Source organism: Ambystoma mexicanum, chromosome 3p, assembly GCF_040938575.1.
Source record: "Ambystoma mexicanum isolate Mex_15411 chromosome 3p, UKY_AmexF1_1, whole genome shotgun sequence".
Taxonomy (NCBI): domain Eukaryota; kingdom Metazoa; phylum Chordata; class Amphibia; order Caudata; family Ambystomatidae; genus Ambystoma; species Ambystoma mexicanum.
The window spans coordinates 797,050,099-797,338,456 of record NC_090925.1 but is presented as its reverse complement, the minus strand read 5'-3'; the positions used below and the strand labels follow the sequence as shown (position 1 = coordinate 797,338,456).

The 288,358-nt window shown below is 44.9% G+C and overlaps 1 protein-coding gene across 2 annotated transcripts; it reads left to right on the top strand.

Moving 5' to 3' along the window:
* The first annotated feature begins 53,383 nt into the window (after positions 1–53,383).
* LOC138580897 (gastrula zinc finger protein XlCGF57.1-like) lies at positions 53,384–187,815 on the top strand. 2 transcript variants are annotated; one of them, XM_069651805.1, is made up of 2 exons: positions 53,384–53,478; positions 184,790–187,815. In XM_069651805.1, exon 2 carries the CDS (start codon positions 184,814–184,816, stop codon positions 186,266–186,268), a length of 1,455 nt encoding a protein of 484 aa, XP_069507906.1. In that variant the 5' UTR covers positions 53,384–53,478; positions 184,790–184,813; the 3' UTR covers positions 186,269–187,815. The 2 variants fall into 2 exon arrangements, with proteins under 2 accessions (XP_069507906.1, XP_069507905.1); XM_069651804.1 differs by lacking the exon at positions 53,384–53,478 and adding an exon at positions 81,712–81,866.
* The last annotated feature ends 100,543 nt before the right edge of the window (positions 187,816–288,358 follow it).

Here is a 288,358-nt window from a genome sequence, read left to right as displayed (position 1 = left end):
TTTAGTCCCCCGCTACCAATGTCCTGGAAGCAGGGGACACCCCCGCAACCCATAATACCGGACGGGAGCAGAGGTCAACCCCACAAACCCTGCTCCTCATGTTCGGTATAATGGGTTTCGATTTTTTTTTTTTTGTAGTGGCCGAAGTTGGCACAATAGTCCATACAGACAATTTCTTTCACTCAACTTGGGTGTTTCCACTGGAACTCCCTTGCGTCTACGTTAAAGAGCAGAAGAATCACACAATGCCTTCAGGAAAGCCCTAAAAACCCGGCTCTTGTTTAAATCTCTGCCCTTCCTGAGCACCCTCTACTGTGGCGCTCGCTTTGACTATTGATATACAACGGTTACTATGCTCTGTTCCTGGAAGCTGACATAAAATGTAATTAGTTCGCAACAGCGCCTTGATGCCCCTGGGCTTAGGTGCTTTACAAATGTAAGACTAAATAAATAAATGACAGTCCTGCTGGTTAAGTAACGAGCAGGACTGTCAGATGGTTTCATTTCTCACATCGCCCGGTGGGTCATTCACCCCCAATTCATCACCGATGGAGAGCAGCTCCGAGTTCAGGTACTCTTGTACCATATCCCCTTGCAGGTTCTTTCCAGCCGTTATCACACTGTGCATCAGGTGTTGAATCACAGGTAGTAGTACATCACGGGTCAACTTGATGAGGATGCCAATTACATGGATCTTGCTGACTTGGGCGTCGCTTTTAGAGCGCTCTCATGGGCGTAATTTTTGGGTGGGACAGGGGTGTTTGTCCACCCAACGTTCATGGCACACCATTTTGTCCCCATTCATTTGGCTGTAGCAACTTTACTCCACTGAGCACTCTGCCCCATATGTAAGCCTTGTGGCCTCCTCCAGACGATCTATAAGACTGTCTAAATGTGTCAATTTACAGATCCCTGTGCAGCAAGAGCAGAATTCGTCCCATTCCATATCTTATTTACTACTTCCCTTTTTTGTCTTCCTCCAAACAGCTCCTCATTCTGTTGCTGAAATAGAACACTAGCTCCCCAAGAATAATTCCGGAAGTGGGCTGTGACGTGAAAGGCAGACAATGGGACAGTAAACCTAACAGTGGCTAGAATTGCATTCAAGACAAGATCACGATATCCTGATTTATACAATTTTGATACTGTATCAAATAATGTCTGGCTCAGTGTCTGAGTATATTTTGCAACCTCCCACATTTTGGAGATGTAAGGTGTTATTCATAGTACCGGTCCTATTATCTATCTAGGTCCTTAGAGAACTGACGGTAAGCATTAGTGTTAGAACAGACCTTTTTCATCTTAGTATCATTTCTGGAGTCTAGAATAGTCCTCATATCATTCCAGGTGAACTAGACAACCTCTGCTTTTTCTGAACTTCTCAGCAAAGTCAACACTCTCACAAGACCCAGGTACCACACTCGGTGCTTAGTTAAAGGCAAATTTACTGTGTCTGATGTTATGCTAGCATGACCACCAACTTGACGCCTTGCTGTCACTACTGTAGTACCAGTGTGAATCCTCCAGAGTCATCACTGCTTCCCCGGTGGTGGTCTCTTCCCCCATGACCAGGGAAAGGCAGCCGCTTCCTGACCCTGAGGGTGATGTCAGGCAGGAAGTTTATGGGGGAAGAGATGCACACAGGGAGGAAGTGGTGACTCTGACTGGAGGGACACATTATTCGTTGTCCTTTTTGTGAGTAGGAAACCCTAATTTCCCAAGCCTTTGATAGCATATTGTTATGTAACACCTGATGTTTATGGTGATTTTGGCCTGCATAAAACTGTTAAACAATGTAACTTGAAATCCTATAGAACTTCCCTGGACTCCAATTCCCAGAAATCCTAAAGTACTGAGACGAGGAAGATGAGCAAGGAGTCAATGTAGAGGGAATATGACATTGAGTATAATGTGCAGTCTAGTTGTCCGGTTCCAAGTCAGCTGCACGGGACATTTAAACCCGAATATCAGCTACAGATGGAAAATCAGGGAAGGAGAGAGAAGGAAGGGTGCAGAGTAACCGGAGTGGAAAGCAAGACCGGTTGCAGAGGCAATCCCTAGGAGAATGGGAAACGTCAGCCTGAAGCAGACTGGCAGTGTTCGGGACCGGAGAAGAGGAACACCGGTCGAGGTGAGGTGAATTGTGCGCAGCAGGGCCAAGGGATACTCGGTCCTGCAAAGCTGCGCAGGTTCTGGTGGCAAAGGGTTCAGAAGCCGATGCAGAACAAAAAGGATCCTCTGCCAAGACGAGAAAGCTGTCCGCGCAAAAGCCTCTTGCAGCAGCCGCACAGTGAACCGGTGAGTCAGCCTAGACGAGTATGGTCCCCCAGGACGTGCAAACCTGTTTATTTGGGAAGCAATTTTTAATACCGACCAAATAAAAGTGAACAAAAAAGGCAAATATGGTACAATTCTACTGACATGAGATGTCAGTTGGGAGAAACCTGCAACAAGCATTGCCAAGAGATTGAAAGAAAGGTTGTCAGTAAGCCCGCGGGGAAAGGGCGCGGAGTGTTGGCGGCCCGCTGCCGCATTGGATTTTCCCTGGAGGGACGCCTTACTCTTGGCCATGCCCCCCCTGCCTCTATCAGCTGCAGTCCCCAGCCCGTACGGGTGAAGCCCGCGGGCAAAGGGCGCGGGGTGTTGGCGGCCCACTGCCGCATTAGATTGTCCCTGGAGGGACGCCGTACTCTTGGCCACGCCCCCCCTGCCTCTATCAGCTGCAGGCCCCAGCCCGTGCGTGTGAAGCCCGCGGGGAAAGGGCGCGGGGTGTTGGCGGCCCGCTGCCGCATTGGATTGTCCCTGGAGGGACGCCGTACTCTTGGCCACGCCCCCCCCTGCCTCTATCAGCTGCAGTCCCCAGCCCATACGGGTGAAGCCCGCGGGGAAAGGGCGCGGGGTGTTGGCGGCCCGCTGGGGGTGTTAGCGGGTCCGTGGGGGACCTGACCTACTGGCTTGGCATGGGCTGGACTGGACATGATTCCGTGGTGAGTCTGCTGTCGGGGTGAGTCTTGGGGTGAGCCTCAGTGTTGGGGATGCTGCACCACATCGAAACAATCTTTGAGAGCCCCAGAACTCTTGGAACCTTTTTTGTTCTTTCTGTTATTTGTAGAGCGGTCACGTAGGGCTTTCCACAACCATTCTACAATCGTTCAATCCCTTCAAGCACATCAACTCCCCATGATGGTTGGCCCTCCTAGGGACCCCGCACTGGGAGCTTCGGACGGAGGAGAAATTTCTTCCCCTTTCTCCCCCCATCACCTGCTGCAATCCACCCTCCTCTCGAAACTTCAAGGAACCCCGGTCCCTCAGGCTGATCGCAAACCTATTGTGGGAAGAAGAAAGAAAAAGGGCTTGTTGCGCACGGCTCAGGGGGCTGCGCAGGGACATGGAGCGTGTAACGGGAGCCTCTGTGGGAGTGGAGTACCTTTGGCCACTGCTGGTGAGACAGATAGTGTCGTAGGAGGAGCCTCTGGGGAGCCTATACCATTACATGTCCCTATATATAGCCTGTTGGCATGCCCTTTAACTCGGCCCCCCGGGATTTGCGGCACTATGCTGCCCCCTCCCTCACCCATCAGCTCGGCATGCCCCGCCCGGGAGGAATTTGCTCTTTCCATAAACCTACTTACTCCCGGTGGGGGCTTTGACTGCGTGGCTTCTGCTGATCTTCTGAATAACCTGGCTAATGGCTGCGAGAGAATCTCAAAGGGCATATTGAAGCTGACCAGTGGTCCTGCTGGTGGTCCTGCCCCTGCGTTGCTGAACTTGTTGGTTCCACCCTTGGCCCCATGCAGCACTTCCATTTCGGTACTGGCCCCCCCTCATTTAACTTTTGGCCCAGGTGCTGATACTCAAGTTCTGCAGCCGTCACTGGCTTTTCCCGAAGCATACTCATGTCTGCCTCCCCAGCCCATCACACTGGATGTCGGAGGTGTGGGTGTTGATGGTTTGGGGCCGGGCGTGGAGGAGAAGTCCAGCTCTCCATCCAGCCTTGGGAGCCAGCATATGCTCAGGGCTAGCTCTCTGCCCTGTCCTAGCCCTCTTCGGCCTTCCAAACTCCCCAATAAAGGAGAACATGCCCCTTCAGTCCCACCTTCTTTTGTCTCCACCAAGCCGTTAAGTTGTCCATGTCACCTCCTGCTCCCTGGGTTGGCTGAGGTCAAAAACCTTCTTCTTGTCCTGATTAATGGGTTGTTGGTGGACTTGGGGGGGGGGGGGTGAACGAGGTGTGGGAAGCAAAAGTATGGGTTCTTCTGGGGTCGGCCCAGGGCGATCAACTCTTGGCTCTGTAAAAGGAACACACTCCTCGTACCCTGGACTGCCCCATGCATGTGTGTCTAGTCCTCCCCCTTCTTTGAGGAGTCGTCCAGAGGCGGCCCTCCCCTCAGCATCCCCAGAAGGAAGGGAGACCAGCGAGTGTTCTGGATGTACAGGCTTGGGGTCCGTGCCTTCACCATTGCGGAAACCCGTTAGGAGAGTCCAGGGCCCTTCACGCCCAGTGGGGAGGGAGGCTGGTGCCCCAATCCCTGGCCTGATTAAGCCTCTGTCTGGGCACCATTTACGTAAAGGCTGTAGTAGTTATAGGGTGTTCCTGCATGGTGTTCCAAAACTATCCAGCGATACAAGAGAACCAAGGGATGCCCTTTTGAACAAATGTCTTCATTGGCTGCGGACAGTGGGGGAATGTGGGTTTGTGTCCGGGGGCTCTTTGTTGGAGTGTATCAGATTGCCTAACTCTTCAGGAAAGTTGAATACTGTTAAATTAATCTTTGGGGACATCCAAATGGCAAGGGCTGTCTTGGAAAAGTGTAATGGCCATGGGCAGTAATGGAAAAGTGGTACCACAGCCGGTTCATCTCCCATTCACGCCGTTGGGTGGCACACCGTGGGCACCCCTGGCAACAAGCCCCTCTCCGGGGCAAACCTGACCATCTTAGGTCCGAGGCGGTCTGGGAACTACCAGGGGTTAGGGGCGGGCGGGTCCTGACCACTGGTTTACTAATATGTTTGGGGGACATTATTAGGGGGGCGGTCTTTTTCAATGGTCAGTTGTCCCTTCTTTGCTGTGTTTCTGTTATTATGTATTAGTGTCTATTTTTAGTTTAGAACTGTATTTGTAGGTTGTACTTTGATGGCCTTTTTTTGGCCGAATAAAGTTGTTTGACTGACTGACTGACTAACTGACAGTATTGTGATGTCAGTATTATGGAAATTGGTACAAGTAATAACTGAAGTCAACAAAGTTGTGCTGTTGAAGTACAGTTGTGTGATACCTCAAGAGAATGTTGCAGAGAAACCTGATGAGTGCATCAGCTAGTGAAACCTTTGGAAAGATACCTGTCAGGAGAGTACGCCAGGGGGTCTGCACGAGCCAAAAGGGAGATATTCCTGGCAGGAGAGTAAACTAGGATATCTAGAGTTTCTGTTGAGAGGTTTCCTTGTGTACTGGGAAAAACCACTTGGAATTGGTGTGTTAAAGTGAAATGTTGTCATAGAAAGTCATTGTTTCAATTGAACAGTTTGTTCAACCCGAGTGTTTCAAAAAACTTGCCTTTTGTCGTACTTTCATTATTATTTGAGAAAAGACATTTGTTTAACCATCCTGAAAAATAGGGAAGACTTTCCTTTATCATATTCCAACCAGTATTGTGGAAAAGACATTTAGGTTTGCCATCCTGAAAGACTAGTAGAGACTTCCTCTTTGCTATATTTCAACCATGGTTGTGTAGGAGACATTTATTTCACCACCCAGTAAAGGATATTTGTATTGCCTTTGAGTGACTGGTCTTGAAGCAGAACATTTCAAACAATTTTCCTAAAATAATCTAGGGGAAGGGAACCAACCCCTGGACACAGGGATTGTTAAATGTTTAAGTTCTTGCACATTTCTGTTGAGTTGAAATGTGAAACATTTACCTTGCATCTTTTGATTGTGTATGTTAGTGTGAGGGCCAGATTGAGTTTGCACACAAGGTCAGCTTACTTTAGTTTTAATTTCATAGAAAGGGACATTCACGTTGGGAGAGGGAAAGTTAGGTCTTTATCCAAACCCCTTTCGTTTAACAAAATGACTAATGTTGAGAATATTACCTCTTTGTGTCCGCATCTCATTTCTGACGCCTCACATGTTATGTTAAAAGTGAGATCAGACTCAGTTGATACAAACTGGGGGAATCCTTACATTTGAAAAACCTAGTAAGATAGCATCCAATCCTACCATTGCTACTGAACATTCTATAGGATTTGGCTTGTGTAGTAGTGGAAAATGAATTCAACCTGGGGACCGAACTTCCGATACCTAATGATTTGGTCCTTCTTCCCCCTGCTGGAACTTATATTAGACTGACCTCTAAGTTGGGTTTGGCCTGGCGCTATGGGTTAGACATATTGGCTGGTATCATAGACCCTCATTATAGAGGAAATGTAAAGTTGATGATAGAAAATAATGGACAAAATCTGTACCAAATCAAAGCTGGGATGAGAATAGCCCAATGGATATTAGAGAAGGCTCCATTTCCTAAAACCCAAGAAATCCATGGTTGTGATGAGAGGGACAAAAGGATTTAGAGAGGCAGATTTAGAGCTTTCCCCAGAACCAACTGTAAATGTTATCCCTGTGGCAGATGAAGAACCTGAGGTTATTCACGAGTTGGCTTTTGCCCAAAGAAATGATCCCTTGTCCCTTGTTGGTAGAACCCTTTCTTCACTTGTTACCTGAAGAGAAAAGGGTGAAACTTTTTTTTCTTATAAAGACTAGATTGTTATATGGCGGAGACGTTCCTAGGTCACAAATAGTGCTACCCAAAAGTCATAAAACAATTGTTTTAGAAATTGCTCATTCTCATCTGACACGTGGACATTTAGGAACAGCTGAGACCCAAACACAAATTGTAAATTGATTCTGTTGGCCAGTAATATATGCTGACATACATCATTTTGTCAGTACTTATGCCCTTTGTCAGAAAACCAGTACCCAGATGACCCCTCCAGTGACTTGGAACCCTAGAACCATCAAAGTTGGGAAATTGAAACATATTAGTGATAGTTGTGAGGGGTCAGTAATGTGAGGCAGACAACTTTAGGAAGGTTTCTCAAAAGATGCCACTTTATTAACTCAAAAGGTTGAATAGACGCCTCACTATCCCTACCCTGACGAGGATTTCCTTGCCTGAAATAAACAAAAAGAAACACTCTAACAAAAGGTTTCTGTCCCTCACACTTGTACATACACCATCTCAACAATTCAAATGCAACATATATAACAGTTGCATTCACATCATAATTGTCTCTCCTTAAAATCTGGGTGAAGTTAGACACTTGATCCATATCTGAGTATGCTTTATTGATCATTATTGTGTCTTGTTATATTGTTAAATAAACCAATAAAGATAATTAAAAAAAAATGTCATAATATACTTCTATTTTATTCGATACAAAAAAAAGATTGATTTTAGAAAGACCGATTAAAATCGATAATTCAGTCTTTCTAAATCTATCCTTTAACCTCTTAACTGCCAAGTCGTCGCCCCTCTCCCCCTCTCCCTCCAGTGCCAAGGCCTTTTTTGGTGATTTTCTGTATGTCGCCATTCAATCCGCTGTAACTTTTTTGTTACATGAGCTATCTCGGCCATATTTGGCCCCTTTTCTTCTCACATGTAGGCGGTCATAACACCACCAAGGACCCCTAGTTTGCCGTATTGGGTAAGAGACAATAACCAAAAAGGGAGAACATTTTTCAGAAAATGGCAATAACATGATGTACAAAGAAGCCTGTGGGGTTTTCCTTGTGAGATCTAGGAACAAATGGTTTGCTATGCTGAATTTGCCATTTTTCAGGCTTTCAAGAACGGGTTGAGTGGAAACCAATGAAATAGTTTGATATGGTAACCAGCCGTTTTGTGAGAGGTGGGCGATTTTGGCCTTTAGTAAGGGGCGATTTGTGCAGGTCAGGCAACAACTATGTAGGGATGTGGTGGACATGGTTGGCCCGGTACAGCAATGGCTTCTGTGAATTTTGAGGAGAAAAGCAATGCTCCGCTACATTCCCCTGACTCTTCCAGTTAGGAAATCACAAATGTTTCGTAATGTTTCACAAAACAAGCATTACCACAAGCCAAAAACAGCCATGGTACACAGGATTTTTATGCTTACAGCCTAAACAGACCTACTTGGCATGTGTAAATAAGGAAAACAAGTGTGGTGAGGAATGGCAAGCATACATTTTCTAAACGAGCGCAGACAGACCTTTTGAAGGGTAGGTGACTTGTGCAGGCTACAAAACCATATAGTGCCTAAAGCAGCGACTAAATGTTGGTCACATTTGGGAAATGAAAGGATTCCGTGGAGCAGCAAATGTATGAAAGCATTATGAAAACCAAGCGAAGACAACAAATGGACTTCCTTCCCGCGTTCCCACAGGTGTCCCGAAGAAAACTGTACCTTACATGTGTGGCTGCACCTACCTTGGCTCAAAGGGAAAAGCCTTGTTAGGAAACGCACCACCAGGGGTCTGCGTAATGTTAATAATCCTGCATTCCGATCTTCCATATCTGTTACCAGGAGGGCTGTACTACGCAATACTGCAGCACTATTTCTTCAACGATGGTGGTTGCCATGGCAGCGAGCAAAGCCCGTCCGCGCTGTCTGTCATGGATGCCAGACACGTATGCCGAGTCATGTGACCTTACAGTGTTTGATGACGAGCCCAGCAGGAAGTAAAACCCGCTCGCACAAATGGGCAGCGCTTCTGATAGTCTTCTAAATGACTTGTTTCGTATGATTTCCTGATTCTTGGTATTGACCCGGCTTGTCTTTGGATTGCTTTCTGCCTCATCCTCTTGGTTTACCTACTGCCCATATGCTACGAACCTGGTTTGTTTCTCGGACTTTGTGCGCTTCGTTTTGGTCTTACTTGTCTTCCTGTTGCCAATTCGGACCGCCTACGACCTTCCTTGCCGCACTTCTGGACTTTGGACCTTGCCCGCTGGTTGCTGAATTTCCCTTTGCCTTCGGACTGCTTCTTGTCTTGCTTCCTTGGATACTCACCGGCCTCACGCATTAACATCATCTCCTCGGAACTTGGGACTATTTGTGTGCATGCAGCTTCTGAACTAGAGACGCTCGCCTGCTTGCTGCTAATCCTCAGGTGGACCTTAACCCTTAGGCGTCCTCGTGCTGGCGGGATAAGTGGGCCCTTGGATATTCCTTCAACCTTTGCTTGTCTGGAACTTTTCTGGAGTTACTTTGCAACCTCTATTTTCATTCAATCTTGGAACTTCCTTTTCCAGCTGCCCTTTGGATATTCCTGGTAAGGTTCACACTGGGTTCTGGGAATATTTGTTTATGGTAAAGTTCTATTCCTCTAACAAGTATTGGGGCTATCTCATTTTGCTGTAGGTATCTTTGGGGTGTTCAGGACACTGCCTCGACCTCATCCTACCAATTTCCAAGCTTACAACTACTACTGAAAGGAGGGGCTATTCACACCTACAGGTGGGCTTAATTCTGGTGCTTGCCTGGAATCACTAAAGTTACAATCTGATTATTAATCCTGCTCCTCTCTTCCTACAGCTGGCGAGTTGTGGGGGAGTGTCCTGTCTTCCAACTACTGGACCCCTCTGCTTGTCTGATTGCACAGCAGAGGGTTACAGTTGTAGGAAGAACTCGTCGTCAACTGGTTTCCAGAGCCATAGCTGTCTGAGTAAGCTACAGGGTGTTGGTTTGGTCTCATGACAAGGCTAAACCACTGGTAACCCCAAGTCTTTTGGCAGAGCAGATTCTGTGGGAGTTTGCTCTTGTGGACAACCTACAGATTTGGGCCTAGGGTGTCGAAGCCACCAAGAAAAACGTGGAACCCGATGCATTTTTCCGAAAAGAGACCCGTGGGAATCCAGATGTATGACTTGCGCAAATCACCCCAGAATGTATTACCCACAATCCCTGCGAAGTCCGGAATTTGGCGGAAGAAACACAATTTTCAGACATTTCACCATGCCAACCCACCGAAACAAGCAGCCAACAGCACCTGTCCTACCTTCTTGCGTTCCCACAGGTATCCCAATGAAAATGGTACCTCACATGTGTGGGTGCACCTACCTGGGCGCAACAGGAAAAGGCTAAACCACCAAGTCTTTAGGCAGAGCACATTTTGCTCTTGTGGGCAACCTACAGATTTGGGCCCAGGGTGTTGAAGCCACCAAGGAAAACACGGAACCCCATGCATTTACGAAAAAAAGACATCTGTGGGAGTCCACATAGGTCTGTCTGACTTGCGCGTATCGCCCCAGAATGTGTTAATCACAATCCCTGCAAAGTCCAAAATTTGGTGGGAAAAAACACAATTTTCAGACATTTTCCCCTGCTAACCCACCGAAACACGCCGCCAACAACACATGTCCTACCTTCACACAGGTGTCCGGATGAAAACAGTACCTCACATGTGTGGGTGCATATACCTGGGTGGACAGTCAACACTTTCTTTTCCACCCAAGTCCAACAGCAGTCCCAGAGAGCCCTTGGCAGGATCCCTGTCTGTTACCCGAGGGTCATTCTGTAATGCTGCCCAGCTAAAGCTCCAGGCTAGTCGAGGGTGATGTCCCTGGCCTTGGGTGGCTGTGCCTCATGTGGGTTGACTGCGCACAAATCCAGCGGCGGTTTCAGGGAGTCTCGGCAGGATCCCCATGCTTTCCCAGAGGGAGACGGTGTAACCCCAGAGCTAAAATGCTTTCTAGATGGCATGGACCTTATAAAATTATAGAACTAACAGGACCCTATAATTGAGTAAACATATATATCATGTAAATCTTCTTAAGGAATAGAGAGAAAACCCTATTGAGGATATTTAACTAGTCTGCTATCTGATGAAAATGATAGTAACACCTTAATTTCTTCAAATTTAGCTAAAAAACAAGAAGCCCTAGGTATCGCTTAGAACAGTTCTTTGATGTTTATAGAGAAGAACCTGGATGAGTAAAAGGGGAATACCATTATATTCGTACTCTTCCCGTGAAGGTTATTCATTTAAAACCTTACCGAATACCTGATTTAAAAAGAATATCATTCAACAGGAGTAGTAAATCATGTTAAAGGCTGACATAGAACCCTCACAAAGCCACTGGTCTTCCCTTATTGTGTTAGTTTCTAAAGCAGACCAATCATGAAGGTTCTACATTGACTTTCGAAAAGTCAATGAGGTATCCCAATTTGATAGTTATCCCATGCCCAGAATTGAAGATCTTATTGATAGGTTGGGAGATGCTGTATACCTCTCCACAATTTATTTGACAAAAGGATATTGGCAGGTCCCCGTCAATCCCCCAAGACAAACCAAACACTGCTTTTCCTACCCCCTACGTCTTACCTTTTGGTTTGCACAGAGCTCCAGCCACCTTTCAAAGGTTAATGGACAAAGTTCTCTGACCCTATGCTTCCTTCTGTGGGGCTAAATATTGATGATGTATTATATAAAGTAAAACATGGAGAGAACATATGTACCATCTTTATTTAGTCACTAGAGCCTTAAGGAAAGCTGGACAACCAATCCAAAGAAACGTCCCCTGGTGCGATCAGCAATCACATTTCTGGATTTTTTGTAGATAATGGGTTGGTGCAACCTCAAACTGAAAAAGTTAAGGCAGTCCAGGAAACCCCAAGACAAAGAAAGATCTAAGAGCCTTTCTGGGTTTAGCAGGATAGTCTAACTTTTTATCCATAATTTCTCATCTATTACATCTTGTCTTAATGATAAACTCAAAAATGCTGAACCACAGAAAATAAAATGGCAAGATCATCAATGGTGCTTTCATAAGCTTAAGCATGTTCTATGCATTGATCATGTTTTGAAGGTAGCAGATTTCAATGAGAAATGTATTCTGATGCCTTGCATACTCTTTTAGGTGCAGTTCTTTCACAAAGTCATGATGGTATATTTATTTATTTATTTATTTATTTATTCGCATTTGTTTAGCGCACAGGCAGCCCAATGGGCATCGTGGCGCTTGTTACAGAAATGAAAATGACTTGTTTTACATACATTGAAGTCATTACTTAGTTGCAAGAGAAGAAAACAGAAGATATGCAGATGACTAGTTGTACATACATTAAAATAGTTTCTTAGTTGCAAGAGAAGAGAAGTAGCTACAGGAGAGGAAGAGGAGAGAGGAGGAGGAGGAGAGAGTAAACAACATGAGGAGAGGGAATTAGTTAAACAAGGTGGTTTTCAGCTTTTTTCGGAATGCAGAGAGAGAGGTTTCTGCTCTAAGTGTGCTAGGTAGTGCGTTCCATAGCTTAGGGGCAATGTAGAGGAAACTTATTCCACCTGCTCTAGCTCGATTGATGCGTGGGACCTTAAGTTGGTTGGAGTGGCATTGCCTAGTTGGTCTGGTGGAGAGAGACTTGGTTAGCGTATCAGACAGGTATGATGGTGCGGACAGGTTAATACATTTGTGTGCGGTGGTAAGTATTTTGAATGTAATGCGCTCTTTGACAGGAAGCCAGTGTGCTGCCTTTCTGGCTTGCGCGATGTGGTCCCTTTTAGGTATATTGAGGGCTGCTCTTAGAGCATTATTCTGTGTGGTTTGGAGTTTATTGAGATTGGAGTTGGGGGTGCCAGCCAATAGCGCATTACAATAATCTAGTTTGGCTCCAATGGTGGCTCTGGCAATAGAATCTTTGGTTAGGAAAGGTTTGATGGCATTAATGAGCTTGGTGCTCAAGGCGGAGGCTGAAACAATGGAGTTGACTTGTTTGTCCATAGAAAGAAAGGCGTCGATGTGGACTCCTAGTGTTTTTACAGAAGGTAGAACTGGGATGACACAATTGTCTATGCAGAAATTGGTGTAAAGTGGGTCGAGGTTAGTGAGAGTGGATTTTTGCCCCAGGATGAGAATTTCAGTCTTGTCTCCGTTGAGACATAGGCCGTTAGTGGCCATCCATGCTTGGATGGTGGCGTATATGTTCTGGAGGGTGGCTACGTCCTGATGGTATAGTCCTGTGAGCGGGAGGAGCACTTGGGTATCGTCCGCGTAGTTGGTGTATGCGATCCCAAGTGCGTCCAGTTTGTCAAAGAGTGGCTTGGTAAACAGATTATAAAGGGTAAGAGCCGTACATGAGCCCTGAGGGACTCCATACCTGATGGTGGTAGGCTCTGCATTAGCTATATTAGAGAACACTTTCATTACTCTTCCTTCGAGGTAGGAGGTGATCCAGTTTGTGGCTTGTTTGGAGAAATGTGCGGCCTGAGTGAGATGGTTCGTAAGGATGGCATGATCGACTGAATCAAATGCCGCTGAGAGGTCTAGAAGGAGCAGAAGGGCCGGCTTGCCTTTGTCTAGAATTAGGGTAATTTGGTTCTTCAGATCTAGTAGAGCGGTTTCAGTGCCATGACCTTTGCGGAATCCAGACTGCCTTTTACCTAGGATAGAGTTGTTTTCCAGGTAGGACTGTATCTGCATGTGTGCTGCTTTATCTAGGATTTTCAAAAGAAATGGGACCGTAGTAATGGGCCGGTAGTTGTTAGGTTGGGTAGGATCCAGGGTTGGTTTCTTAAGAGCGGACGCACCCATGCCTCTTTAAGGCTGTCAGGGACTAAACCCGTCTTGAATGAGGCGTTAATGAATGCTGTGATAATCGGTGTGAGGGGTGCCGCACACTCTTTAATGATGTTGGGGGGCATATATCGCCTTTGCATTGAGATGGTTTGAGCTGTTTGAGGATGTGGAGAGCATCTGCTTCGGTGATTGGAGAAAAAATGGAATTGGGGGGTGTTCTTGCCTTTAGGGGTATTGGCGGAGTGGGTCTGTTGGGGATGCAGAGCCTTAAAGTGTTCTGCTATTTTGTTTTGAAGAAGGTCTATTTTATTTAACATCGCTGTTTGGATGCTATTACACCAGGCTTCGTCCTTAACAATCTCATCTGTACGGATTGGGGGGACGGTGAGCTCTTTAAAGATGGTGAAAAGCTCTTTTCAGTGGGAGTTAGCTTCCAGGATACGTTTATTGTAGGTTTCTGACTTGGCCTTAAATATGGCACTTTTGTATTTTTTAGAAATGCAAAGAAAGTCTACTTTGGTGGCATCACAGGGGTTGGCCTGCCATGTTTTGAGGGCTTGGCACTTACATTGGCGTAGATTTAATAGGTCCTCCGTGAACCATGAGTTGGAATGAAACGATTTTTTTTCTTTTTTGTTTTCAAGAGGAGCTGCGGAGTTGATGGCATGGGTGAGAGTGTCTTTAAAGATATCTGCTAGAATGTTGGGGTCAGAGGAGAAAGGAGGTGCTAGGCATGGGTTGTTGAGAAAGGGACGTATATTGTCTGCTGTAAGTTTTTTGGCACTTCTGGCTAACCTGGCTGGTGCGGATATAAGTGGTTTGGAGTATACGGATATGGGAATGCAGAATTGAAGGCAGTTGTGATCAGACCATGGGAGGGATGTGTTGGAGTTGAGGGTGGATCCACAGTTGTGATCTGCCACCCAATCTAAGATACAGCCTTTATTATGGGTCGGGGCAGTAACTATCTGTGTGAATCCTAGATCTGTGAGGTTTCTGGCGAGAGTGGTAGCTGCTTTGTCAAGTGTATCATTGTATCCAAGGTTTAGGTCTCCTAGAAGCAGAGTTCTGGAAGTTTGTTTGATGTTTTTACCAAGGAGATGGTTGACTATGCCTGTGAAGTTATTGACAGGGCCTGGGGGTCTATATATGACATGAATGTTAACTGTATCTTTAGGGGAGAGGGTGAGTTTGGCTGAGAGGATGTCAGTAGTGTCTTCCCCGGTAGTGGGAGTCTGTCTTAGTGCTAGGGAGTCTTTGAAAATTAGTGCGACCCCACCTCCCGTTTTAGCTATTCTGTCCTGTCTTAAGATAGAGTAACCTGGCGGTACAGCTAGGCTGATAGTAGGGCCAGAAGCGGAATGCAACCAAGTATAGGACATCCTATTCTCTATATAAGCCGGGAGTTGATTTCCAGAGAGAAGAATTATACCACTCTTAAGCTTGAAGCCTTGGCCATCAACTTGGCAGTGACTCACCTTAAATATGAACTGGTAGGAAATTTCGACTTGTTACGGATCATGCCCCTTTAAAATGGTTACGTCTTTGCAAAGCAATTCAAGAGTTATGTGCCGGTTTCTTGTTTTTACAGCTCTGTTGTTTTATAGTGGAACATTGGAAAGGAAAAGAGCAGCTGGAATGTAGATTTCCTTTCCAGGTTTCCAATAGATGCAGTAAAAAACAGCATCATTAGGTTAAGGAAATGAATCCTGCAGAGTCATCACTGATTCACCGATGGTGGCCTCTTTCCCCATGGCCAGTGAAAGGCAGCTGCTACCTGCTCCTGTTCCTGGGGGTGCTGTCAGGAGGGAAGAAGATGGGGGAGGAGATTGTCACAATATGATGAAGTTCCTTCCCCCTGAGACTCCTCACCTGGGTCTTCAGTGGGGTTCGATGGCCTCGGTCTCCTTCTTCTTTCCGTCTGGGGACTCTCTCTTTCGTCACTTGACTTGATAGTCCTTCTTCCCTTCTTGCGTTCAAAGAGATAGGGACGTTCTCCCCCCGAGGCCACCTTGCCCGCCCATGGATCTGGCAGTCAGGTGAACCCAGGGGAGTCCGTTCCTCAAACAGGGAAAAAGCCTGATGGCAGAATAAAACCCTGTGTGTTAGTCGATGGGATTGGTCGATCCGATGGGAAGACTGGAGAGGCTGGTGTAGTCCCGTATCAGGTGAAACAGCAAGTTAAACGAAGGCCTGATCTTCCTGGATAAGGGTTCGCTCCAAGCGATGCTCTGTGAGAGAATGGGGTTCGGCAGCTCGCTGGAAGCAAGGAACTATTCCAAACAGGAGGCAAATGGAAAAGGATACCGGAGGCTAAAGAGGTAAGGATAGCCACAACAGGAATCTGGAGAAAACAAGAAGAGATGAAGATAACAAGCAGGTGAGAGTACCCGAGAAATCCAGGGAGAAAGAGAGCGAGAGAAAGAGCGAGCGAGAGAGAGAGATAGCGAGAGAGAATAGAAGGTGGGTGAAACACCGAAAAGAATGTGACTGACCCGAGAAACACAGCGGATGGTAAACAGAGCCCACTAGACCCCGAGGTAGAAATTAAGGGAACAGAAAATCGGAAGGCGCACTCGAAAAGTGAGCCTAAGTCGGGAAACAAACAGCCGCGGAAAGGCAGACCGAAGGTAAGAGAAACTCGTGAAAGAGGCTGGACAGGAGAAAAAGGGGTCTGAACGAGAGGGGATAACCAGGGAAGGCACAGGCAAAATTCAAGGGAAAAACTCGTAAGTGAGGCACTGCAGCAAAGCGAAAGTCAATAGACCGACGAATGCGAGTTGCAACGCGAGTTGCAGGGGGCGTGGTCTCCTCTTATACCTGCCGGTCCAAGACGACTAGAGCGTCAAACGGACCGGTAAAGAGGCTCAATATCGCCTCCATCTTGCCCAGAGTTTCCACGGCCGCGGTGTGACAGAGATGGAACACCAGGAGAAAATGGTGACTCTGACTGGAGGGACGCAATATTCTTTCCCTTTTTGTGAGGGGGAATCCCTAATTCCAAAGTCTTTGATGCCATATTTGTTATGTAACACCTAATGTGTATGCTTATAGTTGCCTGCATAAAACTGTTCAACAATGTCATTTGAAATCATATAGAATTTCCTTGGACTCAAAAGTCCCAAAAATCCTCATTTCTGAGATGAGGAAGATGAGCAAGTAGTCAATGTGGAGGGAATGTGACATTAAGTATAATGTGCAGTCTAGTTGTTAGGCTCAAAGTCAGCTGCGCGGGGCATTTAAACCCAAAGATCAGCTGCAGCTAGAAGATCGAGGAAGGAGAGAGAAAGAAGGCTGCAGAGTATGCAGAACGGGAAGCGAGACCGGTGGCAGAGGCAATCCCACAGAGAAGAGTCATAGGTAGAACGGGAAATGTCCTGAAGCAGATTGGTAGTGTTCGAGACCGGAGAAGAGGAACTTTGGTAGAGTTGGGGTGAATGATGCAAAGGGAGACGCGGTCCTTAAAAGCTGTGTGCGTTTTGGCGGCAAAGTATTTGGAAGCCGATGCAGAACCCAAAAAGTCTCTGCCAAGACGGGAAAACTGGCCTTGCTAAAGCCTCTTGCAGTACACGCACAGTGAGCTGGTGAGTCAGCCTAGATGAATAGGGGGCCCAGGGACGTGTGATTCTGTTAAAGACTGTTTGGGAAGCAATTTTGAATATTTGCCAAATAGAAATGAAAGGAAAAGGCAAATCTGGTACAGTTCTCCTGACATGAGATGTCAGTTGGGGAAAACCTGGAACATGCATTGCCAAGAGAGATTGAAAGAAAGGTTGATAGACAAAGCTTGAACAAACCCTCATATATGGGACGTCGGTATGGGGAAAATTGAAGTCAACAAAGTTGTGCTGTTGAATAAGTACAATTGAATGCTGCAAAGAGACCTGATGAGAGCATCTGGTAGTGAAACTTTTTGGAAAGGGATACCTGGCAGGAGAGTACACCAGGGATCAACATGAGCCAAAAGGTAGATATTCCTAGCAGGATATCTCTGTTGAGAGGTTTCCTGGCAGGAGAGTTTACCGGGAAACACACTTTGAATTGGTGTGTTAAAGAGGAACTTTGTCATATTAAGTTGTTGTTTCAATTGAACAGTTTGTCAACCTGCCATACTTTAATCATTATTGGAGAAAAGACATTTGTTTAACCATCCTTTAAAGAATTCCAACCACTATTGTGGAAGAGACATTCAGTTTTGCCATCCTGAAAGACTAGGAGAGACTTCATCTGCTATATTACAAGCATGGTAGCGGAAGAGAAATTTGTTTTTAACATCCATAAGAAAGTATTAGATACAAGAGACATTGATATTGCCTTTGAGAGACTGGTCTTGAAACAGAACATTTTGAACAATTAACCAAAAATAATCCAGGAGACGGGAACCAACCCCTGGACACAAGGATTGTTTTGTTGAAGTTAAATGTTTCTTGCACATTTCATTTGAGTTGAAATTTAAAACATTTACCTTGCATCTTTTGATTGTGTATGTTAGTGTGAGGGCCATATTGAGTTTGGGCACAAGGTCAGTTTACTTTAGTTTTAGTTATATAAGGGACATTCATGTTAGGATACGGAAAGTTGGGCCTTTAACAAAACCCCTTTATGTTAATAAAATGACTAATGTTGAGAATATGACCTCTTTGTGTCTGCCCCTCTTTTCTGACCCCTCATACCTGAGAGTACCAGTAAATCAACCTGAAAACCATTCTGTCTGTTCTCCTACAAAACGGGGCAGAATAGTAATAATGAGTCAAGTCAGATAAATGGGATGGCTCTGGCTATTGCACAACAGTATTTGGGGTGGGAATATGTCTAACCAGTAATGGTTCATTTCTATTTCTAGTTCTAGGTAGTGGTGTTATTGATTCAGATTCAGAATTAAGAGTTTAGAGTTGGGTCCTAATCACTCATGCAGTTTGGAAGAGCTTCACATGGATAAGGTAGTACTCCAAAGGGACATTCGGCTGATTGTAGCATACATTCTACCCATAGATCCACCCCCACATTCCCATGGTCCACCTAAATCACAGGTTCCCCCTTACCAATGTACAATTAGCCCTTTCTTGTACCATGCCCAGCCATGTATGTCTTGTAAGTTATATAGTTTTGCAGGCTAAAAAGCAGAGATGTTGGGCTTAGCCAAAGTGAGAGTGCATTAGGCATGGGCAAATGAACAGGAACCACCGGGTACTTAATTCTGCAAGGTCTACCCCTCTCCTGCAGTTGGTAACATAACCCCACTCCTGGTTGCCCTGAATCTTCATGGCTAAATTGCATGTGCAAAGTATGAAAAGTGTCCCCTTCCGCCTGGGGCCAAGGGGATTTTCCTCTGCTGTTCCCTTATGAGAATGCTGTTTCCAGTTTGTAATGAGTTACCAGGAGCAGATGTTTCTCAGGACAGAGCAGCCTTGACCTGGTCATGGGCAAGACTGACGGAAGAGATTACATTTTTCACATACTCTTAACAGATGATCATCTGAGAAATGCAAGTAGCTGGGCAAAGCTTTCACTGTAGGGGATACGGGCAGTCGCATTGGGTATCCATAGGGACTGACCCCAGTCTTTCCGTATGGGGTGCTTCACATGCTAAACAACAACAATGATAGGGGCTCAGGCCCCTTTAACCCTGTTTCCAGGCACAACTTTACAAACTTATTTTTCAGCACTCTGTCCCTGCTTTCTACTTCTCCTGCTGTCTGAGGGTGGCGAGGACAATGGAAGTTGTGTTGCACTTTCAAATTGGATAAAAGTGACTTTGCAGTGACGGAATCCGTGCCTGGGTCACTATTGATGCTTATAGGAACCCCAACCCTTGGGATGAAGTCTTGTAGCAAAATGTTTACAACTGATACCACATCTGCTTTCCTGTATGGGTAGGCCTCAACCCACCCAGAAAACACCTCTACAATGAGGAGCAGGTACTGCCAGTTCTTGCACAATTGCAATTGCAGAACATCTATTTGAAGGCCTAAAAATAGGCCATACTCGGGAGGATGTGTTCCCTGTCTGCAAGTAAGTTTTCCCCACTTTGTTCTGTAGATAAATCCGACACCTCTGGCTGTAGTCCTGGTCAATCGCAGGGGAAATCTGGGCCAAACCAGAATCGATCTACTAACATTACCATTCCGTACCTCCCCAAATGTGCCTGCCCATGGCACAGTCTGACAAGGTGAGAGACTGACATCTTAGGTGCCACTAACCGGCCCTGGTGATCTCTCCACTGCGAGTCTTCATGCAATTGGCACCCTTTTATTCTCCAACTATCCTTTTCACTTGATGGGGCATTTTCTTGCATCATAGCCAATTCTTCCAGGGTTTGGTATGGGGAAGAGTCAAGATCTACTTTGACCGGTAAGACCTGCACGTCTTCCATGTCCAGTGTGACAGCCAACTTGACTGTCGGATCTGCAAAATCATTTCCACAACTGATGGGATCATCTAATGACTAATAGGCTGAACACTTGATTATGGTGATCCTGTCAGGTAACATGATGGCATCTGTAAGGAAGGCATGGTATCAATAGTAAGACAGACATAAGTGACCACAGTTCAATGGTATTTATTGAACTTCAACAAGGGTATGATATGATATGATAGGTTATTTATAACACGCTTAATACTCAGAGGTTTGATAACCGCCTATCTAATACTAAATCTACAGATGGGAGCAAGCTACAACCATCCAATAATAATCCAGTCCTAGTGGAGTCTCGTCAAAATAAAAGGGCCTATACTAAAGAAATACTATTGCCAATCCTTACCTCTAAATACAAATAGTGTGGTGTAGTGTTCATGAAAAAGAAAGAAGTGTTCACTAAAATTATATGTCAGGATGTTCAGGCCATTGGCCTCCTTTTCCCACATTTTCAGCACAGGAAAAGGCGGTTCACTCGAGCATCGCACACTCTTTGGTTCGTGGGCACGAGGATACAGTTGCATTACCAGCATCAGGGCCTTCTGTGCCCAAGTCTCTTAACTTATCAAAGTCTCCTGATTCAGAGGACCTGATGTATCAAAAATAAAGCACAAAGTTATTTTCCTCTTATAAGTACTCAGTTCAGGTGGTTGACTCTGGATCCCCCTCAGCCGGGCTCAGATCCCTTTTTATACCACAATCGTTAATTTAAATGCCCCTCTTCAGGGTTCATATCCCCCTCTTCTGGGCTCAGATCCCTATCTCCAGTGTTCAGAGATTATTCTTTCTCAGGTGATTCACGGTTCACCCGGATCCCCCTCAGTCGGGCTCAGATCCTTCCTCTTACACAATTAGGCTCCCTCAGCTGGACTCGGACCAATTGCAGTTTGTATTAGCTATTGAAGACTTTTGAATGTGCATAGGGTTTCGTTTGACCCGCTGCAGGACCACTTTGGTTTCACAGTTTACATTTGCAACCTATCAGTTGGATACCTAAGAGACCTTTGAATGAGCACGCCCTTGGTGCCGGACCACTCTGTATATGGAATTTATCTCGGCTTCAAAAGTTCAGTTACTTCTTTGATGTTCAATTATATTTGTGTCGCTCATCGCATACTCTTCACACACTGTTCTCTTCAGATTTCTACATACAGTGTTTCCACTTGCAACCTTGGTTCTAACACAAACCAATCTCCTATCAGTTTCCCAGACTCACCGGCTGTGCTGACTTTACTTGCGCTGCTTTGTTGTAGGAGCCAAGGACAGTACCACAGCAGCTAATGCTCCTCCCCACCTTGGTTATCGACGGGGGAGAGCCCCGGGTACATCTGACATAAAATGCACGTTTCTTCAGCTTTAATTCCAAGTCTTATGTTTCTTATTCTCGTAGGCTCGTGAAAGTAGTGTTTCTTCTCCGAAAAGGTCAAGGGCACTTCCCTCCTTGCAACCTTCATTGGCCTTGCCATCTTTTCCCTCGTATTAAACTGGCATCTTGGAACTGCTGCTTCCTCGTGTGTTTTGCCTTGCTCAGAGTGTGCTGTCATGCTCCGCCTCTTATCGGTGTGGGGATGTGTGTTGAAAGTCAGGTGTATGTAATTATCAGTAATTGTCTGACCATTGTGTTGGGACATGTCAGGTATACGGCTCAGGTGTTAGTCCGTTTTCTCTCGGTGAGCTGTCCGGGAGAAAGCGTTTGTTTCGGGATAGGGGTGTGGGGGTTGAGTTCCTAAGTATCCTACCTGGTAGAATGGGGAAAAGGTGTTACAGGGCAGGGGCTACCTCATCTCACCCTCCGGTGCCTCACTCCCTGAAGACCTTCCCCCAATTCAGGTGATCCTACTGCACTGGTTTACCCCCAGGAAGTGGATCCAAAAGCTATGGCCGTGTCTTGACCACCTGGATGACAGATCCCCGGGGACTACTGGGTGAGACACCGTCTGGTTTCTCACACATTAAATAGGGCCTTCACAGAATTTTAATGGTTGTTCCGGTTGACATCAGGAAGCCTGTTTCCTGAGCTAACCAAAGTTCTAGGCCACACCAAAAGCGCAGCACAAATCGATATATATGTATACTGATTGTTGCACTGTGACCCGACAGGCTAGTGTAAGTGCTACTAATTCACCTAACTGGGCTGAGGTTCCTTGTGGTAATTTCCCACACACTACACCTCTGCCGGAGCACAGAAACCACCTTCCCATTCTGGTCCCAATAACAAGAACCATCCATGTAGTACTCTAGGTCTGGGTCGGATGGAGGTGTCAGGGAGGTCAGTTTGTGACATCAAAAAGCAGTCAGTAAGGGATACACAATCATGGAGTGTACTGTCATGAGGCTCTACCTCCGCAAGGATAGGGAGTAGGGAAGCCAGATTTAATACCACATTAGGTCAGAGTATTATTTGATGGGTTTGGGAGGAGTATATCGTACTTGCTGGCCCTGGAAACAGACCTGTTTGGTTTTCATCTTTAAAACTAAGGAAACAACTGCATGGGGCACAGCTACTTCTAACGGAGACCCAAGTGCAATATTTTCCCTCCGTTGCACTGTTAAGGTGGTTGCTGCCACTGATCTCATACATGGAGGCAGTAGCTATTGGGCCGAGCTGTATACTGAAATAAGCAAACCCACCTGAAATGAATTCCATGTTTCTTGCTAAGGACAGCTAATGCAAATCGTTCCTCTCACAGCAGTACAAAATAAATCCTTTTTTATAATATAATTTGGCAACCCCAGAGCAGGTGCTTCAGTTAGATGTTTTTATTCTTACTAAAGTCTCCTCTACTATGGGTGTCAATTCTCCTCTACTTTGGCTGTCCATTGCAAGGGCCTTGCTGTGTTCGATCGAGTGTACATTTGGAGGGGTTTCACTATTTTGGAACACCTCTGGTTTCATTGGCGGCAATCACTGACATCCCCCAAAATGTTCTCATCTGGTTTATTGTCTAACTTTGGGATTTTGTAAACTGCCTCTTTTTCTAGACTGGGATATATCGGGCAATAGCATTTGGGTGTCTTGTTTATAGACCCCATACGAGGGCATGAGCAGGGATTGTTCTGGCAATTATATATCTTCTAGGTCACATTCTAATTGTTAGAAGTAGGTGGGGAACTCTGTATACCCCTGGGGTAGTCTTCTCCTGGTGTACTGGACTCCTTTATGTTAAAATGCAAATTAAATACTAGGTATCTTTGTGTATGGGGACAGAGGAGAAAGCTGAACACAAGTCTACCATGGTAAAGTGTGTAGCCTCCGGTGAAATGCAGGAGAGTATGATGGCAGGGTTTGGCATGAGTGGTAAGGCTGGTATTACCATAGCATTAATGGCTCTCAAGTCCTGACAAAACGATAAGTAGACTTCCACGGCTTCTTCACTGTCAAAATCGGTGTATTACATGGACCAATATTGGAGACGATAAATCCCTAATCTAATAGTTCCTCAATGACTGGATGTTAAGACTTGATGGTCGTGTAGATGATGAAACCTCTGTCCTCAAGTACCACACGGGCAAGTATAGAATATAACTGCCCGTGCAATCTTTGGGGCCACAGGTGTGGAGTACCGTCAGCCTGGAACCAGGAATGCCGGAAGTGAACCCCCTGACCACTATAAGGCAAGCAACGAGGTTAGGGAAATCAAGGCAAGACAGTGAATGGGTTACAAGGACAAGTCACACTCTTTCTTACCCCAATGCCAGTGGTCAGATACCCTGGGTGAAGTACTGGGCAGGATTCTATTGTGGTTGACGGCGGCAGGCAGCAGATGGTAATGTGGCACTCTTGATGGAAAGAAACACCTGATATTGCCAAGAAACCTGAGCAAAGTACTGTGATGGGAAGTCCGTAATCAGTCCAAGATGAAGTCCGTGGTCAGAAACCGGCCGGTCACGACAATAACAATGGAAGATCCAAAAGCAAGTCCGAGGGAAAAGCCAAGTTCGTATTTTGATCTGGGAAAGATCGCCAAAGCAAAGGTACCGAGGAGAAGCAGAGCGGGTCCGTGAAGGCAGTCCGTGATCAAGGATTCCAAGGAACAGAAGCAGGGAAATCGCTCTACAAAACTTGCCGTAAGCAGCTGTGAAGCGACGTGTGAGCGTTCGCTCGAATCTTTTGAAAGGCAAAAAGGTCATGTGAGTGCGTCACGTGTTACTCTCCTTGTCACGTGAGCGCGTCAAGCGTTGCTTGAAGGCAGATGCTTCAGATGCTTCCTTCCTGATCACATGATGCATGCTCCTCATCTCACATAACCAAATCGAGCCTGTCACTTCCTGATCACGTGTCGCTTAACGTGACAGGGCCCAAAACCAATCCGAAGACCATGAAGTGGCATGGACAGTCTCCATGGTAACCGCCACTGGAGGTAGGGGCTCGTGTCGGAAAGGAGTTTCTCTTGAGTCGTTTGCTATGCCACCATGAGCTGTAGTCCAACCGCCGTCGGGAATTACATGGGGACATGGTGGTAGTGCGGTGTGTGACCGGGGACGTGACACCAGAGGGATGCAAGCCCCTGCCTCAGATTATAAAGGGTACTGAGCAATACATGGAAGTTTCTTTAAGGGGTCTATGTTCATCTGTACGAGCTTACCCGTGTGAATGTACCCTACTTAATTATCATGCATTGACGATAAGGAATCTGATATAGATTTCATCAGTTGTGAATGCATCATGAAGCAAGACACAGACAATAGATTCTAAGTTCAAACAGAATTGTTTTATTAACTTAAATGTCAGTATGGTTGAAGGCCTAACTTGTCCTATGCTAAGGTGGGGTTTCCCTACCTAAAGAAACTAAGGAAAGTCTGAGTCAGAAAGTTCAAGTTAAGTCTGTTTTCAAAAGCAATAACGGCCCTCACAACTAAAGCTAAACAACGTGTAGGGTTGTCAGCAATAAAATAAATAGTGTTCCAAATAAAGTTCTGAGCTTCTTCCAGCTCCTAGCTTACTTTTCAGGACCCCTCCCCCAAGTTCAAGACAGTTCCACAAAATCTCGGGGTTCCTTCTCCCAAGTTGATTACAGTTCCACAAAACCTTTGTATTCCCAGTTACTAGTCTTTCCATCGAAGCATTTGCATCAATGGTTCGTTCCATCAAATCTTTTTCATTGAAAGATGTTTCACCGAATTGCCGTACATAAAGTGCAAAGTTTTTCTGCTTCGAATTGGGTTTTGTTATATAAACATTGCTTTTTTTTTCTTCTTTATCTATTTATTTTTTGTTATATAAACACTTTAAATTTTTTGCATGGACATTCGATGAAACATGCATAATGTTATGTTACAGGGAGCTGTCCAGTGCTGGAATCTATTCAATACAGTTGCAATGTATTTCAGCACTGGATAGCTCTCTTTAACTTGTGTAGTGTGCACTTTTATTTTATTGTTTAATGCCCCCCCAACCACCCAATACCACAACCTCCCAATAAAAGTTATCCAGTCCTAGAAAATAAAATGAAAGTGCACACTACACAAGTCAGAGGGAGCTCTCCAGTGCTGAAATCTATGATGTATTTCAGCACTGGACAGCTCCCTCTAACCTGTGGTGTTTATTGGGGGGGCCACCCCAACACCTTTCTCAACCCCCATGGACCCCCCCAGCCCCAAACCCCATTTTCAAAATGTAGCCCTTGTCCAGTGCTGAAATCTATAATGTATTTGAGCACTGGACAGCTCCCTCTACCTTGTGGTGTATATTGTTTAAAATGTAACCCTTTCCTCAACCCATTGAAATTTCCAACCCAAACATCCATACATATATGTTAAATGTATGTTTGAGTTGGAAATTCAATGAAAAAGCATTTCAATTAATGAATTTCGGTGGATAATGATTCGATGGAAATTATTTCGATGGAAAGACGGCATACCAGGATTCCCTTTCCCAAGTAAAGGATAGTGCCACAGTCTTGGCGTTCCCTTTCCCATATCAAAGAATGTTTTCGGAATGCCCGTGATGAAGAGTAGCAGACTCAGGCATAAGGAGTAAACCAAACACAAAAGGGGTAGTACTGCTACTAATTGGCTCAACTCAAGAGCTTCCTCTAAGGGAGCAAGCCATTTTGGTTATATTGGGGAACCTTCCTTCTTTAACTCAAGGAGTATATCCCAAGGTTAGTTGCCCATTAAATTGTCAAGGAAGAAAAACCACACATACATAGAGGGGGCTGTTTCGTAAAATAAGCTTAATTGTATTTAGGACAAAAAATGAAATTTCCTTAAAAACCACCTGCATGTGAAAAACATTGCTGGACTGCAAAGGAAAACATAGATTGGTGTCTTGAACAGAGGAACAGCATCAATCATATTCTAGTCTGAGGACTAGTGTGGTTAAAGAAGAAAGACACATTTGCAACATAAACTGAAAGAAAAGCATATATAATGAATACACCTCTTAGTTTTGCACCTAGAAATATTAAATTGTGTATCCAGATTCCAAGTATCTGGTGAGTTAATTTATAGTGAAGTTACATAGTACATCATGAATTATTCAAGTGCCAAGAAAGTTCTAATGTTCATACATCTAACCAATCCATTTTACAGAAAGAAATGTGCATGAAATAATTCTGATAATCATATGCCAACGTCGTCTGGGTTTCCTTTCCCATATTCAGAACCATTCCACAAAGTCTTGGTTTTCCCTTCTCCAAGTTCATGATAGTCAACTTGTACTTCTCAATATTTCAATGTTCACAAACAGCTCCAAACAAACTTTACACTCCCTCTGGTCTCCTAACAGTTCAATCGGATTGCTTTCTTGTGTTTCACTTCAGCAACCTCTTTGGCTTACACAACTGGAGTTCCCCCGGTCTAGGCGCAGTTTTCAGACTCCACGGTCCACCCATTACAGGTCGTGCAACTAGGAACCCGAGGCTCTCCAGACCACACAGGTTCTTCTGTATCTGTGCCTGTGTGATGGTTCACCCTCACTTGGCTTCTCCTTGTCTGCCTCTTGGCTTTGCCACAATGTGTTTCTTCCTTTGCCAGGCTTTGGCCTTGCCACAATGTATTTTCACATAGTTCACTTTGTGGTGGTTTTGTTCCTTCACTACTTTGCTTTCATGCTCTCTTGCAATCTTCCATACTTGCTTCCTTCTGTGTTTCATACGACTTGTGCGTACTTTTCAAATAGGCAGTATATGAATTTCACACACACTTCTCATCGGGTCCTAGTTTGCCAAAAGCTTTCATTCAGTCCGTTATTCAATATCTGTGATCTGTTAATCTGTCACTTGCACATTGTATTGTCCTTCTTTGTCCACCAATAAATTGCTTTGGGTTTATTTCAGCTTGCGCATGCTTTTTCATTCATTCAGCAGTTAATTTCGATTTCCCACAGCCCCCAGGAGCGCCCCGGTTTGGGTGATATTCCCTCCTCACTCACCGGTCCCTGGCGTCTCCTTCGGGCAGCTGTGCTTTCAGTTTCGGCTCAGTTGACACGTGTTCCTTCGACCGCGAGCCCCGCTCGCACTTCAGTCGCTCTCCATCTGCCACCGACAGCTCTGCTTTCTCTCCGTGGACGCTGTCGGTCACTTTGCTTTGTTCTTCTGCATTTGCAGCTCTTGTTGCGGAACTCTGACCGCGCTGCCTGCCTGGCCCTTCACTCCACAGCTTCCTGGGATCGCCCACTTTGGATTCCTCCTAGCATAACGGATTTTCTGCTGGTCTTGTTGCTGCTGGTCTTCTCCCTTTTTATACACCTGCAACCAATTGAAAGGTTGCAGGTGTGAGTCCCACATTGTAATTGCCTGGCCGCAATTAGTGGAACACTTGAGACATGCCTGACTTTTACAACACTCTGCAGTCCTCTTCCTTGTCTCAGTTGTAGGTAGTAGAGTGGTGAATTGATTTACTAGTGTTCACTACTCCTAGTTGCCTCTTCCTCGTCCCAGTACGATAGTGGGATGAACGCGTGGAAATAAGGGAATGTTTTGCAATAGCCCATAAAGGCCGGGACAGGGTGCAGTTGGTTCTCAATGGGGAAAGGAGGGAGACCATGCCTCTCCTGTGGCTAATGCATTTGAAATTCCCACAGCTTCAACAGTGTCTGCAGGGACAGGGACATGTAGGAGTGCATCCATCCGCAGTGCGATCTATTAGCTTCAGAATCCATCAGACGGGCAACCGCCTTCCCCCTGATGGGAGTCAGAAGGACACAGACTCTCGCAGGACATGATATACTCTTGTTTATTAAAATAATATAGAAGGCCTAACTTTAAATAGAAGGCGTAACTTTCCCTATGTCTATGGGTGGTCCCTGCCCATTTTAACAACTAAGGTCTGTCAGTCTTGATTGTCCAAAAGACACAAGTTGTTAGGGCTGACCTCGGATCTCTGCACTCAAAAACAGCCCACCTTTTAAGAAGTGGATGCACATTGTCATTAAACCAAGTTTATTTCATAAATGTCGTTGGGAGAGAGTGTCAGATGTGTGCTCACCCTCCCAATTCTCCTCACCTGATTCTTCGGAGGATGTTTCCGTGGGGACCTTGACAGGGATCTTGCAACTCAACCTTTTCTCCACAGTCAGCTTATCCTTGGGCTTGCGGTCCTTCCGGTCGTGTAGATAGGGTCTGGCTCCCCCGCTGCCACCTTGACAGAGATGGAACCCTACCCTCAGGGGACGCCGGGGAGCCAGCCCCAAGATCAGGGAAAAAACCAAAAGGCAGAAAAAACCCTGATGTAACAACGGTGCAGTTGGAGATTCTGTAGTCCAAATGGGGATAGACTGGAAGAATGATCTGTAGCGAGGCTCAGCCAAAAGAAGACTCTCTTCTGAATCCCACGTCCAGTGGCTATAGATCCGCAGACAGGAAATGATGGTAAGAATACCGAAGTAAGGAGAAGGTAAGGATACGCTGTTCTCACAGTACAAAGTGAATAGACTCGGATAGAATTTAAAGAGGGACAGCAAAGAGATTACTTAGAGCGGAGCAGAGAGGGCAAATGATAGACTAGGTCAGAAATGGAAAACCGCCACGGTAAAGAATAACAGGCGCGCGAGAGGGGACGTATTTAGGAGTCCAGTATGGACGTAGAAAGGGAAGAAAGAAAGGAAAGGCGAGAGACGCCTGAGAGGTAACAGTGACTCGGGAAAAGTCACTAAAAGTCCCCAATGGAAAGATAAGAATGGTAGCAGTAATTGGCTATAGACAGCCGAAGGTAGGAAGGAAGGTGCGGAGAGTCGCGGAAGGATGAGCGACTCTCTGCTCAAGCCGCGATCGACGGCGGAAAGACACCGGAAGAAACCGAAAGTAACAAGGGTAGTGCGGGAGACACATAAGAAGTTAGAAAGTAATAAAGGCTGTTGGAACACCAGAAATGTAAAGTACGAAGAGTAGCAAAGAACAGAAGCGGGACTGTAAACGGGAATTCAAGGAGGGCTGAAACGGGAAAACAAGAGTATAAACACAGAGTAGCAAACGGAGCATCGTACAAAAGGGAAGAAACTGTCAAGCCGCGCGCGCGTGTGCCACTTACCTGTTCTGGAGGCCCGAATCCTCGGCCGCGGCGGTCTCCTTCTTGGAGACTCTATCCACGTTGGCGTCTTTCCTTGCGACGCCCCGCGGTCCAGGTCGGCTCCATGGGCGCAACCATCTTGCATGTTCTGCGGATGCGCGGATCGTCAGCATCCGACGTTTCGCGCATGCGCAGTAACAGGGACATGCATCCCAGGCCTCGCTTTGGTCCCGGGCTATAAAAAAGCCCTGCATACACGGAAACAACGCGTCTCAACGGGGTTGTTCCGTGTATGCGCTGCTGGAGTCCTGCTTGCCTGTGCCTCCAGTCCTGCCTGTTACTCTGCCTTGCTTTGCCTCAACTACTCCTTACCTGCCCTCGGTGGTTCCTGTCTCTGGTCCCCTGTCCTGCCTTGTCTTTGCCTACCTCCTGGTTCTGGGTGCAGGGGGGGTTCAGCCTGGGTTCCCTGCCTAGCTTCTTTTCCTGTTGGGATTGTAGTCCTGGGAGGGGTTCCCCTGTCTGTCCTTCCCTTTTTGTAGACCTGCCTTTCCCACCTTTTACCAGTCTTGTGCCCTGCCGGTACCTATGCCTTTTCTGCCATCCTGGAAGTTCTGAAGAACAGCCCATCGAACTACTGGTGTTGCAGAGGACTTCACTTAGCCTTCTCTGTCAGTGGAAACACTGTCCCGACGTCACGTTAATACAGAGAAGTGCCACCCGTGGCGTTGGGAGTTGGTTCAGTGCCATCCTGTCGTTCACTGTCAGGAGGGTGTTGGGTCGATTCCTCGCGTTACTATTTCATCGGCATTGATAATTCGACAGACTGGCAACCTCAACTCCAGGATCTCCGGGAAGAAAAAGTAACCAGCGATCTTGTGACGCTTCGTATAACAGAAACACAGATGCAACGCACTGAGCAATGGGCGGGGTCTGAATTTATACGTGAATCCGCCATACTGAATTAGGACTAGAGCGGGGAAAGAGGTGCAAGTCTAAAGCCTCCATCGATTCTGCAGCCTCCAACCGCACTTCCTGACAGTATACCCCCTTCTTCTCGGAAACCCCCCCGGCTTTCCGGGCTGTAATTGATGAAATCTTCTTAACAATCTGGGGGTGTGAATATGGCTTTCTGGTTCCCAGGATCTTTCTTCAATGGGGTAACCCTTCCAGTGGACCAGATATTATATCCTGCCCTTGCGATACCTGGAATCCACCAATTAGGCAACCTCATATTCGTCCGACTCTTGGGTCACAGGAGTCTGCACCCCACGGAAACTTCGCTGAAAAGGGTCTTCTCTGTACTTCTTTAGGAGCGAGAGGAGCGAGGTATGGAAGACCGGGTGTACCCTCCGGAGATAGTCGGGTAGTTTAAGCTTGTAAGCTACTGGATTGACTTGAGACAAAATGGGAAAAGGACCCAGGAAACGTGGGGAGAATTTCCCTGTGTGTACCCATTTAGGCAAAAATTTGGTAGACAACCAAACTAATTGACCTGTCTTCCAGTCTGAGTTGGAACTTCTGCTTCTGTCTGCCCATCTCTTCTGTGACTGTTGACTGAGTTCATGTGCCTTTCGTGCCAAGGCATGTATTTCATGAAGGTCCTTTAGAACACTGTCAAGTGCTGGAACACTGGTGGTCTGAACGCTCAACCTTGGTAGGTGCTGAGGATGATAGCCATATGTACAATAAAAAAGACTCATCTGAATGGAGGTATGTATCGAATTATTATATGCAAATTCAGCCTGCGGAAGGAACCGAAACCATTCACCCTGTTGAGGGCTACAAAAGCATCTCAAGTATTGTTCTAGAGCGGCGTTAAGTATTTCCATCTGGCCATTACTTTGGGGATGATATCCTGAAGAAAGTGCTCTGTGGATTCCCAACAATTGACAAAGAACAGACCAGAACCTGGAAGTGAAGTGAGGGCCTCTGTCCGAAACAATGGTCTTGGGCAAGCCATGGAGACGAACTATATCCCTGAGAAAGGAGGCTGCAGTCTCTGGTGCTGAAGGTACATGTGAGAAAGCCGAAAAGTGGGCTAATTTGCTGTAGGAATCCACGGTAACCATGATAGCTGTCATGCCATAAGATTTGGGGAGGTCTACTATGAAGCCCTTGGATATGTGTTCCCACGGACCTCCCGGCAATTGTGGCTGCTGTAATAAACCAATTGGTCTGCCAGTTTGGTATTTGTTGGAAGCACAAATGGGGCAAGAAGATACATAATTGTATACGTCCTTCCGGAGAGTGGGCCACCAGAACCCTCTGCTGAGTAATTTGTATGTCTTCCGAATTCCCGGATGTCCAGATAAGGTAGTGTCGTGACACCAGGAAAGAACCTGTTCTTGTGACTTGTTGGAGGGAATGTAGAGTGCAGAGCCATGATAATAGAGTCCATCCTCTCCTTGTATAACTGTAGTGGGAAACTCTGCTTGTTCCTGATACTGTGGAATGAGATCTTGAAGAAATGGGGAAGCCGTGGCTATGATCTTGAGTCTTGAGTTTCGGGAAGACCAGTTCATGACCCTGGTATAAACCAGAGTCCTCTCCTTGGCTGCGGGACAAGGCACCAGCCTTCTTATTTTCAGAACCTGGTTTAAAGGTGATGATGAAATCAAACTGTAAAAAAAAATAGGCCCATCTTGCATGACGTTCATTAGTACATTCCATCTGCTGAAGTACTTGAAGGTTGTGATGGTCTGTGTGGATACTGAATCTATGGAGAGCACCTTGCAGAAGGTGTCGCCATTCTTGGCAGGCTAACTTGATGGCTAATAATTCTCTCTCAAGAACAGAATAGTTGTGTTCGCTGTTTCTTAATGTCTTGGAATAGAATGTAACCGGGTGTTCAATGCCATCAGCAGATACCTGTAGGAGAATGGCTCCTACTGCTCCAATAGATGCGTCTGTCTCCAATATAAAAGGTTTAGTCTGATCAGGCTGTACCAGAATCGGGGCGGATGTGAACAAACTCTTGAGATGTTGAAAGGCTTCTCTGGGTTCTTTGTCAAAGACGAATCTGACTCCCTTCTTAAGTAGAGCGCTGATAGGCAATACCACCTTGGAGAAATTCGGGATGAATTGCCTGGAAAAATTAGCTAAACCTAGAAACCTCTGTATCTCCTTGATGTTGGTAGGTTCCTTCCATTCTAATACTGACTTGCTGTATAACTGTGACTATTGTGGAATGAAATGAAATGTTTTAACAAAGATGAATTTTTAAATTTTGTAATATTGTAAAGGTTCCTAATGAATCAAACACAATAAAATAAAAAAAAAATATTGACTTGATCTTATTTGGGTCCATCTCGATACCGTCCTTTGAGAGGATAAATCCTAAATAGTAAATATAAGTTGTCACAAATTGGCATTTTTCTAGTTTAACCAGCAATCAGTGAGTCTGAAGATGCTGTAACACCTTCTTTACCTGCAGGCGGTGATCCTGTAATGTTTGGGTGAATATCAAAATGTCATCCAGATAGATTACAACAGAAAGGAATAGCATGTCTGAGAAAATCTTGTCCATGAACAACTGGAAAATGGCAGGCGTATTGACCAGGCCGAGGGCATCACCTTATATTTGAACAGACCCAAAGGAGTCCGAAAGGCCGTCTTCCACTCATCCCCCGTCTGTATCCTAAGCAGATGATAGGCCCCTCGAAGATCCAGCTTTGTGAAATAAACTGCTCCTTGGACTGCCTCAAGTATGTCCCGTATCAGGGGCATGGGGTATCGATCTCGGATAGTGATGGAGTTGAGACCCCTATAGTCAATACATGGCCGTAATTCGGAGGAGTCTTTCTTCGGTATGAAGAACAAGGAGGCGCCGCCTGATGATTTAGACTCCTGGATAAGGCCGTGTTGCAGATTGGCGTCTAAATACTCCCTTAAAGCACGTCTTTCAGGTAATGATAGTGGATACATGTGTCCAAATGGTACAACAGAATCTGGTACCGGGTCCATGGCGCAGTCTTCCTTTCTGTGAGGGGGTAGTAGTTTTGGTAAGGTATCCTGGAACACTTCAGAGAATTCCTGATACTGAACCGGGACTGAAGCTACTAGTCTCCTTCTTTTCTGACCTCTGGACCAGCGGGTTGATACAATTGGTTCCACAATACTGTGAGTTAAAACACACCTTGTTGGCAGTCCAGTCGATGAGAAGATTGTTTCCTCAACCATGGAATGCCAATGACTAAACGGAAGTGTGCAGCTCTGATGAGATTGAAGGTCAGATATTATATTCTTAATGTTCTCCTGACCTCATCCTCAGGGGTAGCGTTTCACTTGTTATAGGACCGGACGACAATGGTGTTCCATCTCCTCCTTCCACCGGTAAGAGTCTTGGCTTAGGCCTCGAAGATACAAGTTTCTCTCAGGCCCAATTTAAGTCAATGTGTAACAATTAGGTACTCACGAATGTCCGGAAACAGCAGAGGTGTAGAATTGGCTCTGAAGTAAATTGGGGGAATTACCTAAGTGTTCAGAGGCCAGAAAACTGGACTGAGTGCACCTCGGGGGCAGCACCCTTGGGAAACCCTCTTGGGGAAGAAAACCCAATTCTGTCTCCTAGATGATGGTGTCTCCAAAGTAGTTGTGGAAGAATGGTAAGTGCTGCAGGCTGAGGAAGGAACGGTTCCAGGAATCCGCTCGGTGAGAAGGAGTCGAGCAGCGACGTGGGTGGAAGCCCGAGTACAGCAGGCTGCGGAAGGAACGGTTCAGGAATCCGCTCGGAGAGGAGGAGTCGAGCAGCTACGAGGAAGGAAGCCCGGTCGTGCTCAATGATGTAGATTAAGAGTAAGGGAAACGGAAAGAAACGAGGAAAGAAGTAGCATAGAAAAGAAACTGCACACGAGTGCACGGGGCAGGAAAGCAAGAAGAGTAAAAGGGAAAAAAAAGGAAGGTAAGGAAAAGGTACAATAAGTCGAGGCGGAACTCAGGTAGAGTGCGCAGGGCGCAGATTTGAGGAGAAGAGGCTTAGAGAGGTCTCAACGGTTGTACATCAGAATGCTAGAAAAGGCACCAGCGCAAACAGCGAGGTGAAGCGAACAGAAGCGACGCGTCTTGCCCAACCATAGAGAGGAAGATATAGAATGGGCAGACGCGGTCGCCATGTTGGAAAAAACTAGAACGGTAATCGTCTTGTGGCAATAGTGCTGATAAGCCGCCATCTTGAGTTCCATTGCTGGTATCTGGAATGACTCATTCTCCATTTCCGCCAAGCGCGTCAAGCTGAATTCCTGACAGTATGCCCTCCCCGTGGGGTGATTGGTCCAGGTTTCCAGGGGTGAGAGCGATGGAATTTGTTTACCAGTCTTGAGGCATGAACTGATGAAGCGTTTTCCCAAGTCCTGTCTGATGGATTGTAGCTTTTCCAATCGATTAGGTATTGCAATTTACCGTGATAGTATCTGGAGTCGCATATTGCTGCTACTTCGTACTCAGGACCCTCTTGAGTATCCACTGGAGGGGGAGTATGATTGAAGCCCCTATTGAACCTATCCGGTATCTGTGTCTTGAGTTGAGAGACATGAAAAACATTATGTCACCGGTGCCAGGATGAAGGGAGACGGATTTTATATGCTACCTTCCCGATGGCCTCAATAATGGGAAAGGGTCCAAAATACTTGGGGGATAGTTTCGATGGTACCAAATGTTGGGGAAGGTATTTAGAGGAGAGCCATACTAAATCCTTAGTTTTGTAGGTTGGTTCCTGTGAGCGTTTCTTGTCAGCTTGTTGTTTTACCCGTTCTCTGGTTTCAGAAAGGGTAGCAAGGGCTGTAGCATGTCCTTTTTGGATGTCTGAGACTAATTCATCTACCGCTGGGATTTTGGTGGATCGAGGAGTTACGGTAGGGAAACTGGATGGATGGAATCCATATGTGCATAAAAAAGGTGTCATTTTGATGGCTGTGTGAAAGGAATTATTATATGCGAATTCAGCATATGGTAGAAGAAGGCACCAGTTGTCTTGAGCAGCTGACACAAAACAACGCAGATACTGTTCTAAGGATTGATTTAATCTCTCCATTTGCCCATTGGATTGTGGGTGATACCCAGAGGTGAGGTTTCTTTGTATACCTAAGGTTTTGCATAGTATTTTCCAGAAGGAGGAAACATATTGTGAACCTCTGTCAGATATGATGTATTTTGGAAGTCCATGGAGACCGAAGATAGTTTGTAAAAAAACAGGATGCCATCTGAGCTGCAGAAGGTAATCGGCTCATGGGAATGAAATGTGCTAGTTTGGTCAAAGTATCTATAGTCACCATGATGGTTGTATTGTTTGAAGAAGGTGGTAAATCTACAATAAAATCTGTAGATATGCACTCCCATGGTTGAGTGGGAAGCTTAGGTTGTACCAACCGCCCTGTAGGCAGATGTCTAGGAACCTTAGATTGTTGGCAGATGGAGCAAGAGGAAACATAATCCTTGACGTCTTGTGTTACTCCAGGCCACCAAAAGTGTCTGTTGATGAGTTCCAGGGTGGTTTTGATTCCTCTATGTCCTGCGACTTTATGGTCATGACACATATGTAATACTCTCTTTCTTGGTATGCCTTCAGGTATGTATAGTTGGTTAGCTCGAAAGTAAAGTCCATCTTCCATTCTCAGTTCATGATCACTGATTTCTTTCTGATTCAGCTCTTGGCATTGTTTTCGTATAGTTTGAAGATAAGAGGATACATAGTATAGAAAAGTGGCGTGTGACCACATCTTTTCCGGGAGGAATGATAAAGCATTGTGTCAACTTCTGGAAAGAGCATCAGCGATTTCATTATTGGTTCCCGGTATGTAAATAAGGACGAAGTAATAGGATGAAAAGAAATATGCCCACCGAGCTTGTCGACTATTTTGGCACTCCATGTTTTGTAACACTCTCAGGTTTCTGTGATCTGTACGAATTTGAACAGGATGTTGAGCCCCTAAAAGGAGGTGTCTCCATTCTTGGCAACTCCTTTTTATAGCTAAGAGTTCTTTTTCAAGTACGGTATAATTGCGTTCTGATTCTGTCAGGGATTTTGACATGTAGGCAATCGGATGTTCGATCCCTTCTTTCGAAACTTGCTTGAGTACTCCTCCTATGGCTGAATCCGAAGCATCGGTTTCCAATATAAAGGGTTTTGTCTGATCTGGTAACCGTAGAATCGGTGCTGTAGAGAAGGCTATTTTGAGACCTTCAAAGGCTTTCTGAGCGGTTGAATTCCACTCAAAAGATTTTCCTTTTTGAAGAAGAAGAGTGAAGGGTTTGATGATTCTAGAAAATTTTGGAATAAACTTTCGGTAGAAGTTAGTGAATCCTAAGAACCGCTGTACCTCCTTTACGTTCTGAGGAGGTTTCCATTTGTAGACAGCTTCTACCTTCCTTGGATCCATGGCAGCTCCTTCTGCAGATAAAATGAAACCCAAATAGGGGATACTCGGTAGATGGAATGAACATTTTTCAATTTTGGCAAACAATCGATTTTGACGAAGCCGTTCTAGAACTTCAGAGACATGGATGATATGTTCTTGTAGATTGTTAGAAAAAATGAAGATGTCATTCAAGTATACGATTAGGGCATGAAGGAGTAAGTCTGCAAATATGTGATCTACAAAACGTTGAAAGACTGAAGGGGCATTTGCTAGCCCAAAAGGCATCACCCGATACTCGTAATGTCCGAAAGGCGTGCGGAAAGCTGTTTTCCATTCATCTCCTCTTTTAATTCTGATCAGATGATATGCCCCTCTAAGGTCGAGTTTTGTAAAGATAGTTGCGCGTCGGACAGCTTCCAGAATATCCTGGATAAGGGGCAGTGGGTATCGATCTTTGTATGTAACTTTGTTTAGGCCTCTATAATCGATGCAAGGACGGAGCTCTTTACAATCTTTTTTGAGGATAAAGAAAAGTGAAGCACCTGCAGAACTTTTAGACTCTGTGATGAGACCATGACGCAAGTTGGTTTGTAGGTATTCCTTTAAGGCAACCTTCTTGGGAATAGAAAGAGTGTACATGCGACCAAAGGGTACTTGCGCATCTGGTAGTAATTCAATAGAACAATCGTCCTTTCTATGGGGTGGTAATTCCTTGTATTCATTATTTGAGAAAACAGAGCTGTACTTGTGGTAACATTCCGGCAGTAGATTCAGGTTGGATATGGTAGACAATACCGGGTTTTTGTCCGGGGATGTAGTTGTAGTATACAAGCCCACCACTCCTTTGGGTAGGCAAGAATGCAAGCAGTGTTAGGAACCCAAAAACAATGTTCCTGCAGTCCAATTGATGAATGGGTTATGTTTAACAAGCCATGGGAGACCTAGTATAAGTGGATAACGGGCGGCCTTTATCAAATCGAATGATAACTCTTCTTCATGTGTAGAAATCTTCATGGTGAGAAGAGTTGTGTTTTCTTTAATGGGTCCTGACGATAAAGGGTTTCCATCTACTCCTTCCACTGGCAGACTCAGGATTTTAGCCATTCGGGGTATGTTGTTTCTAAATGCCCATTCGGAATCCATAAACAATCTCGCTGCACCACAATCTACTAAGGCGGGTATTTGTTGGATGTGCTTGTCTAGGAATTGTAGAGACACATTGATTACCATCATCTTATGGTGAGTTGAGGTTGTTTCCTGGGAACTTTGTACCAAAGACCCACTCATGGTTCCCTTCATGCATCGTTTCCCTGACGTCTAGGAGTAGTCAGGTGGCAGTCTTTTAGAACATGTTTATCGGAACCACAATACATGCATAATCCTAATGTTCTTCTTCTTTGTCTTTCTTCCGGTGTTAACGGTCCACGAGCTATACCCATTGCATAGGTTCCCCGGATTCTTGATTCTTACTGGTCCTAGGAATATCCGACTTGTAAGGTACTAGCGGTGGACATGATTACCCCTTCTTTCTTTCTAGATTTCTTTCTTGTATGCGGTAATCCAACTAGAGTACTAATGTAACAATTTCCGCAGAATTATGAGGTCTAGGAACTCTAGAGACTTCATCTTTAAGTTCTACACATAGATTTTGGCGGAATATGGTCAGGCGGGCATCATCAGCCCATGCCGTCTCATTGGCTAATTATTTAAACTGTGTGATGAAAGTTAGGATATCAGTGTTTCCTTGCTTCAGATCCAATAGATTTTCTTATGCTGACACCACTAATTTCTTTTCTCCCAAACATGGCTTGCAGACTGTTGGTAAATCCTGCGTAGGAATCCATTAGCTGATTGTTGGTGGTGACTAGTGGTGTAGCCCAGGCCAGGGCGCTGCCGGCGAGATTAGATATAAAAAAACTTACTTTAGCTCTATCGTTTGGAAAAAACGAGGCTTTCAAAGGGATTTGCACCAAACAAGAATCCAAGAATTCCTTTAGTTTTTTAAGGTTGCCATTGTATTTTCCCATGGGTAATGATCCTGGGGGGATCTCTGACCTGTTTGCAACCATTTGTCTCAACGTAGCATTTTCGTTATCTATACTTCAGTATTGAGACTCTGCATGGCTGCCATTACTTGTTGCATCTGCTGTTCCATCTTTTGTTTTGGGGGTCTCTTTCTGTAACAATTAGGTACTCACGAATGTCCGGAAACAGCAGAGGTGTAGAATTGGCTCTGAAGTAAATAGGTAATTCCCCCAAAGTGTTCAGAGGCCAGAAAACTGGACTCAGTGCACCTCGGGGGCAGCACCCTTGGGAAACCCTCTTGGGGAAGAAAACCCAATTCTGTCTCGTAGATGATGGTGTCTCCAAAGTAGTTGTGGAAGAATGGTAAGTACTGCAGGCTGAGGAAGGAACGGTTCCAGGAATCCGCTCGGTGAGAAGGAGTCGAGCAGCGACGTGGGTGGAAGCCCGAGTACAGCAGGCTGCGGAAGGAACGGTTCAGGAATCCGCTCGGAGAGGAGTCGTCGAGCAGCTACGAGGAAGGAAGCCCGGTCGTGCTCAATGATGTAGATTAAGAGAAAGGGTAAGGAAAGAAACGAGGAAAGAAGTAGCGTAGAAAAGAAACTGCACACGAGAGCACGGGGCAGGAAGGCATGAAGAGTAAAAGGAAAAAAAAAGGAAGGTAAGGAAAAGGTAGAATAAGTTGAGGCGGAACTCAGGTAGAGTGCGCAGGGTGCAGATTTGAGGAGAAGAGGCTTAGAGAGGTCTCAACGGTTGTACAGCAGAATGCTAGAAAAGGCACCAGCGCAAACAGCGAGGTGAAGCGAACAGAAGCGACGCGTCTTGCCCAACCATAGAGAGGAAGATATAGAATGGGCATACGCGGTCGCCATGTTGGAAAAAACTAGAACGGTAATCGTCTTGTGGCAATAGCGCTGATAAGCCGCCATCTTGAGTTCCATTGCTGGTATCTGGAATGACTCATTCTCCATTTCCGCCAAGCGTGTCGAGCTGAATTCCTGACACAATGAAATTGCCTGCTGCACCAAAGTCCAGCATCGCCAGTACCTCTGTAGGTTCTGAATCGGTCAGCCAAAGTAGTACACGAAATACCATCAACTGGCAGTCTTTGGTATCTTCTATTGGTCGGGAGTAGTGGCAAGGGTGGCAGGTACTTCCCCCGATACTTCCCTTGCATACATTTGGGGGCTGGAGTTTTCCTTTCTCCTGGGTGGAACTTCTGGACAGTTCCTGAAAAGATGTTTGGATGAACCACAATACATGCACAATCCGGCATCTCGGTGTCGCTTTCGCTCCTCCTGAGTTAAAGGACCCCGTGCGGTTCCAATCTGCATGGGTTCTTCGATATTATGAGTAGTCCTTGTAGATGGAGATTGGGAAGGTGAGCTGGTGACTAGAGGGGCGCTGCAACCTCTCCTTCTTTCTTGTCGGCGTTCCTGCATGCGGAACTCGATCTGCAGGGACAGAGTCATCAATTTTTGGGAGGAAGCCGGTCTTGCCACTCGCTCTAACTCATCCTTAATTTCATCGTGAAGACCACGTCGAAAGATTGTCTGTTTTGCAAAGTCTGGCCAATCCGACTCAGCTGCCAGTCTCAAAAAACGAGAAGTATAGGTCTATACGTCCGTGGTTCCCTGACGCACACCTAGTATTGCTTCTAATGATGTGTACAAGACTTCCGGTCAGTCGAACTGTTCCTTTAAAGCACCCACAAAGCGATTGTAATCGTTTAAAGACGGGTCATTAGCAGTTACCAAAGGAGTGGCCCATGATAAAGCATTGCCAGTAAGGTTTGCAATAATAAATCTGACCCTGGATCGGGCCGTCTCGTAAGCATGAGGTCTGAAAGTGAAGTAAACCATGCAAGCGTCAAGATAGTCCTTAAGTCCTCCTGGATGTCCATCATACTTGCCAAAGGATAACGCCATGGGTGGCAAGTCACCATGGTCATCTCGATGTAATACAACCTGTTGTCGTAGGGCAACATTCTCTGTCCGTAACGCTTGTACTTCTACTGTAAGGTTCTGCATGGCTGCCACCAACTCCTGATACTGCTCCAAGGATGCCATCGGAACAATTTGGCGTTTTATGCTGTCAGATGTGGGCTTACCCTCCCAATTCTCCTCACTTGATTCTTCGAAGGATGTTTCCGTGGGGACCTTGATAGGGGTCTTGCTACTCAAACTTTTCTCCACAGTCAGCTTATCCTTGGGCTTGAGGTCCTTCCGGTCGTGTAAATAGGGTCTGGCTCCCCCGGAGGCCACCTTGACAGAGATGGAACCCTGCCCTCGTGGGACCCTGGGGAGCCAGCCCAAAGATCAGGGAAAAAGCCGAAAGGCAGAAAAAACCCTGATGTAACAACGGTGCAGATGGAGATTCTGTAGTCCAGATGGGGGTAGACTGGAAGAATGATCTGTAGCGAGGCTCAGCCAAAAGAAGACTCTCTTCTGAGTCCCACGTCCAGTGGCTATGGATCCCCAGACAGGAAATGAAGGTAAGTATACCGAAGTAAGGAGAAGGTAAGGATACGCTGTTCTCACAGTACAAAGTGAATAGACTTGGATAGAATTTAAAGAGGGACAGCAAAAAAGAGATTACTTAGAGCGGAGCAGAGAGGGCAAATGATAGACTAGGTCAGAAATGGAAAACTGCCACGTTAAAGAATAACAGGTGCGCGAGAGGGGAAGTATTTAGGAGTCCAGTATGGATGTAGAAAGGGAAGTAAGAAAGGAAAGGCGAGAGACGCCTGAGAGGTAACGGTGACTCGGGAAAAGTCACTAAAAGTACCCTGATGGAAAGATAAGAAAGGTAGCAGTAATTGGCTATAGACAGACGAAGGTAGGAAGGAAGGTGCGGAGAGTCGCGGAAGGATGAGCGACTCTCCGCTTAAGCCGCGATCGACAGCGGAAAGATGCCGGAAGAAATCGAAAGTAAGAAAGGTAGTGCGGGAGTCGCGTAAGAAGATAGAAAGTAATAAAGGCTGTTGGAACACCAGAAATGTAAAGTACAAAGAGTAGCAAAGAACAGAAGCGGGACTCTATACGGGAATTCAAGGAGGGCTGAAACGGGAAAGCAAGAGTAGCAAACGGAGCGTCGTACAAAAGGAAAGAAACAAAGATACAACGCACTGAGCAATGGGCGGAGTCTGAATTTATACGTGACTCCGCCATACTGAATGAGGACTAGAGCGGGGAAAGAGGTGCAAGTCTAAAGCCTCCATCGATTCCACAGCGTCCAACCGCACTTCCTGACAAAGAGGCTAGACAACTCCTTGGAGATTGAACTAACCTGAGTCTGTCCGTTAACCACCATCTCCGGTCGGCAGCCTTTCGGTGGCTGACTTACAGGGAGCCTTGGTGAAGGTTAGCTGGTGCACGATGTTCCCTTCCCCCGCCAGCCAGTTTTCCCAAACAAGAATGTGCGCATGTTTATTTTTATGTACGTGTGTTCAAAACTAAAACATATGTGCTTTTAAATCTCATGATAAGTTGCACAATGTGCTCCCATATTATGTTATGTTGATTTATACGGCACATCGCTACCACCCAAAGGCAGTCTCCAGGCGCTCACGTGGTCTGCAAGAGAAGAGGGCCGGGTGTGTTAATGGGGATAGGATGATGGGATAGGTTCAGAACCAGGAGGAACTGGCATCTGTGAGCGTTGTCTTGCAACTGGGAGTTGGTTCCGGAGGCCCCTTGTGTTGTAACCATATGAGTAGGACTGTGTGCATAGAATGTGTGCTAGTGTTTGTGTTTGGTGGGTGTGTCATGTGATGTTAGGGTGGGGTTTGTGGTTGTGTGCACTGGTTAGTTGTGTCCATAAGGGTTCAGAGTCGCTGATGGCTGTTAGGTGTTTGAATATATAATGTCAGTGTGCATCTGTTTAGAGTCAATGTATTTATGCACTATGTGCAGGGGTGTTCCCTTTCGTGTTGCTTCCAGGGTCTCAGAGTTATGTTAGGGTGTGGGCATTAGATTAATTCTCAGTGTGTTTGTGTACTGTGGCTAGCCCCTAGTCATGTCTGGTTGTGTTGGTTATGTTGGAGAAGCAGGATGGAGCAGGGTGAAAAACCAGTGGGTGTTTCACAACCTAGTCCCCGGGGGAATCCAGTACTCGGGTGGCCAGGGAAAGGCCATCGCTTTTGGATCCCGACCCTGGGGGTGGACAAGCGAAGGAGGATCACCTGGGTAGGAGTTCCTGGGAGAGTGTGGGAGAAACAACTGATGGGGAGACATGGTATGCCCCCTATTTCCACAACCCATCTAACCTCTATCCCTGCTTATTTTATGGGAACCTACAGCTCCCATAATTCCTCCCCACGTTCACATTGGCAACAATACTGAACCGAGGAAGATGAGGAATTGGGTCAGGCAGATTACCTCCACTGACTTGCACTGGCTCTGTCCCTGTAATGAGGCCAGGCAGAGTCAGGCACGCAATCTTAACTATATACACCTGCATCTTGATAACACTCCTGTTCAGACGAATAAAAGGTGGCATGCACAGGCACACTGTGAGCGGGGCTGGGTACAAGAAGGAACAGCTATTTCGGGGCTAATGCGAACAAGGCGATAGAAGTCGAAAGGCCAGGGGCTAATCTGCAGATACGAAGATAGAGTGAGAACCAGGTGAGAATCCACCACTTTTGGGAAGCTGTAAGCATTCAAAGACTGAAACCAAGTGAGCAGAAGAAAGAAACCTTCAAGGTCCTGGAAAGCAGCCTGCGACCCTCCCGGCTTAACGACAGTTGGGGAGGAGCAGAGGAGGCGTTGGAAACGGCTTTGACTGCTATACGAAGAGCGTTGATAAAAGAAGGTTAAGTAACACAACTGGTGAGTTATCAAAGGCAACAAAAGTCTGGTTTGTGTTAAAAGCAAAAGTAACTGTAACTCAGAAGTTGAAGGTTGTGGATATGCCGATGAAACGCGTAATGGAAAGGACGATTGCTGAATTGTAAAACAAATGGCTACAAAGAGTGGTCCTGCGAGGCAAAATCGCACATTCAAAAGTCTCTCTGAAATGTTGAATCAAAGGCAAGAAAGCAATTGTGATCCCGAAAGAAAGTTAAATGAATGAAAAGCAAAGTATGTGAACTCTGAATATGCCAAGAGGGCAAAATATATGAACTATGAAAGAGGCCAAGAAGGCAAACCAAAGAGAATAAGACACTACAAGTACCAAGAGGCATTGTTGGTGTTACAGGAGAAAGATTGTGGACTGTAGCATCATTGAGAGAGGTTGAAGTGGTCAGGCAGAGCTCTATGTAAAATCCTTGCAGTTTCGAAAGTCTTTGACAGTGGAAAAGACACTGCAGACACAACGTGGGGCAGGGAACTCCCACGAAGTGATAGACGGAGGGACGCCTGTACAGGAAAGGTCAAAAGTGGGGAAGGGAGTTGTTATTTAAAAGCGATTCTGACATTTCTTTTGAGACACTATATTTTCCTTTTGTATTCCCTTCTCACGTTTGTCATTTTGGGAAGGAGGGCAAGATTAGGTTTTCTTAGTATACGCCTTTTTATTTTGACTAAGACTGACTTGGACTGTTATTTATTTAATGGACGATATTACTCCCATTCTATAGTTAGGACCAGTTAGGAATACTACCAAACCAACCAAATTATTAAATAAAGGTTTTCAAAACTTGTATGCCTTGTGTCTGTCTACTATTGATACCATGCCTTCCTCACATATGCTGTCAGGGGTGGGATGCAACTCAATTGAAACAAATTGGGGAACCCTAAAATTTAAAAACCTAAGTGGTCAAGCCTCAAACCCTACTCTACAAAAGGTTCTATAGGATTCAACATCTGCAGTAGTAGGGAAGCATCCATCCCTCCAGGGAAAAAGAGTATGATTCCCACTGACTTGGTTCTAAAAGCGTCCCCTGGATGCTACATCGGACTAGTCACCAAATTTGGTTTAGTTTGGAAGTTCGGAATAGATGTACTCGCAGGAGTTATTGGCCCGGATTTCAGGGGAGATGTGAAAGTACTTTTACACAATCATGGGGAGACATCATTTGACATGCATCCTGGGGATAAAATAGCACAAGAGATTCTTGAAAGGGCTTTACTTCCCCAGTTAAAAAGAAGAGGCAGAACAGGAGGTGACAGAGAGAGGAGATCTATGGTTTGGATAGGCTGATGAGACCCACCCTCAATACTAGCCATGATGACAACGCAACTGTCCTTCCAGATTTGGCTTTTGCTCAGAGAAACAATCCATTATTAGCACAGGCTTTCTTACAAGTAATCCTGAAGTCTGAAGGCAATGATAAAGGAGGTCCCTACTTCTTTTTCAAAAAGGGACTATTATATCGAAAGGAATCCTCAGGGGAAGGAAAATGTAAAACCCAGTTGGTAATGCCCAAAACCCATCGGAAAATAGTTCTGCAGATTACCCACACACAATTAACAGGGGGACATCTGGGACAAGGTAAAACCTAAGTGGAAGGTTTTATTGGCCAGGAATATATGCTGACATTAAAACCTTTGTGCAGACGTGTGAGATGTCAAAAGACCAGCATAAATATTCCTCCACCTGCCCCATTAAATCCACTAACTATAATAGAGGTCCCTTTCTCTCGAGTTGGGATGGACATTATTGGGCCCTTCGAAACCTCTAAACTGGGCAATACTCATTATGCTACTAGGTATCCTGAGGCCTTCTCCATGAGAAATAGTACGACCCAGCAAATATTAAAACATTTGCTGCCATTCTTTCTAACCAATCAAGGAACACATTTTATGAATAAGCTCATGGCAGAAGTTCATATACCTATGTTAAGAACCTCAGTTTATATTCCTCAAACAGACAGATTGGTAGAACAATTTAATAAGACCCTGAAAATCATTCTAAGAAAACTAGTTGATGAAGGCGGGAAAGATTGGGATCGCATGATTCCATGGGCCTTATTTGCTGTGAGAAAAACCTCTCCAGCATCTACTAGATTGTCACCCTTTGAGCTATTGTATGGCAGAAAGCCAAGGGATGTCTTGGACATGCTCAGGGAAACCTGGGAAAAGAGAGAGGAGGCCCCAATACCCCTGTCTCAAGCCGAAAACTTGTTACGATGACACATGAACCTAGTCCGGTCTTTAGTCCATACCCACATGGAGAAAGCTCTGTCATGATCCCAGTCAGTGAGCACTGTTCCCATTCAGGCATACAGGAGAGGCAAGGGACAACACACCAGTCAGCAGATCAAAAGTGGGCGCAAGCCTGGCAAACATGGCATTTGCATCATTCATAGCATATGCTCCCATAGTCTCTCATAGTGCTTGCAGTGGTCTCATACACTAAACATGGCCGCCGCAAGATCCATTTGTAACCTGCAGTACGCTCTATACATATTGCAGAGGAGGGAGCTACTTAAGTCCCGCCTACGCTGGAGCGCTTGCTTTGCGACTGCTCCGCTGACAGCGGGTAACGCTACTGGCGTCTCTCCTCACAGAACCTGTCAAGAGATAAAATAGAGACATTAGTTTTCTCAGAAAAAAATAACAGAATTCCATAGTTATAGAAAAGACTTACCGAACCGAAGATATTCAAGGAGCGGTTCTTCTGTCAGCAGCATTTGTTCGTAGCCGCAGCATCTTCTGTCAGAAGTTCTGTTCGTAGGCGCAGCATCTTCTGTCAGAAGTTCTCTCACCGTTGCAGCGTCTTCAAGCAGCAGTCTTGCTCGCAGTCGCAGAATCTTCAGTCAGATGTTTCTTCCGCAGCCTCTGCATCTTCCGAAGATATTCTCCTCAGCTTTCCGAAAACCTGCAGACAAACAAGGTTTTTTTATTAACAAATGAACTTAACAGAATAAAGCCGTAGAAGTTTAAATAAGTTTATGTACCTGAAGCTTCTTCAAGTTTTCACTGCACAGTTGTTACCACGGTCTTCACTGAAGGCTTCAGTTACTCAGTATAGACGTACCTACGTTTCTTAAACGTTTCTTCATTCTGAGTTCTATTGTTGTTGTTATTATTTACACAGAAAAGGAATCCAAAAAGTGCCCAGGTAGCAGGTCCACAGGCAGAGAAGGCATAATGCTCCCGAGGAGTCTGGGTAAGCGTTACAAGCTCAATACTAACAGAAGCTTTTATATGATAAAAAAACGTAAATTTAAGAACTTTTTCAGTGGGTCAAAAAGTTCTGTTTCTCTTGCCAACTTCAGAGAATAAATTGATCTCGGAGTGGTACAGGCCTTATGAGGTATTGGAACAGGTGGGAACATGCAACTACACAGTAGCCCAACCAAACAGATGCTAAAACTCAGATCTACCTTTGCGCCTCAAGACACTTGTGTACAGGTGCGTTATAAATGACATATATCATATCATACCACGTCAACCTTCTAAAGGAGTGGAAAGACAAATCCAGGGTCCTCCCACACACCTATCTTTTCTTTTTTGGCACCCCAAGAAATTGAGAACATAGAATTAATACCCCAAGGACTCCCCAATGGAAAGAAAGTCTGAACAATCTTGTTTCCGCTTTTCCTGATGTTTTTTGTGAGACAAAAGGGAGGCTACACAGAACTTTCCACTATATATGAACACCACCGGGGAAAGTAGTTAATTTAAAATGTTAGACTCCCAGAGGCAAGGAAAAAGATCATTATTGAAGAAGTGGAGAGTATGCTCAGGGGTAACGTTATCGAGCCTTCTTCAAGTCCTTGGTCATCTCCCATTGTACTGGTAACTAAACCAGACTTAGAGATTTTGTACAGACTTTAGGCAAGTTAACGCTATCTCAGCCTTTGATGCATATCCCAAGGCTTGTATAGATGACTTCATAGACAAATTTGGGAATTCCGTTTTCTCAATATTGGATTGGATGCTGGTAGGTTCCCTTACATGACCCAGACAAAGAAAAAATGACCTTTTCAACACTGATAGGACTTTTCCAATTCATGGTCCTGCCCTTTGGCTTACAGTGTGCACCAGCGACTTTCCAAAGACTAATGGATAGGATTTTACAGCCCTATTCTGATCTTTGCAGGTGTATATTGATGATCTTATTACTGATAGCCAAACATGGGAAGACCATGTTTATCATCTCTACACCATTATGAGAGCTCTACAAAAAGTTGGGCTGACAGCTAACACCAGAAAATGTAAGCAGGCTCGGTCGGGAGGAAAATATCTAGGCTTTTTTTGTAGGAAATGGTAGTATGCAGCCTCAGCAATAGAACGTAGAAGCAGTTCTTAATGCCCCAACTCCCAAGACCAAGCGAGCATTTTTGGATCTAATTGGATACTATCGCAGTTTTGGCCCTAATTTCTCAGAAAAAACATCCTGATTGACCAGCTAAAAAACGCTGAACCTCAAAAGATTTGGTGGACTGATTAGGATGAAGTCTGTTATTATAGTTTGAAACAAACTTTGTCAAAATCCCATTTTGAAAGCGGCCGACTTCTTAAGATTTTATAACGCCTCTCTGACTGGACTGGGGGCTGTATTGTCCCAAATACACTACGGCTTAGAACACCCTATATTATTTGCCAGTTGCAAGTTATTTCCCAGAGAGAACTATTCATGTTAGAGCTAGAAGCATTACCCATCAAATAGGCCATGCTTTACCTCAAATATTACCGCTTCGGATGAAAATTTATTCTAGTTACTGACCATCTCCCCTTGACTGGATAAGTCAGCAAAAAGAATCTAACACACGTGTTATGCGATGGTTCCTAGACCTGGAACCCTACTGTTTCACGGTAAAACATCGGAAAGGTAAAGACCAGGGGAATGTCGATTTCCTTTCCCCGTTTCCCTGTGAAACAGATGCAGCTGCATTGCATAGGGAAAGGGCATGTGTAAAACCAGAAGGTGTCTCAGCTGCTAGTCCCCAGGTATCTGTCATCCAGGTGGCCAATACACGGCCATTGCTTTTGGATTCAGTTCCTGGGTATTGGACCAGTGAGGGAGGATCACCTGGGTCCGGGGTCTTCGGGGAGTGTGAGTGGGACACCGGATGGTGAGATGCGGTATCACCTTCCCTGTAACACCTTTACCCCATCTTACCAGGTAGGATACTTAGGAACTCAACCCCCCTGCCACCTTTCACAACACAAACCCATTCTCACAGACAGCCCGTTATGAGAGAAAACAGACTAACACCCGAGCCGTATATGTTAAGTGTCCCAATACAATGGTCAGGCAGGGTCAGACAATTACTGACCATCACCCACACCTGATTTCCATTACACTTTCACACACGGATAAAAGGCGAGCACGAGAGCACACTCTGAACGAAGCCAAGCACACGAGGAAACAGCAGTTCCAAGAAGGCAGTTTAACTGGAGGGTGAAGACAGAGAAACCGAAGGGGGATCACAAGGAGAGAAGTTCCCTTGACCTTTTTAACAAGGAACCGTTAGTTTCATGAAACCTCAAGAATAGAAAGTGTAGGACCAGGAAACCAGACTGAGGAATCCTGCATTGTGTTGGAGGTACCCGGCGCCCTCCCACGTCGATAATCAAGGCGGGGAGAAACACTATCTGCAGTGGTACTGTCCTTGGCTCCAACAAGAAATCAGCATCAGTGAAATCAACAAAGCCAGTGAGTTGGGGAGACGGATACAAGACTGATCTTTGTTGAAGCCAAGGTTGCAAGCGGCAACATTGTATGGCATGCACTGGATCTGAGAATCTTGAGTGAAACGCATGTGATAACCAACGTGAGTAAAGTTGAAATGCAGATGAGTGATGGAACTTTCAAGGGAAAATATGATACCTTTGACAGAGTGGTCCGGCACCGCGTGCATGCTCAATCGAAAGTCTTTGTAAGGTGTCCAGCTGAGATTTGACAAAAGTGAAAGAGTGGCAAAGGTTTGTGAAGTGACGTGGTCGTGCAACGGGTCAAGCAAAATCCTGTGCATAATCGAAGGTCTTCGATAGTGATACAGTAAAGAATGTTGATGGCAAAGTAGATAAAGTTGGTCAGAGCCCGGCAGAGGGACACTGGTTGAAGATTTTGTGTTAGAACGGATCTGAGCCTGGCAGAGGGGGATCCGGGATGAACCGTGAGTCACTCAAGAAATTGGATACATGGAAATCCTAAGAAAATTGTGTATATGTGAAAAATGAACTTTGTGTTAAAGTGGGTCTGAGCCCAGCGGAGGTGGATCCAAGGTGAACAATAAATCAAAAGAAAAGCACGCGTAGGAGAATCCTGAAAGTAAAGGAACTTTATTTGTTTGTTGCATCAGGCCCTCTCAAAAAAGAGACTTTTGAATGGCAAAGAGACCTTGGCACAAAAGGCTGTAATTTTGGAGTTTTGAACTGCACCCTTGTGAGAAGCCGGAGACTGTGCTAAGCTAGAGTGTGTCGCCTTATCCTGTGCTGAAAAAGTCAGGAAGGGAAACCAACGACTTGAATATCCTGGCATATGATTTCTTGAACACTTTTCTGTTGCATAACATTGTTTCCCACACTATGTGTATTTTCTTTTTTTAATTAGCTTTTCTTAGTTTACATTTTTAAACTTTTCATGCTACATTTAGTCACTATAAAAATTATTTTACATATTAATTATTCATTAAGTGTATTTAGAGGGAAGGATTGGCAATAGGTTTATTATTGTAGGCCCTTTCATTTTGACAAGACACCACTACAACTGCGTTATTGATTGATGGATCGCAAATTTAGATTTAGGATTAAATGGGTGTTTTTCAAACCCAATTACGGTTCAATAAACACCCTTGAACTGTGGTCACTTGTGTCTGTCTTACTGTTGATACCATCCCTTCCTTACAGCCCCAACACCAGGAACAAGCAGTGGGGACCCCAGTCCTTCCATTCAGCACCTGCCGGGGCTCCGCCTGCATCAGTTGATCACAGGACTGCCTCCCAGTTGAGCCAGATAAACGCATCACCGCGGCCGTTGGATGTTTCAGCAATGCTATGCCGCCATTTTGAGGATCGCAGGCCAAGAATGTTCGGCAGTCGGTTCTTGCCGCTCCGCCAGCCAAACTGCAACAAATTTTCAGCGGTTCCCTGCCACATACTCCCACACCTCTCCCCAAATTCTCAACTGAGGTCTGCATTTTTGGGGGGATTAGGGCTTGCGGAACAGGCTCGGATACAGGAGCTCACCGGAGAGGCATCCGGCAGCTTGCACGGCTAGCCACGCTTCACCCTGATGACATTTCTACAGGAAACACTTTAGCAGAGAAGGCTGCTAATTGGCAGCTGTTTCGTGCTCTCAGGCTGAGTTTGTATTCAGACTGACCAGTCCGGCACAGACTGTGTTGTTGTCTGGACTACCTGTCAGAAACAGGTGGGGGGAAGACTGGAACACCTTACCAGTCAGATTGAAAAGGGTACAAAAGGTTTTTCCCCCCAAAGTAGTGCGATTGTTGTCCTGTTATATCTTGACAAATAATTGTACCTTGAATTGTAATTTCCTTTTGCTCGTTTTAATTTGTATTATGCTTGGAATATTACATCATACCCCAAGGAAACAGACATTGAACTTTGTGACTTCTGTGACATTCTATATGTGTTACATGCATTTGGTGTGCATAGCCAACAATCACCTTTGGCGCACGTGCATTGATGTTTTGCCAATTAATTGTCTTTGTCAAGGCTAGAATTACAGGCTAATGATCTTTACAACACTGTATTTTTACAATATTGCTGTCTTTGACCCAGTGGGTCTGCTACTTTCTGTTTGCACCCAATCTAGCTAAGTACAATTTTATGCATACTATTCATTTAGCACATTCATAGTGTGTCAGGGATTGTAGCATACCATTTATGGTAATTCCATCTGCTGTTGAGCGTTCTGGTGACTGGCCAGTGTTGGGGCAAGTCAGTAGCACCCCTCTCGCCTTCCTTTAATGTCTTTTTCGTTCCGATTGTGTTCTTCTTTGGATGAATTCGTCCTAGCGTACAGTTACTTCCTTGTTAATCGAGTGAGCCTCTGGTGGCTGCAACTATTGGTTGATCTGGTGTGCTGTAAAGCCCACTGGGGGTTCCTCTGGGCTAGCCAGTGGATCCTTGTTTCAAGCTGGTTCTTGTTGTATGGTGCTTCAGGGTGTTCTGCAGTACTTTTTGTACCCTTCCCCATATAGAAGCTAGCGATTTATACAAGATGCTACCCCTGAATCAGAAAAAGGATCCTGGTGTATAATGGGATTCGCCAACGCTCTGACAATCTTTCACAAGATAAACATTGCTTCCTAGTCGCACCAAAGGTACTGTTTTCCTATTTGGCTCGCATTTATCACAGGCTTGCTAGTGTTTTGGGGGGGGGGGGTATGATTGCCACCCTCAAGATTGGTACGCAACAGACTTTTCTGCAATAGCATGAGTGCACATGAAATCGGTGTTTCATCTTCCAACAGAATACTATAGGCGAGGCTATAGTATTATAGGGGAGGGGCAGGAGGGCTTGGTGGTGTGGTTCAGATTTGATATGGGGCTATGGGGCTTTATTCAGTCTTCAGCAAAGTTTAAATAGGAACCGGTTATCCTGGCTATACCCTCCCAAACTGGATTTCAGAGACACATTATGCAAAAGAGGTAGCAGCTAATGGAACATGCTGTCCCACAAGTTAATCCAAATGTCCCCATTTCCACTGAAATGACTACTACTGTACTTAATTCAAATTGCCAAAACCATCACATATGACAGAATTTCTTTTTCTTTGTTTTTTTTTTTTACACAGAATGAACATTTTATGACTGACCCAGGGTGGTATGCGAACGTGATCATTCAGGTAATAGTAATGGAAAAGACTCATGAGGGTATACTAGGTACCGGGTCATCTTCCCAGAAGCATTGAACTTGGTGACATTCTGGTTATTACAGAAAGAATGAGACCAATGATCAGCAGATTGCTCCTCTTCCCCCACAAGCAGAGAAAGACCAGCAGAGAGGAGTGCAGCAACACCTACCACTGTCAGGAATCAACACGCCCGCGGCCCTTGAGGCGCACATGAGCGGTCTCCACGTTCACCTCTTTTGTTAACTTCATGGAAGAATAAGAGAAAACTGATGCCATTCTGGTAAACGCACCAGGCACCGTTTCACTCCTGTTGGCAGTTACCATGGAGACGGTGGAAGCCCGGCCTCACACGCTTCAGCGTAGGAAGGAGGCGTTGCAAAGTTCCACGTGACGTGTATCCCGGGAAACATTACATGTAAAAGAACGCTTCATTCCTGTTAAGTTACCATGCTCACGCTTCTTGGTCCAGTGTTTTGTATCCTTGTAACTCAACCGTCTTTCTCTTGCTTTCTTCCATGTGTTAATGCCTCTTGACCCGGATTGTGTATATGGACTGCTTTGGAACTTGTCTACTTCTGAATTGCCTGCATCCTGAACGACCCGGTCTGTCTAGCGCTTGTACCTGGGGTTCACCTGCGCTCTCAAGTACTTTGTCCACAAGTGTGTTGCTGCTCACGCCTACCAACAGCTCCCACCTGTTTCTTACCAATGTCCCACCCACAGAGTGTCCTTTTGTCTACACCAGCGTTAGGATCAACATCATCTTCAAGCGAAGTACTACGTCCCTTAAACAAACACTGCCTTCTGGACTAGACTTGGAACCGCATCTGATTAGGCGTCCTTGTGCTGTCGGGATAGACCTTGTGGTACTCTGGAAGACACTGTTAGGCGTCCTCATGCCATCGGGACAGTGCTCCTGCATTGGACTACCCTCTTGCACTATGAGACTCATTCAACCAGCTGGTAAGCCCATCTGTTGTTTTTTATTGCTCAAGTATAGGGGTTGCCTTCCTTGTAGTCATTACCTTCCCTATCTTCATATTGCAGTTACAGATTGTTAGTGAGTTCTCAGGAACATGATTGTCATCTTCTCCCCGCACTGTACTTTCTGGCTCTTCTTCCAGCTACTGCGAGTTGGTTTAGGTTGCCTTTTCTGCAGATGGCATGATATACAGCTGTTCTTTGTAGTAAGTGTTTCTTTTTCCTTGCAGCCACAGTGTCGGGGGTTCCTGTGTTCCAACTTTCCACTAATAGATCTTTCTGCTTGTGTATTCATACCAAGTAGAAGGGTACATTTGTAGGAAGAATTTGTCACTAGTACCAGACGGATTCATCTTCCATGCTTTCAGGCATCGCCCTGAGGAAGCCTAACAAAATTAGAAGCCTATACCTGTGTTAAGATGTACACAGTGTCATGATCCGCTTCCTTCGCTCCCGTTCCCACCACTTGGGGGCATGATCTGGGGTTTATTCCCTACTGGACTTTCCTTCCGAACCTTATGTTACAGTGCTGTGATGAATTGGGAGCGCTAAATCCTTATTTGCCAAACTACTTCCCTTCCGATCCATTCCAGGTTTTTGCCAGCCAGTATGCTGCTTTAATCAAATGACTATGCTTCCCAGAATGCCTGGCCCACTGCTTCATCTCCACCCTTGCAGGACAAGGCTGGGTGGAGGATAGGCAACACCTGTGGCTGCAGGTGCAGCAAGCAGCACACCTGCGGCGTGTGCTCGTTAAGCAGGTTTAAAAGCCTCAGTTTGCTTCAGTCCAGCGCTGGTCATTGTTGCAGTGTTCCTGTTGTGACTGGCCCCTTGTTCCTGGTTCTTAGCCTTGTGCCTAGTTCCAAATTTCCATTGCTTGTTCCTTATCCTTGGATTTCGAATTTATCTGCTTAATTGATTTCTGCTTCCCAGATTTCCCTTCTGTCTTCCCCTGTTTGCAGGCAGCATTTCTCTGTGCTTCCCTTTTGGTGCAGCCCAGTTTGCCTGTGTTCTATATTTCTCTGACTTGTCCTTTGCTGCTGTATACCTTGATGCCTTAGTCTTTCCTCCTTTTTAGATTAGCTTTCTGCCTTTTTTCCTTGGATGGGTGGGGAAAGTTTGCCCTTGTAATATCGTTTTCCCTGTTCCTGTTCCTTTACTTTTCTTGGAATCCATTCCATGTTTTCCCTTGCACCTCTGCATTTACTTTCCATTGATCATTAGGTGTGGTGTGCGGTTGTAGCTAGCTCCTGTGTGAATGCCTGTTTTCCTCACTATTCTGTAATCGCTATTCCTACTTGCCCCTTGTCTTGAGTCTTATGTATTTAGTTATCCTCCCATTGCTGTTACAGCCTTTCAGGGTCCCTGTTTGATCAACAGGGTTTGTGGGCTCGCTGACATTCAAGTGGTATTTCTCGTCCTTGTGAGTACTGTTTTTAAGTTTCCTTATTTAATACCATCAAGAGTGTTGGATCACAGATCCTGTCGTTGCTTGCCCTCTACGTGGGCTTAGCGCTGTCAGTACCTGTAATAGCAATTGTGGGTAGAAGCTTGCCGACTTTCCTTACAGTCATAAGGAGTATCTAAGTGCTTACCCCACATCCCTTTTCATATATGTGTATTGTTGCCACACTTTGTTTGCACTCCTGGGTTTTAGTATACCTGAGTCTTGGTTCCTGTATGTATGTTGTTTGACTCAAACCATTCACTGTGTGATAGTGTGCACATTTCCCTTGCCATATTCACTGCCTTTGTCCTTACTTGACAGATTCCTGACACACAGCTGACGCTCTAGATACACTGGTTTGGTTGGTCTCCGAACTTCGTGCTGACATGTCAGCTGCTAATGAGGCAACACATTGTTGTATCGATGCGTTACATGTTTCCTCATCAACTGATGGGGCAGGTGCCTCTGCCTCGCCTTCGGGGGCTTCTGGCCCGGCTTTTCTGACACCGAAGCCGGACCCGGTACCAGTGACCATGTCAACCAAGTTTCCTCTGGCACCGCCAGAACGGTTTAATGGTGACCCAAAACAATACTGCACATTTATCAACCAATGCAGACTCCATTTCTCATGTCGCCCGGCCGCGTTGCCTACTTCTACCACCAAAGCAGCCTTTATACTATCGTATCTGGGTTGAACCGCCGTGGCTTGTGCTAATCCACTACTCGAAGAGAACAGTTATATGCTATATGACTGTGACGCCCTTATCAATGCCGTGGGACGGGTCTTTGATACCCATTATAAAACACAGGGCCACGGACCTTGAACTCCTGGGTCTACAACAAGGGGACTCTTCCCTGCTTTCCTATTTGGCAAGATTCAATCAGCTGGTAGCTGAGACAGGATGGCCTGAAGAGAAAAAGTCAGCCATTTCCTATAGGGGGCCTATCCGATTCATTGAAAGATATCTTGGCCACCGTTCCAGTGGTTCCAACGGTGCTGTCAGACCTCCTAGACTTGGTGTTGCAAATAAGGGCTGTACAAGGTCTGGTGGCGCCGCTGAAAGGGAAAACAGACGGAAGAACAATTTATGTTATTACTGTGGCTCTCCTGAGCATTACCTCTGATCATGCCCAAAGAAACTGATTAAAAAGGCGGGAAATGCCAAGGCTCGGCAATAGACGGAGTTCGTTTGTCGAGTACTCCATTACAGGAACCCGTTGTTTCTCGTGATTATTCACTATTCATGTTCCCAGTGACTTTGTCCTCTTCGGAACAGTCCTGGGCGGTTTTGGCTATCATTGATTCAGGGGCTACGGGCAACTATATAGACATTCAGTATGCCTGCGAAACGGAGATATCCATCATCCCTAAAACAAGACCAGAGGTCATCAATGCAGTGGACGGTAGCACTTTAATATCAGGGTTGGTAACCGAAAACACCATAGATCTCATTATGACCACAGAAACCGGACACACAGAGACCATTTTGTTTGACTTGATCGCAGCTCCCCAGTTCCGGCTGATACTTGGTCTTCCATGGGTCTCTCTGCATAATCCCGATATCGATTTGAGAAAGCACAGAATCCACTTTAACTCAGAACACTGTGAATCCTGTTGTTGGAAGGAAATCATGCCTTCCACAGTCAATCCTTGTCGGTTCCTTCTTGACAGCGCCTCAGTGGTTTGTTCAGTCACGACTACAGTCATTCCTGATGAATACGCCGCTTACATGGACGTCTTTGATAAGGGCAGTGCAGAAAAACTGCCATCTCACAGACCATACGACTGTATGATGGACCTAATACCTGGAACCCGCCTTCCCAGCGGAAGGGTCTATTCTCTCACGTAGAAGCAAAACATCGTCCTAAAGGACTACATTGAGAAAGCCCTTCATACAGGATTCATACGGCCATCCCGGTACCCTGCTGCCTCCCCCCTATTCTTCGTACTGAAAAAAAGGAGACCTAAGACCATGCATAGAATAGGGAGCTGAATGCTGCAAAGGTCAGGAATCAATATCCCTTACTGTTGTTCTCTGTATTACTGGATCAGTTGGGTTCTTGGGTTCTGTTTACCAAATTAGATCTGAGGGGGGCATACAACTTAGTGCGAATCCGCAAAGGCGACGAATGGAAAATGGCCTTTAAGACACAATACAGTTTATTTGAATACAGTGTCATGCCATTTGGCCTTTGCAACGCCCCGGCTACATTCCAGAACTTTATGAATGATGTTTTTCATGACATGCTGGATAGATACGTGGTGGTGTATCTTGATGATAACCTGATTTATTCCTCCTCATATACACAACACGTACAACATGTGACATCGGTGCTCCAACGCCTGTGGGAAAATCATCTCTATGCCAAGGGGGAAAAGTGCATTTTTCATGCCAGAGAGGTGGAATTCCTTGGTTATGACCTTACTAACACAGGGGTCAAGATGACTCAAGCCAAGGTTAGAGCCGTGTTAGACTGCCCGACTCCTACTGCATTGGAAGCCCTGGAATTATTTTTTTTTCGGATTTGCAAACTTTTACCTGCGCTTTGTACAATCCTTTTCGGAGGTGGTAGCACCACTGACTGCTTTGACTAGTAACAAACGCCTGTTTGTATGGTCCTCTACAGCACAGGAGGCTGTTGACAATCTAAAAAGAGCCTTCACTAGCGCACCTGTGTTACAGCAGCCTAATCCTGCACTGCCGTTTTTGTAGAGGCAGACGCCTCGGGTATAGCCATTGGGGTGCATTTGTCACAACAATGTATCGACACAGAAGACCTCCTTCCGGTGGCGTTCTTTTCACGCAAACTCTCGTCCTATGAGTGTAACTATACCATCACCGAAAGAGAGTTACTGGCAGTACGGGACGCCTTTAAAGAATGGATGCACCATTTATTGGGTGCAGCACACCCATTACAGGTCTATACTGATCACCGGAATCTCCTCGCCATGAAATAAGTTAGATGCACCACTACGAGGCATGTTCACTGGCACACATTTTTCAATGTTCGATTTCAACATCACAGTTAGACCAGGACGCCTGCATTCCAAAGCCGACTGGTTTTGCGCGTGCATGGTTCTTTCACAGACACCAGACAAGAGAGTACCCTCCTCTTGCCATACTAGGTAGTTTGTGGTTGTACCCCACATTAGTCACTTCGTCAGTCATTTCAGGAATGGGTCTCAACCCATGATGACGAGATCTCAGCTCTCAATGTGGATGTTGTAAATTCCCTACCTTAAATTAATAGTTGCATCTACATGCCTGACGCAAAGACTCAGCGCATCGCTATGTTATAGTGTCATGACTCCATGTTCTCGGCACATCCCGGTAGAAAGAAAATCTAGACCTGTGAAGCCGGTGGTGTTGGTTGCCTACCATGCCAAAGGATTTTGCTGAATATATTGATTCATGTGCCATCTGTGCCCAGTGCAAAACTACCCCTACCAAACCCATGGGTCTGTTGCAACCCTTGCCTGTCCCATGTTGTCCATGGACTTCGTTGTCGAATTACCAGTCGTACACGGCTTTAATACCATCTGGGTAGTGGTAGATTATTTTACCAAAATGGCACTGTTTATTCCATTTTGGGGCCTCCGCGCAGCCCCTGGCCTCGCTGACTTGTTCATGAAAAAGGTTTTTCGCTTATTTGGTCTCCCTACGATCATCATAATGGATAGGGGCACACAATTCACATCGCATTTTTGGAAAGCACTAACAGCCTCGTTTGGTATAGACAAGTATTCCAGCGCATACCACCTGCAAACGGATGGCCAAACCGAACGGCTCAATGCCACCCTTGAGCAATATCTCTGCTGCCTTATCTTACATTGGGAGATGTGGTTGTCTGTGTTAGTGGCATCCGAATTCGCCTACAACAATTCGGTTCACACATCCACGGGCTCCTCACCGTTTTACGCGCTTTATGGCCAACACCCATGATCATTGCCTCTGGATCCGTCCTTGCCCCAGGATAATCCAGCAGCTCTCAATTGTCAGGGAGCTGACTACTGTACATCAGAACGTGGAGAGCGACTTACAGGAGGCACAGGCAAGTGCTAAGGCTTTTGCGGATGTCCATCGTTCCCCAGCTCCAGACTAACGAGTAGGGCTGAACGTGTGGCTGTCCACCCAAAATTTACACCTGCCTGGTCGTCGTACTCTATGGCCTTGCTTTGTGGGCCCTTATACCATAACTGAGCTCATTGGTCCCCTAGCTGTGAAGCTGGAGCTAGCCGCTACCTGGCATATCCACCCGGTTTTTCACGTGTCCTTGGTTAAGCCCTGTCATCCTGACACGCGATTTCCTGTCCGACCGCTGTGCATTACCATCTTGGGCTCGGAGGAATACGAGGTCAGCACCATCCTAGACACTAAGATCAAGAAAAGGGTCCGGTTATAATTGATCAACTGGAAAGGCTATAGCTCGGAGGACAGGACCTGAGAACATGCTGAAAACGTCCATGCCCCATGTCTGCTTTCTTGTTTTCCTGCTGCTGGGGGGGTGACTCCCGTTAGGGGCGTATGCTGTCAGGAATCAACACGCCCGCGGGCCTCAAGGCGCACATGAGAGGTCTCCACGTTCACCTCTTTTGTTAACTTCATGGAAGAATAAGAGAAAACTGATGCCTTTCCGGCGAACACACCAGGCCCCATTTCACTCCTGTTGGCAGTTACCATGGAGACGGTGGAAGCCCGGCCTCACGCTGCAGCGTAGGAAGGAGGCGTTGCAAAGTTCCACGTGACGTATATCCCGGGAAACATTACACATAAAAGAACGCTCCATTCCTGTTTCAATGCTTCTAATTGAAGTTAGCATGCTCACGCTTTTTGGTCCAGTGTTTTGTATCATTGTTACTGGACCGTCTTGCTCTTGCTTTCTTCCATGTGTTCATGCTTCTTGACCCGGATTGTGTACATGGACTGCTTTGGAACTCGTCTACTCTTGAATTTCCTGCACCATGAACGACCCGGTCTACCCAACTGACTGCTTCCTCTACGTGAGTCTGTCCCTGCTACCGCCCGCACCCTGAACAACTTCTGCCCAACGGTCTGCCTGCGCTAGCGCTTGTTCCTGGGGTTCACCTGCGCTGTCAAGTACTTTGTCCATGAGTGTGTTGCGGCGCACACCTGCCCGCAGCTCCCACCCGTTTCTTACCAGCGTCCCATCCACTGAGTGTCTTTTTGTCTACACCAACGTTCGAATCAACATCATCTTCAAGCGAAGTGCTACGTCCCTTCAACGAACACTGCCTTCTGGACTAGAGACCTGGAACCTCACCTGATTAGGCGTCCTTGTGCCGCTGGGACAGTGCTCCTGCATTGGACTAACCTCTTGCACTACAAGACTCATTCAACCAGCTGGTAAGCCCATCTCTGTTATGTTCTTTATTGCTCAATTATAGGGGTTGCCTTCCTTGTATTCATTACCTTCCCTATCTTCATATTGCAGTTACAGATTGTTACTGAGTCCTCCAGAACACGATTGTCATCTTCTCCCCGCACTGTACTTTCTGGCTCAGCTACTGGAGATTGGTTTAGGTTGCCTTTTCTGCAGATGGTATGATATACAGTTGTTCTTTGTACTAAGTGTTTCTTTTTCCTTGCAGCCACTGTGTTGGGGATTCCTGTGTTCCATATTTCTACTAATAGATATTTCTGCTTGTGTATTTGTACCAAGTAGAAGGGTACATTTGTAGGAAGAATTCATCAGTGACTATTTCCAGACGGATTCATCTTCCGTGCTTTCAGGCATCGTCCTGAGGAAGCCCAACACCCTCATGCAGTGGACAGAGAAGCTGCGCAATGCTGTTGTGCAAAAGCAGCAAGCACTCACAGATACCACAGAGTACCCTAGACTTAATCAAGGGACCTATACTCTTTCAACCATGACTTACCTTGGGTGCACCAGGAACAATGCCCCTTAACACGGATGAGGACATTCAACTCCCTTGGCCACCATTACTCTTCCACGGTGGGCCTGCGAGGGGCAGGCTTAGCCTTTTACTTGTAATGTTTGCTTCCTTCGATATGTCCTGGGTGAGGAAGACGGGCCAGAGAATCCAGAGAGGGGGGGGGATACAAGGAGACCACCAGAAACAGAAACTGTGTGTTACTCCGAGGTTGGCGGAGGAGGAAGAGGTGAAAGACTACGAACAGGAGGGAGGAAGGGAGGAAGGAAGGAGTAGTGGAGAGTGGAGGTGATTTCTGTAAAATGTAAGGTATTGGCTAATTAGTGAAAGTTGTACGGCATTGAGTGTGCCTAAAAGTGTGCAAAGTGTGGTTAGGAGAAGGAAAATAGGGGGTGAATGTGAAGTCTGCATTATAGGCGCATGGAGTGGTGGTCGTGGTAGTAGTGGAGGAGGGCGTAGTAGAGTGGAAGGAGAAACAGTAGTAAATAGGAGGGTGTAGTAGCCTGTAGAAGAAGGAACAAGTAACATCAATGGGGGAAGCAAGATTTAGAAGGTGCAAGAGAGATGGAGGAGGAATAGAGTAGAGATGTATGTGCTGGGCAAAGTGTAGAAGAGAGCTGAGGAGAAAATGAACTTGCACGGAAAAGCCTGAATCAAGCACGGTGTCTGCAAGCCACAATCCCCTTATCCCCTAAACACTAACAATTTAGGAAAGGTAAGATGTGCCTGGGGGAGTTTTAGTGAGATAATGCCACAGGCCCTTAGGGTGCCATTGTAGTTCATTTAGACGATTAGTGTACTGAGGGTGTAACAATCGCAATCTACTAACCAGAATTTAGAATTTTTGAATTTTGAATCATTTGTATCGCTCACCGAACTAACTGAATTGTATTTAGGCGCAGTTGGAAACTATGAATTTTGGAATGTCTTTCTCCAGTATATTAGGTAAATTGCCCCTGTCACTATAATCCCTTAGGAAGTCTCAGCAAAACAAATGAGTTTTTAGGGCCTTCTGGGACTAATGGTGCCTGGGTAAGTGTGGGAGGTGGCATCAAACAAGGGAGGTGGGCGGCCACAGTGCTCTTTGGGAGTTCCAGTGCTTTGTGCTTTGGGACATTTCTTGACCCTTCTGTGACAGCCCAATACCCAAATTGATCTAGTGGTGCACCCATACATCTGGCATGGCAGACAGCTCTATTGACCAGGAGAAGTGCAACACTAAGGATTGGGTATAAAGTGGGGCAAATTCTGCACTTGCAGCTTGGAGTGTGTACAAGGGCCAACCATTTGATGACCTTTTGGGTCGATGAGAGAAGGAGGCGAGCCTTCTAACTGGGGTTACAAATGTCAAACATTGATGCTAGTGTTTGAGGGGCAGGGAGGGCAAAGTATTGTCCCTGCTCTGAGCACGGTCACCAAGGAACTTTTGACAAGTCTGATTTGGAACTTGGCAATAGCTGGAAAAGCAATGGAATAGGACGTTGTCTCTGTGGAAGTACAAGCCTTTCTGAGCAAGCAGCTACTAATAAAATAATCCTTGAAGACTAGCAACACCAAGTCTGGCCCAGGTAATTGAAGACTGGGATTCCCAATGAAGCTGTCAAAGATTGCAATGCTCCTTTCAGGCTTATGGGCCTGTTGAAGAAACATGGGTCCCTACCAGTCACCTACTGCGCGCTACATTGACAGAATGCATTTGAGACTGAATTGTACACCTCGATGTATGTCAGATCAAAACAGCCAGACAGCCCATCAGATTCGTGGTCCATGCCCCAGAGATGACTCCTGACATCTGGATTGGTTTTAGAATAGATCTGCAGTTGTGGCCACTTCAATGTCCCCAGTTGCAACGCATCTGAAAATTGAGCCATGGCTAGATAGTAATGGTAGGAAGTAGAATATACTTGAAGGGATTGAGTCAGGGGCACTCACTAGAGGGAAAGTTATGATGCCCTTCAATGGCACCTTGATGCACTGAGGAAAATAAAAAGTCTCTGTATGAAGGGATGTATAAAGGATGGTCAGCAGTGGCCCGGCTCTCATGAAAAACGTATTTCTTGTAACAGGGCTTAAATGTGATTTCTTATGTTAATGAAGTGTGTTGTTGTGCATAGAGCACAAAGGGGTGAATTCTGAAAACGTAATTCCATTCTACTAGTTTTTTTTGTTCTTTTTTTCAGATTTAGATATCCCAATGATTGATTTACTTTTATTCTGTTGTTAATGTTTATAACTCTTCTGTGTCTGAATGGATATTTTACATACAAATGCATGTTAGGAAAGATTTCCATTCCATGTGTAATTTTCCATCCAGTGGTGTACCCCCCGACTTTTTGCTGATGTTAAACACCATAGTCTGACTTTTGCCTTCTGCTGCGCTCCCCTGGGCTTTTCGCTCACTTTATTATGGGGAAACGGACATGCACTTAAAGACAGTCAGTACTGGGAGACTTTGTTTCCCTTAGTCCTTGTCCATGTTGCAACCTTTCTGCAACATGTTGCAAGTGCACAATGTACCTTATTGTAGAGTGCACTTGGGTCTTCCTGCCATTTCTAAAGGCCCCAGATACTCTCGAAGGATTTTTTTAGGAGAAGTGCAGATGTGCCTTGGACAGAGCTGGTGGCAGCTTATCTTTTCATGTATTTTTAACACTTTCCTGCCAGGTAAACCGCATGTACCACGTTTGGCATGAATAGGTGACCTGGCTCCAAAATGGTCATGCTTCGAGGTTCTTTGTCCTGTCCTTTGGCCATCTTGCCCCTTCACCGACCTGGGTCAGTCCTTATTTGGGCATGCATTCTCCTGCGAAACGCCAAGCTTTTCTGGGTTTCTGCATGCCTTGTGTGTGTGCTTCCAGGATGTGGGCTGGACTGTCTGGTTCCAGTACACGTCCTTGGTGCCAGAGAGTCTGGTGTGCTGTGAATGCCTGGAACCACCGGGGTCCATCATTGGTCCATGTATGGTATGCCTGTATGTGAGCTGATCTCCCATTGGGTCCTCTTCGTTTTGGCGCGAAGGAGATTTTGGATAAGAGAAGGCTCCAAACACCAATACCATGTCGATCTCTGGAGTTCTCACTGAACGAAGGATAGGATCCAAGTATCCTGAAACTAAGAAGCAAAGTCAAGGAACCGCTGGAGACCCGCTGGAAGGTTTGGCACCCTGAGGCCGCTGTCATCCCGCTGGACCCCTCTGCATCGGGTCGTCCTAGAAGGTCTGCAAAGATGCTTCGACCCATTGGAAAAGTGGGACCAACTATTCTCGACACCTTCATCAAACCCTGCAAGTAAGCCTTCTCGGAAGTGTCCCTGGGCCAACCTGTGGGCTGACCAGCTTACGCAGGACCTTTGCTCTGAAACCGCCGCTGTTTCAAGGAGGCCCTTGAAACTTGGTTCATTGCAAGCTCTGTGTTCACGGCACTCACACCGAATTTTGTACACTTTGTGTTCCCTGGTCTGGAGTAAAGCGATAGTGCCCGAACCAGAGTATACGCGGTTACCGTGTCGCCCAGCCGTGGTGACGAACTTTGCAAGTGCATTGCGGCTGTGCTCCTCTGTGCCCTGAAGCCTGCTACAGCGGAACTGACCTGATCCATCCACCAGGAGCGGAGAAATCGCCACTGTCCCATTTGGGAATCAACGCTGTAACTTTGTCGCTGAAACCTGTAAGGATATTTGGCATGTTACAGCACAGAGTACAGCACTACTGCACAAGTAGCATTACAGCACTACTGCACAAGTAGCATTACAGCACTACTGCACAAGTAGCATTTTTTTTTTGCAGCACCACCACAAGGGTGCGGTGCATTGCTATATGGGTTAGCAGATTAACAAGGAAAGACAGGCTATTCAGTCAAAAAACGATTTTAACATATAAGATGCAAAGCTATTTTTACAGTTAAAAGCACACGTGTTCATTTAAAAATGCACACTATTTTTCACCTGAAATGCCTATATTGCTAGAGACACATTTGAAAATTAACAGCTAACATATTAACCATTAACCTGACTAATAAAACCTTATTTTAATATAAATCACTAATAAAATGTGTTCTCTACTGCAGAATTAGGCATACTTTGAAAACCAGTTAAATGAGTGTGCAGATTTTTTTTCCTCTCTTCTCTGCCTGATTATCCGTGTTGTTGTGCACAGTAACTGCAGGAGGAAGGAAGTCAGATTTGCAACAATTGCAAATGTATAAGCGAAGCTATTGTTAAAGAGTAGGAGGATGAGAGATGATGGATTTCATTGGGACACGTCATAAAGAGGGCTGAGAGGAAAGTTTTAGTGGGCAGTAGCAGGGAAAAAGACAGGCAGACATCTTTCTGCACTACTGGGGAGAAGACCTGGCTGTGGGGGTGTCCTGCTGCAGTCGAGACTGGGGAAAGCTGAAAGAATTACCTTTCCACTGGCAGAGGCAGTCCTATCTGAAAAAGCTGAGAATTCCAGGCAATGACCCCGGCTTGAGAAGGCAAGCGTTCCTTTTTGTTGGAGTTAAGCCAAGAGAGCCACATTCACAGAGAGAAGACTCTGAACAGATAAGGTAATTACCTAACTGGGGGAGCTGTGTGTGTGCACGAAAGTATGCAGTCAGTGTAGAAAAATGAAAGTCCCGTGCGTGTCTTAATCAAGTGCTAATGTTGCAATTTAAGTTCTGTTCTCCGCCACTATAATTGCAGTGTGTCATTGAAAATGCTTTGATTGTTCCCTTTTATTGCTGTAAAGAATGAGATCATGTCTAAATGCAAATTTTATAATACAGAAAATATTTGAAAACAGACGGGTGGTTTATTTTCTATTTACCATTACAATGCCAATGATGTGGGGAGATTTTTAAACAGTGCAATGGTCATTTTAAGACAGATGTGTGTATGTCAGAATCAGTATGAATAATTGTGAGTGACTGTAGTATAACTTGTTGGAGGTACATGAGCCAACGGGAAGAGAGACTCTCTGAACATAGCTCCCTATCGTATATAAGGTAGTGGAAATTACCACAAGACTACCACATATAGCTCTCTGTCGTAAATAAGTCAGTGAGTTTGCCCATGGTGGCGCACCAACACTATCACTGGAAATTGTGGTTTCCCTAGAATGCAGGTCTGAGGTCTCTCTAGTGATCACACGAAAAATCTAAGCGAAGATAAGGGATTCTGGACATTGGGGCCACAAATAAAATAAGGGAATTATGCTCACCAAAATACCACCAACCACGTATACCAAATATGCAGGTCTGGGTGCTGAAATAATGCATGTCCATTGTATTATTGTTGCACATGGCCAAATCTGAATACAAAGAGTGATTATTGCTAAGTTATTTCTCGGCGGTAATAAAATACCGTCAGGCCCCAAATCTCCACAAAATACCCTACATATTTATGGTGCGTTGCAGGCCGGGAAAGTGATCATAGAGTACCTACTGGGCGTGGCAAGTGTGTCTCACACTGCCATTTGCACATTAAAGGGAACCCATTTTATAATAGCAGTGTGCCACTAAAAACGAATTTCAGAATGTCACAAAGGGAAACCACATTCTCAGATCTAGTGCAATATTTAGAGGCAAAGTTATTTGCACATGGGAATTGGTCTTCGAACAGTACCTTAGAATGGAGTAACCGCATTCAGGGTGAGGTGCAGAAAGAAAAACTAGACAATATTTTTGCAGAAGGCAGCATAATTCAGGTCTGCCTTACAAGATTATTGAATGCAGCCGATAAAAGTGCAGAGAAAGACTGTTTAATACGGCTATGCGGCAAAATATGGTTTATTTTAAACAAGTCACTGCGAATGCAAGAGAATGATACTCAGCTAATTAACAGGTTAAAGACTGAATTAGACGGGGCAAGTAAAAATCAGGAAATGTTGAGAGCAGAATTGGATGTATGCCAAAAAGACATGCAATTAAAATGCAGAGACTTTGATACTCAGTTATCCAAAAGCAAGAAACAATTTGAAGATAGTGAGCAAGAATTGACACACTTAAAAGCCTTAGTGGATCACATTAGGCAGGATAAAGATGAGGTTGTTTCAGAAATGCAGATTTTACAAAAAGAACATTGCGAAAAAGAAGGTGATCTCCAGAGTGCAGAACAAGAAATGATTAAAATGATCCAAGAAAGAGACAAAAGAAATAAAGAGTTCAATGAATGCCAAATGCAAATGTGCGATATGCAGGAGGCAATTAATAAAATGAGTGATGAAAATAATTATTTGCATGATGAAGCCAACAGACTCCTTAAAAAGTGTAAGGACTTAGAACAGCAAATGTGCATTCCCAGGTCCCAGGAGAGGCGGCAGGGTACCACATTCAATGGAGTGGAGGTGAATTCTAGCTCTGCCCAAAGAGCTAGTGCCCCAGTGACAGGACCGGTGACTGAACTTGGTTGCAGCGCCCTTGGGGGATTTGATACTCCCATTGGGGGCAGCCACCAATCTCATACACCTGAAAACAGGATTGAATCACAAAATAGTGCAATTCCATGCATTGCAACAAGTAGCCCCATAAAAATAATGAAATCCATTAAAGCCCTGATCAAACCATTTAAAAAGGGAGGTGAATGCTGCATTGAGGATCACTTAGAAGCGGTGCATGACATTTTTAAAGCGCTCCAGATACCTAAGGAACAGTACAGACAATATTTTCATTTAACTTTAGATGCCCCGACGGCCAGCATCATAAGGGGATTAAATGAACAGCAGAATATGACATGGCTGGAGTTTGAAAAAGAAATTAGGCGTCATTTTTCTCCTTTTCAGTCATTGCAGGAGGCAAAGAAAGTTGCGTACACTATTACTGCTGGACCTAATACATCACCTCGCCAATTTTTACAAGACTTAAAAAGAGCATTCTCTCGCTTTGATGTATCTTTTGACTCAAATTCCAATGAGTTTAAAACCGCATACTTCTATGGGCTACAGAAAGACATCATATCCCAATTGGTCCGTGAATTTGACCGTGACAAGTCCCTTGAATGGATTGTACATCAAAGCACCAAGCTATATGAGGTACTCTATTGTCAGGGTAGAGAAAGTGATAAAATGAAAGATACTAGGCCTAAATCTAAAGAACCCTCAGCCACAGTAATGGAAATCAGGTCAGCCAAAATGTCCCTTGAGTCTGCTCAAAGCCAAGGTAAAAATAATGTGACACCTGAACAAAGGGGTAATCAACAAAGATCGCCATTTACTGTACCAATGTTCCAATCACATGATCCTAGTAATAGAGAGAGCTACATCAGCCCTAGATATTTAGGAGATAGACCCCGGGTAAGATACCGGTCTGATATGGCAGGTATGAACAATAACCAGAGACAAAATCAAGATCAAAGAAATGATGGTCCCTACCAGTCATTGGGGACACAGAGCAGATTTGATCCCAGCACCATGATATATGGTAATCAGGATAGGCCCCGATATGTGGATCGATTTACTGATAATGGAAATCAATATAGGGGCCAGTACCCACAATCTGAGAGACAGGACATGAAGCAAAACGTGAACTACAGTCCACGCCAGTACAATGATTCCCCACCAGGGGACTATAATCAAAGGATGGGTGCAACCCGCTCCCCTCCACAAATGAATCAAGAGTTCAGAAACCATCCCAACCGGTATCAATCACCTGAGAGGTATCAGAATAGATCCAATCAGGGGGAAAACAACCAATATCGACCTAGGCCACAGAAAGAGGATCCTAGAGAGGTGGAAAGGTTCCAATGCCTTGAGGCCCAAGTGAAAATGTTAGCTGAGCAAATAGGAAAGCTCTATACAGCGCAAAAACAACCTTCCAAAGAGGGGGCTGATGGCCATAGCAATGACCGGGGGGCTTCCGAAAAGTGACTAAGTACTCATGATAACTGCAGTGCCAAAATGACAGATTGCTCTGATATAATTTTGCATAACGACTCTGAGATGTCTAATGGATTAAAAATGAAAGTACCAGTAAATGAAATTGTGATGGAAAGTGTAAATACTTCTAGAAAAGAGGTACGGTTTAACTTAAAGCTAAATAAAACAGTAAAGATTTGCACAAATGAAAAAGAAACATTAGGAATTCCAAAAGAACAAAGGGACAGATTTAAGAAAAATGACTCATGCATGGGGAATACCAGTGAACAGGGAGTAAGTGGGGATGCCATAGCTCCTTCCCTGGGCAAGCAAAACAATGACCAAACACAGACAGAAAAAGGAAATACTCACAAGGAGGGTACAAGTCAATCACCTGAAAAATTCTTTGAGCCACATATTTTTGAAGAGGCTGAAAGGGCTGGTATTACACTAAATGATCACAAATGCACAGAATTAAAAAATGACAAATTGCTGAATGATGTTGTGACACATGTTCAGTTGGAAGGTTGTAATGTGGTCTCTGATGTTACCCAGATGGATGGGCGAACGGTGGCCACACTCCAAAAAACCTCTGAACATGGAGAAATGAATAAAATATCTCGCACAGAAATGGGTAAAAAGGAGGGAAAAATGTCTTTTCATTTACCAATGTGCTTAGCCAAAAGTGAAAAAGGCCTGAGAAAGGTGAGCCCTGAAATCAGTAAGAATTCACATTTCTTATGTGTATTAGAGGAAGTTGAGGACAGATATTATGCACCCATCACTGTAGAAGAAAAATGCCACACCTTTGCTATGATTGACACTGGCGCACAGGCCACAATTATGTCCAAGGAGCTGGTAAAGAGTATCAATGAAGGGAGGCCTCCACAGAGTCAGATCACAGTGAAGGCAAATCAAGGCCCAGTGCATAACTTTAATGGGGAGGAGGTGCCCATCATAGGTGTAACTGAGGTTGACATAAAAATAGGAAAGCACAGAATGAAACAAGAGGTATTGATCACATCTATTTGTGAAATTCCATTTCTGATGGGGACAGATTGCCTGAAAAGATTGTCTCCTCTCATAGATGGGGTGAATGGAGTGCTGTGGTCCTTAACCAAAAAACCATTGAGGCCTAAGAAACTAAAATCACAAAACAGCAATATAAAAGAATGTCACACCGTTGCCAAAACAAATGATGCTGTGGAGGTATATCTCCAGAATAGCTGCATACCTAGTGTCACTGTTATATTAAGGTGTCAAGACAAAGATCAGAGCGACAATGAAAAACTACCTGTACAAATATACTTGGACCCAAGGAAAGATTGGCAGACTGCCATAGACGAACACACATTACGTTTCTATTTAAAAGAGAATACATGCAAACAGAATATTGTTCCTAAAACAGATTCAGAAAAACACATTACCACTCTGGCAGAGATACACATGGAAGATGAGCAACCATGGGTTCACGCTGGTATAAATGATTATCTTAAAACAATAAAAGCCACTTTAGCGCTTGAACATGAAAGGAGTTTCATTAATGAGAAATTGTTGCAAAAAATTATGGAGAGGGAAGAAATCCCGAAATTTAGGATTAAAAACCAATATGTTTCTGGGTTGGACAGTCCAGACTTTGAAAACCGAATTACAGGCAGATGCATGCTTAAAATTAGCATTGGGCAGAAAGCAATTTACCATAATGTATGGATAGTGAGTGGAGCACAAAATGAATTTTACATGGGCAATGACATCATGCACAGAATGTGTATGGTGTTAGATTTCCTTAATCAAAAAATATGGTCACGCCTAGGTGGGCCGGCGCCTGAATTTGAAGACAAAAGAAGGGCTTATCATTGTGCACAACTAGTTCCTTATGCAGTCGAATTACAGATGAGGAAAAATACTATTGTTCCTGCATTTACAAAACAGTTTGCAATAACACTGAAATGCAAAAATGGACAGCAGATGAAAGGCTCTGATGCATTTGTATGCCTGAATGAATCCATAAAACAGCAAGGCCTGGATTATGAATACATTCCATTGGTAGACATTGGTGAGGGATCTGTAAAAATCATGGTGAATAATAAAGGTTGTCAGGATATTCATTTAGAGGAAAACTCCCCATTAGGAATGGCCATACAAAAATCACATTATACGGCAGATTTAAATAACATGGTGATTGGGAATATTCCTGAAAAATATGTAGATGCCAAGGGCGAGTTGCCAGAACACCTGGACTCTCAGCCCAAAGGAATATTTAAAATTCATTCTGTGTATCCTTATGATTCAAATGAGACAGTGTGCTGCCATCAAGAGGATTGCATAATATTTAATTTAAATGAAAATGAAACAGGAAATCAGCCCATTGAAGTGGAAGCTGATATGCCAAAATATTTGAAAGTGGCAGCTCTACAAAAAGACACAGCCACACAGTTAGAGGAAAGCGCTGAGATTCCTTTACCAGAAGAGTTTCCAGAATTTTCCAGAATGGTAGAAGAGCAGATCTCCTTAGCGGATGCATGTAACAGCGATGAGGATCGACGCAATCTGAGGGAAATATTTATGGAGTTTAAGGATGTATTTGCAAAAGATGCTTATGATTGTGGTTTAACTGATTTACATGTGGCCACACTACCAGAAGGTTGTAGCAGAAATCCAGTGTTTGTACGCCAGTATAGACTACCGCTGGCATGTTTAGAATCATTGGCAGAGATTATTAAAAATTTGGAATCACGGGGAATAATTAGGCCCATTCATAGCACATCCAATACGCCTATTTTAGGTGTGTTAAAGCCAAATGGTCAATGGCGGCTGTGTGCAGACTTAAGAGAGTTAAATAAAAGAGTACCAGTATCTAGATGGCCACTACCATTCATTGATCAGGGCCTAGCTCAGATACATGGTTCAAATGTATTTACCACGTTAGATCTCACATCTGGATATTGGTGTGTGCCATTGGCAGAGGAGATACAACACCTATTTTCCTTTACATTTGACAGGACTCAATATGCCTGGCTTAGAGCTCCGTTCGGGTACATCAATAGTGGGAGTGAATTTGGCATATTTTTGAGAAAGGCCATGCCGGATGCAGCGGAAAGAGGGACAATAGTTTATGTGGATGATGTCTTGATAAAAAATGAAAACCTTAAAAGCCATTTTGATGAAATAAGACATGTGCTTGGCCAATTGCAGAAAGCAGGCGCCAAAGTATCTTTGCAAAAAGCACAATGGTGCAAGAAAAAAGTGAACTTTCTAGGGCATGAAGTGACTGAACATGGGCTAAATCCACAAAGGAAGAAAATAGAGGCCATACAAAGATTAAAAGATCCTAAAAATGTGAAAGGAGTAAAAAGTTTATTAGGGATGACAGGCTATAACAGAAAGTTCATTGAGAATTATGCAGAAATCACTCAACCATTGACTAAACTGCTTAAACTAAATACTCCCTGGAAATGGGAAAGAGAGCAGTCTGATGCAGTGGCTAGATTGAAGGAATGTCTTGTAAAGGCACCATGTTTAGCATACCCCATAAAGGACAGGGATTTCTTTATAGAAATAGGCTTTTCTGAACATTGTATGTCAGCAGTGTTATCACAAAAACACGATTTGAATCACAAAACCATTGCATATGCAAGTAAGGCATTTTCCCAAGTTGAAATGAAATTTAATGAATGCGAAAAGGCCCTATTAACCACTGTGTGGGCGCTACAACATTTCCGCCCCATTATTCAGGGAGAAAAGGTGATTATTGAAACAAATCATCAACCTTTGCAATTTTTAGAGAGTAAAAGAATTAGATCAGGCAATCTAGCGCAATCCAGAATCACTTCATGGACACTGGCATTACAAGGTTTTCCCGTAGAAGTAAGATATGGACAAAATAAAAAGAGCCCAATTGCTCAAGGGTTAGCTGACTTACATGACTGTGCAGCTGAACAAATAACAAATGAAATGGATGTGGAAGCTAGTTTACAGGAATTTGAACAATCACCACACAAAGCTTTTGATGAAAAAACATGCAAGGATTTGCCAACTGTATATGTGGATGGTTGTGCTTTTCACATTGAAAATGACAGTAATAAACAATTAGTGGCAGGAATAGGAAATGTCTGGTTGAAATGTGAAGGCGTTCCTAGTATAGGGATGAGGATTGGAGATAGGAGCAGTCAGGTGGCGGAATTGGCAGCTATCTATAAAGCAATTGCTACTGCAGTTGATAAAAAGTTCAGTGAAATTGTCCTGGTGACTGATTCTGACTATGCACGGAATAGCTTTGTGGAGTATTTGCCTGGTTGGAAAGCAAGAGGCATGGTTACATACAACAAAAAGCCACTTAAACATGGAAAAATGATACAAGCCATAGACAAATTGGTGTCAGAAAATAATTTAACAATATACTGGAGAAAAATTCGTGGGCATTTAAAAACACCAGGAGAGGATAAGGAGGGAAATGATAAGGCAGACCATCTGGCTAAGATTGGGGCTGTGATGGGAGAATTGCTACCTATTGATTATTTAATGGGTGAAATACAAATTGATGCAGTCACACGTTCTAAAGCACCAAAGGAAGTAGATCAACCGGTGGTGCAGTGGAGTCATGACACGCCAGACCAAGATTTGATTGAGGCACAAAAGAATGATCAAATTTTAGGAATCTATTATAATCATTTGATAGATCCTGAACAAAATCCTTTAACAGAAAATGATTGTATGGGAAAAGAAGAGTTGAGGGTGTTATTAAAGAACAAAACACGAATTAGATTACAGGATGGACTCATGATTAGAGAGTCCATAACAGGGCAAATACAGTGGGTAGTACCCCTTTCATTCAGAGGACTAATGCTACACCATGCACACGATGCCATAACTGCAGGCCATAGAGGTTCACAAAAGACATTAGAAATACTAAAAGATTATGCTTACTGGCCACATATGTCCCAAGATGTGGAATTATATACTAGAGGATGTCTAGTATGCGCCCAATTTAAACCTGCTTCACCAATGCATAGAGCACCATTGATGAAAAGAGGCCTAACTCTCCCATGGTCAGATTTGCAAATAGACTATGTAGGTCCTTTAAAAAGGTCGAGCAGGGGACACCGCTATATTTTGAGTGTGGTATGTTTGATGTCAAAATGGATTGAGTGCATTCCCGCACCAGATTGTAGTGCGCAAACAGCAGCCACATTGCTGGTGAACCATGTGTTCTCAAGGTTTGGGTTGCCACAAAGAATTGAGTCAGACAGAGGAAGTCATTTCACAAGTACTCTAATGAGTAAGGTATGGCAAATACTAGGTGTGAAAAGGAAACTACATATCGCATATCGGGCGGCGTCTTCAGGTACAGTTGAAAGAAGCAATAGGTCTGTTGTGGACATTTTAAAGAAATTTGTGGCAGAAGCAGGTTCCAGCTGGGATTTGCGTTTACCATTGGTTTTGATGGCAATCAGGTCGACTCCTGCCAAAGCATCAGGTGTTAGCCCCCATGAGGTCTTAACAGGTAGGAAAATGGTGTTACCACAACACCTACTATACAGAACACATGAGCAAACTCTAGTGAGTGCATCCACAATTCATGAATATGTTGATGAACTGAGGAGGCATTTGCAACATGCATTTGCTTTTGTGCAGAGAAATCTGGAAAGAGCTGCTGACAGTGCTAAGTCATATTATGACAAAAAGACATCAGTAAAGGAATACAATGTAGGGGATCAGGTGTACAAGTTTCATTTTGGAAAAAGTAAACAGAAAAATTCTAAATTTCTGGCAGCCTGGCAGGGGCCATTCCGAATTATAGATAAAGTCTCTCCTGTAGTGTATAAAATTTTGAAAAATGAAGGTGAAACAGCAATAGAGCAGTTTGTCCATGTAAATCAAATCAAACCATGCCATCCCAGACATGAGATCAGGCAGCTTGAGCATGTGGAAACGGATAGAGTCCCTTGAGAAAATAAATGGGTGTGATCAGGAGGCAGTGACAAAGAAGTTAAAAAAAAAAAAAAGTTGATTGTTATGATGGCACATAAACACTGTAATATATGTGAAAATATATAATATAAATAAATAAATAAATAAATGCACATATAACGGAAGCTCGTGGTTGGTGTGCAGAGAGAAAGTGTATTAAATATTGAATGCTGTTTTATATGTGTTTGTTTTCTTTTAACTTGTGTTTAATTTCAGAAAAAAAAAAAAAAAAAAACGAAGTATTTTTACCAAGCATGTTTTATTTTTGGCAAAAGGATGAAGTTAGTATTGTGCTATGTACTTAATCTGTTTATTTTCTATTTTGATTTAGACGATTAACATTATTTGATCGGAGGTTCCGGGATCAGAGGCCACGGGAGACGATGGAGTCCTGGAGTCCCCTGGATGAAGACCAAAAGATGCCTGCCTCCAGGTGGAGGTGAAGACAAAATAACCGGAATGCCAAAAGAGATGACTACTGTGGATTCAAGATTGCCAAGATGAAAGAGTACTCGAATGAACCGAATAACATCGCTGGCCGGGACATACCAAAAGAGACAAAGCAAAAGTTCCGGCATATGAAGTTCCACGTATTTATTATTTTAATTATTTATTTTAACTTGTTATATTACTTATTTGTTTTAGTTAGTTGTTTTATTTCATTGTTTTTAATTGACTTGGAAAATTTAAACTTAAAGTAATGCCACTTCCACTGAGAAGGCAAATGTGGAACATTTTATGAACTGATGGACTCAGATGAAATGTTAATTGCAAATTTTCATTGATGCACATGAATATTCATTTTGTTGGATTGCTATATTGTAAAAAAAAATAGAACAAGTTGTTTTTAGGAATTGGCTTGGATTATAGCCAAGTTCTAAAAACAAAAGGAGGGTATATGTAAGGATATTTGGCATGTTACAGCACAGAGTACAGCACTACTGCACAAGTAGCATTACAGCACTACTGCACAAGTAGCATTACAGCACTACTGCACAAGTAGCATTTTTTTTTTGCAGCACCACCACAAGGGTGCGGTGCATTGCTATATGGGTTAGCAGATTAACAAGGAAAGACAGGCTATTCAGTCAAAAAACGATTTTAACATATAAGATGCAAAGCTATTTTTACAGTTAAAAGCACACGTGTTCATTTAAAAATGCACACTATTTTTCACCTGAAATGCCTATATTGCTAGAGACACATTTGAAAATTAACAGCTAACATATTAACCATTAACCTGACTAATAAAACCTTATTTTAATATAAATCACTAATAAAATGTGTTCTCTACTGCAGAATTAGGCATACTTTGAAAACCAGTTAAATGAGTGTGCAGATTTTTTTTCCTCTCTTCTCTGCCTGATTATCCGTGTTGTTGTGCACAGTAACTGCAGGAGGAAGGAAGTCAGATTTGCAACAATTGCAAATGTATAAGCGAAGCTATTGTTAAAGAGTAGGAGGATGAGAGATGATGGATTTCATTGGGACACGTCATAAAGAGGGCTGAGAGGAAAGTTTTAGTGGGCAGTAGCAGGGAAAAAGACAGGCAGACATCTTTCTGCACTACTGGGGAGAAGACCTGGCTGTGGGGGTGTCCTGCTGCAGTCGAGACTGGGGAAAGCTGAAAGAATTACCTTTCCACTGGCAGAGGCAGTCCTATCTGAAAAAGCTGAGAATTCCAGGCAATGACCCCGGCTTGAGAAGGCAAGCGTTCCTTTTTGTTGGAGTTAAGCCAAGAGAGCCACATTCACAGAGAGAAGACTCTGAACAGATAAGGTAATTACCTAACTGGGGGAGCTGTGTGTGTGCACGAAAGTATGCAGTCAGTGTAGAAAAATGAAAGTCCCGTGCGTGTCTTAATCAAGTGCTAATGTTGCAATTTAAGTTCTGTTCTCCGCCACTATAATTGCAGTGTGTCATTGAAAATGCTTTGATTGTTCCCTTTTATTGCTGTAAAGAATGAGATCATGTCTAAATGCAAATTTTATAATACAGAAAATATTTGAAAACAGACGGGTGGTTTATTTTCTATTTACCATTACAATGCCAATGATGTGGGGAGATTTTTAAACAGTGCAATGGTCATTTTAAGACAGATGTGTGTATGTCAGAATCAGTATGAATAATTGTGAGTGACTGTAGTATAACTTGTTGGAGGTACATGAGCCAACGGGAAGAGAGACTCTCTGAACATAGCTCCCTATCGTATATAAGGTAGTGGAAATTACCACAAGACTACCACATATAGCTCTCTGTCGTAAATAAGTCAGTGAGTTTGCCCATGGTGGCGCACCAACACTATCACTGGAAATTGTGGTTTCCCTAGAATGCAGGTCTGAGGTCTCTCTAGTGATCACACGAAAAATCTAAGCGAAGATAAGGGATTCTGGACATTGGGGCCACAAATAAAATAAGGGAATTATGCTCACCAAAATACCACCAACCACGTATACCAAATATGCAGGTCTGGGTGCTGAAATAATGCATGTCCATTGTATTATTGTTGCACATGGCCAAATCTGAATACAAAGAGTGATTATTGCTAAGTTATTTCTCGGCGGTAATAAAATACCGTCAGGCCCCAAATCTCCACAAAATACCCTACAAACCACAGAACCGCAAGATTGCCGTATTCGAACCTGCAACCGAAGTTGACTCGACTGTCGAAGTTTGGTCTGGAGTGCACCGGGGGTCGGTGAGTAATTGCAACCCAAACCGGTGGCCCCTAGCTCATACATCCATTTTTACGCACAAGTGGCCCATCAAGGCCCCCCTCCTTTCCACTGCTAGTGTGAACTATTCCCAACTCTGGGAACCTGGTCTGCCCTATTTGGGAGACCCTCCACGGATAGTGTGAACTTATTGTGCATCACTTCACCTGCCTTCCTGAGCTGCTAAAGACCCTACAAAAGACCCTGTTTCGCCCATCTGCGCTACCACATGCGCCAGCACTGCAAGTACATTTGAGCAATAAGCTCCTCAAATTAGGGGACTGGACTGCCTTTGAGTTAGGCTTGTGATTACTGCAGAACTACCTGCTTCCTTCCCTTTTCTAGGTTGTGGATCCATTTTTGTGCATTAACCCTTTAGGCCCCCCTTGGTCTTGTATATATGTATTTTAGTAGGATTGTGTTGTTTTAAAGGTGTTACTGTTAATAACGATTGTGTTGAAACTCAAAGGCCTTGAAATAAATGTATTTGTATTTTTAATATATCTACACCTGACTGGGAGTGGTTTGTAAGTGTCCTTTGCTCCGGGTGCTCATTGAGGTCTTTCAGTCACCCTCACCCCTCCTTAGACCTAGTCTTGACCTCCGCCAATGGTACCTTGATTGTTCTGGCTTGTTCAGAAGGTTACTCTGTTCCAAGAAACTAGGCTGGCCTTCTGAACCTCTGCCCAACAGGTCAGATTTTAGAAATCCGTCTTAACAATGCATTGTCACTAAAAAAACAGGATGAGACCACAGCCATTCGGACTGACGGTATGGTAGTCTTAGGCCCAAGTGGCAGGCTGTTGGCATGATTAATTGCTGACTCTGCAGTAGGGTGCTGGAAAGCAATGCGGAACACGGATGCAAACAAGAAGGGATTGTATGCAGCAGGTGGAATAGTTTTAATCTATTGACTGCTGGGGATGGTGGGTGGGAGGGGAAGAGGTGGAGGTAGACCCGAGGATACCACTGACACCAAGGGTTCTTATCACATGATTAGGTACAGCAGCAGCATCTGAATGTGATGATGGGCCTTATGGAGAAATGGAAGAAATATTTAGCTGGATACGCTCCTGAAGCCGCAAACGACACCTTTGCAGGATCGTCCAAGGCCATATGCATTCATTGTAAAATATTGAATGCTTTACCTTCTTTCTGTAAAAAACAATGTGATACCCCGGTGTTGTGTCCTGGACCCAGGGCACCGGGTTCAGGCACACCTTTTGCTTGGGGTCACCCAGCTGACACACGTAGATGCAGGGATCACCCTGCGGGACCATGAGCACACGGTCAGATCATGGCCTGGGGGCACTCAGGCTGTCATGATATACAGTGCCGGAGTTGCCCAGCAGGGCCACCAGCAGAAAAGTGCAGAGTTGCCCGGCAGGGGCTCGGCTGACATGGGGGCCTCAGGGACAACATTGCCCAGCAGTGGCACGGTCCTGCTGAAAGGGCCCAACAGGGCAGGCCTCTGTGTCAGGATCGGCGGGTGGAGGCTTTGGGACTACTGGAGGCATTAACCTGTTCAGAGTCATGCTCTAGTCCTCATTCAGCATGGCGGTTTGCCCTATAACTTCCGGCTCCGCCCCCTCCTCCAGTGCGTTGTATCTGTGTACCCTCCCGTTACTTCGCTCGTACTCTTGTGACTTTGCTAGTAATCTTTCTTGTGCTTTTTCCTTTTTCTTTTTCCCCGTGCCTGTGCATTTTCAGTCCTACGTTATCCTTGTGTTGCTAATCGTCCCTTTCACACGGCGTTTTGCCGTGTTTCCTTACTACCGTTTTTTTTTTTTCTTGCCTTCACTTTTGTATTTACTTTCACGGCGCTCGTCGTTTTTTCCCTTCTGTAGCTTCCTTCTTCCTCTGCGTTGCAGCTCTTGCTTCCTTTCTTATCACTATACTTTCACGGCGCTAGCCGTCTCCCTTCTACTGCCTTTATTTTCTGTCCACTTAAGTATTTGTTTCTTAGGTTTATCCACCCTTTCTGCCATTCCCGGATGGCAAATTATCAGCCTTCTCACTAATTGGACTGTTACACTCGCTGGACTATTGGTCTTTGGAACTACCATCCATCCATCCGAATATTACCTTATCCAGGGTTTTTTCTGCCTTTCGGCTTTTTCCCTGGGGCGAGGCTGGCCCCCTGAGGGGCCCCCGGGGGCAGGTTCTCAACTCTGTCACGGTGGCCTCTGGAGGGGCCAGACCTTACTTACACGACAGAAGAGGTGGGAAGTTTAAGGAAGACAATTCCACGAAGAAGAACCCAAAGAAGTCTGAAGCTACACTTAAGGAGAGCTCTTCGGAAGACTCAGGTGAGGAAAAGGGGGAGTTTGAACCAGAGCCTGACACTCTGCCTGCTACGCAGAGCCAGCATTGCGCTGCAGGAAGAACGATACAGCAGGCAGGAGTCAGTTGGTATCGATTGATGAGCCGGAAACGACCCGTCCCTTTTTATTGCGTGAGTCACATGGTCACAGCATTTGACATTAGCACGAGCCCTAGGAGGGACTCATTATCCTAAAAGGGGTGGCACACCACACCCGGGTCTGGGCGTTACATAAATAGAATAAATAAAATAAAAATATTAAGTAACCCTGTTCTATAAAGTTTCCTTTTCATCCGCATGAATTGTGCTATAAAGAGTTAGGTTTTAAAGGTTAGGTTTTTGCAGGTAGTTTAGAAATTGAAGAACATGCTGCTGTCTTTTTTTTTTTGTATTGCATTGCAATATAATAATATAGGTTTCTTGCTGCTCTTCGAAATTCCATTGTTTGGGCTTAGTTTCTTCCATAAAAGAAAATTCAGAGCTCTCAACTCGCACGCTTTTGTCTGATGCCACACCCTTGCAATCAACTGACAACCCCCTTATACGCCCATACATTTCGATGGTTCTCACCCGCCAAAACCAAACGAATCTGTTCTCCCCCCAGCTTGAAACCTATGAAAATGAAGTCGATAGAATGTAAATACTCTGTAGTGCGCATATTCATATACAACTTCTTTCTTTTTCTTCTCTAATTTCCTCCTCTGTCATTAGTTACTACTGATACTTAATAAGAGTGTAATTTTCTACTTCTTCACTTGGAATAAGATCATAATATTGAGGCCTTTTTTGGATTTTAACATGTCATAGAAGGGGTTTGATTTGGGACTGCAAGAGAGATGTATTTTTTGGAATTATTGTATTATCTTATGGTATTGATTTGAGGATTACAAAAAGGATTTGTTTTTTGGGATTATTATATGGATATTGAAAGGGTGTTTTAAAGGATGCTAAAAGAACCTTTTTTTCTTCTTCTTTCTCTCTTTTCTCTTTGCCTATTTCCCCTTCTTTTTTACTCTTTCTTTCTTCATATTTTAGAGTGTTTTCAATTGTTATGTAGTATTTTTGATAAATTGAGGGTGAGGCATGGGGTGGGTATGGAGATATTGGGTTTTGTTTATGTGTAGTGAAATGATTGTTATGAACATTGTTTTGGTTGTATTGTATTATGGTTTGAGAAAATAATACATTTGTTCAAAATCCCCAAAAAATAATGATAAAAAATATATATATATTGAGACTGTTTTCAATGTTTTCAGTCTTTTCTATCGTAATTCATGTTGTTTGAAAGATAAAACAAATAGAACTTTGAATCTGGGTAGGCCTTCTACAATTTGGCCGACGAAAATGACAGCTTTAGAGACATTTTTGGATTATTTCTTGAGACATACAGTTAGTGCACAAATGTTATTAATGAGACACACTTTCTTCCTCTCCTCTTTCTCTTCTCTTCTTTTTCTTCTTCCTTTGCTTTATTGTTAAGTACATTTTAGCAAGTCATATTTAATTATCAAGTTTGTTCATCTGTAATTCTGCTTCGATTGTTCGAATCTACTCGTATCATGTATCATGTGTTGTTTGATATATAACATAAAAAAAAGTTGAATTGCAAAAATGAAGTCTTTCAAGAGGAAAACATGGCCGGCTTCTTCGTTCAAAACTGCAGTTTAAATGCAAACAAAACCTAAATCCTAAAAACCTACTTTCACTTGGAAAACATGAGCAGTTTCTTTAAATGCTTCGGAAACTGCAGATTTGTGGGGATGAAGGGGGCACGGACTTTCAAATAAATAAACATGTCTTGACTAATGAAGGTTTCATGAATCAAACACGAACAGCTTCTCCTCGCTCACCAGTGCTAAACGAAGCCACTGATGCCACTGCCCAAAAGTAGACGCAGGCGTGCCTTTCTACTCTTTGACAGGTTTAAGCTTGCCGCCTGTCATGCCCTCAGTTCGGCTGTTTTACACCCGCCCTTAGTGGGTTCGTCACTTCCCCCGCCAGCTCCTTGAGGAAGAACCAATGGGGAGGCTCGCTCGCTCGCTCGTCCAATGGGTAGGCCGATTCCAGACTGGAGGAAGGAAGAAAGCATCTTTTTCGTATTGTCAGATTTGGGAGTTTAAGCTGCTTTTTCCTCCCACGGGCCAAGCTTCGTGTAAAGCTTTGGTCGAAAGCAGGTTGGTTTATTTATTAAATTGTACTGTAGTGCAAAGTATCTGTAGCTTTTGTGAAACTTGTCCAAACTCGATCGCAAGGCCGAGGGTGGGCGTGTTTATAAATAGGGCTGATCACAACAAACCTAGACGTCCAGGCCTGGAGACTTTGTAAAACCCAAATAAAGGCGAGAACCTTCCAGGAGGAGAGGTTATTCGATGTGTTTTATTTGTCCACCTCTCCTCAACCATATCAGCTTCCCAACCCTTTTAGCTCTTGCTACCGATGTGCCCCACCATGGGGTACCCCTAACTTATACCAACGCCTGGTCGCTCCTTTGTCCAAAAACTCTGCCGAGATATTTCAAAAAATCACGTAGGACGTGTTCACGAGAACGCCCGGTTGTAGCGGGCTTCCCGGCGTTCCAGACAGTCTTGGGGGGAAGGGGGGGCAGGGGTACGAGTACTGTACGCTTAATTCCATCACTGCTGGTGGATTCGTTTCTGGGTGCTTTGGAGTCCATAGCCGGCCCACGGAGCTTCATAAGCTGCATCCTCGTGCATCTTTTTAGCGATGCATCCCGTTTGTGTCACGGAGCCTACAGTCGGGTCTCAGAAATCTCTAACAATGTAGCCTTGCCTAACGATCTTAACCTGCTGCATTGTTCTTGCAGCTTCCCAGCCAGGCTCACAGTTTCCGTGATGCGGCTTGCTGACAGATAGTAGGGTTACTTACTGCTGGTGGACGTGGAGAGAAGGAACCAGTGGTACTCTGGCTGCTGCATCCAAACAGGAGGGGAGTGTGGGGGTGGTGAGATGGGCAGAACGGTGCTTGACTTTTGGTTTGTAATCTTCGTGGCTCTTGTTGCTAGTCTAGATGTTGGCTGGAATACTTTTAAAACAAATGATACTAGATTCGTCCTTGATAGAAAGAACAAATGAATATATTAATAAAAGGTTACACACCACAACTGCTCACTCGCCACCCGGTTATCTCGCCGATACCCTGGTCTGACCACCACTGAATCACCTTCAACATTATCACCTCCAAGGACCCTCAACCACCCTCCACCCCCCTCCCAGCGGCACTCTCACGCAGTCTGAAACTCCTGACCCACAACAACCTAGCTCAACATCTCAAGGTACCAGCCCTTCTCTAACAACCCTGAAGTACTTGCCGACGACCTCAAAAAGACTGTATCCCAGGCCGTCGACTTGGTACCACCTCTCTCCCTCAAAAAAGAAAAAAAAAACGAGCACTGTAACGCGTGTTTTACCCAAGACCTCTTGCAGATGCGTGCTCAAAAAAGAACTGCCCTCACCACTTGGGTCAAGAACCCGACTGAAGTCACCAAAACCACCTTCAAAACAATTTCTAAGCTCTACAAAACCGCCAAAACCACATCTTATAATACCAGGATTACCAATGCTAAATCTGAAAGCCGAAAAATCTTTGCCATATTAAGAGAACTAGAGACCCCTTCTGTCCCACCTTCATCAATTGTGAAGGATGAATCCTGGTGCAATTCCATTCAATCTGCCATGCTAAAAAAAACTAGAGTCCCTACAGGCCCATCAAAAGGCGATCACCAAAATGATCACCAGTTCTGAAAGCTCCCATGCCCGCACCACCCATTCCAATTCCTCCCCTCCATTCAGCTTCAAAGACATGACCGAATCAGAGGTCTTCTCACTCCTCCAAACCATCAAACCCTCCAACTGCAAAGGTGATGTCTGTCCAGCACAAGTCATCAAGGACTGTGCACCATCCCTAGCCCCGATCATCACGGCATTCATTAATGCCTCTTTTCGCACCGGCTCTGTCCCACTGGGACTAAAGGAAGCGTGGGTGTATCTGCTTCTCAAGAAACCCTTCAGTGGACCCTGCCTGCCCAGGCAACTACAGGCCCATTACTACTGTACCATTTCTACTGAAAATACTGGATAAAGCAGCCTACCTGCAAATTCAGAAATTCCTAGAGGACAACCACATCCTTGGACTCAGACAATCAGGGAGGCGTCATGGGACCAAAACGGCTCTCCTTGACCTAAAAAACCAAATCGATGACCGCAGCCGCCTTTGACTTGGTCGATCACAAAACCCTATGCCAACACCTACCCTCTGTGGCCAACTTCTCTGACAAGGCCTGCAAATGGATAGACTAATTTCTAAAAGACAGAGTTATGAAATTCTTCTGACGCCTCCTGTGCTGACCCGAGTACTATCAAATGCGGAGTTCCGCAAGGCTCATGCACGGCCCCTACCCTCTACAACCTCTTCACGAGGCCCCTGTTTCAAATCCTGGACTGTTTGGGCATCTCATACAGGAACTATGCAGATGACACCCAGGTACTGATCCCCCTATCGGGAGACTACCTTGCCGACCAGAGTACCCTGGACTCCGTTTACTCAACAATCTAATACTGGATGGCAGAAAACTGGCTTTGCCTCAACAGTAAGAAGACCGAGCTTCTGCTTGTGGGTTCACCTTCCACCCTGAGTAAACTAGGCACTCAATACTCCTCCTTCACCATTGACAACATTCCTATCTCCATCTCACCTTCCATCAAAACCCTGGGTGTCTTCTTAGAACCTGATGTGACCATGAACAGGCACGTTAATGCCATAGCCTCCACGTCAGCCTACCACTCCAAGCTCATCAATGCGGTCAGACCTTTCCTATCGCAACAAAATTGGCTAACCATGGCCATGGCCATCATTGGATCAAGGCCCGACTACTGCAATGCCCTATTCATAGGCACTTCTGCCAAGATTGTGGGCAAGCTCCAAATTGTTCAAAACAACGCGCTCAGAGCCGCCACAGGTCTCTCACGTAAAGAACACATCTCAGAACTCAGGAGACAGGCCCACTGGCTTCCGGTTAAGCAAAGGATCATCTTCAAAGCCCTAGCTCTGACTCTCAGGTGTCTCCATAACATTGTTCCTCCATATCTAGCACAGAGAATTATCAAACCCTCTACCTCCAAACCATCTAGATCTCAATACACTAACCTGATATCCGTCCCTAGAACTTGCAAAGCCCGTGCAGGTGGCTCCAGCTTCCCTTCAGTCGCACCCACTCTGTGGAATGCCCTCCCGCCACACCTCAGGCTCATTGACTCTCAGCGTTTCGCAAAGCAGTCAAAACAAACCTCTTTGTCTGATGTATCTTGTGTTGTAATCCTGTACGCTCATAAAACATGCAACCTTGTATTATGAACAAGTTCTCTCATGTGCGGCTTAAGTGTAACCCTTAAGTAAGCCTGCTTTAGCTCTGATAAAGCGCCTCGCTGCCTGCGGGCTGCTAGTGCGCTCTACAAATATAAATAAATAAATAAAAGGAACTATTTGATTCATCTGTGCATGCAAATTAAACTAGACACTATTTGACACATCTCTTTAGAACATGTTTGTAATTGTGTTTTACTGTAAATAATGACTCGTTTAACGCTAATAATCCTAGGTTAACAATATGGCGATTGGCATTACATTAGAACCTCATAGGGCTCTAAACTGTTGGTAGGTAAACATTTAATTTTCCTACATGTGTAATGCAGCTATGACGGGTGCCCCTTTAAAGTTCATTTTATGTTCGTACTGTAGCCTTTTCGCTTAATCAATTATTGTATTTATACATTACAATAATTGAGCACCACGTCTGTGGACACAGGCTGCAAGCATTGCCACCCATCCATGCACTATCGAATGCAGCTATGGTTATGCAAATTCGGTCTAGCAGCTCGCATAGCTGTCCACACTGAAAACCATGAAGTGCCTCAACACCTCTGCCACTAGTATACAGAGGCAACCTACGGAAAAAATGTCAGTCTAGCAGGGCACACATCGAGTTTCCGGCACTAGCGTTCTATCCTAATCCATCAATCAGTGCTTCAGATAAGATTTTGAGGTGGGAGTATTTTACGCATAATTTTTTAAATTAGAACGTAAATGCAATTTCAAGAGAGTAAAAATAAGTTTTCTCCTCTACAAGAGAGTAAAGCACCCTTATCCTACACTGGGCACCCAGCACTACATCATCTGAATACAAATAGCTCAAGTACTATTTACAAAATCACCTTCAGAGAGCCTGGGTACTTTGCCCACATGGCATTACAGCACACTCTATTGCATTTTCCCTGTCACTACTCACCAAACCAAACTAATTTCTTAGGAATCCTGGTTGCCCATGCATGCGGTGGCATGGCCTGGGGGCCCCATTTCAGAGGCTGGCCGCAGTGGCTAGAAGGCACAGCTAGGTGTCCTACCGTCAAGTCACAGGCTGCTCTCACAAGTGTGTAGCTGTGGGTATACAGCAAGTGAAAACAGGACTGTACCCACTACTCACCTGTGACACGGGTTAACATGAGGTCTACACACCTGCACAGGATTGCACCAGCATGCCCCCAAGAAAAAAACATACAGTGTAGCACCAACACCCTGCCCCACAATCAGCCCTTCCTACAACATGCAAGAGTCCCTGCACACTTCCAAACTAAAAGAAAGCAGCCAGTCCATTTCTCAAAACAGTTGTTAGATGGCTATTCCCCACTCTTCAGGCAACCTCACTTCCAATGCTGGATGGAGCGATCTCAGCGAGCAAAGATCTGGGGGATAAAAGGCCGGAGCTGAATACACATGACTGACTCATAGCCAGTCGGCCCCCATAAAGGAATACACAGGTGTCAAGTGGCCATCCTGGCATTTAAGACAACACCACTTTCCATTCGTAGCCCATTGGGTACATACTCTGAAGGGCATACAAAACCTGCCCGCGAATGCACAGTGCTGTGTGTTAAAATGTCAAAGCTCTGGACACAATCACCTGTAAATAGCCACACAACGGTAGCATCTTCACCAGCCTCGTGTTTTTGCAACACACTGTGACACAGCCACACATGACAAATACTGTTTGTAATACGTGCAACTCAAGTGTACGTTTGCAGATCAGAAGAGTGGGAACCCCACTCTCTCGTGACCCTGTGCAGGGCAGAGCTCTCTGGCCAAAGAAAGGGCCCTGGCGCAGCCGCCTGCTAGCAGGAACTCCACTATGGACCAGGGCTGGCAGGTGTACTGGCAGGGCTTCACTCAAGGTGCCACTGGCAGCTGCTGGGCAGGAGGCAGGGATTCCCTGCAGCGGGCACTAGCAGCCCTCAGGCAGGCTCTCTGCTGTGGCCCCGTCCAAGCTCCTGCTCATTTGTTTAGTATTACTATGGGAGATGAGAGTCCCCGGTGGACGAGTTAGACTCTGGGCAGGCACATCCTGGTGTGCCTCAGCTATTCTTAGACCTCTGTGCTCTCCAAACTGGAAGCTACACATATAACATGCTTTCTTTTATCCCGACAGGTTCTTAGGCCACACCCACGCGGAAAGGGCACAAGTAAGGAGATGCATTCCTTCCAAGACTAGGACACCTACTCAATGGCAGTCACGCAGAAACATTGCTCGTGGCCGGTGCTTTCATTGGCAAGTAATATTTCCTGACATGTTTCGCTAGCAGCCAGCACTTCTAATCACTGTTCATACAGGACACAACAAGAAATCATTCGGAACCGCAGCTTACTTGAGTTTGGGAAATCTTTTAGGTGTTGAGGCAGGGTTAAATGTTTCATACAGTGTTAATAAGGCATCAAGTGGCCTGGGGAGCCAAAAGTAGCTCCTGGTAGATATTACTTTCAATCTAACTAGGAGCTAAATATCTCTCCTCCTCAATTTCGAACCCTGGTTTTTGTTACACCAGTAGCTCATTTACATCTGCAGTTGAGTCATTAGGTCTTGGAAGACCGCTACAAAAACAATAGCAGGCCAAAGTTTGACATTGCTGTTCGATAGAGCCAGCTCAGAGATCCAAGCAGATTGTGATGGGCAAGGAGGGGCAGGTAGCTGATGGGGAATTAACATGGCCATGGGTGGGTATCTAACCAAACTACACCCCCAAGCTTTTTCTCTCTTCTCACATGTCCATCTCACTTTCTTTTTTGTCCCCCCCTCTAACTTTCTCTGAGCTGTACTCCAGTGCAATAGGTTTGGCTTATAGGTGGTGTTTATTTGCCACCTAATAGCAAAACTAAACATGGACCACGGTAAAGGTACGGTAAAAGCAAAGCTCTAACTATTTGCTCCTCTGGTCCATGGCTGACGAGTCCCCCGCCTCTGGTGTTTGGCTCAATTGAAAGTTGCTCATCTGGGTCATCGCTTCTCTGGCCCTTGGCTCCCTGGCATGTCACCAGTAAAAACAAACTGCAGCAAAACAATGGCTTTTTTGGAGTGCTGTTGCTGCCTAAAGTGCACTTTTAAAACACCACGCTTGTATGGGATGTTCATGCAATCAAATACAGCACTGATTGGAGAAAGATATGATAACCATAACCACTTCAAAATCATTCCACCTCACTCCCTAACTGACAGTAATGCACGACACACACAACCCATCCACCGAAACACTGGTTTCACAATGGAATGTGTACACCATCTGAATGTTTGCACTAAAAAACGTTTTGGAGCAGATGCAACAGAGAGTAGTTTCCTCTGTATGGCACTCTGTCAGCGCGCCTTCACCTGTGATGGTTGGAACATCCGCAGCAAAGTTACCCTGCAGCAATTCTGAGGATGGAGCACTTCACCTGAGGTTCACACCACCTCATTGCCAGTTGGGTGCATGTGGAGGGTCAGGGTCCCAATGGCAGCCAGAGGAGACAGGTCCAGGTGAGGCACCGATCAGTAGCCACTGTAACTGATTGCTTCAAGAGCACACCAACTCCCAAAGATAGTTAAAAGGTTTTTTATTTTATTTCTAGTCAAGGGGCTTTCTATTGGTCGTAACCCAGGGATGTGCAGGCCTAACCCATGTGTTCTTTAATCATCGGCTTGTCACTAGGTCACCTTATATCTCGATCTCCCTCTGGGAACAATCTAGGTGGTATCGCACCTAAATTCCCCACCAAACGTCTTTAGTGATGGGTGCCTTTCAGACACAAAGGTCCCAATTGGTCTCTTAATTCCACGCCATCCTATACCTCTCCCTATGTCTTTGTCCCTCTCCCTGCTCTCCTCCTTCCTCCTAACCCGCCCATCATCTCTCCTTTCTGTTTCACTTCCCACTCTCTTCCTCATATTTTACTCTTCTTTTCTCACTACTGTCTACCTCTGACCTCCGATCTTACTCTCTCCTACTGCTCTTTGCCCTGCTCACTCGCATTACTACTACTAATCCCCTGGTTCCACTCTTCTGCCCCCTCTACTAACCGTCCATGCACTCTACTACTACTCACACGCCTTATTCCACAGTCGTCCTCCTTTCGGCCTTCCACTCACATTACCATGCACTTCCTACGTGCACTCCCAACCAAGTATCATTTTCTCTCACTAACCATTACCTTACCTTGTACAATCCTTCAGCAATTCTCCTCCATGCCCTTCTCCACCGTACTTCCTCTGCCTGGTCTATTGAGCTTCCTCCTTCTCCTTCCTCAATCTCACGTAAATGATCCAGAGTGTGCCCCTTCCATCCAGTGCTGTTTATGCCACTACAAAGTATGTTTTCCTGAATTTCAAGCAAATATCATCTCGTCAGCATTCCGGAGTTTAAAAAAGAGGTTTACTTCATGATTTTAGTTTCTAATGTATTGTGTCCTCCCACAGATTCCTCATCTTTGATATACCGATATCTGCTTGTAGTCTTCGGAAAAGTTTTTGACAGTAAATGGCAGTGTGCGGTGTTGATGTCCTTCAGCGGCTTCCATTCACGCTCTCTGGCGTGGCTTCGACAATGGTATAAATGGCACGCACTGCTGTCGAAAAAGTTTCCGAATACTGCAAGCAGGATATCGGTATATCGAAGATGAGGCATCCGTGGGAAGAACATCATGTTAATGTTAAAGGACATTTGTACCGCGCACTATCACCACCGAAGTGGTCCCCTGGCGCTCTGGCGGCTCTGAAAAAGGGGAGGAGAGGTGGTGGGTTAGTGGGAATAAGCTGGAAAAGTGCAAGAGAGCAGTGATGTGCTGTTGGCAGCCTCAGCCCGGTGGGTCCGTTGGCTGGGTTTGGGGTGTTTTATGGTCCGTAGTCATCGTGTGCTGTTGTGCAAGTCTGTGTGGTTTGTTTTGTTGTTGCATTGTTGTGAAGTTTGTGCGGATTGCTACGTTTTAGGCTCGTGGTTGTGTTTGGTTATAGTGTGAGAGGTGTATGCCGAGGGATGGAATTGTTAGTTGGTTGGTTAGTTGGCATTGCTGTCCTTGCAATTGTGGGATTCCATCTAGGTGTGGTACATGCTAAGAATCACATTTCTATCTAGATGCGACGCCAGCTAACGTTCAGAATTCCGTACTAATGTGGCACATGCTAACAGTCACATTTCTATCTAGATGCGATGCAAGCTAGGTTCAGAATTCTAAGTGTGGTGCATGCTAAGAATCACATTTCTATCTAAACGCGACGCAATCTAAAGTTCCGATTTCCATACTAGTGTGGCACATGCTAACAGTCACATTTCTATCTAGATGCGATGCAAGCTAGGTTCAGAATTCTAAGTGTGGTGCATGCTAAGAATCACATATGCTAACAATCACATTTCTGATATTTCTATCTAGATGCAGCCGGGCTAAGCTTGAGAATTCCATCTAAGTCTGGCATATGCTAACAGTCACATTTCTGTCTAGATTTGGCACAGACTAAACTTTGTGGTTCTCTCTGGGTATGGTACTAGTTAAAACTATACTGCAGGCAGTGTTTGCTGTCCAGCCATGAATAGGTTTAGGCTGGTGGTCACATATCTCTCTAATAATGCATGGTGTAGGTCTGTAGCAGTCTAGGCCACTGAAAGGTAAGTTAGAGTGGCAGGAGCTTTCTGGAGTAGAGTAATTGCTCTACCCCCCACCCATGCCAGCACTTAGTTTTGTCGGTGTCTGGTGGCTTCATTTGCTTCCCCTGCTGACAACTGCAGACACATCTTGGAACCACCAATGTGGGAGCCACCCTTGTCCTTGGGCCCTTAGCTGCAGGGGCTGCTGGTCAGTGGGCTGCCCAGGGGAGAACAGGTAAGGCCAGGGAGGCAACCAATCACAGGAGGGGGAGGGCTGGGAGGCGGGTTTAAACCGTTTAACGCTAATAATCCTAGGTTAACAATATGGCGATTGGCATTACATTAGAACCTCATAGGGCTCTAAACTGTTGGTAGGTAAACATTTAATTTTCCTACATGTGTAATGCAGCTATGACGGGTGCCCCTTTAAAGTTCATTTTATGTTCGTACTGTAGCCTTTTCGCTTAATCAATTATTGTATTTATACATTACAATAATTGAGCACCACGTCTGTGGACACAGGCTGCAAGCATAGCCACCCATCCATGCACTATCGAATGCAGCTATGGTTATGCAAATTCTGTCTAGCAGCTCGCATAGCTGTCCACACTGAAAACCCTGAAAGGCCGGGGAGGAACGACAGGGAGAGCCAGGGCTGCAAGGCAGCACGCGGGGCCTGGGGGCAGCAAAAGGCAAGGCCCAAGATTTTGGAGGGCCAGGTGTAGCAGAGCACGGGCTCAGGGGGTCACCCACTCACCTGCACGGCCCGGATGGAAGTGGCGTGCAGGTCGAGGTGGGGTAAACACACAGGGATCTCTGCAGCCTATCAGGGCCAGTGGGAGGGCGGGCACAAGGGGAAACTGGAGGGGACGCAACCTGCGCTGGGGAGCGGGCGGGGGCTTGGGCGCTACAGGGGCACGAGGTCAAGGTCTGGAGGGGCTCAGGGGGTCACCCACTCACCTGCACGGCCCAGATGGAAGTGGCGTGCAGGTCAAGGTGGGGTAAACACACGGGGATCTCTGCAGCCTATCGGGGCCAGTGGGAGGAACGGAGGTGGGCACAAGGGGAAGCTGGAGGGGACGCAGCCTGCACTGGGGAGCGGGCGGGGGCTTAGGCGCTACAGGGGCACGAGGTCAAGGCCTGGAGGGGCTCAGGGGGTCACCCACTCACCTGCACGGCCCAGATGGAAGTGGCGTGCAGGTCGAGGTGGGGTAAACGCACGGGGATCTCTGCAGCCTATCAGGGCCAGTGGGAGGTAGCGGAGGCGGGCACAAGGGGAAGCTGGAGGGGACGTGGCCTGCGCTGGGGAGCGGGCGGGGGCTTGGGCGCTACAGGGGCACGAGGTCAAGGCCTGGAGGGGCTCGGGGTCACCCACTCACCTGCACGGCCCGGATGGAAGTGGCGTGCAGGTCGAGGTGGGGTAAGCACACGGGGATCTCTGCAGCCTATCAGGGCAAGTGGGAGGGAGCGGAGGCGGGCACAAGGGGAAGCTGGAGTGGACGTGGCCTGCGCTGGGGAGCGGGCGGGGGCTTGGGCGCTACAGGGGCACGAGGTCAAGTCCTGGAGGGGCTCAGAGGGTCACCCACTCACCTGCACTGCCTGGATGGAAGAGTACCAACAGCAACCCTGTACACGTGTTTCAGCCTCGTTGGGCATCATCAGTGAGGTTAAATGTTAAAGGTATTTGTACCGTGCACCGTCACCAACGGAGTTGGTCCCCAGGCGCTCCGGCGGATCTGTAAATGAGAAGGTGGGATGGGTTAGTAGGTGAAGCGGGAGTAGAATAGTGAGAGGAGTGGTGTTCTGTTGGCAGCTTCAAATCGGTATACACCGGGTGCTGAGCTTTGGTGCGAGTATTGGGTCGATGCCAGTCCTCGTGTGCTGTTGGTGTTGCTTATTTGTTGTTGCGGTGTTGTGAAGTGTGTGCAGGTTGTTGTGCGAGAGATGCTTGTGTGAGATATGTTTGCAGAAATGCTGTGTTATTTTGTTAGAGGTGGAGCTGTGCCTCTCTAAGAACAGTGAGCAAGGGGTCCCCGTCTGGATTCCCCTGGTAAATTTCGGTGAAACCCAAAGTTACTTAATATGCGAAACAAGGGGGGGTTCTGGGAATCCCTCTCCCAGCACGAACACAACCCATTGACCTGTTCTTGGGTGGATGGCCCCTGGTAGAGACTCTACCAAGTCTTTAGCTCACTGTCCCTTTCACAGAGGAGGAATTTCCCTGCATATCAGTCTTTGTCCTGCCCAGGGGCAGTCCAGCACCGAAATGCTAGGCCATTTTCATCTGAACAAGAGTACCAACAGCAACCCCATACACATGTTTCAGCCTTGTTGTGCATCATCAGTGAGGTGGAGCTGTGCCCCTCTAAGAACTATGAGCAAGGGGTCCACCTCTGGATTCCCCTGGTAACTTAGGGTGAGACCCAAAGTTACTTACTATGCAAAACAAGGGGGGTTCTGGGAACCCCTCTCCCAGCACGAACACAGCCCATTGACCTGTTCTTAGGTGGATGGCCCCTGAGAGAGACTCTACCAAGTCTTTAGTTCACTGTTCCTTTCACAGAGGAGAAATGTCCCTGCATATCAGTCTTTGTCCTGCCCAGGGGCAGTCCAGCACTGAAATGCTAGGCAATTCTCCTCAGAACAACAGTCCCAACAGCAACCCCATACATGTGTTTCAGCCTTGTTGGGCATCATCAGTGAGGTGGAGCTGTGCCCCTCTAAGAACAGTGAGCAAGGGGTCCACATCCGGATTCCCCTGGTAGATTAGGGTGAGACCCAAAGTTATAAAGAACAATACTAGGGGTAAGTAATTTGTTCTTAGCAGGAAGTGGATTGAAAGCCCAATGAAATCTTTGAAATGCATGTGTTTCAATGGGACTGATTGTTGCCGATCTTGAAGGAGCATTGAAACTGCAACAGGTGATAGATTAGGGCCATTCCCACAATTCACTTAACACCATGGTATCTGCTGCAGCTCCATGTTTAAAAAGCAGTGTGTGAAAAACATACTCCTTATTCTTAGCAGGAGGTGTGACGAATGCTGCTGAGCAAACCTGGGTCCTCTGGGTGCTCAGCCGGGGACATACTAGTTAACCTTGTTTTAATTTGATTGGCATTCAATGGAAACATGACGTGCATCTGTAGGAGGAAGCGCAAAGCAAAGTGCTGTTCTGAAACAATGGTTCAGCAAGTTGAAACCTATATCCTGGGAACTATCCACTCACAGGGGTCCAGGCTTCAACTTTTCACTGCGCGTGGTGCATTTTGTCATACAGCTTCGAATTTGTTTTGCCATCATTCAGGCTCTGGGCAATTGCCCATGTTTTGGGCAGGCACTGTGTTGACTTTTGGAATCGAGCTGGAGCTTGTTGCGGGGCCTCTTGTGCCTCACCCAGCTCTACTCTTGCACAGGCGTTCTTTTCCATGACGTGGTCATTATCTTTGTTTAATCATGCTTGCGCTGGGTGTGTGTTTGCTAGCAACCGTGTTGCAGCTGCTCACTGGCACAGAGGCTTCCATTACTTATCCCCCTTTCTCAAAATCTCACTATGATCTTTCCCCTCTTCTATTTACCTCTTCTTTCTCACTTCCTCCCCGTTACCAATTTCCCCCACTCATCTTTCACTCACATTGTCTTTCATCTTCCTTTCTTTTTTCTATCCCTCTAACTTTCTCTCCCCGTATGTATTCTGTGCCATATGACCTTTGTCATGTGGCTTTTCTCTTGGATACTAGTTTCCTAAACCCTCGCACTTCTTTAGCCCCTTCTTTTATCATTAATGAATGATATGGAAGTCCATCAGGTAGTTCTACAGTTGAACCCAATCTTAGAAGAAGTTTGGGTTGAACACTTTCAGGCTTCAATGGGGAGAAAGGGGATCTAATGAAGAATCTTTTGATTGGGGACCATTTAGCCTGGAAGCTTGAGTTCACTGTGGAGGATATTGAAAGACACGTCAGGTGGGCTAGTGGATCCAGAGCGGCTCCCCCGAATAATTTGTCAAATAAAATATTTAAGGAAGCACCTGAAATGTGATCTAAAATCTTATTTGTCTTATTTTCAAATGTACTTATGGGTAAACAGGCACCTTCAAGTTGGATGAATGCTTTTGTTATTCCAATGTATAAAAAGGGTAAGGGAGCGCAGTCAGTGAATTATCATCCAATAACCCTATTGGACCCTGACCAAGCTATTTGCAGCTCTCATTTTGGAGAACTGGTTTAATCAGCATAGCATTTTACATAGATGTCATACCGGGTTTAGAAGGCATAAGGGGCTGGACTGGAATGTGTTTCTATGACATTGCATCCAGAAACAGGCCTTGGATAAGGAGAAGTTACCAACATACGTTGCTTCTCTACGCTTGACTACAGCTTTCGACTTGGTCGATGGAAACCGGCTCTGGGCTAAACTAGGTAAGGAAGGCTAGCACCATGGGTAGCTCAGTATACTGACCTACCTACATAATGGCACAGCAATGAATAATGAGGGACTGATGTATAGGGGAATAGATACGTATTCATGCGTATTGACACCTTGCCTTTTTAATATATATGTGGCAGATATTGGTGAGGCCCTTGAAGAGGCTGCCTTTGTTACCCCACGGTTAGGAGCATTGAGGGTAGCTTGGCTTGCTTATATGGATGAATTTATCCTCTTTGATTAAAAACCCCATTTTCCTGCAGCATTTATTATGTGCTTTTGAGCAATAAATGTGTTTTAACAGATTGAGGATCAATCCTATAAATACTAATGTGCTCAAAATATGCCAGGAAAACAAGAGATGTAAATGTGCATGGTTTATAAATGGTGTTCGTATTGAAATAACCGATAACATTATATATTTGGGTAGTCTTATTACTGCCTAATGTGAGGGGTCAGAAATGTGAGGTGAACAACTTTGAGAAGGTTTTTCAAAAGATGCCATTTTATTAACTCAAAGGGTTGGTTACACGTCCCACTATCCCTACCCTGACAAGGTTTCCCTGCCTAAAACAAACAAAGTAAAAACTTTAACAAGGTTTCTGCCCCTCACATTTATATGTACAACAACTCAACAAGTTAATATGTGGCAGTTCAAAAGCAACACATATAACCGTTAAATTCACAGTATGGTCACTGTCTCTCTTTTTCATCTGGGTGAATTCCCCTTCCCCAGATTTAAGTAGGATTTTGTTCAACGGTTCCAAAAGAATAAGGAAATCCTGTCTTGTAACAAAGTTCCAACACAGCTATTTTTGATTCCATCTTGGCAACAAAAGTTATAGTGCTTCAGAATTGCTCAACAAGGTTTCTTCCTCTTCCACTTATGATATTTAGAACACAAACAACCTTCTTTGCATCAACCAAGAATACTTCAAATGTTCAAAAGATAATCCAGAACAGAACTGCGAGACTTGTCCTTGGCCTCAAGCCCTGGGATTGTATCTCTCCAGCTCTGAAATCCCTTCATTGGCTCCCAGCGGATGCAAGGATTCCATTTAAAACCCTCTGCATTGTCCACAAGGCTTTCTGGAGCCTGGGTCCAAAATACCTCCAACTTTCCCTCCGTAAGTACCTCCCCTCTCAAGCCCTTCGCTCCCCTACTTCTAACTCCCTCAGGGTCAGTCGTTTTTCAAAGAAACAAGCTGGGGATAGATCTCTGTCTTCGGCTGGGTCCTCCCTTTGGAACAGCCTCCCTGCCAACTTGAAACTTGAGGAGAACCGTCTCTGGTTCCAGAAGCACCTCAAGACCTTCCTCTTCGCCTCTGCCTTTGCCCCTCTTCCCTCCTGCTGATCTGTTTTTCTCTGTTGGCATTATGCACCTGGCTACCCTCTGTCCTTTGGGCCCAGGTACCTGCACACCCTGCCACCCTCCTGCACTGCCTCCGGGCCACACCTTGCACTGGGTTCTGTATCTGTACCCATACTGTCCCCACCCACTTCTCGTCCGCACTTATCAGATATACATTATCTGCTTAACTAGCACTTGCCACTTGCTGGCTGCACTACCACCATTGTTTATCTATTTTACTTATTTATTCTGTTCTCTCCTTTGTTCCGCGCTTTCCACCTCTCCCCCCTCCCTTCCGTGCACTTGCGCGTTCTCAATGTCACTGGGCCTAGTAAGATCATTGTTTTCGTTCTCCCCTGTTCTACTCCCTTTGCCTGGTCGCGCTCTGAAACACTTGTGTATGAGCGCGATATAAATAAAATATCATTTAATTTCCTTAGTTAATCAGGATTAACAAATTTTCTTTGTCATGATTATTCTGCAACAATGTATTTGGTTTGAACATATTAAACACTTCTGCAGCAGTTTTATCAATGAAAGTTTGTCAGGATGTTTCTGTAATATTTCACCAAAACATAGCAGTGGTTCTACCACTTTTTCTTTACAACTTGTCAACACCACTTCTCTGTTCTGTTGTACTGCCAGGCCAGAATAAACTGCAAACTACAAGCACTCCTGTGGTAAAGATCAACTTAAAAAAACTTAGCAATATATCTTGCTTCACAAACCACTTTTAAGAATTTCTTCAGGGGAAAACAAGATTTGCATTCGTGCTATTTATTATTCAATTGTGATTTCCACACACTTTGCAAGTTATGCTCCACTCCTGAATAGCCTTCACTAGAAGAGCAGCCTTCTTGCCACACTTATTTCCCCACTTCTTCATTAACCAAGTACTGACAATAATTTTGTCTCACCCTGACTGTTCTTTGGCTTTGGAAATGTGGGTTTAAACCAGTTACTTTTATGCGCTTCTTCAAATATGTGTAATATGTTTTACAAACATTTGGATTCTCATTTGCCCCCTCTTGACTTTGGCAATGATTGTTATTTTTAGTTTGTCTTGTTATAAGTCTTTTGGCTTTGGCAATGGTAGTTTGTATTGGGTTCTTGAACCTTTGCCCCATGTGGTCGCTGGCTTTCAAATGTCCCTACATGCATATAATCACACCTCTTTTGTCTGATAATGAAGCTGTTATTGCTCCACTTGTTCCTTTCAAAGTCAGTTTGGTTTACAAAATACTGCTTTATCTGCTTTCTGTCCGTTCAGTATTCAAAATTACTTTTCTTCTTGCATTTCCCTCTATGCATGTTTTCTGTATTAGTACCCGGTGCATAAACAAAGAAAAGGAATTACCTGTGATTGGCTAAATTTCGAGCCTTACCACATAGTAATCCCAAGCACGCAGTGGTGTGCAGCTCGCTCTGGTCCGATAGCATTTTCATTCCGGAATTGCCACCATGGAAAGGGAGAAGGAACTATGCGTAGTCCCTTCTTCCCTTCCATGGTGGCCATATTCTTCGTTTACTATGGCCGCCACAGAAAGAAAACGGATTACGTTTCTGTCCGTGGCAGCCATTTTTTGTACTTTATTATTATTTTTTTTCAACATTAGTTCCCCCAGTTTAATGGGCCGGGATACTAATGGCAATATGCCCCTCAACTGTGGGCCATTACGCATAAGGTAATGCCCCTATGGCCTTTGTTAAGGCCCTACATTGGGCCTCAGGGGCATTACCTTTATAATGGAACGCAGTCTTGGGGCATATTGCCTAATTAAAGTACCTGCTCTGAGCAAGCGGGTGGTTACGGAGCGCTCCAGTGACGCAATATCTTAGTGAACTCACTGGGTCTGGCATGCCCGTCTGTTCACCTTGCTTTTTCCCGGTCCTCTGCCTCAGCTGCTTCTCACCATCCAGAAACCGGCTGCCTTCAGTCTTCTGCAGCCCGCGCCATCGCACACTGAGCTTTCTCTGGTCTAAAGGCTCTCCGGTGCTCACCTGCCAATGGAGACTGCATTCCTGTGGGTAAAGCTTTCCACACTTTTGCTACCCGCTGCTCAGCCTCTGCAATTCAGGTCTCCAAGGGGAAAGCTTCCATCTCCAACGCTACTCGTTGCATGACCTCTGCAATTAAGGCTTCTGGACGTAAAGACCCTCTCAAGACTGGCAATTGTACGCCACTCGACAGTGGTCCAAGCATCTTCTTCCTCTCCAGATTCTGCTTCTGCTGCAACATGGAGAAGAGTTTACAACTCCTCCACCTACGAACACTGCTCTGCTCCTCCTCCTTCTTTCTAATGGCCTGCACCTGAGGGGGCCTTTTAAGCTTCCCTTAAAAAGCTGCACTTTGCAATTTTGTTCCTCTTCAGCCCTCTTCTTCATCTCAGTACTTTGGGGATTATGGGACTTGGGGTCCATCATTTAGGAATTGGCCTTCCTCATGGGAATTTTAGTCTCATGCTCATTTCTTCCCTAAATTGTATTCCCTACAGGAATATCGTAAGGATTAATTTAAAGATGTGGCTTTACAGAGAGAAAAAAAGATCTTCAGGGATGACATTGGTATTATTATTTCCAGACTTATCTTTACTATTTCTTTGGGAGTTATAGAGGCTTCCAGCTCTATGAATCTCCATAAATGGGTTTCATTTCTCCCAATGTTTAAAAGGTTATCAATGTGTTTACCCACATTAAGATGTTCAACTTGGAAAGTTGAATGTTCTTTCTGTCAGCAAGCCATTGCATATTTTGGCATTGCTGATATTTCTTCCCTAGAGGAAGACAAATACTGCGTCTCACCCAATGGAGTCCTCCCGCTCCCCTGGGGCTCTTCTCCTCCAGGTGATCTTCCCGGGTAATACCACCCCCAGGGTCAAGATCAGGAAGCGTCTGCCTTTCCCTGGCCAGCTGTGAGAAGACTTTGTGTAGGGCCTTTGTGTGGACTTGGCAGGATTCCTCACACTATCCAAATAAAGCACTCTTTAGGGATAGTCTAAAGACGAAAACCCTCTCCTTAGCAATTCAGATGAAAAGAATCGATGTAACATTTCCTTCGCCCCAGTTTAGAAATTTTATACTGGCAAAGTAGTTCCAAAATTGTTAGTTGGGTTGGAAGTTCTCCCTATCTGGCTATTGATGGAAATAGCGATCTATGACTTGGAGGAAATTCCTGTTTGGCTCCCAAATAGTCATCCGTGAGTTGGGCCTACAATCTGTACAGAGTAGTGTGTTGTGGAAGCAATTGGCGTTCTTTAGGTAATTGTTGTGCTCGCCCACCCACTCTGTTTGCCAACATTGGTCAGAAAATGACATCATTTTCTGAGTCTTACGCTGCAGAGTTTGCGGCATACTGTCTGGAACAACTAAATGCTATGGACTTGTCGAAGGAAACTTTGACAGAGAACCCGGACAAAGTCAAATTGGCTGTGAATCGCTGAGATTAGATAGCAACTGTAGAAGCTCTAGAAAGATATTCCTTGTATAGACACCTTGGTTTAAGTCCGAAAAGAGTGGGGATGTCGGTTTGGTATTTCTTAAAATTTCCATGCAGGGCCGAACGATTTTGAGGTTTTGTTTTAACGTTTTATTAACAAATGAAATAATCAGCATTCTAGCGGGCTGCCCTATTGAACTTGCATTTTGTAGATTCTGTAAAAATATTGAAGTAAAGGAAAACCTGCAACATCTTGTGTTTTGTCCTGGCCTCCTATCACAGAGAATAGAGATATTTGGGAAATGTGTACACATATTTGACTGGATTGACGCAGATAATCAGTGGCTCAACATGCTGGGGTAGGGATCGGGGGGATCAATTGCGCTTAATGTTGCTGTTAACAGATTTTTAAAGAACTGTGGGTTGTGAAGTGTATGGGGTTTTGGCCTTTTTATGTCATATTTATAATGTTTTATTTAGAGTACATTAGCTATTTAGCATGATGAAGGGCAAATATTTTAAGAACATGGGAAAACTAGGATGAATTGTGTTGAATTACGGACATTCTATTATAACACTGTGTCTTGATTGATATTGGATGATGTTTTTGTTAGTATATTGACAATGGATAGATTATATCCCCTTCTTTTTATAGTCATTTATTCTAGCGCTCCCTCAGAATCTCAACCCTGCTTTCCCTCTCTTACCCTTCTTCAGACTCTAAGCCCCTTCTCTGTGCTGTTTTGCTCTCTAGCCTTTTTGTCAACCACATTTCTCTAGCTTTTTTTCCTCTGCCTCCTCCCGAATCTTTGCCGGTCTTCCCATTACATCGCAAGCAGTCAGGACAGATTGTAATGTAACCACTTCAACAGAAGTGCAAAGGGAGTCCGGTGACATGGTTCTCAGTGATCTTCCTTTCGCAGTCCTAACAGACACTCAGTCCCTCCTATGGCAGGGCGCTAATGGTGAGATGGGGTCTGCTGAGCTCCCTACCCCCACCCCCATCTCGTGTCCTTTGATTAATTATTTTATTACAGCTAATACTAAGGTCACCTTGACGCCCCTTGATGGGATTAACTGTGCTAATTTAAACTTGCCCTACTGAACATGCAGTGGCTGATTGATATATTTTCCCTTACTGAAACATGGTTATCTGATACCACTAACCATGATGCAGCGTTGTTGGCCACTCCTATTGGCTATAAAAACATCAGAGCAGATCGTGCTGATGCTCAAAGTGGTGGTGTTACACTCATTCTAAGGGATTCCCTTAATGCACATGTACTTAATTCCCGCAAATTAGATAACTGTGAGCATTCTCTTATAAGCTAAGTATTGATCACGACACCACTATTTGTCTTCTGGTCCTATATCGAACCCTGCAAGCACACCCTCCTTTGATGAACAATTCTTGAATTTGATGGGTATTTTTCTGCTGATTTCAATCCCTGGGCGCACTATGACACTGGCAAAGCTGCTAGGTCATTTCTTTCTTCATTCCAGGCAATGGGGTGCACTCAGCTTGTTTATTGCCCCACCCATAGGTAGGGCAATGTCCTTGACTGGGTCCTTACCCATAATCTTACTACCACTCCTCTTGCTATCATTCCTGGTCTGTGGACTGATCACTTCTTAATCTCTTTCACTCTCCTACCAGCTATGTGTGTCAGGGTTAATACATATCAGGCCTCGCAAATTGTTAAAAATCCCACTAGATCTGTAGGGCGAGTTCCTTAGTTTACATACCCGACCCAAGAGAAAAGCACTAGCCGCAAGGGGACTGGTAAGAAAATATTTACCAGTGCTTTTTGTAAAATGGCAAGACGCACACTTCATATTCGGTGCAATGCTTCCAAGCATGCACAGTGAAACTTGCATTTGTTATTTACTGCGAAGTGTGTTTGGAAAATACGTTTCTAATATTCTCATACTCCTGCTCACCAGGAAGGTCGAGTATTAGGAAAATGGTTCTAGTCCTTGATGAAAACTACTTGCCAATGCTAGTGGGCTAGAAGATTCTGTGAGCCCTACCTATCCTAGACTGGAATCGATGGTAAGAAACCTCAGAAAAGATTCTCCCTAGGCCTTTGCTGACCTTGCTTGGCCTTTGCTCTCAAACATGGTCCCATCCAAAGACACAATTGTCATAGTCAAGCAATTTCCTGATTTTACCTCATCCATTATTAATATCTTTGCTCCCCTTTGTTTCAAGACTATTACGAGTGAAACTCTCTGTAAGACATGATTTTCTCCTGATGTTTTCAAGCACAGGAAAATAAGGTTATGTGAAAGACTTTGGAGGAAAGGCCCGTGGTCAGGAAACCTTGTCCACATATCCGATTGCTGCTGCTAGCTATAGAAACACCATTCTCTCTGCTAAACGGTGTAACTACAATAGAAGGATAGTGGGCGCTAAATCTAACCAGCAAGAACTGTTCGCTATCCTCGAGGAACTCGAGGGTAGAACATGCACAAGCACCAACGGGCATAGGACTGACTGGCTCTTGGTGTTTAGACATCCAGAATGAATTCTCTAAGAAAATCAAGCTACATCAGGCTGCTATTCAAACCCATCAAAGGGGCTTATTTGACCTTTTAAGTCCTTCCTTGCACAATGATTGCGTTCCATCCGTACCTTCCGGTGCACCATCTGAATCCCACTTGACCCAAGTTATGGAAGACAAGGTTATTAGCATTGTACAGGGACTGAAACCCTCTGCTTGTGCTGGCGACACTTGCCTCGCTAGTATTATCAAGGGCTCAATAGGTTGTCTAGCGCTGCTTATCACGGGCATTGTTAATACCTCATTCAACTCTTCAGTGGTTCCATCCTGCCTGAAGAATGTATGGATAAATCCTATACTTAAGGGGACTCTTGACCTGAAGGTGGCAGGTAATTTTCCTTTTTCTTTTAAGAATTCTTGACAGGATTGCAAGCTTGCTATTCCAGGAACACATCGATAACCACTGTTTGCTTGACGCTCATCAATCAGGGTTTCGTGCGCGGCACAGAAACTGCCTTGTTGGTCCCAAGGGCTAACCTGGTTGAGATAGTTGACGCTGGCCGGCTTGCCTTGCTCATGCTCCTTGACCTCTCCGCAGCGTACAACCTTGTTGATATTCGTTCCTGCTCGAGAGGGTAAAGGAAATTATGAACTGTTCGGAGTCCTGTTTCCTTTGATGGCCTATTTACTTGGAACTCAATCTGCAAGGATAGCTATTGGTGGTTCCAAGGCACCACCTGAGCTATTGACCTGGTGCCTGTCTTTCTCCCACCCTTTAACATACAACCGTCCCCTCTTTAATCTCCTGAATGGTGTTTGAGTTAAATCTACTATTTACGCTGACTATACCTAGCTGTTCTTTGAGCTGACGAGAAATACCGATTTGAACTTCACGAAAATCAATCACAGATCTGATACGATCCAAGACTGGATGTCCACCAAGTCTTTGGCATTTAATAATAATACATAATTGATGAATGGGCTTGCCTCAACATTTGAAACAACTGGACTCCAACTACTGCCAGTTTAAAATCTCTGTCTCTGTCATTCAAGTCACCCTGTTTGTGAAAACCCTAGGAGTCTACCTTGCATCAAGTCTCACAATGAAAAAACATGGCACACAAGTCGAAGCTTCTTGCGCCTACACCACCAAACTGCTTGCACAAATTAAGCCATATTTGTCGAGCGCTAATGTGTTGCCTGTGCCCTGGTGAATTCTAGAATTGATTGCTGTAACCGCTTACTTGTGGGGAACTCCAAAGCTAATCTGAAAGCCCTGCAGGTGGCCCAAAATGGAGCTGTGAGAGCTGTATGGGGGTTTGGCAGACTCAACCATGTCACTGAGGCAAGAAGAACTCTTCACTGGCTGTCGGCCCACCATCGGATTTCGTATGAAATTCAGTAACTCTCGTATCTTGCTGGTAACGAGCAGGCTATCAATCTAAATGACTGCACAAGACCCCGGCCACGTGCACTCTTCGCTCCAATGGCACCAACAAGGTTTTCTCTCTGCTGTACAAATTGAACATTTTTGGCAGTACCAGCTTTGATTCTTGCACACCAGGCCTATGGATTGAACTTCATGTTGGCACATCCATCCAGTTTCCCTTCTGGGCCAGTCTCCAAGAGGGAGCATGGATGGATGGGTGTGAGGACACACTAGAATACATAGGTGAGAGCTATGTTTTACTAGTAAAATGGATTTTAGGTGTGGGGGAATTTGGAAATTGGAACACTTCCCAACAGATGGGCTGCCTCTACTAGGTCAGTAGGGCTGGGGGCAACTCATTACATATCGGGCATTGCAATATGTGACCAACATTTCCCAAATGACATTAGCCTCTCGAGTGAACTTGCTTACTGGGAATTTGGCGTTCCTGAAGCCTCACACTTTGAGCATAACCGATTTTGCATATGAAACATCCATCCATAAATGTGATCCAGGTTTTGGTAATTTGCTCGTTTCGGGCTGGTACGCTTTAAATCAGAATGAGATCTTGATTAAAATGAAGAGAAATAAGTTAAACCTGGGAATACGGCTAAAATAGTCATTTTATGTTGGTTTTACAGTGAGTTGTCTAAGTTTGGAACATTATGTATAAAATGACTGTCAGCTTCATATTTGGCTTTGGTCAAATAATTCACAAACTATTGTGTATTCGTACGAATACCAAATGCTATTCGGTACACCCCTACTACCCATCACTCTTATCTCCATTTATCTTTCCTTCCCACTGTTTCCTTTTCAAAATGTACCTTTTTTTCAAATGTTTTTTCTGTTTGTGTTTATTTGGTGAACATGGGTGTCAATTTCAATCAGAAATGACTTCTAATAAAACATTTCCAAATGGTGGAGGTATTCTCCAGATGAGGGATGGGGGGTCAGAGGTTTTGCGAGTTCCAGGAGATTTTAAAGAACTGACGTTCCAGGTAGGAGGCAATCCAGGCAAGAGCATATTTGCAAAACCCAAAATACTGGAAAGGGAGGAGGAGAAGTAAAGAGTGGTTGCCGGTGTTGAAAGCCTTCCAAAGGGAGGATTATGGTAGACATTTAGCATCAGGGAGAAAGTTGGAGACATGCATATGTGCAGTCTCAGTGTAGTGTTCACTATGGTTACTGGAGCCTAGCCAGCCCACCTAATTCCTAATCTTGCCCAAATACACACACGCACTGTAAGCCTTCCTGAGAATTTTCCCATACCTGGACTTCGGTCCCTGAGGGCGTTCCTACCACAAAGTGTGTTGAGACCATACAAATGCATACAAGGCGCTATATAAATGAGAAATACAATATTATACAATGAAAGCCAGATTGAAGTGGTTCTCCACAGTCGTGATCCTTAAGGTATTTGGTGATTCAGTTGACGACCACGCACTCAAGGGTATTTTAAATAATGGGGAAGGTGGGAAATTGGGTGATAGTTCACAGGACTTTAAGTCAGCAGAGGGTTTCTTCAAAAGGGGTAGAAATTGCAGTTTTGAAGGAGGCAGAAAAGAGTCCAGTAGAGAGAGACAGGTAAAAGAGCTCAGAGATAAGAACAGTTAAGTGGTCTTATATAGCGCACTTGCTAGGAATGTTAGCCTAGCTGCAGGACAGATGATTGACTTTGACCAGTTTGAGGAGCTAACTGATTGACGGGAGTGCAAAATGGGTTGGTGCTGTGAAAGATGGGTTCTAATTTGGCGGATCTAAGGTCAGAATTATTACAAATTGACTTCATACACTTGATATTTCTACTTGCCTCATCCCTCCATGTTATAATCTTTAGGCCTTTAAATATGTCTTATCTTGTAATAAGAAGACAATCCTAGGTGCTGAATGGCCTTATTTGACATTCTATATTTGGCCCATTGTTTATCTGGGGACATGCAGCCAGGAAAATACTCTTCCTGAAAAAGCGTCACCCTTCTCTCTTTTACTTGGAGGTGGAGAAGGTACATATAACTTGAACTAACCGTTGTTGGCAATTTATCACTATTTTTCTTTTTCCTTCATTTGGTTTTGCTCTATCCACGTGCGGAGACATCTGAACCATGTATTCTTCTTTCCTGGTTTTAGTGTACCCTCCATCTTGTTTCCTTTAAGTTTTGGCTTACTGACCAGGTACCTGAACCTTAAGCAGTTTTCTTAATTTGGCATCACGGTTTTGCCCTCTTCCTGAAAGAGCTTATCGTTAGGTGCTTCGTCTAGCTATTCATTTCATTGGTCATTTACTACCCTCACAATTTTGCAGGGCACACATTTCCCACTGTTCCTAATATTTTCCATTGAAGGCGGAATTATCTGATATGGCTAATGATTATACTTTTTCACATGGCAGAGGGAACACAACTGCTGACAACAGAATATGCCTAAATGGTTTTTATAAACAAAAGTAAAACATAAGACTATTGCATGGGAATTGGTTCAGGATGGCTGTAACGTAAAGATTCTCTGGACATTCACTCGTTGAACCCGGTATTCTAAATGAAGGAGCGAAAACAAAAGATTATTCAGAAAGTTCCAGAAAGGAAGGTCTTCTTTGTCACTCTAGCATCCAGATTTTATCACTTCTTTATCTTTATCACAATGCCTCTCCGTCTCTCTCTGGAGTTAGGGCTTCTTGGATTTGCTAAGTGTCGCAAAAGTCTTCCCTTTCACTCAGGGTCTCCTTCTCTGTTACTTATGTCTTTCTTCTGGGGTGAAAAGGCTCCTCCCTCCCCCGTTCACCCTCACACCCATCCCTGTTAAACCCAGGGATGTGGTGCCCTGCTCTCCCAAGGACATAGTGTAACGCTCACCTGGTATCCACGGGGACGTCACTCAGCCTGTTCTGACCTCCTACGACCTCAAACCCTTCCCTGGAGTCTACTCGACCAGAGACTGGGCCTGAAACACAGGATTGGTAGGGTTTAACTCTCTATTGTATCTGCGTGCTCGAACACCTTCTTTCCCGGGTTCCAACCCTTACCCTTGGTCCACACCTCACCTTGTTTTCTTGTGTAGTGTGCTCTCCGTCCTGCTTTCAGCGCAGGGGTGCGTTGATTGATGCAGGCTCGTTGCTGCCTAGTTACTTCACTGGCGAGAGTCCGACGGGTAAGTATAAAGAGTCTCTATGAACAGTTCTCTAACTCTCGTTCCTTTCCTTCCTTAGATGATGGCCGGCGTCCGGGGATGACGGCGTGCTGCTTGAGGTGAGTAACACTGAAGGTGAGTGAGAGCGCGATGCAACCTCTTCGTACTTGTATTGAACAGAGTTCGTTTTTCTGTGTCTTTTAGGTGCCGCAATGTTTTCAGCATGGATGCCAGTTAAGAAGAAACGCGGTGAGTAAGCGCGATGTGTGGCTCTAACCTGGTGTATCTTTTCCCACTTGCAGATGGATGAGAAGCTCCAGAGATGAAGTTCCCCCAGAGCGGCTTGGATTCAGGTTAGCGTTTGAATCTAGTACAGTCTTTAAAGTAAGCGAAGATTTGCAGAATGCTTACTAATGTCTTCTTTTGCTTTTTTCCCTTTTTTCTTAGGAAGCGGCATGCCGAGAAGAAAATGACACCGCCAAAGGTGCCCCCAGAACTGAAGGAGCGATGGATGATAGGCGGATGCTCCGCAAGGTAAGGCTATTCCTAATGGTGTTCTTGTTCTTGCAGGTGCTGAGCGCAGATGAAAGGTGCAGGGCTTCTGGAGACCGATCCGAACACTGTGAGTGTCACGCTGTAGGTGCAGAGAAACGCGTGTTTCTCGGCCTGGGCGTGGCTTAAATAGTCTCTGGGTATCCCAGGTGTCTCTGGGCTGAACCACACCCAAAAGGCTAAACTGAATATGCAGTTCTAGGAACCGGAATATGTGGGGGCATCCATCTTGTCCCACCTATGCACTACAAGTCCAATGCTCACTGCTATCCTATGGGAGTGTGTGAGTCTGGTGCCAAAGGCGCCAAGTCTGACTCCAAGTGGGTCTTTGGAGGGATGGAGAGGCCCTTAAGGGCCATGTAGATGATTGTGGTCTGGTTCCAGCCTGACATTTTGGAGGGCTGGGGACATGAGGGGCTGGAATCATGACACACAGTTCTCTCTGTCTCATCTTTGCTCTTTATCCCCATCTTTTCTGTCTTCTCTCTTTCTCCCCTTCTCTCTCTTTCTCGCTCCTCTCTCTCTCTTCTATACCAACCACTGTACCACACTCCTTTTTGGTTTCCAGGCAATCTTTCTTTTGGTCTCAATGGACTCTTCACTCCCCCACAGGTCTTCACTCCCCCACAGGAGCGCACCCCTCTTCTTGGATCCCAGGGACTTGCCTCTACTTTGGTGCTCACCCACCTACTTGCTCAGCAAACTTTTCTCCTCAGCTCCCATCCCAATAGGGATGGTCTCTGTTTCTAAGCCTCTTTTTTTAAACCCATTATACTGTTCTTCCATTGGTGGAGGCAAATCTCTGAATTGATTAGTTAATTGGCTTCCTATTGCAAGCCAGGTGAAGGAAGTAAAAGTCTTGCTGCCATCTTGGATTTCTTTCAGTTAGTTTCCAAGTGCAGGAGCTGATGTCGGGCTGCTCCTCTGCTCCTGTTGTCCCTATGCTCAGAAGGGATTTGCATGGGTTTCTGGGGGTTAAAAAGACACCCCAACGTACAGAAAAACATCGAGTAAGTTCCCTTCTATGCAAAATAGTGTTCCCTCTGGGAAAGGGGAAGAAAGTATTTCTCTTTAAGTACTGCAACTGCAGGGGAGGGAGAAAACGGTTTCCCTTCACCTGTGCTGCTGCTGCAGGGGTAGGGTTAGGCATTTTTCCCTTTGAGCATCCTCACCTGTTGACTAAGGGGTCTCTGGATGGGTTAGTGTTTTGCCCCGTAACACGTTTCCCTGAGTCCCCGAAAGACACTCTGGAATGTGCTGTGGGTCTTAGATCTCTACATGTGATGCTTATTCGAGATGCAGTCCTGAATACCCTGTTTCTTTGGGACTCGATAGTTTCAAACTAGTTCCTCATGCAATTTGGGAATTGTTCAGAGGTCGCCCAGTCAGTCCTACTCGGGTGGACCAGGGACTGGATGCAGTGTTGGCACTGTGACTGTCACAAATAGCAATGTTGCTTTATTCAGCATTTCTCAACCCCGCCCCGTTTCACTTGCCTCTTTATCCTTTGCCTTTACCTTTGAGTGACCTAATTAGAACATCTAAATAATGTGGGCACTGGGCTTGGTGGTGCTTCATAGAGAACAGGTGTCCCCTGCATACAAAACCTTTGTGTAACCCCTTTGCTGATCCTCTATGAGCAAGTTGTGTGTGGTTTCTCAAATACAGCTATTTTTCCTTATGAAGCTCCCTCTGATTAAAGCTTTCTCTTGTGTTCACCTAGTGTCATATTCTTCTTTTTCACCTCATAATGCAGTGTGGGTTGCTTCTATCCTTCCGTTTTCCCTTAACTATTTTGAACGACCCACCTTTCTTTCCGTGGGCAAAATACAAAATATATCCTGTATCTGTAGAGGAATTTAGTAAACATCCAAGTGGTCAACCAGGAATGCTTTGAATAAACCTAGAAATAAAAATCACAATGCAGTGCAAAACCAAATAATAAATACTTCATTCTAAAAATGACTTGCCGCACCTCTACTTGAATAGTGCTATCCTCACTGCAGACTTCATAATTTGCAGTTGCCATTGGCGAATCGGTCACGCTTGACAATTAAGAAATGGTGTGGTATGTGCATGTGGGCCAGCTGGGCAGTAGCTTGACATTTGTCACCCTGCCTCCGTTCCCAGGAGTTAACAGGGGCCCCTCACGATACTGAGGTTACTACTGTCTGCAGGATTGAATCTGGAAACTGTCTTCTGCTTGTTTTGGTTGCGAGTTAGCTCGTGCTCTGTGATTGTCTTTTTATATTTTGCGTCTTGGTCTAGACCCAAGCCTTCACTCAGTTATTCATCTCGAGTTTGCAGCTTGCATTTTGCACTCTTAATCGAACTGATGGCTTCTGCATGTTTTGTTAATGCTGCACACACCTCCCATTCACAGCATAACCGCGTATTTCACACGGCCCTATTATCTAGTCAGGACTATAACAGTTTATTCAATCTGGGTGTGCAAACAATCCAAAATGCGATAGATAGTGTGATTTCTTGCCTTCAGTCCTTGCAATTGATATAATATGGCATTTGTAACGCGCCTATACATAAGTGTTTCAAGGCGCGACGAGGCAAGGGAGGGGAAAGACAGACAACGATCCTACTATGCCAGGTGTCATTCAGATGCGCAAGTGCATGGGAAGGGGAAGGAGGAGAACTGTGGGTGGAAGGGGAAGAGGACAGTGCAGTACATGGGATAAGAAAATAAATGGCAATCAATAAAAGAACGGCCAGCAGGTGGCAAGTGCAAAGGTAAGTGCGGACAATCAGGATACCAGGATGTTTCTCAGCTTGAATGGTCCGCATTATTTGCTTCAGCGGTGAACATTATTGCAAATACTATATTCAGGCCTTGCCATTTAGTTTGCCTCTTGGGTACGTTTTTATTTCCGGTACACTTTGATAAAATGTTCATGCAGTAGATAGTATAGACAAATTGGCCTTAAGGCTCACTTAATAGAGAGCCAGCAGATGTCTATAGCCTTACTACCCAACACTGCCCTACCACTGTACTGTGTTTCCCCCGCTTGATGCCTCCATAAAACTTTAAATCTGTGAATGTCCTAACTGGAACACTGTCTGTTACTTGCCTGCCCATGAATAACTTTCTTAAAACATAGCTGTCTTTATTTGAACAGCATTTACTAACTTTACTCAAACTTACTTTTAAATTCTGATAATTACCAGCTATAGCTGGGGTCTCAGCGAGCTGCAGTCCTACTCCTTGTTACTGAACTTTTAATGACTGCTTCCTGTAATTGAACTTACCCGGCGTTTTTCAGAGGCTTGTGCCAATATTCGCCTTCCAGTGAACCTCCTGATCCTAACACCTCAACTGGATTGATATTTGTTCTTCATTGTACTGCTGTACAAGTCAGCAGCAGCGGAATCAGTTCCTGCAGTTCTGTGCATCCTGCGTGATAGAACGTGTCAGCCATGCTGATTGGATTCGAGGCAGCTGACAGGTGGTCACCCAAACCTCTGGGGCTTCTCTGATTTGGCTTCATTTTAACTGCTGCAGGTGGCTTGAGTCTTTGTTGTGATCCCTTCCTTCTTGTTTGCATGAGTGTTATGAGAGGCATTGGACATTTTGATATTGCAGAAGGCGGCGCTGTCGTCTAATTTAAAGCCAGCTAAGTGCATTTTAACTGCGTTTTAAGTTGCTTTTAAGGATGTCAAAATAGAAGGGCAGAATCGCACCCTCACCAACACATGCCATCATAAAATGCTCAGTGATAGTGGAGGTCCATTCCCTTATCTGCGAGATTGAAAGCCTCCTCAATCACCTAGGTGGAGCCAATGATAAACCAGATAGTTCTCTGAAGGTTGCTTATAGGTCGAAGGAAATTGGAAATCCTGCCAACATTCAGTCTGTAAATGGGAAGAAAATTGTATAAACTAGTTTTTAGTTTCCCAATGCGACCCATATTGCATCTGTTGACATTAGGACAATTATCTGCTACTGTGAGGGGCCAAGTTATGGAACCGAATCACCCTGTAATGAACTCTAAAATAGCCATAGATGGTTTATTACTTTTATGCAAGATACCAAGAGCTAGTTATCAGGTAGGGGGGTGCAATGTTTTTATTCCAGTAGGGATCCATAAGGCTTAATTTGCTACCATAAGCCCTAACGCAAACTCACCAAAAGGAGCATGTTCTCCTAGTTGCTTAGATTTGATTGCAGATGCCATTACCTTGACTAATGGACTCCGCATTGGCGGATTTGGACCCAGCTATGATGTTGGGACACAAGGGCTTTACTGGTAGTAGCACATCTTTTTGGGAACAGTGCAGATGATAATCAAGTCAAGTTCTTGACATCCGTAGCTGATGGAGTAGCACCTCCGAGCATTAACTAGGAATCGGAACTAAATGGCAACATCAGGGCCATCTGCCTGTACGACACAACCTCACATAGACCATGTCAGTGTGTGCTGTGTATCAAACTACACTGCGAAATTCCATGATTAAAAATCGCGCTTGTACTAATGAAAGAGATTTATTATTTTAAAAGCTAAAACGGTTCAAAGAAAAGTTCAGAGAGCTGGTCAAGTGGAAATATTCAGGGTTCTCAACCCTCTTTTTAAATTCCATTTGATCAGTCACTGAGGGAAGAGATGGGAACCCCCAGAATGGCAGCCAACTAAAGTGGCTTGTTGTTGGAGGTTGTAAAGCTTCCAATGGCTCTAATAAATATCACAATTGATGAGGGTGCTCGAGAGCCCGAGCAAGATGGCTGCAGGGTGATGGAGCTCTGCAATAGGCGAGCACAGGCGCCTCATTTCATCCCGTTCTAAATGGAATCAGCTCTGTGGCAGTGATACGGACAGGTGGACCTTGGAATGCCCTGTGAGCAGCGATCAACGTTGTGTGACCTTGTGGCCTGCGCCCTCGCGCCCACTGCTGTGCTTGCTTGTATGTTGCCAGGTAATGCGTGGTGAGGGGGTGCAGAGCCACTGCGGGCTGTGTTGCCGGGACCGAAGAACTGCCTGATACCAGCCGGATGGCCCCAAGACTGGTGGAGGAGTGTGTGGCTTGGTACTACTGAAGCACACACAGTGCCGCTGTTGGGGACACTGACTACCCCGGACCAGAGTTGGGTGCCTGCTGCTGGCTGCAGAGCAGGTGGCGGCGGGGGGCACAGTGTCATTCCTCACTGATTAAGCTGCAACACTTTGGACCTGCCGGTGTTGCAATGCCAAAACCAAAATGCAGCGTGGCTCTCCTGGGTGCTGTGTGCGGGAGGCAAGCCGACAACTGTTCACTGAAGGCTAATTAGTGAGCCGGATGCTCGCACTGCTGCTGGTGTGCACCCCGCTGGCAGATGCCGGTGGGGTGCCTCTCTGCCCTGCGATCATACTCATCAGAGGCAATGCTGTGGCTGGCGGGGGGCGCTTGACGGTGGAGGAGCGGACTGCTGAAGATTGAGCAGTGAGCAGTTTGGAGCCATACTGCGGTGGCACAGGTCTGGTGAGGAGTGTGGCCGCGCCTTACCCCGCCGCCTGAAGATGTGCATCCCAGCCAGAGGAAGGCCACTCATTCCATGCCCTGAAGCAATGAGCGCTGTGGCAAGTAGAAGGCACTGTGACACCTACAGAGGGCCAGGAACTGGCATCGCTTTCTGCCGAGGTATAGAATTATACACTAATCTTATGTCACATCTTCAAACCAATTGTGACAATATTGCTCTTTTAGAAAGTGTACAAACTTTGAAGAAAAATAATCGGTGGTATAGTGAAAAATTCGAAAATCTTAAAGGTTATGAGAAAAAATAAAAAATATGGCTTTAAGACTAGGATATAGCAGACCGCCACAAGGCCAAATTATCCTTGGAAGAGTATAACAAAGAAATCCTACTTACAAAATCTTATTTCTTACAAAAACAAATTAATGTTGCCAATAACGGACCCAAGGATCTTTTTACGGCTATTATAAATTTCACCAATCCTGTGTGTAGCAAGGTTAGTCTGCCAGCCTTGCATCAAACGGCAAATGAGTTTAACACTTTCATATGGACAAAATTAAAACAATCGGAGACTGTATCGGTACCCAACTTTATTGTCCGCGATTTTAGTCCAGGTAGTAGAGATATATTAATCCTGGGACGAAAACAAATTCTCTCAAATGTATGTCCTCATAGGCAAGCATTGAGGGCATTGCCAATGGTATGCAGTGATATCATAGAATTATCTAACAAAGAATGAATTTTGAACGAACCCAAAACATCTATTAAAAAAAAAAAAAACACATTTTTTTAAATGTATATGTGGTCTGGAACGGGAATAGTAGTTTTTGGGGTGGTGGAAAAGTATTAAAAATAGAAAAAAACAGGGGCTTATGGGGGTGGAACATAGAGAAAAAAATGTGTTCTCTTTTTTATTTTTTAGATGTTTTGGGTTCGTTCAAAATTCATTCTATATTTCATAATTTAATAAAATCACATGCAACCATTGCCAATTTGTTGGGCAAACTCAAGCCTACCAACTTTTGCTATGAGCCTATCTGGTCAGGCAGCATGCATATGGACTTACAGAGGCTGTTCAAACCCTGGTCAATGCTTCAGGGTTGTGTTCCACCAGACATAAAAAAAATCCTACCTTACACCCCTGCTAAAAAAGTCAACATTGAACCACAAAATCTTGTCTAATTTTTGTCCAATTGCTGGATTTTTATGGCCCGCTAAAATCTTGGGGAAAAAACTGTAACCACTCAGTTGCAGAGTTTTCTGGAGGAACACAATCTTCTAGACTCTCATCAGTAAGGATCTAGACCAGACCATAGCACTGAGACGGCCCTTCTGGCAGTCTGGGATGATTGTTGGGGGCTGCCGACGAAGGTGAGATGAGCATGCTTGTCTCCTCTCTGGCCAACATACTCAGCAGGTCAAAGTTGGCCTATATCTTTCAGACTCTGTCTGTTGACTATGGGGTGCCCCAGGGATCTTCTCTGTTTCTCTTGCTGTTCAATGTTTATATTCGCCCATTGTTTAACATTTTTTTCTGAGTTTGTCCTGTGTTGTCACTCATATGCTGATGACACCCACATTTATGTACGGCTCAAGCAACAAATGGAGGCAATGGATCGAGTTTTATCCTGCACAAATATAATAAGAACTTGGATGCTGGAAAACAGGCTCCAACAAAACGCATCAGAAACGGAGCAAAAAAAGGTAGCAAATGCCTTGCAATCTACTTCTTGTCCAACATTGTTTGGGGCTCCCACAAAATGTACAGATACCTTGGCTGTATTTGACAATCCAGTATGGACTGCAACCCACATGTCAATCAGACGGTTAAATCTGTGTACTATAAACTCAAACTAATTAAGCCCGTACTGCCTTTTATTGCACAAAAGGACCGTTCAACAGTGGTTGGCATACTTACAAACTCAAAATTGAACTATTGTAACGCCCTTCATATGGGTGTCCAAAGATTTCAAAGATTTCAAATACACAGATTGCAGGTTGCGCAGACCTCTGCAGTTAGGCTGATCTTTGCACTGCACAGGAATTGAACAGTTTCACAGTATTGAAAAAATCTTCATTGGCTTCCAGTGCTGCAGAGAATCACATTTAAGGTTCTGTGCCTGGCCTTTAAATGTATCCGTGACCTAGCTCTGGCATATTTGATTTTAAAAATCCAAATTCATTGCCCAAATCAATCACTTCAATCTATGGGACAGGGCCTTTTGGTGGTCCCTTTTGTCAAAACTACATCCTTAGACCACAGGGGTAAGGAGACCATGACCGAAGGGCAGCACACTCTATATACCAGGCAGTGAGTGGAGAGAAGACTGGGACGCCCAGTGGGGGGACCCAGAAGCAGACCCACATCAAGAGCCCATAGCCCAAGACAGTAGTACACCTCCTACCTATTGTGAACAATGTGAATTGAGAGGGGATGGCGGGTGTGCTTTCCCCCCCCCCTCCGTTGCATCTTGCTTCCAACCACCACCTACACAGAAATCCATTATAGCATAGACGGTGCAGTGTTACATACTGACTGCTAGGGGTGCCGCCCTTGGCTTCTGCAGACTTTAAGCAGACTTGGGGCCGTGCCGGTGCTGACGGCTTTGGCTCTCTACATTGTCGCCTTTGCCGCCGAGTGCCCGCCTTCTTTTCTGCTTCTGCTGGGCATGCTACAGGCTTCTGGAGAACCCACTTCTGACAGCATCGAGGACACCATTGGCGGCCCAGTGCGCCACCCATCTGGTAGGCGTCACAAGATGTACATCCAGACCCAGTGCACACAAGACTGAATGTGCAGGCGGAACAAACAACCACGAGCAGTGCATCAGCTCGCTAGACGATATTTATGAAATGGCAGCCACGAATCTGGATGGCTTGATCAAAGAGGTGCAGCGCATGGGGGCCAAGATTGGAGGACCAGGAAACCTTCGCGTAGTGTCTCCCGGAGCAAACTGAAGGTAGTGATCTGAAATCGTACCTCTACGGCTTCCTGCAGGACCAACTCCACATGGACAATCCAAGCCTAGAACTGCTTGCTTCATAAACATTCCACCCAGTAATATTCTAGACTACATGCATAGGGATTGCACGCATCGCATTGCTCGCCACTCTGGGCTCATCTGAACCTCCCTGGTTCTATAGTACCTGAACAATGCACTGGTTTGGGAAGACTACCAGTGCTCCCTTGACCGGGGCACTGGTATGCGTGGGTCAGGGAGACGATCCTTTAATCCATCCCACCTGACCCCAGGCATGGGCTACTCTAGCTCTGTAGTTGGCCAATTCCAAAGCAGTGGTGGGGGTGTTATGGTTGGGTTCACAGTACGTATTCACGGCATAAATTTGTTTAAAAAAAATTGATTAGCAGTTTGCTAATTAAAATGTTGTTGATTAGCAAACATGCTCATTTGATTAGCAATGCTGTACTAATAAGATTAATGTCACCAGCAGTTCATTGTAACCAAGACCTAAAAGGAGCAAAAATACAGCATGTTTGTGTACAACTGAAGTAAGAAATTCCACTAGACCTGCAGTTCAGGTAACTTAGTTTACCTATTCGACCTAAGAGAAATGCATTTGACCCATGGCAATGGTTGACAAAAAATTGAAATGTGCTTTCAGTAAAATGGTGCATGTTTTTACAAAGCCGCTTTGTTTGGCACACTGCTACCGCACAGAGGTTAGCCATGCAGAGTGGAACTTTAGACATTTACTGCAAACAAAGTAAATGTTAACAAAGTGTCAAACATTCCCTGCAAATGATACTCGACTATGCGAGTGGGCGAGTAGACTTTGCATTCCCTGAATGAGTATGTAAAAGATTAGCTGCATGAATGGACACAAATAAATAGATTTAAAAAAAAGAATCAGTGTGGGAGAGCTAAACAGTTTGTTTAGCTCTCCCACAGATGCTAATATTTAATGCAATCCTAATCATAGAGCAAAGCGAGCTCTGGAGGCTAACAGTATACGTTATTGAAGTAGATCTGTAGATGTACAGACTGGATCGAACTATTGATCACTACTTTGCAGAAACATCTAGCTAGCTTTGTGTATTCATTATGTAAGGTTATGGAAAGTAAAAGACTAAGCAGAGTTAATAGCGTAGCAGGAAGAAAACAGGCCAAACTAGGTGGAACAATTTAGTTTGCAGCCATCTCGCTTTCAGGGTAGCTGGTGATAATATAGAATGTCAAGGAGTTTGGGGATCAGCTCATGGGTGGAGAATTAGTTTCACAGATGTATGCAAACGGAAGACACAGAACTAAGTTTGCCATCAAAGGCATTTGGCCATATGATCATGTACATTTCTTAAAGTATTCATGTGTCAATATGATGCATCTTCCCCCAAAAAAATTAAATATAGTTGGCCCTATGAGATTTAGATACACTAACCTTTACTATAAAGCATGGAGGCAATGCAGTGTTTTAAAGTAGCAATACTGTAATTCTGCAACAACTTACATTTTTAGGAATGGAATTGCATAACTGTCTTTCAAAAAAAGTTATCACGCACTGGTCTTTGTCAGACAAGATATAGTTAGCTTAATACTGTATTATCCCGATTACTTCTGATTTGCAATTTATTTGAAAAGAACAAAAGCTTGCCTAGCACTCCCACACAGGCCTTTGGTACTTAAGCCTGGAGCAGATGAGTACTGCTGTACTCTGTCCATTAACCCCTTTGAACATGCAGTGAACAGAGGAAAGAAGGTGGAGAGAGCCTCTATGGCAAGAGGAATTCAGGGTGAGCTATATTTTCATTGATCAGGGAAACTTAAATAGCTAGCTTTGCTACGCAAGTGTCAATTTAATTGGCAAACCTACAGAATTGCATAGTAAATTGCTATGCAACACTGCTTATTTTGTGCCTTGCTATTTGTCTCTGCTATTCATAGTGTTTTCAGTGGGGTAACAGCGACTAGAGCCCCAGCTCATAGGGTTCAGGCCCTTAGGTTGAGATGACCACACTCGCATTTGTAACACTTAATATACAAGGACTGGGCCATCCCATCAAAAGAAGGCGGATGCTTAACTTCATGCGGGATGTCCAGGGTGACATAATATTCCTACAAGAGACGAGTCTGCAAGATTGTGCTGCGGCTGGGTGGGGGTAGCGCATCACTCCGCCCTGCCAGGGGAAATTAGGGGGGTCTCCATACTGATCAATGGGCATATACCCTTTCAGGTCCTCCGTGCGCAGTTGGATGAAGGACGCTATGCCCTGATCCAAGGCCACATCCAGCAACAGCCCATTACATTGCTTAACATATATGTGCCTACGGCAGACAGGTCGGCCTTTTACACACGCAGACGCACACCTTGAGTGAATGTACACACTACATGGGGACCATGATAGTGTTGGCGGGGGGAGAGACTTAAATGTCGTTTTGGCCTCGCTATTGGACCGCCAGAACATACACGATGCCCGCAGCCGTGTGCCCCTTAAAAGGGCCACCATTGGCTCCCTTATGGACGACCTTGGGCTCGAGGATGCGTGGCAGCTGTTGCATGGGGTGGAGAGCATACATCATCTACTCAGCGACAATAGCTACTCTAGAATAGACTTCTGGTTGGTCCCTTCCAACACCACGTGCCTGATCCAAAAATGCAATATTCTGGCCACAACCTTGTCGGACCATGCACTGGTAATACTGCACATGGCGCTACCTGATATCCCATGCAGAACTGGCTGAACTTGCGATCCCTGGGGTACCCAGACTTTCTCGAGTGCTTAGAGGGGGATGTAAACCTCTTCTGGCAGACCAATTTAACCCCACACTACACTGCATATGCCTGTTGGGATATGATATGATATGGCATTTGTAACGCGCCTATACACAATTGTTTCAAGGCGCGACAAGGCTAGGTAGGGTGAACCGAGGGAAGACAAACAATGATCCTACTAGGCCAGGTGGCAGTCAGATCACGCAAGTGCATGAGAAGGGGAAAGAGAAAAGTGCAGGGGGGGAACAAGAGAGGACAGTGCAGTACATGGGATAATAAAATAAATAACAAAAGTAAAAGTACAGCCAGTAGGTGGCAAGTGCAAAGGTAAGTGCAGACATCAGGTGTGAAGTGCTGGTAGTGGGATTGTAGGGATGGAGAAAAACAGTCCCGAAGTGCGGGGGTTGCCAGGAAGGCAGTGCAGGAGTGCGACTGGCGGGGGAGAGGACCTGGGCCCCAGATCAGAGGGTGGCCAGGTAACCAGTGCAGTTTCAGTATCAGCCAGGAAGTCAGCAGTGGAGAGGAGGAGAAAAAGCAGAAGCAAAGAGAAAGGTTTTGAGGTGCTTCCGGAACCAGAGATGATTCTCCTCAAGTTTCAGGGAGGCTGTTTCAGAGGGAGGCCCCAGCCGAAGAAAGAAATCTACCACCAACTCATTGCTTGGAGAAGCGACTGTCCCTGAGGGACTTGGAGGCGGATGAGCGAAGAGCTTGAGAAGGAAGATATGTAGGAAGAGAGAGTTGAAGGTATTGAGGCCCCAGGCCCCAGAAGGCCTTATACAGAGGGTGTTGAACTTAATCCTCGCAGCCACTGGGAGCCATTGCAGAGATGTCAGTCCTGGAGAGATACGATCCATGGGCTTGAGGCCAAGGACAAGTCTCGCAGTCCTGTTCTGGATGAGTTGCAGAGGACGAGAGTAGAAGCAGGCAGATTTAGAAAGAGGCTGTTGCAGTAGTCCAGCCTAGAGAGAACCAGAGCTCTAGAGACTGCGCTTCTGGGGAAGGAGGGGAAAGGAAGAATACCTCTGAGGAGGTGCAGCTCAAGGCCTCTATGTGCAGGCAGTGTATCTCTCGATGGTCACACAAACTGATGGCTTGGAGGGAGAAGGAGGTGCAGTTAAGGGATGACATCTTAGAAGCGGCACAAGTGCAAGCAGGAACCCCAGACCTATGCACACCTACTCAAATTCCAGGCAGAACTTAAACCGATATCCTATGCCCGTGCTAAAAAATAATGTACAGGTTGGTCACAGACATTCTTCCAGGACGGCTATAGACCTTTGCACCTTATGGCGCTTGCACAGTGTACCAGGCAAATGGCACAAGTTATAAACATAATCGTGGAGGGGGTGCAGGGGACACCTCTCACAGGGGTGAAAATATTAACGCTCGGTTTGTAGAATACTACGGTGCGCTTTATGCTAACCATAAACATTATGAAGAGTAGGGCATCACCGAATTCCTTAGAGCTGTCACACTCCCCAAGATTAGTACACACTTGATAGATTATCGCGAGGCTCCAACCTTGGCAGCAGAGATTATCCGGGCTATCAAATCTCACTGCGGGCAAGGCATCTGGCCCGGATAGGATGCCCATTGACTTATACAAAGCGCTGGCGGGCAGACTAGCTCCAGACCTAGAATCTGTGTTTGCTACGACAAGTGACTGTGGCGACTCCTGCACACGATGCTAGTCGCGACCATTGTGGTCTTCCATTAAAAGGGTTGAGACCCAGAGGTGTGTGGGTCTTACCTGCCTATCTCGTTGATTAACGCTGATGCCAAGATTGTGTCTTGTGCAATGAATAGAGGGGATTCATCCGCCTCTGATATACAGGGACCAAACAGGCTATATTCACCATGGACACTCTGCCGGCAATGTGTGGTATCTGTTACATATCATTGCTGCAGGGTTGGATCCAGGAGACTCAGTCCTAACTCTGGACGCCGAAAAGGCATTCAATAAAGTACATTGGGACTTTGTTTCGTGTGCTACATAAGTATAGTTTCCCAATGGCATTTACAAGTCTGGTCAGGCTACTGCACACCAACCCGGTGGCCTCTGTGGTCACGAATGGTGTTACCTCTTCCCCCCCACCCGCTCACACATGCAAGTACCAGGGTTGACCCCTGTCCCCTCTTCTGTATGCCCTCGCCATAGAACCTCTAGGAACAAGCTTTGCATTGACCCGGAATGGTCGGGCCTGTAGAAAGGGTCCGAGGACCACGGAGTGTCCCTATATACAGATGATCTACTAATATATGTCAGCAACTGTGCAGTCTTGTTGCCACGTCTGCAGCGCCTGCTTAAAAAATGTGGCCCTATGGCAGTCTACAAAATTAGCTGGGATAAATTGGAGATCCTCCTGCTGCGATTGGAAGTCCCTAGGGGCCCATGAGGGGTTTGGTTGCTACCTTTAGGCTCCAAATCCGCAGCATTATGTTTCTAATGGTAAATATAAGCGCCAACATTAGCAAGCTGTTGGAGCGGAACTATCCTCCGATTCTTAATAAAATTAAGCAGAACCTGGCCAGGTGGGACTTCCTAACCCTGTCCTTTACCAGCAGGATTAACGCCTTCACAATGAACTCCCTACCAAAGCTGGTATATCGGGCATCATGCTGCCGATGACTCCCACACGCCAATGTTCTGAGAGTTGGATACGCGCATCTTTAAATGTATGGCGGGTAAGGTAGTACTGCACCGGCTGGGGGTATTGCATGCAGGCCTCCAAAGCAGATGGAGGGTGGGGTGGGTGGCTCTTCCATCATGGAAGGTCTACCATCCGGCTACTCAAGTTTGCTGGGCCAAGCATTGGCTTAATTCAGAGGATGTGACCAGCTAGAAAGTAATGGAGTTCACTCTGTTGCCTCCGTACTCCCTGGTGGAGATCTTAGCTATTTCACCTACCAAATTGCCCGGCCAGATTAGGGCTTATCGGACCGATGCTCAGTCAGTGGCACAAGATGAAGTCAGCATTGGGCACACCCTTCATATCGCACCGGCCTGGATCAGCATTAACACACTCCTGTCATTTGGCCTTGATCAGAAATTGCACCCTAAGCAGGATACGGTTTGGCCGCACATCAGGGTAATGGACCTGTATGAGGGGGGGTTCCCCGGTTTCCTTTCTTGAGTTTAAGTGGATCCTGTAGATGGGGGGGTGGGGAGTCCGATTGGCTTAGATACAGGACCTTGTTGTCAGTGCTCAGCACATAGACCACCGAGCAATCCTATCAGCTGGCACGAATTTGGGCGAATTGGAAATGGGGCAGGAGGAAATTGCCCCACGCACATTCTACGCTATTTGTACTCCTAATAATGTGGGCAGAATTCACACCTTGGCAAACAAGCTAATGCACACACTAACATGGTGGCAGTGTTGTGGGGGCCTGGGTTCTATGGGCCACATTCTTTGGTCATGCCTGTCGGTAGAGACATACTGAAGCATGGTTCATTGGAAGGTATCATGCATTGCTGGAGTGGGAATCGAGCATGCCCCGGGCCCTATGCTATTTGGAGGTCAGAGGTATTGGTAGCATGAGGACCCTCTGATATGCAAGCTAATGCATGTGATGCTTTTCACAACCCGGAAACTGTTGATTATTCATTGGAAATCTGAAACTCCACCCTCTGAGGCCACCTGGAGAGCCCTACTTGCTAAATTATATTTATTGGAACGTAGTACATGTAAGCGCGTCTCTGGTACTCAACAGGCAGACCGCTTCTGGGAGATTGTAAGCCCCATGTCTAATTGTCTTGCCCTGACGTGTCTTGGGGGTACATCTGTGCTCCTACGGTGTGTATATAGTCTCTGAACATACTGTGTACGCACCTGAAGGCGCCCCAGTCAGGACATAGCCACGGCTGATACACCGTGTAGAACTTGGAACTGTTGCATCCTTCTCTGTGTGAGACTTACCACCGAGGTGGGCCTGACCACCAAAAGACTGTAGTCCCTACCACATCGTAACTATTGCAGAGAGTACCTACGAGGCGGGGTTGGGAGGGGGTTGGGTTTGAGGGAAGGGATTGGGAAGTTGTCCTTTTTTTTCTTTTCTTTTGGTTTGTACGAGAAGCAGGCAACGCTTGGTATTCGTTGTAAGGTTGGACACAACACAACTGCATGATCACTGATCTAATTTGAAAGACTAAGTTGTGTCAACACTGATGATTGGCTTACACATTTTGTTTTTGGTTTGAACATAAAAGATTACATTTTTTTTTTAAAAGCACAATTAATGAACACACTATCACTTTGCAGCTAATAGCAGAGCAAATACTGATAATTAAAAACAGGGTTACATACTGATCATTAAAAACAGGGTTACAAGGACAAGCCATGGTTTATCAGCTCCTATATTCTATTCCCTCATTTAGTGATACCCCCAGCAAATCCGTGAAAGTGTTTCAAAAGTCTAACCCAAAGGTAATTATTTAGGAGAGGTCTGTTTCAAATGGTGCACTTGAAAAATTCCAGAATCTCTGATTACCAAAGTTACATATTGGATTTGTCATATGAAAGGGCTGCTGGATGGTTGACATCAACTTTGTAATTTTCATGATCACCTAATGCCTTTTGGCACTTTTATTTTTTTGCAGCTGAAAGGTTCACCGCTCCTGCTGCAATCCGCACCATTATCAGTGACCCTGCCGAATACAAGTTTTGAGCTGCAACTGGAATCATTTATTGCCCTCCTACTTTGCATGTCCCTCTAGAAAATTACCTTCTAATTCTAAAATGATGCCGTGGTGCCCCCTTATCCGATCATCCGCTTCATATTGACTCATATGAATCTTTCATCAAAGCGAGTGTTCCATTTCCCAGTCATTTTGCTCCAACAAACTTGGCTTTTGGAACCATTATACTACATATTATGTACTGACACCTTCCTCAATCAGAAGGGGCATATGGGAGTGTTGATTTCATATGTGAAGACCTCCTGTGGATGTAGATGTAAAGCAAATTGATCAATCAATAGAAAATATTCAGATGCTTTTTATGACTTCCGTCTCGGGATAAAGGTCTTACTTTTAACTTTTATAACAAAACGACTGATAGACAGGGATGTGCATTGATTGCTTAAACAAATTATTTGCCATTAATCATTCATGATCAATCCGACTTAAATTGGGATCCCGTTGTTATTGTGGGGATATTTAAGCACGCATTGGGAATCTAACCTTGTTTCCCGACTTGAAAACCTTGTCCGGGGTATTTGTCATTTCTGTTATTTTCTTCCCCTTTAGTAATGTAAAGGGAGGGAAACTCATTCAGTTCATGCATAATGGTATTTGTGTTTTAAATGGTCGCTTTAAGATGATTGCCCAGCAAAAGGTAAATGTTTGAGAACTCCTCTAGCCCTGATTTGATTACATCATATGCAGAAGTGAATAGTGGCATAAGATATGTTTTTTTTCAAGGTAATAAGACAAGAAAGTGATAGTTTTCCTTTACATGTAATGCCGACCTTGCCCTTCTTTTTGTAGGAAACTAAAATAGAGTGAGGGACATAAAATAAAGCTAATTAAAGAGGTCATTTCATCAGGAAGGGTGAAAATGTATTTTCTTTCCTGAGACCTTTGTTCAGATTTGATTGTCAGTGTTAAGGTGTGAGACACGAGAATGTTGCGTACCTGTATGCTTGGTTGATCTCGACGGGGCAGCCAGACTGACAAGAAGAATTGGTGACACGAGAAACCAGCCTCTCCTCCACCCAGAATGGGTACTGGGTAAAAGATGGACCGATTCCCAACGTCACAAGCAGCTCTCTCCTGATTACCGTGACGTCGGGACTGTGCAAGCACAGGCAGGAGAGGTTGAAGGAACAAGTTCTTGAGATGATGGAGCTCCAAGGTCCAGGAAGGACCGAGACGTGTGGAGGTGCTCAAGAGTCCACGGATGGCTGAGGTGAACACCAGGAGAAGGCACTGGATGCAGTGGTGCTCAAAAGTCCAAGAAATGGCCGGGTGTAGACCAGGGGGTGATGGACGCAGAGGAGCTCAAGAGTCCAAGGATGGCTGAGGTAAACACCAGGAGAAGGCACTGGATGGAAGACCACAGAGCACAGGCTGGCACGAAGCAGGAGAAAAGGGAAAATCAAGGCAGGGCTGCCTAGCCAGGCAAAAGGAGGGAAAACCCGGGAAGGAAGGAAAGCTGACGTGGGCTAGGCAAGGAGAGGAGTCCAGGAAGGCAGAGAACCCCAGCAGACCAAAAGGGAACAAAAAGGGAAATCCAGGGAGACCCAAGGAAAAACGGGGAGCTGGCAAGAAGAGGTCCAAGGAGAACAGGAGAGGAGAACCACAGGAAGGCTGAGCAGAACAAAGCTGGACGCAAGAACAAAAGGTGAGCATGTAACACGATCAGGAACAGAACGCGTAGAGACGCGATCCGTTCCCGATCCGCACTCTCCCTTTATGGGCCGCCGGCGCCCGGGAGGCCTGGAACGCAAGCTGATCGTCGCCGGGTGCCGGCGGACCCAGAGCGAGGCTTGGGCAGAAAGCCCCTCCAATCACGGGTGCCCAATCCACGGCGCATGCGCGGAACCGTGATCGCGGTCTCCTACGCTTGCGCCGAGGAGCTGCAGCTTTGGTCCCCGAAGCTCTCCCTCCGGCGCCTCCCCAAGCGCGGAAGCGCGAATAGAGGCGCCAGGAAGGGAAAGCGCGTGCGACGAACCCCGGTCTCCCTGTAAGCGTGACACTATGCCCCCTCCCAGGAAGGCCCGGAGCCCCAGGTTTCCAAGGAAACCGACGATAGAACTCACGCACAAGACGCGGGGCGTGCACATGCCGGTAAGGTTCCCAAGTGCGATCACAGGCTGGGTACCCCTTCCAATCCGCCAAAAAATGGAGCACCCCCCTGCGATAGCGAGCATCGCATATCTCCTGAACCTCAAATTCGGGGACCCCCTGCACTAGAACAGGAGCCAGGCGAGGACTGGCACGACCATAGGGGTCAACAACATAGGGCTTCAAAAGGGAGACATGAAAAACAGGATGAACATGCCAGGAACGGGGCAGCTGAAGACGAAAAGCCACAGAGGACAGACGCTTGGTGATCCTAAATGGGCCAAAATACCGGGGAGCCAATTTAACTGGTAAGTTGTGAAGTGGCAGATTTTTAGAGGATAACCAAACCCTATCCCCAACCCAGAAATCAGGTTCCACTCTCCTCCTCCGGTCAGCCTGAGACTTCATATGGTCTTGAGCAGCCTCCAATGACTTGCGTGCCAACTCGTGTTGCTGTTGGATAGTCGAAATAAGAGCATCAGCGGAAGGAACCGTACTGGTTGGCACAGGATGGAAAGGCATCAATTTCGGATGCTGACCCGTCGAACAATAGAAAGGACTGGTTCCGATGGAAGAATGGGTGGAATTGTTGTAGGACACCTCGGCAAGGTCCAAACATGCCATCCCGTTGGACTGGGTGGCATTTGCAAAACAACAGAGGTATGCTTCCAGCGTCTGATTCGTTCTCTCGGTGAGACCATTGGACTGTGGATGATAACCAGAGCTCTGCGGATACCAAGATGGCCACACACCTTGCTCCAGAAAGAAGAGAGGAATTGAGCACCACGATCCGAAATGATCTTTTCGGGAAGGCCATGCAGCCGATAAACTTCATGCAAAAAGGCCGTAGCCATCTGGGTAGCAGTAGGTATCTTCTTGAAAGGAATGAAATGGGCGTACTTAGTAAAACTGTCCACAACAACCATTATACAGGTGTACCCATCCGAAGGAGGCAGATCAACAAAGTCAGTGGCGATGGTGTGCCAAGGATATGGTGCCATCTCCGTAGGTAAAAGTAATCCCAAAGGCCGTCGTCTGGGAACCTTGGATTGAGCACAAACGGGACAGGTTTCCACATACTTTTGGACCTCACCAGCCCAGCCAGGCCACCAAAATTGTCGAGACAGCAGTTCTTGTGTTGCTCTAATTCCTCGGTGACCCCCAATGGGGGAATCATGGAAGCTGTGCAATATGCCTTCTCGAATCTCCCCCTCGGGAATGTACAGTCTTCTCCGGAAAAACAGAAGGCCATTATGTTCGGATATTGAAGGCTGTTGAAGTAGAGTTGACCTCCTAGGATCTATCCGGGTGGCATCTGATATTGACTGCAAGAGTGGTGACAAAGTCAATAAAAAATGATGAGGAGAGATCAGTGGTTGAGCCAGACTAGAGTGTCCCTCTTCCTTCTCTATCTCCAGGGACCGAGACAAGGCATCAGCCCTTAGGTTCGAAGATCCGGGAATGTAAGTGACATGAAACACAAATGGAGAAAAGAAGGCCCACCGGGCCTGTCGTGGTGTTCGACATTGCAGGGAGCGCAAATACTGCAAATTGCGGTGATCAGTACGGACCTCTACGGAAAAGCGAGCTCCCAGAAGGTGATGTCTCCACTCCTCAAATGCGGTCTTAATAGCCAATAGTTCCTTCTCAATGACAGCATAGTTCTTCTCACTGGGGCTCAGTTTACGCGAGGAGTAAGCCACTGGATGTTCAACCGAAGTAGCGGGATCCTTCTGCAAAAGAACAGCCCCTACGGCAAAATATGAAGCGTCCGCCTCAACAATGAATGGTAGTTCGTCCTGAGGATGACGTAGAATCGGAGCGGCCATAAAGGCTGACTTCAAGGTGTCAAATGCTTGCGTGGCATGAGAGTCCCACAAGTAAGCAATCTTACTGCTAGTCCGTCTAGTGAGAGGTGCTGTGATTTGAGAGAAATGAGGAATAAATTGCCTGTAAAAGTTGGCGAACCCCAAAAAGCGTTGTAAGGACCTTACATCATGAGGCTGTTTCCACTCTTGAATAGCCTGGACCTTCTTGGGATCCATCTCAATGCCGGCCTGACTGATCACAAATCCCAGGAACTCTATTCTCGATTGATGAAAGGAACACTTCTCTGCCTTGGCGAACAGATGATTGAGAGATAAACGATGGAGGACCTCTCGTACATGGCATATGTGTTCCTCCCTAGATCTGGAAAAGACCAGTATATCGTCCAAATAGATCCAAACCGAAATTCCAATCAGGTCTCCGAAGATGTGATCCATGAGCCGTTGTAAAACCACAGGGGCATTGCACAGACCAAAAGGCATCACCCTGTATTCAAAGTGCCTAAAAGGTGTCTTGAATGCAGTCTTCCATTCATCTCCACTCTTGATGCGAACCAGATGATAGGCCCCTCGTAAGTCGAGCTTGGTAAAGATCCGGGCCCAGTGCAGGGTTTCTAGAATACTACGAATCAAGGGTAGTGGGTACCGGTCCTTAGTAGTGATATCGTTCAATAGCCGGTAATCAACACAAGGTCTCAAAGTGCCTTCCTTCTTCTTTACAAAGAATAAGGGGAATCCTGCGGGTGATTTGGGTGGTGTGATGTATCCTTTACTTAAACAGTCCGACAAGTAATCCTGTAGCACTCGTTTCTCGTCCTGAGTTAAAGCATACAGTCTACCATGGGGAATCTCAACACCAGGCAACAATTCTATGGCACAATCGAATGAACGATGAGGTGGCAGGGGTATGTTTCCTGGTTCAGCAAAGACCTGTTCAAAACCGGCATATTCTGGAGGAATCTGGAAAGTAGAACAAAGACTGACCCCCTTGCCACGAAATTCCAAGGCCGTCGAAGAAACCGGAGTCTGGACTGGCAGGATGCATTTCTGGGTGCAAGAGGTGGAAGTAAAGGCTAAGGTATGAGTCCTCCAATTGATGACTGGATTGTGATGCTGGAGCCAGGGTAACCCTAAGACCAACTTGTAGGTGGGAAACTTGATAACATCTAGAGCAAGCTCTTCCAAATGGTCGGCAATCCGAAGAGTTAACCCTACAGTGTGCAGACGAACCGGTCCCGAAGATAAAGGAGTACCATCGATAACTACCACGGGTAGGGCAGTGTGTCTGGATAGAAGGGGAATCTTATTGATGTTTGCGAATGTTTCATCGATGTAATTGCCAGACGCCCCACTATCCAACAGCCCAAAAACCTCTAGAGTCCGACCAGGCAATTGGATATGGACCTTCAGGGTTAGTAAGACAGCTGGTTGCATAGGATGAAGAATTGAACAAGAAGTGGAAAGGTCTGAGAAGGGGGTGAGACCTGTCGTTGCCTCTCCTCTACACGACAGGTCCTCTAGTTTTCCATCTTCTTCTTCTGAGGTCGTAAAGGACACGTTCCCAGGTAGTGCCCAGCAGCGCCGCAGTAGAGACATAGGCGTAATGTTCTTCGTCTCCTTTCTTCCTCAGATAAAGGACCCGTCACAGCTCCCAACTGCATAGGTTCGGGTCCAGATTCTGCCGAACCAAATGCTGCGGCGGGAGAACTGGCCGTTCTAGAACTGACTCTCTCAAACCGACGTCTCTCAGCCTTTCGTTCAGCTAATCTCTGATCAATTCGGAGCACCTGATTAAGAGTTGGGGGGTCTCAGGTTCGGGGATGTGGAGCAACTCATCCTTGTATTCTTCCCTCAACCCCCGGCGGAACAGGGTCTTCTGCGTGATTTCTGGCCATTGAGAGTCAGTAGCCAGTAGGCGGAAGCGACTGATATGTTATTATGTCGGCACTTCCCTGCTTTATGTCCATCAACTGATTCTGTGCAACTGCGGCCAGATTGGGCGTCTGAAAAACCTCCAGAAATGTCTTCTCAAAGGCAGCGAAGTCATTCAATATGGGACTGTTAGTAGCCACAAAAGGTGTTGCCCAGGCAAGAGCGTGCCCGGTTAAATTTCCCAAAATGTATCCGATCTTGGCCTTATCGTTATTGAAATGAGTCGACCTGAAGAGAAAATGAATTCGACAGTGATTACAAAATTCCGCTACTCGACGTGGGTCTCCATCAAACTTGATTGGGATAGTATGAGCCAAAGAACTCTCAGCCTGTGAGGCACTCCCTGCCCCTTGAGTTACCATTTGACGTAAGACTTGGTTTTCCTGGTGTAAGGCAGTCATCTCTGCTCTGAGGGCTTGTAACTCATTCCGCAGGTCCTGTGTGTCTTCCATCTCTAAATCGGAAGGTAGGCGTCTCAATCTGTTAAGGTGTGAGTCACGAGAATGTTGCGTACCTGTATGCTTGGTTGATCTCGACGGGGCAGCCAGACTGACAAGAAGAATTGGTGACACGAGAAACCAGCCTCTCCTCCACCCAGAATGGGTACTGGGTAATAGATGGACCGATTCCCAACATCACGAGCAGCTCTCTCCTGATTACCGTGACGTTGGGACTGTGCAAGCACAGGCAGGAGAGGCTGAAGGAACAAGTTCTTGAGATGATGGAGCTCCAAGGTCCAGGAAGGACCGAGATGTGTGGAGGTGCTCAAGAGTCCAAGGATGGCTGAGGCGAACACCAGGAGAAGGCACTGGATGCAGTGGTGCTCAAGAGTCCAAGGATGACGAAGGCGTGCACCAGGAGAAGACACTGGATGCTGTGGTGCTCAAAAGTCCAAGAAATGGCCGGGTGTACACCAGGGAGGTGATGGACGCAGAGGAGCTCAAGAGTCCAAGGATGGCTGAGGCAAACACCAGGAGAAGGCACTGGATGGAAGACCACAGAGCACAGGCTGGCACGAAGCAGGAGAAAAGGGAAAATCAAGGCAGGGCTGCCTAGCCAGGCAAAAGGAGGGAAAACCCGGGAAGGAAGGAAAGCTGACGTGGGCCAGGCAAGGAGAGGAGTCCAGGAAGACAGAGAACCCCAGCAGACCAAAAGGAAACAAAAGGGGAAATCCAGGGAGACCCGGGGACAAACAGGGAGCTGGCAAGGAGAGGTCCAAGGAGAACAGGAGAGGAGAACCCCAGGAAGGCTGAGCAGAACAAAGCTGGATGCAAGAACAAAAGGTGAGCGTGTAAAACGATCAGGAACAGAACGTGTTGAGATGCGATCCGTTTCCGATCCTCACTCTCCCTTTATGGGCTGCCGGCGCCCGCGAGGCCTGGAACGCAAGCTGATCGTCGCCGGGCGCCGGCGGACCCAGAGCGAGGCTTGGGCAGCAAGCCCCTCCAATCACGGGTGCCCAATCCACGGCGCATGCGCGGAACCGTGATCGCGGTCTCCTGCGCATGCGCCGAGGAGCTGCAGCTTTGGTCCCCGAAGCTCTCCCTCCGGCGCCTCTCCAAGCGCGGAAGCACGAATAGAGGCGCCAGGAAGGGAAAGCGCGTGCGACGAACCCCGGTCTCCCGGTAAGCGTGACAGTCAGTTCATTTAAAACACTAAATGAGGCAATTGAAAATGTAAGGACTTCCCGATGAAACCAGTATGAGTACTGAAAGGCTTTAATACTTGGCGATGATACGGATTGTAAAATTACTAAACTTGAAATTGACTTGCCTAAAGGGTGGGACTTCAGCAAGAGTAACACATTGCTATTAATGGGGCCAAATATGTCAGAGTTGTCTAGAGGAAAAAATGAGACTGTGAATGAATCTTGGGTGCAATTATAGTCCAGTAATAGTGCCAAAGATTTTAAAACATTTTGGCAACTAGACACTTCAGGAATGTCATCAAACAATGCTGGTACCTCATTGTATCGGTTGTCAGCATGAAGTGTTGGCAGACGCCAGGAGTTTACATACACGCTGTGTGTATATATATATATAGATATATACATAGAAAGACTACTGGGTAAAATGGGGATATGAACGTTGTCTCTCTCTCTGAGACTTCCAACTGACTCGCTCGCTCTCCTTTCTCCATTCCATTCTGGGATCCCTTCCAGCGTTCTCACTTCTCCATGATACTACACATCCCCTTTCCTTCACCCAACATCTCCTCGAGGTTCCTCTTGATTCCGGTTTCTTACGACTTCAGTGACACATCTGTATTTTCTGGAAAATATACTCCCAAGGGAAGGAGTACCGCATCTACCTCCTCTTTCTTAGTTTTTCCACCATTCCACCCCCTGCTTTCATCCACATCCTTAGTCCGTATCATCACTCTTTCTTTGTTCCACACTCTACCATACTTTGTTCTCACAGCATGTTTGAACACCTCCACAACCTCAATGGGTTTTTTAAAAAATTGACATCCATCTTCCCTCAACACAACCGGTAACTTAATCCTGACCCAACACACAGCACTTTCGCTGTCTTGAAATGCCTGTTGTCTTGCTGTAATTTGTTAGTTAATTGTCGCTCCCTGATGTTGTCCTTCACATCATCCAACTTCACCTCCATACCTGCCATATCACCCATCCAACCTGGAAACAATTTGTTGTTGGCTCTCCTTCCCCTGCTTAGTTCGAAAGAAGAAACACCCGTTGTGCTATGTGGCGTGAACCCATGGGCGACCAGTGTCCTTCTCACAACCTCCTTCCAATCTCTCCCATTTGACTATGCCCACCTAATGGCTTCCTTAATCACTCTATTGTACTTCTCTACAATGCCATTCGTCTGGGTGTGATATATGGCACTAGTTTTGTAGAGGTAAGGTAATTTTCCATTTCTCTAGACTTGAACTGTGAACCATTATCAGTCAATACCTCTTCTGGGTACTCCTCACACACTCTTCTAAAGAATCAATCACCCTTTTAGTCGTCACATGCGGGGCCATTGTCTGCTCTGCCCATCTGGTCAACACCTCAATAACCACAATGCAATATGTCTGACATCCCCCACTCCATACAGGCCCTAATACATCAATGGCTATCTTTTTCCATGGTCTCTCCGGTATATATGTAAGAGCCATCAGACACTTTTCACCCATACACCCTTTATCACAGTGTATACAAAGGATACCATTTCTGACTCTCCTTTCAATCTGCGTGTCACAGGCTGGCCACCGATAATGATAATGATGTGTTATTTATATAGCGCCTTAATCCAAAGCGCTTTACAGAGCACATATTTACATACAATATCACCCAATCGAAATTGGTACTCATTTATCGACCTCGGAAGGATGAAAGGCTGAGTTGGCCTTGCTGGGATTCGAACCTGCGACCTGCAGATCACGCTCAGATCGCAGCAGCGAGCCCTCAACCCGCTGAGCTATCTTGTACTCCTTATTTTGCGTTTGGTCTTTACAATTCCTTGGTGACCTTCATGGTCATGTATCGCATTCTCCCTGATTCCTTCAGGTGGCACCAACTTATCTCCTCTCATAAGCCAGCCATCTTGAACACATAGTTCATTCTTTACATTCCAGAAGCCTTCCACTGACTGTTGCATCCTCTCCTTGTTAAATCCTCCTTCTTCCAGACTCTAGGTCATGAACATCATCTCGTCACACCACTCTTGTATCGATATTGCTAAATCATATATTTCACAACTCATTTCCTGCTTATCATCATCTTCAGTGTCCACATTGTTTGCCATTCTTGATGAACAATCTGCTGCATAGTTTCTTACACCCGGGATGCATGTCGGAGAAATATCAAATTCTTGTAGTCTGGATACCCATCTCCTTATCCTGCCTGATACTTTGTCTAGACCCTTTGTTGAAAAAACTTCCAGCGGTTTGTGATCCGTATGCAGCTCAAATTTAACTCCCCCATACAAAGCCTCTGAATTTGTCTGCAGCCCATCTGGTGGCCAGTGGTTTCTTTATCAATAGTTGCATAAGCTTTTTCTGCTCCTTTAAGCAACCGACATGCAAACGCTATAATATACTCCTTTCTTGGATCTGTGTCAAAATCGCTCCTAGTCCCATATTACTGGCATCTGTAGTGATCACTGTGGGTCTCTCACTCTCATAATTCTGTAAAGCTGGTGCCATAGCCAAATCTTCCTTTATGTATTGAAATTCATCCTCACATTCTTCATCCCATATAAACTTCTTGTTTATCTTCATCATATTCTTAGAGCCACAGTTTAATTGGCAAATCCTCAAACTTAGAGTAATATTCAGCCATACCTTAAAAAAAAGAAAAAAAAAAAAAAAAAAGTTCTGAGTTGCTCCTTGCAGTTTGACTTGACCATGATGAATGCTGTCAACTGCCTCGACTCTTTGTGTAACGTTACTTGATGATAAGCAGCTGTAAGATCAAGTATAGAGAATACTTTTGCCGACCCCATTGTCGAAATCAACTGTTGTATATTTGGTAGCGGATGTCTTTCAGGAATTATGCACTTATTTAGTTCTCTTAAATCAATGTACACTCTGACCTTCCCTGAACTCTTTCTTACCACAACCAGGGAGGAAACACACTCGGATGCATCAATGCTTTCAATAATCCCTTGTTCTTCCCACTTCTTAAGATCCATTTTTACTTCATCTCTCATTGCTAATGGGACATTACGCAGTTTCTGTGCCACTGGTTTGGCACCTTGTTTAAGTAATATGCAATGCGTGAATCCTTTCACACAGCCGATGTCATCCTTGAATATTTCAGTTTGTATTTTCTCTTTGTTCATCTAAAGGCCGTCTATTAAAAAAAAACAGCTTCTGCTGCTTTGGGATCCAGTCAGACCTTTAACAATCTTAGTGTCCAACTGAGAGGTGGAGATGCCCCTCTCTTTGAGACATAAATGCGTCCTTCGGCCTGTCTATCCTTGAAAGCCAGAGTTGATGTGAACCATCCATCGGTTCAATTTTCACACCGCCATAATCTTTCGGTTTAATATTAACTTAATGTGAATATTTTGGCCCATATTTCTTCCATATTACCTCAGGAATGAGTGTGTAGTTGGCTCCCGAATCTATCGGGTTACCATTGACCATGATAGTGGTTTTCAGACTATCCAGATCTTCATCTTCTCCCACTACTGCTGACACAAACTCTTCGACTTCGTCACTGTCTTTGTTTCCAATCCATTTCATGGCAGCACTCCTACTCCTGCACCATCTAGCCAGGTGTAAATGATCCTTAAAGCAGGGCAATTCGGACTGTTAGCCCAATGGGATGGGCTATCACACCTGTAGCACGTTTCCGATGTGGTCCATCCTCTTCCTCGTTGTCCACCTCGACCACAGGGTTGATATTCAGTGTTGAGTCTTCTGTCCTTGTTCATCACTTCTCACTGTTAAACCTGCTTTCATTATTGAACCTGTAATTTCTATAATCGCTGCTTCTTCTCCTTCTGTTTTGATTACTTGCACTTGCAATCACTTCTTCACTGGCTTGCTGCACTGTATTCGCCGCCATTGCCCTGACTGCAATTTCCTTCACTCTACTTTCCAATGTTTTCACACACTTCTCCATGTGTTCAACCTCCTTGGACATCTTGAGTACAGTATCTATGGGTGGATCATCTTATGTCCACAGTTTCTCTTGTATTTTGCTGCTGGTACATTCTAACATAAAGTGATCAATCATTCTTCTAGTTGTTGGTTAAATTTGCACATTCTGGACAATTTCCTAAGAGCTGTGATTCTTGCTGTTTATATTGTTCTAAAATCGTACTTATTTTCTTCTTGTAATGTTTATTCAGTTTCTGTATGGAATTCTCATATTCCTCCATATCCCCACACTCATCAGCAACCAATTCAGGAAGATCTTCAAATTTCTCTTGGCCAGCCGGGCCGAATCAATGTAAAATAAATACTTTTTTTTTCTCTCCATGCTGTAATTTGTGCCACATACTACGTTGGCATAGTGTTCAAATGTCTTAAGCCATCTTTTCCATGGCAGTGTAGGCTCCCCAACCGTGGGCAAAAACATTGCAGGTGCATGAACATTGTGTATTGACATGTCTCCTGCACCCTTAAGGGTAGCTGTTCTGATGTGTTTACTGGCGTGGTGGTACACTTGAAGTGTTCCAATTTAATGTAGTCTCCCTTACTTGGGTAGTTTATACTTGGATATTATGTGTTGAATATTGTGTTGCCAAATTTCCAGAATGTTAAACTTACATAACGTTTACTGCACTTGTTAATGGTTTTTTTATTTTTTTTATTTGGTGCAAATGTTTGATTATTTTGGCTTTCTCTCTCAAAAAATGAAGAAGAAAAAAAATGAAGCAAAACCAATACTGGGACGAGGAAGAGGCTTTGTTGGAGCCTGTACTGTTGCTTGACTCTTTAAAATGGCTGCACGCAATGTGAGATGACTCGTGCCGTAGGGTCAATTTTTCTACCGTCCAACTTGATGTAGCCGTGGCCTCTGGATGACTTTTTATACAAAATATACACACGCGGCGTGTACCTCAGCTGCTTTCTTTGGCTTTGTTGTGTTACTGTCCCTCACTGGTACATTCTAACATAAAGTGATCAATCATTCTTCTAGTTGTTGGTTAAATTTGCACGTTCTGGACAATTTCCTAAGAGCTGTGATTCTTGCTGTTTTCGTTTCTCAAAGATATATTCTAAAATCGTAATTATTTTCTTCTTGTAATGTTCAGTTTCTGTATGGAATTCTCATATTCCTCCATATCCCCACACTCATCAGCAACCAATTCAGGAAGTTGCGCTCTTGCCTTGTAAACCCACTGCAGCCTGCGCACTTCTGCTGGTCGCACTGCAGGGTGAGTACATCGTCGCCACTTGAAGTGTAGGCGGATGCCAGAAGGAGTTTACATATATGCTTTATTATATATATCTATATGGGTAAAATGAGGATCTCCCTTTCCCTCTCCATCTCCCTCTCCCTCTGCCCCCAGACCCCCCAATCAGACTTGCCTGCTCTCCTCTCTCCATTCCATTCTGGAATCCCTTCAAGCGTTCTCAATTCTCAATGATACTACACAGCAGCAGTCTGGGTTTTGCATTTTTCAAAGCTCTATAGTGTCCAATAGTAAACCTTCATCCAGCAAGTTGGCATTACAAAACACTTAATATGGCCTTCCCTACTGTGCAATATGTATTGCGCAGTGGTGACTACAAGAGTAATCCCTTCTTTATGGAAAACTTCCTCAACTGGGAAAAGCCCAAATCCAACATGTTTTAGACCCGTTTAACCAATATTTCGCGCAGGTTATTGGGGATGTTTTGTTCTAAGAAAGCTTTGAAATGTGGATAGAGAAAAATAGTTCACTGTCAGCGCCAAAACCGGATCTAACATCTTGTGACCTTGATCGTGGTCAAGTACTATGAATTCAGGGGAGATATGTAAGATGTTGGTGAATAATGGTTTTGATGAATAGATTGTAATTGTATTGATTCAGCATTGTACCGGAACTGATGCCTTTTTTTACATTTGGGAAGAAAAGTTAACTAATACAAGGTGTCTACCTGGGTTGTGTGGTTCCTTCTCTCATTTTTGAATATGTATTTAAATAATTTTGGAGCAAGTACTTCTAACAACAACTCTTGATGTACCCAAAACAACTGGGTGATCCATGCCTGGCTTATGCCGAGAATATGTCCGTCGTGTGTACCCCATATGCCTTACAAGCCCTTGTTAGGAGCTGCAAAAAAAAATTGACAAACTCTCGTAAAATGTTTGCCAGTATCTCTAAATCAAAAGTAATGGTATATCACCATGGAAATGTTAACATTACTATGTTTAATATATCTAATCATCTCCATGAAAGAGTTTATAACTTTTGACTAGCTGTCATAAACTGCGCAGGGCACCCGGGTAGGTTTTTGGTGGCTGTGCTGTTGTAAATGGGCAGGTAAGCACACAGAGCAGGAAGCTAAACAAGAATGAAGAATAGGCAAGGTAATTCAGAACGACAGACCAGGAAGAAAGGAAGGATCTCAATGGTGAACAAAAAGGGATGGGACCCATGCAATGGACAAACAATGAGGAATCCCACTAGCGGTGTATACACAGGTTGGACTAAAGACTGCCCACAGATGTTACGGGAGCTCAATGCCCCTGTGTAAGTTACTTTTACGGGCACCACTCCTTGCAAGCCCATGGAAAGGGGAAGCAGGAGTGGCTTCGGTCTCTGGACCTTTGGGCACAAATAAGGAGTGTACTTACACGAGACAAGCCGGTATGCCCTCTGAGAGAACCGAACGCAACACACTGAAACAAGACCAGGGAAGGGGCAGAGATTCCCTGCTGTGAAACCCAGCAGGCAAACTCTGAACAAAGGAATAACAGAAGCACAAGTGAGGACAAGAACAGTAACATAAATAACTAGGGAGAACTAGGCAGTCAAGTAAGCAAGGTTGAGAAGGGTAAAAGCAAGTAGAAAATAGTCTATTTGCAATAATATAGGAGACTGGAATTGCAGACCAGTAATCGGGAACTGTAAATCTGGACTGGAATAACCAGGGCAGGACTGAAGACCGATAACAGGGAAACTGTAGCTCTGAAGTGGGGAAAACAAGGGTACAATAGAAGACAGAACAAGGAATCTGTAGCTCTGTAGTGGGATAACCAGGGCAGGACAGAAGATGGATACAAGGAAACCCGGGACTGGAACTTGGAAGCTAAAGCCAGGAAACAGACTGAAGGAAGAAGGAACAGCCGGCACAGAAACAGATAATTGGAGGTAGAGAGCAAGGGGCTGCAGACAGGGAACAATGACTGCAACAGAGGAGCAGGGCTGCAATGGAGAAAGCTCAGAGGAGCAGGGCAGAAGGCAGAGGAGAGTAGCAGGCTGCAAGGCAGGGGTCACCAGGCACTAGAACCGGAGCAGGATCTGACAGCAACAGGACAGCAGAAAATTGTGGCTCAAGGCAAAAAGGGCTGGGAGCAAACTCAATGCAAGAGACATGTGCTCCTGCAGGTAGCTGCTTAACTATTGCCCTGCCCTGTGCTGAAGCAGGCTAATTAGCAGCACACCTTGAAGGTAATCTGCCTCCTCCCTCGCTGGTCCTGGGAAGGTGAAAGTAGCACTGATTTCTAGGGCTTCTGGGCATTGTGGTTCCAACGCTGATGCATAGGAATAACCAGGAAAGGAGAACTGCTGCACAGTGCATTATGGGAATTGAAGTCCATGCTTTCGGAAATACAGATTTCGGAAACAAAATGTCAAATAATGATTTAGGGGCTTCTCTGAAGATGGTAGAAAACAACCCCACAGGTCTGAAGACTGCGCCACCCACAGGCAGAGATGCAGAAGCATGACACTAGCTAGGAGTAAATTCTCGCATAGATTTAAATGGACTTATCATGTAAGGAACACAGGAACTTGTATGAAACAAGCCAGTAATTCAATTTTACACTTCACACAAACATGGTGTGGGTCTGTTCTGCCAGCCATAAATACCTGTGAAGCTAAATGCTGTGTCTCAGTATTTTAGGCTAGTGGGGTATAACCCCTTAACTCAGCCCCACCACTTTATCTGGGTGCCATTTTATTAGATACTTATTAGGGGTCAGACACCAGCTAAAGAACTTTTATATTTAGAAACTCGGATTATCCAAATGCCCCAGACGTTTTGTTGTACCTCGGCCCTCTTGTGGCTATCTAAAAAGGTCAAATGAGAAGGCCACTAGAAAAAAATGCCGTCTTTGCATTAAATGGAAGGCTGTACGTGTGTGTATTTGTCTTTTAAATGTATTTAGATTGGTGGAAAGAGTTGTTGCTGTATTGCTGCTGCAGACAAGTATATGTGTATGAATTTGATAAGATTGTTGCTGCTCTCTCTTTCTCTCTATCTCTCTCTCGCTCTATATATATATATATATATATATATATGTATATGTGTGTGTACAATGTGTATTCTTAATTAAATTAATTTGTTTTAATATTTTAATATTATGATGTTGGTAATGCCCAACAAGTATTTGTGGTATGCTTTGGGATCCTCAGCATAATCATAATACTCATTTCCTTTTGCCATATTAGCATGGGGATACATACTGCATTTCATCTACTTGACGTATGGTAATGTGCTGGCTGTTCACTTTTTATGTGCATTGGGTGTAAGTTGTGTGATGATTCTAAGAATGAAGTCGCTGCTCCCCAGGGGGGAACCCTACCCTGTCAGACCAGGGCAGTGCAACTGCTTCTCAATATTCCCCTGGATGGGTGGGTTTGTGCCATGGAGGAGGATTTGACGGGGGAGGATTCCCCTCATAGGTTAGGGGCACTCATTCTACACAATCGCACCCTTTTGCCATTACACACAACCCTTCCCACCTTACATAACACCTCCCCGACTTCACCTCGGTTGTGTTGTCCCAACTACTGAGACAAGTGAGTTCCAAGGAGTGAAGAGGCTTACGTCTGTAAAAACAACAAGAGACTCTGGGCCTTGTTTTCATCCAGTAGGCCCTTTGAGAACTGAAAACAGACCAACATGGCCATCACACTGACCCAGCCAGAACCAGACGGACGACCCAGCAGGGAGCCGTCAGCAGTTGCCTCCAGGAGGCCAAACTGAGAAGAGGGCAGAGGACCCCCACGCTGTGGAGAGAATGTTCCTGGGCAGTCCTGCGCTGCCAGGACAAAGTTGGAGAGCACTTGGCGAGGCAGTGGCACGACCTCCATGGGGAGGTGCACTGTTCGGTCCAACAGCTGTGCAGCTACTGCAAGTAGCCATTTCCAATCTTGGGCAAGCCAGTGGTGTGACCTCCAGGGGGAGCTAGACCGTGCGATCCAACAACATTGCTGATACTGCAGGCAGCCTTGAACCACAGGGCTGCTGTGAAACCAGTGGAGCGAAGGAGGCTGAAGGATGCTGGGAAGAGACTCCCACTAAGGCCAGGAAGGTCACACAATGTACACGGAGGTACCCAAAGGTAACGCAGAGTACACCCGGTCCATCCAGGGGGGCATGAGAGACTTGTCTCTACTTCAGGCGTGGTCAAGCAACCATAGAAACCAAGTGAACTGTAATTAGAAGTACAGAGTGTCGAGAGGGAGAACCCCTTTTATGTAGCGGCAAACATAAGTCCAATGAACTGTTGAAGGGAGAAATAAGTCACTACAACCAGCAAGTAACCTATGAAACTACAGAATACCCTTGCAGAAAACTACATAGGAACTGAGTCAACTGATTGAGAACGAACTGGGGGAAAGGAGACATTCTCCCGGTTTAGCAAACGTCTCAGTACTGAAAGAAGTAAAAGAGAGTAACGAAAGTCTCGGTGCAAGAAGAGAAGGGAGACAAGGTCCACAGCTATTGAGAAGTAAGAATTTATTGAACTGTAAAATCTTGGTCATTTTAGCGAGGAGGAGGGAGTTCTCCTCCTGGATGAACTTGTACGGACCTTCTTCTTTGGTGATCACAATTATGTGGTGCTGGACTGGGTATTTGTACATTAAAAAACTGGAAATCTTGACCACGGGTGGCAAATATAAAACAAACGGCTTACCAACTTAAATCTCCACGAGGTAGACCGACCGCCAATCGTAATCTCTGACGGCCGGTAAATGGGGAATAAGTTACCTCAGTAAAACTGAAGAGCAGCCATGGCATGCTGAGTGCTGAAGACACGTTTGCTCTCTTTCCCAGACCCTATACACCAGAAGGGAGGAGGGTCTCCTTTAGAAAAAGAAGGACCCAGCCATGCCCCAGCAAACCCCCACCAGGAGGAAAACTGAAATTGGAAAGGGCTTCAAGAACTTTCCAGAAGACCTAATAAAAGCTTGTACTGGTCCTAACCATTAGTTTTCGTTGGAACTCGCTCGGGGGAGGGAGTCTTCCTGCTAGCAGAGGTTTACTCTTTGTTTTGGTTTAAGTGTTACACAGAGTGCTAGGGATAGAATAGGAGTATCTGGATAGAGGTCTTGAACATTTATTTTGATATTCTGATGACATGCACCTGAGCTTTCTTTTCTCTTTTAGGGACAACCGCTTTAGAAATAGGGATAGATAGGCATTTTATTTTTATTAATAAAATACTGTTGAACTCAAATCTCTGTCTTTTTATAGGAAAGATCTAAATTTGTTGGTTTAAGAGGAGTAGAAGCTGTTCCTTGCTCCTAGACACCGTGCCAGATGTCGGAGGAATAAAAATATTTTCAAAATAAAGAACTGGAGTGCATTTGTTAATTTGCTAATATTAATAACATGCAAAAACAAATCTGATGGTTAGATGATTTTTATTTTCATTGTTTAGTGCTCATTTTATGTACAGTATGTAATAAACTTGCGTAGATACAAAGATAAATAACATATCAAATAAAGTTACAAATATTGTGATAATGAATCCGATATTAGTTGTCTTGTTAATTATGACATAATTTGAAGGGGCTTGTTAGCCACCTAATTCAAATAGAATCAAAGGTGAAATCTCCTTAGTTATGCAAGTACTCTCCCGCCGAGATTATGCCAATAAGTTTTTCGACCAGGAGTCTTTATCAACTCAAAGGATTTATACTTGGTTTGGTCATTGTATTGTAGTTTCGGTAAACAATTGATATGCTATTTCAATTGTTCAGCCATAATTAAATCTCTTTTGTAGCATTACTACATTAGAAAGAAAAGTAGACTGAGAACCCGATTATAGTCTATCATGAAAAGAGTCTGATATATTATACTAGGGTTAATATGTACCACTATAATCGTAGTATTCTTACCGTACTGCACTCATAAGTAATATATGTTGCAGGTATCCATACCTTGTATTTCCCAAGATCGATGTATCAAGATCTTTAAGAACATTGAATATTATGCTCTCTATTATATACTGCTGATTTGATGTGCCTTAATATCACATGATTAGTTTATTAAAATAATGTTTTAAGAAGCAAATTAGAGCAATGCAAAGGCTTGCCACCAGTAGGTGATTGTCAAGGTTTTCTTCTCTTCGTTATATATCTTGGATCCTGGTTGGTCCAGTCCTCTTCTTCCTTTTTGCTCTGTATTCCTGACCTCTTTCCTCTTGTGTTTACCAATTCCCTGTTCCTCTTGTGTGTGGTGGGTCACCTTCTCTTTTTGTCCCCTTCTTCGCTCCTCTCTCTAGTTTGTCTGTGGTTCGTTGTTGTGATTGGGTTTGCGGCCTGGGGGGTAGCGTTATATGATGCCTAGTAATTTCATCCTTCTTTGGCAGATGGGGAGCAGGTGAAAGTGGATCTAGGTCACCTGGCCTAAGCACCACCCACCTTCTTAGCCCTGCCTCTTCCTTCCTGCTCTTAGCTCTAGGGCCTCTCTCGCCCGGGAGTCCGAAGCAAAGGGCAGACCAAGAAAAGGGCAATTCCTGTTTGGACCTGGTCAGACAAGGAAGACCCAGGGCTCGAACACCTGCTCAGACAGGTAATCATGCACCAACATGTTTACTTCCTCTGTCCCCACAGGCCATCCCCACCCCCTCTGGCCCCCCAGTGATGCTCTGTGTGCCCCCCCTTCATGCACACAGGTGTTGCCTTTTTTGCTTGATTTTTCTACCCTGCTCCCCCGAGCCCCACTCACCCCCTTTAGCCTACTTCTGCTGGGATCTGTCCTGATGCCTTCTGGTTTCACTATAACCGTCTTGTAGCCGATGCTGGATTTTACTTTTATGGACTTTGATTCATGGTGCGTCACCCTTTCTCAACTCTCATGCTGGACTTCCTTAGCATCTTTTACTCATGGTGGCCCTGAATCATGCTGTTCCCATCTTCATCTTGTATCCTGGCTTGCAACATTGTGTTACTACTGACTTCTGCAATTGTATTCGCTCTCCCCTCTTGCTTCTCCACTCTTTTTGACTGCTTATCTCTGTTCTTTCCTCCTCTCCCTCTCCCTTTCTCTATCTCCTCCCCTCCTTGCTTTCTTCTATGCACTTACTCTATAAGAATTGTCCCTGGACCTAGTATGATAGCAGCCTCACCTGTCTCCCCCCCCTCGCCTTAATTGTCCCCCCTAGTCCTCCTCCAGCACTATCTGAAATGTCGTCAAGCCTAGTATGATAGTCGCTTGTTTTGTTCCTCCCCTCCCTTTCTGCACCCCTCTCCCTCACCTTTTGTTTTTCTCCGGCAATACCAGAAATGTTGTCAGGCCTAGTATGGTAGTCGCCTGTCTGTTTCCATTTCCTTCCCACTCTCCCCCTCCCTTCTTTATCTGTCTTAGCTCTTACACTATCTGAAATGTCGTCAGGCCAAGTACGATAGTTAATTTCACATCCTTACTGTTCATGGCCTGTAAGAATGTAATTATATTTTCCCTTGTTCCCTCCCTTGTCTTCAAGCGCTTTGAAACATCGCATCATAGTCCTTGCCATTCGTATCAGCCATATAGTATGTTCTTTTATCTGTTTTGACTGTGTCAATAATTTTCTGGGGCTTCTTGTTCACCACCCTCTGATGTTCTGCCCCGGCTGAGGGTGTACCATGATCACTTATCGTTGGAATGAATCTCACAATGTTCCATTATCAATTATAAATGATGTGTACCAGCCTTCCCTGGCACTCATTTATATTATCTTCCCAACATCCTTGTCTTTGCTATTGCCGGTACTGAAAGGTTCCAGTGAGATCATAGGTCTGTGTTCGCCTGCATCTGGAATCCCATTTGTGCAACGGATTCCGAGTAATAGGAGATGGTCTGAGCAATAATAGGTGATACAAAAGTTAGAATTGCCCAATTAGAGCTACTTCCCATTCTTGGTAGTTCCACTTTTTTGATGCCACTCAAAGTGATTATTCTCCAATGAAGTTACAATGAGAATTATCTTTGTCTTATTGACGTTAAGACAGAGATCGTTGGCAGCACATCATGCCTGAATAGCAGTTCGACAATAGGAATGAGAGAGGAAGGAGAGGAGGCAGGGGAGGTAAGCTTAATGGAGAGCAGAGTGTCATCTGCATAACACGAAGCGGGAAGAGAAGGTGGAAATATGGTGGGCAAGGTAAATGTTAAAAAGCCCCAGCGAGAGGATAGAGCTCTGAGGGACGCCGCAAGCAGAGAGTGAGGTAGAGGAGAGAAAAGGACCACTTTGAACCTGGGAGGGCCGATTCGAAAGGAGAGGTCAGCCAAACTAGTACCCAGTCCTTGATGCCCAGAGTATGTCGATTTAAGAGGGTGGCATGGTTGACAGTGTTGAAGGCAGAGAACAGATCAAGGAGGACAAGAACAGAAGGAGTACACAAGTGTTTCAGAACTCGACAAGGCAAGGGAAGGGGAACAGGGGAGTACAAAAACAACGATCTTACTAGGCCCAGTGACATTGAGAACGCGTAAGTGCATGGTAGAGGGGGAAGGGGGAGAAGTGCATGGAAGGGGGAACTAAAGGAGAGTTCAGTCGAAAAGGAAAAAACAAAAATAATAATAAAATATTAAATAAAAAGGCAACAAACAATGGGAGTGCGGCCAGCAAGTGGCAAGCACTGGGTTTATGGCAGCAGGCTAGGTAGGTCTGAAAGTGCAGGAAGAAAAGGGGAGGGCTGTATGGGTACAAATACAGACCCCAGTGCAAGGGGTGGCCCGGAAGCAGTGCATGAGGGTGGCAAGATGAACAGGTACCTGGGCCCGGAGGACAGAGGGTGGCCAGGTGGATGGTGCCGAGGGAGAGTAGAATGAACAGGGGAGAGGAGAGGAGAAGGCAGAAGCAAAGAGGAAAGTTTGAGTTGAGGTTAGAAAGCAAGTAATCACAGGTGCTCAGGAGAGCAGTTTCCGTGCCTCTGGCAGCGCTGAAGCCATTTGTTAAAAGGTGCAAATTGGAGTAAGGCTGTGAACCCCTCAAGAGCTTTTCCCCCCTGGAATATAAACCAAGAATGAGACACCTTCACAGAATAACAGTCACATTGATACATTTATTAGCATCAAACAAAGCACTAGAGCGGAGAGAGGCGACAACATATGTTTCGCTAGTGCTCTCTGACTTACTCACAATCATCCATTCTTTAAATACAGTTTTTTTCAGCTACGTTAGCATGACACATAAATAACACTGGGTCCTTGGAGATAGATCACTGGTAGGGTGAACAGAAAGTTCAGTGAGTAATTGTAATGAAGAACAAATAAAGATATGCATGGGGCGTCAATATGTGTTCCTTCCTATCCTTAGCCTGAGCGGTGGGGTGGGGGGTAGCTACCATCTGGTATTTATGCTATTTGACCACAAGCTATTTCCTAGCTGCCAGCCTGAGAGCAGTGCCTGCAACTTAACACACAAAGGTTGTTTTGGATTTCGCTGTTCGTGGACCACGGGCAAAACGGTTGTGACATTCTTACAGAGAAAGAGAACTGGTGTTGATTTAATGTATTTTTTCACAAACTCCATATGCGGGACACTTTTTCTGCATGTATTGGACTACTTTCCATCAAACACGCTGTGTCCTCCTTCTCTTTGGCTTTAGGCAATGTTGAATCCAGCATGCCATTTGAAGTAAAAGGGAATACCCCTTTAAGAAGAAACTCTTATGAAAGTGGGACGCATAGACCAGAAGGAAGGAGAGGGAATGGTGCGCAGGGGAAACTTTGATGTCATAACGCCATGGAGAGGTGCAGCAGAGTTGAACCGTGGAACTGCGTGAACGCCAAGTGCAGTCACCAGAGCTGTTATAAGGGCGGAGTCCGAGGTACCGTCTGACATGGTGACGTGACCATGGAAGGACTGTGGTGGACTAAGCGCCCATCTAGCAATGCTGAAACCCGGAAGACCAGGAGCGTTGACAGTTCCCATCCACCATTGTTCGCTAAACACAGCCGGCTGCAGAGACGCCGATACCGGTACATGTGCGAATCCAGAAAGGAAGAAGCAAGAAAGCAAACCAACGTACCTGAGCAAACTCGGTGGCCTGCAAGGTCAGACACGTCAAACGAAGATACAGTGGCGAACGGCATAAGCAAGAGGCCGACATGGCAAGACATAGTAAAGAGATGTGACTATGATTCTGATAAGGGCAATAATGGAACATTGAATCAGTATAATTTGATATCTGAGAAACTATTGAAACCTGAATTATAAAAATGATTGTGAATCACTTAGTGGAAACAAATATCCTGGGAAAGAAAGCCACAAGAGAGAATGCCATGACAGATAATTAATGAAGTGGGGAGATCACTTAATGAGAAACTGTCAATTGTTATGAGCTGAAAACACAGCATGAACCAACCTAAGAGAGAGTGGATTTAAAAGACACCAAGAGTGGGGAACTCTCAACTCTAACAAAGCAACGACATCTAAAAAAAGGTGTCTAAGAGACTATCTAAACAGAACAATTATAAAAGTCATATTGTGAAGAAGACAAGATCTTTGAACAATTGGGAGGAGCTACACAAGCTTGTAAATAAAACCTGAGAAATGTATCAGATGAAATGATCCTAAGGAGCGGATTTTCTGAAAGGGAGAAATGTACATATTGAAGATTTTCTGTAGAACAAGAAAACTTTGAGAGAAAGCCTTCAGGCAAATGGCCAAGGGGAGACCACCGGAAGAGAAACCTTCTTTTAGCCACTTTTAGTTGTTGCGGTTAGTGGTAGGGTCAGGTAGATTTAGGTTTGGACTGAGGACATGTTGAGTTCAAACTGCATGACGACAGACAAGCACCTTTTCGTTTGGTAAGGCTGCCCCCTATAGCGATAGGGCGAGAGAGGCCTTTTTCCTTATAATTTAAATAAAAGAATATCAGAACATCCACTGTGTGTCTGACTCCTTCTTCTGACCCACCACACTCCGTATGTATGTATTTGATCACTGCTTGATGAAAGACATCTGTGACATTTTCATTTGAGAAAATAGGGGTGAACTTGGATTTTCTCTTTTAGTTAAGGTATTTTCAGATTATCGGCTTCAATATCCATATCCTGAGGTTTTTGTTGATCCAAGATGTCAGTTAATTAAAATTAGTAGTTGAAAATTATAGAAATCTTTTATAGTCAAGTCACTAATATTAACTAGAGTTCTACTGGCACTTAAATGTGTCACTTCAATCAGAATATTAATCTAGTTGCTCCTAGTGACTGGGGCAAAGGACAGGATTATGAAGTACATCTACTTATGGTTGCGTCCGTCTTCGGTCTGGCAGGTTCCAAGTTTAATTCCAGCCTCCTGTGTTATTTCCTCATGACTGATTGTGTCCTGATTCTGGGTGTCTCTTCTATTATTTCTGTGTCTGTTTACTCCTCCTCTCTTTCCCCTTCCTATCTAGCATTGTTTGTGGTTTTGTTTTTTGTATTGACTTCAAATCTGTTTTATGACAGATCTTTTGTTTCCTCTCTTGTATCTTTACCCTTACTCCTTGTAGGCTGTGTCTGTTACTGATCCTACAGATGGTTCGGGGCTACTGGTTGTGGGTGATCTGGCTTCTTGGTCACTATAACATCCAAACTAGCTGGTGATGATACAGGAGTGTTATCTTTAGAGCCAGAGCCTCTAATATTGCCATTCTGTGGCTGAAATGTATAGACTGTGAGAAACCTGAAGGTGTCACCCGCTAGTCCCCGGAGATCTGTCATCCAGGTGACCAGAACTTGGCCAACGCTTTTGGATCCAGTTCCTGAGAGTGGACCAGTTTCTCAGGATAACCTGGATCAGGGATCTTCAGGGGAATGGAAGTGGGACACCGGACGGCAAGTCACAGTATCCCCTTCCCTGTAACACCTTTACCCCATCCTACCAGGTAGGATACGTAGGGACTCGAACCCTCTTCCCCCATCCCCTTCCAACACTAACCCTTACTCACAGAGAACTCACTATGAGGGAAAACGGACTAACACCCAAGCCCTATACCTGACACGTTCCACTACTATGGTCAGGCAATTACTGATTATTAAACACACCTGACTTCCATCACACTTCCCCACACGGATAAAAGGTGGAGCACGAAAGCGCACTCTGAGCAGGTCAAAGCACATGAGGAAGCACCAGTTTTAAAATGGCAGTTTAATACAAGGTGTAAGATGGCAAGACAGAAGAGGATTACAAGGATGGAAGTACCCTTGACCTTTGAAATGTAAAACCTGGACTTAAAGCTAAATAATCCTGCATTGTGTGTTGGAGGTAACCAGGGCTCTCCCGCGTCGATAGTCAAGGTGGGGAGAGGCGTTTGGTGCTGTGTTACTGTCCTTTGCTCCTACAACAAAGCAGCGCCAGTGAAGTCAGCACAGCCGGTGAGTTGGGAAGACTGATACCAGACCGGTCTGTGTGGAAATCAAGGTTGCACGCAGCAACATTGAATAAAGAAGATTATTAAGACAGCAGATGAGTGAATTAACTTTGAAGCTAAGAACCGATACCGTAGACTGAGTGGTCCAGCATCACGTGGGTGCTCATTCGAAAGTCTGTTAGGTATCCAACCGAAAAGGTGCAAAGGTTAAATGAAAGAATTGTTAAATGGAAGTGGTCCTGCAACGGGTCAAGCCAAACCCTGTGCACAGTCTAAAGTCTTCGATACTTGATGTAAAATTGACATTGGCCCGAGCCCGGCTGAGGGAGACTAATTTGTTTAAGGGATCTGAGCCCGGCAGGGGGGGTTCTGGGGTGAACCGTGAGTCACCCAAAAAAGAAGAACCCACTAACATTGTGCGATAAAGTGAAAGGTGAAAGACAGACTCTAGCCCGGCAGAGGGCTGTGCAGAACTTTATACTAAAAGGATCTGAGCCCGGCTGAGGGGGATCCGGGGCGGATAGTGAATCCCCCGATGTGAATACTTGTTCAAATCTAGAGGGGAAAAGAAAGTGTTTGGTTGCATCAGGCCCTCTGAGTTTAGAGACTTTGAGAAGCAAGGAGACTTAGGTTCCGAAGGCCCTGATGCTGATGAATGAACTATAACCTTGTGCTAAAGAAGCCAAAGACTGTGCTATGCTCGAGTGTACCGCCTTATCCTGTGCTGAAAATGTGGGTAAACCTGACCTCATTTTGAACACTTCTTTCTTTTTCATAACATTATTCCCCACACTATTTGTATTTAGAGCTAAGGATTGGCAATAAGTGTTTTAGTATGGGCCCTTTTATCTTGACAAGACACCACTAGGACTGCGTTATTATTATTTGATGATCGTAGCTTGCTCCCATCTCTAGATTTAGGTTTAGATAGGAGTTTATCATTCCCTTTTTGAAGGTCAATAAACACCCTTCAACTGTGGTCACGTGTCTGTTTTACTGTTGATGCCATGCCTTCCTTACAAGAGCCAGTTGTCTCGATAGTCTGACCCCTCTGAAAATTGTTTTTGATTTCCAAAGCTTAACCTCATTTTGGTGTTTTTCTTTTTTAGGATTTCCTCCATTGCCCCATAATTCTTTTTCTTACCATCTTCGCATGCGTTCATCTGTGCTATTTCTGTCTTAATTTTCTCTTTCTGTAACTCAAATCTGTGATGTTCTCGTTCTGCATAGCCTATGAGTAGTTCATTCATAACTTTAGAACATCCATTAAGATTGTGTTTCCATTTGTCCGCAATATCGCTATCGTCTCTATTGGTGAAGTCGGGCATAATTAGTATTTTAAGCCCTCTTGGTATTTCATTTTGTTCCAAGTAGTTTTTCATTGTGCCTGTTGCACAATATCCATTTCTTTTTTAGATAGACTCTTTAACCGAAGAAAATGTTGTCTTTGTGATTCAGTATTTGTTATATTCTTTCTAAATGCATTGTCAGTGCTCCCCCTTTGGGCAAATAGTGCCCTGAGCTCTTCATCCCATTGTCTTTGTATGAAGCCATTAGTTCTATGATGGCTTCAGGTCAAGGTTAAATACATTTCTTGATTAAATACATGTCTTTTGTTTAAGTTGGCAGAACCTAAAATGACATGCGCCAAGAACTGTTATTTTGTAGGAAAGATCTAAATCAGTTGTTAGAAGAAATATAAGCTGTTCCTTGCTACTAGACACCCTGCCAGATGTCAGAGAAATTAAAATATTTTCAAAATAAAGAACTGGAGTGCTAGGTCCTTCAGAACATTGTTAATTTGCAAATATTGTCATTCAAACACACATCTGTTATACACGTTTTAGTTTTATTAGATTATTGCTCAATTTATGTACAGTATGCAATAAACTTGCATAGATCCAACAGACTGGAGAGGCACCTGACAGATGCTGACACTGTGGAGGACACCGAAGGTGAACAAACTGCAAAGTGTAGCGCAGAGGCTAACGGGCACGATGTGCAGAGGAGCAGGGTTGGGAGAAGTTTACTGCTTTTCTGTTTCGTGCAGCCGAAGTTGCCAAACACTGAAGAAGGCAAAGCGGGAAGCGAACGCACAATGTGCACTGCCAGTCAAGGGAGCGCAGAAGCTGGTGAAACACGAATGCTTACGCCTCACACAGCCCCTAAGCCCAGGAAGAGTGAGTGGGTTGCTGAAGGGATTCTGGGCAAATGCAGTGCACCGTGTACTATGCGAGAGAGCCCAAGTAAAGACTGTGAAATAATTACTGATACAAATACTATTGAGAGAAAGGGCCGAAGTAAAGGCAGTGCAATTGTTATTGGTACAAAAGTTGTTGAAAGAAAGAGGCCAAGTAAAGGCAGTGCAATTCTTACCAATACGAACATTGAAAGAAAGAGCCTAAGTCAAGACAGCACAATTATTACTTATACGGACATTGCTGAAATAAAAAGCCTAAATAAAGACAGTGCCATTATTGCAAACATTACTGGGAGAAACAGCCTAAGTAAAGGCAGTGCAAGTATTACTGATAAGAACATTGCTGAGGAAAAAAGCATAACTAAAGGTTGTGCACCCACTGCACGTGCGAACATGTTGAGAGAAAGAGCCTAAGCAAAAGCAGTGGAACTATTGCAGACATGAACAATACCTTGAATAAAGGCAGTGGAGTTAATGCAAGAGGTTCGCAGACCCAGTATTCAAAATGTATTGTGAGCTGGATAAAAGAGAAATGGAACATAGAGCGGCGAAGTCCTGGCAGGTTAGTGAACTACGCAAACGGTGAGTCTGGGACTTGCACCCAAACAAGAAAGTGACGATACGCTGGCAGGCGAGTAAACCAGGGGTAAGAAGATAAAGGATAAAAAGAGATGGTTCATGCCCCTTTTTCAGGAACAATACCCTGGCAGGAGAGTATACCAGAGAAAGGAAGGAGGATTGAGAAAACTCTAGGGTCAAAGCCCCTATATATGCCCCGCTGCATCTGTGCTTTAAACTTGGCCATTCATAGTTTTAATTTTGTCCCGTAGCATCCCGTGCCACCCACTCTCCCTCTGCATTCACATCCTCATTGCTGAACTCTCCCACCTGGCCTCCCACCGCACTTGATTGGCCCTTGAGGCCAGGAAACCAACAGATGAGTGTCTAGCAGGCCCACAGCCGCCACAAGCACACTTTAACTTGTGGCTCTGTGGTAAGTACCAAAAAGAGCTGCTGCATTCTCCGCTGCATTTGTGCTTTGAACTTTGCCATTCATAGTTTTAATTTAGGCCTCCCCTCACCCTCCTTCGGCATCCACATTTCTGCCTCTCCCGCCCGTCTCCCACTGCCCCTGATTGGCCCTTGAGTCTCTTTAAAACAGCTTTCCTGGGCAGCCTCTGCCAGGGGGGGCCCTGTTGGCTAAGGGCCCCAAGACAAAGGGCATCTCTTAAAGAAGCATCTCCAGTCCGTGTTCGTCTGTGAAGCTAGCTGTCAACCAGCAGTGACTGATAAGGTAAGTGTGGTCTGGGTGGTGAATACAGCAATTGCAGTATTCCAATAAAGCCCTACCGCTCTTAGTACCTTACATAGCACAGCACACCACACCCATGCTAGCCGGCTAGCAAGTCGTTTTTAATCACTGCAGTGTGTCAATTTTAGGTGGTTCTCCGTTTACTGCTGTTGCTCAAATTTAGGCGTATGTGATTTATTGCCGTGTCCCAAATATATTTGTTTGCTATTTATTTCGGTTTCTCAAATGTAGGCGTTGGCTATGGCTGTGTCTTAAATTTAGGCGTTTGCTATTTATTGCTGTCTCAAATTTAGGCGTTTTTGATGTATTGCTGTCTCAAATGTAGGCATCTTCTATTTATTGATGTCTCAAATTCAGTCATTTTTCACCCACTGCTAAGGTATCTCAAACTTGGGTGTTTCTCTATTGGTGTAGCCCCCCCGTATTAGTGAACCATATCATTCACTTAGCCCATCTGTGTTAGGGAACCATATCTCGCATTTAGCCTAGCTGTCTTAGTGAGCCAACATTTCACTTAGCTTATCTATGTTAGGGAGCAATATCTCACACGAACGGATCGTTGGGCAAAGGAAACACATCACCCCTGTAGAAAATTGTGGGGGTGGTAACTGCTGCACACCAGAATGTACAACAGGGGAAGGAATATGTTAGTCAGACCAGCAAGGGTAGGAAAAGGTACTGCTAATAACCAACCCTAATAATAAAAAGTCACCCTTCTGCATACACCTCTCAAGCTCTGAACTAAAAATAACCATACCTCTGCAGCACTACAAACTGCACACACTTCACTGCACCACAACAACGAAACAAACCACACATAGCCTCACCCAATAGCACATAGTGACTACCAACCGAAAAATACACCTACGCTCAGTGAATGGTGTCAACTGAACTGAAGCTGCCAACAGCACATCACAGCTCTATTGCTCTTCTCTCCCGCTCAGTCCTACTAACTTACCCCTCTGCCCCTTGCTTTACACATCTGCCTGAGCACCAAGAAACCACGTAGGGGGCAACAGTCGCAGGTGGCAACAGTGCACAGTATAAGAACCTTTAACATAACCGAACATAATATGAAAGTGTGTAGTAGAAAAGGGAAGACCTCTATAAGAATTCAAGAGAACTATGTTATGATTTCAAGAGAACTGTGTTTTGATTCAGGAGAATTTTATACTTTGAGGAGGCTCAAGGGAAGAGCTTTAACACTTGAACAACTTGGAACTGTGATCAAATATTATCAAAATCAATGGACTAAATATAAGAGAAGGAAAGCCACCCTTTCCTAGTGTACCTTTATTTCTTTCTTTTTCTGCACCTTCGAACCTTGAAACTTGGAGACCGATAGCTCTGAGAAAACCCCATTTTCACTTTGTATTTAGTTTAGAGTGTAAGGGCTAGTTTAGGACTTTGAACACAGGACTGAACAAACTTTGTTTAACATCCTGACAGACGTTCCTTGGTTTTGTTGAGGCAGGGAAACCCCTCCTAGAGTTGGGGTTATATGGGATTTCCCCACCCCCTCTTATTATTTTGACAGTTAAAGTTTATAACCAAAATGTAACATGCCACTGTGTCAGCCTTACTCGTGACCCCTTACACAAGGCAAAGGATTTATACATGTTTTGGTTGTTATATTGTAGTTTCTATAAGCGATTGAAATCCTATTTCAATTGTTTAGTATTTTATGTAGCATTACTACATTTGTAAGTATCAAAAAATCAGGATGAGAAATCCTATAAACAGCTGCGTGGTTCTGAACATATACATTTATTTAAAAAACCAACGTTTTTTTTTTAAGATTAATTTCTCAATTTTACGAAACTTTCAATAAGCATGAAAGTGACAACGGACAGGTGTAATTTTATATACAGTGGAAATACAGGCAAGTATCAACCTCTAACATTTTGAGGAAAAAACTCCACAAAAGGGCACAGTCACACATGACTGTAGGGTAAACCTACAGTTGGACAAAGTGCACCCAGGACGGAAAATGGTCCAGGGCGTGGTTAACACAACGGTGTACACAACATTATCTACAGAACATACACAAGAAGGGGTTTATACAGTTGTGTCATGGGGGATCGACACAGGAGTGTTTCAGCCATGGAGGGTTGGATTGGAGCCTGTCTTGGTGTTGGCCTTCATCAGGATGGACGCAGGATGTGGTACTGTCCGTGATATCTGTGGGTGAGATAAAGGCTGTGAGGATCTCGGGGTGTTTGTTCAGTAATTTAGGGATTAATAAATAATGGCTCAGTAGTGCCATGATGATACATCACAAAGTAGACTAGTCTCAGGATCCAGAGGGCTCGAAGAGGGCCTAAACAGGTCCCGAATCTAAGAATACCGAGCACAGGAGCACAATCAACAGCAACCACTGACATCAGGGTAAGGAGAGACCACATAGCATGGTATCTCATTACCCGTGATGTTGCCACCACGTCTGGACACCACACCCTCGAGGCACCAGACCAAAACGAGCATTTACCACCAATGCTCCAAACCTAAACTAGCACTTAACACCGAGTCAACTTGTCCAATGGGCAATACTATTCCGCATGGTTCCCCCCATTCGGCAACTGAGACCCACCTAGGTCACCGGAATTCTCACTAATGTTGTCATTAACGTGTTGGGCCACATTGACACCCTGTGGTCCATACTTTTTCTTAGATTTGGGACCTGTTTAGGCCCTCTTCGAGCCCTCTGGATCCTGAGACTATTCTTGCCATCAGGAACCCATGGCTAACCCAGAGTGCATGTCGCACCCACAATCCCGCAACTAATCAAGGATTGTCTACACACAGCACCACCACTGCTATTACAGCAGAAGGCAAGCTGTATACTGATACACGTTGTGATGTATCATCATGGCACTACTGAGCCATTATTGATTAATCCCTAAATTACTGAACAAACACCCCGAGATCCTCACAGCCTTCATCTCACCCACAGATATCACGGACAGTACCACATCCTGCGTCCATCCTGATGAAGGCCAACACTAAGACAGGCTCCAATCCAGCCCTCCATGGCCGAAACACTCCTGTGTCGATCCCCCGTGACAGAACTGTATAAGCCCCTTCTTGTGTATGTTCTGTAGATAATGTTGTGTACACTCTTGTGTTAACCACGCCCTGGACCATTTTCCGTCCTGGGTGCACTTTGTCCAACTGTAGGTCTACCCTACTGTCATGTGTGACAGTGCCCTTTTGTTGAATTTTTTCCTCAACATGTTAGAGGTTGATACTTACCTGTATTTCCACTGTATATAAATCGCAACTGTCCGTTGTCACTTTCGTGCTTATCGAAAGTTTTGTAAAATAATTGAGAAATTCATCTTCAAAAAAACCTTTTGTTTTTAAATAAATGTGTATGTTCAGAACCACGCAGCTGTTTATAGGATCTCTCATCCTGATTTTTTGATACTTGCACGTGTACACACCTGGGTATATCAGGACCCCGCCAGGCGCCCTAATATTAACTTGCATTACTACATTAGAAAGAAAAGTTAAACGATAACCCGATTTTAGAATCTATCAGGAAAAGAGTCTGATATACTAGTCTAGAGTTAACAGGGATCGAGCTTAAGATCGAATGAGCAGGTGCTAAAATTAGGTACTGCGTATCCAGCAGATTGTGAAGCTCTCCTTTATTTCCCGAAGCTAGGCTCATGCTCAATAAATGCCCTAAATAATAACCTGTGACCAGGAGCTACCACTGGCGGACGAGAAGCTAGTACATATCGATCTGCAAATGTAACTTCCAAATTGGATGCAAAATTATCATTTGGTCTATTATTTATGAACTTTTAGGCTTTAAATGTTTAGCTCTGTCCTAATTTGTATTGATCGTTTGTTCCAAATGCACAGAGTTAAATTCACATATGAATGCTTGTTTGCCATCATTTGGCCTAGATAATCAAAAACTGTTGGTATCAAGCTAACCAGGCTCTTCTTGGCTATAATAACCCTGGTTAATATGTACCACTATAATTAAGCACTCTTACCATACTGCAGTCATAAGTAATCTATGTTCCAGGTATCAATGCCTCCTATTCCTCGAAAGATTTCCCAATATACATGTATCAAGACCTATAAGACAATTTAATATTATGCTCTCTATTATATACTTATGATTTGATGTGCTTTAATATCACATTATTAGTTTATTAAAAAAGTTTTAAGAAAGAAATGATTGCAAATGATAGCAATGCAAAAGACTTACCTTTTGGTTTAGAAACATGTTTTGCCAAATATAAGATAGGGAGCTAAAATGCTACCCAAAGGAAGAGTATGTAGTGCGGCTTTTAATTCGACATAGTGTCGATACCTACCAATAAGTCTGTGGGTAAGAACTCTGCAGGTCGATTTATAGAACAATTGTGTTCGCACCAATTGGCAAGGGGTTGGGAGAGGTGAACTGCAATGTTAATTGGTGTTTAGGAAAATAACAAAATAAAGTTTAAAAAAAGAAACTTGCCAATACGTAGGGATGACATGAATACACGCTTATTTGAGCTAAACAATTGGCAAACCCTGTTTCTACACCCAATATCTTACAGGACCTACAATTCTAGTGGTACATATTATTAACCATAGTATAATCTTTCTTACTCTCTTTTTCTGACGGGTTCTAATCGGCTTCTTGTTCTACTTTTCTTTCTAATGTAGAAACGCTACAGAAGAGAATGAATCATGGCTGAACAGTTGAACAATTGAAATAGGATATGAATTGCATACAGAAACTACAGTATTCGACCAAAACAAGTATAAATCCTTTTCCTTGATAAAAACCCCTGGTTAAAAACATGTGTTGGCATAATTTCTGCGGGAGAATACTTAACTAAGGAGATTTCACGGTTTTGTTTCTGTTTGGATTAGGTGGCTCAGAAGTGTGGCGAAGGAGACAGACTAGTTTTTGTCATATTCAACAAGCGATTTATTGAAATAAGAAAGTGACCTATCTAGCCCTATTCTATGGGTTTCCCTACTGTGAGGATCAAGAGTAAGACTCGGACACAGTGGCATTTTATGTGTTTATCAAAGACTTTTATGATTATAAAAAGAGTGGTTGGGGAAATCTTACCTATCCCTGACTCTTAAGAGGCATTTCCCTGCCTCATCAAGACTAAGACGTTGTGTCAGGATGTCTAAAGCAAAGAGTTCCCTGTCCTGGGTCCAACATCCTATCCTGACCCTCGCACACTAAACTCAATATTACGTCAAATAGGGAATGTCTTGGCGGAGCGAGAAGTGGCAGAAGTGGTCTACTGTGGTTTGCGTGAGAGTCTGGCTTCTGTTTCCACTGTTTTGGAGGAGGAGCTACTGAGGAGGAAACTCTGCTTCATGGTAGGCTGGTGAATCAGGAATTATCACACTCCTCATGCAATGGAATTGCAGGTGGAAATACAGAGCCGAGAGGAAAGATTACTGGTTTTTTTCAGACGAACGTGACTGGAAATGTGCCAGAGTACTAAACGGGCATGTGTGCCAGCGACTGTGGTAGACCTGAGTCTTCTTCTGGAAAACAACAATTGTTCTTTTGCTGGCATAGATAATGACTCACTTTTGGACCTTTGTTATTCGTTGCAAAATTGCATGAATGCTCCCCCTGCGAACTGTGTTATAAACGAAAATCCTGCTCGCCCACCATCACTATTCAAATCCATGCATTTGGAAATGACACAAGCAAAGGATGTTGGCTACACCTGTCCTATATCCTGCTTCAGAAGATAAACATGGTGCTTGAATCCTAGTATGGGGGTGTTACAATGTGTAGTAAAAATACTGCTCAAACTCTGTGGGTAATTACATCAAGAACTGAAAGCACACAGTGAAACTGCAGCAAATTTAGTGAAACTGGCAGAGCAAGGAATTCATGCTGATTGTGATACAGCACATTCCGGCGTCAACGATACTACTCCCGAGTTGGTTCCAGACGGAGCCCACCCTGGAAATTACTGAGGGACACACAAAGAAGCTGAACGGAACTCGACAACCTTGGTTATTTTTCAAACGCGTAAACAGTGACGCTTGTTCAAATGCCAACCTCGTACCAAAAAAGCATAACGAGAGGTGCAATTACTTGTAAAGGAGCCGTTAAATTCCATCATCATTTCCTCGGCCAGCTCAACCTAAACTGCAGGAATAAAGAACTAAGACGTAAGAAAAAAGGCTACTAAAACATATGGGAACTTTAACCAGCTGGTTTATAAACGACAAAATAGAAGTCGTAAGTAAGCCTGGGTGTACAAGGCATAAATGAGATTAAGGCCTCTCGGCAGATGATAAAAACACAGGAAGAGATGCGAAGGTTTGGGGAAACTAACGTACCAGGTTTGACTTCGAATCAAGAGAAAAATGTTAACTGATCAGCATCTCCAATCCTACACCCGAAGTTTTTCCAAATCGGAACAAATATGGATTGTTTTAGGGGTTGAATCAACTGTTCTGACCTATTGTCCTTATTACACAGCATACCTAGATTAAGAGTGCGGAACTCCAGTGACTTTGACTTTGTGAAGCCACTGGATAATGAGAGAGAGGGGGGGTTAGCTTTTGCGTATTCATTGCCTCACCTATGATACAGCGACACTAATTCGTTATCAAACAGCATGCGCAAAATTAGTCTATGGTTTGGATACAAAACCTAACACTATTGTTGTCCCAGGGCTTTCTGAAAAATGCTCTTGTGCACTGAAGGGCTACCTTGTTTTAATGGGAAGAAAATCACTACAGTTGGCCCAGTTAAAACTGATAATGCGCACGTATGGGAATGGCTGCTTGCTTATTTACCTCTGCAGCCTCTCTATCGCCAATGATTGTGTAAAATCGAATACTGGAACACCCGTGGTTATTCTGATTTTATTGGGGGAAGAGGTTTCCTTAGATGCATTATTGAGTCACAACATATTTCTGCTCCAGGAGACGTGGCTAACGACTGCCATACACATTGACAGATACCATTTATATCAAACCTTTGCAAACGAGGGACCTAGAGGTCGCCCTTATGGTGGCCTCCTAATTGGTGTCAGAAATGAATTAAAGAGCACAGATATCCATTTAAAAGATGCTAAGGGCAATGTGATGCCAGTTGAAGTCACGTTATACCAGGGAAATATAACAATGTGTACTATTATTAAATGTTTATGACCACTGGGTGCTGCACAGTCCAAAGTGATGTTTGAATACATCAATATATTATTAGCAGAATGGAGTAAACCTCTCGCACAGATTGTTTTGGGAGCGGACCTAGATGCTCGTTAAGGACAGTGACCCATGTGCCATCTATGATAATATCAGAGAAAAAGTGTTTCACAAAAGGTAGCAGGCGCTCCTCTCCAGAGAGAACATGGCATGATAACCTGTTCTGAGGTGAGAGTTTGCAGCACATGCCTTTTGCTCACCGTACCTTTCACAGATGGGAAATATCTATTTGCATATCAGTCTTTGTCCCGCCCACATGGGCAGTCCAGCACCAAAATGCTATGGCAATTCCTCTCTGAACAAGAGTACCGACAGCAACCCCATACACGTGTTTCAGCCTTGTTGGGCCTCATCAGTGAGGTGAAGCTGTTCCTCTCTGAGTACAGTGAGCAGGGAGACCACGTCTGGTTGCCCCCAGGTAACTTAGGGTGACCAACCCCAAGTTCCTTACACATATTTCAGAACAGAGAAAACGTGTTCTGACACAGAAAATCTCCAATTGTTGCTACTAAATGGATGAACTAATGGTGATTGTCCCGGGAAGGGCACATGGAGGAATGGGTTGCGACAGGCAACACTGGACTACTTCGGTAGCAATGCCGTATTAGAACATGTTGAATTGAATGACTATTCAGTTCCAACTTAATGCTGGGGATGGATGACGTTGGAGAAGTGATTAATGGATATGAAGCTGTGAAATCAAACCCTGCCAGCAACTGCCTTAAATAAACGATTAGGAACATGAAGATGGCGTCCGACATTGTATATCATGCTGGGCAGTATAATCTACACTTGTTAAAATAATTTACTGCAAATGAACTGGTGGACTGGCTTGGAACAACTGTATCTAGTGTGGGTATTTAGTAAAGGTTATCCATTAGCCATTACCAATAAAAAGAATGAAAAGAACTTTGACAAAGAAATTGGAGACACTAAGCGGATAGTGCGAAAGGAAGTTAGTCAATCAAAAATTCGTCTCACTCATTGTCCAACATGATTCTAGTATCAAGAAAGCCAAGAATAAATAAATATAATTGGCAAGGTCGTTGTAAGTCCCAAGCCCAAAACGCTCAATGGCAGTGAATGAAAGCTGTTCTAAAAATGTAGAATATTCCATCCATTTGGCACATGCCGACAGCGTCTAAGGGCTCCAAAACCAGTCCTACTCAATGCTGTTCATGAAGACGCTTGGATAAACCACATAATTAAGGACATGTATGTAGCCGAACCTATAAACTCGCTTAATCAATAGTCTACTGTGTGTTGGCCATGGTTGTGTCTCAAGCATGTATTCAGGATGCCCTCATGAAACTAAAAATCTCCAGAGCTCCGTGCCTCAATGGCCTGGCTAACATTGTACTTGAGGAAAATCCTGAGGGTAGTCCAAGTTTTTAAAACTCCTCTACGATAAGGTGTGTTCTGAACGTACGATACCTAATTCATGGCAGCAGTTTATTCAAGTACCAGTATATAAAAAGGGTGTCCGAACACCTCCAGCTACTGCTGTCCATGTTAGATGTAACTGGCAAGTAATTTACCTCCTGTGTTCTGAAGGCTTTTCGTAGGTAGGCTGACGACAATCATGTCTTGGTCCACTTTCAGACCGGGTTCCGATTGGGCGCTTCCACAGTAGACAATATCAGGCTACTTGATAGGCTAATAAATGAGGCTGGATGCACGGAGCGTGCCTGTTCTGTATGTAACGTGTATATAGATTTCCGGGCAGCTTTTGACTGAGTGAGCCGCACCTTATTATGGGGAAAACTGACATCTTGGCTGCACCACGAGTCGGTTGCAAATTCTGAAATGGATCACAAGCTTATTCTTTGCTGATGATCTTGTCCTCTTCGACCACATATGTTGGGATGGAAGCGGATGTTGAGTGAAGTATGGTCACACGCTACCGAAAATGATTTGTCAGTAAACACTGATAAAACAAAGGCAAAGCTGTTTGTGAGCAAGAAGATAAATGGGCTTAAAATGACTATTGCAACACAGAATGTCAAGTATGTTAACAGCTGTTTATATTTAGGCCTTGAGAAGAGCGTGAGAGCAGATTACCTATGGATAATAGATGCAAAAAGCAGCAAGGAGTGCCAGCTCACATTCTTGTTTAAAAAGTTTGCAACACAGACTGTTGGCTGTACTATAGAGGGTATTCTGACCATCTATAAGCAGTGTTTTTACCCAGGGGTACTACACGGCTTTGAGGCGTTTACCATGAGAGATAGCTCATGGTTGAATAGATTGGAGGGACAGTTTTGGCGTAGTATCCTAAATCTGCCAACTTCCACACTGATGGAATATTTAATGTTAGAGTTGGGCTTGATCTCCCTCTGTAAACAAGCCCTGAAAAGGCGAGGTGCACTCTATCTGAAATCGCGTCTATCGCCCACATGCCCGCTCTTGGAGCAAATTATTATTCTGACAATTCCCATAGAAATAGCCACTTCGAAGCATTGAATATCAACCTTTTTAGGAAAATAGCCTGGGAGCCTCACTATGATAGTAATAAACTATTATTTAGTAAAGAAGTATTTTTTTTACAAAGAATTGGAGTACTGGGATTGAAATAACAACTATTTACACCTGGCTATGTTGGTTCATATTGATAGTTTCGACAGTAAAACATTAGACATACAAAAGTTCTGACACAAAAGCATCTAAATGCTTTTTTTTTTCTTTTTTTAAAGGGGGGGATCCCCCCGACCCCCTGTTTTCTTTTAAAAAAAAACCTTTTTTTACACCAATAAAATGAAAAAAAATGCATTCTAAACTTTTTTTTCTCAACGCTTTGTAGTCTGAACTTTTGCATGTCGAAAGTATTCTTTCAAAGTATGACTGGACACAGCTATGTTAGAAGGATACATGCACATTTCTACTATTATCCATAAATATAAGAGGCCGCAGAATTACCTAATCCAATGCCCAATGTTGCAGTACACAGGCTAAGGAAGATTGCCCAGTCTTACAGCGCATTGGTAATCTTGATTCTATTAAAGACACAGAGTCGAGCATTATGCTTTCTTTCTTTATTGCTGCCATCTCAGCACGTAAAAACAATAAACATTTAAACTGGGTATTTTCCTGGTGGTCCCTGGTAGTCCTGAGGCTCCTCCCCTCCACCTATCAGGTGCCTGCCTAGGGTATAAGAGCCTCATGCCCTAGGTTCTTTCCTCTTTCTTTGGCAAAAACACTTCCCCAATGAACGTCCAACTTGCTCCAAATGAATTAGTCCAACACTAGGAACTCTCAACAGGTCCCTCGACACTTCAGCTTCACTGGTCCAACGGGACAACGTGCCTTTGTTGTGATCCAAGGAATCGGTCCCTCTGCTTTTCTCAAGCCGCTTTCTGCTAGTCTCGTACGAGGAATGGAAAAGAAACCGTGAGGGTGGGAATGCGCCAAAGCTCTTGTACAGTACACTCTTACATTATAGACTTGCATCAAGACTTCTGCCATTCTGGGTGGGATATAATGCTTGCCTCTGTGTCTTTAATAGAATCAAGACTACCCTGTGCTGTAAGCCTGGGCAATCTTCATTCTATGTCGAGACGGGAGGCGAGCATTATGCTTGTTCAACACTTGTTGCCACCCTATTAGTTATTTCTGATACAGGCTTGAAATAAAATGTCTTAAAAGTTGGCTCGGAAGTCCAATCTGCTGATTTCAGTATGTCTTGTAATGAAACACCTGCTGTGAAAGCTCTAGACTCCATCGCTCCCCTAGTTGAATGCCCGCTGAACAAAGACAAGTCTATACCAGCCCATTGCATCACCTCCCTAACCCATCTAGCAATAGTCGCTGTGGCTACGGCGTGATGGTGCTTTCTACGCGCTATAAGCAGTTGTGTTACACGCTGTGGTCTAAGATGCGCTGTCGCCTTCTCATAATCCTTTATGCATTGTGCCACGCATATCTTCTTATTCCCAATACGAAATAAGGGTAGGAAATGATTCTTGAATCACTCTTCGTTCTCTTCGCTATGCTAAAAGCTACCCCTTCAGCATAAAATATCTTCCTGTCTATCTCCTTGCCTTGACATCTGACACTCTCTAACATAGCAGCATCGCCAGCTTCCCTGTAAGCTGTCAGCGAGACGGGCTATCATTCTCTGGCCACCTGAGAAAGAGGCGGAATATGTCTCTAACGTCCCATAAAACCGCATATTTAGGTTCTGGCGGTATCTTCAGCTTCATCCCTTTGAAAAGTCACACGACCGCGGGGTGTTTCCCCCTACCCCCCGGTTCTCCTTCTACTCTGTCGTGTCCTGCTGACCTGTATGTAGACCCCTAGTATTCTATAAACGCAACCATCTTGAAACCTATTCGCTAGATAGTTGAGAATGTGGACTACAGGGGCCGAAACGGGATCCAGACCATGTTCCGTGCACCATTGGGCCCAACGGTCCCAAGCAGCGCCATAGCTCCGAATAGTGGAAGGCGCCCAGGAGTCTCTGATACACTCTGCAGCAAGTTACGAAATGCCTCGCAACTCTAATCTCTTCCTGAAACCCTGCGGGCAATGAAGTGCAGCAAGCCCGCTTCTATCAACGGGTGAGGTAGGTCGGTCGGGCCGAGAAGAAGGTCCTGCCGATGAGGAACTATCCTCGGAAAATCCAAAGAAAGTTCCATCGCTACTGGAAACCAGGCCTGGGACTTCCAAAACGGTAGTCTCATAACCAGCTCCGCTTTTTCTCGGTGGGCTTTAGCAAGGGCTCTCATTAGCATCATAAATGGCGGGAAGGCATTGTGCACCGCTCCATGTATGCAAAAAGGCATCTGTCTGTGCTGCTCCCGGGTCTATCCTCCAACTGAAGTACTTGTGCATCTGCTTGTTCAGTCTGGATACAAATAGATCGGTGTCTAGGTGTCATGGGTATCAGGCAGGTAGTTGGGGCAAGCTGGGTGGAGGCTTGGCAGGCCTGGCATAGGCACACAAAGAACCCATAACAAATCCCTCCTTTCATTCCTTCCTAGTGTTTGTAGTAAGTTCCTGGTTACCACTTCCTGTTGCCAAACAGGAAGTGCATGATAACTCATGAGCTCTCTAGTGTTTGGGTGTGGCTGGCTATATAAACCACACCCAAGATTCTTCCAGTGCTTCGTGTTGCTTACTGTGAGCTGTATCAGCAACACACTTGCCGTGCTCTGGATCAGCCAGCATCTGCTTACCTGCTCCGGATCATCCTGTTTCTGCTTACCTGCTCTGGATCATCCTGCTTCTGCTTACCTGCTCTGGATCATTCTGCTTCTGCTTACTTGCTCCGGATCATCCTGTTTCTGTTTACTTTCTCCGGATCATCCTGCTTCTGCTTACCTGCTCCGGATCATCCTACTTCTGCTTACCCGCTCTGGATCATTCAGCTTCAGCTTACCTGGTTCTTACTCTATGCCGCAGCTATCTCCAGTCAAGAGGGGACTTCTACACCGGCACCTGTAGAAGAACAGCGTTAACACGCGTACATCAGTAACGCTGTGCATACTCACTGAATCTTCCTGCGACGCTGGAATCCAGGTTAGTTGCACGAGCACACAAACCCCTGTAAGAAAGAAGAGACATTATTCATTGCGCTCGCTCCAATAACACAGACACTTATTTCACTGCGCTCTCTCTCTCTCTGCACGGTGCATACTTACCAAAAGCCTCTGTGCAAACGTACCTAACCACGAGGTCTCCAGTAGCGCTGAACCCGGACTCGAGGCGCTAATACCACATAATTTCTCCTGCAAGGGAAAGGGAGAGACATTACCAGGCGCGCTTGAATTGAAGGCGCTGAAGCAAACCTACCAGCAGCTAGCTTCTGCACGCAGCACTACTCGCCCACAAAAATACCAGCAAACAAAGACAATGTGGACAATTTAGGACACTCAACATTGTCTCCACAACGTTCACTTGTGGGAAGGACTTTCTAGCCAGTGAAGAGACTGGCGCCTTGAACTCTCGGCCTCGCTGTGAAGGCATAAAACAGTGTTTGGCATCTGAACTCGGCCTACAAAACATTGGCACCAATCACATGAGTGAATCGCGCTCCTGCAAATGCATGATGGAGTGCACACCCTACTAAAGATCAAGGTAAGCCCATAGGGGGACATCACAGCACACAGTAAAGAGAAGGGAAGGGCCCAGGGGAATCGGGTGAATTCAGGTCTGAGTGTACACCTTGTATTTGACAGGTATTCCTCCAGGTGAAACAGGGGAAGTGAAGACTCGGGGTCAAGGGAGGCTCGTATAGAGACACAGGTGAGTGTGACACTAGGGGACCCCAAATTTCCTGCAACTGTCTGAATATTTGCGGATGTATATTTCAATGGTTGGAGTCTATAAGATATTGTGGATTCCAGTCTGCTGCCCTGTTCTCTGTCCCTGGCAGGTACTCTGCTGCTACGGCAATCTGGTGTTGAAGGCAATGGTGCCAGACATTTTTCGCTAGCTCCACTAACATCCTGGAGCTGGTACCTCCTAGCTTGTTTATGTAGCGTGCGGCTGAAATGTTGTCCATCTTGAGCAAGACACAACATCTGACCCGGTCCTTGGTGAAGGCTCGTACTGCGAACGAACCCGCTAGGAGTTCGAGACAGTTTATACGTAACTTCAATTCCTCTTCCAACCATTTCCCTCCTGTCTCTGCTTGGTCGCATCTGGCTCCCCAGCCTGATCTGCTTGCGTCGGACTCTATCACTAAGTTTGGAACGTTGCCGAAAATCACCCGGCCATTCCAGGCTTCCATGTTCTGAAGCACCAATGCAGTTCGGTAAGCGCCTCCTACTCCACCTTGAAGATGTCTGATCTTGAACCTTTGAAGAGCTTGTAATGGAGAGGCCTGGGAAATATTGCCTGAATCGAGGCTGTGAGCAGTCACACTATCCTGGCTAGACTTCGTAGCGAAATAACCTTCTTCGCTATGTCTGCTCTGAGCTCTTTCTTGATCGCTCTCACTTTGTGCCCCGGAAGTTCGAGAACTGCTATCAAGGTATCTATCGTGAACCCCAGAAACTCTATCCTTTGCACCGGTTGAATCTGCAACGTGTCTAGGTTTACTACAAAGCCCAGTGAGGATAATAGATTGAATATGCAACGAACATTCTTGGTGAGCGTTACTTTGTCTGGCCCGAACACTAGAATGTCATCTAAATAAATGATTTGTATTCCTCTCTCTCTTAAGTCTGCATCTACGGGCCTCATTAGTTTGGTAAATGCCCAAGGAGCGGATGCTAGGCCAAAGGGGAGACGCATGAAGCGCCATATCTCTCTGTTCCATCGGGAGCAAAGAAATCTCTGATGCGCTGTCACTATCGGCACAGCGAGGTATGCGTCTTTGAGATTTAGCCGCGCTAGCCAATCTCCTGTAGGGAGAAGGTCTCGGAGCAGGTGAATACCCTCCATCTTGAATTTATTGTATGCGAGCCAAATGTATCACTGGTCTTATTTTCTCCCCCCTGTGAACCAGGAACATATTACTGAGGAATCCCACTCCCCCTTGTGTGTCACGCTCTATCGCATTCTTGTCTACTAGCTTTAGCAGTTCGCTTTGCAATAGTACCGCTTCTTCTTGAGTCATGTGTATTGGTTGAGGCTCTATCCTGTGTATGGGGTTGCCCACAAATTCTAACTGTAGACCTGCTACTGCTTGGAGCACCTATGCATCACTCGATAAAGCTCACCATTCGCTCAAAAAGCACAGGGTTCTCCCCCACCCCACTTGCTCGCATGTTGTACTCACCGGCAGCAGCAATCGGCTGTCTGTAGGAACCTCTTCTTCTACGACCTCTGGGAAATCTTGACCTTGCCGGGAAGAAGGTGTCTTGCTGTCTTCCCTCCCAATATTGGGCACACAGCCCTTGGGGTCTGCGTTGGAAGTTGTAGCAACTGGGCGACCGACCCTGGTGGCGTCCGGTCCTGGCAAAAACTCACCCTGGAAATATCATCAACGATCGTGCTCTTATGGTATCGCATACTTCTTCAGGACAAAACAACCAATTTTCTTGCATACATATCAGGTTGAGCCAGACCATCTATAATAGTAAAAAACATAAACTGTGTCAGTGTTTTGTACTCCTGTCATTCTCATTTTTATTAACTTTATCCATATTAATATGATACACTGAGCTAACCCGTAGGTGGTGCTCCATCTGACTGATTCAACTGGAGGTGAGTCAGATGGAGCACCACGACTGTTGATGCTCGACCATAGCAACTGAAACACGTGTTGACATATAAATCTGTGGGAACAACAACATACAGATGTTTGTCACCTTGAACTAACGAAGGGACTTTTATTAATCTTTAATGATTAGAAAAGTAACAGATTTATTACTGTTACTCTGTTTAAACCAATTTTTTGACTGTGTTAAAGAAAATATGAGTGTGAATGAGAGAAAGAGAATGAGCTACGTTATATTATGATCTTGTTTAATAATGTTTTTAAAAGATTTTTTTAAATAAAATTAAAAACTTGGAAATATAAACCAAGTTAAAAACACTTGTGTGTTCTGTCATCCTCCATCCACTAGTCCAAACCCTACATTTGTTCTGATACCATTAATAAGTCTACAGCCTTTTGGACATACGGCATTAACAGGGAGTTCAAGTCCCTACATGTAGCTCTATATATCGATTTTTGGTTTCACATTAGTAAGATGCTGAAATAAATGTCAAGATTCTTGATATTTGATCATGTGATTATATTTAATGTATTGATATAAATTGTGTTAAAAGTTCATATGAACTCCACACAATAACTAAATAAACAGAATGTCTCTTGGCTGAACACCTGCAGCTTCCTTCCAAAGTTCCAAATATAAAGTCTCTAAGGTGTAGAAAAGAAAAATGAATAAAGTTCCACTAGAGAAGGGCCTTCCCTTCCCCTAGAGTTTTTCTGGTTATTCAAAGTGTCACTTCTCATATATTCCACAATCCCAAAGGGGATTTCTCCTCCCTTGAGTTTTCTCTGTTTACACAGCACTTTACAGTTATTTCTTTGGACCCCTGTTGACTTTTGCAGAAAGGGGTATGGTTCTTCCCTTTTGGTCCACAATTGAGTGTGAGGGCTCTTCCCCTGTTTTCTCAGCACTTTCTCTGGGTCTCTGCCCCGTTTCTCCAATGCCTGGTTTACTCTCCTGCCAGGGTCTTATTTTGCTACTTGGGTGCAGGTCCCAGACTCACTGTATACCTGGTTTACTCTCCTGCCAGGACTTTTTGAGTCCTCTCAATATTCGAGTGCAAAGCCCAGGTTCACACTCTGGATTAGCATTCACTTGCTTTTGTATACAGGTAAATATATCTTTCATGTGTCGGGCCGCCAACCCTTCTCCAACTGTGTTAAATGTCCCAGCTCCCCTGTGTGGGTTTTTGCTATTTACTAACGGCACACAGCTTCCACGCTGAAGTGCCCCAGTATCCCAATCTCCTTCTCTGGCTTAGTGGTCTTCTATGGCAGCTTTGGCATTCCCCTACGTCTCACTGTTTCCTCTGCTGTCCGCCTGCTTCCTGGGAGCGCGTCTCGCCGGCTTCTCGGTTCCCGCCTCGCATTCTCCTTCACTCGGCAGATCCTGCTGCTCGGGATGGCAGCGCGACAAACAATCTTACACCCGGCTTCCTCAGACATCGTCCTCGGCAGCTTCTTCGCTCCGGTCTGTAGCTCGCTTTCCTCCCTTGTCCCAACCAGCAGCTGGACAGCTGATTCTCTTGTCTTGTTCAGGTGTTCCATATTTGAATGTCACAGCACCTGTTAACATCTCCAGTGACAAGAACGCAGCATTGGTTTGCCGCTCCCAATGATCTTCATCACTCTTCTCTCTTCCTAATCTCAGTGTTATAAACGTGGAGGAATGTGCAGAAGTCTCAGTACTTGTTTCAGTGTTATTAAAGGGGGAGGGATGTACATAAGGTCAGTGTTCAGTAAACGGTGGAGATTCTTTATCCACACCACAATATGCCATAGATGAATGTGGAAAAAGTCAATGTGTGTTACCAAGGAGTGCAGGTAAAGACCTGTTCTGACCCAGTAGGCTCACATCAACTACCCAACGGTTGTCCTCCTACATGTGGTTCTCCCACAGATAGCCACCCCTAGGGTGATAGTCGGGTAGCTTCTGCCTTTCTCTGGCCACACGAGGGGAGCTTTCCCCTGAGGAAGTAGTGACAAGCTTGCTAGATTCATCACACTACCTAAAAAAAAACGAATGTGCTTGTCGGTAGTGAAATCCAAAAAGTAACCAGTCTGTCCTCTGTCTCAAAACAAATCTATTCTGGTCCTACCACTAAATAAAGAAATAACAAAAGTCCAGGAGAATGACTCCCTTCTCCTGGATAGGCTGTTCAGCCCTAACAGATTTTCGAATAGCTCTTGGCTATCTTTTGGATTCATTCCTTTAGTTCTTCTCAGGAACTCTTCCATCCTCCTGGCGTCCCCTTTTCTTTTACAGATGATCCTGTTCTCCTTGCAATATTTGCTTGTTCATGCCTTTGGGCTATGTCCTCTTGAAGTGTCTCTCGGTTTCCCTTTCCCCAACACTTTAAAGGAACCCAAATGTCCCTTCTCTTGATCTTGACTTTCTGTATTCCTTTGCTTCCTTATTTCCCCCAAAACAACGTAAACAACATCCTTTACACAAATCTTCTCTTGGTCTTTAGAAATGCTTGCTGAGTCACTGGGACGGGTAGGCTGAGTCCTGTAGTTATTCTTGTACTCCTAAACACTTCTTTTGTTATGGGGACGGGCATGCTGAGTGTGTTCCTGCTCCCTTTCTCTCTCTCCGGGTCTCCCGCCTTGCCCATTACCTTTTTGCTCATGGGCTAGCATCACTGGCTCTCTCTTCAGGGTTGGAACAACTGTGTCAGAATGAGCTCTGAGGTCACGCCAGCTCTTCTTGGTTCTTTGGTGTGGCTCTGCGTAGCCATGGATGCAGCGGTCTCAGTGCTGTTTCTGGACTGAAGAGTCAACCTTTCCCAGGTCACGCCACTGCTCACTTGGTCCTCCTTTGCTCTGGGTTCTCTTCCCATGTACAACACAGATCTCTGGTTTCCCCATGCCTCGCCGGTATGTCCACAACCAGGGCTCTCCCGGTCCTCAGGAGCTCCCAGTTCTTCCCAGGTTCGAACTTCCCAGGCCTCACTCTCCATCTTCAATCCTTCTATTTTTATATCTAAGCGCTGGGTCCTCCCCAGCGTAACATCAAAGTCTTTTCTCACTCTTTGATGAGTAATCTCTCTTTTAAGGCTGGGCTCCTTCGTCACAGTTGGATTACTCACTTCTCTTATTTGTCTCAGTAATTTTATCAGACATTTTTCAAAATGAATGTTAGGACTAACATTACAATAACAAACATTGGCACCCTGGAATCCACGTCCCACCAATCAGGTCAGTGGAACTGCGGGCTGGAATGGTCAATCACAGCTTGCGTTCCATTTGACCTACAACCTTTCTACAGGATTCCATCTCACACCATAACTCGACCGGATCTTTGTCGCAGTTACATTTTCTTTGGAATCTGCATCCTCAGCTCTTTGCTTCATCAATAATGTGGCGCCTTGCTCTCTCTTCTCCCGACATATCCGCACCATGTTCAGGCCCGGCATGGTCTTCCTCTGATGTCGCATCCTTGACTTCTGTGTAGAACGTTTCTTCTACGGATGTTTCCATTCACACGTCAGATGGTGTGCCACGTCAGGTTTCATTTAACATTTAGGCGCTGCTTTTCTCTTTCATCTTTGTTGTCTTCTGTTTGGCCACCAGGTGGCCTACCACCAGCAACATGCCACTGTTCCCTCAATGAAGATGCTTTGAATGAAATAGCAGAAGAAAAAGATTGTGAATCCACCAGAAAAGCCACAAAATGGGCTCTGGAGGTCTTTTGGAATTGGCTGCAAGAAAAGCATATTCCACTTGCTTCTGAATCTCTTGCAACTTGTGCTCCCTCCTTCGCCACTGTTACGCTGAAGTTCGCACATGTAATAGGAAACATTACATCCTCAGACTCTGGTTTCTATCAGAGCCCTCCTCAACCCCATTCTTTCAGCACCACCCTTCAATGAGCGCGATACACCTTCCCGCACTCAATTTTTCCACCCTTCAATGCACCTTTCAATCTTCTGTGCAGTGAGGAATTTCGTCCAGCCAATGCCATTTTTTTGCTCCATTATCAAGCGATTTCTCCGTACTGGTCTGGATAATATAGCTCACACACACACCACATCACGTCTGGTGATCTATAGGTCCTACCCTCTTCTCCAGTCTTTGATTGGACTGATCCAGTTACTCTCCAATGTAAAGTCTGGTTTGGCATTTAGTTGCACTTTTCAAGGCGTGGCCGTGAAGGACTTCGCCTTCTTCCTCGCAACGCCTTCACCATCTCCTTTGAAGAACATGGCAAAAAGTTTGAATCCTTGTCCTTTAATGAACCCACTAAGAACCATGCATGCCTTGCTGAACGCATCCGCACTCTTTTCCGGGGGCAATGTATACCTGTCCCAATTCTTCTTTCTGTCCTGTCTCTTCGCTTCATTTTTATCTCTCCAAATTACCACCCACTGCCCCTTGATTTTTTGTCTATCCTCTCTAAACTTAACCCTCCGATCTTTCCACATCTACTGTATGGTATTCTAACAAGCCTCTTGGCAAAAATGTTCTTGGGACCCTAATGAAGACTATCTCTGTGCACACTAATTTGTCTACCATCTACACAAATCACTGTGTCCGTGCAACAGCTATTCAAATGCTAGCTAATGCTGGACTTGAAACACACCAAATCATGTCTATATGTGGGCACCGATCTGAATCTTCCATTCAAAATTATTGGCGTCCTTTACCTGCGCAACGTAATGAGTGGTCTTCACTTTTATCTAACTCTGGTTCTTCTCCAACCACTCACTTCCTACCCCTATCTCTTCCTCTCCCTCTATCCCGTCTTTCCCCCTGCACCCCGCCCCCCCCTATGACTTCCTCTTCATCAACCTCTATTCACCCCCTTTCCTATTTCCACAATTGTTCTAGATCTTTCTTTGGTAATGTTCAATTTAATTCCTCATAACAGTCTGTCTCACCTCTTTCCTTCTTACATCCTTCCCCTTTAATAGTTTGCACTGTTGTTCCCTCTTCCCACTGTTCTCACATTTCTGTTTTGTGAATAACTTTCTCCATTCTTGAACACTGCTCTTTTGCTTTACTGTTTTTTGTTTGCAAGCCTATGCCAGTTTATTCCCTCCATTGTTTTTTCTTTGCTTGTCTCTTTTGCAATGTTGCATTTGTAGTTTTATTCTAAACTGTTTTCAGGTTCCTATGTACTACTTATTTAACTTGATGCACTATTTGAGATTTACTCGTATTTTTTCACTGTTCTTGTGTAAGCATTACATTTCCTTGGTCAACTTTTTTTGTGTGTGTGTGTGTGTGTTCTTTGTAGTGGAAGGATGCCTGCTTGTTACACCTGTTGGCATTGATCTTTAACATTTGAAGTGTAACATACCTTTGGTTTGAAATAACTGTGCCCTTTGAAACATAATTCCTTGTTCTATAAGCGCCTTATAAATGCACATTACATAAATAAAAATATAAATATTCATTATTCCATTTTAGCTGCACTTGCAGTTGTGCCTAAATAATTACTTTTTCCTTGAATTTTTCAAGGTGCGTCATGTTACCTGGTGTTACTGTGATTATCCTATTGCTGCAAATACCGAGTGGAGATGGCTTGGGCACCTTATGATTCATAGCAGGTCAGCTGTCACTGGTGGCCTGGAAACTGGAGCTTTCAACACTTGTTCACTAATTTTTCATAATTTGCACCGGAAAAACAAACTTGCTAGATGTGTTTAATGTGTTTATCTACACAAAAGTCCTCTTGTGGCCTATATGTCTTTCTTTGGATGATTTGCTACTCTTTTCCAGGGACCCTGTAAAGCCGCATTATTGTTAGACAGTGTTTCCTTAACATTTAAAAGAACTTGTTAAGCATTATGGACTTTCCATCTGCTTTTTATTGAAAAGCGTTCTGTTACTAGATGGCGACTCATGCTTTAAACAAATGGCTCATATTCCACTGCAGCCCATCGCAAGCACTGAAGGAGCACTGAATGCCACTTCCCCTTGCCCAGTTTCCATGAGCATTCCAGTGCTCATTCATTGATTGTAATGCATTGCTCTCCCCGGCTGAATGATGGTCTTTGCGCCTAGCAGTAAGTGTGTTCTTTCTTTTTTTTAAACTTTTTTCAATAATTTCCTGTCTTGTGAATGGGTGATAATGGCCTTATATACTTGTTCAAAGGGCATCACCAGGGGATAACGGTCCCCAAGTGATGCCCTTCGAACGGGTACATAACGCCACAGTAGTTTGTTCTGATGGACTTTTCTGAAGCATGGATGTTACCAGACCTCCAGATAAGGTGCATACTAGGTCTTTTTACGCATGAAAATCGTGTGAATAAGACCGCTTTATTATTTTCTGGTGTATATTTACACACAAGTTTAGAGCGAAGGGCAGTGCAAAGGTCAGGTTACTTGACTGAAACCAGAAGGCTTCTTTTGATTTTCATCTACACGGGTGTAATTGCAAGGCATGGATAAAAGCCTCTGAAACAATGTACTTCTCTGAAGTTGTTAAAAAAAAAAAAAGAAACAGCACACTGTGATAAAAGGAATGTTTTCTTTCCATTCAGCTTCTGCTGTGTTGTGTGTAGATGCTCATGGAGCAAACGAAAGCACTGTGCATATTTATTTTCCTAGCATTTTAGTATTGTAAAATTAATAAGATGGAAAACTAAATTACAATTAAGAATTAATATTTAAGAAAAGTATGCTTTTTTTCCAGAGATCCTGTGCTGCATGCATAATCATGCTAAGGCGGATCATTTTTACACTTATAATTTAATTTACACTCTAATTATAAAAACGGTGTGTAAAATTATTAATATGCACAATCTAATTTACATCCATTCAACCTTGCAGTCAATGGGGTACATTACTATAAATAGTCAGTGGCAGCAGAGCCTTTGCTCAAGGGTGAGTTTACACCAATCACAGGTGTTCTAGCCTCTCAAATCTTCAAGACTACAATTAAAACATCCAAAACCTGACTCCAGGAAGTGCAAGCGCTCTTCAAAAACAAACAAATGAAAGTTACATTTGTAATTGAAATAGTAACTCAGAAAAATCTGTCCCTGGGATAATCCAGATATGTATTTAAAGGGATAGTCCAGTAAAAAAATGTATTTAAAAAATAGATAGGCAACATAAAAAAAAAAAAACTAGCACTTTTTTTTAAAACTTCCTATGTAAAATTTTGAGCTATTCAAGCTCAAAATTTGCAAAAGCAAGCACATGGGCGCATCCATTTTGTGAAATGGATGCCCGCCTGTGCTGGCTTTTGCGGTACTAATGAAGGAAAAGCCAGCCAGCTGTAGTAAACAAAAGCTGCCACTGGGTGGCTATTCCTTCATTAGTGCTGTACGCGGAGGACGGGGACCGGAGACCAGAGTAGGAAAGCTGCAGCTGAATCTCGGTAAGTGCTATTTATTTTTTAAAAAAATAAACACTAGCTGCGGTTTTTTTTCCAAGTTTTCCGGGCTGGAGGAGCCCGGAAAACTTAGAAATAAAACCGCAGCTTTAAAGACGTTGTATTTATGTTTGTGGTCGCTTTTGAAGCGACCGCAAACATAAATACAACGTTGTGTTTGAAAACGCGGCGGTTTTTCTTTCCAAGTTTCTCAGGAGCAGATTTAAGCAGAAACACTGTAGCATTTAGCATTTCCCATTTGGGGCTCTCGGGCCCCCCGTGGGGAGCCCAAGAGCCCCAAATGGGAAATCAGATTTAGGCAGAAACACTGCAGCATTTAGCATTTCCCATTTGGGGCTCTCGGGGGGGGGGGGAGCCCCGTGGGGAGCCTGAGAGCCCCAAATGGGAAATCGGATGTAGGCAGAAACACTGCGGCATGTAAACACAACCGTGTTGTGTCTCTGCCTGCCTTGGCTTTCACTTTGGGTCTCCGGTGCTCCCCCGGAGACCGAAAGTGATAGCCACTCCGAGCCGGAGGAGCCTGAGAAACTTGGAAAGAAAAACCGCATCGTTTTCAAACACAACGTTGTATTTATGTTTGCGGTCGCTTCAAAAGCGACCGCAAACATAAATACAATGTTTTTAAAGCTGCGGTTTTATTTCTAAGTTTTCCGGGCTCCTCCAGCCCCTGGTCCCCGTCCTCCGCGTACAGCACCAATGAAGGAAAAGCCACCCAGCGGTAGCTTTTGTTTACTACAGCTGGCTGGCTTTTCCTTGATTAGTGCCGCAAAAGCAAAAGCCAGCACAGGCGGGCATCCATTTCACAAAATGGATGCGCCCATGTGCTTGCTTTTCCGAATTTTGAGCTTGAATAGCTCAAAATTTTACATAGGAAGTTTTTAAAAAAAAAGTGCTAGTATTTTTTTTTTAATATTGCCTATCTATTTTTTAAATAACATTTTTTACTGGACTATCCCTTTAACTTTATGTAGCGCTTCATACATGGCCAAAAACTAGAGTAACAGGGGATACCAGGAATATCCAATTACTGTGACCTGGCCTGGAAAGAACAAGCGTAAAATTAACAAAAAAGGTCACAGTAGTAAAGTGTTCTGGTAGCCTCTGTTGGTATAGCAACAAAACCTAAAGACTCATACTAAATTCTGAGTACATACAACAACCATGAGGTGCATACGCCTATCATTTAACAATTCTTATGAGGTGAAACAATTAAATTCAACCCAGTAGACGCTCAATCAATTAAATATTTGTTATTTATTGACATTTATTGAATAAATCACTAGAAAAAGTCATATTTTAATAAAAACATACACCAACATTAGTATCAACAATATTTCATGTGGACCAGTCCCTACAATTCATTAATGGACTGATCTGATACACAGTTCTCATACATAAATCACATCCAACTACACTACAACCATACCACATACATACACTAATCATACAAAAACTCAATCATAATCCATATGATAATAAAGCAATTTGTCCTCAATAAAATCTCAAATATAAAACATCATTATACCGCATCTATTCACTTATTAGTACGAACCATTAATATGACACCTAAGAGCCTATTCCATGTTATTATGGACTTTCTTGGCTCGGGTGGATTAGATTTCTAATTTTGCTAATAAATAACAGTACATCCCCAACCCGACATGTTTCTTTCTGTATATCATCCAGTAGACAGAAATTCTTCAGGGGCAATATGGTCCAGCGGAGTCAGATGAATTGTACATAGAAAAGAAGGAATTTTGTAGAATACACCAACAGAGTACACCTAAATGCAAACAAAAGAACACTTAGTCAACCAGGCTAAATTGCTCTAATTACATGATTGACCATTACTGCCATCGTATTTTCAATAAACGTGGCGTAGATTAGGTTATTAATACCTCTCAACTCTCTTCAACAATGAAAACAGAAAGCGGACCGGAATCCACAAATCAATAGGAGACACCATCATAAATTGGGGCCTCTATAATCTATCCACCATCACCAACACCTCGTGGTACCTCTCAGATACTCAAAATCCAACAAGCAATACCTCACCGAAGGGTGACACCTCGAGTTACCAAAAAAGGCCATAGAGTCAAAGTACCAAAGGATGAGGGAAATCCCACAGTAAAAAGCCAACATTATAAAGACACTTACATTCCGTATTCTGTAATTTTGTAATGGGAGTGCCCAAACAAGGGTGATTCACAATATCATACCGATGGGAGCATTGCGTCACCGCGGAGTCAACCGGCGTCCATTCATTAGTTTATTAGAAGGAGCAGTCTCAACCTGTGTTCAGTACAAGAGTAATGGCAACTTGATACCTGTCTGTGAACGCAAAAGTGAAAAAACACAAACCAAAACAAAGTAAGAAGCCATACACTATGTGGATCCGTGGAAAACTACAAGAACAATCCCATGTATTAGCATAAAGTCTAGAGGGCGGCTTAAGTTAAAATGAAACCCATCAGGGATGCCAGTCCCCACAATATACTTCCTTAATGCATAAGCGTCCCGGCGGGAAACAAACTCACCTCAGTAAAGTGGTCAACCTCTTTTCAATCAATGCAAAAGTCTCGATCGTATTATGAAAAAAACTCTTCTAATACAATGGTATCAACCGCAGTTGCCAGGTTAGTCGGGACCATGAAGGTCTGGGATTCTGGGACAACACAGACAAAGAAGAGAATCACAGAGGGAAGTGGACCAGAGAATCATAATTAAACTGTCAAATATTTCTTAAAGTTACGGGCACCAGGATTACATGTCTGCTTGAAACATCTAATACATAAAATGTATCGTGTGTATATACACACATGGTTTCGACCTCCGTCCCATATATGCGTTCACCGCTAAAGGGTCTAAAGCAAGGGACAAAACCCACGAGTGTAAGCCGCAAGAGTGTACCGTGCGTCCAGTGTTTACAAGTATGTACGGATTGCGAAGTCGAAAAAAATATAACATAGTAACTGCTCTTGAGCAAAAAATGCCTGGTACATGGAGAGGAATGACAAGGGGAACTGTCCCTAAAACTCCTCTGGCCTCAGTGACTATTAGATGACAAAAAAATATAATAATCACATAATCTCCGCGCTCACGCGAGAGTCTCTTACGGAGTTTCAATGGGAATTATCCCAGTAGCCGCTCGTACCTTAATGATTGATTTCTGACAGACATCCAGGGTGGCCGCATACATCCAATCGGCCGGTGTATCCGTCAGTCCGGCTCGAAGGATCCGGTTTAAAAGGACCGCCCCGTGTTGTCATGTGACACACGCGGGATTTGCACGTAACGTGAGCCGGGCCAACGAGAAACACCTCCAGTAGGCTAAAAGGAGGGACGGCTAGTTGTTCAGCCAGTGAGATGCCGCTGGTAAACATGACCATGCGTCTCGAATGTGTGAATGAAAGACCCACAATTATCAAAAGGGGAGACAAGCAAAAACCGAGATAAAATAGCACACGGATGACAAGGGAAACAAGCACCAACATGTGTTGGATACAATTGCATACATCAGGCAACTACTACACTAAATTGTAGGATGTAAACATAACCAATCCTGTCATTCCCGAAAGGCTGTAACTTATATCAAAGGTGATAACTATCAATGGGGACAACCGAGCCATCATTATAAAAACCGGGTTGCAACCCGATCAGGTAATGGATTAAAAATTCCAATCTATTGCCTCATTTAAGCCCACCACATGGCTTTTACTCAAAAAAATAAGTTTGGTCTCTTCCTTTGATAAAGTCTGTTTATCCACAGCAACGTTGTTAGTAATCATAATCTTTTTTAATATAGTCCATCTCAGGTCCTCACAATTATGGTTACGCATTATGAAATGCCCTACCATCGGGGCTGTTAAATTCTTGAGTCTGATGCAGCTCTTATGTTCACTGATACGAACTTTGATTTTTCGCTCGGTTTTGCCGATATACATTTTACGGCAAGGACACCAAATTGCATATATTACAAAACTCGATTTGCAATTCGTGAAGCCTCTTTGTTCCCAGAGTCTTGGAAGTCCGATATCCACCTCGGTGGAACGTCTAGTCAGGGGACAGCATACACACATGCCACATGGGGCATGTCCCCTCAATTTCGGTAACCCCCACTGTTGAGTGATGGTGGCTTGTTTGTTGAGCTTATTACTGATGTCATTTCTGCACACCATCTCCTTAACATTGCGGCCCCTTTTAAAGGCGTACCGTGGAGTAGGCACTGGTATCTTAGCGTGCGCTAACAGGTGCCAGTGTATTTGACAATCTTGACCACTTGATTGGAAAGATGATTAAAAGTGCTCACAAAAACTAGAGGGTCCGACTTAGAAGGGCTAGTTTTAGGTCTATATTCTAGCAAGGCTTCCCGATGGTTATTAGAGGCCCTTTTCAGCGATCTCTTCACAATTTTTGAGGGATATCCCCGTTGAAGCAGATTATGACTCAAATCTGAAGCTTCCGACTCAAACCTTTCTTTCTCGCTGCTGTTCCGTTTGAGTCGGAGAAATTGTCCGAAAGGGAGATTATCCCTCAGGGCCTTGGGGTGAAAGCTGTCATATCTGAGAAGAGAATTCCTGTCTGTGCTCTTGTGAAAAGGTTTCAATCCCAATACATTATTGCACGGTTTAGAATAGATGGTCAGATCGAGAAAATCTATATGTTCCCTATTGAAGTTAATAGTAAACTTCAAAAAAGGGTTAATCCCATTTAACCAATCAAAAAAAGAATGTGAAGTGATTTCATCGCCATGCCATATTAACAGTACATCGTCAATGTACCTACGCCATAGCAAGATGCATTCTTTGAAGACATTCTGTTCACTATAGATACTCATATGTTCCACAAAATCAACATAAAGGTTGGCCAAAGAAGGTGCCACAGCTGAGCCCATGACGGTGCCGTGGACCTGTTGGTAAAAGCGGCCATCGAACTGGAAATAATTTTCAGTTGGAGCTAGCTCCGTGCACCACAGAATAAAAGAATTCGGTGTCATTCCGGTGCTGCGTTTAGTTACCAACAACTCCTCAATAACATCCAAAGTGGATGACTGGGGAATTTTGGTATATAAGGAGACAATATCCAGAGTTACAAGAATATCCTCATGGGGGTTGAAATGTGAGTTTTCGATCAACTTAATAACAGCCATAGAGTCTTGGACATAAGATTTCATTTTGCTGACATACCCTTTTAAGAAGGAATCAGCAAATTTGGCCAAAGGTTCCAGTACTGTATTTGTTCCCGAAACTATTGGTCTACCCGGAGGATTCAATAATGTTTTATGAATCTTCGGCAAGATATAAAACAAAGGAACACTAGGATCTTTCTTAACCAGATACTCAGCTTCCTTCCGAGTTATCCAGTTCCTGTCCCTGGCTTTTTCGACTTTATGGGCGCCACCCCGTTTTGGACTTGGTTCATCCAAAATCCAGGCACTGTTATTATTATACCTCAGTCGATGCTCAGTTAACCAACCTCTGAAGGATGTTAGCCAGTAAGATAGCTCAGCTGGTTGAACACTTGTTGCTGCAATGTGCGCTTGATCTGTAGGTTGCAGGTTCAAATCCTGGCAAGGCCAACCCAGCCTTTCATCCTTTCAAGGCCGATAAGGGAGTACCGACTTTGGTTTAGTTATAATTGTGATAAATGTGTCCTATGTACAGTTATTTGCCAAAAGCGCTATATAAATGAACATTTGACCATGAGATTAGATATAGAATTTAGCATGGAGGGCCTGCCTCTCTGCACCGTTGAATCAGAACATTGGCATACCATTAGGTAGTAATAGCTCCAGGAAATGAGGACTTTCATTAAACATCAAAAGACAATTCTGCTATCAAACCTCAAAGGGGTAGACTTGGGATTTCATCCATTTCACAAATCAAATTCCTTATGTCAAACGCAAGATTATTAAAACACGCTCTTGAAGTAGCCTATATATTGAGGCAAACCTTATTGATGTATGCGTAATTACTGAGACTTGGGCATATGATGCTGCTGCCCCCGCTCTTCACTTGGCGATTCCCATTGGTTATGGGATGATCAGATATGATAGGACAATGGGCAGGGGTGGTGGTGTGGCTTTCATTTATAGACTGTCTTTTAATATTTGGGAGACCAAAATGCATATCATGGATGGAGTAAAACGCAGAAGCGACTATTAATGTTGTGCTGATATACAGGCCCCCTAATATGGTGGAGGACTTTATCGCTGGCCTTACTGGTTATCTTCTTCCTTTACTGAAACCTAGGTCGAGTTTCATTGTTATGGGTGATATCAACCTGTGGTTGGGACACAAGGATGATGCTGTAGCACTGGAATTACAAACTGCCTTGACAGATCTTGGTTTTGAGCAACTAATTCATGTGCCCACTCACTGTTTAGGGCATATTTTAGATTGGGTCGCGTGTCATAAAGTTAAGACCTCTAATGTTTCGGTCTCACCGTGTCCCTGGCCAGACCACTTTTTTGTGGAATTTACAGTGGCAGCAAATTTTCCTAGGAAAAGGAAAAACAAGAACATGGTGGGGGTTCTGACTCAGAACCTTAAGCACATCTCTAGAGATAGAGTTGAACCTATGCTAGCTTCCCAAGACTCGCTTTGGTTACGACCGAAGGCATGGCAGAACACATCCTCTCTGGTCTTAAGGTAGTTGCGGATACTCTATCACCTTTAAAGAAAAAGATGTATAAGCAGGATCTAAAACCTAACCCTTGGTTTACTGGGGAACTAAAGTTATTAAAAAGTTCCACCCTTAAACTCTTTGTCGAATGGAAATCAAAGAGGTCTATGGTGGCCTTGTCAGCTTATAAGACTGCGGCTAAGGGCTATAAAGTAGCAATTAGGCTAAGGGCTATAACGTAGCAATTATTGAAGCTAAAAAAATATTTTCAATGAAAGGATTAAGGATGCTCAATCTGACACTAGGGAGCTTTTTTTAAATCCTGAAAGAACAATCTGCGAACCCAGGACTGTTTTTAAAGGATAAAGTCTGGTGCATGGGGATCCAGCAGGCTATGCAAATCAACCTTACTAATATTCAGTTAGACACTGTCAAGAAACAAGCCAAGATTGTGAGTGTTAATACTCAGAGACCAGACCAGGTTTTTAAGAGATGTCCATCTATTCCAATCTTTGATTTTACTCACATATCAATTGATGAACTAGAACCACTCATTAACCAGCTAAAGGCCACCAAATGTAAAAATGACATTTCGGAAGCCATGATCATCAACACTTGTTCTCCAACTTTATTGGTTTAAATTTGTAAGTTTATTAATGCTTCTCTGGAAACTGGGGTTGTCCCTCAGGATTTGAAAAAGGCTTGGGTCACTCCCATACTAAAAAAGCATGGACTATCTACCGACATTCCCAATAATTTTAGGCCCATTACGAAAACCCCATTTCTCCAGAAAATTTTGGATCAGGTGGTGTATCAACACATTTCTATACACATGAAAGAACACCCCATTCTGAATAACTCTCATTCTGGGTTTAAGGCCGGTTTTGGTACAGAGACGGCGTTACTAGAACTAAACTAAATCCAGGCTACCGAAATGCATGGATAGCAGGGAAGCCTCTTTGCTGATGCTATTGCACTTGTCAGCAGCCTTCGACCTGGTGGACAATCACATTCTGGCCACCAGGTTGGGGGAGGTTACAAACTTTTCCTCTAGAGCAACTAAGTGGATCTTGTCTTTTCTCAATAATCAGGAAAGCTGTGTTTTTGCCCAGCAGGCGGAAGCTGCTCCCATAACAGTCATCATTGGGGTACCCCAGGGCTCCTGTACTTCGCCCTGTTTGTACAAACCTTTTTACAGTGCCCTTCCGTGCCATGTTAGCACACGAGAGGGTGAGTTTTACGAATTATGCGGATGATACGCAGTGTATCATACCCCTCTCGGGTAATCATGATCTAGATGAAGCTCTGATTAATGAAATATACTTATTGATGGAGACTTGGATGGTACAAAATAAATTTGCCCTTAATTAAAAAGTTGGGTCACCTAACATGATATGGAAATTGGGTGTATCATATGAATGCTTCCATATAGGATCTGTTAAATTGAGTCCGCTCAAAAAAGTCAAAACCCTGGGAGTTATACTGGATCAACACCTCAGTATGAAGTCCCATGTAAGGACTATTGTGTCATTGTGTGCTTATTACATCAAGCTCCTGGCCCATTGGAGACCCTATATATCCCACACTAATGCAGAGACTATTGCAAGGGCAATAGTGGGCACCAAGATTGATTATTGTTCAAGTCCTCTGATTGGTATTAACAAAACTACTTGCAAGAAACTGCAGGTTGTTAAAAATGGAGCTGTTTGGGTGTTAATGAGTCTTTCGCGTAGAGATCATTTCTCTACAGCAAGACGTACACTGCACTGGTTTCCGGTGGAATCAAGAATTCTGTTCCGTGTCTTAGTCATTACACAGAAATGCAGACCGGGTAGGATGCCTGGATATATGCAGACTCTTCTCTCAAATAAATATCATGGAAGAACACTTAGGTCTAACACACGGGACCTCTTGGTGATCCCAAGGTGTAGGAATAAGAAGCCCTCGAGGGGAACCTTCTATGCCATTGCCCCTAGGGCTTGGAATGACTTGCCATTGGAGCTAAGAGGCATTGAGTCAACAGATGTTTTTAAAAAGAGGCTGACGACTCGGCTGTTTGTCTTAATTATTGACTGGCTAGATTCTGACTCTCTTCTCTCCACATATTCCTCTTGAGTGTTTCCGTCCCTTTATGTTTCCTGTTGTATGTCCGTCAGCGCCCTGAAGCTTACAGGTCCATGCGCACGCTTTATGAATGTATTAAAATAAAAGCACACAATACAATTCATGCTTGCTTTACTATGTAATTGGCTAGTTTTTTTTTCAACATTTAAATATATTTATTTTTATTTATTTAAATGTATGTAGCGCACATCGGCCATGAGGCATCGTGGCGCATGTTGCAGAAGGCTTAGGATTACATTTTACACATAAGAGATTGGTCAACATTCACAATGAGTAAGGACAAAGATGCAGGTTCCTTGGTTACAGTGGAACATTGAATTTGTGGCGCATGCAGTCAAAGATGGTTAGAGCAGGATTAATAAAACAGAGTGGTTTGCAACTTTTTGCGGAAGATGGGGTATGAGTTTTCATTTCTGAGAGCGGTGGGAAGGGCATTCCAGTTTTTAGGTGCTAGGTGTTGGAAGCTAGCACCGCCTGCTTTGGCTCTTTTGAATGGGGGAACGCAGATCTGGTTGGTGCAGTGGGTTCTCTTAGGTCTGGAACAGGAGAGATCAAATGGCCAGACCTTAGAGAAATAATGAAAGGTGTATTCTGTCACAATGCAGAAAGCTGCCATATAGTAATGATTTCCATACAGTGTTTGCACATGTCGACTGGACTTCACATACATTTTACTCTCTTGCAAAGGAGAAAAGTCATTTTTACTCTCTTAAAATCACATTTACTCTCAAAGTTTAAAAATGGGGAGTAAAATACTCCCACCTAAAAAAATCTTATCTGGTGCACTGGATGTTATGAATTATTCAACAGAGAGGGTTGGAGGGAGTTCCTCAACGGAATGGGAGTTCTTATCCCCAGAAGAGGAGTCTCTCCCTGTGAGGTCCCGCTGACCGCCACCCTTAGGGGCATCTTGCTTGCCGGGCTCACCTCCATAACCTCACAATGAAACGCACCCCTCTGGGTAAAAGTGACGAAACCCTGCTATTCGTCACACAAGCCTCTCCAAATTGTCATATAATTAACAAGACAACTGACATCTGATTCATTATCACAATATTTTTAACTTTAAAAGTTATTTATCTTTGTATCAAAGTAAGTTTATTGCATACTGTACATAAATTGAGCAATAATCAGTTAAAACTAAAAATTGTAGAACGAGCTGATATGTTTTTGAATGCTATTAAGATTAGCAAATTAGCAATGTTTTGATATACCTGGTGCTCCAGTTCTTAATTTTGAACATGTTTTCACTTTTTGTGTGTCACAACAGAAAATAAGATGTATATTTAGTGCTGTTTTTTAGCCAATCTTAATATTTCTTGCACATCTGTCTACATACTTTTCTCCGTAAAATATTTTTACAGTGATTCACCAATTAACATTTTATATTTTTCTTTTTAACGTGCAGTGGCTGGGGAACCTACTTGGGAAAATGAAAGAGAGCAATGCAGATGCATACATAGATGGGGAAAACAGCTTGTCTGAAACAGGAAATTATGCACTGCACAAGAAAATCCACACTGGAGAGAAAGTATTTCCTTGTACAAAGTGTGCCAAAACCTTCAATCTCAAGTCAACTCTCGTAAATCACCAAAGAATCCACAAAAAAGACAGACCCTTCTCCTGCACAGAGTGTGGAAAGGGCTTTATGGTGAACAGTATGCTTTTAAAGCACCAGAGAATTCATACAGAAAAGCTGCCGTTTTCTTGTACTGAATGTGAGAAGGACTTTGGTAATCGGTACCATCTGAAAATCCACCAGAGAATCCACAGTGGAGAGCAACCCTTTGCTTGTTCTGAGTGCGGAAAGCGCTTTAGTCAGAATGGAAATCTCCAAAGACACCTAAAAGGTCATAGTGACAATGCTAAAAGAGAGAGAACCTTTTCCTGCTTGCAGTGCGATAGGAGTTTTAGTCTAAAGGCAAATTTGGTACTACACCAGAGAATCCACAAATGCTCTAATTCGCAGAACGGCATGAAGCAGCAAGCCTTGCAACTATTTCCCTGCTCTCTGTGTGATAGGAGCTTTCGTCTAAAGGCAGATTTTGTACGACACCAGAAAATCCACAGATCTACCAACACCCCAGGCAACCAGGAGAGACAAATCTTGAAGCCCTTTTCCTGCAGCCAGTGTGAGAAGAGCTTTAGCCTAAAGGCAAATCTTAAAAGTCATCAAAAAATCCACAGTAAATCTAACCAAGAGGGTGGTATGGAAACACTAACCGTGAAACCATATGCTTGCACAAAATGTAACAAGAGCTTTGGTCTGCAAAGAGTTCTTTATGCACACCAGAATGTCCACACTAGGCCCTTTTCCTGCACTGTATGTAAGAAGAGGTTTAGTCAGAAATCACATCTTCTTACTCACCAGAGAAACCAGCGATGTCCTGGTCTCCTTGAAGACAACATAACCGAAAGGAAGATGGGTTTCTGCAGGAACCGTGTGTTGGCCGGTAAGGAAAAAATAGGCAAAATAATGGAAAACTACTTCGAATTCTTAGAAAAAAGAGCTATGAACTGTGAAAAGAGGAGAACTGGGAATCCCATGTTTCACAACCTGTATGCGGACAATAATAATCTTAATGAGCATACAAATATTGGTATTTTGGAAACGCCTACTTTCACCTCCCGACCTGCAGTTTTGAAGGCTGCCACATTCATTTTCAAATCTCTTGGGGCTGTCGCTCCACCATCACCACACTTGGCAACAAAGGTGGAAATGACCTGCAAAGTGCCTGTAACAATTCCTCCAATGGCTTCTCTGCCAACAGTGGTGGAAGAGACTATCAAGACGCCAGACCCAGCTTGTACAACAGTGCTGCTTCCACAAGTTGCAGAGGAGACTTCAAAGACTGCTAGCTCAGATCTTGGTTCCCCATTTATTTAACCACCATCCGTGCCTCTTGTTTTTCCAGCTACATAATTTCTTCTTATTGGACCTGGTGTAAATATTTCCATAGTGTAGCAGAAAAGGAGAAATCTTTGTTCTCCTTTGAGAACTCGATGGAATTTCTAGCCGCTCTCTACAGTTATTTGATTACCTCCAAACTCTGACAGGACCTGCAAAGGCAGCCTTTTCCCTGTTGCTGCCACTTGCCTGCATGCTTAATAAGAGAAAGGAGATGCATTTCATGTCAGTGCCGGACTCCTGCGATGCAACTGCAATGACATCATAACAGCAAGTGGGCAGTGTGGTGGAGAGGCTTCTCTCCACATGCTGTTGCCCAAGTGCTGAATGAGGGGATGAAGCTGTGGTGAGTGTGAGCTGCTGCAGGTAGGCCAACGGTAGGAGATCATATGGTGGGGTTGTGAGTTTCGAAAGTTGTGGGGAGTTGTGCGTGCTAGTGGCATGCCAGAGGACTGTGGTAGCATGGTGTGAGGGGAGTATCTCTGGAGTGGGTGTAATGTGATGGTCTTGACTGCTAAATTCACTGAGGTAGTAGGTGGGTGCTATGATGGATGTTGGTGTCTGGTGTCGATTTTTCTCTCCCTATTAAATCATCACCCGCCAACATAATGAGAAGAGCTAGATGGGATCTAAACGGAGTGAGATCCAAATATAAGGTTGAGAATACATGGTGAGAGTAAAATTGGTAACTTTATGGAACATCAGTTACTTCTAATTAGCATTTTAAACATCAATTACTTCCTAACTACTAATTCAGTACTAGATAAGGAGACATGGCTGAAATGATTCATGTATGACTGGGAATAGGTTATTAACTCATAAAGGCAGTGTTATTTAATTGCTCATTGCCTTATTCTCAAAAGTCCTCATTTCATCTGCATGTTTCTTTTTTTCCAGAAATTTGGCGTAGTGAACATTTGAACAATCATGTTTTTTTATTTTAAATTAAAAGTAGTATAATAGGAATTTCATTTTCGAGAGGTTATGAATGTTCCCCACAAATCCCTGTCTGTGACTTAACTTCAAGCATACTTCCTCTAAAAATGAAAGATTGCCTCTTCATTTTCTTTGTGCTTCATACTACTTTGCTTTGCTTCAGGCTAAGGCTGTACCATCCACAACTAAGCCACCTTGACTAGTGGTAACGTTTAGTTGGAGAGAAAAAACAAACTGCACCCAGGGAGGAAACAATCCCGGGGGTTCATCTTAAGTCTACAAACTGCTCTTCTGCCATCTCTGGAAACTTAACATGCAGCCCATGCTCTTTATTCCTGGCCCCCACAAGGATGCCAACAGCTGCATTGGCTGGTACTGCTGATGCTATACTAGCCAATGCCACTCGGATGACTGTGCCCCCTACTATTCCCAGTAAGTAGCATGAGATTTGAATGTTTTTGGATGGGCTATACGTGGATCTCAAATGTAGTATAAGCACACTCTCCAAGGCTTTGTCGTGCGCTATGAGCGTGGTTTCAACTATTTGGAAGGATATCTTCATACGGAAAATTAAACCATTTACTTCCAAATTTTTCATTTTGCAGTCTTCTTTCTAAATGCATTTTATATATTGTAAAATTAATTTGCTTTGTAATGAGTTCATCATGGTAATGGAGTCGGTTTCCTGTGTACAGTCTCTGTACCTTTTCTGATTTTTAGCTGCCAGTTTGTCCCCCTTTGCCATACATGGAACTGAGAAATACGACAAAGCCATGCTCTTACCTCCAAAATGGGGAGCATCAAAAAGCAGGACCAGGTTGTCCCTGGAGTGTGTTGTAGCCCACTACAGACTAGTGGTTTTATGCTGAACCTTTGTGTATTAAACCATCTACTAGAATATCTACAACTTTCTGTTACTGAGTTGATTTGCTGCGCCTGGCAACCATTGATGGGTGATCACCTATTATGAAACTAGGCCCACATGTTGTACTGTCATAAATGGTGTAATGGCAGACACCATCTCAGGTTGCGTCCCCTGAATTGCCTCCGCATAGATCGGAAAGGGTGAGGGGTTTCCAGGTTCAGCTGAGGAGGGATTTACACCAAGCGAGTGGAAGGAAATATTCCAAAGGTTTTTTTGGTAAGCAGACCGAAAAAAGGACTATTCACTAGGTCAAGAGGTGTGTATGTGGCCAAGTGTTGAGGGTGGGGATTTCTGGGCGCTCGTGGCAAACTAATCCCGTTTTACATTAGAGAAACAGAAACGTCTTATGGCATACTGTTGGGTTCTTGGCAACAACCCCTACTCTCTTTGTCACTAACCTGGGATAACATAATCATTCATCAAGGAATATCAGCAAGTGGTCACCAGCAAGGATTACCCAAAACTTTACTGACCCCTGGGCAGCTTTGTCCACCCTTTCCCACCTGCAAGGCAGACTTCATCTACAAGGCAGACTTCTGAAGACTCCTATCAAGGTAACTAGATTTACATTTGTGTGTCTCTTGCACAGTAGCTGGTTCTAGTTTGTACTGGTTATCTTTTCTTTAATCATAATAAACTGTAATTTTTCAAAGCCTAAGAATTGTTTATTTGCATGTCATACCTGCAATTCCTCCAGTCTCCTTAAACCTCTAGGGCAACAAAGAGGTTGTGGCAAGGAAGATATTAATCCAGGCAAGGCAACAGCCCAGGCTTACCTTCAGACATATCTGCCTGAAACCAAAACTATGTTTGCCTGTGTATCAAATTCAAGCAGTGCCAAACTATTCTTCTTTAAACTGTTTTTAGATTCAAACGGTGTGCTTATCGCCATGTGGTGGTTGCTTCTGTTATGAGTATGTCCTTGCTTTTCATCCTCAATTTTGGTTCTTTGAATGTACTGAGGACTGCATTTCTTACATATCTTTTCTTGCAGCCAGTGGTAATGCAACTGAAGGATGCATTTCTTTTCCCCCCCAAGATAAAAGATATGCACAGCCGTATGTGTTTATCTGTTGCTCATTTTATCATGTGACCATCTTATTTAGTCTGAGACTACTAAAGCTTGTGCATTTTAACATCTCAGCATAATATTTTCAGTTAGTCCAATAAAAGGTATCCAACCTTCTATTCATTTTTTTGAATTTTTAAAAAGATTTCTTTGTTGTTTTAAGTACTTTTTGGCCATTTAAAGCGGCTTCTACAGGGGTGTATTTGTAGGTATATGTAATGACACCAAATGTGATGTCTAACAGGCTCCCTTAATGCCGATTTGAGGAGATGGCTTTATTAGAATTTCATTTTCACCATTGCTGTCTGTCACAGGAGCACAGTTCAGGGTACAAGGGTAACTGAGATGATGCCTATGTTAAGGCAGCCACTGAAAACGCAGGGCCTTTTATGCCACTGATGACAGTGGAATGGTTTATGTAAAAGCTCTGATCAAGTGTCATGCCTCATTTTAATGGCCTGTGGTGAGGTGACTAGTTAGCTGCAGGTAATGGGCATGGTATGGGGAGAGTCCCCAACTCCTCCTCGCTTGACCCGTGTTGGCCAGGGAGCAGTAATATATAGTACCATCTAAGCATAAGAATCCTTTAAGAGGCCCAGACCCTTCACCAGAGAAACAAAGACCATGTGAGATCTGAGAAATGAGGATCCTCCCAATTCCAAAGCATAGCGCTTGTGCTACTCATGAAGCTGGTGAACTTGTAGTTACTAGCCTTTTAAGGGAACCGAGGAATGGGATTCTGTCAGTGCCAGCATGCTCCGCTCCCTACGCACAGGTATGCCATTTGTGCAGCGAAAGCTTGGGACCTGAATTAGGAAAGGAAATGCAAGTCAACCAGCCAGTATGTGACAAGCAGAGAGGACCACCCAAGAAAAGCCACTATCCTAGTTCCTAAATCAGAACTGGGAGCCTCCCTCAAGGGTTGGACCAATTGGTCCATCCCTTCAAAAGCTGCTTGAAGGAATACACCCTTCTCTCCTTTACGCAGGGAAGAGCTGGAAGGTAGGGCTGGGGTGTGGAAGACGGAGTGAGGACCATCTAAGGGTAGGGACAAGCCAGTTTCAAATCCTAAAGCAAGGGTTTGGGCAATTTCTAGGGTGCGAAGCCATACAGCCAATGCCCATCCCAGATAACACTCCTGAATACCTTTTCACCCGGGCAAGGCTAAGAGGTGGGTGTAAATCTGGATATGTAGCAAAGGCTCCGTCTGAGATTGGAAGCAGTGGGAGAAGGAGCTGAAGATTGGATAAAGAAGACAGGAGCTGTTTTGAAAATGACTGGCCCATACTGTAGCTTGGAGGTGGAGGAGAGACCCAGAACACCAGAGAACCAACCGAACTGGGACTGCTGGGAAGAAGTCGTGACCAAAGACCATAAAGGTGGCCTTGGAGACGGAGATGCCCAAAGGGGTGAACAGTGGACAGACCTAGATAGTAGCAAAAGTAGTGCCCAAAGACGTGACATACGTGATAGTGGAGTAGCCCTGGAGAGTGAGGTGTGGTGTGCCCAAATGGGTGAAGGTGGACGAGAGACATCTAAGCAGTGATAGTTATACCCAAACGGCAAAGGTGACAATGGTGAAAATATGATGCAGCAATAGAACTGTGTGCAGAGGGGAAGAAGGTGAGAGGGGGCCACAGCACTGAGTGGGCGACAGCCACAGACTATAGGGGCAAAGTAAGGTGGCCAAGGGATTATTAAAGGGGAGATTGGATACACCACCAGACATGGCTAGAGAAGTAAAACATCAGGAAAGGATAGACTTGGAATTTGCAAACCATCAGATGTTGAACGATTGAACAGGAGGACATAGACAGGTGAAGCTAGATAACTAAGGAGGGGTAATAGGAAGCGTAGTTGGTCACCTGCTGACCCTACTAAGTTTCACTAGCTGACATCCTGGAATCTGCAAAGTGCCATCCCATTGACATCCCATCACCTGATTCTGCTGGTACTGGAAAAGAGTGAGTACTTCCAAGGGGGAGACTTCATTGAAAACCACGCCAAGGAAATCACTGCCAAGCTCCACCCACAGCGAACGAGCAAGGTCAAAGAAAGCGAAAGTAAGGGAAGACATCCCTGAGAAACAAGAGATTACCTCAGCCTTGAGGAACCCAGCCGAAGGTGACTCCTGGATACTGGGTGAAAGATTTTTCTTATTGTGAGAGACATTTCTTTGTGCAGCGTTTTCACTATACAGGAGCAGAATCCTGATCCAACCAGAGGCTGTAAGTCGTTGTGAACTTTGTTTCCTTGAATTTTGGTTATCAATAACTGGACGGATCCTTTCACATTTTCAATTGCACTTCAAGTTGTGAGAAACCAGAAGGTGCCACACCCACTAGTCCCTGGGGATGTGTCATCCAGGTGACCAGGACACTGCCATCCCTTTTGAATCCAGTTCCTATGGTGAACTAGTGCAGGAGGATCACCTGGGTGAGCGGTCTTCGGGGAGTGGGACACTGGATGGTGAGACGCGATAACCCCTTCCCTGTCACACCTTTAACCTATCCTACCCGGTGGGATATTTAGGAACTCTAGCTGCCCCCCATTTTACAACACAAACACTTTCTCACTGACAGCCTGCTTTAAAGGAAAACAAACGAACACCCGAGCCGTGTACCTGATATGTCCCAATACTATGGTCAAGCAATTGCCGACAATCGCTCACACCTGATTTCCATTACACTTCCCCATATGGTTAAAAGGCAGAGCATGAGAGCACACTCTGAGCGAGGCAAAGCACAAAAGGAAACAGCAGTTCGAAGATGGCAGTTAAACAAGGGGAGAAAGACAGCGAAACAGAAGGGGGTCGCAAGGAGGGATGCTCCCTTGACCTCTTCGACAAGGAACCGTTCTTTCCACAAAACCTCGAGAGAAAGCATAAGACCAGGAAACCAGGCTGAAGAATCCTGCATTGTGTGCCAGAGGTACCTGGGGCCCTCCAGTGTCAGTTATCAAGGCAGAAAGAATCTCCAGCCACTGTGGTACTGTCCTTGGCTCCAAGAACAAAGCCGCTTCAGTGAAAGCAACACAGCCGATGAGTTGGGGAGACCGATACAAGACCGGTCTGTGTTGAAGCCAAGGTTGAAAGACGCAACAATGTATGGAGAGCGCTGGCACAAACATTGTTAAAACGTGTGTGATAAGAGATGCAAATGAAGTTAAACTGCAGATGAGTGATTGAACTTTAAAGCAAGCTACAATACATTTGACAGAGCGGTCCGGCACCGCGTGGGTGCTCAATCTAAGGTCTCTTTGAGGGACCCAGCTGCAAAGTAATTAAATTAGATAAAATTTGTCACAGCCCGACTGAAGGAGATCAATTAAACTGTTTTAAAGTGGGTCTGAGCCTAGCAGAAGGGGGTGGGGGGTGAATAGAAAATCACCCAAGAAGTTGTACATGAGAATCCTGAGAGGAAAGGAACTTTTGAATGTCTGTCGCATCAGGCCTTTTGAAGTAAGAGACTTTGAATGGAGAAGAGACTTTGACGTAGGAGGCCCTGATATTGAGATTTGAACTGCATCCTTGTGCTAGAGACTGTGCCAAGCTCAAGTGTGCCGCCTTGTCCCGTGCTTAAAACTTGGGGAAGGGAGGTCAACGGGTTGAATATCCTGACATATCATTTCTTGAACACTTTTTTCTTTTGCATAACATTGTTTCCCACACTGTTTGTAAATAATAATAAGTAATGATTGGCAATAGGTTTATTTGTTTAGGCCCTTTTATTTTGACCAGACACAACTAGGACTGTGTTTATTATTATTTGATGGTCGTAGCCTGCTCCTATCTTTAGATTTAGAATTAGATACGTTCATCAGACCCGATGGAAGTTCAATAAGCACCCTTGCACTGTGATCACGTGTGTCTATCTTGCTGTTTGATACCATGCCTTTCTTACAAAGCCAAAGCTGTTTGTTATTTTGTGCAGACACTTCTAATTCCTGAATGTTTTCCGTGACAAGGCCCATAAATAGTTTAGTGAATTACATGTTTCGTGAATCTTTACTGTTTTTGGTTAATTAGGTTTATCTTGTTGTAACAGTTTGTGAGGTAGGCGAGTGGCACTATCCAAGGGACTATGACAATACCTTGCCTTCTGCAGTAGTGTCAAAGACTTTCAAAGACTTGGTGCTACTTATGCCCCTGAAGCTGGATGGGGCTCTGCCTCAGGTAGAAGCTTGAATGAAATATGGAGTGACATGACGAGGAGTACCAAAGAGACTCCAGAAAAGGGGGTGGCATTTGGCCGCAACGTTAACTTCAAATGCAACTGTAAACATTCCTAAACTGGCAATCACATTTCTAGGCCAAATACACACCAGAAAATACCTGAGGAATAGGTCAATATTGGGGCAGACATCGAAGAAAGCAGACAGCATATATGAAAACGAAGACAATAAAGGATGCACCTCCTACTTGATTGGTAGTAAAGGCAAACCTGTATTGGCACGAACACAAAACATATTTCCGGGTCAGCATTTCTTTTTCTGCCATCTGACCAGAAAGACACAGCAACTTCGGTCCTGAGGAAACCTTTTCATTGCCATTGGCCCAGAAAATTATATCTTTGATACTGAAAATGATTCCTGCATTGTCATCAATGCTGAAGCGTACAATAGATATGAAAGACCAAAATTCAAATTATGATCTGAAAATGGAAGGTTGGAGGAAAAGGTAAGAGACTTGCCGTGTTCTCCTGTACAAGAGTAGATGATTTATGAACATCCTCTATCTTAGTAAAATATTTTTACAGAACAAGAGAGTGCATGTAATTATCTAATTCTCGATTCTACAAAGGAAAAACTAATACCCCATTTCTCCAGCATTGGATCTTTCATGGATTCACATGCTTTGAATATTCCCCGTCGTCAGGCTGGGAATCCCCGGTACATTATATAGACTCTTTCCCGTAGGAAAACTTTTTCGACGCTTATGCGTCCTATCCACCTCGTTTTGTATCATGCGTGCCCGTACCGTCAGGACGTCATGATATAAATATAGGCCCCGCCCCCGCGCTCCCTCAGATTTCAACCGTCTTTCAAGTAGTGGGATCCTCGTGTTTACTACTAGTGAAAACTAGGTTGTTCTTGTCTGTTTCGCGTCAGCGAAGTTCAAATTCTGAAGAATTATGTCTGGAAAGGCGTTATTTCGCCCGTGTGCATTTATGAAGGAGACGGCCACATGGACTGTATCTACTGTCTCCACCCGCACCACACGGCGGATACATGTGAGATATGCCAGGGTTTCTCCCAAAAAACCCTTAAGGACCGTAAAAGAAGGCTGGTCGACTGGCTTAATGACGGAGTGGGTGCCTACCCGGCTTCGGAAGTTGGCTCCACGGCCTCCAGGAGCAAGTCGGAGCCTCCATCGAAGAAGGTGCGGCCAACAGAAATTCGCGCTGAGGACAAGCATAAGGGGAAACATGCTGGATCCTCCTCATCACATAAAAAGCCCTCCTCCTCCTCATCATCTAAGACGGAGAGGCTAGCGCTGTCTAAATCCTCCTCAGGGGACCGTCCCAGGTCTTCCGTGAGTCGAGAAGCTTCAGCCGGGAAGTCGGCATCGAAATCGACGACGAAGTCTAAGGGCTCGACGGCGACGACTTGCTCGTCGACCTCGGTGTCATTGACGATGCCTATTACCGTTCAAGCAGCAGCGGTTGGGATTCCTTCGTCGACGGAGACTCAGTCTATGGCTTGGCTGCCTGAGGTCTATGACCCGATCCCCCCTGATGTCTTACTGCAGCCAGACACGGCCTGCTCGGCGGAAGGGGAAGGCGACGCGACGAGTGCGAGCGGGTGTATGGTACCTATTTCATCCATGTTACTGACCCCCCAGACGGTGTTGTCTCTGGATGTGCTTAATACTCTTCAGAAGCTACTACAGCGGCTGGATACGCAGTTCCCTCAGCCTGGGACGTCATCGTCACTTTTGTCTGTTCCTTCCGTCGACGAGCAAACTTGTACGGCTCGCTCGACGACGAAACACCCATCAGCTCCCCAGGCGGTGAAAGATCGTCCTCGAGCTCAGGAGGAGGGTGAGTTGTCGGAGTCCGACTCTAAGCGGGATGACTCGGGGTCAGACATCTCCCTGTCACCTTCGAGGGACCCGACATGGAATTCGGATGTAGAATTGGAGTCTACGAGGAGCCAGACACAGCCGTCTCCCCCTGATGATGTGGGAGCCTTCCATGCAATGATGGGGAAAGCGTGTTCCGAATTCGGCTTGATTCCTGAGGAGCAGAGGAAAGACTGTTTCCTTTTTGACCATATGGGTCAAAGGAGAAAATCGGTATTTGCCATCCCAATCCTTGACCACGTGTGGCAAGAAGGTCTCAAGACGATGCGCCATCCGTTCTCGGAACCAGCAATAAAGGGACGGATCGAGAAAAAGTTTAAAGCTCCGGAATCCACTCCAAAATGTCTAACATCACAGCCTCTGTCTGACTCGGTAGTGTCGGCGGCAGCGGCTAGGAAGGCCAGGGTCCAGCAAAAATGTTCAACGCCACCGGAAAGCGAGGCTAGGAGGCAGGACGCCTTTGGAAAGAAGGTGCTCTCTGTCGGAGCGACGACAGTAAGAGCAGCCAATTCCTTAGCGATCGTGTCAAGATATGATAGGGAAATGTGGCACAAATTAGCCCCTATCCTAGAACACCTGCCAGACGAACACCGGAAAGCAGCTATGTTACTGGTGCGGGACGGCGAAGAGGCCTCGAACCACGCTATTAATATCGCAGTTGACCTAGCAGAGTCTGGTTTCAAACAAATCAACCATGGAGTAGTGCTTCGTCGACAAGCGTGGCTCAAATGTACTACTTTCCGTCCTGAAGTACAGTACAAAGTCCTGGACATGCCATGCGAAGGGGAACACCTGTTTGGAGAAAAGGTGGATGAAGCGCTGAAAGGGATGAAAGAAGACTGCTAGGTCCCTCGGCGCCCTTCAAACGGGTAGAAATTTTCGCTCTTTTCGCCCCTTCAGAGGTGCTTCTGGAAACTCCCGCTTTGGAGCTTCGAGGGACCGTGGATTTAACAGGCCCTCGTACTCTTCACAAGGGTTCAGACGAGCGTCCCAGTCGGCACGAAGAAGCAGGGACTATCAAGCCTCCAGGCGGCGAGGCTCAGGTCCGTCGTCAACGAAGAACAAGCAAACCAGCAACCAATGACGTCCTTCGGAACGTCCTGGGGGGCCGAGTCTCTCATCACTTCGACCGATGGAAATGCATCACCAAAGATCGATGGGTCCTAGACACGATTCGCATGGGTCATGCGCTGCAATTCAAAGACAAGCCTCCGCGTCTTCCGCCTTTATTCTCGACACAGCCCCACCTCCAAATCCTACGACAAGAGGCGGCGCTTATGTTGCGAAAAGGGGCGGTAGAGAGAGTTCCTGTGGCACAGGAAGGACAAGGAGTTTATTCCAGGTTCTTTGTTGTCAAAAAGCCAAACGGCAAATGGAGGCCCATTCTCGACCTGAGGGTACTCAACAAGTGGCTAAAGAGCCAAAAATTAAAAATGCTAAAACTCCAAGAGGTTATCAGATCGGTGCAACCCATGGACTATCTATCATCACTAGACCTTCAGGATGCTTATTTTCACATCCCAATACGCCCACGACACAGGAGATATTTAAGATTCGTCGTCGGGAGAAAGCATTTTCAGTTCAAGGTCCTCCCGTTCGGGCTCAAGTCCTCCCCCAGGACGTTCACCAAGTGCTTGGCCCCTATAGCGGCCCATTTAAGGAAGGATGGTCATCATGTCTATCCATATCTAGACGACTGGCTAGTCAGAGGGTCATCCAAGGAACAAACACGAGCCAGTCTACGAGCCACAATGTCCATCTTACAGGAACTGGGCTTCGCAATAAACTTCAACAAGTCCTCAGTAGAGCCTTCGAGGACCTTGGTCTTTCTAGGAGCGGAGTTTCATACACACACAAGCCTGGTGAAGCCATCCAGCGAAAGAATTCAAAAACTTCAATACAAGGCGTCGGAATGGAGAGGCGGTACCAAGGTCTCTGTGCGCAAGTACATGTCCCTGCTAGGGACCATGTCGTCCTGCATTCCGTTAATAAACAACTGCCGTCTGTTTATGAGGCCTTGCCAGGAATTTCTAGCGGACCGTTGGGCGCAGAGCAGAGGTCGCTGGTCCGACAGACTGGTCGTCGACGAACAACTAGTTCAAGCACTCGGCTGGTGGAAAGTGTCTACTCATCTAACGAAAGGGATGCCTCTACTGGAACCAGAGTTCCAAAAGACGGTGGTGACGGATGCATCGCTGAGCGGATGGGGAGCTCATCTGGATACGTTACAGGTACAAGGCCAGTGGTCTTTGCAGGAGTCCTCCCTGCACATCAACCTGCTAGAACTGAGAGCAGTGCGATGGGCTCTGAAGTCTTTTCTTCCGCAACTGAGGGACTCGGTGGTGCGTGTCATGACGGACAACACCACTACGATGTTCTACTTGAGGAAACAAGGAGGGACACGTTCCAGGTCCCTATCGACGGAGGCACAGAAAATCTGGCATTGGGCCCTGCAACACAACATGCAAATCTTAGCGTTTCACCTACCAGGAGTGAAAAACGTGGAAGCCGATGCCCTCAGCAGAGAAATGAACGAAGTTCACGAATGGGTGCTGAACGACCAACAACTTCAACTGGTATTCAAGGAATGGGGACACCCTTCCATAGACCTGTTTGCAACGAAGAACAACAAGAAATGCCGTCAGTACGCAAGCAGATGGCCTCAACAGGGCTCACTGGGGGATGCGTTCTCATTCCCATGGACGAACAAATTCCTGTACGCATTCCCTCCTTTTCCCCTTGTCCGGAGGACGTTACAATGGATCATCAGGTACCCATGTCGGGTAATTCTGGTGGCCCCATACTGGGCCAGACAGGTGTGGTTTTCAGACCTACTACACTTAGCGGCGGCGGAACCGATGAGATTCCAGAAGACCCCCGACCTTCTGTCTCGACAGGAGGGTGTCGTTTGGCATCACGACCCGGACAGCCTCTAGTTGACGGCCTGGCTCCTGACTTCGCCGAATTTGGTCGGCTAACGATTCCGGAGGACTGTCGACGTATCCTGCAAACGGCAAGAGCACCTTCCACAAACGCCTCATACGCGTGCAAATGGAAAAGCTTCTGTCAATGGTGTGAGGATCAACCAGGTTTAGCCCCGCAATCGATTAAGCCGGAACAGCTCCTTCCATACTTGCTGTTATTAGCTCAAAAGGGCCTGTCGGTGTCGTCAATAAAAGTACACCTAGCAGCCATTTCCAGGTTTACTCGTCGACGGCACTCGGCACCATTGTTCAGCGACCGCCTGATTAAGCACTTCCTTAAAGGCCTCTTTCGGAGTTTCCCTCCAGAGAAGAAATTTCCACCGGAGTGGAGCCTCAATCTGGTCTTAACGTCGCTCATGAAACCTCCTTTTGAGCCAATGTCATCATCGTCTCTAAAGTTTCTGTCGTGGAAATTGGCCTTCCTGGTGGCCATCACTTCAGCCCGACGTATTTCAGAAGTTCAGGCTCTAATGGTGGACCCACCATACTTACGATTTTTCAAGACCAAGGTAGTCCTAGCCACTAACCCACAGTTCATACCAAAAGCTCCTTCGGTGTTTCATAAACATTCTTCTATCGTATTGCCTCCGTTTTTTCCGGAGCCATGCTCGGGAGCGGAGCGAGTGCTACACACATTGGATGTAAAAAGGGCTCTCAAGTTTTATCTTCATCGTACGCAACCGTTCAGAGAAACGAGACAGCTGTTCGTGGCCTATGGTGTGGGTGCTAGAGGAAAAGCCATTTCAAAGCAAGGACTATCAAGATGGGTGTCATCTACCATTTCGTACTGCCATTCCAGGGCAGGGAAGCCTCTTCTACGACGGCCAAGAGCTCATTCGACTAGAGCAGCGGCATCGTCGACGGCTCTGTGGGCCGGAGTCCCTCTAGGGGACATATGCATGGCGGCTACACACACCTTTACCCGCCATTACTGCCTGTCGCAGCAACATGCCGAAGACACCCGGATGGGACAGGCAGTGCTTCGACACCTATTCCAATAAGGTAAGCCCCGGCTGCGGGGTTGCATCCTGTGGAATTTATGACTGTATGTGGTTCGTTTTTCCTATGTTAACTATTACTGATGTATACATAATAATAGGGAACGGCCTTTGTGAAAAAAGTATATGGGTTTGCATGCACGCCTCCTCTTGGGGGTGGTACTGCTATGTAATCTATTCAAAGCATGTGAATCCATGAAAGATCCAATGCTGGAGAAGGGAATAGTTTCTTACCTGTAACTCCATTTCTCCAGCATTGGTATCTTTCATGGATTCACATGCGCCCACCTGCCTCCCCTGATCATGCAAACCGGTTTCCCCACTACTTTGGGGGCCGAAATCTGAGGGAGCGCGGGGGCGGGGCCTATATTTATATCATGACGTCCTGACGGTACGGGCACGCATGATACAAAACGAGGTGGATAGGACGCATAAGCGTCGAAAAAGTTTTCCTACGGGAAAGAGTCTATATAATGTACCGGGGATTCCCAGCCTGACGACGGGGAATATTCAAAGCATGTGAATCCATGAAAGATACCAATGCTGGAGAAATGGAGTTACAGGTAAGAAACTATTCCCTTCCTTGCACCACTAATAAGGGGGCATATTATGCAGTCTTGGAGAGGGCAGAAAAAGCCTTACACATTAAAATGCAGCGTGAAGTCAAAGCCAGACTGTCTAACCGAATCCCCAAATATTCCACAAAGCATGAATCTATTTTTTTTAACCAATATTGTTGCAGGTCAATTAACAAGCAAATGAGGCTATGCTGAACCAAGCTACTTCCAAATTGGTAAATACTCTTATTGGAAAAAAATGCAACATTACAGAATTTATTGGCAGTGTTGGGGGATTTGGAGGTGATGTCACATAGCACCCAGTCCAATCCAATTTAATTGCATAGAACCCAGTCAGAAGAGAATTCATATTAAAGGGAAAGCAAAGCCTTATGTGAGTGATATTGGTATAAAGCCCAATGCTGGCAAGGACAGACTGTCTTGATCCCCTTTTTCCATAACCAACCTGGGTGAAGGGAAACTATGTAGAAGAGCAGCTACTATATAAAAACCTGCATCTCAAGACTGTAATTTTAGGATTGGTTGAAATCCAGCTAATTGTAATTCTCAGGTTGAATTGTTAGACACCTAGACAGAAATGAAGACAGCAAGGGAGGCTACTGGTGGTTGGATGGTAATGGCAAATATGGTGAATCCACAGCAGGTAAAAGGAGCTGAACGAAGTCCACTGCATTGTTTCAGGACATCTAGTGGTGTGCTCAATAAACTCATGTGCCTCCCATCGCTAGTGGATGATGGTCACAGGAGTGGTTAGGGGAGTACCCCCTGTAAATTCCCACTTAGTCCCTGCCAGTGGCCAATGGATCACCACATGTATCAACAAATTACTACTGGTAGTGTAAGAGATGGACATTTGTGTTTGCTGCATCACGGGATCCCAATATAGCTTATCAAAGTGCATACGTAGGTGAAGAATGACAAGTTGTATGATCACATTAGTCCAGAAATGTGTGTTCTGAGAACACTCACTGGGCAGAGCGAAGGCAATGTGTCTCCATTCTGCAAGCTAAACTCTTGCAAGCATGCAAGAACACAAGCATTGTCCCAATCTTAAGGTGACAGACGCCCATCTAAATCTGAAAAACCTCTACATCACATGTGATTAGGTGGAAATGTGTGAATAAAGCCCAAACCCGGAGGTAGAAATGACAGGATATAAAACCGTAGAGAAGAAAGGCAGTCTGACTATTTGGAGAAAGTCTCATGCAGAGTGTGGAGATAGTGATTTAGCAGTTGATTGGGAGATGTAGGTTCATGGGAAAGAGGAAGGTGTGGTGACTGGGGGCAAGAGGGGTAGAAGGAAGAAGATCAGTTGGGATAGGAGGAAAGTATAAAAAGATGGGTGATGACAGGAGAACAGACAGTTGTGGCTGGAGGAGTGCTTTAAGAGGTTTCATGTGGCAGCTGAATCTCTGTTGGTGGCAGGAAAGAACCAGCAGGCAGAGGGTGGGAGAAAATTCACAGGACTAGTAAGTCTAGGTGCGATCAGAACAGGAAGGAGCGAGAGGGCTTACATTGGCAGATAGGGGTGAGGCCCCACGAACTGAAGGAGGCAAGCCCACAGATGTAGAAGGATTGAACACGTGTCATGGTGTTAAGAAGGGGCCGGGACCAGAAGAGTTCGACTAAAGCTGAAGAGGGTAGAAATAGGGACCCAGAGAAGGGAGGTGATCTGCTCAAGAGCGCCTCAGTGGATGCTGGGGCTGTAAGTGTCTGGCTCACTTTATCTACCTGTTAAAGCCAAAATCTAGGTGCTCCCCAGTCTGGTGGCAGAGGCACTGTGACGTCCACAGCTCTGGTCATAAGAACCTGATATGATCAACCCTCTGCACAGGAGACCAGCCAAAGTATGATGCTTCTGTGAACCAGTCCTGTAGAGTTCATGGGAAGTGAAGGCAAGCGTCCCCAACCAGCACGATCCTCCCCGCAATGAGAGACAATGATGGACTCTCCCAGAATGGGAATAAGGCCAAGACAAAGTGCGGGTGAGCGTAAATGGGAGTTTATCAATCAGAATAGGGCATGCAAAGAACTCTGCAACCTCCGAGAGCGCTCTGTCTGACAATAGCAAAGACAGGCGTATATATTTACAAAAAACGTCATCAAAACCTACACACTATAGGGGGCACAAGTTCAATGGGATTGCGTGGCGACGACTAGCTATAGGTGCTGCTGTGATGTGGTTGGTCTTGGCTGGAGGACGTCACTGATCAGCCTCTTGGGTTGGGCTGGACCTGGCGGGTCAGCTGGGTCCATCCGGGCGGTGTTGTTTTGCCACTGTGGCCAGTGTCAGAGATGAATGTCTTTTCCTGACTTCTTTGCCCTAGGCCATGCACACCGCAGTCATTCAGTCATTTGCAATATTATTCTCTTTAGTAAATCTCCCAATAGGTTATGCTACAGGTTAATGCAACACAGGAGGAATGCACCTTGAGAGAGGTTTGATGGCGATTCATCAGTACATGGTTATCAGTGTCCTGTTGACCGGGTACCATAGGTCGTGGGGCTGGGTCTCAGGGCATGGGACAGACGGTACATGTCCTCCTGTCTTGTTAGAAGTCGTTATGAATGTTTTGCTGTAATGTTGCCATAATATTGGGTGTCCTAATTTTACAGGGGCCATTAACCTAAGGTGATCCGGTGGGTTGTGGGGTGTAAGAGAGGGCGCCTCTGGATTTATGTATTCAGGCGGAGGTTTACTGCTGGGCTGTAAATAATGCAGGTGGCGGGCCGTGGCCTTGGGTGCTGCAGAGGGGACTACAAATCTTTGAAGCGGCTCCAGCCTAGTTGGGGGAGGTGGAGCAGCGCGGCGCGGGCCTCTGCTCTCTCGTCTGGCAGGCTTCGCAGGGATGGGGGGGGGGTTGGCCTTGCACATATTCACAAAGGTATCTTCCTCGTGTGTTGCCGATTTTAGGTGGAAGCATCATAAACATTCGAATACTATACAATACTCATTGAATCATTCCAAAGCTTACATTTTAACTTTGCTAAATGCCTCTCAAATATAGCCAGTCCGAGCACATTATTTGTACACTATGTTTTAACAACTACAACATTTTGGTATATGCATATACATTTGCAGTAAGTGAGGTAGTGGTGAGGTTGGTGGAGCACATAGAAAACGACTCGCCACCGTACGTGACGATAGTGGCACATAAGGGGCTTGAACATACACACATGAAGGGTGCATTCTCACGCGTCCTTCACACGAGCCCTCAGTATGGTTGCATTTGTCTTTCTTTGCACTCTAGCAGCATTAGTTTCAATGATACGCATAACAAATAACCCCCGGGACGCTTCTACTATTTGTACATAACTGCAGTGGTGTGGGTGCTTCATTGCTAATGCCATGTGAACATGCATTCTGCCATATCTATACGTTTTACAGGTTTTCTAATCAAAGAGGTTTGTGGAGAAAATGCGCCCATCGCAGGTAGTTTTGGCATTAGTATTTGGGAACTTTTTCTTTTATCCGAGGGCCATTTTACAGTTCTTTTTCCACCCAGGCTCTGCTGGCCGGGTCATGTTGGGAGCAGTGATACACTGCGAAAGGTGAAATGTTACAGTGTTGGTATCTTACACTAGCTCATGTCCGTCTTGTTCGTGGGAACGGGCTCACAGCGGATCTGCCAGGGAGCTGTGGCCACAGGGATAATTGAAACTCTCCAAAGGTGGGGGCCGCGCTGCAGTGCGCCGAGCTCACACCATCTTTATTAGACAAAATGGTTCCTGAGGCCTAGCTAAATTCAATATGTTTGGGCAATGTCTTCAGCAGGTGAGCCATCCACCACCTGGGCCCTGGTGGTAAGGAGGGGACGCCTGATGAGCCATGGCCCTCACCAGGGGAGGAGATGTAGGCAAGGGGGGTCTTTTTGGACCAATCCTCCCCTACATTTCCCCCCTTTCGTTACTTAAGTAACAAATTCTTTAGATCCTCCAATCTCCTGCACTCTTCCTCGTCAATTATTGCGTCATCCCATGCAGGTGTGCCTTTTATGGGCATCCATGCCCTGCACACCCCCCTTAAGCTCTCACCTCTCCTAGCATATTCATCTGGGGTACAAGTAAGGTATATACATCCGCTCTCTCCTTCCAAGTCTACCCATACCTCCTTGTACCATTCTAGTATACGGGGCTCTCTAATGGTAGTATGCCATAATTTATCTACTATATCCTTGTCGTGATACCTAGGCACTAGCTGATATCTTGGTGTGTCATCTGTTCCTGTTTGTACCTGCACTTCCTGCATAGCTTGTATTGTACCATGGGTGTTGCCCATTGTCACCATCATCATTGCACCATTCGGTACTGCTTTAGCACAACATCGAAGAACCACCTGGCACAGGCAAAAAATAAAGAGGAGGAACACCACAGCCGGCATCAAAAATTTCACAGTCATTCCCAGCCATGATGGAACCCAGGAGAAAATATTGTCGAACCAAGTGCTTTCTTCCGCTCCACCTTCCATTCTCATTCTTTCTCCTAGATTATGTACTGCTTCGATCACATGACAGGGAGCCGTTGTCTGCGTCTTCGGAAGGTACGAAAGTGCAGCAGGCACTTCCGATTTTTCGGCAAACACCTCCATCCATCGCTGTCAACAGGTCCAAGACATACCTGTTTTGCATGGTCATCAGCCGTAATGCTCTTAGTTCCACTTTTATTACGTTGAACCCTTCTTCAGTGTCATTTGCCAGCTGGATCAGCTCCCAACGTGTTATCTGGAGCCATTTTGCGTTTGCTCTTGCCTGGATACTTGGGATGAGTGAGGCGAAGAATGTTTCTGCCGAGCTGAATAATCGATATCTGTCTGGGATCTGTGCCAGCAACTCTGACGATGCCTTTGATATGTAGTTTGATGCTCGTCTGTTTCGGGACAGCACCTCTTCCTTGTTCCCGGAGGACAGGACATAGATTTGTGACTCTGCAGTTGGCTGGGCCGCACTCTGTTGGGTGTTTTCCCGCGTCCTTTTGCTCCCATCAATGTGGCTTTCCGGGATTACCATTAGTGCTGAGTGCAGAGTGGCCATTAAGCAGCTGCCACTCCATGATTGTGGGAGGTGCAGGTATGCCTGGTTGCCACATACCCAATACGTGTCCATCAGGGCCGCTGTCCCTTTTCGTAAATCTGGGATGGTGAGGGTCTTGTTACAGTTCTTGTTTGTCCCCATGGAGGCTTTCCCCTCTCCTTTAAAACACAGTTCATAGTCTATTTCTTTCTGCAGCTTGAAGGGTTTTTCAATGGCTGTTACCCAAGTTAGTTTTGAAATGTGTTCCTTCCATACTGGTGTGCACGTTTCTTCTATCCATTGCAATTTCTCTGGTGCCACACCCCTCAGTGCTTCAGCCTTACACATTACTTCTTCGTCCTTCCACTTGTTGTCTGAAAAAAGTGTCGCTTGTATTATAAAAAAATGGTTCTTCCAGACATACCACTCTGTTTTCTCGTTCTGCAGCATCCTAAAAGTAACTTCATGTACCTGGAAGGTGTTCTTAATTCTGCACAACGTGAGATGAAGGAGACATTGGGCATCTACAATAGGCAACTCTTTGGGTAACAATACTTTGGGCGTGCCTGAAGCATGGGGAATGAGGGAGCAGACATAACAGCTTTCATTTGTTGTTTGTTTAGCTGTTGCACTCATGTCCGCATACCATTTATTTGTCTGGTGGGGGTGTCACGGGTCTTCCATTTTATCTAGTCCTAACCCATAATACTCATCATACTTCCTCCTTCCCGTCTCCCTTTTTCGTCTGTTATTTTTGTTCCTAATGTACTTCCCGGCTTCATGGGCGATGGACAAAGTGGGCCCCCTTTCTGCTTCCCGCCCCCCTTTGCCCAATCATCATATAATATTTCATGTGTTGCTGTCATTCTTTCGTTTTCTTCCTTTATGTTATCTGACAGTGTGTTTTTGGCTATGGGGGCAGGCTGGCTGGTGGGGGTGTTATACAACCAGGATATGGCTGAGGGGTTTCAATCATTTAAACTGCGGGCATTGTAATTAGATATTTTTGGCGGAGACACTGTGTTTTGCATTTCCCCCTGTAGCCCTTCATTTTTCGAGATGACAGCATTGGATGGTGTGGTGTAATATCCCCATACAAGTTTAGTTCCGTCCCATACCAAAACATCACCTTCTTTAGTATTTACACTTGCTGTTGCATTGGTTACATTAGTGCTGTTAATCCCTCTCCCTCGTTCATCTCGATAGAGATGAACGCTATGAACCAATATGTAAAGAGGCCAAACATTATTGTAAAAAACAATGTAATGCACACAGACAATCCACACTCATACGAATATCTGCATCTCTCAGCTAACAATTCTCTATATCTAATAGATCAATCCGTTGCAGGCTGCCCGTTAGATGCCATGGTAGCTCCTGTTTGAGATATAAAAGTGCATTAAGTGCATGAATGTAAACATTTTGTTGGCACTACCAGTGCCAGTATATATTGAAAGGGAATGGAAGCGGGTAGGGCAGTAGGGTTGGGGATGCACAGACAAGGGAGTCGACACTACGTACTTTTATCACATCATTATTTACATATAAGTTCATAACATTTTTTTTTTTTTAATACCCTTAAATGTAATTATACTTGTCAGCAACTTTCTCAATCAGGTGCATTTCTGTCACACACAAGTTCATATGCACACATTCTTTTCATTTGCATTGTTTGCTGTTGTCTGTGCCCCCTCATCCACCTCTTCCTGCACATTATTATATGCTCTTCGTACATCCGTCAAATGTATCCAATACTTGAGGCCCTTCACTTTTACAGCCGTACGGGTGCAAAACACCACTTCGTATGGGCCATGGAACCATGGTGCATTCCACCGGCGCACAAAGCTCCGGACATAAATGAATTCACCCGGCGTCAGTTGTACCTGGGCTTCAGGCTCTGAAACTGACCCTGTTGTGTTCCCCTCTTCTCTCGGTGAAAGCTGCTTTGATATTGCGCGTGCTGCCCTTGTTAATTTTTTCAAGTAGTCCGTGAACTCATCTCCCAATATCGCAGCGCTTCTGTGTGCATCTGAGTGTTCGCGCAGTGGGGAGTGTGCTGTGTGCATTCGTCTCCCGGTCACGATTTCGTGCGGGGACAAATGGTGGTCCTTGCTTGGCTGATTTCTCAGCTCAAACAATGCAAGGGGTAAACAGTAAATCCAGTTCTTTTTTAATGAAAAGCATAGTTTCGATAATCTTTCTTTTAACAGGCCGTTCATCTTTTCTACCACGCCATTACTTTGAGGATGATAAATAGAGCACAACTTATGCTTTATTCCCAATAGTGTCGTTACTTCCTTGAAGAGTTCGTTTACAAAGTGAGTGCCGTTGTCTGAGTGAACCACGTCACAAATTCCCCAGCGTGGAAATTCTTCTCTCACTAGGAATTTTGCAGCGCTTTTAGCATCAGGTCGTGCACATGGGCCTGCTTCCACCCATCTTGAAAATGGGCACACAACCACAATCATGTAACGTGCCCCATTACACCTCTCTCCCATGTCCGCGTAGTCAATATGTAGCTCTCTGAATGGCCCAATCGGTTTTGGGATTGTTCCTCTTAGTGTACGTAATGTCATTCCTGAACTGTAAATCTGGCATGTTGTGCACTCCAATGTCAATCTAGATAAGTGCTCCTGAAGACAGGGCACGAACCACTCTTCTTGTATCTCTGCTGCAATGTGTTGTTTCGTGTTGTGTGCTGGGAAGTGTAGTTGTTGAAATGCTATATATAATAATTTTACTGGCATTACCACTTTTCCTGAATTATTTTGTCGCCACAGCAAGTCTGTTGCTGATTGGCTGCACCCTTGTTTTACCCACATCGCCTTTTCATCTGCACTTGCTCCTTCCTGCAACTCTAGTATTTGTGATATAGGCATTGTATTGTACCCTTCTGGAAGCTCTTCATTTGTCTTCTGCTGTAGCATGTACTCACCTGCTTCACATTTCTCAAAGTATGAGGCTTCTTTGGCAGCCACGTCCGCTGCCGCGTTTCCCAAAGACGCAACGTCTGTGTTGGACGTATGTGCTTGGCACTTCACTATTGCTACCATGGTGGGATCTCGTATGGCTTCAATTAACTCCTTCAGTAATTCTGCATGTTGCACTGGAGTCCCATCTGCTCGTCGAAACCCTCTCCGCCCCCATCTTGCCAGACCTCCATGTACTGTTGTCGTCATATAAGCTGAATCCGTGTAAATTGTCACCGCGCACCCTTTAGCTGCGTGCAATGCTTCTATTAGGGCAATGAGTTCTGCTGCTTGTGCTGAGAAATGTAATGGAAGGCGGTACTGCACTAGTGTCTCATACTCACCATCTTCTAGTCTCACCACTGCCATACCCACATGTTTTTCTCCTGTGTCCACGTCAATTGATGCTGATCCGTCTACAAAGTACACTTCCCCCTCTGTCAGGGCATTCTCGCACACCACTGTGTCCTCCCCTCTTTCTCCTGTATAAGTTGCACAATCGTGTTCCTGCATGTCCTCCAGTGTGCATGCTTCTGTAATGAATGTTGCTGGATTCACTGTCCTGCATCGCACCACATGGATATTGGCACTGGACAATATTATTTCATAGGCGGTTGCTCGCTGTGTGGTCAGTGTACTCTTTGACCTTTCGAGTATTGCAAATAATGAATGCTCCACAAACAATGTCACAGGGCATCCCATTACTATTGTGGCACTTTTCTCAATTGCGAACGCAGCTGCAGCGAGCAATTGCTCGCACGCGAAATGTCCCTGCATCACAGCATCCAAAGTGCCACTATAGTAAGCCAATGGTTTGTGTCCTAGGGACGTCTTTTGTGTCAGTACAGTTGTCATGAGTGTCCCCTTGCAGTGTGAGAACAGGTAAAATTTGTGCCCATAATCAGGATTTGCGAGCACGGGAGCGCTTGAAATCAACTCTTTTAATGACTTGAAGGAGGTGCTCATTTCTTCTGACCATTCTATTTTCTTGTTCTCCTGTTGGGCCTCCTTGAGCGCTTGCAGTAAGGGTCTGGTGTATGCTGCATAATCTAATATCCATGCTCGGCAATAGTTGCACATTCCCAAGAATTTCTGCATCTCCTTCACTGTTGTGGGTTCTCTTACTGATCTTATTGCTTCTACCCTGTCGGGGATTATTCTTTTTCCATCTTTTGATATTAGCTGTCCCAAGTATAGCACTTCTGTCAGACAATATTGTAGCTTTTACTTGTCTACTTTGTACCCCTTATTGGCCAACAGGGTTAGGAGTGTTATTGAATCTTTTCGGCATGTTTCTTCATCCTGTGCACAGACCAGTAAATCGTCTACGTACTGAATAATTGTGCTCTCAACTGATAAGTCTTCATGTAGTATGCGGTTGAATATGCTCGGGCTCTCACAGTAACCCTGTGGTAATCTGCAATGTTCATATCTCTTCCCCCCTAGTGTAAATGCTTTCAGGTATCTGCTGTCCTCAGCCAAGGGGATGGAGAAAAATGCGTTTTTCAAATCGACCACCGTGAAATGTGATGCCGTTTTTGGGATGCTGCATAATATTGATGCAGGGTTCGGGACCAAAGGGAACTCTTTCTGTATTACATCATTTAGGGGGCGTAAATCCTGGATCATCCTCCAAGACCCTCCCTTTGCTTTTTTAATTGGGTAAATGCATGTGTTACATGGGGAGTTTGAAGGCACTATTATCCCTTGTGCTAGTAGTGCATTTATTGTCTCTTTTATCCCTTCTTCAGCTTCACGGGACAATGGATATTGTTTCACTCGGGGTAGAATCGCTCCTCGTTTGAGCTTTATTATCACTGGTTGTACTCCATGCAACAACCCTACGTCATGGAGGCCTGTTGTCCACAAATTATTTGGTACTAGCCTCATGTCATCATCGAAGAATGACGGTGGTGCTCCCACCACTGCCATCAGCTGGACAGGGATTTCTCTAGCCTGAATCAAAATGTCACAGGGCATTGCTATTTCCATTACTATTTCACCATCCCCTTCCGAATCTGAAAAGAGATCCTCATCAGTTAAGTCTCTCAGGGCAATATTGGCATTGGTACACAGTACTGTACGCCACTCACACCCTTCTATATCCATTCCAATCACCGGGATCCTTTTCGCAGATACCTGTACAGCGTGCAAGTCTAATGATACCACTGATCCTGGTGCTATGTCAGGGTGCACTATTGGGCGGAAGAGGAACTCCGCCGGTATTCTCCAATCCATTCTTTTTAGCTCAGGAACTATGAGGGCCAGCGTCTTTAACCCTTCAATAAACATTCTCTCGTCCACTGGCAAACCACGTATTTCTGGTGCGGTTGTGTGAGCCTGTACTACCAGCATTACACATAATGGGCATATTCCTGGTGTTGAACACACTATACCTCTCTCAGTGAATGATATCGTCATATTGAGTTTGCTAAGAAGATCGCTTCCTAGTAAATTTATTGGCGAATATTCATAATACAGTAAGGGTGTTTTTACAGTTTTACCCCCTACCGTTACATCCAATGCTTCTGTATAAGGAACTTCAATTACAGCCCCAGAGAACCCCTGCGTCTCTAATTTCCGGTTAGATAACGGGAACCGGCCCTCCCTAATACATGATTTCTCCGCTCCCGAATCCACCATGAATATGAACTGCTTGTCTCCTATCTGCGCCCCTACCAATGGTTCCTCTGCTGCATCGTAGGTGGTAGATAGGACTGGACACGCAAGTGTTCTCTGTGGGCTGTCCTATGCGGGGTGCCTCATTGACCCCCCCTTGGTTGAACACGCTCCCTGAAACCACTGACACGCCATTATAGGGGGCTGGTGCTGGGGCTCCGTTGGTTGTTGTCGCGAAAGGGTTGCCTGGCGTGTAGTGCATGGTGTCATTGTTTTGTGGGTGAGTCTGTGTTCTGTATTGATGTCCCTGTTGTTGCTCATTGTAGCCCTGCCCTGCGTTTCTTTGTTGTTGTCCCATTGGGAGACCATATGGGCTCCCCGGATGGGGATGGCCATAATGTTCTACCTCTGGAAATCCACTGTTTGGTCTGCTTCTGCACTCCCTAGAGTAATGTCCCCACCTCCCGCAGTTCCAACAACTCCCTTGCGCACCTCTGGGACCCTGCCATCCATTTCCTCCCATTCCCCGTACCCTTGTCCACCTCCTCCTCGGCCCCTGTACCCACCTCGTCCCCCTCGAGGGGCCCACTCTTGCCACTGCAGACCTCCGTCCTGCTCCTGCTCGTTCCACTGCCGCTGTCCTGCTCCTGCCCAATTAGTTGCCATCCTTCCTTGTATTACTACCAGCCCCTCCTCTTCCTCATCTCCCTCCCTGCTGTGTGGGAGCGCGGCTACTGCTGCTGCGACCTTCACCAACTTTGTTTGCACTAGTTTCGCTTCGTCTGCCAATCTTTTCTGCGCCACCTCCTTCTCCCTTTCTTTTATTCGCTTACAGTGGTGCACTATTATGCTCTGAATTTCAGGCCATCCTTTCGCCTCAATACCTGCTATCTTGTCGAGCGCCTTTTGCACCTCTTTTGGGAGCCCCCTCTTTATAATGAAGTAAAATAACGATGTCGATTGATACCAGGGCGTGCCCGTTTCTGCTCTCCACATCTCTTGGACCCGAAAATGTAATCCATAGCATCTTCCCCGTCATTCATTGTACACTGCATTACTGACTGTGTGTCTGGGGTATCTGGAAACGTTTCCTGCAAAGCATCCCACACCCTTGCACGCTCTGTGTTAAAGGAGGCCCCATCATGGCGATCGCAGTCTGTTACTCCCGGGAAACCAGCCTTGACCCATACTCTGTCGGCCTGATCCCCCACTGCTGATACAAGCAAGCTCTTCACATCCCCTATTGCTAGGGGTACCCCCGCAGTGTGTTTCTCAAAGGCGTATATTCACTTGCTCGCCCCTCCGGATAACGGGGGCAATAACTTTAGTAAGTTGGCCTTATCCATCTGAGCCCAGGGTATGTAATTCGGCCTCCCTCCTCCCCTATGTATTAGCGGGAGCTGCAGCTTGCCCTTCGTTGTCGTATCTGTACCCGCCTTCACTCCTGATTTTCCTAATGATGCCATTTTCCCCACCCGGTTCCTTAATCGCCCCGTCCACTCATCATCCAGTGTCCTCATTGAGCATGCACCATCCAACCCTTCGCTTCCCCCTCCCATTGCCATACTCAACCTGTCGCTTTCTTCCAAATCATCCCTTATATCACATAGTAGCTCCTCCCTGTCTCCTGCAGGCCTCTCTTCATTGTCAGTACATCCCTCTCTTGCCTCTAGTTCAATTATTCGGGTTAGTTCTTCCTGGGTTCTGAACAGTATCTCGCCTTTTTTCCACCCTTCTTCAAATGTTCTTCCCTCGCTCTGTGCTCTAGACGCATGCTCTGATCTGGCCGCATTAAGTGCGGTCCGCTCACATATGCTTTTTATCCTCGAGAGCTCGTCTTTCGCTATGGAGAGCCTTGATTCTAGATCGTCTGTTAGTTTTTCTATGTCCACCCTTGGTGTGCTCACCTGAGCTCGCTCCCTATGACTCTCGTATGGAGGGGGTGCTGTTGGCCCTTGCGTTGTGATAGTTGTCTGTGAGGGCACATAAGTCGGGTCACTGTATCCCTCTGCGGGCACTGGCTTGTTTAGTATTGGGTACAACCTGGTTACTTCTATCGGTGGCTCTTCCCCTGGCAATACCTTATCATCTTTTTGTATCATTAACGGATTATCAGTGGTAGACGGTAGATCAGGATCTAATTCCCTCACCTTAGGCGGCGGTATCTCTTCAAACAGTCTCCAGAGGTCTAATATTTCTCTCCTATTATGCAACTGCTTCCCCTTGTATTTCAAACAAATGCATGTGGCTACCATATCTAGGACACTCTTGTCAAATGAACCCCCTTCGGGCCATATCTGCGGCAACCCCTCCCCCTTCAGCTCTGTGATCCATTGGTCATGGTTTTTCTTAATCCGTTCCGCGTACCCAGTTAGGTTCTTGCAAATATGTGATAAGGGTGTTTCTGCCCCCATACCTTGTGCCCACCTGGTACTTATGTATCTCTATGTATCTCGATATCTCAATATAAACGTATCACCATGTAAGTTCGCGTATTTTATGTCTTACTGAATCGTGGGGGCCTTCGTGTTCCTCCCTCCGCCTGCACACCATGAGATTGGCTGCGCACAGCCTCTATTCTATTCTCTTTGGGGGGCACGTACAAGAGCAAACCATAAGTAATCTCAACAATGCTAATCCAAAAATCAGAAAGGTACGCACTCACTTCACCTTATTACTCTTGTCTTTATGATGCTTTGTCTGGTCACACTTACCATGACCACTCAATGGCTATGCATTTCTGACCATTTTTACACAACCATTACACCAAATTATCTCCTGACACATACGATGTTCACACACCCCTCTGTAACACTCTATTCACAGTTCAATTTGTCCTCCCATTCCTCCCTGGCCGGCTGTCCCTGTCCGTCTTATTCAGATATATGTATATATATATAGGTTTGATCTTCAATTTTAGAGTAAAACTCTGTCTCTTTACTTTATCTCTTTGGTTTTGTACTGACCCACTTTTATTTTTCCCGTAACCCTAAAGAAAAGAATAGAAAGCATAGCAGTCACTAATATATTCTCTGTGTCTCCCTTTGTCAGACACTTTTATCTTATTTTCCACTTCTTCATATATTCCCAGTACTAGTCAAGATAGCACTATGCGGCGCCGCCTTCCACCCCCTCTCGGAGCTAAGTTCCCGTCACTTTTATCTCTTAATCACCTCTTAATCCTAATGGCCATATGCAAAGAAAAAGCAAAGAAAGTTTAAGATGGTCTTTAGTAGACCCAACGTGCCCCTTTTTACCTCGCCTCGTTCCCTGTCCTAAATTTCCTCCTCTACTCCCTTTATGATCGCTCGCACTCAATACTCACGTGCCCGTCTTGAACCGAGAGTCTCCGAAACTGGGTCCGTCCAGGCAGTGCTGCCGTACGCTCAACAGTCAGCCCCGGCTCCGGCGAGCGGTACTCAAAGGGGATTTTTCAACCGGGATCCTGTACCCTCTCTCTGTTGAGTGCGCACTTCTGAGCGTACCGGTCGCCGTTGGCGGGCAGCCTCCCGGAGCCGGCGCAGCGTGCATATCCCTTTTCGACCGGAGATTTTCGTGCCAAAAGGGGACGGTAGGGATATGTTGGGGAAAAAATAATAATCACGCTTTCGGGGTCACCACTGAAGGCAACCGTCCCCAACCAGCACGATCCTCCCCGCAATGAGAGACAATGATGGACTCTCCCAGAATGGGAATAAGGCCAAGACAAAGTGCGGGTGAGCGTAAATGGGAGTTTATCAATCAGACTAGGGCATGCAAAGAACTCTGCAACCTCCGAGAGCGCTGTGTCTGACAATAGCAAAGACAGGCGTATATATTTACAAAAAATGTCATCAAAACCTAAACACTATAGGGGGCATAAGTTCAATGGGATTGGGTGGCGACGACTAGCTATAGGTGCTGCTGTGATGTGGTTGGTCTTGGCTGGAGGACGTCACTGGTCAGCCTCGTGGATTGGGCTGGGCCTGGTGGGTCAGCTGGGTCCATCCGGGCGGTGTTGTTGTGCCACTGTGGCCAGTGTCTGAGATGAATGTCTTTTCCTGACTTCTTTGCCCTAGGCCATGCACACCGCAGTCATTCAGTCATTTGCAATATTATTCTCTTTAGTAAATCTCCCAATAGGTTATGCTACAGGTTAATGCAACACAGGAGGAATGCACCTTGAGAGGGGTTTGATGGCGATTCATCAGTACATGGTTACCAGTGTCCTGTTGACCGGGTAACATAGGTTGTGGGGCTGGGTCTCAGGGCATGGGACAGACGGTACATGTCCTCCTGTCTTGTTAGAAGTCGTTATGAATGTGTTGCTGTAATGTTGCCATAATATTGGGTGTCCTCATTTTACAGGGGCCATTAACCTAAGGTGATCCGGTGGGTTGTGGGGTGTAAGAGAGGGCGCCTCTGGATTTATGTATTCAGGCGGAGGTTTACTGCTGGGCTGTAAATAATGCAGGTGGCGGGCCGTGGCCTTGGGTGCTGCAGAGGGAACTACAAATCTTTGAAGCGGCTCCAGCCTAGTTGGGGGAGGTGGAGCTGCGCGGCGCGGGCCTCTGCTCTCTCGTCTGGCAGGCTTCGCAGGGAGGGGGGGGGGAATGGCCTTGCACATATTCACAAAGGTATCTTCCTCGTGTGTTGCCGATTTTAGGTGGAAGCATCATAAACATTCGAATACTATACAATACTCATTGAATCATTCCAAAGCTTACATTTTAACTTTGCTAAATGCCTCTCAAATATAGCCAGTCCAAGCACATTATTTGTACACTATGTTTTAACAACTACAACATTTTGGTATATGCATATACATTTGCAGTAAGTGAGGTAGTGGTGAGGTTGGTGGAGCACATAGAAAACGACTCGCCACCGTACGTGACGGTAGTGGCACATAAGGGGCTTGGACATACACACATGAAGGGTGCATTCTCTCGCGTCCTTCACACGAGCCCTCAGTATGGTTGCATTTGTCTTTCTTTGCACTCTAGCAGCATTAGTTCGGTTATGGCGCGGGATTGTGGGGTGTAAACTTTTAATTGATACGCATAACAAATAACCCCCCCGGGACGCTTCTACTATTTGTACATAACTGCAGTGGTGTGGGTGCTTCATTGCTAATGCCATGTGAACATGCATTCTGCCATATCTATACGTTTTACAGGTTTTCTAATCAAAGAGGTTTGTGGAGAAAATGCGCCCATCGCAGGTAGTTTTGGCATTAGTATTTGGGAACTTTTGCTTTTATCCGAGGGCCATTTTACAGTTCTTTTTCCACCCAGGCTCTGCTGGCCGGGTCATGTTGGGAGCAGTGATACACTGCGGAAGGTGAAATGTTACAGTGTTGGTATCTTACACTAGCTCATGTCCGTCTTGTTCGTGGGAACGGGCTCACAGCGGATCTGCCAGGGAGCTGTGGCCACAGGGATAATTGAAACTCTCCAAAGGTGGGGGCCGCGCTGCAGTGCGCCGAGCTCACACCATCTTTATTAGACAAAATGGTTCCTGAGGCCTAGCTAAATTCAATATGTTTGGGCAATGTCTTCAGCAGGTGAGCCATCCACCACCTGGGCCCTGGTGGTAAGGAGGGGACGCCTGATGAGCCATGGCCCTCACCAGGGGAGGGGATGTAGGCAAGGGGGGTCTTTTTGGACCAATCCTCCCCTACAGAAGTTAAGCCACACCCTGTTAACTTTAGGAAGGAAACATTTGAACTAATACCACTGGGGAAGAAAGACTGCTAAAACATTGATTTGCTGGGATTGTTAAAACCCCATTGAACTTTCAAAGGGGACCTTTGAACTGACCACTGGGGAAGAAGTCCTGCACTCGTTTTTCCTAGGTTAAGTCATTGGGTCTAGTGAACTTTTAATAGAAACCAGTGATCCAGGCCAAGAAAGAGGAAAAGGGAGGAGGGCGAGGCGAAAGGGTTTCTTAAAAAAAGTCTCAGAAGGAGTGAAGGTCCACCCAAGTCCTGTAGGTATATTTTGGTTATATATTCATAAGCATTTAAATCTGATAAAACATCAACCCAGTTGTGGTCTAGTCTGTTTATCCCATGCCTATGGTAAAACAGAGCCCATTGGAATCTCTTGAACTGGGTGGGGCACAGTCTCAGTTGCCCTCCTGCAGGAAATAAGTTGGGGGTGGGGGAGGAGTTCTGAATGATCCTGGCGCAATAACCCAGAGTTGCCTAACTAAGCCTTTCTAAGGCAGAGACTATCAATTTCAGCAAAAAGCTAGCAGATGTCTTGAGATGGTGTATAAATCCTCTCGCTCCTTTATTTAAAACAAAAGCAAACCGGGGATTAAGTCTTAACTGTGCCCATGTCGTGTTTTTAAGATATTGCAACTCACTCTGTCTACAGGACACTAGTCCTCAGTTATTCCCTCTCACTGCTGAATCTTGTCTGTCTTTTTGGGGCAAAAAAGACAGTCTCTAAGATTTAGAGTGTCTGCATGTGTCGAGGGATTCACAGGGCACCCAGGTTTGTTTGTTTGTTTATTTATTGTGCGCACCAGACCCTAGGGTAGCAGGGCGCAAGAGAACAAGGAGGTTTACAGCTTAGTTAACGTTTACAGGTTACAGATTAGTTAACGTTACAGGTTACAGGCATAGTGGACATTTCGAATCTGCAGGGTAGGGCAAGTGCAAGTGCAGATAAGGCGTAGCTAAACAGTCAAATCTATGGCGATCAAACAGTAAAAGCAGGTTAGTACAAACATTATACGAAGACGTTACGTATAAAGTGACATACGCTATGTCGCATTCTCAATAAGCCATTTTATGGTGTTCTTTCTGAAGTTATTGAAGGTTTGGTCAGATCTGAGTGCAAGGGGTAGGGAGTTCCATAACTGTGCTGCCTTAACTGGGAAGCTGGAACCTCCAATGGTGGCTAGTTTGAATCTGGGCACTAGGAGGCAGTTGGGGCTGGCTGTCCTTGTGAGTCTCGTTGGATTTTTCCTGTTGAAGCGTTCTGAGAGGTATCGGGGAGCTTTGTTGTTTAGGCATTTGTGGATAAGGGACGCAGATTTAAGGTTGATTTTTTCTTGGGTGGAAAGCCATTTGTGTTTTCGTCTTATTTCTGAAATGTGTGCACTTCTAGGGATACTTAGGGCCGCTCTAAGTGCATTGTTTTGGAGCACTTGGATTCTGTGGATGATTTGTTTGGTAGTCCCTATGTAGAGGGCGTTGCAATAATCTAGTTTCGATAAAATGAGGGCTCTAGCTAGAATAAGACAGCTGTCCTCTGAAAGGAATGGTTTCCCAGCTCGTATTAACTTGCATGTATAGGCAGTGGATGATGACAGTGAGTTCACCTGTTTGGTGAAAGATAGTGTCGCATCAAGGTAAAAACCTAGGGTTTTTACTTCTCTGGCGACCTTGATAGTGTTGCCATCGATGATGAAGGCGGAGTAGTTTTGGTTAAGTTTGGAGATACGGGCTGCCGTGCCCAGGATGATGAGCTCTGTTTTGTCATCGTTCAAGCATAGGCCATGGTTGGCCATCCATGCCTGAACGATGCTGTAGACTCTATTCACCAGAGCCAGATCTTCGACGTAATCCCCAGTAAGTGGTAAGAGAATCTGAGTATCATCTGCATAGTTAGTGTAGGTGATACCCAGATTATCAAGATCGTCAAAGAGTGGCTTGGTGAAGATGTTATAGAGTGTCGGCGAGACGCAGGATCCCTGGGGCACTCCGCAGGTGATTGGGATAGGGTCTGCTGCCGCTGCGGGGGAGAACACCCTCATGGTCCTGTCACTAAGAAATGATTGAATCCAGACTATAGCCTCCTCTGAGAAGTGGGCAGCCGAGTCCAAGTGATTACATAGGACTTTATGGTCCACCAGATCAAAGGCGGCTGAGAGGTCTAGAAGGAGGAGGAGAGCTAGTTTTCCCTCGTCTCTGAGTGAATCTATTTGGGCTTTTAGGTCGATAAGGGCAGTCTCTGTGCCGTGTTGCGGACGGAAACCGGATTGGCGGGTGCCGAGGAGATGGTTCATCTCAAGGAAGTTCTGGATTTGGGTGTATGCTACCTTGTCTAATATTTTTAGTAGGAAGGGAACCGTGGTGATGGGCCTGTAGTTAGTAGGAATGTTGGGGTCCAATGTTTGCTTTTTTAGGAGGGGGAGTACCCAAGATTCCTTTAGATTGTGGGGGATGGTGCCCGTAGTAAAGGAGGCATTGATAAGTTTTGTGATAAAGGGGGCTAAATCCCTAGCCGCATCCTTGATCAGTTGTGCGGGGCATTGGTCGCCTTTGCAATTAGAAGGTTTGAGAGTCAAAATGGTCTTCTCTACCTCAATTACTGAGACCTTGGAGAAACGGAATTGGGTGGATTCTGGGTTGTTGGATGAGGGAATTTTGACTATCAGAGGTTGAGTTGGCAGAGAGGCTTTCTTTAGGGCAATTTTTGTTTGGAGGTTGGATACTTTGTTGGTTAGTGCCAGTTGTATGTCTGTGCACCAAGTTTTGTCTTTGATGGAGTCATCCTGTACTGTGATAGGAGTTTCCAATTCCTTTAGGATGGAGAATAGCTCCTTCATGCTGGAGTTGGATTGGGAGATCCTATTATTATAGGTTTCTTGTTTGGCCAGGATGATGTCTCTTTTGTATTGCGAGGAGATGTTAATTAGGTTAGTTTTATTTTCAGCGGTCGGATGTCGGTTCCAAGCTGTTTCGCATTTTCTCTTCTGTAGTCTTAGGTTTTTTAGGTGGGGTGTAAACCATGAGTTCAAATGCTTTTTGGGTTTACTGATCCGAAGTTTAAATGGAGCAATACTGTCGAGAGCAGAGCACATGGCTGCGTTGAATGCATCCACTAGGATGCCTGGGTCAGAGTGGTCAGGTAGGGAATTTAGTTTGGGTAGGATGTGGGGCAGAATATTGTCGGCTGTGATGTTTTTCTTGTTTCTCGTTAAGGTGGGTGTGGCTGGCGTGGGTGTTAAGACTGTGGGTCTTTTGGTGTTGAGGGTGAAAGAGATAAGGTAGTGGTCAGACCATATTTGGGGGGTGATGTCTTCAGTGAAGGTGCTGACGGGGCCAGGGGGTCTATAGATAAGGTGGATATTTAGTGTTTGGGAGTTTGCAGTCGGTAATTTGATAGAGAGAAGCTCGCAGGATTTGAGGGAGGGTGTGGGTGTGATTCTCATAGAGAGATTAGATTTGGCGATAATTGCAATTCCTCCACCGCGCGAGTCTGGTCTGTCAGCTCTGAGAATGGTATAATTCTCTGGGACTGCCAGAGTGAGAGCCGGACCTGCTGCATCGTGGAGCCAAGATTCAGTAATGGCAATGAAGTCAAGGCTATTATCCCGTATGATATCTGCTATGTCAGTGGCATGGGCGACTAATGATCTGGCATTGATTAGAGCAGCTTTTAGATCAGGTTCTAGCTGTGCTGTGAGCGGAGGTTTGGCTATAAGTTTATTGATTTTATGGTGTGGTTGGTGTCTGAGAGGGGCGGTGATTACCAGTGGTCGGCATATTTTGGGTCGGAGGTGTTCTAGGTTAATGTTATATTTAGTAATAGGTTCGAATATTTTAGGTAGTCGAGCCCGGAGTCTAAGCTTCCTTTGTTCTAAGTTGCAGGGTTTAGAGATGAGTTGTATGTGGGCACCAAGGCCCTCTGTAGGCAGAACTGTAGGCATGGTCGTGTAGATGATGGTAAGGATAATTGTCAGTTTGGAGAATTGTGCAAGGTGAACTGGGTTGGGCATGTGGAAGTACATACTGTTACTACTAGCTGAGCTAGGTGGGCTGGAATTAGTTGCCGTGGATGGATACGGGCCAGAGTTGGCAGAGTACAGTTCACAAATACTTAGCGAGATTAATGCAGCAGTGACGTACTAGTCTGAGAGTAGCAGTCAGATATTGGGCTAAGTGCGACGGTCAGATGTAGGTCTAAAAACCGAGGTCAGATACTGGGCTGAGAGTGATGGTACAGTGGTCTCTGGGCGACCATAAGGCACTACACAATAATACAGTGGTCTCTGGGCGACCATGAGGCACTACACAATAATACAGTGGTCTCTGGGCGACCATGAGGCACTACACAATAATACAGTGGTCTCTGGGCGACCATGAGGCACTACACAATAATACAGTGGTCTCTGGGCGACCATGAGGCACTACACAATAATACAGTGGTCTCTGGGCGACCATGAGGCATTACACAATAATACAGTGGTCTCTGGGCGACCATAAGGCACTACACAATACTACAGTGGTCTCTGGGCGACCATAAGGCACTACACAATACTACAGTGGTCTCTGGGCGACCATAAGGCACTACACAATACTACAGTGGTCTCTGGGCGACCATAAGGCACAATACAGTGCAGTGGTCAGTTAGCGACCAAAGGGCACGGCCAATAGCAGTCATGAGGCATAAAGCACTAGGGGCTGAAAATGACTGAACTATTAAAGAGGTGGCAGCAGTAACGCATAGAGGCGGCGGAGTTGGAAGCATAAGCGTATGTAGCAAACAGTTAAAACAGTTATCGAAGGTGAAAGAAACCGAGTTCAAATGTTTATGAATGCGGAATAGCAGAAGACATACCAGAAAGCACAATAGTGTAAACTGGGGGTATCCCCTTTACTCACAAAAGATTAAAGGTCCGAGTAGACACTGGCTCCGAGGCTCCGGAGGCAAACAAGGTGATTACACAAGGTGTTTGTGATGCCTGGAGCAGCACGGGCAGAGTTTGTGGCCCCTGGCTCCTGTGGCTCCGAACAGGCACCCAACAGGCCTTAGAGTGGCCTTGGAGCTGGCCGCCGGCGCGATCCGCCTGCCGGCGGTTACAGCTGATGTTAGCGAGGCTCAGCCTCGGTTTCAGGCCGCGCTGCGCCCGGCATGCGCGAGTCAGGCGGCGTGTGGGGACAGGGTCAGGCAGGCCCCTGTCCGTGTTCCTCTGCTGGGCTGGGGTGCTGGGGGGGCTCCTGCCCTCGCCCCACGATGAGGAAGAGTGGAGTGAGGGGGTGAGCAGGCACCCAACAGGCCTTAGAGTGGCCTTGGAGCTGGCCGCCGGCGCGATCCGCCTGCCGGCGGTTACAGCTGATGTTAGCGAGGCTCAGCCTCGGTTTCAGGCCGCGCTGCGCCCGGCATGCGCGAGTCAGGCGGCGTGTGGGGACAGGGTCAGGCAGGCCCCTGTCCGTGTTCCTCTGCTGGGCTGGGGTGCTGGGGGGGCTCCTGCCCTCGCCCCACGATGAGGAAGAGTGGAATGAGGGGGTGAGCAGGCACCCAACAGGCCTTAGAGTGGCCTTGGAGCTGGCCGCCGGCGCGATCCGCCTGCCGGCGGTTACAGCTGATGTTAGCGAGGCTCAGCCTCGGTTTCAGGCCGCGCTGCGCCCGGCATGCGCGAGTCAGGCGGCGTGTGGGGACAGGGTCAGGCAGGCCCCTGTCCGTGTTCCTCTGCTGGGCTGGGGTGCTGGGGGGGCTCCTGCCCTCGCCCCACGATGAGGAAGAGTGGAGTGAGGGGGTGAGCAGGCACCCAACAGGCCTTAGAGTGGCCTTGGAGCTGGCCGCCGGCGCGATCCGCCTGCCGGCGGTTACAGCTGATGTTAGCGAGGCTCAGCCTCGGTTTCAGGCCGCGCTGCGCCCGGCATGCGCGAGTCAGGCGGCGTGTGGGGACAGGGTCAGGCAGGCCCCTGTCCGTGTTCCTCTGCTGGGCTGGGGTGCTGGGGGGGCTCCTGCCCTCGCCCCACGATGAGGAAGAGTGGAGTGAGGGGGTGAGCAGGCACCCAACAGGCCTTAGAGTGGCCTTGGAGCTGGCCGCCGGCGCGATCCGCCTGCCGGCGGTTACAGCTGATGTTAGCGAGGCTCAGCCTCGGTTTCAGGCCGCGCTGCGCCCGGCATGCGCGAGTCAGGCGGCGTGTGGGGACAGGGTCAGGCAGGTATGTTTGGGTTGGCTATGCTGATATAAGGGGACAGGCCAATGTATACCGTAGGAGGGTAAACCAGAAGGAAGATCAGACAAGGTAAATCGGAACAGGAAGAAAGGGCAGACCTCGATGGTGAACAAGAAGGGATGGGAACCATGTACTGAACAAATGAGGAATCCTTTTAGGGGTTGTACACACAGGTTAGACTTAAGATTACCATCAGAAATAAGGGGAGCTCAATGCCTCTGTGCAAGTTACTCTTACAGGTGCCAGACCATGCAAGCCCATGGAAGGGGGCAGCAAGAGTGGTTTCTGTATATGGACCTTATGGCACAAACGGAGTGTACTTATACGAGTAAAGCCTGTGTGGTCCAGCCGGAACATACAATGGATGCCTTTTGTGGGAACAGAACGCAACATACTGTTAAATGAAATACACTATTGCTCGTAAAACGAGATAAAGGAAGGGGCGGAGATTGCCTCCTAGGATATAGAAACCAATCTCTGTACAAAGGATTGCACAGACGCACATGTGCAGACACCATAAAACACCAACACGAAGAGCCCCAAAAGGGAAACGAGTTTAGAACAGGAAAGCAGGAACTATGCATGCAACTGTAGCACAGAACTAGCATAAGAACTAGCACAAGGTATCAGAGGCAAGGAGTTGGTGCAAGGTAACAGAGGCCAGGTACAGTTACAAGGCAATTGAGCAGGGTACTGGTACAAGGTAACGGAGTAGGGTACTGGTTCAAGGTAACTGGATCTAGGTAACAAAAGCAGGCTGGAAAACTGGACTGGAAACACAAACTATACAAGGCATGACGGTGGAAAACAGGATTAGAACAAAGGGGAAAGCGTACAAACAGAAGCAACATGAACAGACTGACTAATGGGGTAAACCTAGGAAGTATATAGACCTGAAAGCAAGGGAAGGGCAGAGCAGGTAGAGCACGAGGTTGAGGAGCCAGGAAATGAGACATGGACACAGACGAGACATGTCTGTGGCTATACACTTTTGTTTAAATGAAGAAGGAGTTGGAAAATACCTCACTACCCCTAATCTAGTAGGAATTTTCCCGATTTCAACCAAAGTCTAAGGAGTCTGTCAATGTCAAGATGTCCAAATAAAAGTAAGTCCTGTGTCCGTACTCCTATTCTGCCCCCACGCTTGTAAATAACTCTAAGGTGTAAAGGATAATGTTTCTTGTCTTCTTAAAGTGTTAAAAATGTTCCAAGTTCAACGCAAGAGTTCAAAAATCCAACAAAAAGGGTTTCTTCACAGACAAAGTTCACGGTTCTAGGAAGAATCACCAAGTTTCCAAGGGGATTTCTCTCCTCGGAGCATTCACGTTGTTTGACGAAGTGGCTCCCTTCCCCAAGGATTCTCTTTACATCCATTCCCAAAGGTACATTTCTTCCCAAGGACCTTTCCTTTCTTTTAAGTACTTCGTTCACAGTTTACATTTCACACTTCACCATTTCATTATCTTTCTTTAACTTCCTCTTCTACTAGTTTACAGTTCATTTATATTGCTTTGCTTTCAACGGTTCACACAATATTTCACACAGTTATGTTCACCTAGTATACTCTCATGCCAGGACTTTGTATATGAAACACTTATCTTTAACTGGTATACTCTCCTGCCAAGACTTTTCTACACAAATACCTGTTTTTCCAGGTAGGGCTTTATTGATCCATGTACAGTTTGTTTAACAAATACTCAATTACACATGTGTTTTCTTTTTGCGTTTCCATAACTTATTATACCATCCGGCTTCCCACTTATGTATATTCCGTTTCTCATTAGTCACAAGCTTCCCCTCACTTTCATTCCTTTCCATTTGTTTCTAAGTAACGGCATTGGTGCGCCGGCAACCATTTGACTTTCCCTGCGCTTGTGGGTTGCCTTTGGTGCTGCTTCGTCTTAGTCTGCTTTGATAAATTGGCTCGGTGTGCGCCTGGTTAAGTGTAGCCTTGATACTGTTCCTGTTTCCTCAGTGCACGGTTCCCACCTCACAGTATTTTCCTTCCTGGCGCTGAACCGATGGCACCTCATTTTCTTCCCTCTGAAGTCGGGTCAGCCTCTCTGCTGTCTGTGGCCATATGTCTTCCTTCCGCATGGTTTTCAGCTGCGATCGCGACCGGCGGGCAGCCCCGCTTATGCAGCTTTCTCGGTTCTATCTCCTTCTCTTGACTACCCCTTCCTCGGCTCTCCTTCCCTTCCTCCCAGTCAGCTGGGTTTGGCTTGTTTTTAATCTTCCCGGCCCAATTATCTCTTTCCCAACAACTAGACCGTTGCATTTGACACTAGGTCTTAGAAATCATCCTTAGTCATCTGTTCTTCCTTGTGTCTGTGGCCATGATCCCGCCTTTTGAATGACATTGAGGGAGTTGCTGCTGAACTTCATTAGGAGTAATCTTTACTGCGTCTGATCTCTTCCTCATCTCTGTAGTTCGTATGTCCTCCCTATGGGTTTCTTGGTGGAAATTAAAGTGGATCTACTACAATGTTGGGGAGGGATATGACAATATACCATTACAGTCTGGGGAATCGAAGTGACATACCTGAAAAGGAAGGCGGTATGTGGTGTCCTCCAACCATGTCCACTTTCCCCCAAAGGTGTATGTGGTATTTCATGCTCCACACAACACGTTCTATGCTGAGATAAGTGGAGTATGGAATACAAGCAGAAAAAAGGCAGAGAAGAAAGGCATTTGAAGGGATTGCACTGATGAGCCAGTGTGCCCATGAAATAACTCAATAAATAATCTTGCCCTCAAGTTGTATCCTGGATTCTTTCAGTTACGACAAGGACACTGAACGGCAGCCCACCGAGTACCCGTTCACCTTTGAACCTGCCAAGCCTTAACCAGCAGACAAAACAAAAAGCAAAGCCCTGCAGTGCAACCTGGTGGGAAGAATCACTGGCGAAAGGAAGGCCCTCCACTGGTTGGCCATGAAAGAAAGAATCACGTTTAAATCTCTCACGATGGTTCACCGTTGCTTATACGGTAATGCGCCAGCTTACCTTAAGAAACACTTCAACTGGTATGCCCCAACTAGGCGGCTCAGATCCTCTAATACAGGCCAACTGCAAACATTCACAACAAAAAAGCAGCATGGACTTGGAAAAGCCTTTCCGACTCTAAGTATAAAAAAATGGAACGAGCTTCCCACCTCACTGAAGCTCGAGTCCGACTACATTTCATTCTGTAAAACATTGAAAACATTACTTTTCAATTAAATCAGCGGAAAAGTCTAAATCTCTTTGAGGAAATCGGTCAATTTACTTGTGTCCTGTTTATCACTATTCGTTGTCCTGTCTTCTTGTCAGCGCTCTGATGCCTGTGGGCTTTCAGCGCTTTACAAATAAATAAATAAATAAGAAACCAGCAGTGCAGCATAGCGCAAGGTCAAGAAGGGAGCCAATCATTCCAGAAGTGAAGGCGGAGGCGGAGCAATTCACTAGAAGCAAATCCTGCCTGCATTGTTAAAGTGAGTGAGCCGGCGAGCAGTAGCATTTCTACAGTCAGTCCCTACCGCACAGTAGGTCTTCTAGACATAGCAGTTCCAAGCTTCCCTTTTGTCAAGTGCGGGAAGCATTGTGCCCAAATAATAGGGACGGGTGTGCCTTCAGCACGCGAACAGCCCTGTGAGAGCAGAGCGCATGTGAACAGCCCTGTGAGAGCAGCGCAAACAATGCACTGCTCGCCATCAGAGTAAAGGACCCTACAGCATCACTTTACGCACCGCCATTTTGGTTTCCTAAGAAACCAGTGTCAACATTGCTTCGCCTGCAATTTTAGATTCAGACAAGAAGCCTTCAAGAGCAAACTTTAACGCATCACTGTGTGTGTGTGTATATATATATATATATATATATATATATATATATACATATATAGCATTAAACAATGAGTATTAGATTGGCAGTGTTGTGCATTAGGTGAGCATCAACCACCTTCTGTTTTATTACCCAAGTCGGCATTGATGGGCATTAGATGAACTTCAACCACTGCCTGCCCTATTACATTAGAAAACGAAAAAGATTAGCAGCAAGGATGTATATTATACATACTAAATAGGAGAGCCAAAACAGAGGGATCTCTCAACAAGCTTCAACAACAGAAAGCAAATCAGTTTTAAAAAAAGGAAACCACAAGGAAGAGAAACAAGTAGAAGTTGCTGCACTCTGTGAAGAATACCTGGAAATACTGGTTGTGCCAGACATAAACCAGAAGCACAGAACCACACAAAACACCTCACATAAAAGGAAAATAGGGTAACAATTTAAGGAAGACAGCTACAATCTTAACTAACAACCATGCAGGGAATACCTCCGCCTAACTACTTTTTAGATACAAGAGTTGAACCCAGCGTACCCTGGAAATGTTGGAAAAAGCATTTCGAACACTATGTGTTTGCAGCCCATGGCTTTAACTTTGCAATTGAGTGGAATAAAGGTTTGCTCGTGCACTGTCTAGGCAATTACGGTCAGGAGCAATTTGAAAATCTCCCTCCCCTCTGCGATGAAGCATCAGAATATCTCACAGAATATGAAAAATGCATCAGAATGCGGGACAAGCACTACGACAAGCCTGACAGCATCATACTTGAGAGATATCACTTTGGAAAAAGGAAACAAGAGATCGGGGAGACAGTTGAGCAATGCATTACAGCCCTGAGCGGTTTAGCTGCCATGTGTGAATTCGGCAGCACCCTCAATGAAAGGCTACGAGACCAGTTTGTTAGACTGCAGCGATGGAACGGTGAGAGAAGCAATCCACCTATTGATGAAGTACTCAAAGTGGCTAAATAGGTTGAACATACTAACAAGTGTGTAAAGGAGTTAGAAAAAAGGACTGAAACTGAAATGAAGAAAGAAACCCTATAAGTGACTGAAATTCTAGCGATACAAGATAAAGTTTCGACTAGGAAGAAACAAGGATTTAAAAGAGAAAACATGACAAAGAAAAAAGGAGCAAGGTTCAAAGAGAGGGAAGATGAGAACGAGAGAAGATGTTTCCTTTGCAACAGCTTATATCATCTAGTCAGTAGTCACAAATGTCCTGGTATTAGAGCATTATGCAAGAGGTGCAACATAAGAGGTCACTTTACTAACTGTTATAAGGCAAAAGCTGAAAATGGACTGCGTTGACGAGTTGTGTGAAGAGTTGGAAGAGTGTACCTTCGTCATTGATTGTGAAATAAACAACGTGGAAGATGAAGACACCGACATTGAGAACCCCATGTCAACTATAGAAATCGTCGGCAGAAAAATGGACATGTAATTGACTCTGGAGCCAAGTATACCTTGCTACCCAAATCAATTTTTGAAGCAAAGATGGGGAAGGATATTGTGCTGAAGGAAGTCGATGTTAAACCAGTATCTTCTGGCAGCAAACACATCGACTTAAAAGGTTGGTTCTGGTCTATCATGTGAATTAAGGACAGAAAAGGAACATATCCACTATTTAGTTGGTCACATCAAAACAGACTCAAAATTAAACTCGACCCCAATGCTCAGGAGGCAGTTTACGCTATAGATCATGAAAAATCAGCAGAACTAATTGACGGTTTTTCGAGATGAATTGGGCAATCTAAAACATGTTAGGCACAAAATTTGCATGAAAGCCAATGCGTTTCCAGTGGTGCAAAAAGTAAGACCAATACCTTTAGAGCAACTCTGAAGGAGGAACTTGAGAAAATGGACAATGGAGGCACAAGGTGTGATAGAAAGGGTTGAGTCCTCCAAGTGGGCCTCACTGTTAGTCATTGTTCACAAGCCCAATGGGAAACAGATTGTGTATAGATTTGAGATGTGTGAACCAATGTGTAATACCAGACAGACATCCCCTACCTAATATAACAGAACTGCTGGGCACAATTAATGGTGCAAGAGTGATGAGCATGATGTACCAATTGTTTCACCACATGAGGGGGTATTGTGTTTCAAAGATGATGTGATAGTAAATGGCAGGACACAGGAAGAACACAATAGTAGACTTCGGACAGTGTTAGACACTTTCAAGGAAGCAAGTTCATTAAGTCCACCATCCAATAATTATGACATGGAATATCTGAACAAGGTATTAGACCAAAGAAAGATCTGATGAACACAATTTTAAAATTTCCCTGCCCCAATAACAAGGAAAAATTAATATCCTTTCTAGGAATGGCTGAATAATACGCCAAGTTTATTCCCAAATTGGCTGATAAAGCATTTCACATGAGGAAACTTGTGAAGAAAGGAGTGAGGTTTCAGTGGGATGATAAATGTGAACATGAATTTGAAGAAATAAAGGTAGCCGTAAACAATGCACACACTTTGAAAAGTTTTTATCCCAATAAGAAAAGTATCCTCAAAACAGATGCGAGCAATCGTGGTCTGGGAGCAGTATTGTCTCAGATAGATGAAGGGAAAGAGTTTCCAATTGCTTTTGCATACAGGATTTTAAGGGAGGCAAAACATAATTATTCCACGATGGAGAAAGAGCTTCTAGCAATTCAGTTGACGATTGATAAATTCTGTCCTTTTCTTTGGGGTATGAGAAATATTTGTGGTCGGGTTAGATCACAAACTGTTAAGAGAAATTTTGATGTCTATTCAGGTTTAGACCAGGTGTCTTCAAGAATACGTAAGTGGGTTGCAAGTATGCAAGATTACAACTGAGGAATAGAATATGTACCTGGAGTGAGGAACAAAACAGCCGATTGTCTGTCATGGCTGACCAATGTTGTTGAAGGGGATGATGATGAGAGTGAAGAGGGTCACATTTTAAGCGTTAACCAAGAGATTGTGTCAGAGAGTGAGTGGGAAGAAGCAACGTTGGCAGATGACGTACTCAAATTAGGAAAGGGACCATGCCAGATGCAGTCAGATGTGTCTTTGATGAATTGCTAATAAACAAAGGCATGATTTTGAGAGGAGACAAAATGTTTCCACCCATAAACGTAAGAAAGGAAATTCTAGAGATCGCACATGAGGGACACCAAGGAATGACACAAACTAAACAACTCATAAGACAAGATTACTGGTGGCCCAGAATGGACTTGCAGGTAGAGAGGTTAATCCGAGATTGTTACAATTGTGAAGATTCTGCAAAGGGTTGTATCACGAGAGGGGAACCCATGACAGTAATGTCTATTCCGTCTGTACCTTAGGAACGTGTGACATTGTGGGACCTGTAAGAAGTCAAGCAACTTTACAATTTTGTGTTGTATTAATAGATATGCTATCCAGATGGGTGGGGATTGCATAGGTACAGAAAGTCTGTTATAAAGATATTATTACATTTTTGGAAGACATTTTCAAGAGAGATGTTTATCCCACAACCGTTATAACAGATAATGGGGTTCAACTTGTGTTTGAGGAAATAGAGACATTTCTTAAGAAAAATGGCATAGAGCATAAAACCAGCTCAATTTATCATCCAGAGACTAATGGAATTGTTGAGTTTCAACAGAGCCATCAAGACTAGCATCAAGGGTGCCATTACGAAGAATGGGGATTGGAGGAAGGCAGCGGAGGACACAGTAGTGGCACATAGGTTTAAACCTCATACCACTATGGGAGTTTCTCCTTTTGAGGGGAAGAACACCCAATGCCAGGTTTGTCCCCCATGGTTGGGCAGAGCATGCCAGAAAGACATTGACTTCAATACGGTCAAGGAGAATATTATCAAGCAACAAGTTTATAATAAAATATGCTTTGATATTAAAAAGGCAGCAAAAAAATGCTGTGTTAAGGAAGGTGACTGGGTAAGGATAAACGTCCACATATAGGAGCAGGAAGATGTGTTGATTGGTCTGAGCCTCTGGAGAAGTTTTACAGAGCAGTTAGAGTCTCAGACGGCAGAGTGTGGAATGTTAACAGAGTATTGAAGTGTGTGAATGGTAAATATAATAGCATGAACACCACAGGACAAAACACTGACCGGGAAAGACAAGTTCAAGTCTGGGGAGGAAGAGAAAGGTAGATAAGGGAGTTGTTTAGCTAGAAAGGGGGGTTGTTTAGCTCGCGCCAATTGTGTGTGTGGTAGACCTTCATACTTGAGAGACTATGGGCCTCATTACACGTTGTGCGGTAAAAAACGGCATTTACCGGCATGGCGCTATTAGCGTGTCCGCCCTCGCAAGAGGCCGCTAATTGCGTCCCATTACGAGTACGCGGACACGCGCATAGCGCCATGCCGCAAAAATCCCCAAAAGGTCCCTTACCGGCTTCGACTAAAGTGCTGATAGCACCTCCGCCCTCACGCTACATGCAAATAGCGGTCACTGCTATTAGCGGACACCGTTAAATTGCGGAACCGGAAATAGCGTCATCGAACGGGAAAGAGCACGGCGGCCATCTTTAAAAACACAATCCATTGCCATCCTCTGCATCCAGGACCTGTTTCCAGAGAACTCGAACACAAAGTCATCCCGGATAGCCCGAAGATGCCCAAGGCCCTCAAAAAAGCTGCTGATCGCCAGCGGAAAGAAAAATTCAGCAATGAGGAGCTGATAATGCTAATTGAGACACTTGCGGCAAATGCCGATGTAGTCTTCAGCAATGACATGGGGCGGAGCCCCTCCTTAAGAAAAAGGCCATATGGGCCGAGGTTGCCCTCAAAGTCAGTGTGGTGGGCACCACCACCACCCGCGCTGTCAAGGACTGTTGTAAGAGGTGGGACGACCTCCGGGTTCGTGTCAGAAACATACTGTCAGTCAATCGCAAGCTGGCAATGGGCACAGGAGGTGGCGCTGATTCCCCTTTGAAGCTCCGGGAGTGGGAGGAGACCTGTGCCTCCACAATTGGAGTTGAATCCATAGAGGGTGTTGGAGATATGGAGCATGGTGTGGCCATTTCAGCCGATGGAGGCAAGTGTATGCATCAAACAATGCACAGTGAAGGCTGAGGGCCCCCCAAATATGTGTCCATAACCAGGCCATTGATCCAGCCACAAACATACATGCATGCATCACCACATACACGTGCAACACAGACCCATTCATGCATGACCCACCCGACATCCCCATTACCAGAATAAAAAATAAAGAGGCCCCAATGCATAGAGCAGCATGACGTAAACCTTCTGCATAAGGCACGTAGAACCATGAATGATGATATTCCCTATTTTTGTCCCCTACAGGATCACAGACAGACACTGAAGACCCATGCACTGCGACACCTGCTCCCCCAGCAGCGAGAAAGCCCAGGAGAGATGAGACGGGGGACACCGCCACCACCTCAAGGGGAACCGGGAGGAGTGTCCAGCAGCAGAGGGCCAAAGGCAGCAAGGGCACCAGTTCCACGCAGCCTGAGGCCACGGCTGCTGCTATTGTTGCACCCACGGCATTGTGCCCCATTATCTGTGAAATCAGCCCGGAGGGCACGCACTCTGCTGCCACCAGTTCAACTGGTGAGGCAGCAGCCACCGCACCGCTTTCTGATGACACAATTGATGTTCTGGCTCGAAGCCATATCCCCAGCCCAACACAGTCCATTGAGGCAAGCCCAAGGCCATCATCGGGATCAGGAAGCCATGGAGGATCTGCCACCCACACCCTTGAAGGGGCATGGAGCCCTCAGGTGTCCTCACCTGATGCCAGAGGCATGGAGCAGGGCGCAGCAGCCACCCCAACAGGTCGTAGCACGCAACATGACCTTACGACCATCAGCCAGAGGCAGGTGGAAATCACTGCGCTGGTTGGCCAGCATGTTGTCGAGGCAGCCCGTCTGAGGGATGACCTCAGCATATATGCAAGCCAGACAAGGGAGGGCATGGAGGCCTGCACAAACAGGATTTGCCAGGAAATGGCCCAACTCCGCCAGGCCATGACACGTATTGCGGACGCCATGGAGCGGCAATACCCACCCCCAACACAGGATCAGCCGGGCACCTCCTCCTCTGAGAGTTCCTGGCAAACAAGCCCCCTGCGCCGCTCTCAGCGCAACCTGAGGCGCACCACATCCCAACCACCCAATGGTGGAGGAGGCCCTGAGGCTTAGGGCCAGCAAGGACTAGGTGGCACATGTGGAGCTGGACACGTAGACACTATAAGGCTCACATGGGGGTGTTGTGGGGGGAGAGGGGAAAGGGTGTTTTCGGGAGTGTTGTGGGGGGAGAGGGGAAAGGGTGTTTTCGGGAGTGTTGTGGGGGGAGGGGGTAAAGGGTGTTTTCGGGAGTGTTGTGGGGGGAGGGGGGAAAGGGTGTTTTCGGGAGTGTTGTGGGGGGAGGGGGGAAAGGGCGTTTGCACAGTTGGGGCCATGCACTTTTTGTTCACATTCTGATCACAATACACTGTTGAAAAGTTGAAACACAGGCTTGGTCTTCATCATTGTGTATGTGTACTTTATTGGGGAGAGGGTCCTTTGTGGGCCTCACCACATGCATCAGGGCAACAATACCCATCTCCATCCATAATAGTTCTCCTTTGTATCTCATATAACTTGATACATCAGATGCTGACGCACATCGTGTCCCTCCAGCACATTGCCTCTTGCATGTGCTGGCGGAGCATTTCACCCATCCTCATCCCCATCAACCTCATCCTCATCTGGTGGTTGCATGTCAATGTCAGGTGGCATAGGCACATTCCGTCAGATGCACATTTTGTGCAGCATTATACATGCCGTGGTTATCTTTGCCACTTTGTCATGGCCGTACCGGAGAGCCTCACCCGGCCCGCTTAGGCACCAGAGCTCTGTCTTCGGAAGGCCAAATGCCAGCTCTATCACGACGCGGGTACGGGTATGTGCTATATTGTAGTCCAATTGTAGCATATTGTAGATTGGTGATGGGCTGAATCAAAGGGAGGAGATTTGTGACTGTTATATTTTTTTTACAGCGGGTGAGGGCTGGTGGTGCTGATAGTTTGGATGCAAGTCTGAAATAGTAAGCAAGATCAGGTAATGATCAGTCCATATGCATGGTTCAGTGGCAGTTATGAGGGAGGTGCAGTTGATATCTGCTTGTCATAAATCACCAAGGTATATTTTGAAAAGGATAAGGTAACCAAAAAGGATACAATTGGTAGGGCTCTTCCGGATCCTTATTCACACGACTTGATAGTAGTGAAGTCAAATTAGACCTTGCAAATGATACCACTCTCTGACCGATGAAACAGGCAGAGAGAGGGATCACTGGAAAGGGCGTGGGAGCTTTATAGGAAGTCCGCCTAAGATAAATGAAGTATCATAAGAAATTGTCCCAAATCAACTGACTATAGAACAGCAATATCACTAGTTAACAACACTGACCTGTGGGCTTAGAACTGAAGTCTTCACCAAGTCTCTGAAGAAATCCAGGAGTTGAAACAACGAAAAGGAAGGGAAGGTTAGTAAGGGAGACTTATCCCAACGGCACGAGGCTCACGCTAGATACTGGGTTGGTGCACCACAGGATAGCGTCCAAAGTACTGTGCACAATCACCTTCAAAAGAAAAACTTCCTTTCCCACGTAGAAACAGAAATATGATGAACTGAGTCCACCTGTTATCTCCTCACGGGTAGCAGGGATTCACTCCAAAGCAAAGAAATGTATGCTTGTGAAATTACACGTTCAAACAGAGTTCAAAAGTCAGCGTGCAGGATTACACGCGACAGAGTTCACGCAGCCGGGACAGCCGCTCTTGCAAGCGTGAGGAAAAAGCACACGTGCAGGTTTACACATGACAGAGTTCACGCAGCCGGGGACAGCCGCTCTTGCCAGCGTGAGGATTCACACGCAACACAAGGACACGCAACTAGGACCACAGCGTGTAAAGAGTAGAGTAGCTCGCGTGCGATAAGCAAACAAAAGAGCATGCAGTCAGAGCAGCCGTACCTGAAGAGTTCCAAAAATCCACGTGTGTATTACCCACGAACAAAGTACACGCAGCCCAGGACAGCCGCGCTTGGAAACAGCGTCTGCGTGGGATTTCCACGCGACCAACTTCACGTAGTCAGGAAAGCAGCATGCGTAGAAATCAGGAACCCACGTGTCAGAATACACGCGACTGAAGAGCATGCAGACAGTGCGGCCAACCTGTGACTTCCAGACAGCACCTTTAGGAATTCGCGTGTGGAAGGAAAACACGCCGAAGAAGCCAAGGAAGTAACTGAAGAAAATGCAAGGATGCAGATCAAGGGTTTCAGCTACCAAACGTCATAATGGTTCAATCAGAAGCAGCGAGCGACGTATTCACGCTGCTTATGAACGTACTGCCAAAACCCACGTGACTAACCTAAATCACGTGAATTTAACGACGTGAATAATGCAGGCGTCGTTTTCCCAGCAGTGCATCAAACAATCTCTGTTTAGAATAGAACGGTCTAGCAGTTCTATGAGCATAACTCGTTCTGCATGAAGATGTTGTTCCAGGTCCAGGGGTACTATGTCCAGCATGCATGATACTTCCATGCAGTCCAGGGTGCGGCCTTTGGAATGAGTGGGGCCGTTGTTCCTGATAGTGAGGCCAGGTCCCGTAATCGTACTAGCTAGGTTAGAGGCATTAATATCTTTAGGATCATAGAGGCCTAAGTTGAAGTCGCCGAGTAGGATAAATTGTGTCCCAGGTTTGGCATTAGTATGCAAAAGGGCAGTTATGTCTTCTTCAAATGTTCCTAGTGCAATAATTGCAATGCCATTATGTTTCAGTCCATTGAAATTAGTCTGTTTGGTTCCAGTCACAGGGAAACCAGTGTGCATGCAACTGGATTCAAGAGTTTCTGGATTGGGCTGCTGGGTTTTCCAGGTATCTTGTAACTGCATTATGGGAATTGAAGTCCAAGTTTTTCGGAAATAGAGATTCGTTGGAGGCAATATTAAAGATGATTCAGGGGCTTCTTTGGAGTTGGTTGGCAATGTCCCACAGGTCTATATATGCCGCCACTCAGAGACAAAGATGTGACAGCATGTTTTTATGGTACAACGTCCTTTCATCACGGGATGTTTTTTCACAGGGTTTTTTACAGCAAATGTTTTAATGAAAAAACCCATCAAATTTTTTAGGGGGGGGTTAGAAATGTATATATATGGTGTTTGGGAATAGATGAAACATTAAAGGGAATGGGGAGGGTTGGGGTAACACCCCCCACCCCCAAGATAATCAAAAAAAAATTCAATGGGGTTTTTCGTTAAAAAATTCACAAAAGAAATCCTGCGATGAAATGACATGGAACTGTTATTATAGGCTTTTGTTGGATCTTTCTTTGCTGTTTCTGGTCTTGTATACCTAGCACTAACTCCCTGACCGCCATAATGGAGTCTCTAATTATCGCTCACCATTGTCTAGCTGAAAGCAGGTTGGAAGACCCCTGAAAGTAATTGACTTCCATGCCAAATAGTGCAGCCCTTTTTATTCTTTCTGAATCAATTGTTGATGAGACCAATTCAATAATCTCACGCTTAGAGTGTAAACTTCACATACAATTTCAATAGTTTTACATCGGAATTTAAGCCAGTCAATCTGCACCGAGAAAAATAATCTGCCTTCCCTATGTGCACCCAGAAAACAATCTCCTTACCAAAAAACTATCAAAAGAAGCAATAAACATAATAATGGTGGTTGCCATTTTGAGAGGGATAAAGTCTGTCACTTTCTCAACTGCTATTTATCTTCTTCTTTTACAGTTCATTGGTGCTCCTCTCATTGGAAATACTGGGGAGGAAACCTACCTGCACACAAGTAACTGTTGTCTCGTTATTGGTGAACTACGTTTTTCCAATCTTCATTTGATACCGATGTATGCGTGAATTGATATTGCAGAAATTGGTCAACCAGGTAGTGAGTGTCTATAAACAAACACAAAATGAGTTTTAATTAGGTTTTAATTTTCCCTGGCTACACCCTAAGGGAATAAAAGCGAAACAGAGGGTGCCAGTTGAGGGAATTTTTAGTTCTTTCTTCTTTTAATTCTTTTTGAAAGTAGGTTCTTTTTTCCTGTGTATATAGACTGTGTTGCATCCCAGCGGCCTCAGTTTTTGTTAAATTTCCACTCTTAAGGATAAGATAATTGAAATGGTCTCCTCAATGATTGGTTCAGAACGAGTAGAGTGCAGCATCATTTGGCAGGGTAGTCAATTATTTTCGGGCTCTACCTCATCTGCTCTTAGCTAAGCGATTCATCAGCGATAGAGATTCCAAGCATAAGGCAAATTGAGATATTCTGACTCCCGTTCATACTGTTGATAGTAAATGTTAGATATTGCCTTCACGGTTGTGTTTAGCCCCTGAGGAATATAAACTTGAATAGCTCCCCCTTGGAGTACAGCCGTTTTGACTGGGTCGGATGGCCGACTATTTTAGTGCTGTTGGACCCAGCGTTAACAAGCTTTCACTCCTGTAGTGGAAGGCAGCCTTAACAAGCTGGGGGTTCCAGCCCTTTAGGCGTAGTCTGAAGTGTCTCCAACCCTGTATGAGCCTCCCCAGGCCTAAGACTCTGGTGTCTCACTCCATCTCCTCTCCTTTGACCTTGGAGAACGAGAATTCCCTATGATCAGCCATTTCTAACTCAAAGTAAGAGTACTGTGATGAATCCAGGGAATTTGTCCCTGCTGCGCAAGGGGGAGCCTACTCCTGGGACTAGGGAGGTGAGCCCACTAAGCTTACCCCTAGGGGTCAGGGCAAGCTGAATCCCACCGGAGGTGATCACCTCTCGCCACCCTTGAGGTGGGGTCCCTAAATAGCGACATGTTATCCTCCCTTTTCTGGGGAATATAATAGTTTTGTTGGTTACATGAGGATTTAATTGTAAAAATACTTACCACTTCCTTTCTCAATGGCTGGTATGGTTTGTGACCGAACTCGTACAACTTCCACAGTCCGGACCCAAGCCCAACCCCTTGTTGCTTGGAAGATAACGATCCAGTCAGCAGAAGACCAACAGACCAGGAGAGAAACTTGCAGAGCTTCAGGTGTGGCAGGTAGAGGTGAGCGCAAGCCATGTGTGGCGGACCCGATGGAGGCCGAGCCCGTAGAACGCTGAAGCCCTGCCAGTGGTGGAGCCGGGAAGGCCCGGCTGAGAATGTCCATGTGGAGCCTAAGCCGTGTGATGACTAGGGAGCCAAGGATCGGAAACTGCAAGCCTGCAATGGAGAGACTCAAACTCCGCCCAGTGCAGAGAACCCGGGGACGATGAATCTAAACTCCCCTGTCCCTGAGGAGCACCACAATGAGACAAAGGGTATTCAGTGGCTCCAGTGAAACTGGGAGGCGTAAAGCGGGGTGAAAGCAAGCAGACCCCAAGGCTCTGTGTGTGCAGAAATACCCTAAAGCAGGGAAAGAGCAACCTCATCCCAGGATAGGTTGAGAATAAGCAGACCCTGAAGAGGGATGAGACTAACAAAGCCCCAGGGTGGTGCGAGAGCCGCAAAGCCACAAGGTGGGGTGAAGGCACCAGAGCCCAAGGCAAGGCGTACACCGCCAAACCCCAATGCGGGGTGAAAGCAGCCAGACCTCTAGGTGGGGGACAGAGATATGACCCCAAGTCCAGGTGAAGGGAACCAGGGCCCAGGGTGGGCTGAGAGAAACACAGCAAGGTGTTGTGTGAGACCCGAGACACCAGGAGGGGAATAGAACAAAAAGGTTGGCACGGTTGTTAACAGCATAAAGAAAATACCTGGTGTGGATGCAGGATCGTGTTCTCTGAAAGACACAGGGGACCCCACACTCTGGATAGGAGTATTAATATGAAATTGGAACACAGAAAGGCATCTAAAGGGTACAATTCAAGGGTTTGGTATCAAGGATTTTTATTGAACCTGATACAAATTTAATGTATGAAACAAATCATGATTTAATCTGCACTTGTAAAAACAATTTACATAGCTCATAACTCATACTAGGCACCAATGGGTGTACAATATAAAATCTATAAGAAAATTCATGACATATAATTTATCAGAAAGATTTATAGAAAGAATGCTCAATCAATCTGTCCGGCCACAATAGATAGTACCAGTGGCCTAGGCAATTGAGATGGGTCCCAGAAATCTCCGACCACGACCTCATCCCAATCCACACTCGGGATCTACAGGTCCCTCAAGGATGGAAGGTGACCCAGAGGTGAGATAATATATTTGCCAAACAGACTGATCAAAGACTGGTACAAAGTGTTTGATAATGAGATTAAATAAAGACTGTTATGCACCCCTAGAGGGGGTGGTGGGGGTGACTGTTGGTGCCTTCTTCTTGAACTGTGCAACAAGGCAAGAAACCTTTTTTTTTTCTGACAGTTGAGACCACTTTGATTACAGGTTCAAATACTGCAATGCTGCGTCTTTCAGCGGCTGAGTTCCAGGGATGATTCCGTGGTGGGACAGTGACGATTTCTCCTCTCCTAGTGAAGGGATGACTTCTATGTCACTGCAGCATGACTCAGAGCAAAGTGGGGCACATCAGCAGTGCACCCTCGACGTTCGTCACCACGGCTGGGCGACGCAGTGACCACGTGCACTCATGTTCAGGCGTACTCTCCTAATTCCAGACCTAGGGCACCTAGGTGTACGGAACTCGTCAGAAGAGTGCCTTATACCCAGTGTGTACGATCTCCAAAGTCTCAAGTGTCAACTCAAGATGGCGGGGGTTCCAGAGCAAAGGTCCTGTGCAAGCTGGTCAGTTCATTGGTTGGCCCAGGAACACTTCCTCGAAGGCTTGCTTTCAGGTTAAGGTGGAGGTGCCGTGAATAGTTGGTCCCACTATTGAAATGGGTCAAAGCGCCTTTGCAGACCTAAGTTTGATCAGAGGCAGAGGGGTCCTGAGGGACAACAGCGGGCTCAGGGTGCCAAACCTTTCAGCGGGTCACAACAACCGATTCCTCGACTCAGCTTCTTGGTTTCAGAATGCTTGGATCCTATCCTACGTTCAGTGAGAACTCAAGAGATCGACCTGGTATGGGTGTCTGGAGCCTTCTCTTATCCAGGATCTCCTTCACGCCAAAACTAAGAGGACCCAATGGGAGATCTGCTCGCATACAGGCATGCCAGACATGGATCAATCACGGACCACAGTGGTCCCAGTCATTCCCAGCACACCAGACTCGCTGGCAGCCAGGATGTGCATTGGAACTAAATAGTCCAGCCCATATCCTGGAAGCACACACAAGGCATGCAGAAGTCTGCAAAAGCTTTGAATTTTTCCAGAAAGTGCATGACCAAATAAGGGTTTTCCCGGTTCTGCTCGACCTGGGGAAGGCAAAGGGACAAGATGGCCAAAGGACAGAACAAAGGACCTTGTGGAATGGCCATTTTGGGGCCTAGCCACTGTCCTGTTCGAAACGCGGTAAATGCAAAATGAAGCACACGAGAGGGTTAAATATAAATGAAAAATAACAGCTGCCACCAGCTCTGTCCAAGGCACATTTGTACTTCTACCGAAAAATCCTTTGAGGGTATCTATGGCCTTTAGAAATGAAAGTAAGACCCCAGCGCACTGTACGGTAATGTACTTTGTGCACTGGTAACATGTTGCAGAAAAGTTGCAACAATGGAAAGGACTAACGGAAACAAAATCTCCCAGTACTGACTGTCTTTAAGGGCTTGTCAGTTTCCCCATTACAAAGTGAGCGAAAACCCAACGGAGTGCAGCAGAAGGCTGTGCTCCACTGGCAAAAGTCAGGCCTGTCTTGTCAAACGACAGCAAAAAGTTGTGGAGTTCACAACTGGAGGGAAATTACACATAAATGGAAATCTTTCCTAAACACGCCCTTCCCAGACCAAGGACAGGGGGAACTAATCCACCCCTGGATGAGTCTCATGTTCAGGTCGGTTAAACATTCTGGACAACCCATCAGAATTGCTATGTTGAACTCCTGGCTCTGCTCAATTGTGAAGTCAAACCCTTACAGGCTTATGGACCACCTGAGCAACTTTGGATTCTCTCCCTTCATGTTCATGAGCCACTTTAAGGGCTTATGGTCAGTTTGTACAGTGAAGTGGGTCCCATAGAGGTAGGGCCTCAGCTTCCTTAGGGCCCACACAACAGAGAAACATTCTTTCTCTACTGTGGTTCACCCAAGCTCTCTGTCCTTAAGCTGGTGACTTATGAATGCAATAGGATGTTCCTTACCCTTATCATCTACTTGTGATAGTACAGCTCTTATCCCAGTGTCTGAGGCATCTGCCGGCACAATAAAAGGTCTTTGGTAATCAGGGGCCCTGAGAACAGAGGCCTGGCATAAGGAGTTGTCTTTTAAGCCATTGCAGGCCTTCCCACAATCCTCAGACCAAGATACCTTCTTGGGTTTCTTTGGAGCTGTGAGAGCAGTCAGAGTGACAGCTGTGATGCCATAGTCTGCCATAAAGTTTCTGTAGTACCCTGCGTGTCCTAAAAAGGCTCTCACCTGGGTTTGTGTAGTGGGGGTAAGCCAGTCATGTACCGCTTGTACTTTACTGGGTAGAGGCTGCATCCTCCCTCCACCTACTTCATGCCCAAGGTTGATCACTGAACCTTGACCAATCTGGCACTTACTGGCCTTTTATAATCAAATGGGCCTTCTGAAGAGCCTTAAACACACTTCTGAGGTGTTTTCACATGATCCTCCGAGGTGGCACTGAACACTGCCATATCATCCAGATATGCTGGACAGAATTCATCCAACCCATTAAGGAAATGATTCACAAGCCTCTGAAAAGTGGCAGGTGCATTCTTCAACCCAAAAGGCATTACCCTCAACTGGTAAAGGCCCTCTGGAGTTGAGAATGCTGTCTTCTCCTTGGTGTGTTCTGCTAGGGCTATTTGCCAATACCCTCCAGTGTGGTCAAATGTGCTGAGGTACTTGGATGCACCCAAAGTATTCACCAGCTCATCAGTTATAGGCAAGGGGTGTGCATCTGTTTTAGTGACGGCATTCAAAGCCCTGTAAACCACACAGAACCTCAGCTCAGAGGAACCTGCTTTTGGAGCCAAAACCACAGGGCTAGACCAAGGACTACTGGAGGGTTCAATCACCCCAAGATCTAACATCTTGTTGACCTCTGTCTTGATGTAAGATCTCACCTTAGCTGACATCCCGTATCCCCTACTTTTGGTAGGTACACTATCTCCTGTGTTAATGTCATGTTTGCACCAAGGTGTCAAACCAGGAGCTAGGGATCACAAGGGGGAGAATTGCCTCAGCAAACTTCTCACCTCGTCCTGTTGAGCAGAAGTCAGGTGAGGGGCCACTTTGACACCCTCAATGGAGCTATCGGAAGGACTGCCTGGAACAGACCAGGAAGAGGTTCTGACTCCTCTACATCCAAAGACAACAGCAGTGCAGCTATTTCAACTCTTGGTATGAAAGCCTTCAGCCTATTTACATTGAACACATTTGGAGCCTGTCCAGACCTTCCAAGGTCCACTAAATAGTTAACCTCGCCAGTGACTCCACCACTGTGTAAGGGCCTGACCATTTGTCCTGCAAAGCCCTAGGCCTTAGAGGATTCATAATCAGGACTTGCTGGCCTGGTGGGAAGTTAATCAGGGAAACCTTCTGGTCATGCCAGTGTTTCACCAGAGCTTGCCCAGCCTTCAACTTCTCACTAGCCTGACCCATCAGGAGTACCATTCTTTTACCGAGTCCCAGCACATAGTCCACTACATTGCTAGTGATAGGGGTAGTAGGCCTCTCCCACCCATCCTTGACTATAGCCAAGGGCCCCCTCACTGGGTGACCAAAAAGAAGCTTAAAGGGGCTGAAGCCAACACCCTCCTGAGGTACCTCTCTGTAGGCAAACAACACGTATGGTAATAGAAGAACCCGCTTTTGAGAGTTCAATTAAACCTCTCAACTAGACCATTGGTTTGGGGGGGATATACGCTGAGGGTAACTTGTAAGTAACCCCACACTCCTTCCACATGGCCTGCATATACTTTGACATAAAGTTGCTGCCCCTAAAAGAAACAACTTCTTTAGGGAAGCCAACCCTAGTAAATATGCCAAGTAAAGCTTTTGCAAATGACTTGGCAGTCAGTCTTCAGTGGGATGGCCTCAGGATACCTGGTGGCCTAGTCGACCAGCACCAGGATAAACCTATAGCCTGAGGATGTTTGGAGGTCAAGGGGACAAACCATGTCAATCCCTACCCTCTCAAATGGTACCCCCACAACTGGGAGTGATACCAATGAAACTTGGATTGTTGTGCCACTTTTCCCAGATAACTGGCATGTGGTACAACTCCTGCAGTGACTTCCTACTTGCACCCCCATCTTGGGCCAGTAGAAGTCATAGATAACCTTTGCTTGGTTCTCTTGATGCCAAGGTGACCAGCAAATGGGACTACATATACCAGCTTCAAAAGGAAGGGTCTTACAGCAAGAGGAACCACCAACCTCATATGGTCTCCTTCTCTAGATTCTGTGGACTCACTGTAGAGGAGCCCACCTTCCCAATAAATCCTGTGCTTTCCAGGAGATTCACCCTTAAACTGAGAGCAGTCCTGTCTCCTTAGGCCTTCCAAAGATGGGCACTCACGTTGGCCCTTACTGAACTCGACCCTATTAGGACCACCTTCCACCAACAAAGTCTGGAGTTCAGGATGGTCATATGGATTGAGAATTTCAGGCAACACCTCTTCCTTGTCAGGTTCAGGTGTTTGATCAACTACCTCCACCTCAGTGGTAGGTGAGTTAGGGGGAATGGTCTCTTTCCCTCTTCTGTATTTCTGGACTCCTTAAAACTTGGGTTCCCCCTTTAGTTTGGGCTTGGCTTTGGTCTTGACCAATGCAGCCCATGTTTGTGACCTTGTGCACGGTGCCTCTGCTTTGTCACCCACAAGACCTAAGTCACTGAGATCATTCCCCAGCAGGACCTTACCTGGGACTTGCCTCTGAATGCTCACTGGAATCCTGACCATAGTACCATTGATAAGATTTACAGGCATTATTTGAGAGGGGGACCATCAGCTAACTTGGTGGGCATCAAAGGAGCCCTGGTATGTTTCTCTGGATCTCCCAGGGTACAATCTACCACTTTTCTGCTTGCCCCACTATCCCTAAGGGTAGGAGTGTCAACTCCATTGATCATCACACTCTCCTTAAAGTAGTGCTTGGTGTTATCTGGAATGCTAGCATAGGCCTTTGAGACTGTAGGCTCCCAGGAACCCAGGGAAACTAGGACTATCTCAGATTCTATCCCACTGGGGAAGGAGTCTGAGGAAAAGGATGCCCCTGTGATCTCTTCCTCCTCATAGGAGGGGAAGGCCAGACTCAGAGAGTACCCACAAGGTTGCTTCTGAAGCCACACAAGATCCACTGGGCCATGGGACATAGGGAGGCTTAGAATAACCAGAGTTCTTCCTGGAAGGATAACTTCCACTACCCTGTACATTCTCTTGGGACTTACCCTTGAATTTATATTTGTGGTCCTTTTGGGAGGAGGTTTTATCAGATCCCCCACACTCTTTATCTTTGGACATTTTCCCCCTCCTCCTGTTTGTCAGGAGTAGTCTTGTCCTTATGGGACACTCTGTGTGACAACCATAAATCTGCTGCCACGGCCAACTTCTTAGGATCGAAGTCCTTTGAATCAGCCAAATGATGCTTAAACTCAGGAGAACAAGATGCAAAAATATGTTCAAGCATGACTAAAGAAATCGTACCCTCAAAGGCGGAGACATTTTAGCCTTCAAACCAGCCAGTGAAGTTCAAGGAATCAGTCACATAGGACACCTAAGTGTTACCTTCTTTCTTCTTGTACTCTCTGAATCTCTTTAAGTATTGGGGAGGAGCTGGGAAGCAGAGGTGAGAAGCAGTCTGCAGCAGTCCAGCACGAGAGTCTTTCTACTGCCCTAACTGTGTGAGGTGGAGCCTATAACTACCCACACCTACCGCGGAGCTGGGAAGCAGAGGTGAGAAGCAGTCTGCAACAGTCCAGCACAAGAGTCTTTCTACTGTCCTAACTGTGTGAGGTGGAGCCTATAACTACCCACACCTACCGCGGAGCGGTGAGCGGAGCTGGGAAGCAGAGGTGAGAAGCAGTCTGCAGCAGTCCAGCACGAGAGTCTTTCTACTGTCCTAACTGTGTGAGGTGGAGCCTATAACTACCCACACCTACCGCGGAGCGGTGAGCGGAGCTGGGAAGCAGAGGTGAGAAGCAGTCTGCAGCAGTCCAGCACGAGAGTCTTTTTACTGTCCTAACTGTGTGAGGTGGAGCCTATAACTACCCACACCTACCGCGGAGCGGTGAGCGGAGCTGGGAAGCAGAGGTGAGAAGCAGTCTGCAGCAGTCCGCTGCAGACGCGTGGTCAGAGTCGCATGGAACCGGACGTAAGACCACAGAAGTCTTCAAAAACCACATGGTTAATGGCGACCGGATTAAAGGAGAGGAGTAAGTCTGAATCCGCACTGAGACAGACAGTGAGCCCTGTTGAGGAAGAGGTCTCTGACCGTCTGGCCTTAAAGTCGGGGGCCAAAACTACAGCCCCGATCTTTGAGGAGATAGGAGTTCCGAAAATCAAGCAAACACCTACGGGGGGGGTCGTCGGAGATTCTAACACTATCGAGACCCCCAGGAGCAGTAGTGGGGCAGATGCGAGGAAACAAACAAACAATAACGAGAGTGTTCTCGGAAAACGGATCACGTCAGAAGTGGAAGCACCCTTAGACGGTGAGATTCTGTGTCCATGGAGTGGAGCAGAACCTCGGGGGGATGAACTTACCAGCATGAGTACCCCGGTGTCTGAGGCCGATCATACGGCTGGCTTCTCGCAGTCTCCGCTGGAGACGAGTGACGTCTGTGCGAGCGCGGTCGGAGGACGGCGCCCGCCTGACGCCAGGTGGAAGTTCAGGAGCGAAGGACTAGGCCGGAGTCCAAACGACAAAGAAGGAAGGAGAGAGGACGATGAAGAGGAGAAAGCGGAGGATGTGGAGGCCGCGGTCGTAGCGGTCGTAGAGGTGGGGGTCTTGTCTCGGAACAAAAGGGCCCCCGTCAACAAAAGCCTCCCAGGAAACAACGATGGGCCCGTGAAGGGACCAGGAGAGGCAGAGGCAGAGGCACTGAGGATCAACCCTCAGTGTCCAGTGCAAAACCAACCAAACAGCCCAGGAGGGAGCCGCGGAAAACCGTGGAGCCAGCAGACCACTACTCTGGAGTACGAACCAGGGGGAGTGGTAGCCCAGAAGACGAGTAAAATAGAAATAAAAGCTATGAATACAGCAAAGGAGCAGTGAGAAAGAGAGCTGTACTAAAAAAAAAGTAAGATGGACTAAAAGAAGATCACATGAAAATAATACCACTAGGGGGGCTATTGCCAGCGAAACTGACTCCGAAGATGAATCGGATGTGGCGAGTCGCAAAGACTCGGAGGAGGGGCTGAGTGCAGTAGATTCAGACCTAGAGATCATCGAACCTGAGGGCCCAGGCGATATAATAAATGGATCAACGGAATTGGAAGCAAACCAGAAGACCCCGGCAAAGGGGCAAAAAGGGGAGAAAATGGGGGTAAACCACCAACTATGTTTGAAAATAAGAAAAAAAGGAACGAACCCAGGGACAAAAAAGGCAAGAACTGAAAGGAAAACGGGCAGAAAGGGAGGGATCGAACAGACAAGAACGAAAGAGACGAAAAGAAGAGGTTCCCAAAGGAAAGGTTTACCGGCTCCTATCATATCGCACCCTTTAAAGAACTTCTTCATACAACATCATAAAAGAAAGTTACTAATTGATGACCAAGTTTCCGATGCTGAATTGTTGGGAGCGGTCGGGGAAACGCCATCTGCGCCAAAGCAGCGAAGAACCGAAAGTGGTCGTTTGTGTCCATCAGCCAAGACCAGGCGAAAGAGGCAATCTCGGAAAAGACGGCAACTCAGAGTGTAGCCCCTCCTAGGATCAGTGAGATGAGTGGTCAGGAGGCAGGTACGGAAAGAGAACAGCTACGTGTCCTCCCCCCTGGACCGCTAATGAAAACCCCAAAAAATGGGACCAAAGAGACGGAACAGAAAAGGACTCAGCAGGAGGGGGAGAACAACAAGGAGCAGGTTTCTGCAAACCCGCAACTTGGGAACACAACACAAAGAGGGGTACCTCCATCGGACAGAGAACAGTCTACGGCATGGACTAAACCACATCTGACGACAGGCTCCCCCATGAAAGCAGCCATCGAAGCAAGGGATGTGTCGAAAGCAATCTGGGACCAAGTACTGTCGAACAAAGGGTCGGGTGGGCCAAATCAAAGAAAGGACAAAGTATATAGTCCTTTGGTGGACATAACACAGTCAGACCCTCACACGGCGACACGAAGACAAGAGAAAATTCAAGAATCTCCAAAAAAGAGAAGACTAAGTGACATCGCAGCCTCAATGCAGAGAGAGATGCCTAACAACAAACCAGACATGATCACAATTATGTCAGCTAGGTCAATCGTGCTGGCACCATTCTGCAAGTTATACGAGGCAATAAAGGAAGATGTAAAGGATAACACTGCAATCTTGGCAAATATGATAAGTAAACTAAGCCATGTAGAAAGTTATATCATCGTGGGTGAAAATCAGGCAACGCAGGAAGCATGCAAGTGGGAAACCAAAATCAAAACGCTTGAAAAGAAGATCGAAATAATGGAAGCCCTAAATAAGGATCAAATGGAAAAAAGGAGCTGTACAAAAGCTAAAATCCAGGAAATGGCAGCGCAGTCGAAGACAAAGGGAAATCCGCCCTCATCTCCCAGAGAGAAGAAAAAAGCACTAACTGGGGAGCAAATCGTTAAAAGAACAACCCAAGTATCACATCACACCCCGGAGGAAAAGAGAGGCGTGACATTATCAGTGAGGCAAACGACTGAGCCGTCAGAAATAATCGACCTTGGGGCAGGGTGCGCAGAAGAGGAGAAAAACAACAAACCAACGGAAAGACGAACGAAGGAACCGGACTCTAGATCACCGAAAACCACAGAGGAGTTTATGGTGATGTCCGACTTAATGAACATCTCAACCCACGAACATAAGGAAGAAACCAAACAACAAAACAAAGTAAAGAAAAAAGAGAGGGTGAGATAAAAAGAAAAGGTGCAAGCCAAATAACGGACAAGGTGGATGGGATCGGAGTGGCGGAGAACGAGCAGGCCCCTAAAGTAGCCTCCGATCGACAGTTGGCAAATTTAGACGACCCGCAACAGAAAAAAGGCCCCCTGGGTACTCTGGGAAATACAAGGGAAAACCCAAACAATAATAGCAAAACAGAAACGCATTTGAACGAGAAAGAGGAAAGCCATGAAAAGGCCAGGCACGACAATAAGAAAGAAGAGACAAGAGCGTTTAAACTGGAACAGAGAGTCAAAGACGGAAGATTCTTGATCTTGAATAGACCTACAGTGCTGAATATAATGAAAAAAATGAAAACCCTGAGAAAAATCAGAACAGAAGACCTGAAACTTGTGGAGCCTTATCATAGAGAAAAGAGGGCGAATGCATACCTCCATCTCAACTCTGCAGGAATCGAACATATTGACCAACAAGCCTATGAAGAAATCGAACCTTTGGGTTTCCACCTCACGGAGCTAACTAAGAAAAACGACAAAAATACCCTCGTAATGGAAAAGGCAGAAACCCAAAGAGAACCAAACGCACTACAAATCAAGGACGAAAGAGCTCTATCGTCAAAACCGTTGGAAAGAACCACAGGAGAGGGTGGAAGCACACAGAGAGCATCGTAACATCAGATGGGAAGATGCACGAAAGAGTGAGAGAAACAAGAAAGAGACAGAAATCCAAGCATCAAGCCGGTCCCGCCTGTCTAGGGAGAACCGGGAGAGACCGAAGGAAGACTCAGAAGACTCCCCGGCAAAGGGCAAAGACAGGGATTTACGGAGGGTAAGAGGGGACGAGCAAAGGAGACATGAGGTTAAGAATAGAGCAACATCTAAAACAGAGAGGAAAGTGGTGGAGGAACAGAAAGCAGGCCCATGGAAATGGCTAACACAAAGCTGGAACAAAAATTCAAAGAAATAGCAACGATCTGGGTCCCCCGGCGTCCACGAGATAAATCAAAGCAGTGACGCGGTGAGGCCGGAAAAAGATCATTTTACTTTGGGGTCTTGGAACACAAGAGGCCACGCACATCTGACCACAACTGGAGAGGTGGAACTGGGTATTTATGACATAATATGCCTTCAAGAAACATGGTTGCTTGATAGGCCAGTGCTCGATGGCTACACCGTCGAAATCTCGCCGGCAGTAAAAGGTCTGCTAGGTAGACCTTCATCAGGCCTCCTAATAGCGATTAAAACAGGACAGGGGCTATCGGAACCAAAAAAATGGAAAGAACCTTATGAACTATTGGTGGTTTTGACATCATGGAATCAGTGCGATGGTAAGAAGCAAAAATCACAGATAAAGCCACTAGCGATAGTCAACTGCTATTGGAACCCGCAACGGACGTCCACCAAATCGTTCTGTTCAAACATGAGAGACACAATTGATAAGGTATACGAGGAGTTCGAGAGGATCGAAATCGTAGTATGCGGAGACTTCAACGCGAAATGCTCCAAGATAGAGTCGGTATACTCGGGGGGCAAACAAGCAAGCGGAACATACGACCCAGCTGGAGAAAGAGGAAAGGCGTGGAATGAGGTTATCAGAGTCAGGAACATCCAAAACACAGCCGACCTCTTTCCCTCCCAACAAAACCTTCCAACGTGGGAACGCAATGCATCAAAAGCGACCCTGGACTACATCTTTATCTCTGATGGGTTGACAAGTGTCATGAGGAATTTTGAAGTTATAAAAACCCAACAAAGCGATCACAATCTGCTAACGTGCTCATGGCAAGGACACAGACCAAATAAGGAAGTTGAAGCAAATGCCCAGAGAACACCGTCTAAGAATAACCGAATCCGACATAGCGAAAATCAACTTAGCGTGGTCCCAAAAGACAATCAAATCTCAAATGACATCTGATGAGGAGAGACCGAACTACCTACCATTTTTATTGGCATTGCGAAGAAAGATGAATAAAAACAGCGAAAACCCAATAGCACCAAAACATGCTTTTGATAAAGAGTTGGTAGACAAAAGGGAAATTGTCCGTAGATTGAAAAGAGTGGCAAAAAAGACCAACGCGCTGGAAGACTGGAAGAAATGGAAGCAGGCAAAGAACGAGTATACAAACTGGAGAAAACAGCACAGAGCTGCCCAAATCCAAAAAGACGCTGAGGAGATGCTGTCAAAATTACAATCAAAAAAGGCAAGGGATTTCTGGGGCTTGATAAACGCACCAAATAATACACTCAAGAGCGTACAGAGCAACGCAGTCCCGGAAGCAAGTTGGATAGGCCACTTTACAACAGAATTCAAGTCCCCGGAACAAGATGAGGGCACAATGAATAAAATGAACAACACACCCTGGGTCGACGTATCAGATAAAGCTGACATCGAAAAAACAATCAACAAACTAAAAACATCCCGCGCACCAGGTCTGGATGGTTTATCAAACACGGACCTTAAAATGTGCCCGAAGGAATGGTCCAATCTGATCAGCAAGATATTTGAGGAGTGCGGCAGGAAAAAAATGATCCCGAAAACATGGCTAAATGCTGTCATAGTACCGATATACAAGAAAGGAGCACGACATGAGCCTGAAAGCTATAGACCCATCGCCCTATTAGACATAATAGGAAAGATCTTTGCGACTCACCTGCTCACTCACTTTCGCACCTGGGAACAAAACGGCCCTTCAAGAGACGTCCTGCAAACAGGGTTCCAAAAAAACGGAAGTACGGGGATCAACATCTTTCTACTGAATATTCTGAAGGCAAAAGTAAAGGAGGGGGCCCCAAGGATCTTCCTGGCCTTTGTGGACCTATCAAAAGCGTTCGACAGGATAAATCGAAGAATGCTATGGAACAAACTACAATCCTGGAAGTGTCCAGAGGAGGTGATGGACCCCATAAAAGCCCTACATACAAAGACGAAAATCGGAGTGAAATTAAACCTACAAGGCACCCTCTCTGAAGAGATCGAAGTAAACAGAGGTGTAAAACAGGGCTGTCCATTGGCCCCAGCACTATTTATAGCCTTCCTGGTAGATTACCAACACTCAGAAGAGAAAATAAGAGTGTTCCCTCCCAAAATTGGTAAAACAGAAATCCCACGCCTGCTATATGCTGACGATGTAATCTTGATCGATCAAACAAAAATAGGCCTCCAACGGAAACTAACAAATCTGGCAAGATATATCAGCGAAAACAACCTCGAAATAAACAAATCAAAAACAAAGGTTTTGATATTAGAAAAAGGTCAAAACCTAAGAAAGAGAAAGCAGACTTTGTTTATCGAGAACATGGAAATAGAAAACATAAAAAGTATCAAATACCTGGGGGTAATGATGGACAGCTCCGGAACAGACAGCGCTTGGCAAAGTCAACTATGGGAGAAAACAAAGCGCCTGACAGCACAAGCAAGAGCAGTGGAAAAAAAATACGGAACATTCTCGCTATCTCCAGTCATATTCTACAAATCTAAGGTAGTGCCGGCCTTAGTGTACGGAGCCGAAACTTCATTCAATATACCACGCCAGCTGTGGACAAAATTGGAGGGCTATATATGGAAAACGCTGTTAGGGGTCCCGAAATCGACAGCCATGCCGGCAATTAGGAGAGAACTGGGCCTGGTATCCTTGGCAGCCATGGTGGACCAAAGTGCGATGACTCTATTTAGAAAGATAATCATGTCGGACACGCTACCTACCTATGAGTTCATGAGAGATGAAATTGAAGCAGGAAAGTGCAGAGCCCTAAACAATTGGGCGATGGCTAGAAAAGAAGATCTGAGAAAAATTGCCTGCTCTGAAAAAGATCTAATGGAAAATCCTGAGAGAATCAAACAAAAAATGAAAGAGTGGGATTGGATGACCACAGTGGAGAAAGCGGCTGGCAATAAACTTCTAACGCATCTACCACCCACTTTCAATTGTTTGAACAAACCTCAAAATTACTGCCACAAATTCCCCGATAAAAAATTGAGAAACCTTTTTCTAAAAGCCAGATTAAACCTACTACCAACCCGAGAAATCATAGCCATTCGGGATTCGAATAGGATAAAGACATGCCGCCTATGTGACAATCAAGCGGGAATAGAAACACTGAAACACCTAGTGTTGAAATGCCCAGAAACTATGGAAATCCGAAAAATCTATCTTCAACCCCTGGCAAAAAATGCATGGCACCTCGAACCCGATGACTGGTGGAACCGATTAATATCAGGTGAAAAAACAAACTGGACGGTGGCAATGGCAAAGCTAACAGATATAGTGATGAAAAAGATCAACACACTTTCGAATGGACCACAACCTGCATCAAGACTGGAACCAACATAGGGAAGCGGACAAAGATGCAATGCCCAGTGGGACAGATACACCATCTTTGTGAGACGCGGAGAGGAAGGGGACGTGCGCGAAGTGCTTCCCTAATGAAGAGAAAGAAACTGTGAAGAAGTTTTGATAAAACTCTTTGTCTTACCACTTTGAGTAAATTTCAATAATAAAAAAAAAAAAAAATTGGGGAGGAATCTTCCCAACTTTAAGATGAGAGTTTGCTTTAATTTTACAAAGTCTACTCTTTCAACCTTAGACATTTCCATAATAGCACTGCAGCCAGAATGGGGTAGTCGACAGAGCAACCATGCAATCTTGTCAGTATTCACAACCTCTTGGACCTCACATGCATACTCGAATGCATTCAACCAGTCCATAATATCATTCTTCTCATCATATACACTGAGCAGATCTTTAGGAAACCGTGGATGAGAGGAGGACCCAGACCCATTTCCAGATCCCACGGATGAGCCATTTGAAACCTGAAGCTTGGCCAGTTCCAACTGGTGATCCCTGTCCTTCTGTTTTTCTACCTGCTCTGCCTTCAGTTTTGCCATGTTGAATTCAAGCTCCTTCTACTTAAACAACAGTTCTTGCTTCTTGAATTCTAACATGGCATCAGCATCAGAGCTGGCAGAGGAAACCTGGGACAACACCTTATCTCTGTCTTCATGGTTTCCATGGATGAGTGCAGCGACAGAACTATCAGTTCTGTCAGTGAGAGCAGCCCCGCCACCTTCTGCACAGTCGTCTGAGGTAATACATTGAGTTGCAACTCTTGCCAATCCATGATCCTTTGGATCATTTCACTTTTTGTACCTTGAGCAGGCAAGTCTCTCTCAGTACATAGCATTCTCAATGTTTCTGATCTAGAAGCATTTAAGGTTATGTTTGTAACTGTTTCCATGTTATAAGATAGGTCGTTTGGTCTTTACAGTACTAAACTACTAAGGTCACTACGTGTCCTGGATAAGTGTAATCTGAGTACCTTCACCAGTGTGCAACACTGGGTACCTTTGATCCTATCCCACCGCTGTACACCAATTTGTTAAGATGAATTTCTGAACTCTGACCTGGTGGGGAGAGGTTCAGAAGGCCATCCTAGTTTCTTGGAACAGGTTAACCTGGACAAGCAAACCAATCAAGGTAGCACTGGCGGTGGTCAAGACTAGGTCTCGGGAGGGATGAGGGTGACCAAAAGCCCTCAGTGAGCACACACAGCAAGGACACTACAGATTACTCTGTCAGGTGTATATAAAAAATAAACATACATTTATTAAAGGCCTTGTGATGAAGTGGGGAAAGAAGAGCCAGATCAGGGCACAAGCCAGAGCCAATTAGACAACTCTTTAGTAAACCATGAAGACTGAATGGTATTATGATTTCACCATGTCTCAGGAGGGGAGGGTCTATGGAGAAAGACATGCTGCTGGTCCAATGAAGAGTGAAAGAATACCTTAGGAGGTACTTCTCTCTAATACTGGAATGTTTTCTTCTGTTGTTTTGTTTATGTTGCTGGTGTGTGAACAGCCGTTGGAGGAGGAGGAAGAAGGAATTGCCCTGGAGGTCGAGACCATATACGAGTGGGCTTATTAGAAGAGGAAATCTAATACGAGTCACAGTGCTCCCGTTGAGCAACATTGTCGAGAGCATATCCAAGTTAATCAAACCAAGAAGGTTACAAGACTTTACGTAGTTGAGAGACATAAGATTCTCAAAGGCCGAAGATTCTGAGGCGAAAACCCTCCGTGTCGCCACTACGAACTGTAAGCCCAGCTGTCAGCAGTGCATTGCTCATCTAAACGAGCTGCGAGGACCTCGCTCCCTGCATCGGCCCCCACCGTTGTAGGGGAGGAGCCTGCGCTGTGACTGATAGAGGCTCTGGGAACAGCTGATCTAGCGTGGCTCCCGTGAGGGATTGAGAGCCGCGACCCGGCCTGGGAATCTAGAGCTGTCAGCTGTCCGTAGCTGAAGCGTTAGAAGGCTTCGGTGTGTGCAGAAGGGTGGCGCATCAATCCATTGCTACACGGACGTATGGCGGAGAAACGAAGGTGAGAGACAAATAACGCTCCTGCGGCGAGGAGGTATGAAGGTCACGTGGCTCCCAATATGTTTAGAGTTTGAACTGGTTTGTGTGAGTTGTGAGCTAGAAGAGGTTGAAGAACACAACTAAACTTCAACAAAAGGGGCATAAAGTTAAAGCAAAGGACTGTAGGTCCAGGCGACAGGAAATGTAGCCACCTTCAGTCTTGGTGTGCTCAAGGCCTCACGTCTGTCTTTGGAAGGAGAATAAGCCCCAGAGCTAGGGGGGCTTCCCGACCCGGAACACACCTTGGAAAAGAAAGAATAAAAGGGTTCCAGAGACTGAAAGGCATTCAGAAAGAAACAGGGCACGCTGATTGATGTTGAAGGAGCAGTGCTTGGCCTTTTATTAGAATGACCGTCAGTTCCTGAACTTTAAAGTTAATAAAGTTAATCCCAGTTCCTTACAACCTGTGTCAAGAGTGGTCATTTCCTGCCCAGCTCGTTTCAGGCCTTTTTAAATCAAACGCAAGCAAAGATCAGCAGAAATACTTAAACCCACACAAAAATACTATAAAACATATGTACAGTTACAATGGCCTAAAGGAATGGCACACAGTAAGGATCCACAACCTGCGAAGGAAAGAGGCATGCAGTGCAAATATACTTTAGGCAGTCCTTCACTTATCAAACTCTAACGAAGAGGCAGTCCAATCCCTAAGAAGAGTGGAGCCTAGCGCTCAAAAGTATTTTGACGCGATCGTGTGGTAGACCGAAAACAGGGTCTCTTGTTCGGAAAGATTTCCATGTATGTGTAATTTTCCCTCCAGTTGTGCACCCCCAACTTTTTGCTGTTGTCTGACAAGCCGAGCCAGACTTTTGCCAGTGGAGCACAGCCTTCTGCTGCACTCCACTGGGTTTTTGCTCACTTTGTTATGGGGAAACTGACATGCCCTTAAAGACAGTCAGTCCTGGGAAACTTTGTTTCCCTTAGTCCTTTCCAGAAACCAGCCACCATTCTATAATTTGGACAAGAGGCTCCAATTGTACCTTTGTTTGAGTTGGGCTCTTTTTAGTTTTATGTGGTAGGGACAAAGATCAGGTTAGGTTTCTCGACAACAGGCCAATTTAAGCACAGGGCCAGGGAAACATAGGGACAGCTAGGTTATTTTTGGTGTTCAAATAAAGAAACTTGTTCAAAATGCCTCATTCTCCATCTCCTCATTCTGACTTACCACAGTAGCTATGTTTGTTTGCATAAGCCATTTAGATTGGAAAATGGCAGGCCCAAGGAGGCACTGCCGCAATCTTACAGTATGGGGTAAACATATGGCCCCTGGTGGGGGTAACCGAATCTTCCTCTGATTCCTCAACACAGGCCCTTACAGGTGCCTGTGGAACCATATAGGGCATCTGTCTCCACAATAAACTGCTGATCTGGATTGGGACGTTGCAGAATGGGTGTGGTTGTAAATGCTTTCTTCAGTGTCTCAAAGGTGTGCTGGGTGTTGTACCACAATCCCCAAGCACTTCAATACCTGATCCTCTTCCTTGGTCAGCGAATAGATCCGTCCATATAGTACGGCTGTCCTAGGTATCGTGTCAATGTGGCAATAGTACTTGCAATGTCGAGGTAGAGGATCATTTTGTTTTTTTACTGAATAAGACTCTGTATTCATGATTTGGCGTGCAGCTATATTGTGTAGTCCTGCCAAGGCTTTGCATAGAGTTACGTTACATGGGCAACAATGAGCTTGGAGAACATTGAGCAATGCAGGGATAGGAGGTGGATGATTGTCTTTGCCACCCAGTCTATCTCAGGATTATGCAGGCATAATCATGGAGTCTCCATAATAATCTTGAAATGGGGAGCAGAAATGAGGATCCACTATTTTATTTGACCCTCCTCTAGACTCCAAACTGACCCCTTGAGTTACAGTCAGCATGCAGACACCATCTTAAATTGACGTGTGGTGAGCTTTACTAAGCATGCAATTCATTACACTTTTGACAAGAACAACTAGACTGCTAAAATGTGTTTATTCTAGTTAAGGGCATGTACCTTCCCAATGCAACAAATAGTAGTGTGATCCCTATGGGCATGTAACCTCCCTCTAAATCAGACACAATTAAAGCGTCAAAGTGTGTACGAAGACCTATTATTTACTTAAAGGTCTAAACGTAAGAGGCCCAGAAAACATTATTGTGACAAATATCTGTGCAGTCCATATTAATATCACCAAAGAAAATCTTGATTGACAATCATAGTTATTCATTCATAGTACATGTCACTTTAATATGTGAACACAGTTACTCATTGATTGTTATGTGGTATTTCTACTTTATGGATTGCTGATGTCATTGTAATTCAAATCACTGAATTAAGAAGATATGAAAATTATTCACAACTCAGTCTTCCCTTGGACCAGATTTTTCAAGAGATAGCCGTTGGAAAGATGTCATTTTTTTGTTATACTTCTTAGTCATTCAGCATATTTAATCCATTGACGTTGCTTTTTAACCTGTGGCTCCGTCTGGATTCCTTGTGTGCAAAGTTACTTTCTGGTGGGAGACTGTATGCTTGAGTGGACCACATGAACAGTCCACCATGTTATGTTATCAGCAGAATGGTCCAAATCAATTAAGTGTTGAACTAGTCGAGCTCCTCTAGTATAATGTCTGATTGTGGACCTGTGTTCAATTATTCCCATACGTGTACGTGTCGATTTGCCAAAATACCTTAGTCCACATTGACATTGAATGTAATAAATTACATTCTTTGTTTTACATGTTGAAAAATGTCCAAAGATCCATTGGCAGCCTTGTATGTCCATTTCTAATTTTTCTATTATGTGAAATCACACACACACACGGCAGTTACCACAAGGGTGATTACCCACTGGCTGTAAATACCATATGCCATGTCCCTGTTTCCTATCAAATAGTTTTGAGTGTACAATGTGACCCTTACATTCTTAGTCCATTTTAGTGCAAATAATGGTGTGTTTAATTCTCGGAGAGATGGGCTAATTAATACCCAGTATTGTATAATTGTTGATTTAATCTGGGAGAAACTAGAAATGGAAAGTAGAGATTCTGGTAATCATGTCAGGGTTTGTATTGACAGTCCTCTGGGAGCCACAAAATGGATAACCTGCTGTAGATATTTGGGGCATTATCTTGCATCTGAAATAAAGAGAAATGAAATAGTGCAACAAAATAGGAGGGCTAAAGCACTATCTACCATGGCGGGCGTAACAATTTTTTTCTAGAAGACTGCTGGATATAGTCTACTTGGTATTTTGAATATCTATACACAGAAATTATCTGCAGCATTCTTCTACACTTTGGAAACATCATGTGAAGAATGGGGCAACTGGGCTGACTGCCTTGTCTGGAGAAGGATCTTGGGGTTTACCAACTACACCCTGATTGAAGCCATAAGGTTGGAGCTGGGTCTGAGATCTCTGTCTACGCTTATTGGAATAAACAGAGGTAAACTATATATAAAGATCATGTTCACCAATGCTAACTCTCTATTGGCCTTTCTTAAATCTGCAATAGAGGAAAAGAATTGTGATACATTGTAGAAATTTAAAACAAAAAGTGATACGTTTTTTGCCAAGGTAGGATGGCAACCCCACTGGGAATATGGTGGCGGTGCTGTCCTAAAGGCTTTAAAGAATAGTGCAGAAAAATGGGACTGGGTGGTGAGCCATGAAAAAGTATCGGGTATGAGGTCATTAAGCACATTCTGTAGGATGAATTTTGCTTATAAACAGCCCCAAGCTTACCTCAGGCTCCTACCTTCTCCGGTAACACTGAGGATATTTATGAACTTACGGCTAAATAGAATGGCAGTTAGGGGAGCATGGCTTGGCTTATCTATGGAGAAGAGGGCTTGTAGAATTTGCAATAATACACAATCTATTGTGTCAGCTAGGAATGTCCTCACCTCTTGTCCAATTATGAGGGTATACTATTAGCGCTATTTGAGTAAATATGTGGAGAGTCTTGAAATGACTAGCAAAATATTTTGGCTCAGAAGTGTATCAGGCTATAGCCATGGTCTTATTATTGCAATTACCCACTTGTGGAAATGTGCCATTAAGTACCTATTGAGTTTTGAAGATGATATGAAACTTGTGGCAAACCTCTAGTTTAGGGTTGTGAAAGTAGGTGTGTTGATCTGCTTATCTGTATCATCCCTTCTTGTTTTGTGCACCTTATCCACTATTGGTGTTTTTTTCCTTCTATGTTTAAGCTGTCATTATTCATGACATGTATTAAGTGCCATAAGGAGTTTAATTGAAGCCTTATTTTAAATCTGTATATTTTAAAAAGCTTATTTTATTTTTCCCTTTCTGTTTTGCACTATGTGTAATGGTTTGATTGAACTATCGACACAAACAAAATATAATTCTGTCTTCAGTTTCCTTTGTGCTTTTGATTAACAGTGCCTCCTTTGGAGTATATCTTTCCCTTTTTGTTTCATGTGTTAATCCGTTTTCTGGTGTAGCCTATGTCACTTAGTCTATCATTCAGATCATGAGCAATATAGTCTTGGAGAGAGTTTCTTGTAATTCAATACTGACTGTATGGCAGTCCTGACTGACTGTCCTGCTGTGCTCTTGGGTGAAAGCTCAAGTTATGTAATAAGGTGTTATGATCTGTCTCCTTTCTGTATAGGTCTTAAGATAGGTTGCCCTCAGTGTACTTCATCTTAAAATATAGGCGTTAATTGAATATTTGGATACATCCATACATCCATGTGTGTTATTCCCCTAGCAGTTGACAATCACCATGCCATATGAGGGAAACTGTGTTAATGTTCCTCCAGTATGGATTATGAGTACTTAAAACACATTGCCGTTCAAAGGATGACAAACAAGATAGCAAGGCTTGGGGCAAGGCCTGCTCCCATTGTTGAACCTTTTCTTTGAATATAGAAGTTATCTTTAAAGTGGAAATAGTTATTCTTGAGGGTGATTTCCAATGGTTTTAATACACAGTTAGTAGGGATATCCTTTTCTACATGCTATCCAAATAATATGGCCCTGATATATTGAATAGCTTTGTCTTGCTGTATATTTGTATATAAGGAAGAGCTAGCCTTGTTGTATATTGGTATACAAAGCACAGTTATCCAAACTAACAAGTAATTGGTTCTCTTTTGAAAATTGAATTCCTTCAATAGTCTGGATTGAGTGTGTTTGCTGGCTCAGTGGTTTAAATAACAACATCAATGTATTTACACAATGCTTCCAGATTTGATCCACATCCAGATATAGTAGTTTGTCTGGCTATGTGTAGGATTTATCTATCTTCTAAATAGGATCAATTGTAGGGATCCAAGGCTATTCTAAATTTAAAAACTTAAATTCCTGGGCCCTAATTTAGTTTGCCTCTAGGTCTTTACTAGGGACATATAGTCTCAGTATCTGTATTTCCTAAACTGGCTCATACCTTTGAGTTTCATAATGGTCCTCATTTCCTACTAGATCAAACAATGTGTTCATATTGTGACCTATTCATTAATACTAATGAACCCCCCCATTTTCAACAGGTTTTAATATTAAAAAAAGGTTATTCCTTGCCTTCATTTGATTAGAGGATATTTTATCAAGTTTGTCTAGAAGAGCTTGCCCTAAGGTAAGAATAGAAGAAGATACCATTCCGTCAGATGGAAAAAATTGTGAATTTGTTATTGGGGCCAGAACTAAAAGTGTATTAATTCAATATGATGTTATTGAAGAATCCTTTTCTATCTTTATTTCGGAAAAATTCCAGTAAGCCAACTTCTATATTATACCAATTCATAGCCCTTGTGAGATGAAATGTAAGTCCCTTCTTAAAAAAATGAATCATATTTCATTTATTTGACATGTCATAAAATGAAACAAAAAAACATCAAACAATTCATCACGCTGTACATTATCCCATCAAAAATTAAATTACTGCAGTCATATTAAAGACTATACATCATTAATTCTGCTCAATATTAGCACATTAGGGCTAAAATGCAATAAATAAATTCATAAATTGGGCAGACCATTGTGAATATCACATATGATAGTTGCCTTAAACCCACTATGCCACCAGGGAATATTGAAATATTATTATTTTACAGGCCCCGCAGACCTTGAGCAAGACTACGTCCCTGGACCCCAGCACGGTCCATGTTGGAAAAGGGGCGAGTTTACTAGCCCTTTTAAGCCATCCCCTGTCGCACCCCTTGGGACCAAGGAAGCTATTCATTAAGATAAATGACCAATTCTAGGAGAGGGTTGGGTACTTAAATGTATATATATATATTTTATTTATTCATAGACAGTTGGAGCAATGCTCTTTTGGTCACAAATGAACATACAATAGAGCGTATTTGAGTAAGCCTGTGTGAATTATTTAGTGTGCATTAGTTGGGTGAGGACAGGCGAAAGGAGTGCAGAGGCTATTATGAGGAGGGTTTCTGTGGAGTGGTTGTGTGTGAGGGTGGAGAGTGTGATTAGTAGAGATAGAATAGAAGTAGTAAAGTGGTAGTAGCAGCAGAGGTAATATTTGGGAGTAGGAACAGTAGGCAGTGGGAGTAGTGAAGTAGCAAGTGAGAAATGGGTAGTAGAGTGGTAGTGGGTAGTAGAGGGTGGTAGTGAGCACTAGTAACTAGAGAGGTATCTCGACTGGTAGTAGTAGGAGGAGGTGAAGGTAGTAAGGAGATAGTGTGAGCAAAAAAGTAGGGACAATAATAGATGAGAGTAGGACTAGGAACAGTGAGTCAGAGAATAGGAAGTAGCTATAGGCATAGAGTGAAATGGAGATTCTAACCAGAAGAATAGCAAGAGGCAAGGAAGTGGAGAAAGGAGGCAAAAGGTGGTTACAGAGGTAGAAAGGTTGTTGGCATTAAAAGCACTAGTAAGAACAGGAGTAAGATCAAAGGGTGGAGGTGGAAAGGCACAGTGAGAGATTGGAGTGATGGTGACTAAATGGGAGGAGAACATCTGGAGGGACCCGTATAGGGAAGGTTCAGGTTTGAGCAGGTGTGAAAGAAGTGAGCATGACACTGGACAGAAGAAGTCACAATCCCGAACGCCCTGAGACTACTAAGCGGGGTAGGACAGGGAAGGTTAGAAGATTCCCTAGGCAGTGGGGTAGCCAACGATTTGGAGAAAACACGTGAAGCATAGGAAGTGAAAGACAGATGGGGGGGGTTACCAATCCCAGCGCTACGAACATCCACATTAGGATGCCTGGGTTAGGGAGGCGGGGACAAGGCTGGGGTAGACCAGAGAGAGGGAGGGCCGGCCCTAGCGCCAAACTTCCCACCCTGCAAGGCCCAGTTACCTTTACCCACAAAAGATGGCAATCCTAGCTGTTATTTTAAATAAACCCTTGGAACTACTCCGCGAGTCAGCGTACTTATTTCTGGCGGCTGCCACGTCATATTGTCACGACCCTCGCCCAAAACCCCCTCTGGCAAACCCATTGGCCAGGTGGAGTCAGGACTCAGGCCTCTAGAGCCTGGCATCCTCTTCAAAAGCCCTCCTGGGGCCAGTCCTGGCGCCTATGGCACCAAGCTCATACACCATGAATAAACAATGTGCTTGGGAACTACTTTATTATTGTCAGCCAACATGGAGGCATCCACATTGCTTGGTTCCTAAGAACCAAGCTATGCGGTCTAGTGTTTTGGGTGTGGTAGAATAGGGACAACTTTTCCTGGACTATTTCATTGGGGCTATTTAAACCACACCCGAGCAAGACAACACGCTTCGTGTTACTTTGCAGCTTTCAACATGACGCTCACCGTGTCCAGCTATTCCCTCGAACCTCGGAGAAGCAGAACCTGCTAGGAGACAAAAGGAACATCATTAGCAGCAGCATCTCACCTGCAGTCTTCATCTTTAACCTGAAGGAGGAAGATAGAGGCAACATTAAAGAAAGCAGTAGAGACATTTACAAATTACGAACTGCTCAAAAGGCTTACCTGGCTGGTCGCCTCTAGGCTGGCACCACTCCGGGCATTCCACTCGCGCTGAAGAACACTGCGACCTACAAGGAAGGAAAACACAGGTTAGCAAAGGCAAGACTTTGCAGCGCTGCGCATAGCACTTACCGCATCATAGCACTCTTAATGCGCCAACATTTACCAGCGGGGCTCAACCAAGGCATGCAGGATAGCAACAAAACTAAAGAACAGCAATAAAACCTACCTGAACAATATCAAACGGGCCGGCGTCAGTGAAGTAACTGGACCGCACTCGCCCATGAAAGACAACACGCCCCTGCAAAGAAGGCAGGACGGAAAGCATGCCTAATTCTACCACAAGGTGAGGAGAGGGCGCCAGAGGGACTGAAATCATACGGGGGTGGAGAGAGGATACTTACCCCAGTCGGTCAGTCTTGAACACAGTCCTCCTGTATTTTCAGGCAGAACCTTCCCCGCAGACCACATCAGGGCAAAGCTCAGAAGCATACCAGCGAGTAACCCGGCTGGGTGGCGTCCCTGTGGATACCAGGTGAGCGTAACACATGTGGTGTCAGAAGTGGAACTGGCCGGATCCCGAAACCGAGATCACCGAGTCCCATCGAAAGACAATTAGAAGGATGGAGGAGTTGTACCCCTAGGAAGATCTATTGGAACATCTACCACCAAGAACCAGAATTGCTGGGTTGATTGATTTTTTTTTTGGTCTTTTTTTTTTGTAACCATTGGCCATCCGTGCCCATGTACCAAGTTTTGCTGTGGGAGTATTCATCTGCGCTCCGAAGTGCCTTTGAGCATTATATCCCTGTTAATGAAAAGGCCCTTGTTGAGACAGAATTGATAGTGGACCGGGTACCATGTGCGATATTGTGCTCTAGTTTATTGATCCCAACATCCCAGTATTACCTTCTGACGGTACTGAGTACTGACCAGTATCCAGCCAACATCTGAGCCCTGTTAATTTATCTACAGAACCTCTTCACCTTTGAGCAGGAGAAGTATTTGAGTGCTTCTTTTTGACACTGTCTGGGTCTTCTCCACTTCATCGCCCTGTAAGTTTAGTTCTGTCTCCCAAAGTCTGCCACAGAAAAAACTTGGGGAGCCTGTTTGGGTCTGGACCATACCCAAACACAGGAAGATGGAGGGACCGCTACCAAAATGACAGCGAGGCTATCCTGTCCTAAGAAAATGCGGGGGTCTAGGGCTAAGTCGAGGTCCTTGGACCCAGTGTCCATACTTGAGGAATCCTAGTTGGAGCCAAAGACTGGAAGCCAACCAGAGTTAGAGAGCCAGAATGTTCCAAATTAGGTCGGGTGCAGGGATACTCTACCGCAAAGGCACATTTAAAGACACCCTGCAAGGTTGTCTCCAACATCGCTGGCCATTCTGCAAGATGGTAACGGGAAGGAGGAATCCAGTCCTGTAACCGCTAAGCAGCAGATCAGAACACACTTAAGGTGAGCCCTAACTACCACTGAACAATACTGCAAGTAGGTCCAAAGACAGATACTTCCTTGGGGAATTAAACCAGCAAGAAGCCTGGTCAGGATATTGAGAAGGAATCCCAAAATGGTCATACCAACCCAATGATTCCCGAACCACAGGACACTGCTCATTCCCGAGAGGCAAAACTGGAAGCCAACACGAGACCCTCCAGCCATCAGACCAAACCCCTTCTCAGATGAAGAAGAAGGTTCCTCTACAGAAGAGGTAGCCCAGCTGCAGGCTGTGCTGCTTCAACAATGGCTGAAAGGGTTTGTGCAGGAGAGGGAAATGTCATACCAGATCGAAGAGGAGAATGAGTCAGCCCTACCAAACTGGGACCCGAGCCCAAAGGATACATTCTCAAACCAGAATTCCAAGGACAAAACTAAAGGTTGGCGTTAGAAGGACTCCCAAAAGATGCTCCAAGGTCGAGCTATTGTACGGCCAGGGTGACTTTCTGGAAGAGGGGTTTTGTGTGCAAGTGAAGGTGCAGGAGAAGACCATCTAGGCCGTATTGGACTCTGGCAGCACTTATAGCAGCGTCTGCCCAGAATTTGTACCCACAAACAGTCTGTTAGATGGAGTACCTAAAGCCACATGTTGTGTCCACGGCAACTGGGTGTCCTACATGTCCACTAAGATTCACATCCAGCTCTGAGAATTTTCTTCGGCAACCAAGGTCTTCATAAATCCCAATGTTCCTGAGGATTTCATAATTAGACGGAAATGTCCTGCTTTTGATGTTTGGCTGGAGAAGCTATGTTGCCAAAGGTCAACTCTCCAGACCAGCAGATCACAAAGACCTCAGTTCCCCCGGGCCACCAAATGTTATGTCTGTGGGACACGCGGGCATATATCATACCAGTGCCCTGAAAAATCTGGGGTACCCATAATATCCATTAAATCTGGGACCCCGACCATACCCAGCAAACCTTCAGAGAGAACACTTATGAAAGAATTGTTGGACACCTTACAAGAGGCCCAAAGGGCTACAGCACTTGGGAAACAAGAGACAGACTGTAGCCTTACTAAATGTCACCACGGCCAAGGTCCCAAGACTCAGTAAGGTAGATGAGAAACAGGTCTAGGAAATGTCTGTGCTAGAAAAAGGTAATTTGGCTTGAAAAGAGACACCAACCTGGGCCCAAGACCTTTCGGAAAAAAAAGAGTCAGAGGTGACCCCAGAAAGAAGCTACAAAACAAGGGTGGAGGTATGTGGCGGGACTAGCGTTTGTGGCCCTATCAAGGAAGGGGGGAGCCCACTGTGATGAATCCTATGGCATCATCACTGGACCCCAGCCTAAAGTCTCCTCCCATGTGGCCAGGGGGAGGCAGCCGCTACCTGATCCTGACCTTGGGTGTGGTATTATGTCAAACCTCCTAATCAGAATACCGTTCACACTTCATATATGCATAACACTCATAAAACACATTTACCATCACTTGTTTCTGCTGGTTATTTAAACAAAGATGTAAAGCAATTGAACTTTAAAGGGTTTAAACTCTTTTTGACTCTAACTCCCATAAAGCCTACTGAGACGAGGAAGAAGAGGAAAGAGTCGATGTAGAATGAAGGTAACATCAATTTAAACATGCAGACTAGTTGTCATACTAAGAATCGGCTGTGCAGGACTTTTAAACCTGAGGAACACCTGCAAGTAAGGAGAGGAGGGCTGCAGAGTAGACGTAGCGGGAAGCGGACACAACAGCAGAAGCAGATACAGGCAGGCCAGGCTGGAGGAAGCCAGACGTTTGCCGGCAACCGCCTGGAAGCATACTTTACCGGAGGAACGAGAGTCTGGTGGAAGTACAGCAGACACCTGAGAAGGACTGCTGTGGGGCTGTTTCGGTTCCATCGACAAGTGGGTGAGAAGCCGACGCGGGAACCAAACGAGGGTCTGCAAGGCAGGGGAAGCCTTCCAAAAGACAGAAATTTGCCACAGCTACACTTTTTTATACCAGTGAGTCAGCCCAGAGAAGTTGGAGGTCCCAGGACGTGCCAGCAAACTTAGAAACAATTGAATAAATATTTGGAATACCAACCAAAAAGTTTAGAAAGGTAAAAGTTGTACAAATCTCCTTATATGAAATGTCAATATGGGGAAACTTGGAACAAGCATTGCCACACGCAAAAAGATATTAAGAGATTGACAGACAAAACTTGAGCAAATCTCTATATATGGGATATCAATATGGGGAAGTTGGAACAAGTAGCACCTAAAGTCAATGCGGTATAAACAGTGAAGGAATGCAACTGTGTTATACTTTGAAAGAAGGTGAACATTGTAGGAAAACCTGGTGAAAGAAACACATCAGGCAGTGAACCCTTATTGGCGAAAGATACCTGGCAGGAGAGTATACCAGAGGATCTGCAAAATCCAGAAGGGGGATTCTTGGCAGGGGAGTATACCAGGTAATCCATAAATCATGTGAAAGAAAGAGACATAGAGAAAGATAGCTGGCAGGAGAGTACAGCCGAAGATCTAAAGAATCAATTGAATAATTCCTGGCACTGGAGTATATCAGGAAATCATCCTTGGAACAGTTGTGTGAGAGAGACACTTTGTCATCTGTAAAGCAGCTGTGGGAAAAGACATTTCTATATTCCTGTGGAATCATTGTAGGGAAAATAGATATTTGGCCATCCTTTAAAGTAGAAGAGACTTCGTTTTGATATCCTCCAAAATAGTGTTATGTGAAAAAATGTCTACTAATTCTGAGAAATCCTTGTTTGGAAAAGATACTTTTTGCCATCCTTAAAGTGTTTTGGGAAAGACATTTCTACTACTCTTAAAGAATCCGGCTTTAAGAAGGATATTTTTTCCTATTTGAAATAATCCAGGAGAAGGGAACCCCTCCTGGATTCAAGTATTTGTTGAATTTTCATATTTGATTTAAATATACCTTTTATTAAGTTAAAATCAGAAAAATATACCTTGCACCTTTGATTGTTTAAGTGTGATGTTCAGATATGTTTTGGACACAAGGACTGCTTGTATAATTTCAACAAGACACAGACTGATCTTTAGCTTTATTTCCTAGGTAGGGAAACTCTTTAGGATAGGGATAGAAAGGCCTTTATCCAATCCCTTTAATATAATTTCTAATGTTAAAAACATAACACATTTGTGTCAGATTCTTATTTCTGACCCCTCACCCCAACCCAACACGGGTGTATAACGTAGGCAGGCCCAGTCCCCACCCCTCCTTACCTGCATACATGGCAGCCTCCAGGCCGCAGGTGCAGCCCAGCAGGCCGGGAGACGCAGAGCTAGGAGATTCTAGAGACCATGGATGGCGCATCCCTGTCACAGGGTGCACGAATGCTGCAACACCGGCCGCAGGAAGCAGCACAGATAGATGCAACGCCAAGGGATACTATGTCCATCACAACACAGACTGGCTCCAGCAGACTGTATGCTGGAGTCTGCACCCACACAGAGCCATCACTAGCCCACCAGGGAAATTGTGAATAATAAACACCTTGGAGCCAGGTAAGCTATTTGTTAACTTAAGTGGCCAATCCTGGGAGGGGGTGAGGTACTTAAGCCTCTGTGAATGCTTTAGTGTGGGTTAGTTGGATGAGGACAGGAGGCGATAGAGGACGTCCAAGAGACTAGATGAGGCGAGAGCAAAAGGTGTGCACAGGCTATTATAAGAAGGGGGTATGTGGAGTGTTTGTGTGTGAAAGCGGAGAGTGTGAGTAGTAGATGTAGAGTGTAAGTAGTAAAGTGGTAGTGGTAGTAGCGGCAGAGATAGTAGTGGTAGTTGGGAGTAAGAACATTAGGCAGCTGTAGTAGCGAATTAGCAAGTAAGAGAAATAGGTACTAGTGCAAACACTTGTGTATGAGCGCGATATAAATAAAATATCATATCATAGTGTGGTATTGAGTAGTAGAGTTTGGTAGTGCACACTAGTAAATAGAGAGATAACCAGACTGATAGTAGTAGTGGGAGGTGAAGGTAGTAAGGAGAAAGTGTGAGCAACCAAGCAGGAACAATAATAGACAGAGATTGGGAAGAGTGACAGTGAGTGGAAGAATAGGAGTACCTGTAGGTGTAGAGTGAAATAGAGATTATGACCAGAAGAATGGCAAGATGCGAGGACGTAGAGTAAGAGGAAGGAGGGAAAAGGAGATAACAGAGGTAGAGTAGTAATAACAGGAGTCAGAAAGGAAGTAAGATCGAAGGGTGGTGGTGGAAAGTTGGAGTGAGAGATTGTGGATATAGTGATGGGGTGGCAGGAGAACATCTGGAGGGACCAGTATAAGAAGGCTTAGGTGTGAGCAGGTGTGTAAGAAGGGAGCGTGACACTGGGTGGAAGAAAGAACCATCCCTGATGCCATAAGACTACTATGCAGGGTAGGAGAGGGAAAGTTAGAAGATCCCTAGGAAGTCAGGTAGCCAATGATTTGGATAAAACGTGTGAAGCCATGGAAGCGAAAGGCAGATGGGGGTTACTGATCCCAGTGTTAATAACATGTCAAGTAGGGATGCCTAGGTTACGGAGGTGGGGACAGGGCCGGGGGTTAGCCCAGAGAGAGAAGGCTGGCCCTAGCACCAAACTTCATTGCCCTGCTAGGCCCAGTTACCTTTAAGCAGAGAAGACTGCAATCCTATGTTATTTTATATAAACGGCCATGCAACTACTCTGCAATTCAGTTTACTTCTTTGTGGCGTGCCGCCCCGTCACAGTACTAAATCCTGCATAGCCATGCCCGGTCTATATATGCTGCCAAATTAATGAAGGTGGATTCATGCATTGTTGTTTTGCATAATAACAAAGCTTCATTAATAGTTCAGACACTGTCACAAGAATCGGTTTCACATATAACAATATCAAGTATCGATATTTGGGACACAAGAACAGAAAATGCTGCACCGCTTCCATGTTTTCGAAGCAGTGTGGGCATAGATATGAATGCTCTGCGTTACATGGCTTTTTTTCTTTCTTTTATTTTACTGAACCAACCGGCAAAGTTTCCAATCTAAATCTAATATACAATGATCTTAAATATTGCGGTTGTAGGATATCCAAGTATACTTCATAGCAGATTTCTTGTTTTATCGCCAAGTACATTTCTGCAAGCTCAGAATTCTGATACTGTGTTAACATTTGATTATAAATAGTGTTTGTATGCTTTTTTCACCAGATCTTTAGATGTATTATTTATGCATGCTGGTTCATCCCACAAATTACTTCGATCCAAACAGAAAAGGATCGATTTGATATGCAGGCACTTTATGATGACTGCGCATCGGAAATACTGATTGTGAAAATGTCTTTCTTTTCCTTTTTGCACAATTCTATGCGGGGGAGAACCCCCTGAGTCACCCCATAGTCCCCTCACCTAATTTATTACCCTAACCCACCCCCCACATATAAACATATAATTTCTGCGATATTCGCATTAAAAACATAAGCATTTTTGCGTTCAGTATTTTCCGATGCGCAGTAATGGGGCAGTACATGTGATGAATTCAATGGAGTGCTCACTTATGTGCCAGCAGTAACCTCCTCCCATGTGGCCAGGGGACAGCAGCCGCTTCTTGATCCTGACCTGTAGCTATATGAGGGAGGATCACACGGGAGCAGACAGCCTCCGAGGAGATGTCATGGCTTCATTAGGATGAGGCATGGTATCCCCCCCATTTACCTGTAAAGAAGACCCCTTAATACCCAATACTCTAATAGCCTATTGCCATACATCTACACACCCTTATAAGGAAAATAAAGAATCCCTATAGGACAAACTTCCATCTCTGGTGAACGCTCCACGGCCTCTTTCTACAGTTCTAATCATCCATCATATAGAAGTGACTCATTCAGAATTGTTAAGTGATTTTCCAGGAACTCTATATCAATCAACGTCAATGGACTCATTTACCCACAAACACCCAAATGCAAGGACGAGGAAGAAGGAAACGTCAATGCAGATCAGAAAGAACCTCAAGCTCAATGAGCGTTATAGTAATACACCTCTGTGTGGGACTTTTAAAAGTGGAAAGCAAAATCTGAGAAACAGCTGCTGTTTGGGAGAAGTCGCTCTACCTCTCCGTGAGGCGTGTGGAACATAGGAGCACAAACTGGTGTGGCGTAGTATAGTGGCTCGCCAGCGAGGAAGCAGTGGAAGACTGCAGGGGAAGGACACACCACAGACATGCCAGGACTCAGCGGAACACTCCTGGGTGTTCGGCAACTGAAGAAAGCTGCGTTTCACCAATAGGGACCTGGAAGGAGGCAGGCGTACTGAGGTGAAAGCACTTGAGACACAGGAATGACATAAGAGCACTCCAGAATGGTAAGCGGGCGGTGCATCATTTAAGCGCAAATGGGACCGAGAACACCAAGAAGAGCCGGTGAGTCAACCCAGGAATAGTGGGGACAGTAGGGCGTATCAACGACTTCGCCAGCTACCAAATATATTAAATAAAAGCACAGAAACGGAGAAAGTAAAGAAACTAATTGAAAGCCAAGAAAGCATATTACAAATAACTTTTTGTGTTGGAAGGCTAACATCCACATATGAGTGCATGGAATGAAGATATGTGGGAAATCTAATGTATCAAGGAGATCGAGTATACCTGGAGGGGTATACATAATTGAAGTAAAAGAGGACAACCTGGGAATATATGAAGTCCTGGCAGGCAGGTAAACCAACTAGTTACAAGAGTGTATGGATACAGGAAGCCGTGGCAGTGTTGTATACTAGGCAGTTGCAAATCCACAGGAAATCACTAAGAAATATATAGAACGGTTTGCCAAGATAACTTTTTGAAACTGCAAGACTAAGCAGCTTTGTGAATAACGGTATTGTTGTGAGCCAAGAAAGACATAAATAACTGTTAAACCAAGAACCATTTTTGTCTTGGAGAGGAAGAATCCAGGGGAAAGGAAGCACCCTCTGGAACCATGGCTTTTGACCTTGGAGGGCTTTTTGTGTTGGAGAATCATTTTGTGTTTGAAGAAAAATCCTGAGGAAAGGAATCGCCTTTTTGAACCAAGGTTCTTAGATCCTTGGAGAACTTTTATGTTGGAGCTATTCATTTTTAAACTCTTTTTGAAATCACCTTAAATTAAAGACATTCCCCTTTTCACCTGTTCATTTAGTTTATAGTGTGCGGGTCGGAACAGAACCTTTGGACACAAGGACAGTTTTGATGTTGACATCCTGACACGGACAGATCCTTAGTTTTAGGTGGGGAAATTCCTCTTAGAGCAGGGTCAAAGAGGCCTTTTACCAACCCTTTTGTTTTCAATATAAGTCTTTAACCAAAAACATGACAACCTTGTGTCTGAGTTTCATTCCTGACTCTCCACATACCCCCACTGAAGTGAGTTTCCACTATCCTAGAAGAGGATAGCAAGCGATGGTGACGACCATACACGCAGCCAGTACAAGACTGGCCTTAGAGATATTTAATATTTTATGCTATAGCAATTAATATCCATTTTAATAGGAACATTAGGGGTTCTTTTAGGTAGACAGAAGAGTTTTCTGAAGAAAGTGTTTTCAGTTGTTCCTAGTTTATCTATCTTCATATACGAGAGCTATAAATGGTGGGCGCCTAGGCCTTATGCTTGTAGGCCACACTTGTAGGCCTCAAGTGAAGGCCTATTAGCCCCCATTGCCATGGATTTTTGCAAAGCCTTGTAAAGCTTTACTAACTCGATCTTGAGTTTGTTCTGCTTTAGCACATAGTTCAAATCACCCACGCTTGCTTTCAAACCTCACTCCAAGATAATCGTACATGGTCACCTGCTCAAGTATAGTGTCCTCAACTGAAATCAGAATATTACAACCTTTGGCTCTCGCGGGGAGGGGGTGTATTGGGGGTGGGGACAGATGAAAAATCATGACGTTTGTTTTTGTCCTATTAATTTTGATCCAATATTCATGAAAGAGTGCAGACTGCTTACGTAGACTGCTACAAATTGAGGGACTTTGTCCCTTGCCCCCAAGGGGGGAGCCCTTCCTGTGAGACTAGGCAGGTGAGCCAGCTCTGCAACACCCTCCCTAGGGACTGAGGCAAGTGGGACCTCACCAGGAGAGACTCCCCCTTTGGGGACAAGGACTCCCGTTCCTGTGAGTAACTGTAGTATAGGGGTTTATCATACACAGTCTTGAAGCAGGAAACACTCTGAGGTCAGGCTGGTATAATTGTAGATGAGCTTTATTTAGTCACAGAGTTTAATTAAGAAGGGAGGTAGGAGAGATAGCATATACATCCTTCAGTGTTAAATCTCCCATCCTGTGTGGTCACCAACCGTCATACCTGGAACCTTGGAATGACATGGGGTTCCAGACAGCTACCATTCTATTGCTATCCTTGGTGTAACCTATGCCAGCTCAATGCTACACATCTCCCTTTCCTTACACAAATGAAAGAAACACAGAAAACAACAAAATGAAAGATGAAAGTTTTGAAAAAACACATGATAAGAACCATGTCATATTAACTTTAGAGAACAGAAGCAAAAGTAGTAGTGAAAGAGCACAGTACAATCGCATCTTCGAATTACTATAGATAAAGGGGATAGCCACTAAAAAACATCCTTCACTTTGCATCTCCCATCCTGAAGTAACCAAAAAGGACATCCCTAGAGCTTTCCTGGAACATCCCTGGATGGTGTATTCCTGAGAGACATCCCTGGAACTCTCAGGAATAAACCATTCCAGATAGCTGTGGTATGCCATGGCTCTCATGACCTAGTCATCCAATGCTAATACCACACACATCCCCTTTCCCTATGAAATTAACAAAAACTTTCATTATACATACCAAACATAACTCCAAAATAACATCTAAGAGTGGAAAAAATTATGTCCACATTAAAACTATGGCACATACAAATTTGTCATAATGGTTGTACGTCAGCCTGCATATATCTTACAATACTGAAATACGTGGCATCATGCATGAACCTTAAACAGAACAATTTCATCACATCAAAATATGTGTATATCATGTAATCATAACACTTCACTAGATATTTTTCTTTCTGAGATAAAATGGAAATACATATATTATACTTCTCATTCAACTGAATTTCATTAACCCACATTTACATTGCTAGAGAAAGCATTGCTGACTTAAACTTCACTGCTCAGACAATGTCCACAAATTGCACGTTGACTGTACCTGTTGAACGAAGAAAATAGAATACAGTACTTTATGTTCATCTATCAATGGATATGGAAAATGTTGCTAATGGCCCACACATTCCATTATTTATTGCTGTTTGCAGAATAGTTTTCTACAGCAACATTAGCATTTATATTAACGGCCTTCACCTACCGATATTGGTAGCAAAAAAACATTTATACTCACTGATACTGGTAGCGGAATAACAATTTACGAAATGCACTACCCGTGAGTTAGTATTTATATCAACGGCCTTCACTTACCGATATTGGTAGCAAAATAACATTTATACTCACTGATACTGGTAGCGGAATAACAATTTACGAAATGCACTACCGTGAGTTAGCATTTATATCAACGGCCTTCACCTACCGATATTGGTAGCAAAATAACATTTATACTCACTGATAATGGTAGCAGAATAACAATTTACGAAATGCACTACCGTGAGTTAGCATTTATATCAACGACCTTCACCTACCGATATTGGTAGCAAAATAACATTTTGATAACGGAATAACAATGTATTTCACAGCTTTATTATTTTATTCCGTGCACATTATATTTATTTATTTACTCCACATGTTTATTCATTTATTCCATACAACGTGTATGGAAGACATCCCATGCACCGTATCCATGGGAGACATATATATAATTTAATGTATCTATTTATTCCATTAATTTATTGCATGGGCATTCATTAAATGTATTGCTTGAACATATTATTTATTTACTAGTGCAAAGATTTCTATGCATTCCATGCAAACTCTATACACCCCATGCAGGCTTCACCACAGAAATTGATGATAGATTGGCACCCAAAGAAAACCCACACCTCAACATCTCAACTGTGGAAAACATCTGCACTTAAAATTAGGTCATAAGTGGGTGCGCCAATATTCAGCAAAAGTATTCCATACTATGCCAGTTATTTTGATTACAATTCACTCCTACAATACATTTGCATTCTCAATAAATGCGTGCATAAAAAGCCAAACAGAATTGAATGTTTGCATGCATATGGCATAATAAGATGCAATTGTGATTAAGCGCAGGAACAGCTTTAAAGCCCGTCTCGCTGAACAGATCGACATATGTGGTCTCATAACAACCGCCACGTTCATTAATTCACTTTCTCTAGAGACGTCTGGGATTAAACACTCCCAAAATATACTAACATGCAACTGTATGAATATTCATATAAAAATGTTACTCTACAAAAATTGTCTATTAACAATCATTGTACTAAATGTTGCCAAATCCACAACACTCTGACAATCCTTCCCACGCCAGTATCACAAGTGTACTATACACACAAATAAGTCCAAATATCTTAATACACATGTAAAACACGTGAAACGTCTTATTTGTAGGAAGAAATGTTTACACACAACTTATAAATAAATGTGCATCTGGCATGTCACACTCTCCGTATAATATAAATTGACAAAATCTCACCTAAAAAAATGTGTTAGCATCATTCCTTAAATAGTTGCAAATACATGTATATCACCAGTGGGTATTAATGTAGCTATACTTATGTGCTTCCCAAAATCGCTTACACGCACAAGAATAATATTAATGTCACAGCATTTTTTCAAAGTTCTTATCTTACATTTTCATATGTTAGTATACTCTGTCTCTTCTGGATTTTGCCAAGCCAAATGCAGCCATTACCTCCCTTCTTAACTGAATAGCTGCAGTTTCATTATTATCTCATCGCAGTTGTATAGTATCTGTCACTTAGTGGATTTGCACTATCTGTGGTATACACCCAAGCTATTGTCCAGTGCGAAGCTGTTTAGAAGAAATCTCGCATTAAAATAACAGAAGAAAACACTTCCTTTCCAATCAGAAAGATGGTTCATTTAACACGCAGATATTCCAGTACAAAACCTGCAATGAGCCTGTTGTCAAACTATTTAAATTAATGCACCGATGCGGAATAATTAGGCAGACTGCCACCCATAACATTTCTTCCGAATGACCAAAATAGCTTCTGAAACGAGCATAGTTCGGCAATATCCTGCAAAATGCATGAACTACACTACTCGGATATTGTAGGTAAAATGTAATGAAGAGGAATATTGTAAAATTCGTGGGGTATTTATTGCTGCTCAACCGCACGATAAAATTACTCTCACTTATGATAACAGTCTCCGCAATCGGTCATTAGTGAATGATCACGTTGAAAAATAAACACGACTTCCAGGGACTGTAAACTTTGATGCACAATCTCTCGCATGACTGCAGACAAACACTGTTATTGTAAATATTTCTATTGTGAAAAACACCTTCATTCTTCCGCATTGCAAACCTTGCAGTGGCCAGTAACTTTTGCTGTGCGTCTGCATTCCAAGCCTCGTTGTGGTCTTTTATTCCTTCCGTCATCACGCTTGCAAGGCGTTAGTGGGTGCTTTACTCATGAAAATTAGAACAAACACGAACGAACTCATACGCCTTCAAATCATATTATGCTGAACACGTTATCATTGCATATTTACAGCCCAACTGAACGGAGCTCCTGCTCAATGACAGTCATAACGATGACAGTTGACAGTGATGCCTTCAGCGTCTCCCAGCGCTGGTGCACGGCAATAACACCCATAAGATAAACTCCATTTGCACGATGTGGATGGGATTACAGTAGCGATTTCATTTTTTTTCCGATTTAGGTACTCGGAATTTAAAATCCCCAAATCCCTCCCACAGCAACCGCTAGGCTATTAAAAAGTTACCAGGCACTGACCTTGGATGGATTTATGCGCGCAGCTTCTTCAACCATTATCTTTGATAGTACTGCACACTGCATTTGACAGTATTTGGGACTCACTCACTGATCCCTGATAACGCTGTGGGGCAAAAGTTACCAGGCACTGACCTTGGATGGATTTATGCGCGCAGCTTCTTCAACCATTATCTTTGATAGTACTGCACACTGCATTTGACAGTATTTGGGACTCACACACTGATCCCTGATGAAGCTGTGGGGCAGCGCATCCTCAGCACCTTGAAAATCTTCCATTTAGATGTGGGAAGATCATCACCATCGTTGCTCAATATTATCATGGCGCTGGATCTCACTTCCATTTATCACTTGTTCACTTAGACATCCCATCCTCGTCGCCATCTGTAGTATAGGGGTTTATCATACACAGTCTTGAAGCAGGAAACACTCTGAGGTCAGGCTGGTATAATTGTAGATGAGCTTTATTTAGTCACAGAGTTTAATTAAGAAGGGAGGTAGGAGAGATAGCATATACATCCTTCAGTGTTAAATCTCCCATCCTGTGTGGTCACCAACCGTCATACCTGGAACCTTGGAATGACATGGGGTTCCAGACAGCTACCATTCTATTGCTATCCTTGGTGTAACCTATGCCAGCTCAATGCTACAGTAACTCCCTAAGGTAGCATATATGGGACTATCCGATATGCAGAACACTATGGGAGCCAGAGACTGGGCAAGAGCCAAAACTGAAATGGACATCTACAAACAAGAAAGATGTCTCTTTAAGGAGAGACTTCCATATAACTGAGAATGAGTAGTCTGACGATTGAGAAGGAGGAGCAGCACATGCTGAGATGTAATGAAGTCTAGCGAGGGAGGGGAGGGTGTAAGCAGGGGTAGGCCCCTGACTTTGTGACATCTGCGAGAGGAGGAGCCGAGGAGTCTATGACTTTCAGAAGTGGCCTGAAAACGAGCGCAAGATGCTAGAGGCCCAGCATTTACACACAGTGAGGAGAGAGGGAGACGGGAATCCTGAATCCTAGTGGTGGCATGACCCTGAAGACTTTGTGGTGGGTAGTGCACCCGTCCAATGATGCTGAAAGAACTATGCTGAGGAGGCAGTGAGGCGTCTGCTTACCCACAGTCATACCTGTCCCAGGGAGAGAGAGGACTGAGCACTGGACGATGGAGTTGACAGAGAACCGGGGCGCTCGATTGTGAACCAGGAAACTCCAGGCTCTGACAACGTTCCCCTGAACAGTCAGAGGTAACGAGGAGAACCGGGAGGCCGTTGGGGGAATCATTATAACACAAGAGTAACTCGTCCCTGTGAAATTGATAAGACATTCAATATGAAGTCAGTAAAGTGGAACTGTATTAATGTGAGAAGAAGTTCACAAATAAACCTGAGCACAAAGAGAAGTTAAGTGAACAACTCAAGGGAAAATATACTCTGAGTCAACGGCCCGAGGAAAGGGGTAACCCTAAGAGTCAAGGCAGTATATCGCAGCTAAGAAGTTATCTGTTACTGAACTCAAAAGGCTGTAGCAACCTGAAGATATAACAACCTGAAGGTCATGTGGCGCTTTGAAATGATATTTTTAGATGTATACACGCCTAATAAATGACCAATAAATAAATAAACCTGAGAAGAAGTAAGGGGGGTATTGGGGAAGTATCCATCAAGATCCTAGATGCCTTTGGGTCTTAGCTTGCGCTTTATAAATATCATACCATACCAGAGGAGGGAAGACTATGATGAAAAATTGTATTTATGGTTTTTTTGTAGGTTTTGCAGTGTCAGATGAATTTGTTTTAACATATCTACATTTCCAAAAAGTGTTGGCATAATTTCTTGCACGCACCGCTTTCCCCTGAAGAAGTCCCATGACTATGCATCTTTAGAGAATGTGGTATGAAAAATGTCGGGCAATTTTTTTACATTGTGATGAAATCATAAACTGCAGTAATTTGTGTGCCATACCTAAATTAAATAATTTGGTTATAAACGTGTTGTAAATATGAAATTAAAATCACTAGCTGAATGCTGTTGTGCTGTGATGATATAATGCACGATTGTCACTTTGGGTGATGTGGATCATTTTATTGTTGTGATTGATGTATAGTGAAAAAACGTAGTTAAAGGGACGTTATGGTTAAGTTTCACTACTAAAAACCTATCAAATTCACTGGAAAAACATTGTTAAAGGGATGTTATGGTTCAGTTGCCCTAAGAAGGCAATTTTTTTTTAAAGGGACATTACAGTTACTTTGCACTAATAACAACCTATTCATATTATGCTTACAAGTAAAACCGAAACCCCCCAGAAATTCGCCAGTTATGGTAAGCTAAGCAACCATAACTTGCGCCACCATTGTGCACTGCAAGGACTAACACCCATGACATCAAAGATGACATCACAAATGTCATTCATGACATCACATGGCTGGCTCCCATTTTTTTTCTTTACTGGCATATGTAGGCCTGGTGGTTTTCTTCACCGACATTCAGGAACTAAAAATTCAAACAACACTATATTTGTACATCTTAACCTTCTCATATGTTCTTACACTACTTTCCTTAGGGTCCACTCACATCATATAATACATATACATAGGGGAAGAACCAGCCTTGAAACACAGCAATCAGTTGTGTACATGAAGATACTCAGTTAGGTTATGAACACTTTCTGGTAGTACTACTGCTTTTTTGCTCACTTTACTTTCCCTGTACATGCTCAGATTTGCGTGTGTTGTTCTTAGTTTCCTAAGGGTCCAGTCATATGATATGATACATATACATCGGGGAAGAAGCAGGCTTAAAGGAATAGTGCGCTCAAAAATCGTATTGTCCCAAGTATTCGGGCATGTGGTTTAAAGCAATCTGTGATCGATCATAAAAACATTTCCTATGAACCTTACCATAGTTTTCCTCACTTTTACACATGCAAAATCAAGCATCGGGGCGTGGCCATCTTGTGCTAATCCTATCCGTTGCCGCATCACCCTAAGTTGAACTGCCCTCGCGGCATTAAATCATATCCCCCGCTCCTGAAACTGACATCACTAGACGCGTACGGCCCATTTCACAATGCGAATGCACGTCTCGTGTCAACGTTCTCTGTGCTCCAGCTAATGACGTGTCTCCATGGAAATGGCAGGACGCCTTTTTCTTCAATAAGTATAAACAGACCGCTTCTCATCAGACAACATCAGAGTTGTTTTTTCAATCGTTTCACTGTCTTTTTTTGTATATCTTGTGACTCGTTTCTACTCTGTTCAGCTATCTTCGTTGCTTGTAGCCTGTGCGAACAGATACTAGTACTAGCATTACTATCAATTTTAACTTTGTCGTATAATGGCAAAAATACAGCCCTACCAGTACGAGCCAGAGTATTCTGAGGCAGAATTAGTTGAAAGAGAAAGATGCGGAAACGATGGGGCATCGGACGACAGTTTGGAGGACGAATCACTGGATCATGAGCCTGAGCCTAGTCGCATGGAAGACGTTTCTACCTGGTCTACCTGCAATCGGTGCAAGGTCATGCCAAGCGAGGAGGAGAACTGCTGCTGCAGAGAAAACTCTGGATGCTTGGCCTACATATTGGAAGAAGACACACCACCGCTATGCGTTACCGAGCTGCATCACTTCAGGGCAGCCTGCCTCACAAGGTCGGTGTTGAGGATTATGATGGTGCTTATGCACGAACTTCGCGCAACAATTCACCCTCCCAATCCAAGTAACGAGTAAGTGTCCTCTAGATGTGTTGTCACTTAGACCACTAACATTTCATGTTTGTCTCCTATATTGTCGTAACTTTGATCTATCAGTGCCAAATGAATGTAGTCTGGCAATTCAATACATCTCTCGCGATTTGGGGAAATCCTAGTGGTCATCTTATGGGTCTTTCACGTATAACCAAGAAACAATATTTCTCTGTGCCCCAAACCTTATGGATTGCATGGGTGTTCACTTTTGTAATGTGTCTACACTTTAAAGCCCAAGTTGATTGATCCATGAAGTAACATTTGTACTGGCAATTATGCCATAGGATAGAAGATTGCATTTTCAACTAAGGTTTGTAAACTTATCATGTTCATTTAAATACACTTAATTATGTTTCTCGTCCACAGATGGTACAGGCGGCCTGCCTATTGTTCGTTTACATGGTGGCTTCATGGGAGACTTGGATACCGCATTCGACAAGGGTAATACCCGCCTGTGTCGTTGGAGGCATTCGAGCCAAGTTCCCCAGTGACAGAGGTCAGTACAGGGGATTTTCCCACACCGTGCTGCAACCCGAAGTATACAATTTGTAGTGCATTTGTGCCATCAACATCAGCAACAAAATAAAATACAAATCATCTTTTATGAATAGTTGTTTAAATTTTTCAGTGAATCAAGGACACGCTCACTTGTCCTGGCAGGCTGGCAGGATGGGAACGGACAAGGTGCCAAACACCATGTACACTTCAAAGGTTTCTTCCGCGCAGGGGGCCATTGTTCACATGGCCTAGCCAGACCCAGTGTCTCCAGGCTCCGCTCAAAGCAGACCGCGCCCCTGCAATCCACATAAGTGTGTCTCCATTCAGCAGTGTTCCGGCCCTTTTCTGCATGCCTCATGCCCATCCATCCCCCTCCCGTATCAATGGCAATTCGCACCTGTGACCGTGCGCTCCCAAGGGGACTGGCAGGATGGGAACGGCCAAGGTATCTTCCGCGCAGGGGCCATTGCTCACATGGCCTCCCCAGACCCTGTGTCTCTATGCTTTGCTCAAGCAGACCACGCCAGAAACATGTCGCTCATTCACATACACACCCACTTTTCTAATTCTTTATAAACCTCTTGATATTTATCCTGAGAACATCTGTGAGCACTGGAAGTCAACTTGTGATCGTGCTACCTGTTCTCCTGCTACTAACTACACTGCTTGCTGAATCTAATTGTTTGTTAGTCAAGATAAGGGCAGGTCACCCAATCCTCTCTTTCTGATCACAAAATGTCTATCTATTTCGAACAAATGTACCCAGTAGTGTAATGTTCATTCATCTCAATGCCTTTACCATTGTCTACTGTTTAAAGTGTTCGGATCTCGATATATATCAAATTTCATCAGTGTCAATTGTGATAGAATTGCATCTTTCTCAGACCATGTCTATAAGCATGTTTCCTTTTGATGCATGAAAGTACATTCAACAGACGAGTAACGCGTCACGATTTGCGTCGCATCAATCAATTCCGTATGAAAGTTATCCCAGTGTATATTCGACTATGCTACACAGTTTCTGCTTTTTTGACCAAAACAAACATTGCATAGAAAACTTTGATATAATTCCATCAATCTCATGCATTCAGTAGAATTGTTTTGTAATTATGTGTACTTTTTCATACAGATTTTTTAAGAATACCTGCTTGTGTGGTTTTCGGTTGTCCTTCTAAGAGCCATGACAAAAGTAAGGGCACAATTATGCATACATTCCCGAGGAATATTTATTTAATAAGAGAATGGGTTCGACAGTGTGGTTTTGAGTACACTTGCCATCAATCAGGTGAAATTCAAAATGTATATTTTGACTAAATGACGTGCACTGTTTACGAGGGTATGTATGTAAGCGATGTGTGCGATGAAAGATTTTAATTTCCAATACGTTCGACTTTTGGGTTTTTTATTTTTATTTTTTATTTATATTTTTATTTTTTTTATTTATGAACTTAATTTCCATTTTCAACAATAATGAAAATATTACATATGTATAAACAGCAGATGAATCAGTAATACACTGTCAAATACATGTCATTAAAGCTTCGATCAAAGACACTATCACATATCCGTTAAACCCTATTCACAAATAACAACCCCACATTCACAACCACACAGAACAAAACACAAACACCCACCCTCACATTCAAGGAATGTATACAAGGTCTGGAATTAGAAGAGGAGGCACATGGATCAGAGGTGGTGGACCAGCTTGCTGGTGCAATCGTTACAGAGAAGACCACCGTTTCACAGAAAATCAAGAAAACAAGGGTAACTTAAAACCATTTTATTTTCTAGAAGTGTTTTGGGCTGGTGTTTTCTTCATAACATGTTTTTTTATTTAAAGTGCTATCTGCTGTATGTGTGATTTACATTGAACATGTTTTTACAACCCATCTCCTAGAGGCCCAGAAGGAAAAGAAGTATAAAGACACAGACAACAAATTAAACCAAAGATGCTGCTTGCTAAACAGATTTCACCATGGAGCAACTACTATTTGAGGCACAGCGTGAGCCAGTCAATAAGCAGACTCGAGATGCTTATGTCCAATGGCCAGAAAATGAATTGAATGTGACCGGCGAAGCCAGCAAAGTGTTGTTGGACCATTGCTACAATGTGAGAACTCGACAAGATGAAGATGAAACTGAATATAATGAAGATGCTTTTGAATTCCTTGCTGACCACTTGACACAATCTACACCCGCAAAAAAAGGTCCACCCAATAAACAATCAACGTTGATGGTTTCTCCAATTTGTGTGCAAATAACACAAGCTGAATTAACAGAGACTGAAGCTTGAACGCAATTGACCAGGGAACTTGCCAAAGATCTTGACTACAGTTTGTCTAGTTTTGGCGATTTGTCCACCACAGCTGAGTCACAAACCACATTCATGCCTGACGATTGGCTAATTAAGGAGCACAAATACATTGTATTCGACAGTTGTCTGGTTGAGATTATACTGATGCTGAAATGTGTTCATCCAGTGAGGGGGAACATATGCGGGAGCCATTGGTGAATGTGACTCGTGTATTACAAGGCACTAACCTGAAAATCCAAGTCACCTGTGCCCACCTCCATGACACATTTTCATGGCCCGCTCAACCAATGCTGGGCAAAGCGCAGCTGGAAATCTACTGTGTTCAGCAGCTTTACTCTTCAGTGGCTCGACTTTTAGTAAGTTGTCCAGTTTCTGTCAATTTGTGGGACTTCAGTTCCTTGCAAAAAAGCAGTATTACAAATATCCAAGAGAATTTCTATTCCCTGCTATTAGTCAAGCCTGGAAAATTGAACAAATGTCAATTGAAAGGACATTCTCTGGCAAACGGTTCAGGATAGCTGGCGATGGACAGTGTGAAAGCCCCGGATTATCAGCAAAGTACTGCACATACCACTTTCAGGACATGGAAAATAAATAAATGTGTGAGTTCGGAGATTGTGCAGGTGTCCCAATGTAAATCCTCAGTGGCCATAGAGAAACATGGTTTCATAAAATCTCTCGAACATCTTCAATGGAGGGGAATGCAAATAGACCTCATAGCCACTGACAGACATGTTTCAATAGCCAAGGCCATGCAAGAGCAGTTTCCAAACATTTGCCATCAATTTGATGTATTGCACGTTGCCAAATCAGTCAATAAAAAAAATCACAGCTGCTGGTAAAAAAAAGGGTTCGGAAAATATTTTACAGTGGTCAGTCTTTCAGCAACCATCTTTGGTGGAGCTCCAAAACTTGTGATGGGTCTGTGGAAATTCGACTTGAAAAATGGTGCTCATTGATGCACCACTGTTCCAACGTTCACTCATGAACAAACAGAAAACCAACATTTTCACCAATGTGCACATGGACCTTTATCGGAGGAACAGGAACGCAAGAAGAAGTGGTTGGTTCCATCTTAACCTCCAAACAAAGCTCTTGAGAAGATCGTGTTTGATAAAAATCTTTCAAGAGACCTGAAGGGGCTCACAGATTTCTGTCAGTACAGGCCCAAGTGGTTGCATTTCGACATAGACGGTATGCAATCTCGATTAGCGCATAACGAGAATCTAGGCAGAGAACAATCAAGAACGGCAGGAAACTTTGGAATGCTTCATTACACAATGGCCTTTGCAAAATGAAGAGAGGAAAAGGGGAGGAATCACAAGCTTCCTCCTGCTCCTGTATTTGCTTGACTCTTTGTAGTCACAACCGAGGGAAAATATTTGGCCAAACACTGAAATTGTACAGACCACAAAAACCACCTTTGTGTTTTGCAATAGAATACCATATTTTATTAATTTGTGAATCATGGGTCCTTAGTTTGCCTAGAAAAATATATCTTTTCACATAAAAACATTTAACATAATACAAAATGACAAATCTTGCATATTGCAAAAATATCACATGCAGTCTTGCAGTCTGGGTTCATATCTATTTTGGCTACAGAGTTGTGCCATAGAGTTTTATATTCTGTTGTGTCCACATTTTTAGAAGTTCAAATTGTTTGTAAGACTTCTTATACAGAGCAAATACAAGCGAGGGATCGAAAAAACAAAAGAAATCACATGTGATGTTGTTTACAGGATCAACCAACAAAATATACTTCTGTTCGAAAGACACCTACGCTGATGTTGCTTGTTCTTCTAAAGGAACCTATCCTTTCTCTGTGTTTCCAAAACCTTGTCTTCTACCTTGCCCTTCATTGTCTCTGAAGGTGCTTACTTTCTGTCACCTCTATTTATATTGTCAAATAAATGGATTTTACAGGTGTATTGTCGACGCACTGCGTTTCAGCCTCTTTGTTAGCTATAGACCATATCCATAAATTGGTCTTCTCTTTGGTTGGATCAGGCCTTCGTCAGGACAGAGAGTGAATTCTTTATGATGGACTTAAATCTTGTAACCACATATTCATTCACGATCTACAAAATTAAAAAAATATATGTGTAAGTCAACAATTTAGAAATTTGAAAAATGTTGGTCTGATAGCTGTCGTTGTATAGAGGCTTTTGACACCACCTCGGTTATGGACCACTGACCTCATTCAGTGGGCAAGACATGGACAGCTGTCGGTTTTTGAGCGTTGTCCATATATGCTTTGTGTCTGTGCCTATGGATACAAATTACAAGGTACAGTGTTTTAAAATGTATGGCCCCATGATTTAGAACATTTTCCATATATAAACATGGTGTACCAATACTAATTGAGGGAATTCCTACCTCTGCAGTTACATTTCATGTGAAGATTCACATGGTGAGGATGCCAACCGCTGTGGTATAACAGTTGATAGCACTTGAAAGGTGGCAGAATCTCTTTACATGTATGTCAAATAGTCCTACATGGGACGGAAAAAAGTTGTCAAACCACTAATGTATTTTCTGATTGGAGTCAAACGGAAGTATTCACGATGATACTCAATATGGCTATCAGTGTTTAAGTGACAGCTGCTTTATAATTATATATCTAATATATGTCATATGAAAAAAATGACAGAAAAATGACATGGATAGCCTACCTTGTTGACTAGAGTTGCAGTGTTGTTGCTGCGAAAAAGTTGCTAAAATGACTGCTACATGCTTTACTTATTCTCACACAAAAGGGTAAATGAGTGGTATCTGCAGGACAAATGAAGCACATATAAAGTTGCTGTGCTAATTGATTTGTCTATAATACAAAATTCATGATGACAATTTGTGATTAAAAGGCTTATATTATTAGGAAGAGGCCTTCTTTGGCCTCGGGTGGCAGAATCAAGATGAAAAAACTACTACCCCTCACCGAAGATGTAACAGAAAAAAGGGACATATCAATGCAGATGGCCGTGGTGGAGCTATTTACTAAATGGCAATATACCTTTGAAATACGCAAATTGTTCCCCCGCCGGCGCTACTATGTGCTTTACTGTGTATCAAATGCTAATTCTTACCTTGATGCGGTAGAAAAACGTACATGCGCCTTGCTTTGGTGATTCAGGCTCGCAGGAAGGCGTTTGCTCGTGTCTCTTCTCTGTGTACTGTTATAAACAAAACAAAGCAAAAAATTGATTGCAAGCCGATATACCACGAAATGGAATTTGATTTTGTGAAAGATCTCACTTTGACAGTGTTGGCCATGCATACTCATGGAATCGATTCTGATTTTGTTCCTAGGACATTGCCACAAAACATTGCAAACGAGCCCTGTCCACCAAAAGCAGACCTTGTTGAACAGTTGACTTCCCGGTATAAATGATTAGCAGCGGGGTGTATGTTCCACAATGTTTGTACCTTATACATGAATAATGGAATGCTATTAAACTCGATTTTCAAAGCTATTAAAAGTATTAAGAAGTATTTAATTACGCACATTTAGTCCGGTTTATGAATCATTAGTTTAAATCTCAAACGATAACATGCATGTCTGTGGTTGCTTGGTGTCTGTAAAGCACAACATAGGTTGTCATAGCATCCACATTGTCTTTTCAAATGTATCCTCTTTGTCAACTTTTTTTTTTTGCAATTTTGCAAGAAGTGCCTGTTGTAGGATGCCATACAGTGTAACTGTGTTTTCCTCCTTCTCGCTTTCGGCCAGCTCTTGTGGGTCCTTCACTGATCAGGGGACGGGAGGGTCAGATGGATATCAGCATGAAAGAAACCGCAGGGTCTGCTGTTGCCTTAGCATGCTTGTCTCCAAATAGACAGAATAAATACGCGTCCCACTACGGAATCAGACCAGGAGAGTAATTGCAAGGGAACCACATTATATATAAGCAAATAAATAGAGCAAAGAACTCTGCTGCCTGAGAGCGCTCTGCCGAACATTACAAGAACAGTACATTATAAGTTCTCGAAACATCACTACTGACGTTTCCCTATGGGTGCATAGTGTTACATCCGGATTGGAGGAAGACATTGATACAGTATATAGATATAGGGACTGGCTTCACAGGATTGGCTGGTGTCTTGGAGATCCGACGGGCCGCACGTGGGTCCGCTGTGCTCCTCTCGGCGGGGTGAAGGTTGGGCAAAGTTACACGGAAATGAAGTACAGCTACCTGACTAAGCTAAATATCAAACTTGGCATGCAAGAACTAATTACTTAAGCAAAACACTGCCTGAAAGGGTGCTGTTGGTGTGAAATAGGTGCATTCTGACCTATATTTTTATGGGGCATGTGTTAGGGGTTGTTCCTTCGGATGCCTTATCAGAAGGGAAGATCTTTGATTTGCGGCATTTGGAGTCTTACGATTTCAAACACAGTGGGGATAGGTGTTACTGTTACCGAAATATATGACCACTCTATATTAGGTATATGGTAGGTGAATTGGGGGTGGTGCGTGGGTAGGGTCTGGTGACCAGATGTGTTCAAAGGGAATAGGAGGCATGGGTTCAGGGGACCGCAGCCTGGCAGGGAGGGGTGGTGAGGGCATGAGTCGGTCAGCAGAGCTGGATCGGGCACTAAGGTCGGAGCAGGCCTTGGTCTCACATTCTTGGATGAGCACATTTTGTCAGGGCTCGATACTCGCTACTTGCAAAAATAAATAGCTGCATTTCTGCATTTCCGTGAGAACAGGAGATGCGCTGAGAGAGGACAGAGGTGGTGGGGGCTTGCTGTGTGCAGCGCTGGGAGAGGGAGAGTGAACATTTCGCCAGAGGGGCAGAAGGCCTAGAAAAAGATGGTGTTTGGAAGGACACAAAATGGAGTTCAATGTATACACATTAGCAGAGAGTTGATACACTTTTATATGAAACATGGGTAATGCGAATAGGTACAGGAGGGAGGGGTGGAGATATCTCCCCCCTTACCTTATATGTCATTTACCCGGTACAAGAATGGTGCATGGGGGTGGGATATACTGCCTCTCCTCCTACATTTGTTAGTGCACAGGAAGTTCAGTGGCGATGGAAGGGCACTTGGATTTATGACTGGTCAGTGTCTCATGTTATCCGCAGAGCACATTCCTCCGCGAAAACAGGGCACACACAGACGTGACAATGAGGAGGACCCTAACTGGAACTGTTGTCATAAAATAACTAAATCGCTATCAATATAGAAGAGTAAAAAAGTATTCACGATAGCACTGCTTTGGTGGATGCCAGCAAACAATTTGTTTTTCGAACATGTTTCAAATGCCACATTGGCCGGCCGTGCTAATTACTCCCATGGAGTGATGGTCATTGTGTTTAATGTTGCCTGTGGGAGTTCACACCGACGCGCCTTGTACAGTGTGTTTTTGATTTGTGGCTTTCCTTCACCAAAACAAAACTTTGCATAGGCGCTCCAAAGAAGGTTCAAGTGTTGTTCGTCCTTGGAAGAAAGGGAGGATTCGTTATGGATTGAAGGACGAGAGGCGTGTAATACCCGCAAAAATGATAAGGTTCACCATTTCAAAACTGGACAAAGGAACATGTAATTTCATTTTATGAAAACCGTTGATCTGAGCGGACACTCTGCGTTATGCCAAGAGAATGGAAACACCAAATATAATGTACGTTTTACGAGTTTATAGATGAACGAGTCAAGTTTTCATTTTCTGACCAGTTTTGCTTGCTTACATTGTAATGGGTTGTTGGTTGGGGCATATTGTGATGACACGCAAACACAACGTGTATGTATTTGTCTTTGTCACGGCACATGGGCAGCCCAGCACCGAAATGCTATGGCAATTCCCTTCTGAACTAGAGTACCTACAGCAACCCCATACACATGTTTCAGCCTTGTTGTGCCCAATCCTTGAGGTGGAGCTGTGCCTCTCTGAGCACAGTGAGCATGGAGTCCATGTCTGGGTTCCCCCAGGTTCCATCAAATCCCCAAGTTCGTTGCTAATATTCTGTTATAACGCCGTCTATGTGGTGTTCGAATTCTTCCGTCAGCTTCCGCATCCCATTGCGAGCTAAACATACTCCACAGCACTAACCTCTCAAGCACATCGTAGACTCCAACTTTCCACTAGGTTTTCTCTGCGTTTCCATTGTTTCTGGTTTGTGTTCGTTATTAGGTTACACCCAGTGCAGAATTAAAGGGTAAATGGATACATTTGAAAAAAGAACGGCTACTGACATACATTTTTGTTATGTTTTCTACACAGATATATTCTTCCTTTCTGCGAATGTCATTGTTTCCAGATACCGAGTGATGGTTTCTTCAACAGGCAGTGGCAGATATAACTAAATGGATGTATCACAATTACACTGATGTGGGACGATAGCCTGGGACTGATGTGCCCTTTGGCGGTACCAGCAACAAGGAGCAACCTGTCATCTTTTACAGTGGTCTAGCAAGAAGCTGCTGCCGAAGCCTTGCGATTCAAGGTGCGTCGAATGCGCTTCTTCTACCGAAAAGGAACACTGTGTGCCTCATGATAAAGATTTGATGCTCGAACAGAACGAAATAAAAAATTTGGTTGATAATCGAAATTGGTGGATGTTCTCGGAGCATTTATTGTGAAATAAAAGCACATTATAAAGTATTGGTGTTTTCTTTAAAAACGTTTTTTTCTATTCCGTTTTGGGACACGCTGTGCTGTGTGAGGATGTGTGTGTTGATATTCCGGGTTCTGCGTCAACTGACGTGTATATGTAGGTGATGACTCGGCGCGTTTGGCTACGCTGCCCACTAACGTCATAAAAATAGGTGAATATCGCAAGGAATACTGATGTCAGCTTCAGGAGCGGG

Excerpts from the sequence above, each read along its gene's own strand:
- LOC138580897 (XM_069651805.1), top strand. The coding sequence starts at position 184,814 with ATGAAAGAGAGCAATGCAGATGCATACATAGATGGGGAAAACAGCTTG.